Consider the following 288358-nt stretch of genomic DNA (forward strand, 5'->3'; position numbering starts at 1 on the left):
CCCCCGGCTCCGCGCCGCGTGATGCGCTGCCGCGGACACCCCGCCCGTCCCCGCAGACCCAGCGCGCCCGCCCCGGCAGCGGGGAGCCCCGGCCCGGCCCGGCCCGGCCACCGCCTCCCCCCGCCGCCAGCGCCGGCCCCAACTCCTCATTGGCCGCCGCCGCCGGAGGGAGGATGACGCCCGGGCGGGAGCGGGCGCCGGGGGTATAAAGGCCGGGCGGGCCGGTAGCACCGCGCTCCCGCCGCCCCGCCCCGCCATGCCGCGCGGCTTCCTCGTCAAGCGCAGCCGGCGCCCCGGAGGCTCCTACCGGGCGCGCCCGCGGGAGCGGGACCCGGACCGGGACCCGCCGCCCACCCCGCCGCCGCCCCCGCCCCCGCCGCCCACCGCCGGGGGCAGCCCAGAAGCCAGGCAGGGGGCGGAGGAGGAGGAGGAGGGCGAGGAGGAGGAGGGCGCCGCCGCCGCCTGCCCCGCGACGTGGCCCCCCGGCGGCGGCTGCGGCGGCCCCGGGCTCGCCCCGCCGGAGGGGCCGGCCGCCTGGGGGGCGGCGGGGCGCCGCAGCGCCGCGGGGCCGCGGGCGGCTCTCTTCGAGCGGTGCCTCAGCTCCCCCGCTTCCGCCGAGTCCTTCCCCCTGGCCGCCTCCTTCCCGCCCGCCGAGAAGCTGCTGCTGCAGCCCCGCACGCCGCTGCCCGCCCCGCCGCCGCCGCCGGTGCCGGTGCCCGCGCTGAAGCGGCCGTCGCGGGCCAAGGCGCCGGCCAAGAAGGCCAAGGCCACGCGGAAGCTGAGCTTCGCCGACGAGGTGACCACCTCGCCCGTGCTGGGGCTGCGCATCAAGGAGGAGGGGCCCGAGGGCCGGCCGGGGCCGGGGCCGCTGGCGGGGCGCACGCCGCTGGGCGAGTTCATCTGCCAGCTGTGCAAGGAGCAGTACGCGGACCCGCTGGCGCTGGCCCAGCACCGCTGCTCCCGCATCGTGCGCGTCGAGTACCGCTGCCCCGAGTGCCACAAGATCTTCAGCTGCCCCGCCAACCTGGCCTCGCACCGCCGCTGGCACAAGCCGCGGCCCGCACCCAGCGCCGACGGCTCCGCCGCCCCGCCGGGCAAGGAGAACAGCCCCGAGCGGCGGCCCCGCGGCCCCGCCGCGCCCCCGCCCCAGCCGCCGCCGCCCCGTCAGCACCGCGGAGGCGCGGACAGCGCCGGCGGCGCCCCGGCCCCCCCCGGCCCCGGCCCTGCTCCCGGCCCCGGCGGCGTTCCCGGCGGGGAGACATTCGCCTGCCCCTGCTGCCAGAAGCGGTTCCGGCGGCAGGCCTACCTCCGCAAGCACCTGGGCACCCACGGCGCGGCGCGGCCCGCCGCCTACGGCCCGCCCGAGCGCGGGCAGCTCGCCTTCGCCTGCCACCTCTGCGGCGCGCGCTTCCCCTCGGCGGACATCAGGGACAAGCACCGGCTGTGGCACGCCGTGCGGGAGGAGCTGCTGCTGCCGCCGCCGCCGCCGCCGCCGCCGGCCGGGCCCCCCGAGGTCGGCGCGGCGGGCGGCGAGCGACAGGGCTTCCCCTGCAAGCACTGCCCCGCCACCTTCTTCAGCGCGCCCGGGCTGGCGCGGCACGCCAGCAAGTGCCACCCGCCGGAGAGCAGGCAGGTCCTGCTGCTCCAGATGCCCGTCCGGCCGGGCTGCTAGGCCCGCGCCGCCGCCCCGCGATGGGATTGCTCCGGGAGCCCGGGCGAGCCGAGCCAGTCCTGTCCACGCTGTAATTCCTATGGAAAGTCGCGGTACTCACGGCTACGAAGTCGGAGGAGCCGCCCGCGGACTCCCGCCTCACCTCCCCACCCCCGCCCCCGCCGCCTCCCCGGCCGGTGGGTACCGAAACTCGCCCCGTACCAGCACGGCGGAAGGTTTAGCCGACGGGCGGTACCTCCGCGGCTCCGGGCGGCAGCGCCCGCGCCGAGCCCCGCCGGGGAGGGAGGGAGGGAGGCGTAGCGCTGCCCGTCGGCTGCCGGGGCAGGCGAAGGAGGGCTGGCGGGTGCGGGTACAGCTCCGGGCTGGCGGGTGCGGGTACGGCCCCGGGCTGGAGGCAGCGCGCACGGAGCCGGGCCCTGCGAGCGTCTGCCGGGGTGCGGGCAATGCCGGGGCGGCGGGTGCCGGTCCACCGAAAGTACATCTTCCGCAGCTACTCTCGGTCCCAGGACAGAAGTACAGCTGTATATACGATATTTAAAGAGAGGAATTATTTTTCGTGAGAAAAGAAGCCTGATCTAGTGACCTTGTTTTAATAGCCTTAGCCCCCGAGCTTCAACATTTAAGTTATTGTGAGGTGTTTTGTTTGCTGTACCCTGTACTAAGATAGTCAAGAAGGTAAATGTTCATATTAAGTCAATGTCAAGTCATATAATAGCTAGCAAAACATATGGAAAATTAATTGTGCTGTCTGCTTAATGAGAATACGAGGTGTTGATCTTCTATAGCTAAGTACGCATCTCCTGCTTACTCGGTGGTTCTGTACTCCAGCGACCGTGTGGTAGGCAAAACGCACGTCTCCGGCAGCCGCCCGTTTCAAAACCTGCTCCGTCAGAGGTCTGTTAGTGCAGCACGGACAATAGCAAGAAGCGCAGTTCAGTCTCGCCAGGCTGAGCAGCATGTGGTCCTGCCAGCCTCTGCGTCATGGGCAGGCAGAGGGTCCCTGTCCGCACCCCGGTGGCCCCCGAGCCCTCTCCCCGGTGAGCTGCGCTGTTGCTGTGAGCTCCTCCGAGTCTTGTGAACAGCTGAAATTACAACATGAAACAGTCCTTTGATATGCTGCTAAAGATGACAGGCTACCTTCCTTCTCCCTGACGAGACCTACCTTTTGAAAAGCAACCCACCGTGTGTATTCGCTGGCTTTAACAGTGGGCTGGCCAAATGCTTGAAATACTGTGGAATTTACCAGCTACTGACATTTTAGCCAGTATTTATTTATATATATATTTATTTATTTAATTTTTCCAGGCATGGGTGCTTGTTTCCAAATGCGATTGCAGATGAAGCCAAAAATAAGGGCAAGCAAATTCAATAAACGATTTAAAACAAAGCTCACGCTTTCCTTGAATTCAGCAGGGCAAAGTGGGTCAGCTGGTGATTTCCGAAGAACCGAATTGATCCCAGCCATAGTCTTTGTTCTAACACTCTCTCTGAAATGAGCATGCAAAGTATTTCAATCTTTTGATTAGCATCCTCTAAAGCAATTATTTCTGTAGTGCTATATTTTGTTACACACAACAAAAGATTCATGTGTATCATGCCCAAAGGCTGAAAGCAAGTGATAAATGCTTCATTTTAAATGTGCTTCACAGACTTTGTTGTTTTAGTTCCAGGACCTGGACAAATAAATTAATACAATATAACCTAAAGCAGCCAAGATCTGCTGTCTGACAAAGGAGGTTAAACTCACAGCTCGCTCTTCTCATATGCCAGAAATAAAGCATGTTATTTTAAGTTGTGGATTTTCCCATCATTTGTAACAGAGACTTAGGTAAAAATGCCCGTTTATGCAGCTAAATCAGTTCTCCCCTGGAGAAGGTCACTATGTTTTTTCAAATCATCGTTCTCCTTTCTCCACTTGTGCAGTCAAAGGCGAAGGGCTTTGGACCACAGAAACCTGATGATTATTAACTGCTCCTACAATTAGCACTCAAACAACCAGCCTCCAGGAGGGAACGCCCCGCGCTTTGCGTTACCTGTGGAGCTACATGCATTGTATTTACTAGATCTGGGGAGAAGTTTTCAGTACGGTGCTCTTGCGATGGTGTGGGAAAGAGTTCCTAAGAACTCGTGTGTACTTTTTAATACAAATGAGAACTAAGCTGTGTATCACACATAACTGCTCCACGTGTAACATCTTATTCTTCTATAAATTGGAGTAAGAATCTCATCACTGAGATGAACCACTAATATACAAAGGGTGGTAAGAATAATTTTATTGTATTATTAAATAGCATGTCTTCTCCTCAACCGTTACAAATTTGTAGATACTACATGAATGACAATACATCATTTATCTTTTTATTGTTGCCCATATGATATATTTACACATGCAGTTAGTACCGATGTCATGCTACATTTTGTTGACAGCATTTTGTTGTTTGCCAGACTCAAAATGTGAGCATTTAATCTTCTGTAGGAAAAATATCTCTGGGTGGGTGGAACGTGTGTACTAATCTGCACTCACAGGGTTGGAATCATCAGCATTTCAGGCCAGGCTCCATGGAGCATGTTCCCTTTTCTTCCCTAGTACACATCATCAGAGCAATGAATTTCTATCGGGAAAGTGCTTTTTTCTTTTTTTTTTTTAATGCAAGAAACAACAATATACATCTAGACCCAGCAGCCCGGTGATAAAGGCTAAACCCCATGAAACTTGATGGCATTTAGTATTGATACCACTTGGAAAAGCAAACATTATAAAAATATTTGGAAGCCAAGCATAAGCAGAATTTCAGCACAGTGATTTTTTTTTCTGGCATAGATTATGACATCACCTGCACAGTTATGAAATGATATGTTTCTTTGTGAAGAAAGTGTTGGTGCTACGAGCAAGTTATTTTGTTTTGACTCTGTAATGCTTGAAAGGCCGTTGAACTATTTTATTCTTAACATAAATAATCTGTACACAACCTGTGCATTAACATTGTGACATCTGACAAAGACTTTACAAATGCAACTTCAATTTAAAATTGTACATTCATTTTCAAATTGTACATATTTCTTTCTTTGTTACAGAGAAAATTGCAATGGGGCACAATAAATATAGTGTAATCAAACTGCAGTCTCCAATTCCATACATGACTCAAGATCAACCAGAGTTAAAAATGTCTACTGTTAAGATACCATAATAATTGAGGAAGGTAAAAGGTGCAGAGGACAAACTGCACTGAAAAAAACCCAAACAAACAAAAAAAATCAAACCAAAAAAAAAACCCAGAAAAAAAAAAAAGGCAGCCTGGAGTTTGATTAAAAAACACAAAAGCTAAAATATTAAAGTAAAATTCCAGTGTCACTGTTTAAAATAAACATACAGAAAAGGGGTATGCAGGGGACAGGCACACACACATTAGAGACATTATCCTTTAACGGAAAGCGGTGAGTCGCTGCAGGAAGGGTGGCCAATCGCTGTTCACTAGAAAGCTGCAGGCATCTTGCCACTTAGGACTTGTTGGCCGAGCCAGAGGAGCGGCGCAGTTTCATGGACATGCGGCTCTTGCTAGTCCGAGGAGACATTGGAGAGGCTAAGTCTGTTCCATCCACCTGTGCTGTTGCTGCTGCTGGAGTTTCTCCCAGCTGAGTCTCTGGGCAGAAGCCTGCAGAGGACAGCAAGAACCAGACAGGTCAGTGCCACCTTCCTCACTTGCAGCACGGGATCTATTCACAAGGGGCAGAGAGGAATTTCAGTGCTGCTGTCACCCCCACAGCACCTCCTAGCCCTTTACGAGCTGTGGGTGGTGGCACTGCACGTGGAGCTGGCAACTGCCACAAATCCACCTCTACGGAGAAGATGATGCCAGAAAGCACTGAGCTATGGGACTGCAGAACCCCCTCGCCCTCAGCAACTGAGGCAGCACAGAAATGGGCGACGTTCTCCTGCTAACCAGAAGAACAGACGCCTCCAGTTCCCTTGCAGGGATGGGGAGCTGTTGTTCAAACCACAGCCCAGAGGAAACCAGTCTTTAATGAGAACATGAAGGTTAACAGCTCGTTGCGCATGAAAGGAGCTCTAGGAATGCTGCTGAAGAGGTGGAGTGAATCAGGGGCCAACTGGGAGAGCAAAACATCTTCTCCCACCCCAACTTTAGTTGGTGCTTCAAAAGGCAAATTCCTACATGGCTCACAAGGCAGAAGCTTGAACACATTATACTGACTGGATGCACTATGTGTTAACATTTCTTTGTAAAAGGAACAAGATGAATTTGAGATAACGGTATATAGTTCATTAGCCCAGTGCCCAGAGCTATGCTGCAGTGGGCCCGGAGTCCTCACTGCAAGAGGACAAGGCTCTTCCTTACAAACAGCCTGTCTCCAAATCTTCTTCCACAGAGATACAAAAGGAAAAGGAGAAACTATGAAATCAAAATTACGTTTTCCTTCCCACGTACAGAAAATTAACACTATGAACTCACATCCACAAAACTAAAACTACATTTTAATTAGCCATTTACAGAGACTGACAGCCTGACTGACCTCAACTACCTCAGTCGCCACTGATCGCTTCTGACCCGTATAAATTATGGACAGAAGCTTAGGCCTGCAGAAGTCAATGGGGAAACCCCTGCTGACTTCAGTAAGCCAGAATATCACTCACTGTTTCTTCCACATCATGCTATTACTGGTAATTCTTTAAAATAATAATGCAATAATCAGGACTGAAGATCTCTTTCCCTCAGTATACATTTCATACATAAAGGGTGCAAAAACCATGCAAAACTGATCATGATGAAAGACTCCTCTAAAATCAAATGAGGTCACCAAGTAAGAAGTCTATGAGTACATTAAATATTGTCAAAAACCTCTGTGATTTAGTGACCCAGCTGTCCTCCTCGCCTGGTCCATCACCTGCCTGCTCCAGAGACGGCACGGTACTTTCTATCTGTTTCAAACTGACACAAGCCATCGAAGTGACAGGGAGGAGAAAGGGCTGTTATTTGTTCCCCAGCTGGTGACAGTAATTCTGTTCATGAACCAGGTACTTCATTGCCAAACAATCTGGAAAAGCATGATAATGCCTGACTCACTGTGCCATACAGAAAAAGGCAGGCAGGGACACATGCACTCTCATTTTCTGAAATTCTATCTTGTTCTAATTTTACAAGGAATTAAAGCATTTCAAACGGTGGAAGTTAGAGAACAGAAAATAACCGTTGTTGTTCTGCACAGCATACCATTCACAGCTAGCGTGAAAGACCTTCCGTTTCAAGCCTTTGCCCTTTACCTTGATGTGGCCAATGCTTTCTAGTGGAGGTTTTGGAAGGAGAAGAAATATCACAGCATTTCTTTCTTTGTTGAGAATGAAGAAGTGATGAGGAAGGAGGAGTGGAAAGAAGTGAGGGGGGGGAGAAAGATAAAAGATAACAGGTGTGAGACATGAGACACGAACTGCAGAGATTGAAGGGTATTAACAGATGAGCACAGAAAACGGAATTTCAAATTTCATTATGCAATTGCTGCTCATGCTACAGGTTAAAGATAGTGATGAGTTAGTTATGTGCAATGAAGCAACAGCTCTGAAATCTGGTGTCATACTTACCAACTAAGCATTACAAGAAAAAAAGGAAGAGAGAGAGAAAGAAAAGAATTCTATAACATTATCCAGATCCAGCAACCTTATTCATAGCAACTGAGATAGATACGTCCTAAACATTGTCCGAAATGCTTGCTTAAAGTCTGTGAAAACAGTTAAATACTCACACACATACACACAATCGAGAAGGAAAAACAAATGGCAACTCGATATATGGCTTCTGCTCCCCAGCTGTTTCACAGTATTAAGTATGTTAAAATTATAGCCAGTCTCAACATGAGACTCCTCGAATCATGTAAAGAAGAAAAAACATAGTATTTAAGCTAGTTAGTCTGCATCGAAGTGTCAAACCCTAGTGTGAAATTTTAGCACAGGTTGGATAAAGAAAACCTTAAAACCCCCCGTTATTTCAATTAAGGTATTATTCCTGTCATATCTTAAAATTTTGTTTCCAATTCCTGCAGACAGAAGCACAGATTCACATGCAATACCATTTTTTTAAGAAACTGACTTAGAGCTATTGAAGAACAGAAGTCATGTAAAGTGATTTTCACATCTGAACATAACACATCAGAAGAGTGAAGAATAATGGCACTTAAAATATATTTAAAGTCTGACAGCAACCAACAGGCTGATTAACAACTCAATTTCTTTGGATTTTAAATAAGCATATATATCTATATATACATACATACGCACATACACACATGTGGATATTATATGTGGTATACAGAAATTTTGCAGGTTTTGTTTCCCCTTCAGACTTTTAAAATCTTCAGTGTAAAAAGTTATTGTCTTTCTCTCTCTACACAATGAAATGTTTAGTTATCCGAAATATAAAAGTAAGGTTAAATAAGGTTTTTTTGACAAATGACCTAGAACCAGAAAGTTCTATAAAATAAACAAAACATATGTGTTAGGGTTTTTAAGAGGTTGAAAAATGTCAGGAAGTAATCCATATTTTTCATCTCTTAGGCTTGACAAGTGACAAATATCATAGCCTGATGAGCTATGATATTTTGGGGCCATAATGTAAAGCCATTTCAATTGCTTCTGAACAAGGAGGTGGATCAACAAAGTTGAAATGCGACATTTTCACACTCCATTTGGAAATTTTAGGATCTTCTAATAATAGTATGTTGGTTATTTGACTCAGAAATTAACTATTTAAATGTAAAACAGAATCCTAGCTACACACTGACTGAGTTAGAAGTGAGGTGAGGTGGAGGAATCCGGAGGTATCATAACACACGCATTGGCTTGACTCATCTCGCTCGTCAGTTCTGACTTTCAAAGAGGTGAACAGTTCACCGCGGAGAAGCCTGACAGGGTGCTGTTGTTAAGACAGGGTGCCGCATGGCAGGACTACTCTCAGCACATCTAGCTTTATCACACCTTCTTGTCTGGATCAACATTTTCCTGAGTGCCATCTCTGAGAATGACCACAGAGGAAAACACCATTTGTGCATGTTGGCAAATTTTGATGGCCTTTTAAGATAGATACCTCAGCCTCCCTGCCTGACCTCCAGCGAAAAGGGCAATCATTTTTGAACAGCTTGTGCCCTTTGCCGCTCTTAGAAATTCCAGTCCAAATCGGGACTGGAAGCTGGATTGTTGTTGTCTGTCATGCTCTGCAGAGCCTTGCTTGAGTAAAGTAATTAAGTCTCTCACTAATTTTGGGAAATGAGGAAAGGAAGAGAGAAGCGGATGCAGAGAGAAAGACTGCAAAAGCAGCTGCAAAGCAAGATGAGAAGGTGAGGAAGAGACGGTGAGTGGCCTAAAGACCTATAAGACTGGAACTGGGTAGGAGAGAGAGAACCAAGCACCAGCCATGAGAAAGAACACAGCAAAAACAATTAAGTTTATGGCAAAAGAGTGGCAGAGCCCATGGCCAGTGAAGAATGCTCTTCAGAAGCTGGCTGGAAACATATTGGGTAAACCTATTCCTCTCTGTCAACTAGTATCTGTGAAACCCAGTGGCAAAATTCCCAATTTTTCCACGGGTGGAGATTCAGGTGGAGGTAAGACAGCTTACCATTACAACCAATTATTGCCCTATATCAGTCTGCAGGAGTTGGTGGTGGATCTAGAGGTTACAGTTTTGCTTATGAATCATGTGGCTGTTAATCAGTATCACAGAATTTCTCTTTTGCCCTATGCCTTAAAATAAAAATGGAAGGAATTACACAAGGAAAATGCTGTCACAATACATTTGTAAACTCAAACTTTCAAAAACTAGGAAATGTCAGGATTAAAATTTAATTTTGTCCCCTTGTGTGTATGCATGGGATGCTTTTTAATTGGACAATCATACTCTATTTTTTTCAGTGGACCCATTTCATTAAATGTAGAAAATTGATCTGTTTGGGTCTCTAGCAGTCCACACTGAATTTACTGCCCCAAAGTGCTGAGGATCCCCAGCTTACTACCACCCAAGTGGTCAACTTAAGGACAATAGTTCAGAAATGCACAAAGTTTCAGCTTCAGTTATTCCAATATGAAATTTTTGGAAAATTTCAGTAAGTTTTGAGGTTTTGTGATTTGGAATGAAAAAAAAAATTCCTAAGTTTGGACTGGAGAAGGGATAATGAGAAACTCTTCCCAGCCCTGCCAGACATACAGCCCTCATTTCTGTACTTCATCTTCACTTCCAATTACAAACTTCAACGACCACCACCACCAAGTGTTGCTTAGATGCTTCCACAGTGGGAAAAGCTTTTATCTCAAGGAAAATACTATCATCATACTCATCTGCGAAGGGGTAATACAGGGCCAAAAAGACTCTCAGTTCAAAGTTACGCAGCAAACAAGCAGTAAAAGAGATTAAGATGCAGGCTGTTGAATTTGAGTTTCTCTTGTGCAAGGCTGAAGTACCGCTACGTCTACACTCCCTGCTTCCCTGCCTGTCAGCTGGCATCCCCACTTACTTTGGGAGGGAGGCAGCAGAATTGTTCTGAACACAGACTTAAAAACAGAAGGAATGATTGCTGGGATCAAAGTCTGATGCTTTTATCTCAAGGAAAATACTATGACTAATGTAGAGAGGCTCCTTCTTTATAAGTTTTACTATACCGAGGTACTAGTTTTAGTAGGAAGAGGGGAAAAAAAGAAGATAGAGAAAAACCAAACCCAAGACATCAGTGCAATTTAAAGCTCAGAATCTTAGCATCATGGGGTCAATAAGCCCTTCAATATCATTGAGCTTACCATTGATAGTTCCCTCAACCTATTCTGGTGTCACAGAAATCTGGTTTTATTCAATAGCTGTATAGCAGGAGTTACTCTATTTAACAGAGTATTTGCAGTTACTCTATTGAACAGAGTCAGCACAAAGCAAGAAGTACAGAGGTGACTGAATTGTATTCTGTGATTAAGTGCAGGTAAATCTCAATTTTTAAAAATGTACACACCCACTACACTAGTCAGGTTCCTAAACATGGGAAGGTGGACTTGTCAGATATTTTGACAGGGCAAACTAAGTATCTAGATAAAATAGCAGCAGCCACAATCACATTGTATTGAAGAGCAACCACTCTAAGGAAGGAAACAGCTTTTGCTGAGGGCTGACCCTTTGATAAAACATGTCAATCTGAGAAAACAGAGTTTGTTATCAAATGACATGTTCTCTATTTGCTCTGATTATCATAGCTCAGATGAAAAAACTGGTATGCTGAAACCGGCCAACAGGATCACAACAGTAACAACAAAATTACAGCACCCGGTGATGGGCTGTAGTAATTTCACAGTTTCTATATATCTTTCTTAGAAGAAGAAATTGTATATAATATTTTCTAAAAATTAAATATATTCAGCAACTGTAATCTTGGAGATCATGATCCAACTAAAGATCTATAAATTCTATAATATCTGAAATGTGGAAATCTTTTCTAGTCTCTTCTGGTCAGTTATTTTTCATTTAAAAAAAAGATAGAAATGAAATATTTTGTATTTAAAAAAAGAATTGTGATGAATTTTTAGAAGCTGGTCAGAAATTTTCAGATGACATGGAAATGTCTGGCAGAGAGCCTGCAAGGTTTTGTCTGAGTCATCTTGGGGGTGATGAATGTGTGTGGATTCCCAGGCAGGACTCCAGTGCCACTCCTATGTGCAATCGTCACACAATTCGGAGCTTTTCACCTATCTTTCAAAAAATCTGTCTGTTGTAGGGACCCTGGAATCATAGCAGCATGTGGTTTTTTAATAGTCCATCTGGTGGACTCTTCCCTGGGATCATGGTCTGTCAAAGTTCTGGGTCATCGGTAGCCACCTCGCTCACAGGTCTGCTTTTGCTAGTATGGGAAACCTGTGGTTTCCAGGCTAACCCCAAGCCCTGGAGTCACCTTTTTGGCAGATGACTGCAGTGTTAATTTATACCTGCCTCAGGCTTTAGAATTTGTGCACTCCAGAGTCAGTTTGGAGGCAGATGGTGCGGTGCTATGCTACTCCAGGCACTCTGTCCTGGAGCTGAGTACCAGGGCCCCAGGAGCCCCGGATCAAACCGGGGTGAGCCCCCAGGCTGCGAGCAGGACTGCCAGAGCATCCCGAGAGTCCCTGTGCTGGAATGAAAGTTCAGAGTAAGGCAGGTCTGGGGACAGGTTTTTTGACTCTGATGCTGGGCCACACTGTGTTGCACGTCTATCCTAGGAAGCTCCCGGCTGCTCCTGACACTGATGTGTTGGTCAGTTCCACTGCACAGCGCAAGGTCCAGAAGAATGTGGTCCTCAGGACAGGACATCATGTTCCGAGGTACGTAAACACACGCACACATACACGCAGACGCGAAATACATCACAAGCTCCTATTAATGAGATTCCTGCCGAAAATTATTACATTTGATTGAAAGGTTAAGTCTAAAATCAAGTTTCTAAAAATTATAATCTTTTTCTAGATCATGTTAGAGAACACCAAGTATGACTAGGACAAGTTTTAAAGGAATACAGGAATTGCCACTGCAGAGCAGTGATCTCCAGTGCACCAAACTAGTACAGAAGAGCAGGTTTGCTTCACCCAGAAAGAGTGAACTAGAGGCTGAGGGTAGAATGATTTAGCCTGGAATGAGATTTCCAAAAGTGAAGAGGCAGAACCGATACAAGTGCACTAGAACACAGAATATATACTAGCCATTCAAAAGTGTTGTGTTGAACACTTACTGAGTGCATTAGGTAGGAAATGCGGCAAGGACTGGTAACCCTGGTTATTGTTTTTAATGTTTCAAGTTACAGATTTTTCCTGTTCAAATGTTTTCATACATTAAATTACGTTACTATTTTTTATACTGATTTGATTTAATTTTAAATTACTTTAAATTTTGTTTCCCTTTGGTCCTGACTATTTGCATTGGCATAACTATACCCCTTATTATACTTTGAAACTGCACCTCATTTCTACTTATGGTTTATACTTACAAGCAAAGGAGTCTCAACGTTTTAACATCTCTGTCATTCTTTCTGTAGTCCTATCAATCATAAATCTTCTATAATTTTAGAATTTATTTCTGCATAGTTTTGCAATTGAAAAACAAATTTTGAGATAACAAGTTGCCAAATTAATTTATTCTTACAAAATTTATTTTATTTAGATTTACAGCTTTTCCACAGAAGCATTTTGATTTATTCGTCACTAAATAAAGGTTTCTGAACAAGAATTTCAAGTGTTACACATTCTTCTTCTCCTTCTCTCCTATGTTATCACTGCAGAATGTCTTACAACATCAATGAAAGACAGTACAGGGTACAAAACACACCACTGCCATCCACTACTACTTGCTCATGCTGAGAAACAAAGGTCAACACAATAAAGTGTTACTCATTCAACAACTGTGTCTATCATTAGTTACCTTAATCCCAGAACCACTGTTAGTGCTTCATGCAGACCTGAGGTTAGTAAAAGACTAAAACTTTAGGAAGACGTAGTGGTCATTTCTCAATCAGTGTGAAATTCTTTTTAGTGTGAACAAGGGCAACAAGGAAAGTTCGCATACAATTTGGTTACAAGCTTAGTGCTCTAGTAAAAGTAAGAGGAACAAAGGGGTTTTTTGGACACTTTGTCTTACCTTCAGATAAACAGAACTGATATTTAATGATCTAAAAAGAGGGGAAATAAAATAATGAAATAATCATAAGGAGTACAAGAAATTTCAGAACAGGAAGGCCTTGAGTTACTCATTTTCTTTTACCGATTTTCTCATTAGTAACTGAAAATGCAGTATCCTCTTATAAAACAGGTATTTTACTGAAAAGCAAAAATGACCTTAAAACCACCTTTGCAGCTGATAACCTGGAAACAAAATTGATGATGCAAGGCTCTCAGATTTCCAATTTAAAACTTTACATTCTAAAAATGTAGCGAGCCCTAAAATTTTCTTATAGGGAAGGTGTACTTAGATTAAAGAATGTAGCTTCCTGAACTAGTCTGGGGGAAGGAGTACCAATGCTTCCATGGAGACTTTATCAAGGGGAACGCAACAAAATTCACTGTAAAAATACAGAGTCTGGATGCTATATTAAAGTAGCTAGCCAAATCTTAATGCCAGGCACTGGCTCACAATGCCAGGCAACAGGATAAAGATTTAAAAGCAACTTTGCCCAGGTTCTCAAATATGTACATATAGTCTTTCAGATTAATGGTAACTTTAATGATGTGCGAAGGTCTGAATTTTTAGATTTTATAAATAAGGATACTGCATGTCAAATAAGATTGTACAAAACCAGTTCTTTACTGTACTTCTTACCTGTCTCTGAGGGCAAATGGTGGTAAGGTGCTGGACAGAAAACCTGAGCAGCAAAATCCTCAAAAGTTGTAGGCTCCAGATGATGTTGAACAATTGTTTGCAGGTATCGTGCTCTCTCCTCATAACTGGTTTGGCCAAGAATTAAGGATCAATTTATAACATGTACTGTAAGTGCTAAATATCAGTGCCTAGTAATTAAGAATTCTTGTTTTTGTTAAATACATACAATGTATTTCAGTAACTGTACACACTTATTTTTAATTCTTTACATAACTATGATATTATCTGATGCACTCAAGTAATATTAACTCTAAGATAAATATGAATAATGTAAACCTTATAGTTCAACTATCTTTTTTTCATGTTTGATGCAAAACTTTCTGAAATTTTTTTTGAACAGCATCTTAAATACTCTCTTTTAAGCAACTGATTTGGCTGTAATCTGGTCAATTAAATATAAAAACGTTACAATTTTATAAGAGGTATAGCATGAAAAATAACCTTATCATTAACAAAATAAATAATTTTGCACTTTTCCATAACAAACTGCTTCCGTAATCCCTCAACACACACACACGCAGTTAAGATAAATACATAGCGAAACTTAAGTATTGGGAAAAACACCTCATCAACTATGCTGTTAAAACAAGCAAGAATATTTGTAAAGAATCTGCAGGACCCTTAAATGCTGGCTAACAGGGTGTTGGCAGGGCAGCAAAATACTGTAGTTCCTTCTTTTCCCTGTGTTCCCCCTCTCTGATATTATTGACAAGAGACTGGTATCTTGAAGGGTTGTTGCTTTTGAAGAACCCTCTCCAGGCTTCTTGTTCCAGCAGGCCTGATTGTGCTGTTAGCACAGAGAGAGCGAGAAAAAGAGAATATTTCTGCTGTTCATGAAAGCAACTGTGGAAATGGCTGTCAAAATGTAGAGCAGCAGGCAGCAACATACAATTATCAAGAAAAACTACCATGCTGACTTCATGTCGTACAGTTCCTGAACTGAGAAATCAGTTAACCTTTTCTCACAACTTTCGAAGTCCTCCAGCTGGACTCAGTATGTTGAACGAGGGAGACCTTCTCCAAGTATCTTACAGAACCATAAAATGATCAGAATATTTTCCTGGCATTTATGCTTGTGTACACTTTTATTTCATATTTTATTTTTAGCTGGTGAGGTCATTTTCTCCTTACACAGTTCTGTTTTATGTCCCTAAAAAAACCCAAACAAATCGGCATGCTGTGGAGGAATGCACTCAGAATCAGTTTCTTGAAGGTTCAGGGGTCTGATTTCAGGTCTGCTGCTCTTTTTGGGGAGGACAGGGGCAGCGAGGAAACTACCTTTCTGACTACATTTCACCCCCTGTGAAACAGGGATAACATTCACCTTGCACATGTTTTTTAGCAATACAAACATAAAAACAGCATTACAAGTGATACGCATTTTTAATAACAAGTGTTAACATTTAAAATAAATAATGATACTATTTGCAGTTATGATGAGCAATAAAACCCTCAGCCTCAAATTACAGCTGGAAACAATACCCTTCATCTTAGCTTTTGAAACTATACTTCAACAATTACAGAACTTTTCCTACGAAACCTTATTGCAGTTGTTTTCTGTACAATATTTATAGTAGATTTTGCAGTATATCTAAATATGAAAAAATGTATAGAGGATGTATTATCTGAAAACAACTTCTAGCGAATAAACTTATCTTCATTGCACTTCCTTAGACCAAAACCTGGTTACATAGTGAAACTGGGAAACCATTTTCCCTCCAAAAACCGTGTTCCGAATTCCTTCTGGATCCCAAGACAGCTGAACCTCAGCAGAAGTCTCAGGCTGGAGAAGCTATAATAGAAGCACTGGGACAAGAGAAAATACAAAAATCTTCCATTGTAACGGTTCTTAGGTTGGGGGATAAACACAGTATTGAGCCTTAACAGAGGAGAGTAATATAGCACAGTTTTTAAGAGGCTATGTATAAGTGGTAGAGGATGAAACTGATGGTTAAAGTCTAAATAATACTACGTATCTCACAACTTGTTGAAAAGCACTTTTTTCATTGGGGGAGATTCACAGCTGCTGAATTTTCTGCAGTTAATAGAGTCCTTTGATTCACAGCAGTGCCCCTTGCACAAAAAATACTGGCCTTTGTGTATTACCAGAAACTAATTTTCTATTTGGCTGAAAAGGGAAAAATGGGGTTATTGCTTCTCCCTCCTACAGAGCTTTTCATTATGCCTGATGCACTCAACTTCTAAGCTCTTCTGAGAAAAAAAAATAACTGAAGAGGCAAGAGGTAGAAAAATGAGCTTGTTAGCACATTAGAAGTGAAGTATCTTGGTGGGCCCCAGAAATTCCCAGTGGTGTGTTAACTTATCACTCTATGCATGCTGGCACTGATAGTCTCCCAATTGATCACTCTCTTTTCGCACCAAAGGTGCTGCCAGGAAGCAAAGGCTGAAGGCCCACAGGAGAACAGGCTGCTATCAAAACAAGCTGTTTTTAAAAGTCTGCTTGAATGGGTAAAATGTTTCATGAAAAAGTAGGGTGGAGACACCTACCTGCTTTTAAAATGCTCTACTTTCAGAGGTCTCCAAAGGAAACCTTTTAGTTTATCCTATTATATCCAAAGCTTATACACAAATAAGGCAAAAATGAAGGCAAGGTACCGCTTTGAACGTGACAAGGACATTCCCATTCTCCAGTCTAGGTACCTATCTCCTAACCAAATAAAGAAGTCTCGACACAGATGCTGACTGAGGAGGATAATGATGTTTTCATTACACAGTGGAGAGGACATGCTTATATCAGAGAAAAGTAATTCAGCTAGCCAGGCCGCCGCTCGTCCTAACAATCCACAAAACTATCCGCAGATTGTTAAAAACAGAACCCGACTTAAAACAAAAATCTGATGCGAACGCCAAGTCCAAAGCTTGCTGTATTCTGCACTAAGAAAGGACATGCTCTCCTCCGAAGAAGTCCTTTTCTGTCCTAGAGACTGAGTAGCTGAGATTGGGATACTTTTATCATCTATTCACTTATACTTTGAGAACATTCTAGTATTTTAAAACTCCAAATTTGTTTGCTTTTGTGGCTGAGATAATCTAGTTCTACGCTGTAGGTGAATGCAACTATCTGCAAGAGTGACCATAAACCCATGGTAGTTAATTTCTACATTACTTCTAATAGGCTAGACATTTATTTCTTTAAAACGCTGCTCTCTAGGGAAGAGTTATTAGCACCTACAAACTGAATGGCACACACAAACTCAATGGCTAGTAATAATAGGGCAATGCAAGCTGTATTCTTACTGCGAGTGGATGTTGCCACTGGCATCAGCAATTAAGATGGAATGGGAAGGATGCATGGACAAGGCAATGGAGAAAGACTCTGGCACAGAGAGTGACTAAACACTTAAACAACAGTGTTGTGAGCTTTCTGCTTCTGAAGAAGCAGCTAACTGGAACAAAAGAGAGAATCGATAAAAAGGTAAGATATACATTAATTATACAGGCACTCACCCAAACCTGTCAGCTAAAACTTGCAGATATATAATCCACAAAAAGCATAACAAAAAATCTAATGACTTCATTATACTTTTTCAGAAGATATCTGAAAAATATAATCAATACAAGAAAAAATCAGAAATCATACCTTTATAGGTCACTCTGGCTGTAGTCACTCCAGCTACAATTTCATTTGCATTACAATCCATTTTACTTATTCTCTAAATCTGCAATTATTTCTATTAATACTGAAAATACTCTGCTTTCCATTATTACTGTAAACATGCAATTTTTTTAGACCTGGTGATTTGCATTTGGGAACGAGCACCAAAATCCTGACTGTCAGATCACCTACTTATGCTTAATCTGCCTGAAAAACAACATCTCATGTCTTCACCCAAAAGCTCTCCATCACTGTTGACTCTATCACTTTCTTTTTTAACTCAAGCTCTGTTTAGATTCCTATGGCAGAATACATCTACATCTTGCAGATGCTTTTTGCATAATCTAAGCTAAAATTTTTCCTAGCCATCTACATGAATTATCTAGGATCTTACTTCACGTCTCAGTTACTGCCATATCTTTTCCTTTGACCTCAACGAATGAGTTTTATTCCTCCTTGTATCTACTCAGGGCAGTGCAGAGCCCACTTCCTGAACATACTGCTTAGACAGGGCATTCTCTTCAGATATTGCCATCCATCTGCCACTCCCTAGCACAAATGCAGGCTTCTTATTTTAACTTTATAGCCCATACCTATTTGATCAATTTTGTCAAAACTACTCTTGCCTCCAGTCAGTCAACACAGTCACTCTCACTCATGTTGACATTTTTTAGACAGGTACTTTTGTACTTTCTTCCATGTGGCTTCTTATGCCTAGCACCAGGTCTCCGTAACTGTCCACAAAACAATCCCCCTTCAAACTCTCCCCTTTGTTACGATGCTTATCTAAAAAGAAACAAGGAAAACACTTTGGAAGACTTAAGTCCCTTGCTGTGCAGGTCACACAACTATTCATGCTGTCTACTGTTGTTTCACATTTCACTGAATTTTGTATCTGCCTTCATTTGTTGTCTTCAGTTTTATACTTGGCTTTACTTCTGAGGGACAACCAACATCTGTCTTGTGCTGTACTCCATCTCAGTATAATGGGACTGGGGTGTATGCTATGGATATCTATGTGCCGCAATAATACAAGCAATCTCCTCCTTGCATCTTCATCCACCATCTTAATCTTTTTCCTTTATATGCAAAACAATTCCCTCACATTGCTAATTTTTTTTATCCATGGCTTTGTCATCCTTCAATTTGGTGAGGGATCTGTTTGCTACATTTCCCCACATCTCTAGTTGTTTAGTCTTTAGGTCCTTTCCTGTAATTTTAACCATACAAAATCCCATACTTCCCATTGTTCAGCCTCTTCTACTGTCTCCATCTTTCAAGTCCTTCTGCTGAATTCATCTCCTCATAGTAATTTCCATAGATTTATCGTGACATTCTGACTACACGTTTTCTTTCCATTCTTCTTATTTACACCTTTCTCAGACTTTAGGACAAAGTCTGCCTGTAAGTTTTAGAACTGAATAAAATGCATTACAATAAATCTATCTAGTATTTCACAGTTAAAGAAGAGTGGATGCATTTTTTTTTTCTTCTCAGAAAGAGTCATTAGACATTGGAACGGGCTGCCCAGGGAGGTGGTGGAGTCACCATCTCTGGATGTGTTTAAGAAAAGACTGGACATGGCACTTAGTGCCATGGTCTAGTTCACATGGTAGTGTCAGGGCAACGGCTGGACTCGATGATCCCAGAGGTCTCTTCCAATCTGATTGATTCTGCATGATTACTATGTTATAATCATCCAGGGAATACCAATCCCAAAATGTCATTAACCTGAGGCTGAAAAAAATGAAAACGCACTTTCAACATGGAGTCAAATTTTCAAGACTTTAATTAAGGATATGGCACTTCACAATTCTCTAATCTACCTATTACCAGAGCACCTAAGTGCTAGATTCGCAAAAGGGCTGGAGAAGAAATCCTAGTGCCTGCTCCAAAGACCATTTGGTAACAAACACTTCCTGAGCAGGGACTGGAATCCAGGGACTGTCCTCTCCCAGGAAAGTACCATAACCATTAGGCTATATAGATGAGGATGTACTTTCCCTGTGATTCAGAGGAGATCCTATTTCATGAAACGAAGAGCAATTTCAGCAGTGAACGGAGTGTGCCTGATTACAAAATGTCCTCAGTCCCAATGGTTAGAATAGTTTTTTAAGAGGCAGGAGATATGGCCTCAAAATTGGAAACCGCGCTCTCATTTCCTGGCTGATTGATATAACTAGGGAGTTACCTCCTGTTGTGTTTGTGTGGGCTCTGATCCAGTGAGAATACCTTCAAAACTCCTAGCATTTCTTCCTTGCAGGTCAGATGAGCAAAGAAATACCTACCTACCGAATGGATAGTGAGAGGCATGAACTGGGCATTGGGTTGTTCAGGATACAGGAAGGACTCAGGCAGCTCTAGTGTGCGCTGAAGTGGGCACATCTCCAGGGAAGGGTGGCAGTAAAAGCTTTAGATACCTGTGAACTTCAGAGGCATCCAAGACCAGGCATTTCCTGTGTGGAGATTCTCATCATCTATATTTTAGACTTGGGCACCTCTAAGGCTAGTCGGGAAGAACTTGGGTCAGATCGACAGAGTAGTTATACGCCTAACTGCTCTCAAGACTTCTGGAAAACAAATACAAAAAATGTTTTATCAAGACAGATTTCCTCAGCAGCTTCTGGAGGGAAGGATTATGCTGGGGAACCTACTCAATGACAGACAGTTAAAAAAGGGATGAAGAGATTCACAGTTCATTAATACACTAAAATGGTGATGGAAATATTTGTAATGTCTGAAAAATGTGTTTAAAAGATCAATATTTAATTTGTTCAATAAAATTTAAAAGGAATGCATTTGTGAAGTACCTGAAGTTACCAATGGCAGAAACCCTGTATTTTTCCCAAAGTCAAAAGAAAGTATTTATCATTTCAGATACCACAATAAAATGTTATGCCTCAGCTTGACTCAGATGACTTCAAGATGATTTAAAATGCATCAGGATAACTATAGTTCAGGAAACACCCTAGAACTACGAAGTTCCAAGTTGTAAGCTCAACAATGCTGCAGGCATACATCCCTACCAATGGGCTGGTCAAGGCCAGCAGACTGATAACACAACTTCCTTTTTTTTTTTTTTTTCTTCTTTTTTAGGAAAACAAAATCAGAATTATAACAAAAGGACTCCCTTTGTGAAAGGGAGTAAAAATATCGGCTCTTCACTCATTTTTTTTTCCATTACTGTGCCTCCCATTCAGAAAAACTGAACAAAAATAAAAATGAGACAATTCCATGAAATTTTTATTCGTAAATTTTCCCTCCTGATGCTTATGTGTACACCTGTATATATCTGTGCACCACTGTGTAGTATATCACAATATAACTGTATATTGGAATATGCAATCACATTACTGACAGTATGTAGTACCTGAGATTTCTTTGATTCCAGTGCTAGGAAAAAGAGGAGTGTTTGATGATCACCTAGAAATACCTCTTAGAAAAAAGCCAGAGAATGGATTTCTAAATAGCAAGATGGACTTTTTCAGGTTAAATTACAAACTACTGTCAGAAATACATGTACAGCTGCATCCCTGGCAGTTCCAACTGTTAGCAAAATCATCTAAGAAGCCAATATATATTGATATGATTGTGGAGAGTATGACTTTGTCAGCTAGGCATTTGGAAAATAATTTAGACAAGCAGAAACCAAAGCACTGCTCCATCCTTAACTAGAAAATGAAAATCCTCCACCTAGAGATACTTGCTTGTAGAATCAATGGACACCTGCAAGAGGTTTGTTAATTGCATGTATACACTATTTCTATAAAAGAGATTTACAATATGAACATGAGCCAGCAGTGTGCCCAGGTGGCCAAGAAGGCCAACAGCATCCTGGCTTGTATCAGAAATAGTGTGGCCCACAGGGCAAGGGAAGTGATCATCCCTCTGTACTCATCACTGGTAAGGGTGCACCTCGAAAACTGTGTTCAGTTTTGGGCCCCTCACTACAAGAAAGACGTGGAGGTGCTGGAGCGGGTCCAGAGAAGGGCAACGAAGCTGGTGAATGGTCTAGAGCACAAGTCTTATGAGGAGCAGCTGAGGGAACTGGGGCTGTTTAGTCTACAGAAAAGGAGGCTGAGGGGAGACCTTATCACTCTCTACAACTACCTGAAAGGAGGTTGTAGTGAGGTGCGTGTTGGTCTCTTCTCCCACGTAACAAGTGATAGGACAAGAGCAAACAGCCTCAGGTTGCTTCAGGTGAGGTTTAGATTGGATATTAGGAAAAATTTCTTTATGGAAAGGGTTATCAAACATTGGAACAGGCTGCCCAGGGAAGTCGTGGAGTCACCATCTCTGGAGGTATTTAAAAGATGAGTAGATGTGGTGCTTAGGGACATGGTTTAGTGGTGGACTTGGCAGTGCTGGGTTAACGGTTGGACTTGATGATCTTAAAGGTCTTTTCCAACCAAAACAATTCTATGATTCTATAATATTTTAATAAAAGCTACATAAGGTGGCACCCTCTTGTTTAATACATTTGCCCCCTCAGCAAATTTAGAAGCACACCTTTTCTAGAAAAAAACCAAATCTGTAGTACTGTCAACATACAAAAATGCTCCCAGGATATTAAAGATCAAATGAAAGAAAGAAACAGAGAGGCACACTGAACGGAATATGTTGGCAGGAGATTTTAAGTTTCTTGCTTCCCGGCCTGAGGAGGTAGGCAAACCCCACAGAATTAATTGCTACAGTTTGACGTACTTAAAATGATGAAAGTTTCAGTTTTATTGGGCAGATTTTTCCTAGTAAATTACAATTCCTGATGTTGAAATGTGAAAGGAGGACTGCCTCCAGTAAAAAGATAACAAATACAGGTTAGGACCAAGGTTATACAGAAGCTGAAGGGAAAAGTTAGCCATAGCAGATTTTGATTTCTGAAGGAAGACAGGACAAAATCCACACATCACAGAAATGGAAGTTTTTTCTGGGAAATCTCACTCTGAAAGGAGAGATTGTGCAGTGGTTGTCAAACCAGCTGAACTCAATACTGAGTCACAACAATTTGTGCTCTTTGTCGGCTCTTAGAATTAAGGATGTAAGTCAGGCTGCTATTGATCCAGTGTTGGAAGCCCTGCAACTAGCTGCGTGTTGTATGTAGGTGAGTGATCAGTATCAACTGGCCACACTCAGAGGAATAGTTAAAGTTCTCTTATATTCTGAAAAGTGACTCTGTAGAAGTGGCATCATGGTGTTCCCTATTTATTGCATTTCAGTCATTTCCACATCTAGTTTGCACAGTATACAAATAAAGAATTTTTTTTTTTCCAGCTGCAACTTCTGTTTACTCAAGTCAACTTGATATCTCAAAGTCAGCCTGTGTTCTTTTCTGTTTCTTAAATACCATCAATATTGAAAATGGCATATAAATATTTTACTCCGTGCATCTGTTTACACAGCTATGCTGTAAATGAAAGCAGCTTCTGCATATGCAATTGGAACTTAGCCACACCACCGATGACTCAGAAAGCAGAATTCAGTTCCTTCTCCTCATATCTGATGCAAATTATTTAGGTGAAAGAGAAGAAAAAAATTACTATGCTTGACACTAAACAGGTGAAAGAATTAAAAATTGTATAGTCTTCCAAGGTGATTTTTTCCTCTACTGAAACCATATTTTCAATACTAGTACATCACTTGTGCAATAAAATGTAACAATATATTTTCTTACTCATAAAAACGGAACATAAAAATCAGAGGAATCAAAGTTGTATTTTAAAAGTAAACTTGTATGTTGCATATCATGAAAACGTTTTACAACTACAGAAGGGACTCAGTGTTAATTATCCAAAATCACTAATTTTAAGAAGTAACGTATATATGACAATCTACTAATTAATGTAGATATCTCATTAAAAAATGAAAATAAATATGAAAAACAAGTAACAGACTAAGACTGTAGAATTTAAGCAAACGTAAAATGTAATATCTAACATCTTTAATAAAATTCTTTTTCAACACAAGTTGTAACTGCAAAAGGGCTTTCTGAGGCAATTTCTGAGGTATATTTCTCCATGAAGAAAATAAGGGAATATATAATAGATAAATCCATACAAATTAATCCCATCATTACAGATCTTACAATTTGTTTCCAACGCATACAGTTGCATGAATGAATATAATGAAAATTACTGTTAATTTTTTTACACTACTGAAAAGCTCAGTAAATCTGTGATAAATTAAAAGTTATTGGGCAAATTATAACAACACATACTTTTGCCATTTAGAGGCTTTCTTCTTTAAGACTACTAATCTTACAGCTAAAGGAGATTATTTCCAGTATATCTACCCTATGGTTAAATGGTTAAAAGTCCTGCAAGGTAAGCATAGGTTAGATAAAGTTGCAGCGACCGAGTGTTTCCAAGTCAACGCTATTGCTTTCTGCCTAGTTTACCAACATATTATATATTGAAAAGCACTGACTTTATCTGAATTTATATAAGAATCTTCATTTTTACAGTGTGAGCACTTTCAAAATTGCTAAATTACTGCAAGAAATTGTAATGGATGCTTACATTTTCTTTGGAAAACCCAATACATTTAACATTCTGCAACACTGTCCTTCCAGGAAAATCATTAATATATTGTTTATTTTTATGTTGTTCCATCAGATCTTACAGCTAACTAAATTCTGCAGTGGTTTATAACATCATCTAGGAAGAAAAAGCTGTGGTTCATCAGCACAGACAAAGCTGGGCTTTAATCTGTTCCTATAACCATATTGCCAAGTCTATATTGTTTACATTGTGTCTCAATTAAGAGACAGGCAGGACACCTGGTACTTCTTTATCTAAGTCCCACGGGCTGCCAGATGACTCAAAATCCATAACAGGTGCTAAGGCAGTGTGAGTGTAGCACCATTAACACAAGCTGGAATTGGATAAAATTTGGACTATGCATAACCGCTTAAAACACTCAATTATGAAATGAAAAATGTAACCACTCTGCACCAAGCTCCTTTACAAAAGGCACTTATAAAGACATGTAGAATTAGAGTGCAAGTGTAATGGACTTAACTTAAATTTTAATTTTAGTATAAATATTCTCCAGAATTAAACTATACAAAAACCAGCTATATAAAAAAGTTATCTTTTTAAGATAATAATATAAAAATACAATGAGATTACTTCCTGAATTGAATGAATTATAATTCTGATCGTCTGCTTAGGCAGGAAAAATGACAAAACTGATGCTCAGACTTCCAGCAATTTCAAAGTTAAGGGGAAAAAAAAATCTGAAATAACAATACTTATTGAATTCTTCAACTCTGTAGAACCCAGAAGTTATTTATTTTAAGGACTTTGGGAAATGAAAGCATCTTATGGAAGGATTTTAAATGCAACAAGGTTCAAGTGAAAAACCATAGGATAAAAATATTCCTTTGCACCAAAAAATCCCATTGTGGATCTCTTTTCAGCACTTTTTCCGCTAAGGTGACTGAAAAAAATATTAAGCTTAGACACTGACAGAACACACCTCACGAGAGAAAAAATGAGTATCAGAAATTTTACAGTGGGCAATTACTTAAGAACTATCTGTATCTAAATGTGCAGTAATCAAATTAAGTTTCTATTTAATATTGTAATTATCAAGAACACAATATAGTGATTTTATTACAGGAGTAAGCAGTAACAAAGTACAGTAAACTGTCATTTAAGACAGTGTCATAGTATCTGTGATAAGCAGCATATTGGCTTAAACTAATGCACTATATGCCTCTAGGGAACGACAGGCTCAGAGACTGCGTTTTAACATCAGAATCTATCCATTAATCTTGACTTAAATATAATCTACTCTGCAGTAAGAGGAAGAATGGGCATTCAATGAATTATCTGTTTGAAATATAGCAGGAGCATACTACCACAAACATATAGTAGGAAGTCTCAATTTTGGTACCATGTATTGTGTATTGTTGGTTTTACAAGCCCTGAACTGCATTTTAGCATTAAATTAAAAAGACAGTAAGATCAAAGGGCTAGCAGTATCAGAAGGACGAATACCTCAACACTATAACAGATTACTCATGAAATTTACTGGCTGGGTGGTTAGAAGACTAATGACAGTATTTACAAATACCCCACCTGTCCATGTTTTAGTAACAGGCTATGGAGGTGAAAACAAACAGTGAAGGAAACGGTGCTGAAGTCCTTCTGCAAGCAGAATTCCTACTCCAACTTCCAGGGAGGATTTGTCGTACTAACTTACCCAAGACAGGAATCGATGAACCTATAAGGTATGTTGCGCTAATTGTTTTGAAGCCCATTAGAGCTGCCACTGCTCCAGGCCCTCGGCAGCGCGATGCTCCCGCAGCAGACGGGACGGCTCGCAGGCAGCCGCTCACCCCGCAGCAGCGGCTTTGCAGAAGGCAGCAGGGCAGGCACGGGGCCAGCGCGCAGAGGGACTGAAGTTTATTAAGGGTCTTGCACTGAATGTGCCAATGAGAGATGTCAAGGTGTTGCAGTCATCGCTTCAGCCCGCAAATAACATGGAACAGTATAGGCCAGGGGGAACTGCAGCCCCACATACTAACTCCTGATTTTGGGAAGAGGGATTTATCCCCACTCTGACACTCAGCATTACATCAGTTTTAACTCGAGTAATTAAGGTTGATGAGTGTAAAAATACAGAAGCAAAACTCGCTCTTCACTCTCTGCTACTAGCATGAATGCTTAAGCCCACTGTTTTCATACATTCAACTATTTAAATATCTACCTTAAATACTTCCTCTGCATATATAGACGTATTCACTGATGAGCAAAACAGTAAAGAAAATGCCTTTCATGAAGATATCACTACAAACAGTAAAATTACACAAATAAAAGTTATATTAATATGAAATATTGTCCAGTAAAAAGACTGCATATATAGATATGTATTGATTTGCAATTCCACACTACGTAGTAACAGAGACAACTTCTCTTGTGAGAAATTTTGTCATTAATTCCAATCTGTACTTTCAGAAACTTTACAACTACCTTTCTTTTTTTCTTTTATAGTCGAAGAGAATGTTTTCTCTTTACCTTAGGCTGCTGCAGTACCCTTCGGAGGGCAGTAAAGTTGATTTTAAAAACTGTTTTTAAAACTTGAAGACAGGCTGCTTCTATTTTTATGAAGAAAGCCAGTATTAATTTTCAGTTACTTCCCTCTTTCTTTATTTTGGAGGGCAATTAGTAAAGCAGCCCCTTTCACCCTCCTCCCGAGTGCTGTCAAGCTGTTGAGAGCAGTTTGCAGCACTACAATGGCACTATTGTGAACACAGCCTGGGCTTCCTTCCCACAGAGAGTTAAATGGGCCGTTCCTGCTGCCCATGATTGGTGTCCAGCAAAACAATACTTCAGAGCCAGGTTTTATCAGTTCCACGCCAAAGAAGTGAAGCCAGGGAACCCAAGCCTCCATATCATGCTGAACCATATGCCAACCCTGCTGGCCCCAAAGGTTTATCACTAAGAATCAGGATCCATCACGTCCCTTGTGAAATTTCTCTTCACATACCTTCTGTGAAATGCATGGCTTTGCTGAAAACTGACCTTTTTCCACAATTGGCAAGAACAGATGGATGGTAACTATGGTTTGGCAAGCAGAAATTACCAGATTTTCTAATAGGCTGCATTCTTCTGTGGTGGGAAGGAGAAGCATTCAGAAGGAGATAGATATATTTGGGACCCACAGATCTATTCAGGTGCAGTTAATCAGCAATTAAACTATTTTCTCCATGTCTAGAAAGTATATTGAGATTAATTTGATTGGCCAGGCTACGATTAGGGCTCATGTCCTTCACACTACCACATGGTAATTCCAATTACTGTAATACTAACTTTTAATCCTTGCTTTATGTTAGTTTATTTCAGTTTTCTACTAAGTATGTGGCACATACAGAATAAACGATATACATACACCCGTTTTTGTTATAATTTTGACCTGTTACATTAGTGAATATTGTTACATGAAGCATTTTCCAGCTAGATGTTTCCATATACTGACAGGTATTATATATAACCCCTTTTTTCAGTAACTGAAATACAGACCTGTAGGAGAACAAAGACAACCAATGTGCTAGTTTCTATTAATCTCCTCATTTTTTTTTTGTACCTATCATCTTCTAATCCCTCTGTTGGCACTGGAAAGCATGTCCCAACTGTCTTGATTACCATATGTAGAATGACGCAGAAACAGTTTGCCAATATCTTATTCAACTCACCCGAAAACATCATTCTATCCCACAGACATTACTGTTTGTCAGTTTTGCTTGTTACAAATAATCTCCCACATTTCCCTCCAATTTAAGTACCAGAATCAACCATACACAATGTTATATACCTATTCTTTATATGTACACAGCTTTTAGTGTTTTAACATACGAATCTTTCAAGTTGTTGCAAGTCACTTATCTGTTATTAGGGGTGAATTTATGACTAGAAAAGGATTAAATCAATAAACAATGCTGTCTTTTACAACATAAAAATAGGGCTTAAATAGTTTAAAAACATTTATTTCTCTAAATCTTGGAAACATCAGGAAAAATTTTTTAACCTTCCCTGCTTTTATGCACAGACTTCTGAGAGCTATCAAAGAAATATTTATGAATTTTAACACCTTAAAGGGGCAAGAGTCTTAATATTTTAAGAAAGGGCTTTTGTTATCCAAAATGTTTAATTAATTAATAAGGCTAAGTAGGTATTAACAAAAAAACCTGTCATTTTGTGTTACGTACAAAGCAATCAACTTTGCGTAAGATTGAACTAGTTTATCTTTTTCATTCCAGTTTAAGGACTGCCAGCCTTCTCCCTGCAAATTTGTGTTTAAAAGAGGGATCTATACACACTTAAAACACATTTGATAATGAAAGAGTGATTGCTCTACTAATTTCCAGCCTACAACATACAAAAATTTCCTACCTTAAAAAGATGCAGTAACAAAGAACTTCCCTCGCTCAAGCGATCTGTACTGACAGATCCAAATTCAGCTAGGAGGCTGATAAAGCACTTCACTGCTTTTCAGGGTAGCCCACTGACATCCTTTTATTCTAAAACAGAATGCCACCAGCGTAAGCCTACTCATATGTTATACAGAAATCAGTAGAACCAATACCCCCCACTTCAGATGTATAAACCCAATTTATGAAATAATGCAGAAGTAAAAGAACCTAGAATATATCTTTCTTAACAGTACAAAAAGATTTGAGCCTCCCCCATAATTGTCTACAACATCAACACAGCACTCAGCTCTTTATAAGTGCAATTATTAGTAGAAAATTGTATTACTCCAGTCAATCAGTTTTGTCTCATTTGATATTTTGCTTTTTTACCACTTTCAAGAGAGTGTCATGCATTTCATTAGGGAAGAGTAACTAATAAATAAAGCTGTACTACTAATTAAAAAACAAGGTATAGATATTTTGTGATGACAACAACATGTGCTTACACTATACCTCTTTAACAGGTGCTCCCAGCATCCTAGTTCGTATCTGCAGACAGCCCATAAGAAGAGGTAGCGACAGAAGAGCCACCTGGGTTAGAGAAGGCAGGTTCTATGGGATTAGAGGCAGGGCAATTACTGAAGAAAATATCTTTATCTGAACACGTACAAATCCAGAACTGCCGCTAAAGAAAAGTATGTATGTGTGTTTTGAAAAAACCTCACAGACTATATATAAGAAAATATACTACATTACAACATAGATTTCAAGCCTCACACTTCAATTTATTCCTCATATTAAAAATGCATGAAAACTAATTGAAATGATGTGTATGTCTACATGAATATGCAGTAAAAGCAGCAGCTTGGTACACACATCTGCAAGTATTTCCCCAGCAGTTATTTGAAGTGTCTACATGACAAACACTAAGGGAAGAGTTTAAAAACCTATCACAAATGTTGGTTCAACCAGTTGTCTCTAGTGGCTAAAATCAAAGGCATTTAAAGTGATGCTTTGGAATTATTCATTGCAAAACAATCGTATTCTTTCAACAGGTAACTAATAAATGATGGCTGAGAACAGGCTTGCACTACCCCTGAGGTCCAATTGTTACTCAGAACCCTGCCTACTTTTGCTCCCTAGTGTTGCATTTTAACTCTAATTGCATGATCAAGCCAATAAATTGGACTCACAGGACAAAAAGCACTACAAAAGTACCTACTCTGACAAAACTAGAGGTTGCAAGAAAATGCACTTCAAAGAGAAGTGAGGCAAGATGAGACAAGCGAAGGAGAGGTATCAAGGCTTGAAAAGCAGTCATTAATACTGACAGATTACTATAATTCTGGCTGTCAAGTTGATCAATTTAAGCAGCATACGCCAATCAATACTCTCCTCATTTACTGAGCAGCATTAGATATATAGTTAGGTAAGATGTCCCTACGACAGGATTTCAAACCATAGTTAACGAACATAAATAGCACAATTTATGCTTTGGAATCTTAGCTGGTTTTTCATTTGGCCTTTTTTTAATTGGGCAAACTATAGCGTGTTGTTATCCATACAAACGTTACTTTAGGTGACTCTATTACACTGCATTGCTATCATGTATACAATTCCTTTACGTGAGATATTTCAAACTGTACCAATTTTCTGTATAACATATTAGAACACTAATCTTGAATACAAACATTCTTAAACACATCAGTTATTTAAGTACTGTTCATTTTGCTTTTTTTGCATTAGTGGTTTGCTGTTCTGAGTACTTTAGCCATCATGGTTTACAAGAAACAAAATCTTCCTGGTATTTCCCCTAGAATTTTCCTTAAAACAGTCTCTTATTGTTCAAATATACTTGTCACATCAAAGGAAAATACATTAATTGCATGTATTAGTTCAGGGGAAAATTTCTATAAAGATAATAAACATAGCTATTACTGTCATTGCATACCTACAATAGACACACACGTACACGCACAAACGCACACACAAACATGTGCATGACTCTATACCAAGATATAAAACTTTCCTCTTATATTTAGGTCTTCTTATAATGCACAGAGAAACTGTTACACAATTCCTTGAAACTGAAATACCTGAACAGTCCATTAAAACAATTAGGTACTTATAAATGCCTTGGAAGTCTTCAGTTTTTCATGTTATACCACTGTATGCAGGCATTTAATTAATCAGATTCTGAATTACTAAAAGATCAAGTGAGTTGTCAGCAGAACCAGGATTTGGGAGAACAGCAAAACTGAGCAAGTCAAAGTACAGGAAAGACTGAACATCATATTCTCTACCTTATGATTCTTGCTTGAACTTGGAAAACAATTTCCAAGAAATAACTCTTTTCTTCTGGAAAAAAACCAGCAGGGGTCATATGATGAATTCATCCATGGCTCTTACTTGAACTCCTATCAGATAAGGCTACAATGGTATGATTCAGGCATGGGATAAATATTCACTGAAATCCTGAAATTTTCAATTATTTCTTGTAAAGCATATAGAGTAGTATCTAAAAAGTGTATCAAGCATTATTTTTAATGCCTGTTTCTTCTCATCTGTGATGACAGAAGATTCAGTAGCAGGTATATTAAAACCTCATTAAATGTCCTGTGTCAAAATTGTGTTGCCAGAAATATAGCAAAGTTTGCTGAGAATCTTGGCATATGGCAGTTCAAAAAAATTCTCAACCAGAACACATCAGAAGAGCAATTGTAACAGCATGCGTTATGCCTTTCACTATACCAAAATGAATTAGTGGCACTGTGAAAAATCAATTCATGATACATATTTAAGGAGAGAGAGCAACCCTTATGCATCTTCCATTTGATAGACAGTTATCATTGATGCAGTATTGCCGTATTCATTTTTTTCTTACAGATGCTCATGCATCTATAAAATAGAAAACTTCCTGGACTTAGAGGAAAGGAAACTGGCATTGAAAAATCAGTGCTTTCCAGCTTTAACTTCTACGTTTCTGTATTGGAGAGATATCTCCAAAAGCTCCACAAATTCCAGTTTGAAAATGTAAATCAAACAAATATTCTTAATTAAATGAGACAAATGCGGCCAGAGAATCTGAAGAATACTCTTTGCTCACTATGTGTCATTAATAACGAACACTTTCTTTTTAAAGATAAGCTTTCCGATGTCTGCAATTCTATCTGGAGGCAGATGATGGCCCAGCAGGCACAACAGTGACACTATGAGTTCCAATAAAACTGGGGCAGTTGAGTATCACACCAAGCAAGAAAGCTTCTTCTGAGCTATGAGTTTTTAATGCAGAGGAAACCTTTAACAAACCACTCAAACACATTATTTTATACATAAAGAAGTTACTGTCTTGTCAGATACCATATGGGGTTAATATCTTCCCTTTCTCTCGAAGACAACTGTCTTAAAAGGTTCGCTACAATACATCAACTACCAACTGTTTAGGAATACAATGTCAAAAAAGATAAGGGGATGTAAATTTTCCAGTTTTGATAAAAAATATTAATTTATCAAATAATTTAGATTAAGATTTGTTCTATAATATTTTGTAGATGGAATAATTAAAACAACATTATATTTTTGCTATTTAAATTAATCTGTTTCATATGACACCAAAAAAAAGAAATCTAATTGGCTGAAGAATTCTTGGCATTAGGTCAAAACTTTGTAAATTATTATAAAGAGGTGAAAATCATGCTATGATTACATATACACAGAACACCTATATTCCAGGTGTTCTAAAATTTCAAAACAAATTTCACATTTAGAAGATGCTAAATATGATTTCTTGCTGTGTGTCTAGCTACATGTTAGGTAGCATCCTTTGGGAGGGGAACACTATATAAGGGAGAAAGCATTATGATGTCTGAATGGCACTATTTGCACTAACTGCACTGTAAGCAGATAGTTTGGGATAATTGTTAATACTCAAAAATTTGTGTACAACGTGTAAAAAGTAACACAAGATGTTTCACATTTGGAATTCCACTCCCACAAGGTTTCTAGTTGTTTTGTTGTATGACAAATAATTTTAACAATTTGGATCACTGGAGGTGCTTACTACACTCAGTAAAGAACACGATCTTGGTGTACCTCTTGGCATCTGGCTAACATCTGTTGTTTATTCAAGAAGTTGAACTAAAATTTTATATGAAGCCACTCTTTCTATCATTCAAAATATTTACTTTTGATTCATTTCCTACACATGGTAGATTCTGAATTCAGAATATGACAAAGTGCTTGCTCTGATAGGCAAGCCATGAATAAAACTACTCCTATCAGGAATTTCAATACAATTTAGTGAATAAAGAGTATTTAACAATCCCTTAAATATTGACCTGCTTATTCTACATCACAGTGAAAATGGTTGTTCTCAACATTTAGTCCCATTATTACACCTGCAGTTACAAGTCGTAGAAGTTTTCCTAGCATACGCGCAGCTGGAGTGTGTTCAGGAGCGAAGCATGTACTTCTCAGGACAAGGACAAATGCAATGAGAGGAAACACATTAGCTATGAGACAGAGAGGGGAATACTGCTGCTTCATTAGCAAGACAATACAAGTATTTTGTGTGTTTCACCTGCTACTGTGTGCATGCATGCCGCCTGTTGGTGAGGGTTCTCTTACAAGAAAGCCAGGCCACCAAAAGATAGCGAGGGGCTGCAGAATCCTCGAAGGGGAAACGAAAGCAAATGCCACAAACCAATGCAGAAACTCCACCCAAAATGGCAATACTCTCTTCACGCAGCTGCAGCAATGAAAATGTTAAGCATCAAGTTAAAGCAGGATATCTGCCATGCCTGACTGATGTTTGCTGATCAATTTAGTAAATTTTAAAAAAAAATCTTAAAATACTACAATACGGAAACGTATCGTTATAGTATTCTGAGTAAAGAATAAAAACAGAGCAGATGAAACCTTTAAAAATCATTTAAAAATCAAATCTTCAAAATGTTTTGCTATCCAAGTTTGCTATCAGAAGTATTAAAACAATGTCAGAAAGAGGAAGGTGATTGACAGAATATGTCAATCTCAGAAAGCTACTTCAGACCATACAATACATGCTCAAAGTTGGGGCAGACTATAAAAGGGAGATAAGCAGAATTTCCTGTATCCATGCAACCATTATTATACTATTCACATGTACTACCCATTGCCACATCGTGATTAACAGACTAGCGCAATAAGGAAAAAGTTGCAATCAGGTTACATGAAGAGGACTGAATATCCCTGTTGATTACAAATGACAGCTGATTTTTTCAGCCAGGTCTGCACTTAGAAAATGCATTAACTTGGAGGACAGAAGCCCTCCTTGGAAGTAGGAGGGCCAAACAGTGCCACTTTCTTCATATCCCATACACAAGCAAATCAACACAGTCCTACTTTTTAATTAAGAGTTTACCACGATCCATCCTCGCCACAAAGATCCGCAACATGACACTGTAAATATTTCTCAAATATAGATAAGCACAGACCTACATATCATCATCTACTCCACACTGAGCCAAAAGGTGCCCAGCCAACCATTACACAGCATGGTGAAATGAACCACACACGTGCAGGCATGGAGATATCCGTACACTGATGCTGGCTTTGAAATTAAGAGAGCTAATACAGAAGTGTAGGGCTTGAAATGTGTTCTGTTTGGCAGAACTGTCAAGTATTCTTGTTCCCTGAAGATCCATATTAAACTGAATTTCTACTAACCACTATCAAAGTTCCTAACAAACTAATGCTGTTCTAGTATATTAGATACTCATAAGTAAACAAACAAAAATTAATTTCCAGCAGATCACTTCAGAATTCTCTTTCACTGACACTGTTATGGTCCTGGACACGTGGGAAGCCTTGATTATCAACTTTACTTTTCCAGTTGGGTCTCTGCTTTTGGTGTACCTTCTGAAAAATAGCTTTTCTGTTCCTTTTTCCTTCCCTCTTCGAACGTATTGTTTTCACCACTCTGAGCCCTCTTTTTCTTTGCTCCAGCAACCCTCCAACACAAGGACAGACCACCTTAATCAAAAAGCCCTGTCTTCCGCAAGAGACATTAAGTCCAGTGGGGTCTCCAGAAAAGCTATTTAACTGGAGACCACAAAATACTCCTGCCCCCACATCCTTCAGTCTACAACAAACTTAAAAGCCAGTAGTGAACTGCTACAGCCATAGCTAAAACATGCCAGAGAAAAAAAGCGGGAGACACTAATGACAATCCTTGACGTCTTCAATTCCCCGCTATTGCAGGAACATAATTAGATTCAATTTTCAAATATTCCTAGTTAACAGACCATGTCCATATTACAGGAGACATCCACCAGTCTTTGCCATTCTTGTCTGAGGGAAATTCCTTTATGACCTCAAATCTGTCCATGGGTTGAACACTACCAGCGTGTCCATGACGTTTTTAATCAAGAGTTTTTTAAACCACTGAGAGCTAGGCCAAACTTTGAAGTTTAACATTTTTTTGCTGTTCTCCACTGACACAGCTGACTCCACCATAGCCTAATTCAAGCCAGGGAAATTTGTAGCGGTTTTTCTAATTTCATGCCAAGCAAACAGCTTTTAAAGAACTGCCCACACCCCCCTTTTAATTTTTAAAGTATTATACAAAGCATTGAATATAAGATACTCCAAGACAGATGGAAAAAGAATTCCACTAAGTACTTAACAAAGCTGCCCTTTAACACCAGTGCCCAATCAGCTGGTGCTTCATAAGCTTAGCAAGTGATGATACGAAACCCATCAACCAAAACTATCTAATATTAAATATACATAATGCTTTTCAGTTATCATGTTAACCATATTAGAAGACAAATATCAACATTTTAATAGAGGCCACATTATGTCGTAAATGACACGCTGTGTGTTGATGCATATAAAAAGCACAATTCGGAGAACTGAATTAAAAGTGAATGTGCAATACACACCTCTTAGGAACCGGCCAATTCCTAGACATTGAGGTGGCAAGCTATGTTCAAGGAATTTATTACAACTTCCATGTTCTGTAAAGAAGTTTAAACATACAAGTTTGTGGGGTTTTTTAATACTGAAAGTTTGCTATTTCAAAGTAAATTGTTTTCCAGTTGCTCATCACTATACATCAATATAATGCTATAAGCCATCACTTTTCATGGTATAAGGATGATAATACATTTGCAATTCTTTGATTAAGCCACTTGAGTAATGACAAAAAGATAGGACCTTTCCAAACACAAAAATACAATGAATCAACATCTGTCATCTACAGAAATGGCACAAACGTTTTTTAATGTGATCACACCAAACACCATCCATCATTCATTTGTAAATCCACTTCATCATATCTAATCCAAAACTCTGAGTATTAACAGTCAGCCTTAGAAAAAAACAGAGTATTTTAGCCACAATCTATCACATGACAAATACAAGTAGTTACAACTTGGGTGGAAATTAAGAACAAAATTTCTTTTGGATCAAAATTTAAACTTAACTTTCAATTTATGAAATTAAAAAATAGTGTGTTCTTGTTGATTTAACTAACAGGTATATAACAGAACTCAATCTTAAAAAGGGGAGAGGTATAAGTGACTGACTTACCTTATGTTTTTTAATTTCTGGTTGGTAAATCTATTCTTCCAAGAGTAGTCCTTTCAAAAAACTACAATTTCAGTTCCACCAAAAAAAAAAAAAACAAACAACCTTTTCTGACATCTTTACAAAGACACTAACATCATTTTGGCAACAACTTTGTATTCTGAGCTGAATAACAAAATCTGTATGACAAAAATGTAACAAATTTCTCATCTTGAAGAAAAACAGCATTTATCTCCTTCCTGGAACTAGAAAACAAAACTAAGTCACATTAACACTGGACAAATACTAAATACCTTTAAGGAAAGAAAGATTATTAACACCATGACATTGTTATTTTAGAAAGTTTACTCACAAAATGGTCATTGAAATAATTTTGTTTAACAAGAAGTGATAAGTACATGTTATAAAATATTAGAAGCAGGCAATTTTTCAGCACTGTATCTATTCTTCACTTAATTAAAAAAAGATGGTCTTTGAATTGTCTTCTATGGGTTTAAGTTTCTCAAAGGCATCATCACCATAAAAAATTGAAAATATTTTCCCTTTTTTAATTTGACAAAGATAAAAGATGACAGAAAACATGAAGATCATATCTGTAGAACTGCAAGGGAATGTGTATGCCTTGGAAACCATTTGAGTGAAAGGATACAAGTTTTGGTATAATGGGATTAATGATTTCAATGCACGGCTTGCATTTATAGCTGTTGCACGAACCATAATAGGAAGAATTTTTCCATTCACAATAGCACCATCAAAGAGTGGACCAAAAAATGGAACCTGAATAAAAAATTAAGAAACTCAACATAAAGCAAGATCTTAGCTATAACAATTAGCAATCAACATTAACAATAGAGCACTCAAATACATAATTTTTTTCTCCTCATCGCTAGATAATCAGACCAGTTATTGTGCTCCATGACAGACCTTTTCTCTTGTGGAAATATACAGCCATATAACTGCTTGATATCCTTGGTAACAGATAACACAGTATTTGAAGAAAATTAAGCAACCATTTGAACACTATGTCTCATCAAAGCTTATTTCCAACATTTGCTACCAAAATCCTAGGAAGAGTCATGCATATGATGTTTATGAGGTTGAAAGGCTAGATGACAATATTGTAGGTGGTAGTAAGCAAAAGGAACAATTATTCAAATTTTAAAATAATATTTATCATAGCTTTAGATATAACATGTCCATAAGGACCAACTCAATGTGCAACTGTCATACAATTATTGGTGAACCAACCCTCACCTTCCATTTTCTTTTTTTCTTCTATCTGTTCTTCTTCCTTTCTATGGTATCTATACAAGTAGATTGTAAGCCCTTTACAGGGGAAATCTGTAGTGAAAGTTTGGCCTCTTTGGACCCTAAGTGTAAAGCCTTATTTGTGAGATCCGTAGAAAACCTTGACGTTTAGCACAGGTAGTGCCCAAAGGGTTTACAGAACAGATAGATCTTATGTTTTGGCATCATATTTTTCTCTAATCAATCATTATTTTGCAATTTAAAAAAGAAATTAAAACTCTATTATGTATCTTAATTTCCTGTACATGTTAATAAAGTTCTGAAGCTGCCAGCATAAAGCATGTGAAGAAGAGCAAAGTTTGTGCATCAGGTCAGCAAAGGGAACAGAGTGTACACTAAATATTCTTCCTGCTAAGACAAAACCAATGTTGCAAAAGAATTTTAGATCCCTGTATTATTTTTGCCATCAGTCATTTAATGTAGTTCTGAGAATACTGAAATCTGATGGAAGGCACTTCTTGTTTCACATACAAGGACCTCTTGTTGGAGTAACAACAATTCTTGCTCTCAGCAGTTTTCTTTTTCCTTCTTAGCACATTTCCAATAATACAACTCTTTCTACTTGAAGTAGTAAGAGAAAGAATATACTTGCTAATTAAAAACATAAGTAACCCAGTAATAACAAGACCACGTACTGGGTATCATTTCATGCCTATCATCAGATAGAGGCAGTCATCATACAGAGGAAATTCTATTTCTGTCATACCTCATTTATTAATATTAGTGCTTCTAGAAAGAATTTTAATATTTAAAGTATAGAAATTCATGGCAAGTGACATCACACACAGATATTATGCAGTAAAGACTCAGGACTGCTTTTACTTAGTCAGTGTTCACTACCTTAAACCACTGTTTTAAGAACAGGGCCAGCACAGACATTTGAGGAACAGTCATTAGAAAGAGCGTGTGTTCGCATGCCTAAGAGTTGAATGGTCTTGCTTTGCTGAATTAATCTCCAAATTCTTGTGTGGAGTTAAAGAGAAAGTGAAAACCATCTTTGAGAAGAAGAAAGGGGAATATGACATGGATGGAGAAAGCCGGAGCAGGCTATTATTCAACTCCCACAGTCATGTATCAAATTTGATAAAAAAGTTTGCCAAGTTTATCTTAATATTTAAATGATCATGCAGAATATCTAGATTTGTTTCCAGTTTATGATGTTAGCAGATATGCTTGACAGGATCAGGGCTTTGTAATTTCAAATTACTGATTTTACTATTCATTGTACTCACTGAGCTCTTCCTCTTCCTCCTACCATCACTGCAATTGTCAGTTAAAGATAGGTCACCTTGTTGGGTCAATCTATTATACCAACATCTCAGACTCTAAACAAAACTCATTTCATATTAAACGTATGAAGGAAACAGAAAAGAGAAAAACCCCCTTACCTCAGGCTTTTTCATGATCTGGATACTGAACATATGATTTTTCATGGGATAGATAACTATAAGAACATCACCAAATTCTGTTGGAATTATTCCTCTTCTATAATCTCGAGTATGCTCTGACCAGACAATGTGTACTTCATCATTTCCTAAATGTCTTAGCTGGAAAAGCAGGGATAAAAATCCATCAGTTTAAATACATTCTATAGCCATACAGCTATACTAGAGAATCATATTTCAAAAGGACAAACCTACTAAAAAGAAATAAAGAAAAATTAATAAAATAACCAAATTACACTATAGTTCTCTTACAATTTCAATGGCAGTATCAGTTCACAGTATTGGTTTGTGCTATAGATTTTTATACATTGGTGGCAATATCTATTTAAAATTAACAGATATGTCAACATGTTTTCTACTGAAAGCTAAAATTTTGTTGGCATTACCTCAAGAATGCAGAGTGATTCAATCTCATTTACTAAAATGCTTTCAAGATTGCCATCACTGATAAGCAGCGAATTACTAAATTCTATATAAACTTTTAAAGTATATGAATGAACATTTGTTTAAAAGCTATGTATCTGAGACGTCTTTAACCTAATCACTGTAGCCAAATTCCAAACTGGTTACTACAAACAAAAAATGTTTAAAGGAGAATAGCTACTGCATTTTCCATAGCCCCTAGATTAACTAAACTAAATGCTCGTTTCCCCTGAAACCTGTATGCCTTTGTAAAAATAACTCACCCCATCCCCAAAAAACCCAAAATGGCTCTTGATTTGGCTCAGAATGGCCAGATGGGTTCCTCAAAATCCATGCTGTATACTCAGTTGTAATCATATAACCAGATTAAGGAATATCTTGAACACTTTGAAATTATCTGCACTGAAGCTCCAAAATGTTCCTTCTACTAAACATTACCATCTGATAAACAAATGTTAACATCATGGAGGGAGGCTTTATGTATACTGATCAAATACATTCAGATTATTAAATGTGAGTTTCTTTCCAGTAAGGGTTATTTCTGAAAATTCAAGCTGGAATCTCTTTTTTTCCTCCTTGTGCATCACCAGTTATAGCTGACAATTGCCTTCACCCACAGTTTTCAGTTTGTTTGCAGAGCTTCAGGTAGGTAAAATTTGTCAAACAATTGCCTGAAAGGACAGCACTGTGAACTGCTGTTAACAGGTAACATTCAGATACTAATCTGAGCACTTACAAGAAGTTATTGTACATGAAAAAGCAACAATTTTCTGTATTAATTTTCAGAACATAACTTCACTTTAAATAAAAGCAAAACATATACACAGTCATCAGAGAAATTTCACTGCAAGTATTCACTTGTTTATATCACAAAACCTTCTGGAATGCTACCTTCGTCTTATCTGAAAGGCTTATACCGGTTGTCAGCAGCAGTCTTTTAAAAAAAAAAAAAAAAAAAAGAAAAGGAAAAAAAGAAGCTGCCTCTGCTCTTCTCTTCTGGCTTTAAATTGTATCAGACTGAAAAACAGGGTTGAATTTCTACAAGAAAATTACTTTCTTCAGTGTGGGACTGGGCAAAGGACAGATGGTATCAATACCCTACATCTTTTCTGATGCTCAACAAGTCATTTGTTTTGCCTGGACCAGATCACACATACATTTCATCTCCAATGACTGCAGTTCCTTTGAAGTAAGCTGTTCTTGCCTCTTTTGTAGATGGCTGAATTATTTTGAACAACACTTAGTTAGGGATGCTCTTGTGCCAACAGTAAACTCAGCCCAACAAAAGAATTGGTTATAACAACATTCACTATGCTGAGTTTTATTTGACTAGATTAGAACAAAACCAGGCAGCAACCTGAATGATGAATGTGCAACATGCAAACACTAGCTGTAGAAACCTCGGATGAAACTTAGCAGTGACAAATGTCATAAAAGACAACTACCTGTGAATGTTTCTGAGGGCCTGAACCCCTCCTACCTTCCTAGGTGAAGTGACAGTCAAACTATCTGTTGAAATATGACAATGACAGAAGGGCATGAGGGACTGATGGGCCCACACCCAGAAACAAGCGAAAAGCTCAGGAAGGATGAGGCTGGCTAACCAAAGGGAAAGCAACAGGCAAATCAGTTTAGATATGAAATCTTGTGGAATATGAAAAAACTACATGATCCTAGACTGAGGGATGGCCATCTGGTGCACTGACTGAACTGAACTCATTGAAGTGACTGCCAGAAAGAAGAACTAGGACCAATACACTCACCACTGCACTGCACCGTTCCTAATTCAGCAATATTGAACTATTTACTAGGAGAATTAGCCCTCCTTTACTTACTCTCTTTGGATTCAAAGACAACAAACTCATACACTGTCAGAAACAAGGGACGGTGGCAGTGTACATGCCAAATAAATGGCTTTAAAATCCAAAACATATAGAGTTTACATAGTGCAGCTTCTAGAGGGCATCACTGCCTCTGAATTTCATTTATCAAAGGTTGCCCCTGCGTACCTGTTACTGATACCTGCAGCTAATCAGACAGGACAATCAGTTCTTGCACTTCTGTGAAAGCTACCCAGATGAAGCATCGCTAGTGATGCATGCTTCCACATCAGACTGACACAGATTTTGGTGTGATAAAAGTGTATTGTGTGGTTATTTTCAGGAGGAGGACCACTGACAAGCGACACATATTTCTGGATGATGAAAGCATGTACTGAACCTATTAGTGACTTTTCTCTCCCATTTCAAAGCTTGCTTTATACCCCTATAGAGGTGTGAGGATACATTCCAGGCTAAAAGCATTAACTTCTTCAGAGGAAAATGAATCAGATTATTCCAATGAGTTCCAAGTCCCATCAGGTGTGTTTCACCTCATGATTACTACCAAGAATGATTTGACAAAGATCCAGTTTGAATAAAGTGTAGAATGGCATCTCTGTGAAATATAATGGATTGAGAGTCAAAATCAGATGGTGCAAGTAGGTGGATGATGGTATAAACCATGAATGATGGTTTATAACAAGATGTGAAGTACTCAAGATCAAAACTACGATCGATGACTTGTTTCCATTACAGGACGTAGAAGACGGACAAAAATAACAGACAAGTAAACAAGACTGGGTGTTGCTGATTTCTTCTTTATGTTTGGAGAACAATTAGATTCTGGATAAATCATTCTGTTCTTTTTTCAAGAGTAGATCAGAAGAAGCTCTGACATTAACATAGCGCTCCTTATTGCTTCTTTCAGATGTCCTCATCTTGGTCAGCAAGCAAAGCTTATGAGAAAGCTTGAATGGTGGTAACTTGACGCATCAACAACACTTGATTCATGGAAGAGATCCAACACCTCAAATTGCCCTGAAATTGTCTTGAAAAGCTTTCCAAGGTCTGCTAGGTTTTGCGTAAACTTTTTAGAAAGAAGAATTTCAGGTTTTTTTCTTCATTTCTCAGTTCCCTTTTGAAGGACCTTGAAATTGAGCAGTGCTCCACAACAAAGCACTCCTGCAAGCACAGCAAACGTTTGGAGAATTTGCTGTAATTATTATACCACAGGAGAGCCAGAGCCTGACCTCTTTCAACTTTAATCTGGATTCTTTATGTCTGTATTGAACTGGAAGCATTCCAGAATTCAGCATCCTGGACACAAGTGGTACAGAGATACTGAGCTACAACCACCTCGGCTCATTGAAACCTAAAGAACTGACAGCAACATGGTTTCACAAGAAGAAGGTGTGGTCCCAGCTTCATCTAACGGAATCAGATTTGGTGCACACAGAATGTACACGTACCAAGACTGAATCTGTGTCAATGGTTACTCAAAACTCACCACCAGTTGTGTAAGCCACTACATCTTCACACTTATTTCCTGACCTTTGAAAAACAAAGTGCAAATCCTTATTAGAGATGTAATGCACAGCAATAATATAAATAATAAAAATCTCTGATATAATGTCATACTTCAAGTAACCAGTAATACACTACAGCTGAAACACCTGGAACTATAGGTTACATACCAATATTCTAAAATGCTAAATACTGCATAAACACAGATCAAACTGCTCTAGAGAGTTTATTATCTAGGCATAAGGCAAGACACAAAATGGAGATGGAAAAATGCAAAGAAACTGTAAAAAGGCGTCAAAGATTAGAAAAATGTTTCTTATAGCAGCATTCTTCAAGAATGAAGGTGTCAAGGCCAGAGAAAGGCAGGTTCAGCAATCAAAACAATAGTTTAGAATATAGTGGATAAATTTTAACTGTGTGTATGGAAAGGCTATGTTGCAAGAAACGTTACATAAAAAAAAGGAGAGAGTCTTAAGCACAGACTGAACGTAAGAATCCAGAAAGTGGACTAAATTAAAGATGATTTCAGGCTATGGGCACAAGTGACAGGCACAATGGTCGTGTTATCCGTGGTGATCCAGAAAGGTGGCAATGAGAAAGAGATTAAGAGCTCTGTTTTAGCCATTTTGAACCTGAGCTGTCAGGAAGACAGCCCTGAGGAGGTCTGAGAGACAAACAGATTTTTTTTTTTTAGGCTTGCTTTGAAACTCTACTCCATAAAAACAAATATATAAAAATGACTGACTGCTAGGTTACCTGAAATTTCAAATTTAACTCAAAATACTTTAAAATATTCTTACTCTATAACCATCATCATGTGTCAGCTCTCCTAATACGTTTATGTTAACTGAATACAAAAGAAACGTGAAATAAATATAACCAGGAGGGACGATCAAATCTAATTTTGATACATTAGTGTCATATGCTGTACATGTTACAATAGCAGCCAGACTTAATACTAAGCTGCAGGCTATACTGAAATTTCCAAATGGCAGATTGTTCTAAGTGATACCAAGTATAATTGAAGTAATAAACGATAGTAAAAGCAAAGCACGCTGTCAGGAAGAATTTAAGTATTTACTTTTTAAAATTAAATGAGTTAGGTTTGGAAAGGCAAGACAAGTGAAATAATGCAGGGCTCAATTTACAGAAAATTCCTTTTATTTATCTGTTGCATTAACCCTTGAACTCTTGCCAAAATTACTGTAATTTCTAATACTGACTTACCTGAAGGAGGGAGAAAAAAGGCTATTATATTTTCTTATGATACAACAGCTAGCCCCAACTTTTTTCATCTTCAAAAATAAAAGTGTTCATTATAAAAAGAACAGAAGGAGCAGAAACATCTGAAGTAATGGCTTACTGCAGCTACTTTTGCCCATTAAACCTAAGCAGCACTGCGGTCTACAGCATATGTACCCTCTTGTTGAATTTTTCACAAAACTTTGTTTCAACAACTATGGTGTGTTTGGGTTTTTTTTTTTAAAGCACAATGTGTAATTAATTGTAGCTCCAAAAAAATTCACATCTATAAACCTTCAAGTTCCCAATACATATCACAATAAAAAAACTAGCTATAAATACTGGCAGCTATAAATCTTTTATGTGGTTAGGACAATGTCACACATAACCTAGAATCATGTAATACACTCAAAGCCCATGACGAATTAGTATCCCAATCATTAATAACATTACTACTTTTTATTTACATATCTTGCATATAATATTCTCACTTACAGTGCCTTCACTCCTTTATCAGGCTAAGGAAGGAGGAGTTAGACAGGTGATAAGCTGTAGGGGCACATACATGAGCTTTCTCACTCTGTGAACTGAGTCTTCACAGTTTCATTTAATCCTGATACTTTCTTTGCAAGTTTGTTCTTGCAAGGGTAGTGTAAATAGGTTTTACTCTAACCTTTAATTCTAAGAAAAGCAGAATTGATTGCATTATCAGCATTAAATCTCTAATTTACTATTTGCAAATTAAATATCTATTCTACATATGGATTTCAATGTTAAGTTCCTTTCCACATTCAGAAGATTTTCATCTGTTCTCCCTGAATTCATGTCTTTTCTTGCTCTTGTTCATGTCTTCAGAAACAAATCCTTCAGAGGTATCCAAGACACTTAAAAGTTTTATTTACTACTCTGTAAGACTGATGGAAAATAAGTTTAAAATTGGCTTAGCCTCTGAAACAGCAGAATCTTGATTTTGCAGTGGCTGGACTGTCAGGAAGAAGTTTTGTTTTAATCTAATTTCATTTCCATTTATAAGATGAACCTATCATGCACCTCTAGGCACATTTACAATATAAAAACCAGCGGCAGTTCTAAGCCAACTACTGCAAGTTTGCTTATTTTTCTCCCATTGAACGCAATAGACAAAGAAAGCACACAAAAGATCTGTACAGAAGCTCAAAACTCAAGTTTCTCTGGAGGTCATGAACAGTACATGCACTCAGAACAATTACAATTGTTAGCACACACATGGCTCTCAAATGATTCTGAGGTCCCCTATAGTGTGTGTGAGCTGGACAGCATCTCATAACACATTCCTTTTGCTGATGTGTTCAGTTGAAACAGCACGAGTACCTGTAGAACTAGTAACAGAATTAAGCCTGTTTTCCTACTCATGTCTCCTGATACCGCTTGCTTGTTTCTCCCAAGATGCAAACTTCAGCTGATGCTTTTCTCAAGCTTGGAATGACTTTCAGAACATCCCTCTCTGGTGCTGGTTCCTTGATGTCCAATGCTTCTTTCCATGCAGTCTTTTACTTGCTGAGTAGGAGTACCAAGAGCCTCTCTCCCTCTATCTCCTTTACTTAGCCTATCTTCATTAAACATATATGAAATCAACACCTTTGAAACATGTCTCTATTAAATTCGATAGAGATGGGCCAAAAGGTGTTAGGGAAGGGAGGAGACACAAAGGCAGGCTCACAAGCCTCCATTCATTGGGAAACTGGGCTTAAAAAGAAGAACAAAACCCACACACTAAAGAAGAAAGGAAAGCAAGCCACACAGAAATAAAGCAGCTTGATTAAACAGCCCCTCAGTAGCTGAGCTACAAATATAATCCCAATGTCTTCATACACTCTACATATCCATACAGACCCCATATATTCCAGATTACTGAAGAGTGAGATTGTGGGTAAAGGAGGAGAGAAACAGGCCTGGGGCAAGCTGGAGTTATTAAGAAGTCCGGCTGACACCACTTTCATAAGCTAAATCACAGGAGGCCTGGACCAGCACTGAACCTTGCCTGGCAGGAACAGCTATATGTAGATTCAGAGTGTTCCTGGAAACACACATGAGATCTTACCTGTGTGTTCTCCTGAAGTTCACAGCATTTGCAAATTATTTATTATTAATTAATTTTCACTGTGACCCATCTCCCCCCTTATCAAAACTTTTTAATGCTCTAATTCAAACAGATTATAAACTAACATTGTGAGGATAATTACAAGCTGTGTTTTATAAAATGAAGTTTCTGTTTAAAACATAAAGAAGGCAGTCAACTCAGGGGAAAAAAAAAATATATATATATACACACTGTTCTATACTAGAACAATGCAACAATCTTATTTTTAAATTAGTTATTTTTGCTATTAAACCGCTTTTATAAATCATTTAACAACCTAAGTATTACCCTGGCTCTACTTCAGGAAATAAAGAACAGAAAGGACCCAGCACCATAGGCATACAAGAAAAAACATTTTCTAATTTAAAAAAAACACCAAACCAACCAACCTAAGATGCGACAGCAAAAAGTTAAGACTCATAGTCAGTCTATAATAATAATAACAACAATATTTTTTTCTTTTAAGTTGAACACAAAGAACAAAAAAGCCATTAATAATTGAAGCTTGCCAGAGGCATGGCTATTTCTCTCTTTACTAACTGTCTACTGTCTAATTTAATTACAAGTATTAAACTCCATGCTGAGGTCAACCAGCTTCAGTTCCTCCAATATTACACTTCAACCAGTGCTCATTAACGTGTCTACTGAATGGATTAGCACATCTGAAGATGTATGTACGCAGGACAGGGGACAGTCTAATGATCACCAATTGTTCATTTATAATAGGACACACGTTCGAGACTGTAACTTGTTACCACTAATGTGGAATTTATTAAATTCTAAAGAAAAAAATACCAATACAGAAAACCATTTTTTTCTTAATGTGGCTATGAGAGATCATATCACCGTTGAGCATCTGTGCCTGCTCCAAGACAAAACACCTTATATACAATAAACATTGTCAAATTCTTAATATTTTAAACTTTTTTTTGAAGGGAAAATTATGTTAATATACAGCACGTGACTCTTAAGTGAATAAAAAGTCATCTTAGAAACTACTTATCACATATTTATTAATTGGCATTTAAAGTCTCAAAGTACTAAAATATCATTCAGACGTAATGCTTTTTCTTCTACACAAACCATCACCTCCCTTCATTTTTCACCACTATATATGTGATCCTGCCAATATTTGCAACGATGGAAAAAATCACCAGTATGGCAAAATTAGAAATTGGTAGAGAATAATTTATATGGCTTAATCTACTTGAGTAAAATACCAACTATTAGCAGGCAAAGGTGTTACAGAATCATAGAATCATTTTAGTTGGAAAGGACCTTTAAGATCATCAAGTCCAACCGTTAACCTAGCACTGCCAACTCTGCTACTAAGCCGTGTCCCTAAGCACCACATCTACTCATCTTTTAAATACCTCTAGGGATGGTGACTCCACCACTTCCCTGGGCAGCCTGTTCCACTGCTTGATAATCCTTTCCGTGAAGAAATTTTTCCTAATATCCAATCTAAGCCTCCCCTGGCACAACTTCAGGCCATTTGCTCTTGTCCTGTCGCTTGTTACTTGGGAGAAGAGACCGACACCCACCTCGCTACAACTTCCTTTCAGGTAGTTGTAGAGAGTGATAAGGTCTCCCCTCAGCCTCCTTTTCTCCAGACTAAACAACCCCAGTTCTCTCAGCCACTCATAAGACTTGTGTTCCATACCTTTCACCAGCTTCATTGCCCTTCTTTGGACTCTCTCCAGCACCTCAATGTCTTTCTTGTAGTGAGAGGCCCAAAATTGAACACAGTAGTCGAGGTGCAGCCTCACCAGTGCCGAGTACAGGGGGACGATCACTTCCCTAGTCCTGCTGGCCACACTACTCCTGATACAAGCCAGAATGCTGTTGGTGTTCTTGGCCACCTGGGCACACTGCTGGCTCATATTCAGCTGGCCATCGACCAACACCCCCTGGTCCTTCTCTGCCAGGCAGCTTTCCAGCCACTCCTCCCCAAGCCTGTAGCTGTGTATGGGGTCGTTGTGCCCCAAGTGCAGGACCTCACACTTCGCCTTTTTGAACCTCATACAGTTGGCCTCAGCCCATTGATCCAACCTGTTGAGATTCCTCTGTAGAGCCTTCCTACCCCTAAGCAGATCAACACTCCCACCCAACTTGGTGTCACCTGCGAACTTACTGAGGGTGCACTTAATCCCCTTGTCCAGATCACTGATAAAGAGATTAAAGTGAATTGGCCCCAATACTGAGCCCTGGGGAACACCACTTGTGACTGGCTGCCAACTGGATTTAACTCCATTCACCGCAACTCTTTGGGCCTGGCCATCCAGCCATATTTTTACCCAGTGAAGAATACACCTGTCCAAGCCACGAGCACTCACTTTTTCCAGGACAATGCTGTGGGAAATGGTGCAAAGGCTTTACTAAAGTCTAGGTAGACAACATCCACAGCCTTTCCCTCATCTAGTAAGCTGGTCACCTTGTCATAGAAGGAGATCACGTTAGTTAAGCATGACCTGCCTTTCATAAACCCATTCTGATTGTGCCTGATGGCCTGGTTGTCCTGAACATGCCACATGATGGCACTCAAGATGATCTGCTCCATAACTTTCTCTGGCACTGAGGTCAGACTGACAGGCCTGTAGTTCTCCGGATCCTCCTTCTAGCCCTTCTTGTAGATGGGCGTCACATTTTCTAACCTCCAGTCAACTAGGACCTCCCTGGTTAGCCAGAACTGTGAATAAGTGATGGAAAGTGGCTTGGTGAGCACTTCCGCCAGCTGCCTCAGTACCCTTGGGTGGATCCTATCCAGCCCTATAGACTTGTATGTGTCAATATTCATGATATTTTGTGGTTTTTTTAGAAAAAGTTACTGGATTTTCTTTGACTCTAATTTCTCTGGGTTTATTACCCAAAGAAAATCTGTTGTTAGAAACACCTACCTTTTTTGTTAAAGAGTCATCTGAATCAGAAGGCATTCTTGTTGACACATGGAACATTACTTCTACTGTCGAGGCAGCAAAGTATGGAGTGGTCAGTCCAGTGCTTTTGTTTTTTTGCAGTCCTCCCATAAAGCCACAATGGTTTGTGAGATTTACCTAGAAGTAAAGCCCAGGAAGCATTATGAGAAAAGAAAATTATCAGGTGATAAATACATTCTTTACACTTTGAAATGCACTTTCAGTGAAATTTTCAGAAGTTAAGGCCCTTTTCATAAGAGTACAGTTATGCTTTTCTCAAAGAGCTCAGACTTGCTGACTAGACTGGAAATCAACTGCAGTGCAGTGGCATGCTATATTCCACGGTCACCACAGATGCTGCTGGGAAGACGAGGTTAGAGAAAAGGAAAGGTTGTGTAAATGAATATTTACCGCATTATTCCCTGATCAGTTGACTGTAGTCACTTACATGTGCTTTTTGAATTTTTAAAAATTCTGAGATAATATATTAGCCTTGACCTGAGCTCTAAAGAAACCCTGTGTGAGAGCCAGACAATTTTAAGTTGTCTTGTTACCTTCCATATATTTTCTTCAGAAATTTTCATTCTGTGGATATGAAAAAAATCACAGGAAACTAACTGGTAATTCATAAATAAGTTTGTAAGTCTTAGTTCTATGGGAAATAGTTTGGCACTGAAATAAATAAACATGTCTAATGTGCTATTTCACTCTTACAACAGTGCCTAAAGCAAGCTATATCTCAGATGTGAATATATTTAATCTCTGCCCACATGGGATATATTTGCTTTTCTGTTAATAAAGGATCCAGAATTTAATGTTAAGAGGTTAAAATATTAGATGTCTCATCATGGAATATTAATCCAAATTAGCAACTCTTTAATCTAGCTAATGAAGGCTAAGAGAATTAACCCACTAAAGAAGGATATCTGAAGACACTAATGTGATTTTTTTTTTTTCTCCTGAAGAATCAGGAATGTGGGAAATAAACATCTATGTTTGTGACAGTCAGCAGACTTCTAGCAGTCTTCTTCTGTTCCTGTGGAAAAGTCAGAGCTGTTACCCACACAGCTAATCTACTAGTAAGGAAAAGAACAAAGAAGATGGACATTCATGTGGACACTCCTGAGGAACACAAGTCACAAGAGGAACCGAAAACCTGCAGAATCTTATGCAGACAGCCAGGAGCAAGAGCGATTCCTGTACATCTATGCAACAGTGCCGAGTTGAACTTTACAATGGAAGTTAATCCTGTGCGGTCAGAAAGAAAGGATGCAAAAAAGGAAATCCTCATAACAGTGTCTAACCAGTGATTAAAGAGTTGCAGGTCCATATGTACGATGGGGTAAATCACGGTATTTCTGACTGCTAGAAGAGACATGGAGTGGAGTGTGTGAACAGATAACATGCCTGCAGTGGAAGGCAGGAAGAAGGGAGGATGAGAGAAGCTCATGCTTGTATTTTTTGGATTCCCACATTTAAGCAAATCTCAAATTTCAATGGACTTAACACTTTACAGGCCTACAGGGAAATCAAGATGCCTCCTAACCATTTGTGAATGCCAGTTACAGACTGCACATTAAAGAATCATCTCTGCCTGCACAAGCTTTCTTAAATTGAAAAAGCTTAAAATTAAATAGCTATTGTTACTAATGAAATTAAAGCCAGAATTTTTCTCTACATCCTGCTTGCAAAACAGTGTATTTTAGTACTTGTGAGTAATGCTAAAGAGCCAGAGACTTCTAATATCTAAAGAGATTTGTAATTTTCTCTGTAAACAAACTTAGGATAAAAACATTCTAATAAATACCTCCCAGCCAAGACCAGCTACAAAATCCTCATAGGCTTGACTTCCCCCAGTATTAGTAAGAATGGAGTGTTTATCTTCTTGTCCCTCAGCAACATAAAACACTGCGATCTTGTGTGTCTCTCGGCTGTAAAACAGAGGATGGTCACTGCATGACAGTGCCTTTACTAATAGGAAACCAAAATATGCAAACCGTATACACAGAGCATGGCTTTTAAAACATTGAACAAGACAGTGGCAGTAAAGTACAACTATATTGCTTCTTTCTGAACACCTTCTGTATTTCCATATTCCCATTCTGTCTTTTCTAGTCTAGTCTTTCCCAGAGCCTAAAGTTTTGCTACATATGAACAGCATTGACCCCTTTCATCACTTCCAAGATGTAGGATGGTGCTGGCAGTACCGATTGCTAATGGAATAGCTGGGCTTCTGAAATGAGCAAAATCTGTAGCACAGGCATGATCGACACTGCACTGCCCATTAACTACAGTGCCCTGTGAATGCTGTGGCACACGTGGCTTATGCAACTGAATGAAGAATCCTTAAGTACTATAGCAATGTCTCCTGTTCACAGCTTGCTGTTAGACACTGGAGCAACTGAAGGTGGTTTCTCACATTTCTAAAACCTCCACTGGATTTTATTTCAACTTCTACAAAAACAATTCAAGGTTTTTAATTCTGTGATACAACTCCAACTAGAACTCCACATCTTCAAATACTAACAGCATTGGAAAACAGCTAAAAAAATTAGCTGAAGCTTAAAATGTGGAGACTTTGACATACCAAAGTTTTAAAACTATTCCATGTTATGCATACAAATGTTCATAATTTTAACTTATTTTGAAGCTTGTTCTATCTCATGATATTCTACTTGGAGAGTTTCACTCTACAAATAACAATGTAACTTCAATATAATACCAATAACTACAACACAGGGCAAACTACATTAATAATTTACAAAACTATTTTAAAAATTAGTTCAACTCTCACATTGACGCAATTAGAGCTTTTAAGTACAATCACACTTAAAACAAATAAATAGGCAGTCATTAAAAGAATTTACCATTGTCTTGAGTCCAAATTTCTGAGTTCTCGAAGTAACTTCTCGTTTTTCTTCAGGAGATGAAAGCTCCTTCTAAATAGAGAAATTTGTAACTATTTTATCACCTGTTCAGTGATGGATACAAAACAGTACAAGAATGGTACAAGAACACTTCCAGGTCCATGCAAGAACAGTCAGCTAATGCTTTTGCCTTTTCAATAGTCCTTTCTTACATAAAATATTAAGGTATCTTTTAAAAAATACACTAGCAATTTTTTTTTACTCCAGGAAATCTTCTATATCCATTATAGCCCTGAGTATAACCTCTACTTCTTTCCACTTTCTTCTGTCAATCTATTGGATCCAACTGGGATCAATCTCTGCTCTACAGAAGAACAGACAGAACTCCCTTTGATGAATATATAAGATGCACACTTTACTAGGCCAAAATATATGTGCTTAGTGACAAAAGACACTCCCATAATCTACTGTCCTGGGCAGCTGGTGAACAGAGCTCTAGTAAACACAGAGCTTTTGCTATTCTGAATTGCAGAAGAGAGCACAAAATAGCTCACTAGTCACCAGCCAGCTGTAACAATTTAAAGAAAAAACAAAACAATATGTTACATCAAGAAAGGCACTTTCCATTTCTTTTAAACTGCACTTAAGATGTTTCCCATAAAACACAGTGAAATGAGTTTAAGAGCAGTACTGTTCAAAACCAGACTGCCTTGAGGAATTAAAGACCCAAATAAGAAGGGTTATAACACCAAAATTTTGTCCGATTCCAGTGATATTTCAGTGACACAGATTATTTTTGTTTTAGAGAATATCCATTTCCTTTCATAGTAAGAAAATATTTCAATGCCTCTAATATGGAATTTGACAGCTATGGCAAAAGAAGATTTCAGAAAGACCCTTAAATTTTAGGATGCTAATATTTGTACATACCCACATGTATATGCAGACATACACTTAATGACACCCACACAAAAATAATAATGTAAACAGAGACATTACTTTTGTAAGTGAACCTGGCTTGTCTCCTGTTGTTCTAAGCAATACCCAAACAATAATCAAACATTGCCAATGTTGAAATAAATAGCAGGGGACACATCTTTCTAGTTAGCTAACACAGACACCATGCTTTGAGGCTGCATTCAAGCATGCTCTTAGCAGGCAAAGCAGCAGGACACTGTCCAGCAACACAATAGCTGAGAACACGACACTTTCAGAGTCTCATTCTGGCATAGAAAGGTAATGATTTTTGCAGGAACATACACAGGAAGCAAAGAAAGCAAAAAAGATGACTTTTTTACCCATGGTAGTACCCCTCAGTACAGTTGGTGAAAGGATTATTAGAAAAGATATCACTCCTTCAATTCTCCTTCCAACACTGTTCTAAGAATATAAATAGTAATAAAGGCAACAGGTTCCTCCTTTCTGTCTCTCTAAATGACAGGATGAAGTGCAGTAGAAAACTGCCATTTTCCCCTTAGTTGCACATCCCCTCTTCTCTTTTGTTGGCCAGCCTGCAGTATTTTTGGCTTAACCCACTCTATGATCAACTACTATTATACAATAAAAATAGCACAATTGCTTAAAAGAAAGTTCTTAAATTGTGAGTCTTGTCTTTTCTTTTTACCTTTTATCCCACGAATTCATTCCCAGTATACTGAGAAGTAATCTGCAGTAGTAAAATGCTGACTGGGGCTTTTGTGAGGTTGGCTCGTCCTGCTCCATAGCCCTCATATTTAAATCACTGAAATGCTTTTCAACAAACTCCCTCTCTTCTGTGTGCTGTTTCAGAATTGCATTGATGACATCGTTCTCCTGCTTCTCTGAGATGCAGACTGGTTGAGGGGCAGGAATGTTGAGTGAGACACCAGTTCTCTGTAAGCATTCAGGGCTTGTAACACCTAAATACTGCAGGAGCTCATCAAGGGCATCTTCTTCATCCCTAATTGTATCCCATGTTGGTACAGTGTCTCTAAATTTCCTTTTTACTTGGAGTGTAATTCCATCCCTTGCAGATACATCCTCCACATGCTCAAAAGATGAAAGAGCATCCTCTGGTTTATCTTGTTGAGATAATGAAAGTGCAAAATTCGTTTGTTGTGAAGACCCACATAAAGATGACGGTCCATACAAAATGGCCGAATCCCATGAGTATTTGCCAGATAGATCACGCACTATAATTCTAACATTTGAATTAGCAGATGCAAGTCCAGCAGACAGTCCTCCCCCAGGCATGTCGTCTTCTGCTTGGATTTGTATGCAAGACACCAGGGAAGTATTGTTTAACACAAAGAATTGAAGGTTTGGGTTCTCAAAAAGTTCAGGAGAAAGTTCAGGACTTTCATTGTATGGATTGTCGTTGTTTTCACACACTTGACTGGTTAGCATAGCAGGACCTCCGCTCATAGGATAGTGGCCTAAGTGGTTAACTAGATGTGTTATCACAGTACGAGCAGCAACAGAAATTAATCCTTGTTGCATGTGTGTTTTTACTGCAAGAGAAAGAACACAGGATTTTAAAGAAGAGTTCAGAAAACAACAATAAGATTTACATATTTTTTTTGGTCTCCTCTTCCTTGTTGAGTCTTAAACTGGGGATGAGCACTGCAAGATTAGGATACAGCCAACTCAGTAACGGAAAGTATGTATTTTGATGAATACTGGTCTCAAATATATACAGCATGAAAAATAATATAGTTAAAGAAGCATCTTCACTGTTTTACAACCTACCATACTTCCTTACCATAGCTTTGTAATCAGCATGGTTCTTCTAAAATACACATTTTCTTAATCTAGTGAAAATAAATCTTAAAATTGCTGATGAAGTAGAGATCATAATTATGTTGTAAGAAGTCCATTTTGAACTGCAATGGATTTTTTTATTTATACACATGATTACATGGTGAAAAACAAAGGAACATAGATGCACAAAACCTCTAATCCATCTTAATTTCCCCAGGGAGCATATAGCTGCAGGTTAGGTTGAGAATAATACCGGATGATTTTAAAGTACCAAATCAAAGACCAGGCCAAATCAAATACCAGATTGTGTATACTGAACACAATGTAACAATAGCAAAATTTTAAAAAAGCAAACCTCATGCCTCATCTGCATTTTAAGAAGTTTCAGTCTGGAAAAACTTGAAGGGAGAAAGAGAAATTAATTGTGGCTATCTTACGTGAAATTAATCTTGTGAGATGTACTGGTATTTCAGTATGGTTTTGCCACCTCCTTCTTTGTTGCATACCTTCCACTTGTACAGAACATTATCTAAATTCACAAGAGGAATTTCTTAATGTTTATACCACACCCTGCTAACCGAGTACTTTATTGGCATTTGATTCTTCTATCAAATCCACTCTCACTACTCATGCAGTACAGAGCTGGTCAAAGCGACTCTGCCAGGCAGACAACCCTCAACTGGCTCAGCACACCTACTGAAGAACCCATACACAAAAGTATTACACTGTAGAAGATCACAGGTAGAAGAGAAAACAGGATCAATATGGCAAAGCACACATTTCTGTAGCCTCTCTCTTGTAACAGGACCTGGATGCCCTGAATTTGGGATTTACAAAGGGAGGATAAATCAAGACTGTATTCCTCAGGATTACATGATATATCTTAAACTATACTAAACATTGAAAACTGCCGCAAACACTTCCCACCTTCTTTCTCACCAAAAATCCATCAAACTAGAATGTTGTGAACGACATTACTTTTTCATTCAATATTTACTGAGAAAATGTAACCTCTTGGATGTGTAAGTACGGTATAATTAACTCATTGCCCTTTATGTTGTGTATTTACACACAATAAAAACTAATGTTTAATGAACACTTTTCTTTTTGCAGTTTAAGGTGTCTTAATTGATTTAACTGGAAAAATAAAGGCAAATTTGTAATGCATACTGACTGTCATGACACATCTTTAGTATCTGAAGCTCTAGATGCATTCTGCATCTGCAAAAGTAAACAATTAGTAAATATTTGTCTTTTTTTTTCCCCACAAGGTTTGGGTAAAGCATGTAAGAAACGTTTGGGATTGTGGCTGTTCTCTACCTTTAGGGAGCACTAGAGCTGAACCGCAAAAAAGGGAAACATTTCATCCTATTAATAGTTGGCAAAATCAACTTAATTTTTACACTATTCCAAAACTCACACAAACACAACTATTTTAATTAATTAAGGCCTTGAAAACTAATACAAACAAATTAGATAGATATTATATTTTTATTATCTATAACCTTCTTGAGGCTTAAAATTTACAAACACAAAACATTCAGTGAAGCTCAATTAAATGTCCGGATATTGATAGCACACAAGGAAATTAAGTTATAGTGCCATCTGCTGAAATATAAGAAGGAACTGTAAAGAAGTTTATACAAGACAAAGAGAAAATAAGTTGGATGCTTGAAGAATAGTTTATCAGCGCAGTACTAACCAGAGCCTGGACAACACAGAGGCTGGTTTATCTTTGTCAGGGTATTTATGCCAAGTGTTTAGCACTTTGTACTGCGCAGATAAGTAAGGTAGTGCTCTTCTCAGGTTCCTAGGAGCAAAGACATATGAGCTTCCCAGCTACCTGAAGTCTCACACTGCATAGGTTAAATGCCTTCAGTTAAGTTCTGTTGAAAAACCTGAAGAAATGAGAGGGACCTGTTAGCATATAAGTTATTACTACTACTGCTTTGTGGCAAACCCTAAAGATCTCAAACCTGACCATGGTTGCATTGTGCCTGTGTGCATGAATTTAGTCCCTTAGGCGCCTAAGGGACATCTGGAAAAGAAAGGTGATACAATGATACAAAGAACAGAACACTGAATTTAAATTCGGAAGGCCCATTCCCAGTCCTACCACACAGTCTTTCTCTGAACATTTTACTCTTGAATTAAAAAAAAAAATAATTGGGATATAAATCTGTCATTGCCTCTTTTATAAAAAGATAACAGGGACAAGGGTCACAAAAAAATCAATTTTACTTTTTCTTAAATGTTTGCATCATTTAATATAAACAACGAAAATTAAGAGGAGGTTCCATTTTAATTCTCCCTCATACACGTTCATGATCTTGTAATGACAGGTAAAAGATCAGAAGTGGACAAGCAGATCATGGCACAATGCGGTCTAAGTTAGCTTTTGCACACCTAAACTGTACAGTGAAGGGCTATAATGCTATACTATCCTTGGAGAAAGCATACCTCTGTCAGTGTGACACTGAATCCAGGCTAGTTAGGTGTGGTTAATTAGCACAGGCAGCACTTGTGTGCCTGTACTGTAGCTAGAGGAAGCTGTTGTCAATACCAGCTAGTGATTCAGTTCATCAACCCTCACGAAGACAAGCCCTGTGATTCCTTAGATGTATGAAAGCACCACAGACTTGCTGTCTGCAAGTTCTGCTGATGCAAGAAAAGCTTCCTATTTATGTCTTTATTGTCAGCTGCTAAAAGTTCATTCTGGTTTAAATATAACACTTTAATATACTTAACAATTTCAAAATCATTCTTTATGTATCTTATACTGCAATCTACCACTTTACCTGAAACCTACAGAAAGGAAAACAATTTCAGAGATAATCCTAGGTATAACAGATTCCTTGTGAGAGACAGTTACTAAAACAGAAAGGTGAATAGTCCTCTCCCCACATCACCTGTTTCCAGAGGATTTACCAAATTTTTGCCCTGACATTTATTGCAGGGCTTGCTCCAGCCTCTCAATAGGTCCTGTCCCCACTACACAGCTGTATCACTGAAAGTCCTGTATCTTCACGGTCTCATCCCACATCATACTGTGGCTAACTGTCCATAAAACTTGTGATGGATCTGACCTTGAACAATGGGAGGCATACCAGGGTATGCCAATCGCATCTAGCAAACTGATCAAAAGCACCCTGTCTTAAGAATTCTGGTGTTTCAGTACTTTCAGCTTTGCTTGTGACCTAAGGAAACACTCTAGCAATTCCCACTCTGCCTTTGTAGAACTTTCCTAATTTCCCTACAACTGCTGTCCTGTCCATTTCCATTCCTTCAAAAAAGGTATCATCATCAAGGCATCAAAAAAGGAGCACTTTTACTCTGCTAAAAAAGAGGCTGACCCACTGGCATACTGCTCTGCTTCTAGCCTGCACTAATTGACCCCCTGTCTTGATTGAGTCCCAGACTGGTTGTTATCCACTAACTTTACTCTCACTCCTCCAACAATGCCAGGGAGAACAGATGCTGTGCGATCGGTTAAGCACTGCCAATTTTATTCTCTGCCTGGCAATGTGGACTAGAAGCGACAAGGTTGCAAGACCAGGGTTGCATTATAATGCTGTAGTTCACCAATTAAATTTCATGATCTGACTTACAATTCCAGAGCCCTGAAACTTTAAAAACATATGGAGCTTCCTTAATTCACCTGGAGAGATAAAAGGAACATCTGAAATTACTTTTATTTAGAAATTTAACAAGAAATCATAAAAGAACAGATCACGTACGGAAATGCAAAATGAAGATATCGATGCTAAGGCTTTGTGCAACTACACTCATTCAAAGAGAAATCTATTCAGGGTTGTCTTTTCAGATTGTCAGATTAAACAAGCTACACAGCATTTGCTGCTAACCCATAATTACAGATTATTACAGAATACAAAAGATGCCAGGCATAAAAAGCTACTACAATTCACTACACTGTAATAGAACATGCAGTGGAAGTTAATTTTGGCAAATGCTTTAAATATTAGCTTTACATAATATGTATAGGTGAGACTGTAATTAGGACAGAATGAATCCATCGAAGCCTCTTTCATTCTGACCCTGCAGATGATTACTTTTTACTAATAAGACCACAGCCATTTGACAAAAAGCCAACTATAGTACCTTGCTTCATTCTTCAGTAAATTTAATAATTACAGCTCCTCCTGCCAATAGTTCTCAAATCAGACTTGTTCAATCCAATACTGAGCTTATTAGAGGAAAGCTCTATGTTTAGAATTCTTTGGCCAAAAAAGTACTTGAGGACGATGAAGCATGCCTTAGACAAGGGCACAATGATTAGCCATTTTCTCTACATAAAAAACAGCACGTAGTCACTACAGACCACAAAATCACCTGCTGTTAGCACACAGCTGCTACACAGAGCTTCTGCATTTATCTGTTTCTTAATACCTTTAAGGAAGCCTAAATGGAACAACTTAATATGGAGGGAGAATAGCACTACACAGAGTTTCTGGTATCAGTATTAATCTCATCTTTTTCAATTTTCTTCCCAACGTAGCCATTTGGTATTTACTAAATACACTGCATAATATATGCTGCTCCTCTGTAGCTTACTTTCTTGATTCTTTATTTTTATTTTTGAGTTTTGAAAAAAGTTAACTCCTGGGTCTCTTAAGGTTCTAAGCAGATGAAAGAAAATTTCTCTCTTTTTAGATAACACTGTGGTTTTAAATAGTGTAAACATATCGATAAAAATTATAATAGGATAAAAAAATTCACAGAAAGCTTTCAATATTGCAAGCTCAGATAGGAAAAAAAATCCAAAATATTCTTAGAAAAAGGAGCAAAATTAATGAAAAAATAATTTACCGAAAGTAAAATGAAAAGCAACATTCATTCATGTTGGAGTATTTAAGACTTTTTGCTGATACACAGAGAACAGAAGAATCCATATCAAATCAATCTTTGTGTTGTTCAGAAGAGACTTATTTCAGTTAACTGAACAGTAATTGCTCAAAATTACGTTAGCTCATTCCATACTAATGGTTCCTACCTAGTGTCTAGGTATAATTTAAAACTTAAGCTTTAGACAAACACTTCAATACTAGAAACCAAGATAAAATCTTTTTGAAAGAAAATGTATTTAGGCAATTTGACAAACCTTCAGTGACTGGCTGAAGTTTAGAAGACCTCTCCGAGTCTGGAGAATGCAGTGGTTCTGGTTCCTTCAAGCTTTCTAAAGGCATAAAAGGATCGTAATCCACACATGCCAAATCAGAAAGGCTTAGAGGAAAATATTTCGGGTTGCTAAAACACTGAGACCCATAGACACATCCATGAAGAACCTAGAACAAAACCAGAATTTCATGATATTAACTACTCAAATTCTACTTGATAGTTTTATAAGAAATTAAGTTTATTTTTATTTATATTTTAAGATTGATTTCTTAGAACCAGGTAGGCAGGACAAAATGTTGGAAAATTTTAGAGGCTTAATGATTACAGAAACAAACCCTGGTCTGCACAGAAAATTGTTAAAACAGTGTCTACACTAAAGTGGAATTTAACAATAAAGAAACAGGAAACAAAACTTACAACAAATCACTAAGCTACCTTTATTTTTAGATTTCCTATCTTCTTTAATTACATATGCTAGGTCTAAGCTGCTGGAGGTGTTAATCCCCTTCCCTTGCAAAAAAAAAAACAACCCTCTCTTTGTTCTGTGTTCCTACAGACAGCAGTTATAATTTAGCGCTTTTTACTTTGCTTACTGCTAAATAAAATTGCTTGGTACAAAAAAGCTGCTTCCTTGTCTGTCTTAAATGTATAGCTGGTCTTCTACAACACAAATGTCTGCTACTGGTATAACATACAAAAACTAACTTGGTTAAACATCACAAAACATAACAGAAAATTAACAATTCAAAATATACAAAAGATCAAGCAGTTACAGTAAAACGTACAATAAACTAAGACAGCATGCCACATTTCAGCAGCAGAATGGAGGTCAGCTTACAGAAAAGTTCTGTCTTAATTTCTGTGGAAACTGACACTACCTCCATACACAGAAATTCTCATTTAGCGAGTAAAGAAACATGTACCTTATATATACAATTAAGAACAGATCTTTCAGTCTTATCATTTTCTGCTCCTGTAGCGTGAAGAGGCTGCAGCAAGGTCTTTAATGGCAAGGCCATTATCCAATCCAATAAGCACAGAAGTAAAGAAACCACCAACTGGAACAAACACTTTCAATTACAAATCAATTAAACCAGCACCTGCTACTTCACATTTATCACTGTATTTTACTTTTCTGTTTTACTTTCTTTTCTCAATTGAGTAGAGTCAGCCTTCTGCAGCAATGGCAGGTCACACTTGTTTAACAGCCACTCTATCTTCAAAATCTACAGCATCAGTAAAAACTTTGGCTACTGAGATATTTAACAAAGACCATCCACACAACAGTTTCTCATCATGGTAAGTCTGTGAGCAGATACTATGCTTAAGAAGTTACCCATGATTTTTCAAAATTGATTTGTAGGGTGCTGTTTTTAAAATGACAGATTACACAGGTACAAAGTAAGGCTGATGCACCATTCTGCACATAAATCTCCCTGTAAAGTGAATCAAGGATTACACAAAACTGAACTATTTCAGCTGCATTTAATGGTTTATAAATAACACAGAATTTCCTTCACAACATGTCAATAATGCTACGCAGCATCAGGTACCATCTGAAAGAAACCCAACTGCTTTCTGTATTGTCAGCTATCGGAGGCTCCGTCAGCAAAAGACCTAACTCCCCCTAGGGGATGTTTTTCAAGACTGTAGAACAGAATTAGATTGACACACGTACACACCAAATTATTAATAACTTACTGGCTTCAAATAATTATTTTTAAAACTTAATTGTGGAAAAGGAAACAATTCAGATAAATAGCTGCAAGATTCTCTAAAATATTTCCCAAGTTAAAAACAAGTCTTTCGAAGAAAACGCACTTAACAAATTTACTAATACATGACACAAACATCATACCCACTTCACATAATACAAGTTTGTCTCTCAGAGGAATTGTATAATAAACCTAATGATGAAGGGCTCTGAGTATTTTTATATTAAACCAATTTTTAAAAAACTCATTAGGACTAAGTTTTGTCAAACTAGATAAGCCAATTTTTGATACAATATTTCATGTACAATGTTCTAGCACTAGTTCATAGGGAAACATATTGATTTATGGGAAGTATCTCAAGTGGAAAGGTGGCTAGCTTGGCATGCTGCTGTGGTCTACAACCACCACTGCCTTCTCTCAAGCAGAGAGGAGAGGCAAAACGGAACTCTGGAGGCCAAAAGGAGCCTGCCATGAATGCCAGCTCCCGCAGGAATGGGTGGCCCAGAACGACAGCGCTGCCAGCAACAAACTGCACCAAAGCGCCCAAGTTTAAATGACCACTCTGTCGCACAGTCCCAGAGCAAAGCCAAACAATTCAGAAGAGATACAGCTTTCAGGAGGCAGAAAGTACTACTGGGAGTACCACGTGAAGAAAGAGCCTGTCTTAGCTGGGGGACTCAGGCCCACTGAAAATACGGAAAGATAGCTATCGTTTTGAAGGATGACAACAATGAAATTCATCTGAAGATTACAGGCTATCTTGCTCAAGAATATGCTTACAACAGAAAATGCAAAAAATCATAATCTTATAAATATTTTGAAAGGTATTCTCTACAAGTTGAGAATGTATTTTCACTATAAGACATGTTTGAAAAGTCTACATTACTTTCTGTGCTTGTAAGTTCACTGAGGATAAGGAAAAAGAAGACTTTCTAATTATTGAAAACAATCAATTTCAATTAATTTTAAATGCATATTTTCCTACAAGAACTTCAGAAATTCACTTCTATAAAGAATATTGCTGGAATTCTGAGAAGACGACGCTGTATTATACTTAAAGAGCTGAATCCCTACTTTAAGGCACAGCTTAAATTTCCTAACAATGCTATGTCACACACCTTTGTAATTAAATTGACACATTAAAAAGAAATAAAAAATGTTTACCCTCTTGTCCTGTTCATAAGAGGAAGCTTCTGTACTGGGTAGCAGATGGGTAATAGTTGCTATCAGAATCTGGGGAAAATATAGCATTGTTTCTTTAAAAATACAATCTAAATATTTAAGTTTAAAATTAATTTTTAAGCAGGTAAACATGACACAATACTAGATTCATGGTTAAATTCTATTAAAGTTATTTTGAGAAAATTACAGTACTCCTTGACGCTTTTTTTTTGAAAAATAAAATCCTTTTAATTGTATTTCGCAGAAGGCATTGAAGGAATATGTTCTGCTTGAGTGATGTAGGTGCATTATAGACAATGAAATTACACAGATACTCCAAATATTCAGGCAGGAAAAGAACTTGATTCAACACACTTGTATGGTGCAGGAAGGAGCCTGATGTGGGTTTGTGTACGGAGCTATTTGAGCTGCATTATTTCTTAGAACTACCGGAATTTGTAAACACCCTGCCTCTACTTAATCAACAATATTACTGCAGAGGAGCAGAGAAATGCTTGCTATACCTCTTAAGAAGCTTCCACACAATTCTCTTTCCGGTTACTTGGGAGAACTCTATCTATTCCCTGCGGTTCAGACTCACAGAGGCCACAGTCTGTCCTTGTTATTTAAAGTGTATTCAAAATAATTATTTTTGCTTTATACTGAAACACTGTAATGCAAAGTGCTTTGCATACAGATATGCAAAATATAATTGCAGATCTGTATTTTAAGTAATCACTTTCTCACTAAACTTGAATGAACATATTTAAGGAGATTTAATATTAAAAAAAATTTGGACTTTATGGGCAACATTTTTACGTAAATAATGACATAGTTGTATCTGAGAAAAAATAAGCATGATACAGCCATTTTACATGTTAATATTGGAGTCAGCAAGTAAGTGTGATGTGAACCCCTACTGTTGACGTTCAGTAAGATCATGTTTATACGTATTCAACCTTTTGTGAAACATATTTGTCAATATTCTGGTATTTTAATTTCAGGGAAATATATTTTACTGTTGCATTTAAAAGAATTAAAAATTTCAAAATTTAAAAGATTACTTACTTGAATAATTCTTAAAGGTGAATCAGCTTGGTACACTTGAAGTCTATGTACATAATGTATCAGCATGCTCAGCATACTGCATGCAACTTGGGCTACTGTTTTATTTGGAAACTAGAAAAGAGAATACAGCACAGTAACGATGACTACGTAATTTCACATAAGAGTACATTAGATGGTAAGGTGGTCACGAATTTCAGTCACTGTTTTATACATACAGTTCCTTATGTACCTATTTATCGGAGGAACAGAATTAAACTTTACAAAATTTAAAAGGAATTATTTTACAGCCATAACCAAATGTTAGCAGCTAACATCAAAAGTCTGGGACAATCAGGGAGTTGCATGTAATGATGGAAAGGGGAGAAGAGTCTCCTAACTAACTTCAGCCTGGTAAGTACAGTATCATGAAGCCAGGCAGATCAAATTCATTTCTTGTTACCTTAATGATCATTAGTATTAACGCATCACTGCAAAAAAATAAGGATGCAATTCTGAAATCAGAGGTCTTTGTTGAGAACAAAGGCAAGTGAACAGCTGTGTATCCAAAATGCAAGACATAGTACTTACAGTGAGACTAACGGTTCTGGTTTTTAGTGACTGCTGTGCACAGCACTTGTCTGAATGGAAATGAATGCACCTGGGCTTCTAGGCTTAATTCCTCTTTTCTCTGTTATCTTTTAAAGGCAGGAGAACATTGCTGCACTGGAGCCTGCCTTCAACAGTTACTAAAATGTTTAAGTTACTATGTTGGTCAAGGCAAAGGTGTGTGCATTTGTACAATTAGTCCCCAGCCCTGGGAGTGGATGCACACACCGCCCCACGGTCCTAAGTGGGAAAACAAAGAAATGAAGAGACAGGGATATGTTTCCCCAAACTGTTAGTGCACAGGACCTGTAACTGAGGCTTCTTCCTTCGTTGCACTTGCCTTAAAACACTAACCTCTGCACCAAACAAGAAGCACGAAGAAAATTTTACACATGAATTTTATTCATCTAGGACATGAAAATCCTACAAATCTGAGCAAAATGGTTAGTAGCACAGCAACACTACAGACTTCAGAAGACAGCACAAACTAACAGAACAAAAAAATCACATGCAATAGCCTCAAGGGAAGGATTTAAACACACTCTTATTCAAGAGAACACTCCATCTTTACTGAAAACAAATATTCCAAACTATATTAACGATGAATCTCAAATCACTCCGAGAACAATTAGGTAATTCATGCTTTAATCATTAAAAATCCTATTCTATTTCTCCAATGAAGATGAGCAACATCAGAATTCCTGCATGATTAAAAGAATAAAAAAGTAGTTTACATATTTTAATCTCACTTTACTTAGCAGTGAAGCTGTCACAGGTGTGTGCTACAAGGTGGCTAAGTGTCTACCTCTGAACCCAGAAAAGGGTAATTATGGTGCAAAAATACTTAGATTTAATTCCTTGGCTTCTTAGACTGTTTTCTTAATCAGTCTAGTTCTATTAACCTTTCAGGAAAGGGTATATCTCACAAATCTCCAAAAAAAAAAAAAAAGCTTTAAGAAAGCTGAAATGCCCAGGCAACGAAGCATGAGCAGAAAATTAAGGATTTCAGAATAAAATATCTGAATGGCAAAAATTTAAAGGTGGAAAATACACTGGAAGAAAACTGTCCTGGGCCAGCTTCCTATCAAAGCAGAGCTATCGTTTTTCACATTTAAGTCCTGAAAAGAAAAGGTACAAGCATAAGCAAAAGTATGGAGTACAAAGCTTTAATTAACATTTTTTATTTGTGGTATCTATGTAAGCATAAAGAAAGACTATGAATGGCTCTTATAAGTCAGCCACAGAGATGGAAAACAGATACACAGGGCAGTTAATTCTGTTCTGACTTTCCCTGTACCTCAGTGAACGCAGTTTCACGTTATTGTTGGCTTCTAACTAAAACATAGCAGACATCTTACATCTGCAAGTCTTCCCAGAGCTTATGACAAGAACACCATTATTTTTTATCCCTCTCTCCATGCTGTGAAAGTACACCGTAAGAGAACTGTAAGTAGGGTACAGATTCTAATGTTCAAGCTCGAGTGACAACCAAAAAAAAAATAAATAAAACTGAAAGCGTAACAATTTGATTACAGAACTTGAGATCAAATCCAGATTGCTGGAAACATCCTTACAAGCTTGCAGGAAAACCCCAAAGTCACTGAAGAAGACAAAAGGGGTGGACAAACCAGAGTAGCTTAATACGGAGTATCCAGATGACTGTATTTAAGAAAAAAACTACCTGAGAAAAAGGCTTGGAGACTTTTCCGAGTTTCTGAATAATCAGTCGTTCACTACTTAAAAAGAGAGAGCATTTTCTTCTTTTTATTTTTTATTTTTTTTAAAAATCAGGCTCTAAAATGAAGACAAGTGAATGGCTTCTAGTGCTGGCTTATGCAAACTAGTGAATCTCTTTCTGTTCTCCAGTTGAAGAAAATTTTAAATTTTTTTTTTTTAATTTAAGAAAGGGAACAAAAGTCAGTGGAGACATAAATTTCACAGAAAGGCTGAAGTGTATAAAGTAATGAATATGAATAAAATTCAAATCTTGTGCACTCAAATTTTCTTATTCATGGGAAGAGCACCAGGTCGGAAGTTTTGATCAAGAACACGGGGATTGGCCCAAACAGATCAACCCCTTCATCTACTTCAGAGATCTGTCCGAGCATGGTAAATATATCACATTTCAAAAGAATGTACAGACACTTTAGAACAGACACTTATAGAGCTGTGTGTCCTGGAAGGACTTTTTCCTGAAGCAGCAACACTGAGTTTATGCTGGTTATCAAAACAATTCACCCCTTTCAAGTCAGCTGCTTTGTTTTGACTTCTTTTCCAAGAGCCTTCAGATGCGGCATGAAGGCAGCTGTGCGATGCTACAAATATTTCACCCACCGTTCTCTGTATCTGGAAAACGCTGTATGTTATAAAGCATAAGAATTCACTTCTTTCATATGATTTTATATTTAGTAGTGTAACTGTGGACATAATTTTTTAAAAGTTACTGAGTGGGGGGAAAAAAAGCCACTTTCAATGAACTGGCACTTTGCCTGGCACCTAACTCTCAGGGTTTTTCTCAAGGGTCGTCTTATCATACTTCTCATCTTTGCAAGGGTCCATTGCTTTCTGGATGTTACATCAAGTAGTTTAATCTTGTCCATATATGCAAATAACTCATGTTTAGCACTTGTTCAACTAAGCCTTTACAACACAATTTTGTGATGTATCTGCAGCACTTCTGAGGGGAGCATAATATAACCATGAGATGCAGAGGTCTGGATGGCTGGTTAGGATCCCTTGTGCTTAGACTTCAGCAGAGGTTAACACAGATACAGCAGTATCGCCACACTGCTGGGAGAAGAGCTAGCTATATTCAGAGTGAGCTGCTGGACTGCAGTTCTGAATATGCTTCTGTATTTCAGAAATAGGTATATAATTGTTGCTAACATTTCTATTATTTGCTCACTTGTACTTATCAGTAAATTGGACTAGGACTATAGCTCCCTGACCATTCATTTCTCCTGAAAATAAGAAAATAATCCATTCTGGGAGTTCAAATCTCTGACTACTTGGAAGCCAGGAGATTGCTTAGGTAACAAATTAGACCTAATTTATTTCTCCCATGATATATTTATGAACTTTTCATTTAATGATTATACTCTATTGCGAATGTATACCACTGCCCAGAACTGGAGAAAAGCCAACATGCTCTGGATGCTTTTGCCAACACAAAGCAAAATAGAAATATAAAGATCTTTGTCTTCTCATTCAAGAAGTAATTTATGTTTAATACGAATGAGAAACAAATAATTGATTTAATAAAAATGTCAAAGAAAAATAAGAGAAATCACAGTGAATGTCCGTATTAAAAATAGTTCAAACTTTGATAAATCACAGAAGTAAGATAAAACCAGCATCATTTGCCTAATATGAAACTTGCACAGGAACTTGATAAAATGCACTAGTTAAGGGATACTAAATAGCAAGGGGAAAACCCTGGAAAAGAGTATTAGCGAAGCTTCAAAGAATGAATGTGATTTTGCAAAACAGGAAATTGCAATTTAGAGTCTAATACTAAAAGCCCTGCAGCTACCCATTTTAGACATAGACTCAAATCCTGCTTCACAGGATGTGATCAGCTGATTTGCTAAGACACTTTTCAGATTCCCATTGCTGAAAAGGTTAGTTAGTTCACAACATCTGACACAAGCCACGTATAACGGGTGTACACCCTGATTTTTATCAACATGTATATACAGAAAGACTAGACTATTCACTGAATTTTGAGGTAAAAAAAGAGCATGTAGTAACGTTCTGAAAATAAACTGGGAAATATTTAAAAAGTTGAAGACATTGTTTATGAACATGCAAGTTTGCAAAATGCTAGAAAATAAAATGGTTTTAATAATATTTTAATTGTTCCACGAAACAGGAACAAATAGGAAAAAGATTTGCAAAAAGTAGGAAACCAAAAACACTCATCAAGGAAAAAAAAAGCCAAAAAAGTGCAGCTTTTTAACAGAGATGATGAAAGGAATATACTGTTGATATACTACCACCAATACAAAATCTTATGACCAGAGCTGAAATCCAGTGAGACTAGTTTCACAATAGTGAAAACTGTCACTCACAAAAGGAAAGGCAGACAAATGTCAGAAAATCTCTTCTCTTCAGAAGCATTTTACAGGTGTTGCACCACAATGAACTAGCTGTATCTGAGCAAGCTCCATTTCTGGGTGAGAATCACTGTGCATACCAGCTACGTTTAACAGAGTCCATCAAAACAGCAAATACCAAAACAGGAAATCATCCTAGATTTCAAGAACTTAAAGTGAACGTGTTTATACAGAATTGTGCAGTGACTACCAGAGACTGTAAAGTTTTATCTTACAAATTAGTTGCAGAACCATTGTACTGGGTGTACGTGGGAAGGTTTTGGTAGCAGTGGGGTGCAGGGGTGGCCTCTGTGGGAAAGGGCTGTTCTTCCTACCTTCTCCCCTCCCCTGCTAAGGGTGGGTGAGTGAGCAAGTGGCTGGATGAGAGTTTGGCTGCTAACTGGGTCCAACCCACCACACCCGTTAAAAAGGAAAAGTTAATCCTTCCGAAAAACTGTACAATTACCCAGTGTTACAGCATGCTTCATGAAAACCAGGAAATAAATTTTAATGACAGCCATAAAAACAGGTTCTCTTCACTTTTCACCAAAATTAGAATTCTTGTTACTCCCTTTCAACAGGTAGTTTATTCACACAAACTTTTATGCCAACCCTTGACCTGTCTTTGGATTCAGATTTTTTCTAAAAGGTACTGGCCTGAATGACATGTCCTGGAATGACCATAGAAAAGCACTTTGCCACAGGAAATCGAACACCTTCCAGTGCTTCCAACATGCAGCATAAGTACTCTACATCTCTCTCTAAATACCTGGCCAGGGCAGAGAAGCAATACTGCATAATGCAATGGCTCTCAAACTCAGAAGTGAACAGGCACAGAATGTAGTGAGGATATGGGGATAATGGGATTTGGTTGGTGGAAGCAAGAAGAGGACAGGTAAGCAAGAAGCATGAGAAGCTTTGGGAAACTTCTGCTTGGCCTTTGCATTTGTCACCTTCTCTGTCCATCTTACACTGGATGCTCCACTCAGTCTGGCAGCCAAAGAGTACAAGGCAGCAACTTGGCTTGGGACAGACTTTTTGCATATGATGGCAGATGGCTTGCAAAACTGGGATCCCTTCCAGTTTCCTCTCTACCCGGGCCTTTCCCTTTTGCAATGTCAGAGGAACGTACTATAGAGGCTTTACGAGTACTATTAATCAGAGCTGGGGAAACCAGGATGCCAATTAGTGAGGAATGTGACTTCCCTTGGCATCCATGCCTAGCCTAGACAGGAGAAAAAAATGCTGGAGAAGGAAAGACTCTGACACTTCTGTACTGCTGAGTCTTTGTATGGATCTGTACTGGGTGTACATGGCAAGGTTTTGGTAATGGAGAGGCTATAGAGGGGGTCTCTGGGAGAAGAGGCCTGGGGCTACCTCATGCCAGGCACAGAAGGTTCCAGCCAGCTCTGCAACTGACCCACCAAAGGACACAGCTGAGCCCATCTGCCAAGTGTGTGGCACCTTTGTGAAAACATATTTAAGAAAGGGCAAAAATGCCACACAGGCAGAGAAGGGGAAAAAAATAAAGGAATGAGAAACAGCAGGTGAACACGAAGGTCACAGAAGGAGGAAGGGGAGGAGGTGCTCCAGGTACTGGAACAGAGATTCTCCTACAGTCTATGGCAAAGACCATGCTGGAGGAGATATCCACACTGCAGCTGTGGAGTACCCCACAGTGCAGCACTGGATATTTCCTGAAGGAACTGCAGTCCACAGACAGCCCATGCTGGAGCAGGCTTATCCTGAAGGACTGCAGCCAGTGGAAGGACCCACACTGGAACAGGAAGGAAGGAGTGGCAGAGAGGAACCGTTATGGACTGACCATAACTCCCTATTCCGCATTCCCTCTGCACTACATGCTGAGGGGCAGGAGGAGGCAGAGGAGTTGGGAACGAAGAAGTGAAGTTAAGCCTGGGAAAAGGGGAGGGCAGGGAAAGGTGGTGTTTTAAATTTTGTCTTTGTTTCTCACCACCCAAATTATTTTAACTGGCAATACATTAAATTAATTTCCCCAAGTCAAATGTTTTGCCTATGACAGTAGCTGGTAAGCAATCTCCCTGTCTTCATCTTGACCCACAAGATTTTTCATCCTGTTTTTTGCCCCGTCCTGTTGAGGAGGGGGAGTGAGTGAATGGCTGGGTGGGAGTTTGGCCCTTACCCAAGGTTAATCCACCACAGGCTCCTAGATCTATCTGCAGACAGATGCAGAAAACCCTGCTGGAAGCTTGGGTCCAGGATGCGGGAAGGTGTATAGTTGGACAAAGTCGGACAAAGCCAATAGCAGTTTTGCTGAAACCTGAATTGCAAGGATTATTTATGAAAGCTGGGATGATGGACAAACTACTATGCTCCAAAGGCCGGAGGCTGGAGTGAAGTGGCTGTCCTGGTTTGGCCTAAACCAGACCAATTTTCCTTTCAGTGATTTTTACTTTCAGCTAAGTTTCTTCTAAGTAACTGCACTTTCTGAAACTAACTGCATGTTTTGCAGACAGTCCCTGCTTCTAGGACTGATAACGCTCAAAGTTTATAGTTATCGCTGAGGGACCGGTAGGGATATTATGCAGAAAGGCTCTTGTTGTACTTAGTCTTAGAGAAACCAAGGTCACTGCTAAATTCTTCACTGCTTACGAGTGAAGAGCCGAAGGGGGGTCGCACCTGCAGGGAGGAGCGGACAGGACAGGTGACCCAAAATTGACCAGCGAACTATTCAATCCCATACACGTCATTCTCAGTATAAAGCGGGAGGGATCACGAGGGTCTCTCCCCTTTCTGCTATGGCCAGCATCCCAAGAGGACTCTGTCCGTTTTCCTGCTGCCCCCGATCCCGATCCGTGCATCCCTGAGTCCAGTTCCCGTCCGTCGCTGGGCCCAGTCTGGGCCTTCTCGGAGCCTGCCCTGCAGTGCCGGTGGGGACGTGACCAACATCGGAGGAGCTCGATCATAGTTTTGTATATATTTGTATGTATTTCATTATCTCCATTATTATACTCTTTTTCATTATTATAGTTCATTAAAACTGTTTTAACTTTACAACCCATAAGTCTCTCTCTCTTTTCTCTTTTCCTTCCCCTTCTGGCGGGAGGAGGAGGGTTAATAGAGAGTGTCTGACACCGGTTTAATAGCCAGCCCAGCTTGAAACCGTGACAGTGGCTAATGATATATATTAAGATAGGGATTCACTATCTTACTTTCCAGCACATCATTTCCTCCAAACTTAAAGAAGGGTAAAGATGTCTTTTGACAGAGTCTAGAGATCCACCAATTAAAGTGAATTCAGTCTTTTGTACGGATTGAAAATGAGACTGTGAAGTAAGGATGCTAAAATGTGATCGTGACTTTGAAAAGGCAAAGTATCTTCACATGTAAAGGCAATATACATTGTAAAAGTGCTAGTCTCTCACCTTTAAAGAAACACAAATCACATTCAATGCTTCCTTGATCTGAGGATGATGTGATTCATGAACTAGCTCCTCACAGATCCAAATACCAAGGCTGCAAAGAGCAACACACCTGCAAAACAAAGTTGGAGGACAAGCTGTTGAGAAACATGCTACAAGAATGTGCAATTTTTATGATTCATTATATTTCTTGCTAAAATCTAATAAATACGTTTTTAATATTTCAAAAAGAACTACACAAACACCTTTATAATGCTGTAACTAATTTAAAAATGAGAAAGAAATCCTAAATACCCTGGTGAAGGCACAGGAAAGGACAGAGAAAGAACCCTTCTGAGCAACTGAAAAATCCAAAAGACCATCAAGAACTCCCACATCTCTATGTGCTTTTCAGATTAAAAATACTACCTGAAATCCATGTATGGGAAATGTATATATTTTCTTAAGATAAAGGAAAAATTGTGGTGGGAGGTTCCTCCTTCCCAACATAAGAGTTTGCTCATATTTGTGTAGAGCTTGTGGGGCATAGAGACAAGAGAGAGGAATGTTATTCGTTCATAGATATTTATATTTTTTTTAGATTGACAATAAACAAGGATGAATAGAGGAGGGGTAAATGAATGCTAGGGACAGTGTACATATTGTGATTAAATACTTCAACTTTTGTTGTTTCTTCATTTAAAATCAGGAAGTCTATGATAAGTGTAAAGGTAAAGAGCAGTTAGATAGATGTGTTCAAATCAGCAGAGATGGATGAAATTTGTTCAAAAGTATTAAGGAGCTAGCTTAAGCAATCTCTGATTCATTAGTAATTATCTTCAAGAACACAGGCTGCAAATACTTCGAAAACAACTTCAGAATTCGAAATCCTCTGGATAAAATTGGAGAGCAATCCAAAATCAACAAGATGAAAGCTGGCCATGGGAACTGCAGAGCATTACATGTGGGAAGGAAAAACCGTATGCTAGAACAAAAACAGAAGTGGCTATGAAACTGGTGCTGTAGAAAAAGTATTTTAAGGCTATGCAGAATTACGAAACTGCTAACAGGTCGCACAAATACAACTTGGAATGAATTCTACATGATAGTTTAAAATAAGATGTCAAACCACCCTGTTTTGTACACTGTCACCGAAATCTCAATTGCAACACTGCCTCCATTACATTTTGATTAATACAACTTAAGAATAAGCACAAGCTTGAGGGACTCCAGGAAAAAAGTGACAAAAATAATAAGCTTTGGGAAACATTACATATGGAGGAAAAGTTGAAGGGCATACTGAATCTAGATCACAATTAAGGAAGGAAATGATAAGAAAACTTCTGGTGTGCAGTAAGTCACTGGAGTTTAATTTCCAGTAGAAAAGATTTCTCCTATATACTGGTCATAAAAACAACCTGACTGGAAAAATTAGATAAGTATTGGAACAGTCTAAGATTTTTGTAACTTTCTTCTTTGAGAAAATATTTGGGCCCATTTAGGCAAGCTACTGCCAGGAATGTTTTAAACACACTCCAGCCTCGAAGGAGGGGGAGCTTACAGAAGTGCTCCTGGTCCCTTCCCAATCTACACTTCTGCTGTTTCCACAGTATGTCTTTCAATCCTTTTTGAACAAAAGAAAAGAAGAATATAGCATGGATTTAACAATAAATGTAGAGAGTTTGTGTAAGCTGACTCAGAAAATATACCTTTAGCATACAGATGATGACAGTTCTAAGTCCGTGTTACTATTTAAAAGTTTTCTTCATGCAACTGAGATCCATTCCACATCTGATGACATACTGATGTGCAAAATATCCAGGAGTCTGTGAGGTTTCCACCAAGAACTCCAGTATCATTATCGTTATGCAGAGTAGTCCCTGACAAACTGTGTAGTTATGTGGCTACAATGTTGTTATTAAAGAATCACAGCCTTAACAGCACAAGCAGAAGAAGAGATGAACACCAAGTTCATCAACCTATCACTTCTTTTTCAGACTGTCAGCAGCACGAGAGGAATTTGATTAATACAGTTAATCTTTATAGATGGAGATCCGAGAGTAGAACATATTTCAGATAACTGACTTCCCTGAAGCTCAGTTGGGTCAAGTATGTAACGGAACACAAAACATCGAGCCTCTATGGAAGAGATAAGGAATAGATTTATAGCTTGGCTAACAATAACAGCACTCAGACTTTGCTAGAGATATACAAAACTATGTACCTAAGTTCCAGAAATCTAAGTTCTCTCCTAAGAAACTGCAAAGACAATTAAGCCTCTGCTAGTGGCTGAGCCGATGTGGCAAAATCATAATGCAGATCCTAAATATGACCTCTGACAGTAACCCAGGTGAACTCTGTACTGCTGGGAAGCAGATGACATCAGAGGTTATTACCAAAAAAGAGAGTGGACAAACTGCCACTGAGGAGTAAGGCAGTCAGGCTTCAGGAGTTGTGGGAACATCATTATCCCCACAATGAAGACATACCCTTCCATCTCCCAGAAGGAGAGGGGCACAGGTAACCCAAAGAGACATTGGGAATCTATTCCTTTTTAATCTTCATTTAATGTTATTACACACAGTGGTTCAACTTTGCACTTTGGGGGCAGCGTAACTCAGCTTTCTGAAAGGCTGCGCATGCACATGTGCCTCTGCTCCTATATACACACCCTCACAGCCAGACAGGATATGGGGACATGCAGGATGTTCCCTTCCTCTTCACACTGCCAGAACTGAAGATGCTAATACTGTGTGCTTCAGTGCCACAGGATCAGTAATAATATTCTGAAACAAATGCATTTAAACCACCCTTTTCAAAAGCAAAATGGAGAGCGTTGTGCTTTTTAGAATTCAGTTTTGTAAAAGAACATGAAAAATGAAATGAAAATTATCTCAGAACATTCCTTCCTTCCCCTGCATTGAGAGATATTACCAGCTAAAGTGAAGAACAGGTAAGTGGGCTGATGAAAGATGCTCTTGGTTTTCCAGCAAAACATTTCAAGGTTCAATGAACTGATCTTTCCAGTAACATTTTTCAGGCACGTAGTTCTAGTATTTTGCATTTGTTAAGTGACAATATAGTAGTTGAGCATATATAAACACTCCACCCAAATACATAAGGCACACAAGTGTGCTCTTCCTTGGTAGACATTACAGATTACTGTTCCAATCCCATACACAGGACTGTAACTGATAGCCGCTGGGGATGGGTAAAGGGGAACAAAATCTTAAGCAAATTAAGAAACAGAAAACAGGTAACTATCCTCTCTGAAGTTCTCTATTTGATGAAGATGCTTAGGTTTATGCATTAGAGCAATCATTCCCAGTTTAATGCTTAGCTCAGTATTTTCTGCTTCTTTTCCATACCATAAAGAAGAGCTCACATACTTTGGATTATTTATGTTTTCCAAATTAAATCATGTGGTCTAATAAAAAATAACCATACTTCCCTCGTTAATAATCTTGTCCTTAATCAAAGTAAAAAATGCCTCTCTAGTACAGAAAACCCCTGAGCTGAACACCAGGGTAGGCTGGGAAAGCATACAGCTTATCCTCTTACCCATATATACACCCTTTCCTATCAGCCACTATCAGAGAAAGGATACTGGCTAGACCAGCATTTGGTCTGACAGAAGATGTCTGTTCTTTTAATATCTCTATTTACAAACAACTTTGAATTCACATGGTGGACCACAGTTTTGATAGTGGTGAAGAAAACCATGAATAAAATACATACAAACTTTTACGTTAAGCTCTCTAATATATCCACCTCAAAACAGTATAAAGAAGAAAAGAATCTATTAATTTAGAAGCTCTTTTTTTATGACCTACCGTGCAGGACCAGATGGCTCCTCTCTTGCTGAACTTAACACAGTTTTAATGATGAGTTCCTAAAACAAAGAGGAAAATATTCACTGATTTACCAATAACACCACCACATGAAGCATCAGAAAATTAGAATTTTATTATAGCACACAGAGGCATGTTGTTTAGCTGAGTCTCTAGGTTTGTGGTCAGATGAATTGTTTGCTTACCACTACTCCAAGCTTCTAGTCTGCCCCAGATGCTTATTATTGTTCTACCCCAAGAATATCCCACAGGTTACTGTCCTAATTTCTGCTGATTAACCATTTATCCAATTCTTGCCAATACATTTCCATAAAATATCAAGGGTAAAAAAAAAAAAAACAACAAAGGACTCCCTAAAGCTAGCTTTTGTGAATAGCGCTGAAGAGTATTACAGAAAGAATCTATTACTTTGAGGTTTAAACAAGCATTTTTTCAAAGTTGTATTGATTTTAAAGTTTGGAGGTAGTTGCAGAACAAGTGACTACGGTGCCTTAAGAATGATGTCAAGAAGAATTTTTACTCAACTGCAGTGAAACATTCCTAAAGCTATAGGTTGCTCTCAATAAAGCTCAAGTAAACAGCCATTATACAATAGAAATGAGAAAGAAGGAATTGAAAATCAGCCCTCAAAAGGGAGCAAGGTATAAAGCAGCTTCCAAGCCATCATCTCTCTCTAAATTGAAACAGTTTGGAAACGTATGGGGAGCCTTTCTTAGACATAGTAATCAGATCTGACACACATACAGCAATCAAACACACAAACTGAGCTCTGCCCAGTTTCAGTATACTGGCACACTATCCAACTCTGTGTTACAATGGAGAGGGAAAGGTCTCAATTAATCTTTGCTTTTTGTCTAGAAGAACATACTGATGTACAGAGGTTTTCTAAAGCCCTGAAGAACACAGGCAGATTTCACCAGTTGTGAATTCTCAATATATTAAATAATGTATCTTGAGCACAAGTCTTATGAATGGCTGAGGGAACTGGGGTTGTTTAGTCTGGAGAAAAGGAGGCTGTGGGGAGACCGTATCGCTCTCTACAACTACCTGAAAGGAGGCTGTAGTGAGGCGGGTGTTAGTCCCTTCTCCCAGGTTACAAGCAACAGGATGAGAGGAAATGGCCTCAAGTTGTGCCAGGGGAGGTTTAGATTGGATATAAGGAAAAATTTCTTCACGGAAAGGGCTGTTAAGCATTGGAACAGGCTGCCCAGGGAAGTGGTGGAGTCACCATCCCTAGAGGTATTTAAAAGACGAGTAGATGAGGTGCTTAGGGATATGGTTTAGTGGTGGACTTGGCAGTGTTAAGTTAATGCTTGGACTTGATGATCTTAAAGGTCCTTTCCAACCAAAACGATTCTATGATTCTATGATTCTATTATTAAGTTAATAGCAATTATAAAGTATGTTTAGTAGTATAAAGTTTGACAAGATTTTATGGGATCTTGAGCCTTATAATCTATTTGAAATAATTTTAGTTAGTATTTCCTGGAAAAACGACATATTAAACATATACTTGGTAGCTGAATATAATCCAAATATTCTTAAAATTCCTACCTTAACATCCGTAAACTGAGACACAGCAATGTCAGGAATGTTTGGGTGAAGAGCTGGTAGTTCATGATACAAATTGGGAAAACAGACTAGAGATCCTAAAAGAACTTGTGCTTCCACCCTTGGTGCCTAAAAGAAAAAAAAGATGGGGAGAAACATACATTCTTACTGCAATCAAGAAGCTGATGTTTCTAGCTGCCTGAAAAGAGAACAGCTAAAATTCTACACAGCTATTTTCTTTCTCCTTCTGCAAATTCTGTAGAGCTGAGCAAGCTGAGACCACAGCCCCATGGATTGCTACTCAGGCACACCCCATGCTCCCATTTTCCAAGATGGTCAAAAGGAAGCGGAGGAATTGTCAGGACTACAGACAAATGACTAAGCTACTACCTAGGCTCAGGTATTAGGTTCAGCTAATTGAACAGGATGTGGAAAACTATTGGACATAACATGAGGCATTGCTGGACACGACAGGTAACAGTGTAAGAAGCTGACAGAGGCTTCAGATAGTTCCTTGAGGGAGGCTGGATTTCACAGTGGGTTAGAGAGGGAATGATGTGAGAAACAGTCAAAAGTCATAGACAGTTGGAGGGGAGTATTGGGGAGCTTTGAGAGAGTACAGTCATGCAAGGCCAACAGCACCTAGGTAATCATGCCAGTATTACTATATAAGGCTGAAGTTGCCTTAGTAACAATATCAAATATACATCCGAATAGTGCAAACACTACCAGATTTGAGTTCTCAAGCCTGATCAAAGTCACTGCATAGCAGAGTTACGGAGGAATAAATGCACTTTTAAAATGAAGGTACAGTTAAAATGGACATTTATTTTAAAACTTTTTAAAGCGCAGATAAACAGCAGTCACAATTCCAAGACCTTTGAAGTAAAAGACGATTCTCTGCTTCAACAGTAATTTTTGCATTCTTCACATATTTTCTGTAGAGGATTTGCACGTGTAGTGTTCTAGAATAAACCACTGACAGTATCTGTACTTTCTAACCATTACATTGACTTCTGAGGACAAGGTAACACCCTAGTCAAGGAAAAATACTGCTCAATTTTCTCTCAAACCCTTTCTGCTTGCACATAAATGAGAATGAACTGATGAATACTTACATTGAGGAAAGAAGAAGCAGCCACTCTTCCTGCGGCTACAATGAAATCCATAATAAGCATGGTGGCACCAGGCAAACCAAGTGAAAAAAACTGAGGAGAGCAGTGCTTGATGATTGTATTTACAATATCCTTCCAGGAGGAAAAGGCAAAAAAGGAAAAGAAGAGTATCAACAAGATGAACAATGAATGAAAAAAGGCAGGTATTTACCAACGGTAGAAAGTAAAGAAGCAAGAAAGCAAATTCATTGTGGCAATTAAGACACTCATTACAGAGCAGAGAGCAGCATGAAAAGATAAATTCCTTAAGTATACTCATAGTAATATAAGTAAACTGTGGTATACTTTATACATCAATTTAACCTTGGACACTATTGTGTGATGTTGGTTCTAGGTCACATCTTATATTCATTTACATTTAGTTTTTAAGAGTTCTATAAACAATTAACCATTCATTTAAATACGCAGAGATACATATTAGAAGAGATACGGTGAGAAAAACAGCTATTGTATCTTCTTAACAATATGCCTAAATCCTCTCCAACATGTATCACCTGACTATAACTTTAAAAAAGGTATTAGCCTCTTACATATATCCATATGGAACCTAAATGTAAAGAAAGAATTATAATAAAGTGTTTTATAGCATTTCTGGCATACAGTTATTCAACACAGCATATTATGTTCTTGTAGACTTAGTGAGGCAGTTTTAAAACTTAATGTACACGATGCAATTTTGTCAAAAGTACTGGAAAAGGTATAAAATGTTTTAATTATTAAAAAACTTCCCAAGTTCACTGATAGGCAAAAAAATAACCCTTTTCCTCCTTTGAATAATTCTCCATTATATCCAACTAAATGGCAATACGTTATAGAAAGATTTGCAATCCAGCAAGAAAAGCAGTGTAAACTGGTTTTTAGAGGACGGAAACAGGAGAGCTGGCCTATCATCCATGGCCATCTGTGGAATAATTTTGGACTAGTTCTATTTTACCCAGTTAATGAAAACAGGGTTGTTTGAACCTTTGATCTCCCTATGACTCCAACTGCTCCTCAAAAAAGTTCACAAAACCAACTTTTTCACACTTCTGATGCAAGCCTTTAAAAACAGTATTTAAGCCATACAGTGTTTTCAGACTTGTTCATATTATAACCTATGAAAAAGAGCTACTCCCACTGATAAGATACACTCAGTATGTCTCACTTTGCTGGTTCCTATATGTGCTGTAGAAAAAAACTACTCCAACGTAGTGAGCACAATTTACTTTCCCACTAGCTAAACTGTTGCATCAGGGAGCAAGTAAGAACAGTAGACCTTAGACAGATCTGTTTCCTTCTCTTTCATGCATGCTTCAATCTGTAATATAAAATCAGTAAAAAATGAGAGTACCTTTTCTGCCCTTGTGTTTGCTTGAAATGGACTACAAAAAAAGCATTTCTGATTACAACCAAGAACATGAAGGCCATTTATCAAAGTTCAGAAAAAGTATCAGTCACACAAGCATTTTCAAAGACAAAATTAAATTACTCGGCTGAAAATCTATTCAGTATTTTTGATAAAACAATTTTATTTGTAGTTATACTATTTCTATTAACCTGAATTTTGTAATTAAACTTACTTGATCAACATGAAGAAGTCCACAGTGCATTATATTGTAGAAATGAGTTAAAAAATCCCTGTTTGGAGAAACATCTTGTCTTCGCTTCATTGTCTTACAAATGAGTTTATAAGCATGTAGCTTTCCTTGTTTGTATTTATCAGTCAGCATTGTTGCCTACAGTTTTAGAACAATATTTATTATTTGTAAATGAAAAAATTACATTAAACACACTTCTACAACTATATGAACTTTTATTTCTGTTTCACTGCTGAGTGCTCAAATTTACCTTGAAGAGCCATGGTGTTAGAATTCTCAGTGGTGGAATTAAAATTGGTGGAGATGGTGAAGTTAGGTTATCTGTTGAAATACCAAGATTGTCTCTTACCTGCAATTATTAAAAACAAAACAAAAAGATAAACATATAAGGGAGATATATAAGGTGGTGGTTTTCTTCCTTCTGAAAATCCTGCCTTATTGCGTCAGGCTGGAGAAGAGGTTCAGTTCTTTTACCTTGGCCAGATTCTGCCACAGTTCACATAGGTAATCAAAAACCTGAGCATGAATCTCTGGATCCATGATGCTGTTGACATCTCCCAAAATTCCTAGCATTCGCCTCCACATCACAGTAGCAACATCCGCGTGCCATCCTGTAAGCGTTCCCCCAGCCATCACGCTGCAACATTCTGAGGGGAATTCACTGGTTTCTGTAATGAAAGAAAGAAGTACAGTGAGACCTATCTCTCCGGAGAAAGAAAAGTTCTGATATAACTATTACATACATAGTTTTCTTAAAATCAAAAGGAAAAAAAGATTAGGCTTTCAGAATAAGATATTTCTTACCCTTTCAGCCACCTCAACACTGGAAATGTTTAACTATACGTCTAGTTTCAAACTCTGTAGAGGAAGAATTGTCCTGTTTCTTATATTCTTTCCGTAAGTAACATTTAAGGTCACTTCTGGAGCATTAATACTGGTCTGATGGACCTAGTAAGGCCACTCCTTTTCTAAGTGCAGTCTTATATTCTTTGGAGTCAAGGAATCTCCAGAACTCCACTTGCCTGCTTCCAAGTAAAACTACATTTCAACTTTACATTTTTTTCCAATAAAACAGAAAGATGATTTTCCTTAGAATCTACTAGGAATGTGTTTTATTGTAAATTGAAGAGAAAGGTGAGAGTTAACTTGTCTCTGGCTACTGTTCTTTAAGCAATAAATTTGTATGAGTGGAGAGGCAACATTCAGTAACCTAGCACCACAGTCTAGCTCTCACCTAGTGCTCTCTACACATCAGTGTTATATGAACAAACATTCTTTTTTAGGTGGAAGATGTTTAATCTCGTCTGTCCATACAAAGAACACTTCAATAGATTATAACGGCTAAAGTCTACTCAATTCACACTTAACTAGCTAAACAGCCATACTAACTAGCTAACAAGTCACAGTTTCAAAGTAGCAGGCATCCATAATCTCCTTTCCGCCCCTCTCACACAGATTTTCAGAATATTTCAGCACCAGAATTTGCTGAGATCTTCTCAATATCTTGCAGCTCCTACAGGCATACAACAGCAAAATGAAATCTGAATTCAGCCTAATCACATAGTCTATTCTTTTGAAGGTCTGGACCACTGTGATAGAGACGCTAATGGTTTCTAGCCTGTAGATTTCCAGGTATAAAGCAAAATGATGTTATTTCTGTCCATCAGTAGGCTACTTAAAGGAAAAGGGCCTGAAATATACATCAGACACCCTTCTGTTTCCATGAGACCAAATATGGGAGAAATGGGAACTTCACATATATAAAGTGAATGAATCCTAGAATTCGATAGCTGACATAATGAAAGTAATTACAAATTTGTTTAAATATGAAAGGGAAAACAATTGATATTCCAAGAAGAAATTATAACATTACTGTAAAATTATGTCTTATTACTTGTACATCAATGATAAAATGGTCTATGACAGGGCCACGTACTAGATTAAGCTGCCACGACTCTAAGCATCAAAAAGAACAATTATAAACATGTAGACCATTAATCCACTGCTAACAGTTCCAATGAAATGCAAGATAAAACGCAAAAGGTTTTTGTTTGCTTTTAAATCACTGTAATTAAATATTTTTAAAACTGCAGATGAAACAGACTTGTACAGGATTGTCTATAATTAATGTGATACTAGCTACTTCATTATATGGCATTCGAAAGAAAGAAAGAATAGGTTTATATTTTCTGTTCCAGATATTGCCTAGGTCATCTGGCGTCTGTAAAACAGAGTGGTGGAGCTTCTCATCCAGCTGCAGATCCTTCTGCTCAATATGATCTGCATGAAGAGTGGCAGGAGAGGGTGTCTGTGATCGGGATCCAAGAGCAGATTGGATTGGAGAAGCACTTTCAGAGCCTGCAAATGCAATTTTTAACAGTTACCTTAAAAGCCTTTTCTATTTCCTTGAGCTACTGAAATGTTGTCTAAACACAGCATTAAAAGAAAACTGAACTACTTTTATACGTCAAATCTGGGTAAGATATAAAAACTGTAAGCAGATCTCCCTGTGAATGGTGCTCTGAAGGAAAATGAATTACATGCAGGAAAGCTGAGAGATGAAGATCAAAATCAGATAGGTAAATGAATTAACAGAGCTCTATTTTAGGTCCAAATAATTTTCAATGTGTTCATTCTGCAGCACTTTCAGTGTTCTGAACCAGTCAAATTTCTCTCCACATTCCCTCACCTAAATTTCTCTCCAGTCAAATGTTTAAGCAGAAATTTTCCTGGAACAACCTGTGTTTCCAGGTTTACGGATGCATGCAAGTTAATTTATAAATAAAAGCCCAAACCAGTAACTGACAATTTTTGATGTGTATCTGGCCAATTGCGCTGAGAAAATCCATATGCAGGGAAAGTTCTGTGAAATTAGAGAAATGTTATTTCCTCTAAGACATGAAAATACAAGTGTGTGAATGGCAGTGCTGCAAAGGTATTTTTCCAGAATCACCACTCACCAACCTCTCTAGGCAACTATTTGATCTCCTCTACAGACAGATCTGTGGACAGGGAGCAGCTACTTGTATTTTTCTTCTGCACTACCTTAGTTTCACTTGCTGAATTTGCCTAAAGATAATTATAAAAAGCTGAGCTTGGCCAGAACAGTCAGATGGCAGGAAAAAGAATAACAGATATTCACCACATACTTCCTTACACATCAGCACATGTTAAAAATGGAAGAATTCAAACCTATTAATTTTAACTCTTAGATAAATGTAACTGGGACCCAAAAATATTATAATGATATGTGAAGTTCAGTATTAGAGATAAACTGAACTTTAGGGACAGCAATGAAAAAGTGAGTCTTTTAAAATAGTAATTTTCCCAAATTATTGGCTGTGAAGTGTTCTTTCTTGTAAAGAGAACAAATTGTTTAAAGAACTTGAGAGAAAATGTCAGTGTTACCAGAAATTGTGGTAAACAACCTTAATCATGTTGTTAAACTGCAAAGGTCTCTATCTGCTTTAAATGGCAAAGGCAATGAAGCTTTTACCATCAATTTAAATCAACACCTCTGTGCAGAAGAGATGGACACTACTGCTTCACATACAGACAACTGTTTCCCTCAGCAGAGAATGATACTTTCCTCTTGCTACTCACCACTTGTTTGCCACATGCTCACAAAGATAATATAAAATACACACTTAAAAGATATTCAAAGAAATCTTTTCCTACTTCTCTTCCATTCTGCTCACTAAGTGGGGGGATGGATGAAAGCAGACTGAGAGCGAGCGAGGAAGAGTGATTGGGAGGGTGGGGAGAGGAAGCTAGGGCAGAGGGGACAGACAGAGGGAAGGAGAGGGGCAGAGAGGGAAGGAGAAGGAGAGAAAAAGTGGGCAGGGGAGGGAGGAAGGGATGGAGGGAAAGAGACCTTCATATGATGGAAGAGAATGGACAGAAACGTTATGGAAAATTTGCTGAACTACTGGAGTCTTCTAAGAAGCACTAAAAGGTGGTCTGTAGAGGAGACCAGCATATGTGGATCCAAATTTGTCAGAGAATACTGTGCGTTCAACTTGTTCTAGGACTCGTAAACAGCAATCAATAGTAAATTCAATCATTTTCTAAGAATATGAAATAATGCCTACATGCCAAGAAGAAATTTTCCTTCCAAAAACCTTCAGAGCAAAAGTATTTAGAAACAAGCCATTTTCTGAGCAGCAGAACCACTGAAAATCCATTTCTTATGAGTGTGTTTTGAGGTTGAGTTTCTGCATGGATTTGCTGGTATCTAATATAGTGAATTCACATTGCAGCCTCCCTGTCATGGGACTCTGCACATATGCAATTTTCACTAGATAGCCACCTATCTTTCATAAAATCACAAAGAAAATAACGTCCTTCTGTTTTCTTCTTACATGTCAATTTAGCAGAAATTAAGACAATGAGCTCCAACATTGTTGGGGGCATGGAACAGTCAAGACAGAGACAGGCAGTGTAATTGCACAAGTCTTATTTCCTCAGGACACCCAGCTAAAGTTAAATGCATGTGACACATAAAAGCTGCCTCTCTAAAACAGTGGTCCAAACAACAAGAAGAGACAGCCACAGAATCTCTCAATGGACAACTCGGTCATTAACTGCAATCTTACCAATTCAATTATAGTGCAAACATGGACAAAAATACCAAACAGTAATGCAATTATTAACATAGAAAAAACAAACAAGCAGGTTTTCTGCGAGGACTTTGAACAAACACACAGCAAAGAGAAAAATGAAGAGAACAAAAGTCAAGTTGAACATTGTTGAACAAGCTGAACAACAATGTTCAAGAAAGCTTATACCATGCTTCTTTCAGCAGAAAGGCCATTTTAGAGAGTGAAAATTGTAGTGGGGGAAGTAAAGATGTCTTTCAATATCTCTGAAAATACAGAGTTTGATTTCTCACAGAGAACAAAACACTGTACGTAGGTATAAGCTTTCACAGATAAACAGGTACTTGTTCCCAGGGTTGTAACAGGAATGGTAGTGCGTAACGGTTACGGAACAAGGAGTATGAAAATGACTATGGACTTCTTTACTTCTCATTTACAAAATCTAGCAAGAGACCATTCTTCCAAATACTCAGAGGAAAATTCTGTCTTTCAGAAAGGAGCCCATTCAATTTGGGTTAACTGCATCACTTGGTGGTTGTTAACCTAGTTGTTATTCTCTCTTTCTCAAGAAACAGTTGCAAAGTAAACCAGTGGAGCCTCAAGCTCATCAACTGAGGCTGTGAAACAATGCTTCCTAACAGGCTTAATTTTTCATGAAAACAACAGGGAAAGAAAAAGAATTCTTAAGTTACACAAATGGAAACTGATCTTACATGGCAGAATAACTAACATTTTGCATATTAAAAGCTCCCAGTTACACAACAGACAGTACAGAGACATGTTAAGATGGATGTACATAAAAGAATCCCATGATACTTCAGAGTGATACACTGGTTTGAAAGAGCACTGTTAAAGCCTTCCAAGGAAAACACTCTTCCTGAAAATTGGCTATTTGACTACCAGTAATAGAAGGACACTTGTGAGAGATCTAGCATACATTATGTGGTAATTGTTTTCTCCCTGGTAATTGTATAGATTTTCTCATGAAGGGTTTAAAATACATTTAGCACAAAGCCAAGGATCATATGGGTAACTAAGTCAGACAAAGGTTTTCCCCTTATGTTATTTTACACATCACTTTTCAATAACAATGAAAAAATAGCTGAAATCCAAGAATCATCTTATATAGAATATAGATTCATTGAAGAAGCTGGAACTTGCATTCTTCAGGATAGGTGGAAAATTTCTGAAATAAATGGGCTTTTTTAACTTTTTTTTTTTAACTACTTTACCAGTAATAGTTGCAGCTTCAGCAGACAATGGTTGCTGATTGAGACTACTTGTTTCCGAATCTATGTGGAGTGTAGTTAGACTGGCCACTTCTTGCTCCTCGGCACTCTGTTGCTGTCCTGAAATTGCATCAACGTCAGTGGAAGCTGGCGTCCCTGCCTCAGTGCCAAAGCTGAAATCTGTATGAGGAAAGCACTGTATTAACTTACAACCTAAAAATGCCACTAATATAAAAACCAAAAGCCCAGGACCTCCAAAATCCTCCATGGAAAACTTGTGTGTGCATCTCCTATGCTACTAATACATTTTATGTAAATTTTGCAACAGTGTAAAAAGTAAAAGCATAAAGTAATCTACTATTATGAATATTCTTATTTCTGTCACAAAACTGTGACTGTACTTTTGGAGAAGACATTCCTATTGCATGACCTGTATTCTGCTTAGTTGCTCTAAGTGCATCTACAAGAGAATAAAGTAAAAATAATGGAAACATACATTAAGGAATTTATTTGCGAACTTTACAAGCTGGAAGAAATATCCAAGTTGGTTGTTAAAGCACTAACTTCAAACTAAAAATATTATGGCAAATGATATTCTAACAAATGGCTTTTTCAACACTAAAGAAAAAATGTCATGCTGAAATATAGGTTTAAATATCATCACTTAGTTGCATAACATCTATATATCTAAAAATTGTAATTTCTTCAATAAATTCTACCATATAAACATTATTTCTCTCTTACATAATACAAGAAGTCATAATTCCTAGCAACCATAATGACCCTTTCTGTTGGACAAGAGTGGAAATGGATAAATGAAATGAATGAAAAGCATTATGTTATTACACAAAGCATACTGATTTTAACAAAGCATACTAATTTTACCATATTACACTTAGTATCTTGATTAATCTATAGTTACACAAAGACCACTGTAAAAATATCAGAAGCCCTTCTTTAAGTTTTACCTGCATGTTTTCAAAAGAATTAAAATAACTTATAAAATAAGTAACCTTTCATTTTTATATTTTGTGTAAAACAGATGGATACGCTCCAGGAAGAGGACAATATTGCTTTCTAACTTCTGCTCACTGTTGCTCTGCTTTTTGCACAGTAGTATTCCAGTGCTGTTTTGTTTAGTATACTATAAACACAACAGCCTCTCTCAAGAACTCTGCTTGCTCTATTAACTTGCTAATGATTTCAATGGGAAATCAAAACAAGCTCTCTTTACAGAAAACTGCTGGCATACAACTTTAGGGGGAAAAAAAAAAAAAGGTCAATTCGCAAGCAATCGATCAAAAATGCTATCGCTTTTGGAAAAATCTACTTGCTTTCAAATTTGCGGCCATCATACTGGAAGGCGCTGAATGAGTCAGAGTGGCTGTCTGAGCTGATGAGGTCACTGCTGCCAGCGCTGGCAGGGGATGTCCATTCGGAAGGCACGCCTGGGTCGTCTATAGGACGCATTTGGTTCTGTTTGTTCAATATATCAGGAAGGTCTTTAGGAACTTCCAGGCTGCCAGGACTGCTTCCTCTTCTTGTCACATTCTAAGCATTGAAGAGACATAAATTATCTTACAATCTTGGATGGCTTAGTTACATAAAATGGAAAAATCAATCCCATATTTGCAAACGTCAGAATGTAACAAATGGTTCATAAGTACCTAAGCCAGAAATTGTCATCATACTACATATATAGCCAAGACTTTCCAAAACCCCAGACAGGCACCAGTAAGTGAAGAACCCATGCAGTCACAGAATTTCATAAATACAAATTTTATTTGCACAATTAATTTTTGGGCACACACCTTAAAGAGCTAGGATTCAGGCTAGCATGTGCCACGCACGTATTAGGTAAGACTTGAGAAAGAAATACAGTAAAAAAGTATATTATCTCTAGATTTTGTCTAAATTACTTGTTAAAAAAAAACTTGTTAACCTTGGATCCAGACAAAAAAAAAAGTCAAGGAATTTTGTGTTTTCTGGCCTATAGGCTACCATGCTATAAGCAAAAATTTAATGTACACCACAAGCAAATGAATTTACTAATCCATGCATTAATTTTCTTATGATTAAGCCAAAACCTTGGTGTTGACTTGGACACTAAAGACAGCATATAGCAGAAATAATGCGTATAGATTTGCTCATGTAAAAGCAAGGTGGTGTTCTATTTGGAGTCTTTCTTTAAGCCTTTTTTTTCACAGAGAGGACTGTTTGTTTTAGAGGGAAGAGAGATGAAAGTAGAAAAGCCATTTTATGAAACAGCATGAAAGCTTTATGCATTATTAGACTGAAGACGACTTCCTTTTATACTAGGCCCAGTCACTTCTCTATTCTTTTACTACCCTACTACTAATCAGAGATTTATTCAGACTGATAAGCTTTCAACGACACAAAATTTTAGCATTCAATACATATAACAACCCAAAACCTATCTTAGTAAGTTGGTGCGCTGTTTTAAGAAGGCATATCTGTTTTTCTGTGCTAGATTACAAAATCAGTGGCAGTTTCAAAATATTTACTCAGACTTATCTTGGCTGTTTTTTGCTACCTAAGGAAAGTACCAGTCTCTTGTCTGAACTATTAATAATCAATATTCTTGTCCATCCATGTGAAAACAAATAGTATTCCCTCTCTTTCTCTCTTCTTCAGCAGCCAGCTGTGATGATTTCTGTTTTATTAATTTGCAGACTAAGTTAACATTTTTTATAGACTTCAAGTTAGCATTTTTGTCTTGTAACTCAAGACTTACTAACAAGAGCACTTTGCACCAACAATCAAGTTTCATAAATATGAGTTCAATACAAAAGAGAAAAAAACATATATTTAGACAAACTCTATAGGTCCTCTCTTAACATTTATAAAAGACAATGATAAATAAACAAATTTTTCTAATCACTTCGAAGAATCTTCTGCCCCTTATTAGCAACAGCTAAACTACTTGTTGAAAACTTTCTACAGGAGCATGTCTTCAAATGACCTCCTCAAAAAAAAAAAAAATTAAAAATCATAGAATCATTTTGGTTGGAAAGGACCTTTAAGATCATCAAGTCCAACCGTTAACCCAGCACTGCCAAGTCCACCACTAAACAATATCCCTAAGCACCACATCTGCTCGTCTTTTAAATACCTCTAGGGATGGTGACTCCACCACTTCCCTGGGCAGCCTGTTCCAATGCTTGATAATCCTTTCTGTGAAGAAATTTTTCCTGATCTCCAATCTAAACCTCCCCTGGCACAACTTGAGGCTGTTTCCTCTCATCCTATCACTTGTTACTTGGGAGAAGAGACCGACATCCACCTCGCTACAACCTCCTTTCAGGTACTTGTAGACAGCAATAAGGTCTCCCCACAGCCTCCTTTTCTCCAGACTAAACAACCTCAGTTCCCTCAGCCGCTCCTCATAAGACTTGTTCTCCAGACCCTTCATCAGCTTCATTACCCTTCCTGGGACTCTCTCCAGCACCTCAATGTCTTTCTTGTAGTGAGGGGCCCAAAACCGAACATAGTATTCGAGGTGTGGCCTCACCAGTGCTGAGTACAGAGGGACAATCACTTCCCTAGTCCTGCTGGCCACACTATTTCTGATACAAGCCAGGATGCTGTTGGCCTTCCTGGCCACCTGGGCACACTGCTGGCTCATATTCAGCCGGATGTCAACCAACACTCCCAGGTCCTTTTCTGACGGGCAGCTTTCCAGCCACTCTTCCCCAAGCCTGTAGCATTGCATGTCCTGTGCAAGTGCAGGACCTGATACTTGGCCTTGCTGAACCTCATACAATTGGCCTCGGCCCATCGATCCTGCCTGTCGAGGTCCCTCTGCAGAGCCTTCTTACCCTCAAGCAGATCAACACTCCTGCCCAGCTTGGTGTCATCTGCGAACTTACTGAGGGTGCACTCGATCCCCTCGTCCAGATCATTGATAAAGAGATTAAACAGAACTGGCCCCAATACTGAGCCCTGGGGAACACCACTTGTGACCGGCCACATTCTAAAATTCTAAGCAGAAAAAAGAACTGAACAACTGAAATGCTACATTTAAATTGTTATGCATTCTGTTCTTCATTTGCAAGTTTTTTTTAATATTTTCCCTTTCATTGCTAGTTAATAAAACACTTATCTCTTCAAATCAGTTGTCTTGTTCTGTAAGCATTCAACAGTAACCAGAAATTCTTGACTTAAAATTGATTAAAATTTCTCATTATGAACGACATTCCAAACAACATGACACTTCTGGGAAAGTGTAAGAAGAAAGCATGTGAAAAGTTGGTTCAATTAGCAGAGAACTATTAACAAAAAATTATTCAACACTTGTAAATGAAATAAAAAAAAATGAAGGAAAAACATATACTGATGTGGTTTCGCAGTCTGTTGCACTGACTATACCTGTACAGAATAGCACCATACTACAGCATGGAACCTAACTACATACCACACTGAGGACTGCAAATTTACATACAAACTATTATTCTGAAAGCGTCTGTGTACAAAGATCTTTACAGGTGCAACTATGGCTGTTTAATTCACTGAGACTATTCATCTGGCAGCAACTTCTGCATTGCTTCCACAATGAAGATTTAATAGATATGAAAAACACAAATAGCATAAAACAGCATGAATGTATGCCAAAGGCAAGGAATAATTAAGGTACATTCTTAATTCTTTTTGATTCATAAAAACCCAGAGAAATATGTTTTAGTGAACTGATTTATAACATCACTGACGAGTTCATGCATATATGCAGACTTACATATTGAAATGTAGGAAGTTTAAAGGCTTACCAGTGCACTACCACTGCGGAGTCTCTCAGCTATAAATTCATCCATGAGGTCAGGAACATTTGTATTGCTACTGCCAATATCGCTATCAACAGGGTGCAGCTTTTGACTCATGTCCTCTCTATTAGCTAAAAGCAAATGAACAACTGTATATAGTAAAGCACACATCAACACTTTTTCAAAACAAAAGGTAAGAAACGAAAAAAACCCTGCTAATGAACAGAAGTAAAAAAAATCAAAATTGCCAAACATGCATTTTAAGAATTTCCCTCTTTTAAAGCAAATTCTACTTTTAAGAATTAGTACAGCTTCTTCTTCCCACTAAGCAGGGGTTAGTCGATTTCCAGTACCACCTTTAAAAGCAAGAAGCTTATAGGTAAGCACTACTCAAAGTTGTTAATGCTTGCTTTAAGGATACAGCATATATTCTTCCTCCATATCACAAAAAATAAGTAATAAATCCTAAAAATTTTATATGATTCCTACAGGCTCCTTGTTCATTGCATTCCTAATGAAGAGCAATGGAATGGAAAAAGTAAACTAGGTTGTAATATGTACTAATGACAAATGTCAATGTGGCACCGTATACATTTAGTATAAATAGTGCAAAGAAAATCTTATGTGATAAAATTACATGCTAGTACATTGAATGAAAATTCAAACTTTGGACGGTCAATGGTTATAAAAAATTAATTAAGTTCACTCATTTATCAGTGTTGTATTTTTGATATAACTATACCATTAATATTTAACTGTGGCTGTTACACCTGACTTCATGATCTTCGCCTTTAAAGTCTTCAAGTTATTCCAGTTCATGTTTTCTGTGAGAATTTTTCCCTCAGTGTCACCTCTCGTGAAACCACATTATAGTTTATTCTAATGTTGAGGCTCTGTTAAATGTTACAGATTTCAAATAAAATTTACTTCTAAAATTAGTGCTTTCTAGATATCTCTTTTTCAGAAGTCTAGATTCTGCAGAGAAGCAAATCGCATTTTTGACACCCACGACAGTCACGCTCTTGTGATGCTATGCATACAAAGGCTGCCCTCAGGTGGCATTAACATCTCGATGCAGGATGCGTTACAGAATCCTCTGTTAATCATGCCAGCACAACAATGGGAAAAAAAGGAAACCTACATTACTGCTGAAAGTTAATTTATTGTTCATTTAAGGTTATTTAAGATGTGAACTAAGACAATGGATATTAGAGCGACAGCCGCCTTTTTTGGTCAGTCCACAGAGGTCTCATAGTTAGCAGGAGAAGGACTATCATGAGACCTTCATGAACATCCACGATTCCAAGAAAAAAGAAAGCAATGAAAGATGTTGCCAAGATGTAACTGCATCCATTTTGATGAATGAATACAGAAAGGCCTACAGCATGATTTGAAAAAGATTCAAACAAAACCTTATGATTAGACTCACAGAGAACTGTCGTAATGAAATCATTCCAGTAATAAGAGATTTCTGTTTAAGACTATTTTTAAAAAGTTATCTAAACTGACCTCCAAATGTAAATTTGAGGGGCTTTTTTGTTTTGGAGGAGGAAAATGAGGAAGAGGAGGAGGAGGAAGAAGAAAACACACTAAATGAACCAGAAATACATTTAGTTCAACCTAGCTGGTTGAGAGCCAGGTCCTTCTGACAAACTACACTCAGAGTGGAATAGCACATTCTGATAAAATAAGCATATGCCAATCATTCAGTAGAATGAATTATAAGGCTCTGCATGGTACATGAAAATTCAAAACTCTAAAGGCTTAATCCTTTATTAGGTCATTTACTGTCTCTTCCTCTTCCCTAAACTGATGGTCTTCAGCAGCAAAGAGGTTCAACTAAATATCTTGAGAAGGGAAATTAGTAATTTAAGGTATGTAAAAGTAACTTATGCTGGGAGGAAAATCAGCTGGCTGTAGGCGCATGCATAACCAAACAGGGAAAGCAGTGATCATCCCAAAGCCTTTTGATTGCTTATCAGAGCTTGCTTCAGTTGCATTAAGCCAAACTGGTGCTGCCTTTCTCCTTTTGCGCTCTGCACACTGTTAGTGCTCACCTGCAGCTTTCCTTCCAAAATAGCCCATTACATGACTGTACAGATCCCTCAGTGGAGCCTCTGCTGGCATTCTGTTCTGCCTCTGTGGGGAAACATTTGCCTTCGGCTTCGAAAGAGCATGTACAACAGTTTTATAAACACCACCCAGGGAGCCCAGCTGTTGCGCGGACTCCTGACCTGATGCTCTAAAAGCACTACGATTATGGAACTGATTAACTGCAATACCTTCTTTTTGCAACATGGCTGCTTGAGTTTCTGTAGATTCCTTAATTTGCTTGCTGCCAGCTGAAGCAGCATTGATTGCATCTAGAGGTCTATATATTCCGGGTCTGACCAGCTCTGTGACAGCTGATGAGCTGGTGCTTGCATTGGTACTGCTGTTGCTGCTACTACTACCACTACTACTGAAGCCACTGAGTTTACGAAGTCTTGCTTTCCAAGCAGCCTCCTTGCTCTCAAGAGGATTGTAAAATTGAACAGATTCTGTAGATGGCCTAAAAGTAACATGGACGCTATTTCTTTTTTTAGTCGTTATTTTCATGATTTTGGCCCTATGAGTTACAGTTTCAGATATACTCCTTTTAGTTGGTGACAGTTTGCTTGTGCCTGTGATCTGAGGCATTTGAGGGTTAACTTGTGCTTTAGGAAGAATTTTCTTTGCATGCGTAACACGTGAGTTGGTTACTTTTTCATTAAACTGGGCACTTCTATGCTTTTCAGCTACAGCTGCTTCCACAGCTAAATCTACATCAGCTTCAGTGGCTGCTTGCCTGAACAAGTATTTCTTCCCTTCTTTGCTGCTAGGACTACTTGACCCATGATCGAACACACTTTCATATTGTTTATCAATATTGAAGTGTCTGGCTTTATCGAGTGCTTGATTTCTTGTAAAAATGTCTACTTGAGTAGGTGCAATATTACTTATAAAGCCACTTTGGTTTTGTTCTAGGTGCAGCTCTGTGTTACCAGCTCTTTCTGTAACAGTGATGCTATTCGTGCATTGACCGGTCTGATCTCTATTTTCTAATCCATCCAGTGGTAATCTATCATTCCTATTTACTGATGTATCAACTTCGTAAGCAGAAGCCTCACATTTATCTATCTCAAAGTTACCGCAAAGTTCTTCTTTTTCTTTAAGATATTCTCTCAGAGAGGAAAGGAGATCATCTTCACCTTCAAGGTCAACATACTGGCTTTGTTCAAAGGCTGTGTTTGCAAATTCTACCGGCCCTATTAAATGACAAAGATGGTCATAAATACTATCCCCAACTTCCAAGGAGGACTCTCTGCTATTTGTATCAGTGATATGGCTTTCAGTGGATCTATGCATTGAAGAGGTCTCAGTGGAACTCTGTAAGCTTGGAGCATGATGGGATGAACTGTCAATGACAGGAACTGCACCTTTGGCTCGTTCAACTGCAAACGGTTCCAGGATGTCAGAGGTGCTGCTGCTTCGTGGCAGTGGCTGTTCCTCATTTAATGCACCAAAAACTTCACTTGGAGCATCCTCACTTTGTGAAAAATGTCTGACTCGAGGTGGACGTGGAAGAATTTGAGCATCGTCAATGTCTGTAGGAAAAAAGCATATGTAACATGCACTAGGATTTGCATACAGAGACAATATTTATTTACCACTACATCCTAATTACATGACTTTAAAAGCCAGGTAAGTCCAGAGCCTTGTTTTCTTAAGTACAACAAAATTTTTTTTTCCAGTACTAGAGTGTTAAAAACACACGCACATAATATCCAGTACAGAATGTAATATAAATGAGTTAGACCATCAGAACACAGTTTTAAATGTTAACATGCATGAGAACAAACAGTGAGACCATGGAACATTTGGAAATACAGTTAAAGCTAGGGCTGTGCCAATAAGTTCAATAATTCAACCAATATTATTCCAGCTAGCTTGTTCAGGAAATGGTTACCTAGAACACAAATTAGCTTAATGGTAGTACCCTTCATGGAATTTACATCTTCAGAAAAGTATACAAGTCCCAAGAGAATAAGTAAGTTTTCTGGAAAATTAGAATTGTCTATTGAAGTGGCAAACTATTATTTTTTTCATAACTTGTGTGAAATAGATATAAATTACTGAAATATCAGGACTCCTATCATACAATTATGAATATTATGGCATATGTAATACAGCATATACCTAAAGACTAAAGCTTTAAACTTTAAACAGGGAAGAGCTGACCCTATATGGAAAAGATGACTATACATAATGGATAATGTAAAGATGTATGTTTTTTCCCCAGAAGGACGTTTTGTCTCTCATCTTCAAAATGCGAAACTACATACTAAATGGAGGCTTACCTCCCCCTCTTCTTCCAGTTTTACTCAAGCAAATGTGACATTTATGAGACTCACAAATTTAAGGAATGCTAATGAAAACCATTCTGCAGCCTCACAACAGTTAACATTAGAGTAAAAGAACTTTTGTTTATGCAAAGACCAGAACATTTGTTACGACCATTTAAATCAGTGATTCTTTGTCTCCATTGAGACTGCTAATATGCCAGCATCAGTACAAATCACAGTTAACTGTAATGAAAGCTGCAGTCCCAACACAGATCACCTAGGAATTGTACAGAAGTATCTTCAGCACACTTCACATTATCCATCAAAATAAAGAACCTTCACGCTTCTCTTCAGATTTCCTGATATCTTATAGGAACACTACATACTAGCAAATCACCGGCATAGCCAAAACTAAGTACCTCTTACAGACAATTCAGCTAATGACAAGAATTCGAGCTATCCCTTGAAGTCTTTTTATGGGATAGGCACTTGAAGAGTAAAGTAAAAACAGCTTTCTCAATTTTCTGTTGGTTTCTTTTTGATAGAATCCCTTCCTTCCCAGATTTATTTTTTACCACCTACCACTTAAAAAGTTGTAGATATGCTTTTAAAGTCAGGAATAACAATAAAGAGATCAAATGTACACCAACAAAAGTTACTTGCCACAATAAAAACTTACCTTGTCGTTCTATCTAGAGGGTTTATCTTCAGGACTGCAATGGTGAATTTACTTAAAATCAGCACAAAATTTAAGCCCCTTTCCCTCCCCTAATATTTCAAATTATTACTTCACGGACCTCTATACCTATTTCAGTAATATTTAATAATGATGATCTGAAGTCACCTTAAAAGCCTGTTTTAAAGTGCTCACACTTTTCTGAGAATATTAGAGCTAGAGCTGAATTTTCTCATATTTTCCTTCTGAGCAAAGCATACAAACTGGAGGGATGAGATACATCTGTACTTAACTAAATGTATGTGTTGAAAGAAGATTAAAAGTGATATTTCCATGCTCAATTTTTCAGAGAAGTTAAAATTTGAAAATTAAAGTTTGGCCTAATACCAAGTTTACTAAACTGTAAAGAAGATATTAGACAGGAAATAGAGAGGACCGTATTGGAAAAAAAGATTAGACATCCAAGCTATTGCACAAAATAAATATGAACTAAAAATCATTGTATATGGCACAATTTATTATCCCTTTCCTCTCTCTTCAGCTTTGATAAGCAACAAATTTATCACCATTGTTCAACTTATTACTAACTATATGAATTAACAACCTCTGAAATGAATGGTGTCTCTACTTGGAACTGTTATTTCAAACTCTCTATTGACTTAGCAGAGATTAACACAGGTTATTCTTATATAGTCTCAAAGCTCTCTCTTACAGCTGCAAAGAAAGGACCATAGAATTCAGTCAAAATATGTATTATAATGTTATATATGAGATTAATATATGTAACTATGATACACTGATCTCATCTTGAGCCCTCAATGTGCATCTTTCATACCTTTTATAAACTCAAGCTTACCCAAAGCAGCAGCCTAAGGATTGCATACTGTGCATGCATGCAGTGATTATGATTTTCTAGGATGTTAAAAATTACTGGATGGAGAACTCCAAATGCACGCCAAGCAGCTCCACACATTGAAATAAATTCAGCTAGATTTATTTCAGTGTTGATCCAATATTAATTTTAGGTGCTTATCTACACATGACTAGCACATACAAGTACACAAACATTTTCAAATGAACATATAGTGCGCTTGTGCCACTAGAGATTTCTTTTTTGTAGAACAGAGGAAGAAATTAAAGAAATTAAAAATATACTGTTACTGCAATATTAGCACTAAAAATACAATGCTTAAAAACCCAAATGAACAGCTCCTTCACAACCAGGGCTCCCCCTTGCACACAGGTATACAGTCAAATTGGGACACCATCAATTCCTAAGGAGTTTTCACTAACTACATTGCAATTGTGCACCAGAAGGCTGTGTATCTGACACACTCCATGTACTTAGGAGAAACGCTGGCCTGGTTCCTAATTTCACAGAATCACCAGGTTGGAAGAGACCTCTGAGATCATCGAGTCCAACCATTGCCCTGACACCACCACATCAACTAGACCATGGCACTAAGTGCCATGTCCAGTCTTCTCTTAAACACATCCAGAGATGGTGACTCCACCACCTCCCTGGGCAGCCCATTCCAATGTCTAATAACCCTTTCTGAAAAGAAATGCTTCCTAATGTCCAACCTGAACCTCCTCTGGCGAAGCTTGAGGCTATGTCCTCTTGTCCTATCGCTAGTTGCCCGGGAGAAGAGGCCGACTCTCACTCTGCTACAACCTCCCTTCAGGTAGTTGTAGACTGCAATAAGGTCACCTCGGAGCCTCCTCTTCTCCAGGCTAAACAACCCCAGCTCCCTCAGCCGTTCCTTATAGGTCAGACCCTCCAGACCCTTCACCAGCTTGGTCGCCCTCCTCTGGACTCGCTCCAACACCTCAACATCTTTCTTGAAGTGCGGGGCCCAGAACTGGACACAGTACTCAAGGTGCGGCCTCACCAGTGCCGAGTAGAGAGGGACAATCTCTTCCCTAGACCGGCTGGCTACACTATTCCTAATAGAGGCCAGGATGCCATTGGCCTTCTTGGCCACCTGCACACACTGCTGGCTCATGTTTAGCCAGCTGTCGATCAGCACCCCCAGGTCTCTTTCCGCTGGGCCGCTTTCTTTTTCCCCCAGCCTGTAGCGCTGCATGGGGTTGTTGTGGCCGAAGTGTAAGACCCGGCACTTGTTCTTGTTGAACCTCATGCCGTTGGTCTCAGCCCATCTATCTAACCTGTCCAGACCCCTCTGTAGGGCCTTCCTACCCTCCAGCAGAAGGACACTCCCACCCAGCTTGGTGTCATCTGCCGATTTACTGAGGGTGCAAGTTACAGTGAGGAAGAGATTGAAACTGAGCCAATCTCACCGAATCACAACTTTCCTTAAATCAACCTTATTTCTCCTTTTTCTGCTAGAAGGCAGAAAGAAAAGGTAGTTTTTCAGCATCAAGTGGGAGATAGATATGCTGAAATACGAACTCATGTAGAGACACATTCTGGCAAGACAGCATGAGTGCAAGTAGGAGATTCCCATATAACATTGGGACAGGATTGTATTTCATCATGGAAAGTTAGTTCAGAAAATGGAGAAAAATAACATGTTTTGCTTCCCAGCTTTCATTCTGATTCTTTTATAAGAACACACTCCTTCTGCAAGTTTCTGGGATTAAAGAATAACATCCATACTGACATTACAATTATGATTTCTTTATATTTCAACTTAATGATTACTTACTGATTAGGGAGCAAGGTTGTAAAGGCATAATATACATCTCCCTTTCATGTTAATATTTCCTTTGATTCTTTTAGTCCCAGTGGATAAGGAAAAATCTCCCACCTGCAATTCATTAGTCTGCCATTGTGGCCCATTGCTTCCAGGAATCTTGCCTACATCTCACAGACACTTTTTTTTCACAAGCAGTCTTGTACCTGAAAATTCTCAATAGGAGCAGGAATGAATCATTATTTTTGCTAGTTATCCTGTAAACATGTAAGACTGTGTTTCCCATGATTCTAACAGGTTAAAAGAAAAGTTCTTTTCAGAAATATTGCAGATTTGCAACAATTGCACTATACCAAATCACTAAACATCCTGAAGCACAAACCTCCATTTCCACTTTCTGGATCCTATTTGAAAAGTTGCAAATATTCTGCACATGGAAATACTGCATAACTTAAAAATTACATGAAGGAATTACAATCTTAGGAAAAGCATCCTCTATGATGCTAGATGACTGGATGTCAATACTGAGCTTTTGCAATAAATTTTGCTAACATGCTGACTGATCTTCAAGTAGAAACATTATGTCTTGATAAATAAATTATAGTGGGGTGTTCTGCCTTCCTCTTGAAAATTAATATACTGCACTGTACATAAGGTAAAGGTTTTGGCATAAAGGCATTCTTTTGGATTACCTGTCAAGATTCATCAGTGTTCAGTGAGTCAAACTTTCAGTAAGTTTCTTCTTTCAAAGTTTCCCAGCTAAAAAAGGAGCTGAATACCACTTCAGAAAACTTAAGATTATTAGCATCCTATTCGTTTGGAATCACTTGAAATATCCTCTCCTTTGAGCTGTTGATTTAGGTAACAGGGATATTCATATAAACATGAAGTAAGAGGAAAGGCTGTCACAGCTAGCTGTGACATCATTCATTACCTAAAGCACACTTATGATAGAAACAATTTGATTACTTCCCAAATTACATGCTGTACATCTGGACACAGAAGACTTTCAGAAAAGAATATATTTACTGTAAGAAGAAAAAGCAAGGAAAATGATAAAGCTCCATGTTTAAAAGAAAAAAAAAAAAAAAGAAGAGAGAGAGGGCAACAAAAATGCAGAAAATTAAAAGACCAAAGTGCACTCTGATCCAGTGGACAGTTTTTCCTTTCCTCTGCTACTTCCCATCAACACTAATGGCTTGCTTTTCTTCACTAGAGCTTTTTAGTTTTCTAGCAATGTTCAAGATTCTTGGGCACATCATGAAGCTGTTTCAACACTCATCTCTTGGCGAAGACACGAAAACCACAAAGCGCCTAGGACTTTTTCTATGGTAGAAGTGCAAAGGTCTGTAAAACTATTTCACTTTTAGGAATTACATTGGTCGTGCAGTTTTTGTATCGGATGAGTATGAACAAAATGGATAATAGCAAGAGAGCCATCATGTTTGTGACACATTAGAAGAAAGATGCAAGCTAGGACTTTTCAGAAACATGGATGATAAAATTGACTGCAAAAGCACTTTTGCCTTCTTTAAGACAGGATCATTAAGTATCGGTGACTATATGACAAAATAATAGTTCACCTCATTCCCTTCTGTGGGTGCTCTTAAGGTCTTAATTAAGAATTTACTACTTCCAACAATGTTATGGCCAGGGAAGATCTATTTCCTAACAGGTTGTTCATGTATCATTCCTATAAAGAAACCTATCTTCTAAGCTCTAATAATTTGTATCTCAGAAGTGATATCCTTTGCAGTGAGAAGTTTATTAATTTATTACATATAACTTGTATTTTATTATTATTTCTTTGTGGTGTCAAGATTTGCATTCAAACACTTCATAATTTTTCATTGTGAAAGTCTGGTATCTCTAGAGTGGGTTCCTGGAACTTTCCTGATTCTCCATTTACATTTTTGGATTGAATACTAAGGCACCAAGTTTCTGTTTCACAACAAGACGACTTAATTTTGGACACACATCAAAATATAATTATGAAAATACAGTTCTTGATACTTCTTGGGTAACAAAGGCAGGCAGGAGAGACAGAAAACGAAAAAAAAAAAGAACTTATCTTCCATTAAAAAATTACTGCCATTAAGTCCTTATATCTGCACATAGTTTTGACTATATATATAGTCCTCCCACTGTGCTTTCATTTTTTTTTCACTCATTGAGAGAAAGGCATAATATGATTGTCAGCCTTACACACTACTAATTTACACCTATGTAATAGGTAGAGCACAAGAAAAAAAAAAAAAACATTATCTGTAAACTTTCATGCATGCATTTTAAAAATCTGTGGTAATTCTAATCGCTGAAGCTATTTGTTCAAAGAAAATTATGCAAAGAAAGGTACTGTCAAACTTCTAGCCAACCACCCTGCTAGACCAAACGAAATGTTGAGGAAAACTACAACTCTGTAAAAAATGGATCATTTGGAAAACACCACCAACACATACCACTTCAGAATTCCAAACAGTATAAATTTTAAAAATGTTTTTATATCTTAATGAAAAACAGGCATACTGTAAAGCATATTATATGATACCATATACTTCATTCTTTTTTCATGGGAGCTAAAGTATATCATTATCATGGTTGTTCACATAACATCTATGACAATGAATTAAAAAATTTACGTAGAAAATGTAAATGGCAAGTCAAAATAAAATCACGTTCTTCCTTTCCCTCCCTCACTCAAGACAAATAAAAACTTTAGATTAGTTGTACTGTCTGGTAGACAGCTGCTCTATTACTGCTTATCAATAAATTGAAAAAGCGAGAGATTTCTCTAATTTTCACTTTTATGACAGTAAACATTGGCACAGCACTAACTTCCAACAGTTCCAGAATGAATTGCAAAATAGCATGGTATTTCACATAACTCAAAATATTCATTCTTAATCTCTTTCCCTCTCCCCCCCATCCCCCAAGTATTTTTACTTGGAAAAATTTACTGATTTAGCAGAATTTGAAAGCAGAAGGTTTAAAAAAGTGATAAAGGGGGTGCAGAAATTAGCAGAGGTGGCACTACCTGAAAGCTCATCAGAAAGGGGAGTGAGAACAATATCAGGCAAGAAGGGTTTGGAAGTATGGATCAGAACAGGAGCACTTTTAGCACTGCGTATATAGGCCGATGGCAGAGCACATTCACCAATGGATCGGCTTCTCATGGCTTTAAAAAGGAAAAGAAAGAAGTGGGGAAGGAAAAAAGAAGAGTGACTATAATGAAAGGCTTGTGTCACAGAAAAAGCAGCAACAGAGAAAACAAAGATAAAAAGGAAGAAAATTCAAAAATTAAAACATTTCGGCACAGCAGATATTGGCAGAGCTGTAAGAAAGAAAAACATCAGTGGACACATAAGACATTTTGAGTTTCTAACTTTTATGTAAAGCAGCAACAATGCCTTTATTATGATGATTACAGAGATTTTGCATTCAAAATCAAGAAATTAATTAACACTTTTTTTCCCATTGCATCAGGGGTTGAAAAATCAAAGTTAAAGTCACTCCACAAGCACTCAGAACTTGAAATTTTTTAACAGAAAAAACAACTTGCACTACACCTGCATTTTTCTAGTTTCCTTTGGTTTAGTCCTGAAAAAAATCTCTGAATTTTACACATACCCATACTCTTGAAATCATGATTCTCCAAAAGAGATTCAAAAGCATAAGGAGCAAATGACCAGTTCTGTGTGAAGAAATTTTCAACACAACTTGTTATAGTTCCACATTAAAAATGAAGTGACGGAAGGTAAATGATTTGACAACAAAAAGCATTAAATTGTTTCTTATCCATAGGGTCTGGCTTTTAATCGATACTGGATAAATCTTGCTAAACTGATCCTAATACAACTTTTCATATCTCACATCCTGCCAACAGTCCTACAGAATGAAAAACTTACGTAAGAATTGTGGCATCAGGATCAAGGTTATATCTGCAGCTTTTCTAACAGATTTAAAATGAATCTTCATGAGATTTGTTTTTCTTTGTCAGAGTAAGACGTAGCAAGAACCGATACTGCATTCAATCTCAAAGTACACTTGAAGTTCTTAAAAAAAGTAATATTCATTGTTTCAAGCAGCTTCTGTTTCAAACTGTTGCAAATTTGATAACTTGTTTTAAAATAGTTGCTGATAAACTTCTTTTAAGGAAACTTCAATGCATCTTACATAAATATTATCAGTACAATATTTAATCAGTCTTTTCTATATATATTTTCAAAACAACATGGAATATAGACTTAGAATCTTAGTGCTCCTGATCTGTATGGGAATCAGAAGTACATGAATGGCGTGCAGTGAAAGTTGAGCACATCACACTTCTAGATCAGGTTAAAGATTTGTCCCTAACAGCAACATGCAGGTAACTTGTGTAGGTCAATGTACATAGAGCACAAAACACATTGGACAAATGCAGCACAACTTAAGTGGAGTCTTAACATCAGTTTGAAAAGAACAATTCAGAAAGACAGACGTTTTAAAGACTGAAGCCATTCCCTATTAAACTTAGTTTATAAGACAGAAACTGATTTTTTTTAAAAAAGGCAATTATGTGTAAGGCTTTAACATCTCTGTGTTTAAGAGATTCAACAATAAAATTCAGGATACAGTGATAGTTAGATGCATTACAGTCATCACTGTGCATCTTAAAATGAATATAGGCAAGAGAAAAAATAACAAGCTACATAGTAAATCTTAAGGGTCTTTTCCAACCTAAATGATTGTATGATTCTAAATAAACCAAGCTTTTGCGATTGGATACTGTGTTGATTACAAATCTTAATGTCAAGTGACCCTTGTGATTTGACTGGATCTTTTCCATCATATTACATAGATACTAACAAGGGGGGTCAAAACAACCCATTTACAATTTGGAAGGTGGAAATTTTACAGAAACTTTTGAAGGAAAAATTGTAATGTATTTTTATTGAAAGCAAAATTAACTTTGAGATGCTGTAAAAGGAAAACGTGATCTCAGTGAATTATTTTAAATAAGATGTGTCACATTCAATTAAGTAGTTATGTAGAGGCAGACTTAATAACAGAATGTGGACTAAATATTTGACAGTTTATAACCTTCCACTACAGTCTATAGACAAAAGCAGAACAACAGATTAGTAAATTATTTTTGCTTCAATATTTTTATAGGACTAGAATCTGCTGCCTAAGCCACAAATTCTGTATCTAGAGCTATAGAAGATTTTTCAACCCATATGCATATCACGTTTAAAGGTCCTTTTCCAAAAATTACTTTACATAAGTTCAGGCTAAAAATGTACACACTGCATATCAGAAATGCTGTGATTTTTATTTGAGTAACACACGCACATACACACAAATTTGGTGCAGCAACAAATGTGTGCTGGCATGAGGATGGCTCAAAAAATAGAGGTGCACAGATGTACACAAAACGTGTACAACATGAAACAGATGAAAAAGAAACCCCAGCTTTTTCTTACCATAAAATATTCAACATGCACATCCTCCATACTCAGATATAAAGAGTATATTACTCACAATCAAAGGAATATACTACATATCAGGTATCATGCAACATATCTGAGGTCTGACTCAATTCCAGACTTAGCTTGTGGAGCTAATATTAAACGGAAGGAGAAGATCTGACCAGCAAAATGTTCTATAGAAAATGTTACTTATTGTGACTATAAACCAGTTTTTTTATTATTTGACCCTATGTTAACTGCCACAGATTAAGAAGCATCCGAAGAGCTCTCTTAGCAGACCTGAGAGACAATAGCAAGCAACTGTTTGCAGACACTTAAGACATATGCTTTTGTAACATATTCTTCATTATCATTTTAAAAAAAATGAAAAGCTTGGGATTCTGGCTCTGGCAACTCTTTTTGGGCTTTTCATGTTTTAAAATCATCCTACTAATGCTGTGATGCTTGTCCACAGATGGTATTCTACAATATGAACAGAGCTGAAATTTTAACTGGTTACAGTAATACAAACTTGGCTTATTAATATCAAATATGTAAGATAATTGGAGGAAAGGAACAAAACCATGGAAGCTAAAGTACAGTGAAACTAAAATCAGATTAGTTTGCTGCTAACCAGGTCAATATATAGCTTGATTAGGATAAATTTCAGTCATTTTAGGGCTAACATCATATAAATAGCCATCTTTCAAATAGCAGCAAAACAAAACTATTAATAAATTGACCAAACAACACAACCTTCTGACAGAACAGCTGAAATATTAATGATTTGGGAAGGAGAAATTTTAACATGAGCTTTACCTTGTTAACACAATTAAGATTTAAAACAAAAACTCTGCAACACTTAATCACAGACTATCTACAGAGAAGCAGAAATTACATTTAAAGTATCTGTAATCCATAAGGAAAACTTTAGCCAAACTAGGTGCTGTCAGCATGAGATACAGGAAAAGCTGTGTAGCATCTGAACGCATGAAAAGACAGGAAACTTTGGAGTAGTGACTTCATTTTCCCATGTGTCTGTACTGCTTATAGAACAATTAACTCTCCCACACCAACAGAAGTCTTATGAGAAAACAAATTTTTAAAATGGAGAATTTTGAAGAATATTCAAATAAAGACTTTGCCTAAATAACCTCCGTGACTTAAAATTAATTGCAAATATTTTTGGAAAAAGTAAGAAAATGTTAATTTCTGAAAAGTTACACAATTATATATTCAACTGCCAATATGCATCCCCAGTTTCTAAAACTGTGTCAGAATATACCTGCTTCCAAGAAGTATCAGTGAAGCAACAACACACAGTGACCGAAGCCACTACTACAACAGATAATAAAAAAGCAAGAGATCTTCCTTAAAAGGTTCTTCTTTTAAATGAAAAAGTAAAATCAGATTAATTTTCCTTCACCTAAGGGATAGCACTGAGATCATCAAGATGAGAAAACAGAGTAAAGAAATTTTTAGTCCAGTTCACGTTAAGATATTCTAAACAAATCATACGAACATAAATGAGTCTTCTTTTGAGCAATCCACCTAAAGCACTGTTTGCATCACTTATTTCTAACACAGGAAAGAGTATGTGCAAGTAATGAAATGAGAAACAGATGACTTCAGAAATGGAGAACTGCACACATCTGTGCCAGTCTTTCATTAATGCAAGATTCAGGGTATAGTAAAAGACAACACGTTTTATAAACTATGCAGACATATACATATTTCTCACTTTTCTTTGCACAGTTGGAAAATATTCAACCTATTTTGCGCACAGTTTATGCAAACATGCACTTAAAAAGCCTTCTGTTACCCACCTATCCATACCATTGCTCAAACCATTCCAGCTTTTTTCTCTTTCATATACATACAACAGCATAATTGTCCCAAACCAGCTTCAGCATGTGATCAAACTCATTAAGAATTAATACATCAACTGCATTACTTTCATTTGCAGTAACTGTAATTCTAGTAATCACAAGCCATTCAGCTACCCTCAAAGCACATAAGGCTGCATAATTTACACATTTAACTAATCATTATAGATAGTATACTTTTGTGGAAAGAAGTTATCCATGTTGTGACAAAAGTCAGTTATTAATTCCTTACCCTTTCTCAAATGTCACTTATATCAGCTTTTACAGATACGTACCAACTGTTTTCTGACGTACTATGCTTCTTGCCTTTTCTGTTCCTGGAGAGCCAGTGGTTGTAGCACTGCGTTGTCTCATTGGTGCTTGTCCAGGCTGATCACGGCTCCAGCCTCTAGAAAAGGACTTATCAACAGAAGATTTTGGGAATTCATGTCCAACTCCTGCAAAAATAGAATTGCAAATCTATTCACTTCTATTCTTGTATCACCAGCTATTTGCCGTTGTGTTCTTTCAGAGAGTTTTAAAGCTAAACAGAATAAATTACGTTATCAAAGCAAGCATGATTTCAAAAGCTAAACAGCTCATTACTGATTTTTAAACGTATAAACCCACTCAGTCGGCATTAACACTGAGGCATATTCAAACTTCTTCAGAACGTTTGGGGCTATTAAACTATTGTGATTTTCTTTTCTGACCAATCAAGTGCAAAATCACAAGAGAACTGGGTTTACAAAGGTTGTAGCCTGATAAAATGTGTAACTATAGAAATTTTTCCTTTGCTGTTCCTGTTAGACAAGACACACAAAACCATACATTACAGACCATTAATACTGTGGGGTTTTTTTCCAAATAATTTTGTGACATTTGAGGATCATGAAATAAAGATGATAAAATATTTTAATATGAGATGCAAAAGCAAAAAAAATGCGATGATGGGCTCAGAGAACAAGGCTCTTTGGAAATTCACAAAAAAATACTATACTAAATTCACATTTAATACTATACTAAGACTAAGACAAGATGGAACAAATTCAGATTTGACATTTATATTGAAGTAAATAAAGCTCATAGGAGGAGCTATCAAAAACAACTATGTAAAAACAAAGTGAACTAAATAATATTTGTAATTTATTCCCTTATCCACATTGAACTCTCATAATCCAAAATTATACTTGATAATTACAATCATTAAAAGGGCACCTTCTTGGAAATTGAACCCTAGTACAACATGTTCATTATTATTAGCAAACGAACAGGGCCAAAGAAATTTGCCACAATTGGCACGATATTTATTACTTCCAAAGCTGGATTTAACTCTGCAACTCACATTTAACAACGGAGGCTTTCTCTGGAACTCTATTACTGAAGGCTAACATAAACTCTTCGCATGTGGCTCTGTATGAGTGATACAGATTATTCAAAATGTTTTTAATGCCTATATTCAAATAACCACACACATTCTTATCCCACATCAGACTTTTTTTTTTTTAAAAAAACTGTGTCTTTTGCAAGCAAAGAAGAAAGCTGCATAGTATAGGAAAACAGAAGTGCATGGTCTGGAACAACCTCTCAGGGTCAACTACAGAGAAATGTATTTTTGCCCAGTTGTCACACACCAGAAGAACAAAATGAAAGTGTGAAGTTTCTCATCTGCCCAAGATGAGAAATTTGGAAGCGTGTGCCTACAAGAACATCCTCTTTAACAGAGGGAATCCACATCGATTACTTCTCACTGACAAACCCTAGGATATTAGTAGGAAGTACCTTCCCCTAGGTTTGACTGGAGAACCACATCAATCAGAATACAGAGAGATTAAAAAGTAGACTAAAAATTACACTTTTTTCCCATCTTTATTACTCACCCTAATTATGATCCTGCCTCTGACTATTAGATCTCAAAACACCTTTTAAAGGAGTACAGTACCGTTACCCATCTTTTACAGAAGTGGAAACAAAGACAGAACTGACTGCACATGGTCACATGCAGAAAGTCAGTCTCTGATCTGGGAAGAGAACCCAGGTTTTGCAACTCTCAATCCAGCCCTCCACCCAGGAGGACAGACTACCTGTCCCTTACCAATTCCAGAACTGTACCATTATAAGCAAGTAGCCACCTCCTCTCCCCATATTATGCGCTACAGAGTATTTCCTGCGTTGTTTAGCAATCAATCCGTTTAAAAACTGGTACCATTCATATGGATTATTAAAAGTATCCTTTCTCTTAAACAGTCCAACAAGGTCACTTCGACAAAACCTGTCTTCACCATGGCTTAGTGATGAATTAGTACCCCAAAAAAATTATGTTCATCTTATATTTCGTCTTTAAACTACATTCACTGGATTTCAGCATCAGTATTCCTATTGCGCTTGCAATAGCCACTTGCTAGCTAGCTAATTTTTACTAAATGTGTAATCTTTGTTACTTTCAAGAAGTTATGATGGGGACTCAAGTATTTAATTGCTTTGATAAAAGGAGAAAGGCACAACCCACTACAGTGTAACATTTCAGGTTAAATTCAACACATCTTTAAGAACTACATTCCATATGTGGCTATTTGCAGGACTGAATCTTAACATGAGGATTTTGTGGTGGTTCTAAAAAGTGGCCTTATGTTAAAGAAACTGGGTTATTTCAGGTGACGGAGATGCCTAATTAGGTATACTAAAAAGGCTAGACCAAAATCATGCTGTGCCCAACATCTCATTACTCCAGCTCAAGTTCAAATGATGTGTATACACTGTTGACTTACCTTTGCCCTTGTGTTTTTTCTGCTTCTGCTCACTTAGTTTATCCAGCGGCAGGTCACTGAGGTCCAGGCTATACAAGTTTCTAGCTAATACTTTAGTTAGTGTCTCCATTGTCAGTGACCACTCAGTGGCCAGCTCTTCCCAATATGTCAGTGATGACATTACAGACAGCAAGTCATCCCAAAGTTCTCGAGAGATGTACACATTTAGATTTGCTTTGATCCAAGCTACTATTAGAGTCTAAAAGAATAAAGTGAGAAAAGTTGGGTTCTGAACATAAGATGACAAAGTTCAAATGTTACTGCTTAAAAGGAAGCCTCTAACTGCCACAGAAATCTCTGTGTAGTCCTGACATTCTTTCCCTCATCAGTACACAGATTTTTCATGAATTATCAAGTGTTATGTTAACATGGGCTTCTGACTTAGGTACAGGAACAACTGGTTTGACTCATGAAAGACCTTCTGGTATCTTACAAGCTTTGTCAAAGAGTTTTGTAATACTGTTCTCAATTAGTTCTCATCACATTCGTATCTTGTGTATCCTTTTCTTCCTACTAAAGCATCTGGAGACTTTACAGATCCTATTTACAGAGTAGCTACCACAACAGCACTCTGCAACTATAAACTTTGAGAGGATCTGCTACAGCTTACTGTAAGGAATAAAAAAAATCAGTTGGTTAGGCACAGATGGCCCAGAAGATTTTGTGCTGCCTAGAGCTAATTTTGCAATGGAAGCAGGCTAAAACTGCATACACGTTGCCAGTTATCCCAACTCAACTAAAGGACAGCAATTTTTTAACTTCATAGTACCCCCAAAACCAATGTCACAGTGTCATTAAATATAGGACAGAAAGTAACAAATGTAGCCAGTTCTTTAACCCACACCATTCATGTTATCTGTGTAACATGATCAATGATTTAAGGTGACAAACCACCCAACACTGGTTGTTGCATCTGATCTCTTGGTCAAAATTAGGCTGAATTAAAGTGAATTTATGTTTAATTGCCTGGAAAAGAGGTCCTGCAAGTCTTCCAGCTAAAGTGGAGTTTTTTCTTCCTTGATACTGCAAGAAAGTTTGGGGGGGTATTTTCAGCACGGATTCAGTAACCCTGAGCAGCACAAGTAGCATCTGTTCCCTGCAAAACAATATTAAACTTAGAGTCACCGTTTCATTATACTTCTGTATATACCAGAATACTTCCAAAGATAATAACCGAGCTTGATTTGCTCAAACACATTCCAAACAGGACACAGTGATTACAAACAGCCTAACTTGGTTCTTGCAAAAGAAATTACTCCAATCTTCTTTTCACACTTGAGAGTGAGGAATCCCTGTCACCTTCTAGTATCTTCTGCCACTTTCAATGGCCTGAAATTACAGCAAAAGTTTTAATTATATTTCCAAGCTGAGCTTTTCTTTTTCTTTTTTTTTTTATTAATGACAGGTTTTGGTAATGTTACTGTATCATTAACATACTTCATCAATTATTTTGTGTGGCACAATTTTTGCCATCACAGTCTAGAGTCACGTCTTTACAGTGATGTGAAACTAGGGAAGAAAATACTAATCTAGTGGAATTTGTTTTCTGTTATTACTCACAAATTTCCCAGTGGCTAGCCTTGAATTGACTCCTTATTTCCTCACAAGAGGAGATAAGCTTCACATGACATGTAATGCCAGCTCTACTTAGAGTTCTAAGGAAATACTAGTGACAGATTGAATGTAAGTCAAGTTAATCAACCATTTGAAATCCCCTTCCTATCATTTCCTTGCAATGGGGAATGGTGGCAACATACTACCTCATTAGAGATACCTGTTTAAAGGAGAGGGGGATATAATAGAAATGAAATTGAAAGTGGGGTCCCTTGTACCTGCTAGGCACCTTAGGCAATGGAAAGGAATGAAACAGTTAAACAGTACATGGACTCCTGCACACAATTACAGATCAAAAGCAACCCACATGTGGTTATAATAGTTATTTATGCTTATCTGAGGATTTTTTGTTTATTTTTAAATTAGGCTGTGAAGCTTCATATACATTTTCATATTTTAGCACTTTGACACACGGAACAAAATGTCCTGGAAAAAAGTCCTCAGTAGCTCCTTAATAGTAGTCTGTATATCCTAGCTTACTTCTTTGTTCACTGAGGGCTAAACTGCCTCAAACTAACTAGGTGCTTGCTACTGGCTTTAAGAGAGCAGATAATCTCTTCCCTTGTGGTAAATTATCTGTGATGTTAAAGTCCATGTATTTAATGATTTAGAGAAGCTGGTTCACATAGTCAATACCACTTTACTGTGCTTACTACGAAGTAAATTTTCACATTTATCTTGTGAACTAATAATCCAAGAAAAAAGCATTAGCATTTTACCATGTCTTCTTGTCCATAGTCACTTGGACTACCATGTGACGATAGATATTAAGAATGCGTTTACACATATCAGTGTGTTCATCCAGCAGAGCTTTAATTTCATTTGCAGGTTCAAGAAAGAATATATTTGAAGAATTTATTATAAAAACCTGTAAGTAGAAAAGAGTGGATGCTATGAGCTTGAAGAACTTTGACGTTTTCAGCAATTCAGTTGATAGTAACCAGGAAGAGAAAAATCTATCATTAACAGAAAAGGCTGCATATGCACTCAAAAGTACATTTTTAAATATAAGTTAGCTTGATGTGATGATAAAGCAACAGTAAGACTGATTTTTCCCATTTTTTTTTCTACAAAACATATTTGTATATTTTTGCTGTCATAGACAGATGGTACAACAACCTACTCAATACAATTATTTTAATACGATGGACAAAAATGTCCCAGTAAAGAAATCCACTGCACGAAAGTTCCACTTCTAAGCCAGCAACTGACTAGTATAACACATGCTAAACTATTTGAAATAGTCCTGGTACACAGTGTGTGCTTCAGCAGGACAGGGCCTGTATTATGTTCTGGGAAACTAAAGCATTCATCCCACTGTGATCAGTAAGGCTTACCAAAAGTAGGAAACAGGATACCTTCTCCAAAGTGGTTGACTTCAGTGGACAGTGAATTAGGTCTTTCAGAATGAAAATGATGAAAACAAAGTAGGCAAGGAACTGTAAGAGTTACAGGAGCTACTACTGAACTGTTGTTATATTTTAATGCAAGTTTAGGAAGTATTTGGATCACAGAGAGCCCTAGATTTCCAATTATTTTTTATTTGTCTTTCTTAATCTACATGTACAGGAAATCATTGGTTCTACAATTGTAGTTTCCCTCTACTAAGAGCTTTGGATTTTAATAATTAAAAACTATTAGTATGCAGCTTTACATTCACTAGCCTCAACTAGTTAACCTACTCTAAGTGCCTAGAAATAAGTCTACGCAAGAATTAAATGGGAAGAAAACTCAAGACAGAAGTCTTGGATCTTAATTCATAGAAAAAGTCAAATGTGTTTCCAGGTCAAGAAACCTCTCAAATTCAGACATGGTACTGGGTTAGAATGATGTCTTGACTCCGTTTCAGGCTAAAAAAAAAAAAAAAAAAAAAGATATTTGCTGGTCAAATGCACCTTTGTCTAAAAAAACTTCAACATGAAGAATCTCCCAGACATTCTCAGATGTCTAAACCTTAGTAACACACTGCAAACAGATAAAGATACTTCACTGTTTCTTTCCTCAAAAACACTTCATATTCTAAGTAGTCATTGTATGCAAAGATTATGAAACTTAAATTATTGTAACGTATTTGAATTTAAAAGTGATTTCAGGTACAAAATTTATTTCTATATATAACAGTGTACACCAAAATAGGAAACCCTATTCAGGAAATCATTCAAGCTGTGGTTAAAATAATGAGTTCTAATTAGCATGGACACCTGTGGTAAAAGGGAACACGGTGGAGTGGCAAATGCAGATGTCTTATTTTTTTCAGAATCAATTTTCTTCTGGGTAAAAGAGTATTACAGAGGCTACAGTCATACACACACCTCTATGTATGTATGTGCATGCACATATTATACATAAAATGGGACACATTTTACATGGCCTTAAGAGCACTTCAAAGACCCTCAAATTATACACACTTGATTTTCTATATCCTCAACTTCAGTGAAGCATTTTGCTGAACATTTGAAATTCACACAGTTTCTACCCTGTCAGATTTCCTGGAAGCTGTTAAAAAACTTCTGTTAAGGAACTTCTGCAACTCTTCCATTCCTTAAGGATACCACTGAAGTAGAGTGTTGTGGTGTCTGATCAAATTTTTCAAACACTTATGTACTCATCCAATCTGTAATTCAGATAAAGATGAGAAAACACCCCTGTACACCTTATTATTCAGATTAGGAAAAATGCAGGTTCGGATGTTTTGTGTGTGGTCACTAATAGCTTAAAAGAAAAAAGCTTCTAAGCACTCTCATTAAACACTTAATTAGAATAACTTGAAGATGTGGCATTCAAATGAGAATTATTTTTTCTGTGATATGATGCAGAGCAGAATGCATGTCCTGATGCAAAATGAAAAGATTTTTTTACTGTGTTATCCAACACTTGTGTACACATTGTCCTACTTAAGGTCAATAAAGATATATTGAACCACTGTCATTATTCTAACACTATTTATCATCATACTTTTAAAATCTAAAATAATTTTAAAAATTCAGAGATGCTTTGAAGGAGCATGGGATTCCCTTGCAGGAGTATTGTACTATATTCCACTCTTTATGTACTGATAACAATAGCTTTATTACTAGGATGAAAATTAGATATCAAGTCTCTTTCATACCTGCAGTACTGACTGCACTCCAGCTCGTACATTTTGTTCTTCAGTATCAATTTCAGACATTTTATGCAAAGTGTCTTCGTAACAGCCATTTCTTGCCCAGTTTGAATTTCTAACATGACTGCAGTTCATCCCTTTTTCCTGAAAAATATTTTTTCTTAAAATCCCACAGATTTGTAGACAGGTATTTTGGTTTTATATTAAACGAAAAAGGATATAACAGATATTAAATAATAAACAATGGCAGACAGATATTTAAGATGCATCTTAAAGACACAACTATATTTTAAGAAGTTTGTAGCAATTATTTTAAAGTATCTGGATGAAATAACTACTATTGTCCTCATCCATTTATTTATATATAATTTTTATACAGCTGAAGGTTGGCATACTGTATAATCCACATCTTGAGAATAGTTCATAAAACTATATGAAATTTTAAATTGAACTAACCACATTAAAAATCTACAGATAATGGATCAGATTGGTAGTCCATTCATGCACCATTGATTTTCCCCAACAGATGCTCTGACATCAAATTAAACCACATATAATCTGTCGAGGAGGCCACTTCTCTGTCTACTAGCGTATCAAAAAGATGCACAAATATTAACCAATAATATTTTACCTCTTCTCTTTCTTTAGCTTTCTCTGATGAATTGTGGTCAACAACATTTTCATCACAATCTGCAGTTGTGCACTGCATTATTTCTTCAGGTTCTTTCATAAATAAAGGCTTGTCTTCTTGCTGAATCCATTCCTGATACACCTTTACCACTTTCCTCATGGCAGCTGCTTCACATATTGGCAACAGAAATGCCTGTGAGTAGAAAAACAAGGAAACAAAAACTCAGCTACAACACTTGAAATCAAGTTGGGCTCTATAAGGTACAGGTTCTACGGGACAAGGGGGAAAGAAAAATACAGCCACTGTAGGATCTTAACAAATAAATTACTCCTAAACCTAAATGTTTGCTCACTTTCTTCATCTGCAAACTGAAAGCATGAAAAAAATGTTTTAACAAGAAAACTTGTCAAGAAAGTACTTTGAAAACTTCACTGCCAAAGAGAGATGAGAATCCATACAGGCATATCTACTAAACACCTAGCCTGCTGAAATTAAGACCCAAACACTCATCAAAAGCATGCAAAATGAATGAGCAGAAGTTTCTATTACAACATTTTCCATTCGGAGGATTTGGAAGAGTGGAGTTAAATCAGTTCTAAATGACTAAGAAAAATTCAAGTGACACACATTACTAGTAGCCATGTATCTTATTTTTAGCTAAATGAGATGTTACAAAAGAGTATCCTTAAAACAAATGACTCCCTGAAAAGACTTCAGAATTATTGTTTCAAAAAATCGTGCATTTGAGTCCGTGCGATGGCTGATCAGTGCCCTCTTCAGGAGGTTTTCTGTATCTGCTGTGCTGGTAACAACTAGTCACAGAGCAGAAAGAAACTTCTAACGTTAGTCAGGTTTTAACTGATTATAAATACATTTACCAAAGACCACGATGACCTAATTGTATTAAAAAAAAAGAACAGATAAACTACACTAACACATAGTTTTATGGAGCCCATTGTGTGAATGTTGAAAACTCCTTGCCCATGTCTTTATGGAGTGCCCACTTGACACAACCCCTGTGCTGTCTCTCGGGAAATAGACATTTCATACCAGTATTGCACTAAAAATAATTTTGTTGTGTATTACAGAATTCAGCTGACAAGTTTATCAGTTGCACACTATCACTCATCAAGTCTAACAGTCTTCTGCAAGCCCATATACACTTTTTCTACCCTGGAGTCTAAAATGCATGAAACTTTTTCTACAATCTTCCCACCATTCAGTACAACTGAAACCTCCTCCTTCCTCCTGACTGGAACAGCTTAGCCCTAATGTTTTAGAAACATTACAAACATCGGGCATATTAGAAATTAACTCACACTGAAAACTTCTGACTGAACAACAACTTAAATGAGATCTCATAACCACACATAACCACACATGAAATCCAAATAACCTACATATACTCACAGAGTGCCTTGGGAAAAGAACAAAGAAAATTGCGTTTGTTGTCCCTTTCACCGGGGGGGGGGGGGGCGCAGTTTCTACATAGACCATCAATAATTTTAGACTCTACATTCAATGTCTCAGACTCTGTAAACCCTTGAGCAGCAGCTGAATCCAGGTATCTCTTTTATCTCCTTCCGTAACATGTCCAAGCTCTTCAACACATTGGATGTGGATAAACTTCTGACATTTATTTGCCTCATTTGAAAATATCCATTTCATCCAGATATACCGGAGTTTCAAAATGTTTTGTCTTCTGCTGATTAAAGCAATTAGTCTCATACATTTCCATTGAAACTTAGTATCTTTTTCTTTACTATTATCCAGAAAAATCTCCTCATCTTTTGATCTATAGCGTGGACTTAAAGAAAGTCTATCTTGTTCTGTTCTCCCACACTGAACTCAAAGTTATGTATTTTCACATTATAAAGACTTTGTATTCCAGCATATGTTCTCAGTTTAAATTTGTTTAATAGTTTCCAGGCGAGAAACACTATTTTGAGTACGCTCAGCTAACATTTCTCGTTGCAGTAAAGTCAGAAGCAGAAGCTGTTACCTTCTACAGCCATCTGTCCCACTCTTCTGATGAACACTGTCAAGGTAAGGACATTCAATTGCTCCTAAAACAGCTCCTTAACAGCTGCAGACTCCCACAGGAGGCTTATTTTAATATGCTTGGTTGTAGCAAATAGCTATGGGGTTGATGTATGAAAAGATCAAACATTCCTGTCTATGGGGAACTGTAAAGCCCAAGTTAAATGTTGTCGAACTGGTTATTAAAGAAACAAAATTAGGAAAATCAAGAACCGGGGACATTCCACACAGAAAATATTTCAGAATTTTAACTTTTCAATTCTTAAACCTTAAAGGCAAGGTGACAGAAAAAACCTGTACATTTATATAATGTTCTGCTTAGCAAATACTGCTGAAAGAAAACCATGATGTAACAATCATTTACAATATAATAATAAAGATTCTTGCATTCTAAAGAGGGTTCTTTACCTGTCGAAAAATCTCAGTTAGAAAATTAACATTGCTTCTTTTGTAAGAAAAGACTTTCCGGACAATTTCAATATCGGTTAAATGCTCTTCATCAATACTGCAGAGGCTGGAAGAACTTGGTTCTCTCTCTGTTAGAGTACTTGTATTAGAATGAGATTGTTCTGGCTCTGCATTTCTATCCTGCTTATCAGTACTGTCACTTTTGCTGTCCTCCCTTGAGGCCATGCTAGCAGCTGCTCTCTGAAATAAAAATTGAATATTCCATAGCTCTTTTTTAGTACAATAAATGAACAGTACAGTTTAAGTCATACAACAGTATAATTTAAAACAGTACAAAGAATTCAGGAAAAAAAACCCCAAACAACTAAAAACAGGATTCACTGCATTTCAAGGCTTCTTACATCTATTTGATTAAAAACAAAATAGCAGAATTTGAAAAAAAAAGAAGCATAGCAAGTCCTTCTAAAGTTAATTCATAAGCATAAAATTTGTTTCGAAATGCCTTTTTTAATTCTTCATTAGTTATAATTATCGGAGGAGTGCACACTGCTGACATAACAATTAAGACAAGAACATGAAAACAAACACTTTTTTGTATATTTGGTTTTACCTGAATATTCTTTGGCACATTTTCACCTTCTATCCCAGGAATATGAGGTCCTGTATGAGGTTTGGGCTCAAGCCAGAAAGACACCAACCATCGAATGACAATAACACGAGCCTTAATAAAAGGTTCCTTTGTGCAATATACTGCCTCATTGGTTTCAGCATCTTTCTTAACCATTACATAGTGTGGCTTTGGTCTCATTTGTGGTATATCTGCAAGGACACACATCATCTTAAAAATATGTGCAGAGAGAAAGCTCTATACAAGAAAGAAAACTTAAAACCATAACCAATACATATGAACTTTCAGAGGTGCTGTTTTTTCATAGTCACCGTTGCACAACTCATCCCAAGGTGCGCCAAAATGGATGTGACAGAGAAAATTTCAAGACTAGACTGTGAGACATCAAAAGGCTGTAATTTTCTTCTAGAGGGAGAGAATATTGTTGGTCCAACAGATGTCAGCTTGTTTCTGCTATGTAAAACCTTTAATTTTTATCTGAAAGTGATTTCTATAGCCTTATATCCTTGCTTGCATTTTTTTTCTAAACAAGTAAACACATTCCTTCTCACTGTTTTCAGCTTTTTTTAAGCTACATGCTATACTCAATATTTAAAGATAAACTTCAGCAAACTCACTACTTCACACTTCCATTGAAAACTACAAAGGAGTTCTAAGTAGCTAAATAACTGTCAACTAGACTAGAATATGGCCTATACAAGAAAACTATTTTCATATAAAATTAAGTTATTGACAAATTTCTTAATTTTTAACTAGTGTTTATAGTTGTTTAAGTTACTAAGCAACAATTTATGTAACTCATACAATTCTACAGCCTTTTAAGAGGCTTATATGTCACTTATGTCCTACTACCAAACCTACTGGGAAGAGCAGATGCAGTTCAGATGCAAGGGATCACCACATTTCCTTATGCATCCCTAGAAAGATCTCTATGTTGGTCTGCAGCAATCCACAATAAAGCAATATAATTAGCAATAAGGGTCATCAGTTCTTTACTGATACAGATGCCAACATCTAATCATGGCTACAATGGGAGAGCTTTAATTCCAAACTGTATTCTAACAGCAGCTGCAATAAACACAGCCTCTTCTTGCCCTGCAATAGGTGAAAATGAATAGAACAGAGCGAAATCCTGCTCCAAAGCCATGTGAGTTTCGCAGCTTCATCTAATGCCACATCCAATGAACTAGCTAATTTTGCTGGACTTTGCTGCCAGAGCAAGGGCACAGGCATCTTCCTATGACTTAGCTGAAATACGATTCTGTGGCAATAACTTCTGTACTGGCTTGCAGGGAATGTAATGAATGATGCACAGCAGCATGCCAACTGGCAGGAATTGTGCTTATTTGGGGTCTATAACCTACAATTCTATTTTCTCCATCCATGTTCTACATGATGGTTCAGAACTCTTTAGCTCTTCTGGTTCTCTACTCTGCTTGTGACAAAGATGCTGACACCGTCATCAGTATTCCTGAATCTGCTTCAGAAAAAAGTGACAGTCCTTAATTATTCAGTGTGGATGGAATTGACATGTACAGTAAAAATGTTACAAAGATGATGGGGGCGGAGGGCCACACATGGATGGACACACAGATGGACAGTTTTTTTAAATTGTGGATAATGTACATTTCTGCAGGGACAAATATCAACAGCCCAGTTCAACTCCACCCATATATCAGCCAACTCAACACTGCAAAATGTCATTTCTGAGTTTCACAACACAAGACAGGGTGCAGAACAGTTCTGCAATACCAGTCATTAATCTGAACCAGCTATGAAACTTTCAGGTGCAAATGACACTCCTCTGGGAGTGGTGTACCAACTCTACTCCTAGTTCTAGAAGGGCAAGTATGAGATCTGCTCCAATACAAAAAGTAGGTGAAAATTTGTTTGAGGACTGATTATGACATGTGCTGTCAGAACACAGCCTGCTGCTGGTGTTTCAGTATCGTGATTTTCATCTGGTGACAGCACACACAAAAAAACCAAAACCAAACAAAAAACCAACACCCCCCCCCCCCCCCCAAAAAAAACCCCACACAAAAAAAACCCCAAAAAACAAAAAGGGGGAGACATGGAAAATGAGGGTCCTATCCAGATACGGAGAGTGATAGATTGGACAGAGATGGTATCTCAGCACTGCCTCAACTCTTCTACAGCTTGCTGTAGATGAGTAAGAGATACGTTCCACGGTTTTACAGGCCAGAAGGCAGTTCAAAGATACTAGTGCTGGAAGTCAAAGAAGATGCAAAGTAGTCATGCTGAACACTATAAAGTTGCTCCCTGACTACATCTTCCTAATGTAAGGTCAAGAGTTGTTTTAAGGGATTCAACATAACTTCTGACAGGTTACAGTACCATAATCCAGGAGGAACAAATCTGGATAGCAGCAATGAAATTATCAGCTACTATCTAGGCAATTAATTTATGACAGCCATATATACTTTTAGGCATTTGAATTGAATACAGCCTACCTGCCAGACTGCTGTAAAGTTTTCCTTGTTAACATTACAAATACACAACACAACATCCAGCAGCAGCACTGAGGATATCTAAGCTGGTATATCTCAGTGTTGTTTCAACAGCCACATACAAAAGTAGTGATAAACTCATCATAATGCTGCTACAAACTGAGGAATATTTCCAGAACAGACTTTAAAGTTACATCCACTATTTTTAATGGAAGCATTATTTTTAGAAGAAAAAAAACTACATAACTCTTGCATACTGTCCACCTAAGTAACAAATGCACAGAATACTTTTTAGAAAGCTTACAAAGAGTTTATTTACTACAAATAAAACCCAGTACATTGTTTTCATTCTGTGGAAAGCAGCAGGTTAGTAAGAAAATTAAAAATTAACGTGTCTTAAACAGAAGCATGTATAACAGCAGAATCGGTGAAAAAAGGAAGCAAATGCCTGGTAGCGCAGTATTTGAAGGTGCAAAAATCAGTTCTCTCTGGTGTCTATCAGCATTCAGCAGGGCATGAAGGCTGCAATACTGGCGGTATTTTCAAAAGGACAAGACATTCAGTAGACATGCAGTAAACATGTCTCTGCAGCACACCGTGTCCTTCTGTAGTTTCACAAGATCCTCTCAGAACATCCTCTCTCTCTCTATTCCCTCTCAACTGTATTATGTGCTGCAGCTGCTTCTCAAACGTATCCTCCTTCAGTCATTTCTTGTATTTTCACATTTCTGTCCACCTTGGAAGCAGGTGTCAAGGCTCAAGATGAGGACACTGATGTAAAACCAAAGCAAAACAGAAGCTCATTAGATTGACCCAAATAGCACAAGAGGAAGTATTCCCTTCCCCAACTTTCCATTTTTACTTTCTTTTTTGTCTTGGGCTTTCCCCACTCCCTGCCCTTTCCTCTCTGGGAACTTGATGTGAGCTGATGCCAAAAAGGGCAGGAAGCTGTAGGTGGTGGAAGACATACACAGGGTAGAAAATTAAAAGGCTAGCAAAAACAATTATAATGGTGGACACTTGTAGTTTTGACCACACTTACTTTTTAAGGCAATAAAGGGTTTAGATGGAATGAAGAGCTGCAGAGAGCTGTACGACAGCCCACTTTACTGTTTCCCTGTAAATGAAGGTGCTCATCTAAACGGCTTGGAAATAGCACAGAAAGGCACATCACTATGATGGAAGAAACAATGCCCCCGGAATCTTACTGCCATATCTGTAGTTCTTACTAAACAGTTTCTAAAGACTATCTTACAGAAGCTAAACAAATGTTAAAAGACATTCAAAACAAAACAAAATCCAATCTCATGAGCTCTTCTAAGCCTGTATCGCTCTTCTAAGCCTGTAATACTCAAGACAGAATTCAGAGGAGGCACAATACTAGCTTCTTGTAACTGGAATACTCAGTGCTTGTTACTGTAACCAATACACTTATCTGAAAATCTGCCTTAACAGAAAGAAAAAAAATTAAAAAAAAGAAAAATCTCAATCCAATATACTATCTCTAGTAAGGACCTGTATCAATGCTTGCTTACTAAAACCACTGTTTTGATTTGTACCTCATGACTTCTCCTAAATTAAACATTACACCAGCAGCGTAAGAACTGTTTTTAGTAGCAGGCTCAGTGCCCAAGTTTGCCCTGTTTTCTGCCTAAACACTGTCAATTTTGTTCAGAACAGGCACAGGACTGTTTTCAAATAGGGTACGAAGATGCATGCCAGAGAAGAACTCCTAAGAGAAGAAAAGACTATTCTACTTACCAGTGTTTCTGTTGCTTTCATTACTGTATTCTTCCCAAAATCCTCATCATTGTTGCTGACTTTGCACAGTTTAAGGCACTGACGGTAGTTTTGGAGATCTGTGCCCATTTCTTCTTTTTCCCCATTGACCTCTTATTTACTAGGGCCTTGGAAGTTTCTTGTTTACGGTTCACAGAAAGAGAGGACTACAGTAACACTTCTATAGAAGACTCGATCAAGATCTTCATAGAAAGAGAAAATACTGTTTCCACATTTCTTGTTTGAGGACATCAAGCAGCAGTAGGTTTGCTTTCTCAGCATTGCTTACAATCCCTCTTGTAGCTATTTTATCACTGAATCTCTTCAGTATCTTCACAGAACTCTTGTTCTACTGTTGCTTATGGCTGGATTTATACTGTTTCTTCTGCCCTAGATGAGAAGGTCCACTCTTTGTCCTTCCCACGAGAACGTGGTTTTGAAACATCCACCTCTGAAGAAAGCCACAATCCAAATACATGTACATGGACTAGCAGAAATGAAGACCTTTTCAACAAACTTCCCTGACAGCTTGTTTTTAGAATATGAAATTGTGTCTGGAGATTACTACTAATCCTTGTGAGATGCTGCATCAACAGTTAAGAGGAGCAGTGAGGTGTCCATATTATTCAAGTAACGAAATGGCATTTTAAAGTCTGTGTACATGGTACTGCTTTGCAAACAAGAGTCCTGAACTGTTGGCTTACAAACAACGTGGGCATGGGTGCATGTAAACCTGAGCTAGCAAAAATCAAGATTTTCAAACAATGTTCTAGTTTAGAATGGGCTAAAAGCCTCTGAGAAAAAACTGTAGTTAGGTTTGCTTAGCAAACACCTAAAATTCTGCTCTCTATATGGAAAGATATATTCTAGCACCATCACCTTTAAACATTCTGTTAAACCCTAGCTTCCTCTTCCTACTGCAGTCTCTTGACAAAATACAGTTGAAAAAAACATAACTAACTTTGCCCTGTCTGAACTACGAGCAAGCACTGTATGATCCAAACGCTATGATTCTGTACAGATAAAGCCAACACCCCGCAAAGAATGGCACACTAAAACCTTTTATCTCAGCAGGAGTAGTTTCTCTTCAGAGCACAACTTAAATCGACAACAGAGGTCACACCAAAGAACTGTTTCACAAGAACATTTAACTTACCTGAATCAGGTTAATATAGCAGGATTGACTCTAATGAAAGGGTCAGATACCCCCATAGAGAACTGAAAGCCATGAACAGGAATGATAACATGTTCTTTCATACGAACTACTTTTGGAGAATGTTCTTTTTGGGCAACATGACTCAAGCAAAAAACTGCTTTGCTATACTCTCCATTAGAGAAAATGTAATGATTTTATTCAGCTGTGTTAACACTTACCAAGTACAGCGTTATACAAGCTGGTCTCCTTACAGATGTTTGGGAAAATAGAAGGTAAGTAGTATTTCTTAAAATTTGAGAATAAAAATGAAAATCCCTTTTCCTGGTTTTCCTTGTTCTTCCATTCTAAACTCTTAACCTTAAAAAAAGAAGTTGGATAAAGTAAACATCTAGAAGTAGAAGAGAAAGATGACTGATGAAATGTCGTCTTTATAAGTTATTTCTTTGGAACAAAATCATATGCATTTTATTAGAAAGATGGAAAATAAACTAGCTAGGAAATGTCAACGAAACAAAGACTGTTCTCTTCCAAAACGCTGCTTCAAAATGAACCTGAACACACCAAATACTGATACCAATAGAAAAACATCTGCTTTTATGGTCATCTTGTCAAGTCAGGGAGTAAACCCAAATTGATTGTTTTTATTAAAACTGTTTTTATATTTCAAAATGTTTTATAAGAAAAGGACAATTACCCATGCTACTCTGAATATTTGTTTGACAATTTCTTTTAACACATTTCAACTAACAAGTGTCCATATATTCATTATAATAGGTACTTGGATTCGTTTGTGCAGTTGACAATATGAAACAAACAAATCTGTCAACCACAAGCAGCAGAAGATACAACTTTAAAGTTGAATTACACAAATCTACTTGCATGGATCATGAGTGCTAAGCCTTCCCTATTATCAAATGTTTTCCTACCAAAAAGCATGATAAGTTCTCCTTAATAATAAACCAAACATGCAGTTTCCATTTTTGTCCTGGAGAATCCATCTGCCTGCAGAGCTGGGCAATCTGCCAATTCTACCATAAATAAAATAAAAGAAGCTTTTCTTTTTCTTATTTTTTTTTTCCCCCCTGCCCCCTTCTCTATTCCTTACTCAAAGTCCACAGTTCTATTATGATCTATTTTCAGGGCAATGGGCCTTTAGAATGGCATATACATACATACCTCTCTGTGTCTCTCTCTCCCTCTCCCCCCCCATGTAATCCAATGGAATGGGTGACTAATATGTAGAAATTAGTGACACAATGTCCTTTAGCAGAACTTAGTATCAAAGAAGTAACTATTCAGCTTGAAATTACTAGTGCCTTCAAAGAGACTTCAGGAAAAGACTTCAGCATTCACATAGTGAACAAGTTCTACGACACCTGTCTCAATGACTTACCTAAATTTAAATATAATACTACAAATTTATTACAGAGAGGGCAGTTGTCTTCAAGGATGTAAGGGGTGTTTTTATTCAAAGTGAACAGTCATCATTAAGCTTACCCTACAAATCACAAGTATGATGACCTCTATTCAAACTGGGAGATGCTGGAAGCAACAAAATGAGGTTGCAAATTATTCCAGCACTGCAAGTTCATGGAGTAAGATAGAGAAAGGGAAGCCATGAAATGTTTCAGTTTAACATTGGCCATATTTGTGCACTGTCCATCTTCTCTACCACAACCTGCAAAAGTGTGAAGAAAAACTTATGGGTAGATATCCAACGGGGTTCTGCTGGACAAGTCTGACCCAGAAGGCAGCACCCTGGAACACCTACAGCATGTCATGCAGTCAAGCAGTTTGCTGGGCATATGACAGCAGAGCAGGCTCAGAAGCAGCATGTGCTAACTGGCCAGCAAATCAATTACATAAATATAATAGGTAGGCCAGAGTTTTTAATAGGAGCTCTTGTCATGCCCTGTCCTAGGCATTTCAACTACTGGCTGAGATCATGGAAGTGTCAAAGTGCAAAGAGAAGGACATAGTGTGTGCCCGAGTTTCACACTGTGGACTAGATACTCATACAAGTCTTCATTTTCTGTGCACAGTTCAGCTCCATAATCTGCCTTCTAGGTAGCTTGGGATCTGCAATATCTTATTACCTGGTGTTCACACAGCAATGCCACTAAGCAAGTGTAATCTCAGCAGTGCAGCTACTTTCAAGCAGAACCTAACTCAGACACTTTGTCAGATCTGAAGTATTCCAAACAGTTTCCCATTGCTTCTTTTGAAGAGGTTCACTTGCTCAGCTGTAGCAGTAATCCCATTTTCTCTGTGCAGTGTACCGTATTACACCTGAGCTTACAAGTCTCTTAAAACTAAAGTCGCAGGAAGTACAGTTAAGATATCAACAGAAGCCATAGCACTACCCTTGCAAGATCTGGATAGTAAGTATCTTGTTGATCAGAAAAAAACCCCAAACAAACAAAAAAAAACCCCAAGCTCCTGCTAGAAAGCCATAATCTCTGTATAATGCTCTAAACACCCTGGAGCATTTCTACTAACCAGGGCTTTCCAGGAGCTCAGAGTGTTTCCATAAAAGAATGGAGAGGCTGTATGGTTAATCTAATGTAACAGCAGAAATTCCAGAAAGATAGCTGGAGGAAAAATATGACCCTAAGCACAGACACTGGCAGCCGCAGTCTTATAAACCATTGAGTCTGGCATCCTAGTTCTGTTTGGTTTTGTCAGCTAGCCTGAGTATAATACCTAGGAAAAAGGCCAGAAAAAGTTTGGAACTCATTAAAAGCCTGTATCATAAAAATCCAATGCTTTCAGTTAGAAGTTTCCCCTTAGTTTGAAAAGCAAAGTCCCTGACCACCACAAAACCCACATAACAAGAGAGCCCAGTCGATCCTTCCACTGGTTGAAGGCAACAGGGCTGAGAGGGGGATGTGAAAATGGGAAGGGAGCTGGAATCAACATCGCTGGAAGTGACTGACAAGTCTTGTTTTTTCTACATGCTGCAATCTGATGCAAGACCTTGTGGTAACAGATCTATGAATCTTCACACAGAAGACAAGTGAAGATTTTCTAGGAGAATTTGCTTTATACAAAGCACACTTGAGGAACAAGGGGGAGGAATCTTTAAAAGATTTTTATATACATTTGCAGCGCTACTAGTAAATGTCTTCTTGTAGCAGAGAAATCTGTGTTAGTTGTTTCATATGTGTTTGCTTGAAAACTATAGAACATACCTGAATTACTATGTATTTCAAAAGTGCTTCTAAGAAATAGCTTGTTAAATCTTCTTGTCCTTTATCTCCTGACTGTGGAGGAACAAGTGGAGTGATTTCCTCTATTGTCACTTGAGCTATTTAAAAAAAAAAAAAAGAAAAAAAAGAAAAAAAGAAGGACATCTAACATTTAGACCATTTCTTCTCAAGCATGAATATCTATCAAGTTATGAAAGTAGAAATGTACCGGGGCAAGCAGTTAGTTACAGGGAAAACACTCCACCCATAGATTAATGAAAATTAGGAAATTTTAGCTAATAAACCACCATAGAACTCATTTCTTGCATATATAAAAACACAGCAGATAATAAGTAAGTTCTCCCTATGCACCTTGAGAATCTACCTGCCAAGACCCAAAAGAAATGGAGTATGCCTTTTGGAAAAATTGGAATTTATGCAAACAACAGTGTAACATTTATGTTGCACAAATGCCAAATCTTTATTTACATCTCTCACAACTGTCTTCATTTAGCAGTTACATTTGTGTTGTTTTACTAGCTCTATCCTTCCTTCGCCTCTATAGTGAAGCTACTTCAGAGTTTATTTTTCTCTTGTTCCTGTAAGTCAGATATTCACATTTCACTCTTAGCACTCTGCATTTCTATGCTGCCTACATCCCCTTTAGATTTGTTCCTCTTTTCCTGCTGTAGAGATATAACACTAGGTAACTCCAAAACAGGGCTTAAAATATGTAGCAAACTTTTCTCTGCAGAGCTATCCTGCCACGAAATTCGTCTGCTAAATTTCAGTAAATTTAATTACCAGTTGAGCAGACACTGCTTGCTTCTACAAGCAATGCCCGTGTCAGCTCTAAAACACTGGGTGGAGGTGGAAAAAAAAAAGGCAACAGCACTGAATATTCACAGGAAAAAGTGGTTAGCTTCTTATTCACATTTATGCGAATGCACAGTTTGCACTTATGACCCCATCCAATTGCAATTCATTAATAAATGAGCTTAAAATCCTACTAACAGGAATAAACTGAGTCAGGAGGCAATAGGCTCCCCAGAGTAACCAGTATCTGATACTTACTGCTAGAGTGAACAGTCAAAGGAAAAACTATCGTAAGAATCATCTTAAGAGAAAAATCATCCTCAGTCTATTGATTATAGTCAAGATAATGATCTTCAAATGAGATTTTTACACTTTCTAGATTTTTTTTTTTTTTTATCTTGGACTGCTCAAGCCTTTCAATTGATGCAGACCTTTCTGACCTCAGGTTTTGCAATTTACAAGGTCCAATGCTTTTGAAAGTTTCCAAGCCACAAGAATACCACAGCTTTAATTGCCTGGTCATATGCAGCAGGAAGATGAACCATTTCGCTTTACGCATTGCCCTAACAATCACCCATTCTCTTGAAGGCCATACCAGAAACTGCTTTGCGTAGCTTGCTCCCTAGAGCATGGCCAAAGCCAGTGCAAATGTTCAACACAAGCAGAATCCACCTGCGCAAGTTCGCAGTAGATGCAGCATCTCCTTGTAATTATTACCATGAATTACATAAAATTGGTCAGTTTATTTTCACCACTATGTGTTAAGCTACTATAGCCATACTTTTAAAAAAAACCCACAAAACAAAACACAACCCACCCTGAAAAACAAAAAAAACCCACAAAGTTACTACTGGAAGAAGACGTGATAAACTGACAAGAAACTCATTAACAGCTCCATAATCTCACAGAATCACAGAATCAACCAGGTTGGAAGAGACCTCAGTGATCATAGAGTCCAACCGTTGCCCTGACACCACCCTGTCGACTAGACCATGGCACTAAGTGCCATGTCCAGTCTTTTCTTAAACACATCCTGGGGTGTATTAGAAGGGGTGTGGTTAGCAGGTCGAGAGAGGTTCTCCTCCCCCTCTACTCTGCCCTGGTGAGGCCGCATCTGGAATATTGTGTCCAGTTCTGTGCCCCTCAGTTCAAGAAGGACAGGGAACTGCTAGAGAGAGTCCAGCGCAGAGCCACGAAGATGATTAAGGGAGTGGAACATCTCCCTTATGAGGAGAGGCTGAGGGAGCTGGGTCTCTTTAGCTTAGAGAAGAGGAGACTGAGGGGTGACCTCATTAATGTTTATAAATATGTAAAGGGCAAGTGTCATGAGGATGGAGCCAGGCTCTTCTCAGTGACATCCCTTGACAGGACAAGGGGCAATGGGTGCAAGCTGGAACACAGGAGGTTCCACATAAATATGAGGAAAAACTTCTTTACGGTGAGGGTGACCGAACACTGGAACAGGCTGCCCAGAAAGGTTGTGGAGTCTCCTTCTCTGGAGACATTCAAAACCCGCCTGGACGCGTTCCTGTGTGATATGGTCTAGGCAATCCTGCTCCGGCAGGGGGATTGGACTAGATGATCTTTCGAGGTCCCTTCCAATCCCTAACATTCTGTGATTCTGTGATCCAGAGATGGTGACTCCACCACCTCCCTGGGCAACCCATTCCAATGTCTAATAACCCTTTCTGAAAAGAAATGCTTCCTAATGTCCAACCTGAACCTCCCCGGCGAAGCTTGAGGCTGTGTCCTCTTGTCCTATCGCTAGATGCCCGGGAGAAGAGGCCAACTCCCACTTCACTACAACCTCCCTTCAGGTAGTTGTAGACTGCAATAAGGTCACCTCGGAGCCTCCTCTTCTCCAGGCTAAACAACCCCAGCTCCCTCAGCCGTTCCTTATAGGTCAGACCCTCCAGACCCTTCACCAGCTTGGTCGCCCTCCTCTGGACTCGCTCCAACACCTCAACATCTTTCTTGAAGTGCGGGGCCCAGAACTGAACACAGTATTCAAGGTGCGGCCTCACCAGTGCCGAGTAGAGAGGGATGACCACTTCCCTAGACCGGCTGGCTACACTATTCCTAATAGAGGCCAGGATGCCATTGGCCTTCTTGGTCACCTGGGCACACTGCTGGCTCATGTTTAGCCGGCTGTCGATCAGCACCCCCAGGTCTCTTTCCACCCGGCCGCTTTCTAACCACTCTTCCCCCAGCCTGTAGCACTGCATGGGGTTGTTGTGGCCGAAGTGTAAGACCCGGCACTTGTTTCTTGTTGAACCTCATGCCGTCGGTCTCAGCCCATCTATCTGACCTGTCCAGATCCCTCTGTAGGGCCTTCCTACCCTCCAGCAGATCGACACTCCCACCCAGCTTGGTGTCATCTGCAAATTTACTGAGGGTGCACTCAATCCCTACGTCTAGATCATCTATAAAGATATTGAACAGCACCGGCCCCAGAACTGAGCCCTGGGGAACACTGCTAGTGACCGGCCACCAGTTGGACTTTGCCCCATTCACCACCACTCTCTGGGCTCAGCCATCCAGCCAGTTTTTAACCCATCGAAGAGTCCACCCATCCAAGCCCCAGGTAGCCAGTTTGTCTAGGAGGATGCTGGGGGAGACAGTGTCGAATGCCTTACTGAAGTCTAGATAGACTACATCCACAGCCCTGCCCTCATCTACTAAGCGGGCCACTTGGTCATAGAAGGAGATCAGGTTGGTCAAGCAGGACCTGCCTCTCATGAATCCATGTTGGCTGGCCCCGATGCCCCGACTGTGCTGCATGTGCCGTGTAATGGCACTCAGGATGATCTGTTCTATCACCTTGCCTGGCACCGAGGTCAGGCTGACAGGCCTATAGTTCCCTGGATCATCCTTCCGGCCCTTCTTGTAGATGGGCGTTACATTTGCTAATTTCCAGTCAGCTGGAACTTCTCCAGTTAACCTGGACTGCCGGTAGATAATAGAGAGTGGTTTGGCAAGTTCATTTGCCAGTTCCTTCATTACTCTAGGGTGAATCCCATCGGGCCCATAGCCTTGTGGGTGTCCAACTGGCACAGCAGGTCACTAACCGTCTCCTCCTGGATTACGGGAGGTTTGCACAGCTCCCCGTCCCTAACTTCAGGCTCTGGGGGCCGAGTCTCCTGAGGACAACTGGTCTTGACATTAAAGACCGAGGCAAAGAAGGCATTGAGCACCTCTGCCTTTTCCTCGTCCCCTGACACTACACTACCCTCCTCATTCAGCAAGTGGTGGAGGCTCTCCTTGACCCTCCTTTTGCTGTTGATGTATTTGTAAAAGCTTTTTTTGTTATCTTTGACTGTAGCAGCCAAATCAAGCTCTAATTGAGCTCTGGCCCTTCTAATCTTCTCCCTACACGACCTGGCCACGTCCCTATAGACCTCCCAAGTTACCCGACCCTTCTTCCAGAGCAAGTAGGCTCTCTTTTTTTCCTTAAGTTCTAGCCTAAGTTCTCTGTTTAACCAGGCTGGTCTTTTTCCCCGACGGCTTGTCTTCCTACACACCAGGACAGCCTGCTCCTGAATATTTAGCAATTCCCTTTTGAAGCATGTCCAGCCTTCCTGGACTCCTTTGTCCTTCAGGACCGACTCCCGAGGGACTCGGTCCACCAGCCTCTTAAACAGGCTAAAGTCAGCCCGCCGGAAATCTAAGGCAGAAGTTCTGCTCTTGCCCCTCCTTACTTCCCCCACTATTGAAAACTCTAACATTTTGTGGTCGCTATTCCCAAGACAGCCACCGACCCTCACATCTCCCACTAGTCCTTCTCTGTTCACAAACAACAGGTCAAGCAGGGCCCCTCCTCTAGTAGGCTCATTTACCACTTGCATGAGGAAGTTGTCCTCCACACATTCTAGGAACCTCCTAGATTGCTTCCTCTCTACCATGTTGTATTTCCAGCAGACATCCGGCAAGTTGAAGTCGCCCACGAGTACAAGGGCCGGCGACCGGGCGGCTTCTGACAGCCGCTTGTAAAACGCCTCATCCGCCTGCTCATCCTGGTTGGGTGGTCTATAGCAGACTCCCACCATAATGTCCGCCCTGCCGACCTTCCCCCTGATCTTCACCCACAAACATTCAACCTTGTCATCCTCACCATCTTCCTCAATTTCGACACAGTCTAAGCACTCCCTAATATACAGCGCTACCCCACCGCCTCTCCTGCTTCGCGTGTCCCTCTTAAAGAGCTTATAGCCATCCATAGCAGCACTCCAGTCATGAGAGTTATCCCACCACGTTTCTGTGATGGCAACCACGTCATAACCTTCCTCCTGTACAGTGGCTTCTAGCTCTTCCTGTTTGTTGCCCATACTGCGTGCATTGGTGTAAACACACTTCAGCTGGGCTAGCGGCCTTGCCCCCGACGCAGGCCTGTCACCCCTAGGTTCATTTGTGGCTGCCCTGGTCTTATCTCCCTCCCCATCGAACCTAGTTTAAAGACCTCTTAACCAGCCCTGCCAACTTCTGGGCCATAACCCTTTTCCCCTTCTGATTCAGCTGTTCCCCATCCGGCATAAGCAGGCCCGGTGCCATGAAAGCCGCCCCGTGGTCAACGAACCCAAAATCCCACCTACGGCACCAGTCTCTTAGCCACATATTAATCTGTTGTACTTTTATAGTACAGATTTTATATCTCCCTAGGTACGTATGTACATTAGTTCTTTGTTACTTCAACTTGCCTTTTCTGTGCTGAGAATTATGTAGATAATTAAGTAATATTACCAAATTACTTACTTTCTTGAACATTAAGTGGAGGGTTAATGAGATTATCTAGTGTTCGGGGGCCATATTCAGACTGTGGTGATGAAAATCCAGGAATCAAGCAAGAAAACATCCATAATTGTTCTTTACTACAGTTATTCTGAAGTGCTTGCAGCCACAAAAGAAAGAGACGCACGCCCTCTCGCCGTATCTTAAAGGAAAAAAAAAAAAAAAGGAACAAGTTAACTTGTCCCAGAACATACAACAGCATTTCCATTTGTCCTGGAGGTAGAAGGAGAAGGGGAATGGTAGAAAAGATGAGAATAGACAGTATGACCACCAGCAATCAGCAGAGCCAAGCTAGCACATCTGTTGCTCCTGCCGAAATGCAAGGACAACCCTGGCACCTTCACTGCTGTTTGCCTCACAGAATCTCTTTCATAGGGTTCTCTCTGAAAGAAGAGGAAGAAAACCAACACGTGTCTAGTTGCTTGCTTGACTACAGCTCTGCAAGATTCCATGTGAATTTTTCAGAAAATACAAAGATAGTTACAAAATTTCTAAATGCGTTTATGAATTATAACCACGGAGTGAGCTTTTTGCAGCAGAAGGACCCGTACTACCCTCTTCCATTCCTTCTTCAATAAAGGTGATGGAGTCCTAGAGCAGTCCCCTCCTGGCTCTCACACTGGAGAATTTCAGCACCAGCCAAGCCTGCAGGTGGTTTACAGAGGAGTAGCACGGTTGTTTGCTGCAGTACCAAAACTACATGTTACACTTCGGTGGCTTTTGTCCCATGGTCAACCGTTATTACACTACCCACCAATAGGCCTCTTTGGCATAGATAATCTTCCACTTCAAAGACAGCTTGAGCCCCAAAACCACCACAGCCTGAGCCCCAAAACCAGTTTCCTTGCCCCTAACAATGAATGGTTAAGGCTTACTTCTGCTTTAATGCAAAATCCTTCAAACCATTTGCATACATCCTTAACTTGGCTACCCTATATAAACACATCACTACTGTGATTAGTTCTGCTGAGGTAAAGCTGATGATTTGAAGTCTTTCTTTCATGACACACAAGTCATGATCTGGTTCTCATTCCTGTGCTTTTACCATAAAAATTCACCTTTATATTCTTATTTGTATTTTTAAGTATTTTAGACAAAAGTAGTATGCAACTTTTTCCAGTACCTTTAATGAATTTCCAGTGTGAAGAAGCTTCTTTAAAATCAATCCTAAAAAGAAGGAAAGAAAAAAGTTTTGTTTGTTTGTTTATTTGTTCTTTCTTTATTAAGTAAAATGTCAGAGTTCTCGGTCAGACTTGATAGTATCTTTTAAACAAGTCCTTGGCAATCTCCAATTTAATCTTGGTGAACTTGATATCCTCAGGCAACTCTCTCAATGCCAGAAGGAAAAAAAAAAAAAAAGATCACCTTTCATAGCTTCCTCACAACCCATAACATCTTTCCCCAAGGACTTTTTGGGATGTCTACATTAAAAGGAAATGAGTCTCAAGTCATTAATGTGCATAATATCAGCATTCCCCATTTATAAATACAGACCTCACAGATTTTGAAATTTATTACTAAGAGAGAAAAAATAATAATTACAAAGCAACTTTCCACCTGCCCTTGTTCTTTCTCAGCCACTGTTCTATTTCCAGATTCCCAGATTTCATTCTGTCTGGAAGAACATTCATTACATTGGTGGGTTTTTTTGTTTGTTTATGTTCTTTTTCTTTTTTTTCCTTCCCCTAGCTTGCAAGAAGGGGGAGAACATAATCCCTGTTATGCCACTAAAAGGTTAAGGAAATGAGTAGCACAAACTACTAATAGCTACTAATAAAAAATAAGATTTAAAAAAAAAAAAAAAGAAAGAAAATCAACTCACCAATACTATGAAACTGCCATCTCTGATGAATCTTTTCTGGAAGGAGTTGCAAAATTTTCTACAAAAAAAACCCAGAACTCAAAGATCTATGTTGCAGATACTTTTCTCGGAAGACCAAAGAGCGCTTTCACAAAGGCCACTGATCAGAAGCTGAAGGGTTAACTTACAAAATTTCAACACTGCTTTCCTTGGAAGCATTACTGCCCTTTCAAGATAATCCCATTCCTAAAGCTAAGAAGCCCAAAGGCTCTGACAGACTGTCTGGCAAGTCCTGCACTAGAGACTTCAGGTGGTACTGCAGTTTATCTGGCTCCACTGCCTCTCTGCTGGATATTGCTGCGTATAGCATAGGGAGTGGAATGGGATGAGTACTTTTCTCAGTTGCTCTGATTCACCACAGGTTATATTAGGTTATTCCACTTTTATAGTGGCTTAAGCTAGTATACTCAGCTGTCAACTTGCTTCTGTGGCACAAGCAAACATTTGCTTCAGTCTTCTCAACAGAGCGGTAATGAGCTACAGCAAAACGTGAAGAAAACACCTGGGGCAATAATGGTCTAACACCTCTCCACCTAGACTGGAGGATAATCACCTTCAGATGGTAAGAAACAGGGCACAGTTAGTGACAGAGGCAGTTAAAAATCTATTATGTAGCACTTCAACCTTTATGCTAGAGGCATTAGCAACTTGTAAATAACCTGATTTCCCAAATTCCTGGCCGCAGCCCTCCAGCAGCCTGTGCAAATGCTTCCAGAGCAGAGGTCACCTAATATCCCTTTATGTAGGAACTAGTGAACAAATGAACTAGTTCTCTTCAGATTCACTCTCCCTGTAACAGCTAGCCCTACAGTTTTAAGCACCAACGTACCTTAGTAAAAAAAAAAAAAAAAAAATCTTGAATTTGTATTCAATCATGTGATAAGCATTCATCAGCTTTCAATTTTACACATTTTAAAATAAAACATAATCCTTGTTCTATTATTAGAAGCCACCATCAAAAAGGAAAGACAAAAACCTGACGTTCTAAGCTATTTCTAAATGCTAGTCTCTGCTCAGAAATGTTCTGATTTCATTAAATTAGTTTCTAATTCATCTTAATTAAGTCAAGATATGCTTTTGGTAAGATACTGTGAAATGTTACTTTCAAATAATACATCTTTTCAAAAATAAAAGGGATCTATAAAAACTAATTTTGCAGTAGTAGATCCATCATGAGAAAAAACAGAGATAACATGCAACCAATGGGTCAAAAAGATCATGACTAATCAGAGATCACCTTCATAAGAATTTCAAAGTATATAATACATTGGAAGTGGGGGGAAACAGGACAACCAAGTAATGAACTATCTGCAGACACAGAAAACATCTTTTTCCACTTAAGACATCTTCCTGCAAAACTGCAAGTCAAATTCTTTTTCTTCTCACACAAAGCACATATATTCAGTTCTAAGCAAAAGGAAAAAGGAATGCTTAAATGTACAGAGTATTTCCAGGCACCTGTAGAATTGTACTGTTGTAATATAACAGGACTTAACTCAAAGCAAAAAACTCATACAGAAATATTCAAGTTATCTTACCTCAAAAATAAAAAGAATAGAATCTAATTCTTCTCTCTGAGACTTATGACCTAGATGCAATTAAAAGTAAATAGAAGATACACTTTCATTATCAAAACAAAATGTAAAGAACAATGACAAAGATCCTTAGATGTGTAAAACAAAAACATGCATTTCTACAACCATAATTTTCCATTCCTTCTGCAAATAAAAAAAAAAGTATATTTCATAGTTACGGTTTATAACAGATACAGTTTGTATAACTTTCTATTATGGCATCAATAGCTGGTAGAGATTGAGTTACACAATATCTTGTTAAACAAAACTTAGAATAATTCTACAGAACACAGAAAGCATAACACCTTAAGAAACTTCACTTTGCAAAAGGGCAAAACCAGTCATCAGAGAATAAATGCTCTCACTTACTTCCACTGCACACACCTCTAATTGGTCTGCCTTTATTTGCAAAGTTAGTGCTTAGACATATTTCTGCACAGCTAATGTTGCTATTTGTGGCCACAGATACACGGCTTTATTTATAATACCCTGCTTTATTTTATAACAAACACACAAGCACTAAGACAAAAAGCGTTCTATTTGAAATACTTACTTACCTTTTTGTTTAAGACCTACTTCAATAGTCACAAAGTTTTCAAAGAACACATAATATATATGTGAGAAATGTAGGTCGAAAAACTGTTTGAGATCAATTGATTCTGCATTCTCTGAAAAATAGAACAGAGCATTGTTTTTATTTCTTTCAAATATTCAGAGTCAATCACTACATACCATTATCCAGTAGTAAGCACTGAAGATAGTTTTAAACAAATTATTATTGGTAAAGAAATTCTTTAAGTTTTCATGCTTTTAAACTGAAGCTAATGAAATTCAATATGGCATGCCATAAGTGCCAAGTAAACTTTAAAACAGGAAGCAGTGTCTTCTTGCACTCTCATTGTTTGCATGACAGCAATGCCTGCAAACCCCAGTCATGAACCAGAATTCCATCAGGAATTCTATACAGATGAATGTCGTTTTGATTGTCAGTTTAATAGAAATAAAGCTAACGATGCTGCCCAAACTCTGCAACAGAAAGACCATCACTGTCCCCAACTGTAATTACTAGACACAACTAAGCTTACTTAAGAATGTGGGAGAAGGATGATAAGTGACAACCCCCTAGATGGTTTTGTGCAAATCCTCTGTTAAAGAAATATATGATGATTTATCTACATTAAACTGATTGTTTTAAACAATCAGTTCTTTTAAGCCTTAGTACACACTGAACCAAAAGACACTCCCTGTCCTATTATTTAACTACATAAGACTAGAGAAACTAGGTGGACAGAACAATAGTATGGAAGCACAGAGGAACAGGGAGACAGTATTTTAAAAGGCAAAACACTCCGCTTTCAGAATACTGATTTGAAACAAACAAACAAAAAATCCCCAAACATTAAGAAAGCTGAAGCAAAAAAACCTTTATGTCCTTCACCAGCCCTATACACTGAGGCATCATCTTTCACTGTAGATATATCTTTTATAAGTCCCCTTCTAATTCTTTATAGGATTGTACTTTTTTAACCCTTTTTAGAATGAAATCAATCTTTATCATCTCACATGACTGTTCTCACCAGGCACAGCAATCTATTTTGGCTGTAGATAAATGACCGCTAGGTCGAGCAAATATGAGGCTTCTCAAACATATGATGGGGATGGAGGATGTGGCGCTTAGGGACATGGTTTAGTGGTGGACTTGGTAGTGTTAGGTCAACGGTTGGATATGATGATCTTAGAAGTCTTTTCCAACCTAAACAATTCCATGATTCCATGACTGGATATAGAACTGGTAGAGTATAAAGCACAGAAACAATCAATTGAAAGGATGGTCAAAAGCATGGCATTATTTTCAATTCTATTTTATTATGTAGCTCTAGAGGGCTGTCAACTCAATTTTATCACAAATCTTGCTATAAAGTTTCCAATACACATTCAATTTTTGCAGTATCACAACATTCTGCCGAAGTCTTGCATGATCAGTGTAGTGGAGCCATAGTGATCTTGGAGAAGATAGTGATATATTCGCAGTTAAGATCAACTCCTAAAGCCAGGCATCTTAGCTAGCAATAAACTTAGTGGTGCAGAGTGGCAACCATGTGCTTGACTATCTACAGGATTACTAAACCTCCAGTTTTTCAGAAACTGCTATACCACTTACAGATCAGCAGCTAAACTGCTAGAGTTTAGAGTCTGAAATATTAAGGTAAGGACAACAAAAAACAATTCCACTTTAACTAGACCATGATTTTCAGGTGGTGAGGGCAAGTGTACAAGAAACGGAGGCATGACTAGAGCACAAGCGCAACCATTATAACCACTTCCACTCATGGGGCAGAACCCTAAGTGAGTTCTAGACTATGGACAAGAAAATAGAGCAGGAAGCAAATGAAAAGGGTTTGAGATCGGAGGATTAAAGGGAAAAAGAAAGCAACGATTGAGTCTTTCGGGAGAAAGGAGGGTGGCAGAAGATAATCTTTTATTCCGTATATTTAACTGCTGTACAGGAATTGTACACAGAAAGCAGTGGAACTGTTCACTTGATGCAAAGGAGCAGAAAACACTAGTTTCAAACACTAAAGGGATCGGAAGCAGTTAAACAGGGTCTCTGCCAACCAACACACAGGAATGCTGCATTTTTGCAGGCACATTAAATGTTTCATTTCCTGAAACAGGCCCTCATTCTTTCCCCAGACATGGGTCAACTCTGAAGCAGACAAATAAGAAAAACAAACCAAATGTATTCTTTAAAGTTTACTCAGTCTTAACACAACAGTTCACAATTTTTGGAGACACTATTCCTAGATTCTTCAGGCAACAAACTGAAGGCTTGCCTACATAACCAGCTGAACAGTGATTCTCATTTTACCACATAATTCGTGTGACACTTGCATAGATACAACTGGCGCTGTGGTACAGCGTTCTGCCTTTCCAGAGATCTGTTTTGGGGAGGAATTTCAGAGGATGGTCCTTTATTTCTTATTTATTTATTTATTTAAGAACAATGTGGTGCAAATCATCTCAGAAAAGACTCAGAGGAGCACTGGTAGACCTGTATTATTACCATTAACACCCAATTAACACTAAAAGCATACCTCCAGAATACAGCTACAGCTTGGAAGAGTACAATGAAAGTAAAAATTCCTTGACTTCGCAACTCGTCTAGCAAACACATTTCACCCTGATTTCTTCCTAAGATCACACTGGGTAGCAAAAGCAAAAGCAAGTTTTTGGAATTCAAACCAGTTAACAACTGAATTCTTGTAATAAATTCTATCGCTTCAGGTCGAAGAAAATAAAAATATAACATTTTATTTAATGGGAATTTTGTCCTGGCATTACTTGAAAATAACACTTTTTTTAAACGCCACAAACAATTTCTGTTAAAGCTGAAAAACAGCTTTCCTTGTAAGGGAGGGAAAACACACTTGTGCATCTGACAGGTTTGCCACTAGAGCAAAGAGAACATCTGCACATTATCGAAGGACACCTACAGTGATTCAGTAAGCTGCTAGTCCAGAAATTTGGACTCTTGCATTGGTCAAGAAGTTTGGAACTCATCATGCACCCCCTGACCAAGAATTATGGCAAGAAGGAGAAAGGGGAATAAAAGCAGATACAGCACGGAGATAATAACGTAGACCTTAAAAGAGTTTGATCTGGAAATCAGCTTGTCTGGCCACCTGCATACATCATTCCATTTCACAGCTACCTCTATACTGAACACAATTCACACGACTAAGACATGCATGGAGAGACTATTGCTCTCCTTGATTACTTCAATATTAAAACTTCCAGCTATACGTTGCTGTCATAGGTTCCTTCATTAATTAAGGATCCGATTTTTTTCCCTAATGAAAATGTCTCTAAAACATTCAGTTCACCTTTACCCTTGTGATCAACTAAAGATACAGCTCTTCAGTCCTCTCATCTTAAACCATTTTCTCCAACACTAGGTCATTGTCTCTTCTCTATGCTCTCCCAAAGTATCATGAATGCTGCATACAGAGGCAAAAATCCTTTCCTCTACAAGGAGCGTACGTACGTACTTTTCACACAGTCTTGAACTTGGAATTTGTAGGAAGCTGCTTGTCTGCTTTGGCTACTTAATCTTTTCTGCCCTTTTAAGAAGAGAGACATAGCCTTGTTTTTACATGAAGCGGGATTACACAGAACCAGGCTTTCCTCCCTAATTTACAGTGCCTTTATTTATTTTTAAACAAAAGAACTTTGTATTCTCCTACCACAGATTCACGTAACTAACACAAACTAATGTATTCCTTGTGTTCTTGGTCCTTACGCCCAGACTGGGAGGAGGGAAGGACTCAGAAATAGATCTGGCACAATATGAAATACTTAGAAAAGTTTCTCAGAATGGGACAGGGAAAAAATGGGACATTACTGTATTCCAACAATGTAAAAACTAAAGCTTCTACTGTACAAAGCATAGTTCCAGTACACTAAAATCCAGATTCCCAGCATCATTTATGGAAGCTGTTTGTCAAGAAAATGTAGTTCCCTTCATGCTTCACAAGAGCAAGACGTGGATCTTTGATAGCTGATTTTTCCTTAATAATTTTCTGTAACTTAAATATTGGTACAAAGCTGATCTCTGCATTAACTCTGTGTGTTCAGTGGTGCTTTTTTTTTTTAAGGAGAAAGTTACATTTAAGCACAAAGAGACACCGTACAGCTTCTCTGTCCTTTTCTTCCTCCCATAAAACTTTTCTAAAAGTAGCTTTAGTTTTTTCTAGGTTCAGCATTAAGAAGGTAAGTTACCTTTTTGGTTTAAGTTTTAGAAGTTGTATTCAGCTTATGGATTTCTGTTCTATTTTGATACATGAAACAGAGAACCAAACTAAAAATGGACGACTGGTTATCTAAGCTATTTGTATGACCCTCATTACAAGAGCATTCAAGTACTGGATCAACTGGAATTCATATTTCCATTAAACCCACTGAAATTTGGAAGTTCTACTACTCCCCACCTTATAGACTAGAGCTGTAGCAAAGAAGAACTAAAGAAAATAAAAAACAACAATCAAAACAAAAAAGCTTCCACCTCTCCTACCAACTTCTGTACTTACATGTGACGGTACTTTTAGGAACTTGTTTTCCTATATTTTCAAGTGGCCAACTCTTCTCTTAAGAGCTTATTTTCACGTATTTTCAACTGGACAACTCTTCTGAAGGTTAGTTGTTCAAAACTTTCTGAAAGGTTACATTCTTTTCAAGTATCTCAGTAAGATCTTCAAAACTTAAGTGCCCACAGCGATCATTTTAGGAAGGGAAAATTCTAGGCCAAAATTTTCTTGCAGAAAATCTGTTCTGTTGCAGAACTCTGCCTGAGAGTAAACCCATTTGCTCCAATGCTTTTATTATGGTTCAATTATCAGCACATCCCTTTTTAACCAGGAATAATTTGCATCCACAAAAGTATTTCAATAAAAATGTAACCCTTTAATATTACACATTAGAAGGATATTATTTGAATAGCATACCATACTTAGAATTACAATGCAAGAGTACCATCTCTGAGAGCTTAAAAAATTACTTTGTCAGATGTAAAACATGAACCAGAAAAAGCAACACAGATTTTTATTGTATATTTAAATTTGTAAGGGATCACCTGAGCCAGATTCTGCAAAGCTTACAAGTTTACACATACAACATCCCAATCCTCTGTAGGAAGAGGATCTCAGTGGGCTTTAACATATGATACACAATTTGCCTTCCCTGTTTATTTTGTTTTCTACATATAACCCTACAAATTATTATAAACTAATCCACAACATCTGTTACATATTTATAAATTAGTTGAGTTAGCAAGGGAAATGCATCTACACTATTTAGATGATTTCCTGCTGTAAGAAATTAAAATATTATAAAGCAGGTAGACTTGTACTTTCTATACAGGACAGAACTTCCAAGGTAAACAATCAAAATACTGAACTTAAAACTAAAACAAAAACCCCCACACAGACCTTAGATATATATTAACTTTTCTGAAGAGAACGTTAACATTCATCAGTTCACACAAAGCATCTCAGAAATTTACCATAGCATTTAACAGAATAGTCTACACTGACTAATCATTACAGATCAAGTTGTGGTTAATTTTACATTTGATTTTAAGCATTTCAGAATTGAGTAGTACGTGTATACATAAAATTATTACAGCATGTAGCATAACGAAAACATTATTCTGTCTCATTCCAAGACTTACTGACTTTTAAGTCACTTTCCCTCATCCTTACCCAAAAATAAAATACCAGTGACAACTGCAGCAAACAATGACCTGGAAGACGGCCAGGTTTCTAGTTCTATTTCTGTAAAGCGGAGGCCTGCTATAGACTGAAGTGTTCAGTATCAATTCTTGTAACAAACTGGTGCTGTTAGAAAGCAAGAGGCTTCTGAGAGTCCTCAATTTCAGTTAACACACAGGCAAAATGGCCAACAGAACTTACTCATTCTTAATTCTCCAAGCTATAAAATTAACGGCTGCTTTACAGCAAAATAGTACAGAGGTTCAGTTACATACGGACAGTCTCTTGAATAGAAAAGCATGTCACTTAGAAATGTTAAGTGGAAAACCTCCAGAACTAACTGGTGGCTCTGGCTCAGTTAACAGACTGCCAAAGTGAAAGAGACCTGATAACAAACCACAGTGTTTCAAAGGGTGAGCTACAAATGCAAATCTCTTAAACAAGGGCTTCATATTAGCCCTTACTATTTCGGATCACTAACAGTTATTTAACAAAAACAGTTCAATTCTTTTAAAAAGGTAATTTTGTCAAAGAAAATATTATTAAGGTATTTGGTACTAAAAAAGGGACACAATTCAAGAAATCTTTTAATGAACTTCTATTTTGCATCAGACAAGTCTGAACTCCTGATCACTACCATCTTTTAGATACAAACATACAAGAAAAAAAAAAAATCACAAACGAATAAGCAGGTTAAGGGCACCAATGAACATTATCTACATATAAACTGTTACAAGTTTCAACACCAGTGCTCTGTAGGAACGAGCAGAAGCAGCTGACAGCTCTCCAAGCTAATTCTTTCAGGTTGCTTGCAGACTCCAGAGAGTTACGCTAGTAAACTTTTAAGAAATGCTTCCACAACAACTCACGCAGAACTCAAGCTTTTATTTAAGCGACTTCAAACTCTTCCGTAGTAATGTACTTATTTTCATTCCACACTGCCACAAGCTAAAGCCACACAGACCCTTCCCTGGCATCCAAGCGGTCAGAGCCGCCCCTTTGCCTAGCCCGGGGCTTTGATCCGACGCCAGCCCTTACCTTTCCACACCAGCAGCACCAGCCACTGCTGCACTCTGAAAGTTGCGTGTAATGTTAGCCAAAAAAGCAATTCTTCCCCCTTTTCTCCCGGCCAAAACAGAACAGAACGGGTTCAGGGTTAAGTCAAGACTGACAGAACATCAAGTCTAATTTCTTAAACTGCACTCAACCCACAGCCTAGTCCATGAATTTCAGGGGTGACATGTCCTCTGCAGTTAGAATTACCAGGAAGGAAAAAAAAAAACACCACAAAACCTACAACTCTTGCCAAAAATAACACAGCTTTGCACATCCAAAGATACTTCTGGAACAATTATCTGCAAAGAAAATTCCAGGCAGCTAGTTTTGCTGTAGCTTCTCACTCGCCTCTCACTTTAGTGACCATAAAACATTTTTCATTTATTGTAGTATATAAGTGATATTATAATGAGTGATGTTGATGATGTGCAACACCAATGAATGCCATCCAGCTGAAGCATTAGGGCTGGCTGCCAGTAAAATAGATTTCTTAAATTAAAATCCCTTTAAATAAATACAATCTCTGTTCAAGTATATTGTTTAATATTAAACAATGTATCAGAATGGATGTCCAACGTCATTCTGTCCAGTATAGCTTGACTTTTCCCTTTCAGAGATCACTTATGTGATATGTCGAACACTAACCAACCACCATGAATAACAAAACAAAAGAATAAAAAAAACAGCCCACACTTCAAATACTCTGTTTTCTTAGCATTACATTTTACATGCGTTCTCTCCATGGTTCCAGAGATACCAGCAGTGTATTTTCAAGATCTCAGATGCAAATAAAATAATTTATGAGAAACAATATATTCCTTTTTCCTTTATTATGGAATAACAGATCACAGGCCTGTAACTCCTACTCTACAAAAAAAATGAAGGAGGGGGAAAAACAAATTCTCTTAAGAATTCAGCCCTAAAAGAAAATCTCAAACCAAGTATATTCATTTGACTTGCTCGTCAAATTTCTTCTTTCTGCGTAAGATTATGCAGAAGTCATTAAATACTTAAGGGCTTTAATTTGGGGGTTTTTTTATACATATATTTACAAATTCTGACTGAAACTACAAATTCAACAGGTAGCAGCAACATATTTGACATCAAAAGTAGAACAAAACAAGAAGTCAATATTGTTAAGGTATGACATTATGAAGGGTCACATATCTAGCTGCCTTAATCATTTACAGAGTGCTTAAATGACTGTTTTAACAAAAGGACAAATCAAGCATGATTTGATGCTTGAAAGATTACTAGAACAAGCTTTTATGAACTACTATTTTAAAACCATAGAATTTTAGTTTGATGTTGAAGCCTGATAAACAGTGCAACACTGATTGTAAGAACAATGCAATATTATTTCGTTGCTATTTCCTCTTAATGATCCTAAAAATTGCAATTACCTGCTAATTCACTGGGGGCTGCTAAAAATATGTATTCTTCTGGAAAATCACAGGCTTCATTCTGCAGACAATACCTAATTCCATAAGGTACACTGTGTGCCTCCATGTCCATCCGCTAGAAAAGTCTCGGCGACCACACCTGCACTAACTGCAGCCGCCAGCCTGCCTTACAGCAGGGCCTCGCTTCTGGTAAGGCTGAGCCACCGCCAGACGGATCGCAAGGGAATCCCATTCCACCTGCCCGCTCGAGGCTGATACGCTCTAACCGCCGCGGTAGCTCACAGTAAACAAAACTGCTACAGCCTTTCCAGCGTATGGAAACAAGACAGAAGAACAGTTTGATAAAAAGTCACATACAGACCAGGACAGCATTAGGGAACTTATGAGACTTACAGGTACTTCCCAGAACTAAGAAGAAAAAAAAAAAAAAAGGGGTGGGTGGGTGTGAACACTTCTCTACAGGAAGAAACCAATACACCTCAAAAGAAACAAATCTCTTAAAGCAGATAGTTCCAGTTGTTTCAAGAAAAATACTGCAGCAGGAAACCAATGAAAAGCACTTCACTCACAGACTGCTATGTCCCAGTATATGAGACTTCAATTGAATCAATTCTGAATTAGTCACCTGAATTTTCCTTGGTTCCTGAATTACAAAAAAGCCTGAATAGAGCCATACTGAAGGAGAGCAGAGAACCAGTCAGAAACAGTATGCTGGAGTGAAGTGGCAAGGAGCAATTATCTACAAGAGAGTTTCAGAAAAAAAACCAAAAAAAACAAAAAACAAAAGACAAATCCATTTCCCCTGCTATGCCTATAACTAATAGTTAGTCTAGCACTCAGGAGCTTCCCAAACCAAAAATCTTTTATTGTAACTTCAAATTTGGTAGGCCTTAATAGGCTTTATTTCCCAGTCTTTTTCATATATGCTTACATATTTTTCACTATCTGCCCTGACAGAAAGGGATTCCAAATCTTTCAATGTCTTTTCACATTAAAGTTTTACTCTCATCTGAGTCACTCCCATCTCTAAATCTTATACACTGACTATAGCAATAAGACTACTAAAGCTGCAATGATATTTGGCCTAGTGGTATACCACTGTTTTACGAAGACACAAAATTTTCTATATTCCTTATGCAGTCAGGCTAATTTGCATTTTTTACTAAATTTAAACTGAGTTGTCACCAATGACAAGCTACTTTTTCCTGAAATGATATGACTCACTGCATTCTAAGTTATCTTGTAAAAAGCATTTAAATAATTCCATCTAATGTACACTACTTTTAATTTGTTAAAAATGAATGTCAGTTGCCTTTGTACTATCCATTCACTTAGCTTCACAGTAGGTTCTCTGAAATCGTTCAGCCTCTTCTGGTCTTTACTAATAACCACACTATACTACCTGAAGTATTTTTAGATGACGCCTGACTTGCACCATTGCCTTGCAGGATCCAGCTGTCACTCTTTTACCATAATGAAATTTTTTACATTTCTCCTCTTTGACAAACAGACAACCAGCAGTCTACAATTCACAAGCACTCGCCTCTTCCTGACTATTCCATTATTTTAGCTTACTGGAGAACTGCTGCTTTGAATGCTTTGATAAAATAAGAGGTAAACCAAACTAGTACTCCCTTTCCTCCCCTCAAGTCTTAACCATGAACTCAAGGCCACACTTCAGTTTATCACTGCTGAACCAAAGACTAAGAAGTACAGCAAGAAAAAATTAACTCTGGTCAAATACACCTCACAGGCCTACTGAAAGGATGTTAAGTTTAAGAACAAGAGAAAATTCTCTCCTTCTCCTGGATGTGAAACAGCAGAAAATTCTCTTCTGGATAGTCTTTTAGTCTCCAGTATACAGTGACTAGGAGCAATAAATAAGACAATTTTTCATTCATAAAGATGCTGAACAGATCTGAACTGAGATTTCCTCCCTTCTCCCCTCAGACAGTCTGTTGGAGACTGCTAGCTTGGCTCCCCTGAGCACATGAAACCATGCCAATTATTATGCTGGAGGAGTTGTCACTAAAGAAAAAAGATAAACAGGAAAATGCAGCACTACGCTGCTCAAGCTGCAGGATGGTGCCTGCATGCAAAGCCACCTCAGGCAGCAGTCTCTCTTACAGGGGCACGTTATTTTTTTTAATATGGTTCTGCAGACTAGTCAAAGAAGCAATTGCACAAGAAAGGGCATACAGCTTATGCCTTGAAAGCTAGTTTAGGGAGCAGAGAAATTTAAGGAACAAGGCAAGGAGGTGATCACAACAGAACACACACTTCAAATGATCTGCTATATACTTCTCTTGCACTACAGCAGGAATACACAGAGAAACATCCTACTCCCCCTGCCCTCAAAAAAAGACGTTTTTGTACCTCATGCATCTAACAATACCCGCATAATGACAAAAATCTTGTCAATGCATCCAAGCTGAAGAGTCCTGTTTCACCTTTCCCTACCTGCACAGTCACACGCTGTATTCTCCCAAACTTGGAGAAACCATATGTGGGAGGCATGCTTCAACAGCTCAGATATACGCATGTGCGGGGAGAAAAGGGGAATGGCCATCACATGAAAACATGCACCAGCAGATTTAGTCTGTCCTACAGCCAGTAAGCAGAAACCTTAGATTAGATAAGAATGTCCGTTTGACACAGAGCTCATGGCTTGCATCTTATGGAATGCAACCAACTATTAACAAAGCTGAAGGAAAACCTTGTAAATAAAAGAGAAGCAACAGGAATATCAAATCTAGAACAGATCAAATCAAAATCACACAGATTGTTTTGCAGACTAAAGCAAAACTAGAAATATTCAACATACTTTAGCCAGGAAACCTAAATTCAGAGAAGTACTTAGTTTCTTTATAATACTCTTTCCTCTTAAGTTTCAACTGATGAACTAGTTAAGAATAAAAACAAATCAGCATAAAGAAAGCCACAACTGGCTCAGTACAGATAGTTAAGAAGAGTGGTAACATTCTTGAGTGAGGCAAGAGGATACATCTGACTACTGAAGTGTCTTGGATAGGTAGCTACCCAACTATTCTCCCTTTCAAAAGTCTAAATAATTATTATGTTGCAGAAAATAAGTCATGCAGCAGTACATGCTGCCATAAGGGAACACCTGTTCCTTCAAACACCAATACAAATGAAAAAAGGGAGCAATAACTGCTTTCCTTTGAAAGGAAAGAATCCAGCTTTGGAAGCCAAGTACAAGATACTTAAATACCCCCAGATTGTAGGCAGAACCCAAAATAATCCATTCAGTACTCTGTGCTAAATACAGAATGCAGTTGCCCTTGACCCAGCCCTGCTCATGTGTTGATAAACTTGTCAGCAGCAACACATGCATTTACAGAACCAAAGGGCCCAAAAGATGCTCCAGAGCAAACTTATTTTTTCAGGGACAGTTTGATGACAATGACTTAGACTTTTACAAACACGTGCAACTAACAAATATTTTGGATTTTTTTTTCCACTGTTTTTTCTTTAGGCACTTATTCCTTATAGTCACAATTTCTAATTCACTGGTCAGGTTAAACAGCTGTTCACATGGAACTGCAGCAGTACTTAAGTGCTTATGTTCCCTCCTTGACCAACTGGCAAAACAAAAGTGTTCTCAGACTGGCTGTATGAATGCTCATCTACATCTACTCTAGTGACCACTTATTGTTGTAGCTCTTACCTTGAAAACATACACGAACGGCAATTGTTACTGTAAGCATTTAAGGGAAATGGACTAGGGAGTCCCAGGCACCATTAGCGCTCACCAGCCACTTCTATTGAAGCGTACCGACTGAGCAGCATCTATGCAGGTATAGAGCGCGATTCACCGGGGAAGCACACCAGCTTTTCGCCTCCATCCACAGCTGCCAAATGAACTCCACCTTCACACGCGGTGGAAATGTACGTGCCTCAGTACAACAACGCGGAGCGAAGCATCCCCCGCTGCGCCCGCCGGGTCCAGCGGCCCCCGGCACACAGCTGAAGCCCCGCCGCCGCCGGCCCCGTGATGCCGGGCGCGGGGTCCTCCCTCCGGCCGCCGTGCCCAGGCGAGGCGAGGCGAGGCTGGGCCGGGTGGGGTCTCCCGCCGCAGCAGAGCCCAGAGTCCCGAGCCCGCCTCCCGCTCCGGCGCCCAGCCGGTCCCTTTTAAGTTCCCTGTCCTTCTTCCGCCGGGACGCGGGGCCGGCGGCCCCACGGGCCCCGGGCCGCGGCCCGCCGCTGATCCACTCCCTTCCTCCCTCCCTCCCGGCCGCCTCACCGATAAGGACGCGCAGGTGCTTGAGGCGGGTGAGCGGGTCCTTGCGGGTGTCCAGCACCTTCTGCGTGGACTTCCGCACGTCCCCGTGCGGCTTCTTGGAGAACATCCCGCCGGGCCCGGGCCCGGCCCTGGCGCCGCGCTCCAGAGGCGGACAGCGGCCTCCGGATCCGCCCGCACCGGGGCCCCTACATAGCCAACGGCGGCAGTGCCGCCGTCTCCTCCTCCTCCTCCTGCCTCCGACTCCGATGCGGCGGGGGTGGATGGGCGCGGCGCGGAGCCAACTCCCCGCGGGGCCGGGGGGGGCTGGGCCGGGCCTAGACTCCCCCTTCTTCTTTCCCTCGTTCTCCTCCCGCTGCTTCACGACAGCCGTCAGGTGCGACCCCAGGCGTGCCTATGGCAACCGCGCCGTGACGTCATGGCCGGCGCTCCCCAGCGCACCCCCGAGGCGCGGCGGGCGGACGGGGCTTCTCCGGCCCCCCACCCGCCCGCTCTCAAGCCTGTCAGAGGCAGCTGCCCGGTGGGGAGTTGCGTCTGCCCGGGGCTTCCAGGGGTCTCCTTGCCCGAGGATGGGGAGCAGGCACCGGAGCAGGGCGGAGAGGGGCTCGCTGCAGGATCCTCTGCGCAACTCGGCGACAGCAACTGGTGCAGGAAACTGTATTTCAGCTATTTATAAGTAAAATATAAAGTTATCCCATTACACAGCTCCTTCTGACTATGCAGAGACACTGAAGTGTAGTGAGGTAAGGGGGGAATCCTGTGGAGAATAAGGAGATAAAATCCAGGCAGGGACCACGTTCACCGGGGCAGTGACTCCAGACATTCACTCAAGCCGCAGTTGTGCAACGAGCAACGACGTGTCCCGCAGTTCCTCTTTCCACACCGGTCCTCAAAGTGCTGCGACTCCTCACCCCGAGCTCCTGCCCGGAGTTGCATCTTCCCGGTTTGGTTGCAGCGTTGGCATCGGGACTGAACCGGCAGGCCTGGCTGGGGCCAGCGTGACCCTCTGAGGCGTCCTCATCTCTTCTCCCTGCGCTCCACAGGACGGTCATGCCCGCGCTGCTCCTACAGCAAAGCCAGAGACAGGCTCAGGAGGCCGCATTTCTCCCAGCCCCACGCACAACCTCACCAGAGAGGCCCACAACAACAGCCAGCGATGTGTACGAGGTGCAGCGTTAACTCTGCTGCTGAGACCTGAACTAGTAATACTGAAAAAGCCCAAAGTTTATCCTAAAAGCCTGACACTGGTTTACAATCATAAAATTTATGAAATAGAGAGTTCTTGGACTTTTCAATAGACATCTGCTGTTGTATCATTTCAGACTCATGGTTTTCAGTGTCTCTTTGCCTGGATGTTTTTAAATAGTCCCTGGTGCTGGATTTGGCATTGAGGAAATCCAGTTCCCTCAGCTAAGAGTCAGATGACAACAGCTGGAGTTTTTAGTACGGGCAATATTTAACTATTTGAGACACGTTATAAAATCATAAGAGTTGTCAACATTTACATACCTCCTACATAAATAACATAACCTGAGTATTTAAATGCATGATCAATAACAGTTAGTGTTACAGGCATGATGACAGTGGGATTTAGTCAGCAGGGCATCAGGGAAGGAGCCAGTGTCATCTGCCTACCTATGTGGTCTGCCCCAAGGCATCTCATATTCTACCATCTCTGTAAATGAGGTCTGAAGTTAGGTAATAGCTAGTATTACAATAATTTATTTTACCATAACGCATTACATTTTAGCTCTTTGATGATGATACATTGATTTATCTGCTTTGTTTTCTAAATCTCATGAATTCTAAGCACATTTTTTTATTCTGACAATCTTTAAAAAATGTATTTTCTTTGGAGAATTTGCTTGCTTTTCTGATAATTTTTAGGTCTTCAACTCAAAACAGAGCTTAAAAGTAATAAACAGAGTAAGACATCACCAAAATATTAAATGACAGGAGGGAGTGGTGTTAACCAAGATAATACAGGCTCCTACAGGGAACCTCCTCGTGCACAGCACACCAGGCAGGAAGGGCATGTTCTGTGCACAGCAAAGGCCGTGATCTTGCAAAGGCTTGACTTTGAAGCATGTGACTTTGACGCCTTTGATTATGCATGGAGGACAAGGTTAGAAAATAGCAGGATTAGTTAGGGAGGGGTTAGGTTCTGCTGCATTCCAGGTGGCTATTACTGTACCCAATTCTTTGCATTTCCACTTCAAAGAAAGAACTTTTCAAATATTTTTGTCCAGCCACGAGGGGACCCCCATAAGAAAGTTTAACTGAACTTTTAAAGGAGTAGTGTAGACAATTAAGTGCTGCAGAACTCTTTTCCCCTATTTTTAACTCTCTATAGGGCCCTATAGGACACTCAAAAATAGTGGGGGCAACTGGGTCACACTCATACGATCAATTAACTTCTCACAGTTCATCTAGGATTTATGTTTTCGAAAGAATTTAGCTGTTGCCTAGTACTTAAAAAAACATAGGAGTATTTTTTGATACATCAAAGACAGCACAAACCCTTCAGTTCTAGCCTGGTTCAACAGTTCACATTTCAAACGGATAGATTATATTTTGGATTCTTGCATCCACCCCCAGAAATCCAAGTTTCTGGAACCCCTGCTTTACTAATTAAGTAATTAATACCACATTAAGGTACATGATTAAAAGTGAGTTAAAATTACTCAGAATTTCACTAAGTTTTCCCTTCTTTCTTCAGCATGAGTCTTAAACCTGACTCCTCAGAGGTGCATGCTTATATTCCACTGAAGAGCTATTTGCCCGCATAGTCCTTTGAGAGAAAACAACAAAATTTAAAAAAAATTTAAAAAGTGCTCCACTGCTGTTCATCTCTTCATATTTAGCTCAACAGCTGATCCCTTTGAGGCTTTTGTCAAAGTACTCCTATTTCTACTTTTCTATCCTACCCTCTACAGCTTCCTTCCTATGGGAGTTGTCTTGCTTTTGAGAAAGACGCCTCTCTAAATTGCACCCTGAGCATTAGGATGGTGTGTTGTAATCCTCTGGGTGCAGGCTTTGCCTGTGCTAAGTATTCCTGTTCAGGAACCATTAGTTAACTTAATTGGCAACTACTTAATTTGAGAAAAAGACCCCCAAACCTAGATATTTAAGGTTTGAATAATCAAAACCAGGGTTTGGTACAGTTCAGTACTCTAGTGTAACATATTGATACTGGAGATGTTGGCCACTTTGAACTAAGCAGTCAAATACCAAGATCCTGTAAGATATTTCTAATATGAGAATAATGGAACAGCTAGTTGTTCCTTCGACAAAATCCTTTTTATATGCAAAAAAGCACAAATTCCCATTTCATTTTCACAACCCCGTATCTCACAGGTGAAATCTGGAATCTATATGCTTCTGTCATTAAGGGAAAGAGCTCTTCATGAGCTTATACTCTCGTGAGCAACCAGTTCTTGCTTTATTGCTTTTTTTTTTCCTTAAGCAGTGTATCGGTATTAATAGCTTTGTGTGAGCATCTGGGGTGAAGTCAGAGCACCGCAGTCTTTCCAACCACCAAAGACCCCTAGCTTGAATGAATTTTTCCATGAGCTGCAGAATTAATGAAGCCAGATTTCCTCCGAATTTGTACTCTAGCCACTGAATGCCATGAGTCACCTCCTTCCACAACCATAAACCTTCCTTTCCTTAGTCCTTCCCTACCTATTTGAGATGGGCAAGAGGCCCGACTGAAGTTAACTACATGTATACAGGCTGGTGAGCTGACTGCTGTCCCTTGGAAGGGTAAAAGCTACTTTACACGTTTCCCTCTGTGGGACGTTAATAGGGGTTCTTTGTTCCAGATACCATTTCACAAAACATGCAGAAAATTGGTGTATTTAACACTTGTGCTCTCATGTAAAATTAGATCTAAATTAGACAATGACTTCAAAAGTAGCAGGGAGAGTGCAATTTAAACCAAAACTAACCCAACAATCATTACCTAAGCTTTGTTTTCTTAACATGATAGGACCCTTTCAGCCATGCTTAAAGAACAGAAGGGATATATGGCCTATGATAAGAAGAAACTTTCATACATGTGAAAGCTATTTTTGACCAATGTAACCATTACTAATTCCTGTCAAGCAGTGCCAGAGAATTTAGGCTTTTGCTGTGCGAAGTCACCTCCAACTCACAATGTCTGAGTTCTTATGTAAGCACTAGTACCCGTATCTGATATGAAAGAGGTTTTGAAATGTGAATACACTGATACAGTGGCAGTTACAACTACTTTTTTTTTTTTTTTGACTGAAAGGGCTCAAACACTCTCAACCACTGAGATGTTTTCTTTTTTCTTCCCCAACTTATGAAATAGTTTTGCAATATTGACAAACCCACAAAAGAACTTCCAGAAGAGAAAAGCCCTGCAGAAACTCTGCATGTCTGCCAGCCTCTAGGGGAGAGCCAATTTTGCATGGATTATTTCCTTTTTGTCAAAGGAAACACTTTGCCCCTGATCCCTCCCCTTATCTCATCTGCAAGAGTCAGCAGTCTTTTAAAAATAAGTCATATCTTTTGGGGTTTATTTTGATTAGTAGTTTTAAGCTTACTTTAGACCATTTGCAGCATATACCTGAATATCTCATGTAGATAATATACAAACTGAGGGAGGAACATGGTCCAATAGCCTTCCAACATAGCTAGGACCTTGCACACTGTGATTGCTACTTTAACTTGCTGCTGACCTTGTCCTGAAGGGAAAATAGTCTTTTCAGTGTTCTTGTGACCCACCTCCTAATATTGCACTTTGAAATTGAGGGTGAAGAATCAGATTTAATTTGCTAGAGAATCCAGTGTATAATTTATCTGTGATACTGGATAAAAATTATTTCAAGTGACATAATTTGGTTTGCCAGAGTTCACAAACACCCCAGTGCTACCACTTCTTTCTTAACCCATACTACACATGAGGCCCAAGGACTGACTAAACCCTCACATGTATCTTCCAGATAAATTTCTCTCAGGATTCTTTTCTCATCATTAATAACACATATTGGTAGGCCTGGCTACTGTGTTGATGCTCTGTCCCCTTTAGATGACCTCGTCCCCTGCAATCAATATTGTGATGACCAGTCCAAGACACAGAGAGAACAACTCCTAACAAGAAGGTATTTCAAACTCATTAAGATGTAGTGCACTATATTGGATCAAACACAGTAAAAAGTCTTTCATCCCTGCTTCTCCTTGAAGGTTTAATCTATACCTGTATCCTACAAACTCACATTCTACATATTTGGCTTCTTTCTTTACAATCTTCTTGTCAGAAATATTGTTACCATGCAGTTACTCACTACAACAAAAGCTGGCAATCCGTTTGATAATCAGAAAGCTAGTAACTGCTTCTCAGATTCTAGAGTGATACATATTTTCACTCACTGTCTCCATTCAAGAAATTAGGTGTAAAATTACAGCTCTGCTTCACAGCTTCTTCTGAAGATGTCTGGTTTCATAGCCACCATGCTTGTGCCAAGTTCCACTTTTCTGTGTGTTTCACAGGTGTAATTCAATAGGCAGATTCTGGCTATTGTCTTAATTGCCCAGATTAAATCCTAGAAAGCTGATGCCTGTATTTCCAAGCTTTTTGTCTTCATGTGTGTGAGTTCCCATATTCAATCATCCCTCTCTTTCCCAAAGTGGGAAAGGAGATCTCACCATCTGTCAAGGTCTGTGCTGGCCAGCATTTTATTTACAATGATTCTTACAGCATCCAAATTCTTCTCAGTACCAGCTTTCAACAGAATTGCTGGTTTTGAGTTTTACATTGTTGCCAGCTGTCCCTGTTAATGGACTATGTCTCTTTCTAATTGTTCAAAAATACCACATACCAGATGTTAATCCCCACTTTCCCATTAAATGCAGAGCTGAGTTGATGAGGATGATAATTGCTGCCTTCTTAATGGCTGTTTTACTCCAATGAAGAGTATAACTCATCATCCAGAAAAATTTCATAGCTTTGTAGGCACCTAATGCTTCCTTTCACTTATCTTGATAAAATTGTCAGTCTACAGACTGTGGATTCCTAGCTGGTATATACAAACAGCAGGACACAAATCTTTGCAAATCCTCTAGTAAGCCAGCCAGGATTTCTTCTTTCCCCTCTCCTTCTAGCACACATCTGGCCCTAGATAGCTGATTAAGATAGGCGTTGCCACTTTATATGTTAAGGGCTAATTGGTGATCTGGTTAATTAACTTTATATTTCTGGGAACAAATTATAATGTGCCACTAGCACTGTGCCACCATACACAGCTCCTGGAAATACCCTGTTCTCTTGCCTTCCCTAACACTCCATTTGGACAGTGAGGTTAACTTCAACCAGTACTTTTTTTTTTCCCCTCAAGACAGTAAATGTTTATATTGCTTTAGCTGGGTGATCTCCCTGCCTCCTCCTGAATGCAAACAAAATAGAAGCAGCATGTAAAATCGTGTACTACTAAAAAAAAATTCTGGCTCAATTCTCCGTCCTGGTTGCTGATTTCCACCATGGCAGGGGAGCTTTGATTTCCTTCTGGGGCTTATTTTTAGCTCCCTTAGACCTAGTTCCAAATGTTTGGACAGGAAATTACAATCAGGCCAAAGGTTTCCTGATTTCCTGCCATTCCTTTCACTGCAACAGTTTCCAGTAGTTTTTTATAGTCCAGAGCATTTGATTTCTAGTATTTTTATCTTGCTAGTCCAAAATGCAACTCTTGAATTCGGGATTCTTACACATTTTTTTATTTCTGGTTTCTTTTTGTCAAATCCTTACAGATCTCTGAAGAGAAATTTGAGATCCAGTTTGTGAAATTCACCGGTTTTCTTTGGGGACATCATCCATCTCTTGTTTCAGGCCGCCTCCTAACTCCTTTCAGCCATCTGAATATCAGAGACCAATACTAACAGTTTTGTCATGTTAGCTCGAAGGAATACCTGCTTACAGTACAGCTCCTTGGCAACTGCCTCTGTAAATTTTTAAAACTAAATGAACCAGCAGTAGGTCAGATTTTGGGGTCCCGCGAGTTGTTTCTAGATAGGGAAAACCTGAGGACACGGTCAGCTGTTGTTGCTCTTTTAAATCATAGAATCATAGAATGGTTTGGGTTGGAAGGGACCTTAAAGATCACCTAGTTCCAACACCCCTGCCATGGGCAGGGACACCTTTCCACTAGACCAGGCTGCTCAAAGCCCCATCCAACCTGGCCTTAAACACTGCCAGGGAGGGGGCAGCCACAACTTCTCCAGGAAACCTGTTCCAGTGTTTCACCACCCTCACAGTAGAGAATTTCTTCCTAATATCTAATCTAAATCTACCCTCTTACAGTTTAAAACCGTTACCCCTCATCCCATCACTACATGCCCTTGTAAAAAGCCCCTCTCCAGCTTTCCTGTAGGCCCCCTTCAGGCACTGGAAGGCTGCTATAAGGTCTCCCCGGAGCCTTCTCTTCTCCAGGCTGAATAGCTCCAACTCTCTCAGCCTGTCTTCATAGGAGAGGTGCTCCAGCCCTCTGATCATCTTCGTGGCCTCCTCTGGACTCGTTCCAACAGCTCCACGTCCTTTTTATGTTGGGGGCCCCAGAGCTGAACGCAGTACTCCAGGCGGGGTCTCACGAGAGCGGAGTAGAGGGGCAGAATCAATAACCGGAGCCATAAAAAAAAACCCAGCCCAGCCCCCTTGGGCAGGGGCCCCGGGCGGCTCCGCGGTGCCGCCGCTGCCCCCAGCAGTCCGGGCACCCCCGAGCACCTCAGCCCCGGGCGGCGGCGGCTGCCCCCTGGCGGCGGCTCCGCGCCCGCCAGCTGCCCGCCAGCGCAGAGCATGCGCCAGGCGCGGAGCATGCGCGGCCACCTCCGCCGGCAGCCCGCGTTCTTCTTCCTCCGGCATCGCTATGCGGTGCTGGGAGCTGGGGTCCGGGACGGCGGGAGGGGAGACCCCGAGGAGAGGCCCCATAGAGCCCTGGGGGGAAGTGGAAGCAGGAGGAAGAAACATGTCTTCGGCAAGGACAGCTGCCTGCTGCTGCGGGTGGAGGAAAGGGCTCGCTCCTGTGTGCGCGGCAGCACTTCCAGAAACCAGAGGTGTTTCCTGTCATGTACTTAAAATTGTAAAAATTGCGATGGGTGTGGAGAAAGTGTGCCAGGTTCTGCTGGATCTCCAGTTGGCTACAAAGCCAGAGACGACAGAAACAGAAGGGATGGAGTTTGCACAGTGAAGGATGGGAGGTGGTTAATTTTGTCTAGTATTTCTCTCTGTGTTCTTGGGGAAGAGGTGGGACACCTACATACGCTCCTCTGGGTGGAAATCAGGGAAACTAGTTGCTTTGGGTATACAGAGATGCGGGAGAAAAGAAGTGGTGGGAGAAAGCGATGGTTATTGTGGGCGACGTGGGCAGCTATTGCCATGGAGGCAGAAGTTCGTGGGGAAGCTCAGAAGTTATTAACTGCCTCAAACTACAACCTTGCAGAACATCCTTCCAGACTCTGGGGAGTGACTAAATCTGGATCTCGATACAAAGAACTGCTACTGCTGGGCAAATACAACCTTAACGTCACTGGAGCAGCACATCACATTGCTGAGACACACAGTGCCTCTCTACTGCTCCTCACCTGGCCCAGACTCCAGAAGAGAGCCGGTGCCACACAAGTGAGCTCATCTTCACCCCAAAGATACTGCCCACGCTTACCTGCAGGCCACAGCCAACCGTGTATTTCATGCCTCGAGGATCCCTGCCAGACTTTCCTGTGTGTGCATTATGTCCTGAAGTGAAGCTGGTCAGTCCCTCATAGCAAGGTGACAGTTGGGACAGCTTGCTCCAGTACGCGTCACTTGTATTCGGTACATCTTAAGTAGCACAATTAATGGCAGTTGGCAAATGAACAGAAAAGTACTGATACTCAAAGCCAGAAAACCTATTCCAACCCTGCACGAATCGCAGCGTATCCGTTTAGTCCTTTCCCGTGTCCACTCCCAGTGGTTTCTGTCAGCTTTAGGGGACCAAGTTAATTCCGATTTAATTTAAAGCCTATCACAGAACGTGAAGCCGGGGAAGAAACAGGTTCTGGTGGGGAGGTCGCTATTCACGGGGACCTCTGTCCTCTGGAGCCCAAGGGGGAAGGCGAGAGGGAGGCGGTGAGCTATGAGGGACGCCTTGCCAGGGTGCAAAGCTCCCGGGCAGCAGCGCGGGTGCGGGGGTGCCAGGCGGACGGCGCGGCCAGGCGTGAGGCCCCGCGTCCTCCCTCCCCTGCTCCGGCAGGGAACGGCAACGGTCGAACCCCCGGCCCCGCAGGCCCACTCCCCGACCCGGGCCGCCTGCGGGAGACGCGGGCAGGTGCGAGGCGCTCCTAGCTCTGCCTGACCGCTATGGAGCCCCTCAGTGACGAGCAGCACCATGAGCGCCCCGGGGCGGGGAAGGAGGCGCGGGGAAGCCCCCGCTCCCCGCCCAGCCCCGCACGGTCCCCCACGCCACTCCCGGCGGACGACAATTCCCAGGATGCAACGCGCGCGGGCAAACATAGCCTGCTGGCGGGGCTCGGCCAATGGGAAGGCGCGGAGGGCGTCGGGCGGGGCGGGCTGCGCGGGGCGGAGGGGCCGGCGGCAGCGGCGGCGCAGCGGCGGGAAGGGCTGTCCCGGGGCTCGGCGGCAGCGGCGGCGCAGCGGCGGGAAGGGCTGTCCCGGGGCTCGGCGGCGGGGACGATGCCGGTCCATTCGCGGGAGAAGAAGGAGAACAACCACGATGAGATGGAGGTGGACTACGGGGAGAACGAGGGCAGCAGCTCGGAGGAGGAGGAGACCGAGAGCTCGTCCGTGTCCGAGGAGGGGGACAGCTCAGGTACAGCGGCCGCCCGCGGGGCAGCGCCTCTGAGGGGGGAGCCGCGGCGGTTCCCTCCGCGCCCGGCGCGCTGCCCCGGGGGAGAGACCGGTCCCGCCCCCCTGGCTCCGGTGGCTACCGGTGCCCACCCCCGCCGTGACCCCGCCCCCCCGCCGCTCGTCTTCGGGCCGCCGGGCGGGGGGAGGGACGCGGCGGGGCGCATGGGCACGGAAGCCCCGCTTCGCCCCGAGCCGCCGGCTCGGGGCCGGGCGGCACCCAGGCTGGGCGGGCCGGGCCACCCCGTGTAGGTGCTGTGGGTTGTGCCCTGCTGGGCTTGAGTGCGCGTCCCGCAGCGGGGAGGTGCTTGCTGAGGTCTCCACTTAAAGGCTGGCATACATACATATGTGTGCATGCATGCACACAAAATACAGGCATACATGTGTGTACATACATATAGGTATGTATTTCCTTGGATGCAAAATCGTGAATTTCAATGAAATGTTTTGAGGCCTGTCTTTGAGGGGGCATTGGAAGCTCTGTCCGTACCATTGGCCTCTTTTGCATAGAGGTCCCTTCCTTTTTCCATAGCTTCCTCTGGACTGTAGATTTTGAATTATATTAGTAGGTGAAATCCAGCTTTAAAAGGATTACTTTTTCTATGCACTGAGTTAGAAGGAGGTTATTATCTGCTCAAACTTCCCTTGTAATTACAAGGCGTAAATTATAAAATGGTCACTTAGTGGGAAACATACTTCAGATGCATACACTGCTGCTCTGGAATCACAGGTGCTCCAGAAGTAAGTAACATCCATAAGCAGGTTCTTTGTCACTAGAAGGGCTAGCTGAAAAACAGTAGCTGTGTTCAGTGCTAGCTGTGGTGCTGACGTGTTTCTGGCAGCTTAAGTGGTTCAGAATGGTCTGCTGGGATCTTCACCCGTGCCTGTACTAGCATATTGCCTAGTGGCATGAGTGCCAGGCTTGGCACAGTAGTGGGAGTGGGACACCATGAACTAGACAACTTAGGCAACTGTGAAGTTATATTTTTACATATGTTGGCTTGTGATTGGTATATGTGTGTGTGTTAAAGTCCTCAATGTACAGTTGAGGTGTTAAAAGATCTGGGAGATCTTGAGTGTTAAGTCCTATGGCTTTTATATTAACATTGACTGATGCAGTTCAGGGGAAAGTCCTGCTATGGTGGTTCCATGTGCACTCATGGAGCTTGCCCTTGTCTGGGCTGTGCATGGGCTAGCAAGGTGCTGGAGCCCCACAGGTATGATACAGAGACAGACAAGTTGACTCTGCAGAAGTAGAGTGAAGACTTTACTAGTGCTGGGAAAGTGTGGCTGCCATACTGGTAGAGAGTATTGTCATGCCCTTAGACCTTGATCTGAGTTAATACTCACTCTGCACCCAGAGTTGATCCCCCAGTAGAGGCCTTGGTTAATCCACAAATCCAGGTAATCTACCCATGGTTTATACAGAGCTTCCTGTGTTGTTTTGTTTTTTTTTTTTCTTTTTCTCCCTTCTTTTTTCTTTTTCTCCCATCCCCCGTGCCTTTAAGCTGGCAACTTTTGCTGATTGAACCACATTTTACAAGTTAGGCTGCTGGTCCATGGCTGTCCACCTGGATCGAATTGCTGGCTGCCACTGTCCTGCCTCTCATCTTTACCCACCCTTCCTGGTATGCTGTGCTTTCCTGTCCCCCTTCTTGAACTATCTTCAATGCTTGTTGGGCCTTTGTATGCTAAACTGTCAGAAAAATAACCCATTAAAAAGGTAGCTAGTGAAAATGTCTCAATAAAGTCTGATATGTACATGGAAGGCACCGTGGACTATGTAAACCAGTCGTTAGATAGACTGCAGCTCAATAGCAGCAGAAGTCATAAATTGCAATTTTATGAGAATCTGTAAACACCTCCAACTTAAATCAGTTAACTGGACACCACCTACACGTTTCTGTGAATTTGGGATTTAGAGAAGAGGTCTCCTGGAGCATGGAGTTCTTGAGTTCTGGGCTGTTTCCTCATCTGAGGGAAGATCTTGCTTCTGTTGTCTAGTGCAATGCTACATAGGAGATCAGTCAGTGAACTGTGGACCAGATCCAGGTATGGGCTTGGAAGAGTCAGCAAAATTATTATAAACATAGTGATTTTATTTGTGTCTGTATTAGCAACTGATTTGACAGAATAAGAATACGGAATAAGTAGTTCTGAGTAGATAGTGCTGAGGCCCCTACATCTCCAAAGTAGTTAGGGTTTATTTCAGATCATGTGTCCTGAACTGAGTATGTTTGGTTGGAAGCTGCCTGAAGGACAAGGCATTGTTTCAAACCCTTATGTTCTCCCCAGATGTTTGAACACATTTGACAAGTACCTGGAATGAAGCTTTGGGTTTAACATGATAGGAAAAGAACTTGGTTTGTGTTCACCAAAACTGCTGCAAACTGAGCCAGTGTGTGATAAGCTGGACCAGTTGTGGGACTGGCTTCAAAGCTATGCTGTACTGAAACTTGGATGTGCGCACAGCTTTTATAAACAGTTGGGCTGTTATAGGTGGAGAGTTTATTGATACAATTACAGATCTGCTCCTGAGGAAGGCTGATCAGTCTCTCCTTACTATCGCTCTCTCAAAGTGATTCTGTTGAAAAACAAGGCCAGAAGAATGTGCTTAAACTGTCTTGGGTTGTTTTGATGAAACCTAAATTATGCAGCATCTGTGTGTGCTGGTGGTTATGCTGGAAGAAAGATGAACTTGAGTGAGGGTACCACAGCAAGCAGATGGAGATAATAATGTTTTAAGTTGGAAAAGCATATCTGATTATGTCCTTGTTTACACAGCAACCTGCTGTGTTCCTTTCAGATGTGACTTACGAAAGTATGCTTCAGTTCTTTTATTATCAGAATTGTACATAGACTAAAAAGGGAATACTCAGTTTTGGATAAGAAATTCATGAAGACGGCACTTCCCTCATGAATGTGACTGTTTTTCAAGAAGTTCTGATATGCGAAGTTTGTAACATCTTTCAGGGGAAAACAGAGAGAGTGCAAAGGAGGAATATACATGTTTATTGGGCAGTAGGTGGGTGAGACACAGGGTTGTGAAGGTCTCCTTGATGAGGTCCAGGAGCAGCATTGCAACAATAACCACTACTTAGTCCGTCTTAGCCTTCCAGTTTGTATTGGAGCTAGATGCCATCTGGGAATGCCTTTTCTTCATCTCTTATTCTAGCTAATTTGTATGTCTAAAAAAATGTCATTTTCTGTGTGAGAAAGGGAGCTTGGTATAAGAGATGTAAACTTAACTCTTTCTCTCCTCCAACTCCCTGGCTCTGGTGAAGAGAGAATTGTCTCCATTAGTTCCAGCTTTGAAGTTTGCTCTTTTTCAGAACTTGCCTTTGAAAAATTGAAATTCCTTGTTGTGCTAATTTTTAAAGAAAACTTTGAAGTTTACATGTCCTCAAAGACACTTTGGTGTGTGTCTTTTGGTGTGTTTTTATTGAAGGCAAATAATTCTGTGTCTTGCCCTTGTCTTGGTTTCTTCTGGGATTAGGGGGGAAGAAGGAGGAGTTGTGTTTTCAGTGAATGTAGTCTGTGAATGTTTCTTTAAAACAATTCAAGAAGCTCTCCAGATAATTTCTATTGCATTCCATAGATAGATACTTTTAAGGGAGCACCTAAAAAGCAGTGATTACAGGAAATTACATGCTTGTCTCAGTGTCTTGACAAATACAAATGTACTCCATGGAAGCATATTGCTCCTACAGTCATAAGATGATTAGCACTGCAAGAAATAAATCTGAATTAAAATTTGTAATAATAAGAAAGTTTTTGAAGGAAAGGAATTTTTTTTGTTAAGTTTGTCATTTGCTTTACTTGCATTCAGCCTTTTTTTTTTCCCAGTAGATGCCTAAGAATACAGGAGGTGTGGTTAGAAGCAGCATAACTTGCCCTTGAGAGCTGGCACTGTTTCTATCCCATTCCTTTTGATGCTATGTATTTACTATAGGGTTTTTTATTGACCAGGATATAGAATAGCATATTAGGGATGAATAAAAAAGCCACAAGTTATGCTCACCATCCCAGATGAGAATTTGGCCATTTTTTAGAGCACTTTATATAGGCCACAGCTTATTAAAAAAAGCTATTTTAGGCACTGTTACATTTTAAGTACTATGGGTTTTTTTTGTCTTTAAACCAGGCTGCCCTAGTTACTGAGCTGGACTGCTTGAATATAGTAGGAAAAGAATGACTGTGATTTTGGAAGTATTTAAAAATACCCTAAATACTTTGTGCAGTGTGAAACTTATGTGAAGTCTGAAGTGTTGAGACAGGATGGGCATATTAGCAAGTGTTTTAATATGAAATGAAGAATTTTCCACCTCCAGTGATGTAAATTTTCAGCTGGGAAGCCATGAGATCCTAAAACCTCTTACTTTTTCAGTACTGCATATTCCCCAATCTGTATGTTGTTTAAGGCCATGGGGAAGAAGTTCCATAACTGGGGAAGTAAAGATATTCCAGGACTATGAAAATCTTCATCATTTTATGAATCTTACTGGAGGCAGAATAAAGGTGAAACAATTGCAGAGTGACTTTGCATGCGAATTGCCTTTCAGTGTGAATGATAGGTAGAATGTAGACTTCTAGGCAGAAAGTCAAAGACTTTTGAGTGTATACGTAGCTGAGGGGAGATTGGAGAGAGCTATGTGTTATTTCAGTATCTACGAGAGAGTCAGCTGTGCCCTCAGGTACCAACGCATTATAGTTTCCTTAGTTTAAAATGTAAGATGCAGTCCCCTGCCCCTCCAACACTGGGTGTTGCACTGATCCTCAGCCAGGATTACAGTTCTAATACGTTTTCTTTGATTTGTAGTCCCCAAACATACACAAACAATAAAATCCATAATAATTTAAGGAAAAGCTTCTGAGTGAATTCCTTACTAAAACATACTTAGAACCAAAAGCGTAGCTGAACACATCTGAAACACGTATTTGAGTCCAAGAATAAAGTGGGAGAACTATCGGTATCCCAGTGCTTGTTCCTGTCTGGCTTTATGGGGAGGTGCCTTCAAATTTTAAAGAAGATTTATTTTTATAGCACATAAATGCTTTAGACAACTCTTCAAGTAATATGACTGCCACATTCCTTAAATCTGGCCAAGCTGAAAGTTGCCCAATCAATTTTGGCTTGAGTATTACGCCAGACAGCCAGATAAAACTCTTTAATCTGATTTTCAGCCTTATTCTGGGATTCAGGATCTGCCTTACTTTTGAGAACAATATTTTAAAATAAAGTAGTATCTCCTAACAGCCCGATACTCTCTTCCACCACCCTCCCCAGTGTGCTAAGCATTCAATGTATATTTTTGAAGTTCTGTCTTTAAATTTTCTCGCTATGCTTTCAAATACTTCAGGTTATATCATGTTTTAAAACTTTGTACATGCTGGTTTTTTTTGCTTGTACTGACTGTAATGCGACAAACTGCAGTTGGTCTCTGATTTGGACTTGTAGGTACCATTGTAATACCGATCAGTACTGCTCTACTGCCTGCTAGTTTTCATATCCAGGCAGAGAGGGCTGCTGTAGTTTTTAGTCTTAAAAGCTTGTGATGATTTCAGGAAGAAGCTGTGTGCAGAAAACTTCATACATTAAGAGGTCTGAGTGGAAGATCTGGGTTAATCAGATCCTCCACAGTAGCTACGCTGCCCCCCGAAGCTACTCCTTTCACCTTATCACCTTTGCAAATTGCCATACTCCTTTGCAAAACAATAAAGATGAAGGCTTGTGTGCTGCTTTCCGTAGCTGGTGTAGGAGGGAGCATAAAGCAGTTAAATGCGTCTGTTGGAAAAATGTGAGTGAGGAAGAAGCAGAAGGCTCAGAGTTGTTTGTGGTCTCGAAGAGTGAGTCCAGGCTGTCTCTGCTTGGTTCAGGATCCTACTTTGCCTTTCTGTCAGGAGTTAGGTTTGTTCTTGGCAGAGTAACTGCTTAGATGGATATGGCCTCCTTTGGACAGCCCCTTCTCACAAACACCTGGCCTGTTTGCACCAGTTCAGCCCCAGTTCATGACTGCGTGGCTGTCCCTTCTTCTGCATGTCTTCTCCTCCTGGTTGATAATTGGTCAGTTGTACTGTAACTGTAGAGAGCTGATTCCTGGAGATACTGCTGCTATAAAGCAGTTTCAGGACATCTGTAACTTCTCAGTATGGCTTAACAAAGCCTTTTTTTTTCTTCTGGGAAGGGGGGGAAAGAGTCAAGAATTTTGTAGCTTAGTTTTCTGTTTGCTAGTCTAAGAAAAGGCAGTGGAGGTAACAAGTGATGTTTAGTAACAACAGATGTCTCTGTGGCAAGTGGCAAAATTTTTAGCCAAAATGTGGGTATTTATTATACTTCACAATTATGTTCATTAGATAAATTAAGAAAAAAATTCAGCAATATAAATTAAAACAAAAACTGTGGAAACAGTTTAATGTTAATTACTCATGCTGCATAAAAGCATATAAAATGGAGTTCTTGCAAAATTCTGTACCTTGCAGGTTAAGAAGTTTTTCATTAGAAATGCAGTCATTTTAAATGGCCATTAAGATGAACGGCAGATATTTCTACATTAATACTTCAGCTTCAAAGAACTCTGCCAATTGAACAGGATGAAACCTGTTTTCAAAACCAAGTGTTGCTTTTTTAAAATGGATGTTAATAAAACAAAACATTGAATTTTATATGACAAATGAAACATTGAACTGTGCTTGCTTTCCAGGGGTTACTTTTGCTCATACTAACTGAGGATATACTTGAATTTTCAGTGGTGGCTAATAACTCTTCATGCTTAATGGTGCCTTTCATCTGGTGTGATATACAATGTTTAGTTTTTCTGTTCATGCGTTCTTAGGTACACTTTGTATTATCAGTCATGAAATGTAACCTCTTGAAGTCTTACACTGATGTTGTTTCCTGTTTCAAGAAAGGAAAAAGTTGCTGTTTATGGATTTTCTTCTAGAATTAGATCTAAGTTTCTTACTTTGTAGTTTTTTATGGCAAGTGATTTCTCATATTCAGCTATAAGATAATATAATGGATAATCTATTCATGGCTAAAACTCAGGCTTGCTTCAGATTCACTAGAAACAAAATATCCAGTTTATTTGGTTATACAATACGTTGTTCAAAATAATTACCCTTTTTTTTCATTCTTAGAAATGGATGATGAGGACTGTGAAAGAAGAAGAATGGAGTGTTTAGATGAAATGTCCAATCTTGAAAAGCAATTTACAGACCTTAAAGATCAGTAAGTATTTTAATGTTTTAAGTGCCGTATTTGAGGATCCATTCCATGAGAATATTGTGTGCAGCTGGTGTTTCTTATCTTTCATATATGTGGATGCTACTTTTGGAGAAGAATAAGGATTTGGGAGTTCTGAAATTATTTGGAGGCAGTTGCTCCAGAATAGCAGAGATGATGAAGTGATTGCGTCTGCCTCCTCTTCCTTTTCAGGGAAACTGAATTTGGATGCTGTGAGATAAGTAGGATTTACGGTGGTTGATAGCAGTTATCCATTTTGTTTGAAAGTACTGGATAAACAGTTTTAGTCCATCAGCTGCTGCATGGTACCAAGTGTTGGCAGCACCCAGTCTAACTGCTTGCTCTGATGTAGCTGAGCTCAATATTAGTGAGCCACCCAGTCACGTGCGCTGTGCACCCGTGCTTATGGTCTAGATAAATAATTCTGCTGTAGCTCTATGTTAACCGTTGTATGCATAGCATGCTCATCAAGGATTGAGCCCAGCAAACTGGGTTTTGATCGGCTGCAGGCTATGTCAGTTGACTGCAGGACAGGTTGCGTGTATCATACTCTTTAACAGTTTGCAGGTAAGAAGGAGGGGAGTGATCACTGACTATTGCTACGTTAGGTACACATGCTTGAACTATGGAGTTGTCATCGAAGTGAAATGATGAGCAGGGTTGTGGCAGGTGAACAGGAAGTTGTTTCTCAAAGAGATCTTGATGTATCAGTATACATAAACTGTCTCCTGCCTAATTCATTACTTAACCTATGCACTTCAAACAAGTAAAAAAGCAGCATTCCTGTCCCAAAGACATCTGTTATATCTGTGTAAACACATAACGTCTGATCTGTTCTTAACACATACAGCAGAGTTTGTACATGTCTGCCTTAATTCTACAGCTTTTGATTGTGGGGTTGAAGGTAAAAAATGAGAACAGGAAAAGCTGGTTTTATTGATGATTCTACCATTGAACACTATATTTCAGTTATCAGTTACAAAGAGTGGAGCTTTATTGTGATTGAAATACTTGTAATTGATATTACCTTAAATTCTTCAAAAGGCAAGCAGATTTCTTCATTGTCTGCCGGTAAATATCAGCTTTTATAGAAGGAATGAATTTTAGGTAAAATAAAAGTATTTTAAATACACTTCCTTTTGGCAGGAATGGAAGATGTCAGTTACAAATTATCTCAAAATATTTGTGATAATATGCAATATGTGGATTGTCACAGGAGATGAAATGAGGGTTGCTTCCATGAGAGCCTGCCTCTCTTTTTTTCTTGGTTTATGGTAGGGTGGGAGCAGATATGTGAACATGAAAGTGAATGGGCGTTTCTGTCCACAAAGTCTTATCTTTTTTTCCCATGATGTAAGCCATATTGTTCTTAGGTATTGTAGCACCCTTTCCTATCCTCTTCCATGTTGATTCACCTCCTACTCCATCTTAATCCTGTTAACAGCTGTACGATTCTTTTTCTTCTTCCTTAGAGATGGAGATATATTTCATTTTATCTTTACTTTCTACACTTCTGATTGTCTGCATGTGCTTTCCAGAAAGCCTTAATAGACATGAGGAATATTGTTCAAAAAGAAAATATGTATTGGAAAATTCAAATGGTAACAAATCTTAACTTTCCTTCAGTGGGTGGTCCATAACATTAACAAAGAGATGCAGAATAGTTCTTTTTAAAATATTTCTTCAAACTTGTGTTTGCTTTTAAATAAAATATGGGTTTTTTTATTTCTATTATTTTAAGACTTTACAAAGAAAGATTAAGCCAAGTGGATGCAAAACTACAAGAGGTCATAGCCGGAAAAGCACCTGAATACTTAGAACCATTGGCAGCTTTACAAGAAAATATGCAAATCCGAACCAAGGTGGCAGGTAGGCATGTAAAATGAGTATTGCTGTTTCAACAGTATAAACTCGCTATGCGTTTTAAGGTCAATCTTCTTTTTTCTTTAGAATTGTTAAATGAGTGTGTTTTAAAGTCAGAATTACTGTGGCGTAGTTTTGAATGTAAAACACTTTTCAAGTCAAAATGGATAGGTTCATTACCTCTTTACACAAGTTGCCTGATAACATCACACTGAAAATATGGCTTTTTTGTGTTTCATTTAATGGCTGTCTGTCTTTATGTAGTAAGAATAACATTGCTGAATTAAAAACAGTAATAATTTTTATTAGTCAGAAGATTTGGGATCAAGCCTGCACACTGGTCACTGTTGAAATTAAGAGATATGTAGGTGCTATCTCATGAAGTACTTGCCAGATCATCTTAGGTGATCATGTTTTTCCTGCTCTTCTAATTTGTGTCTCTTCTACTTGTCTGCTGTCATCTTCGTGTTCCATTGGGAGAAGGAGGAAAACTCTTGTCCTTAGCAGATTTTATCTAAGCTGCATTTTAATTATTAAAACTAATGTTTAGATAGGCTTTTGTGCTCATAGAAGAAGCAGCCAAGAACTTTTGTCTTCTTCTGGGATACAACCATATAGTCATATGGAACGGTGGTATTATAGGAAGACAAAGTTCTGTACTTCCCTATTGTAAATTCTTTTCATGTTACAGCTTGACTCCTTTAGGAGTAATTCAGCTGTCTAAGGGTTACCTAACACAGGCTGTCAGAGAGCCAAAAGTCAGACAGTTGTGATCTCTCTAGCCAGGGAAGCTATACCAGTGTCTTTTCTAAGAAATTCAGCAGAAGCATGATGCAGGCAAACTGCAAAAATGGCAAGCTTGTTTATACTTTTCCTAATACTAGTGCTACTTCAGTGCTACTCGGTATGTATTCATTGGTACTTTTGACCTCAGGCTATGAAGAGAATTTAAAATCTTTTGGTCTATTGCATTTCTCTCCCTCCTGGTCTTCTCCATAATGCTTTTCCTCAGCTGGTGACCCAGAATTTCTGGGGTTTAAGATCTTAACCCAAATTTACTTGACTAGTCCGAAGTAGCCCACTTGGGCTTTGCAGAAGGTTTGCAGATGAACTTGGAGAAAGTTTGATATAAAAGCAGCCTTAATCCAGGCTTTTGATTTTCGGTTTTAAATGTGAATGTCAGTGCTTTCATGTAGGTGGGTATGTATAGGCAGAATATTACAGATTCTTCTGATTTGTCTTCGGCAGCACTGAAGATCCATGTTCCAATGTAAAAAGAGCCCAGGGTGAAAACTACAAAGTTTCCTTGAAGTTGAGACTAGAAATCAGGATTGTTTTGTTTTTTGTCTTTCCTGTTGTCCTCAACTGAATGCAATTGATAAAATTACTCCAGAGAAAGCAAGAAACTGCAGAACAGACTTATTTGCTCTTACTGTTTGAGAGCATTGACAGAAGTGGGTAGTAGCAGGACTTGAGCTCCAGCAGGTAACCTCTTAAGGACCTACTCCTACCTGAGAGAGGGGAGGAAGGGGTGGGGAAAAAAGAGGCTAAACTGTGTTTAGCTAAACTATGGATATAATTGCATCTGTGGTAGAAAAGAAACTTGTGTTCCTGTTCTCTAAGGCGCTGAGCACTATTCACACAAAAAATATGGATCTTGACTGTTTCAGGAAGTCAGGAATACAACTGTTTCTTCTAGAAGTATTCGTACCTGTACTGCTCAATTTCAGGCAAACAAGCAGTGATTATAAATTGGTAGACCTAGATATGCCAGTCAGCCATAAATATTAAAAAAAAAAAGCCAGCATAACATACTGATGTAAGAAAAGAACATTTTGAATTTTAGATAAAAGTGACTTCACAGCAGAAAGATGATTGACATAATATTTTGCGGTTTGTTTTTCAGAGGAATTGCTGGTAACAGTATTGGTCCTGTTGTATTGTATTAATTTATAGTCAACTGAATTCTAAGGGAAGTTGTTTTGGGGAGTTCTTCAGTTGCTAGACAGCATCAGCATGTGTGCAAACTTAACTCCTCAAGGTGGTAATCTGGAGCAATTAAAGTTTTTTGTATTGAATGCATTGAATATATTAAATCAAGTTCTATCTATACTTGCCAGATACTACATTTTGGATACCTTTCAGATTTTTTCAGCTGTCTGTTTAGTAGACACATTTTCAGAAATGTATAAGAAATGCTCCTAATACTCAGAAGCACTATCTTTTGTGTCACAAGGTGGCTATTTCTAAGGATGGAACAGAGCCTTGTTAAGGGATGTGACTTATTACAGTCATGTGTTATAAAGTAAGCCTTATTCCAAATATTAGTTTGTAAAAACTTGTTCTTTCATTCAGTTTTATAGCTATTTAAAAACCCCCAAACATTATTATAGAACATTTTTCTAGCTCTAATTAGAAAATAGAAGAGGCCGTTTAGTACTTCATGGATTTGAAAGCTGAGGATATCCACGATAATTTGATCAGAAATATGAAATAGACCTATTTTGTAAAGTTAGCATGACTGCTGGTGTAATTTGTTGACTGATAGGGGAAAAAGTTAAAATAGCATTTATTTTTCCTCAGATTTTCAGAATTAAGGGATTACTTGTCTTTATTTTTACTCTGTAAAGCAGCCAGCCACTGTAAGTGCCTACTATAATATATCTATATTTTCCAGTATGTACATTTTTTTGGACTTGCAGGCAGTCTTAAAAGAGAATTCTGAAATCAGATATTAGCTAAAGAAAGTAATATTGCTGTCATTTGTCTGATTACAGGTATCTATAGAGAGCTGTGTCTGGAATCTGTGAAGAACAAGTATGAATGTGAAATTCAAGCCTCTCGACAGCACTGTGAGGTTGTGCCAGCTATTTTACATTGATAGCTAATCTCATCTAACTTTACTGTGTCATGCTTTCCAAGTTCAGTGCATGTTTTTATTATTGCTGTTATTTGCTATTTGAATACAATTGCCTTGTAATATTTAAGCCCATGTAAGAGGTTATTCAAAGCTTATAAAAATTAGTTTTATATTAGTTTGGCTTTGCATAGAAGTATACCTAAGGTTTCTTATTTTTCATTAACAGGTTCTTATTAATAGATTCCCACATGATTTTTTTTACCTTTGTTATAAAAAGATTACCAAGAACAGTAACTAAAATATCTGACATAGTTTTAGCAAAAAGCACCTTATATTTTAACAGCAATAACCACAATAATAATAATAATGTCTTCTTAAGATGCCTTGGACAGCTAGTGATAGAGTTGTCATTTCACAAGCAGTTACAGGAAAAATATATTTCTCTCCTTGAACATAAACTTTCCCATTTAAGCATCTAAATACTGGATGCCATAGTACAAATACTCAAGTACATGTATGTCTGATGCTCTAACATAGCTGCTTAGATTCTGAGGTTTGCTTCATAATACTCCTCAGCCCCCTGTCACAGTTGCTTAAAGGTGTTTTCTTCTGAGTGGTTCACCATATTCCCGAAGTCTGTGGCTCCTACTATACCAATAAGCAAGAATGTGCATGTGTACTTTTAAAAAAATTTCCATTTTCTTGATGCCTTGGGAAGGAACAAGGTATAATGAAGGACTACTTATTACTGACTGTCTTTGCTCCTATGAATACTCCTGAGGTTGGACAGAATCCTGTAAGACTTGCAGGGTTTCTCATTCGTGATTGAATGATTTGCTTTGGCTATATATTATTCCTCTTCAAGGTGGTCCTTGTCCCTTGTTTCGCTATTGTGTTTCTACCATGAAACCTTCAAAATTCAAATACTCACCATCCAGTAAGGGTCTCTTGGGGGGAAAAAGCTCTTTGAAGTCAGCAGTGCTGCTTATAGAATCACTGTTCCACTGGAATATAACTGTTCGGCAAGAATGCCTCTGATGCCTGTAACAGCTTTCACACCTTGTTTGTCACCAAATACAGGTGTGAAACAAAACAGATGTCTAAACACAAACACTATTTCATTTTAAAATGGAATTTTAAAATGGTCTCACAACAGATAACACTCATTTGGCATTTCAGGTATATGTAAGAGGCTTCTGCCTTTTCAATTCCACTGAGAAACTTTTTTAATAATTCATAAAATATATGAAAGGAGGTCTTTGGAATTTAAATATTTTGTAACTTGAAGGGAATGGTAAATGTGACAGCCATTTAGTAGAACAGGGTTCTTTGTTTTCATGTATTCCTCAACTGTTTTGCTTCAGCATACTAGCTTGAACATTGGTAAAGGTAAGTTTCTGTTAGTATGCTGTGCTATGGGCAGGAGCAGTTGAGGTGCAGACATCTGCTGACTTGGCTTTAGGGACTGCAGCTTCTGACAGAGACATGGTAGCAAATAGCTAGACGCAGTGACTTGTGCTGCTTAAGCTGTTTTTCTGGTGAGTAAGTCCAAGCCCTCTGTTTTCCAGAGTTGTTAAAGATGTTGCTCAGTGAAAATGAACTTTAAAATGTAACAATCAGCTGTATTTCCTACTTGTATTTTAGGCAATGTGCAAGCCTATGAAAGAACAGTAAGTTTATTTCCTTGAGGCTTGGAACTCAGCTTAATTCCAAGTTAGTGGTTTAGAGAGTTTAGTGTTCTTTGATGCTGCCTTTAAAAGGGTAACTGATCTATATAGATAATGTGTATTTTTTGTATCAGTCCTATGTGGTGAACTATAATTGAGAGCAGTTTACTACAAAGTTCATTTTCTCGTTCTGAAACACTTAGAGATGTAAGAGAGTATAGACTGCACAAAACGCTGTAGAAAGTTCACATCAGAGTGTGTTTTTGTTTGTATATAAAAAGTGCTAATGATACACCTAAGATTGAAGGCATTATGTTAATCTATTTGGATCAGAAATTGCCTTTTAAAAGGACGAACTAGCTAACTTCTCTAAAGCAGTGCTTTAAAAGTATTTCCCACAGCTTTAAGGTAGACAGTTTTGCTTTCACAACTATCTGGATTATTTTATGTGCTCAATAAATTCTTTCTTCTGTGGGAAGGTATTTTTCATATCTATGAAAATAGACAATTTTAAATACTGTGGTAATAGATGATAGTTCTCTATAAATGACTGCAGGTTTATTAATATTGGAGGCAGCTTAATAAAAGGCTTTCCATTAAAACATTAGCTTTTCTGATTTGGAATGAAAGATGGCATGGAGGTCACTACTTTACAGTTATTCATTGTGAATAAATCTTTGCTATCCAAAAGGAAAATACTGTATTTGTGTCAAAATACAAACAGTTATTCTGGAGATATAGCTGCATACTTTTATATCCTTAGTTATTCTTGGTACTGATATTTGATAACTGTATTTACACTTATGCCAAGTGAGCGTGCTGTCTTTAACGAGCTAGGATCTTATGCTAAGAAAGTGCATAGAGGGAAATGTCATATGCTTTATGGCTTCTGAAAAGTTTTCACCTAAAGCTACTCTTACCTTCCTTCCGCTGAGGCTTTAAATTGTTGTTGTATATATTTAGATAGTTATGTAAAAATGTGTAATGTGTTGCTTTTTTAGAGTGAAAAGCTTCTGTTGTATGACACTGTACAAAGTGAACTAGAAGAGAAGATTAGAAGACTTGAAGAAGACAGGCATAGCATTGACATTACCTCAGGTGGATGGAAGTTCAAAGTTGTGGGATTCTTTGTTTGTTTGGTGGTTTGTTTTGTTTTTTAAAAAATATTCTCTGATTAGTTGACTGTACACATAGTATGTCTGGTGAGTTTCAGATTATCTAGTAGGATGCTATTCATCTGTAGACTTTGGGCGGGGGGTTGAATTTAAGCCTAAAACAAACTTTGGTCTAATAATTGTCATCATCCTTTGTGTGTTTTGAGAGTATTAATCTATGACTACATAATCATGTAACACCTTCATTCAACTGGACCCCTCAGTTCAAGAAGGACAGGAAACTGCTAGAGAGAGTCCAGCGCAGAGCCACGAAGATGATTAAGGGAGTGGAACATCTCCCTTATGAGGAGAGGCTGAGGGAGCTGGGTCTCTTTAGCTTAGAGAAGAGGAGACTGAGGGGTGACCTCATTAATGTTTATAAATATGTAAAGGGCAAGTGTCATGAGGATGGAGCCAGGCTCTTCTCAGTGACATCCCTTGACAGGACAAGGGGCAATGGGTGCAAGCTGGAACACAGGAGGTTCCACATAAATATGAGGAAAAACTTCTTTACGGTGAGGGTGACTGAACACTGGAACAGGCTGCCCAGAGAGGTTGTGGAGTCTCCTTCTCTGGAGACATTCAAAACCCGCCTGGACGCGTTCCTGTGTGATATGGTCTAGGCAATCCTGCTCCGGCAGGGGGATTGGACTAGATGATCTTTCGAGGTCCCTTCCAATCCCTAACATTCTGTGATTCTGTGATTCTGTTCAGAAACAGCATCTCACCAGAATATGTGTTATTTTTCATTTTTGGAAAATATTTTCCACTGTAAAAAGAGCTGAACATGTAAATGTTTCTGATTCATAGCACGTTCTTACTATGTCTTTTCAGAATTATGGAATGACGAGCTACAGTCCAGGAAGAAAAGAAAGGATCCATTTAGTCCAGATAAGAAGAAACCTGTTGTTGTATCAGATATCCTTTTACTGAAATCATTGTTCTTTCTAGGAGTGTTTACTGTTCTATAGCTAGTCTTATTACATATGTCATTAATAACAAGTCAAAGTGATAATGCATTCGTAAAATTGATTTTTGTATGGCAGATGTTATTCTAATTCAGATTAGAGAAATCATGTTGACAAATCCCGTTATGAAAATTGAAATTAAGATTCTCTAACTACTAGTTTCATATAGAGAATATTTCTAAAAGTTGATTTTTCTAACTCTTCAAAAAAGAGAGCTACAAGGCAAAAGCAGAAAAAAGTTAGGCATTATGTTTGCAAACATCTTTACCTCAATTTATTACTTCTTAACAATTCCATAGACTTTAGAACCTTCTTTGATTAAAAGTTCAAAATTCCAAGAATTAAGACGGTTGGGGGGTGTTGTTTGTGGGTTTGGGGTTCCTGTAGAGTGAGTATAGTATTGAAGAATTTTGCATTGATGACTTTTTCATAGCTGTTGACAAGCATCCAGTGCAGCTGAAACTTTTTAAGGTATAACACCTAAGAGATGGTATCATCTTTCCCCAGAGAAAGAAGGAGATGCCTTTGCAGTGTTGTCTCCACTCCTACCCCCAGCCTAAGGTTTTTATAGACTAGAGATGTGATGGCTTAGAAGTTGCCGGAATCGTGAAGACTACCTAAAAAGAGACCAACTTCTAAGTATTGACATTACATGGTATAAAAGCCCATTTTTTTATTGCTAAGCTGCTGCAAAAATCCTGCTACTTTCACAAGGTTTTGTAACATTAGGAGAAGGTGGGAAGGAAGAAGTTTCTGGAAAAACTGTCGTCACTGGGACACCCTCCTTCAGGGTGCTTGATTTACTAGAACACATCCCAGATGGATGATTTGTCCTATCAACGACTGTTCTTCCATTAGGATGTGTCATAAATTCAGTTTAGTAGAGATGTTTTTTTTAACTAGTGCTTAAAAGCCAAGTGGTATTAATCAATGCAGGTACAAGTGGCTTCACTAGTTTCTTAACTCCTTTTAGGAATTTCAGTGCCAGATTGTGTGAAAATGTGTTTTCTTTAGCTCTTAGTCATCCTTGTCTTCAGGATGTCTGTATAAGTAACACCAGATTCTGTGAATTATGAGCTACCTTGCCATTTTAGAATAGAATTCCAAACAGAAAATACTAACATAGTATTAGGTCTAAAACCCCAGCAATTTCAGGCAATTCATAAGGCTGAAAATCCTTTCAGTTGTGAAGTGAATTAATTTGCTCCTTTTGCTTATGATTTTAAAATAGTTGTGAACTTGTCAGCTTGTACAGATCTATGTAAAGCAAATACCTAGAAATTTTACATGACGTTTGATTTGTAATTCTTTGCTATTTAGAGGAAAACAAATTTGAAAATGGCTAAAGATTCTTAAAATTTCAAATGGAATATAAGTTAAAGCTCTCATATCCCATTTTAGGAGATTTAGTTCGTAAACATTCATAGCACCTTTTTCTAAACTTGTTTTTCAGAGATGAAATGGGGAGAAACAAAGTAAAAACTCAAGATTCTTGTAATGTAATAGCTGTGCTATATGGAGTTTTGTTTTGAAGTTTATGTATTGTTCTAATGCACAATTTTTACTTTACAGTTGATCGTTCAAGGAAGGGGCTTTGCCTTTCTACTTCCTGGTTTTTGGATATTTGATATTCAGAGATGCAGTGCTGTCTATACTTTTCTCTCAGATGTATCATGCAGGATACTGTAAAAATAATGATTTTATTAATCTGATACTAGTGTAGATGCTAATTTGCAGTGGTATATTGAAATTGCAGTGAATTTTAATTGTAATTTTTAGTATTGCGAATAGAATGATTTTTGGAACTGTTAGGGATGGAATGATTGTATCACAATTGTTTATCTTATCCTCATGTTGAACTCCAGTAGTCTGAATATCTACATACTATTCCTTATCTCTTCTAATAATTTTAAAAGTGTACTTCTAGGTTGCATATTTCAAAGATGCATTTATTTTTTGCTGAACTTTCACTTCACATTGGTATTCTTTGTGTGAAAGATTGGCAGAACAGAGCTATTAATATCTTTATATGAACATCAGAGTATTATTATTATTGCTGTTTAAGAGAGTTTTCCCTAACTTTTCCACGCCCCTATATAGTTTATATGTTACAAGACCTTGATATACTTGAAGACTGGACAACAATAAGGAAGGTAAGATGAAAGGATGAATGTCAGTGGCTGTGAGTTCTGTTTGGGTTAAATTAAGATTTTTTTAATATGTATCATATGGTATGTTTTCACACGGTGAATAGTTTGTTTTATGAAGATTTCCATGCTTTGACCTCTCCTTATACCTTTTTTTTTTGTATAAAGTGAAACACTGAGTTTTTCCCAGATTATAAGAGAATCAGGGTTTACAGGAAGAGAAATTTGTTTGACCAATTGAAGTATTTGAAAAAATAAATCCAGCTTTTAAGTGCAGAGTGCCTTTTTCAGATCTTTGTCATATCATTAAAGTAACTTGCTGTAATGAAACACTATCCTTGCCTTGCACCTGCAGTCAGAAAGTTTCCCCTAGTACCCTAATGCTTCCCAGCTTATGGAGTAGTAAGCTACTTATGTGAATTCAGAAACTTGGTGGGAAATGGCTTTAAGTCAGTTTCCATCCTGCTTTATACTTGTATGTATTTCCCAAGCAAGAAGTAAAATGTGATGCCTATGTGGAAACTTGTCTGACTTTTCCTGTCACATCAGAGGAACAGGGACAAAATACCTTTCCCTCCCTTTCTTTTTTGTAGTGTAACATGATTTTAAACAATAGCAACAAACCCAGAATCTACTGGGGATTTTGCCTTTTCTGGAAATAATTTAAAAAAACAAAAAGCACGACGCAAGCAACCTACCAACCCCAAAAAACTCTTAGAGGTTTTTTTTAAGCCTGCTTTAGTACTACGTGTGATCTAGAGTTCACATGAGAGAAAATTTGTGAGTTTATGAGTATAATGTATAAATCAAGAGAGTAGGTTGCTCATACAGCATTTTGTTTTTCAGAATGAGTTAATGTCATTTTGTATTTTCTTGACAGAATTACATAACAGCAATTTTGAGGGTTTAATTTAGAAAACCTCCTGAGTTATTCAAAACTTACTAAAGAAGGTGATTTTTTTTCACCATCAAAATGCTGTTTTATTTAGTTACTGAGTCACCATTGAACACACTTCTATTTTAGATTTTGTTCTGATTGTTGTTTTTGCCTGTAAAAGCAACTATCGTGAGCTACACTGCACATAACTTCACAATTAAAGCTGGCAGTTAAGAAAAAAAGAACTATGCTTGCTGACTAACTTCATTTTCTTTTGTGTTTCAAGGCAATGGCTACACTGGGGCAACACAGAGTAAAGCCAGAACGTGAGTAAACATTGCCTGGTTTCACAAGACAGAACTTGCTGTGTGCAGCGATGCAAACTGCATCTAGGCAGATTATATTTATTTTAGTCTTGGTACAGTGATGGAGGATGGGGTGAGGTAGCTGGAAGATGTGGCTTTTGTCTTTCCCCTTTCTCAAGTGCTGATACTTGTAGCTCGATTGCTGGTGATTGTGTTGACACCTGAATTCTAGAAAATTAGCAACAAAAATGTAGACTTCTAAAAGTGGCTTACACCGATTAATATTAGCAAGCTATGCTAGTGTTTACACAAGGATGAAGCAGGAAACTGAGAGCATCTGGACCTTAGGGGTGCGTTCTAAAGGATGCTCACAATCACTGCAAACTACAACCCTGAAAAAGTAGAGCTGTAGGAAAGGAGCGGTAACTGATATTTGGTACTGAGGTGAGAAGCACATTAATGCTAGGTAAAATCAAATACTTGGAGGTGGTGAGTAAGGAGGAAAAGGGAGAGGAGGCCAGCAGGCAGTGTATTTCTTTAGCAATGTATTACTACTTGCATGTCATGGTAATGTGCTGATCAAGAGGTTTCAGGTTCTGCTGTTTGAAGTCTTCTCTATATTGCATTACTTGATTTGTGAAAATTCATATCACAGATATGAAGGTTGTGGAGAAGATAGCTTCTGTCTGAAAATGGAAATATAACTTTTAATTTATCTGACTGGAAATAAAAAGGTATCTTGCTTCCAATTTTCATGCATTCTTGCAATTATTAAGAGAGAGGCTACTTTTGATAATGGAAAAATGTGTGTTCTATGTAAATAACTTGATGAAAGTGTGTTTAAACATCTAACTGACTTCTGCCAAGTCAATATTAAATGACTTTTATTGATCATTTTAGCACCTGTCAAATTAGAAAAGCATCTACATAGTGCTAGATCTGAAGAAGGAAGACTCTATTATGATGGAGAGTGGTATGGACGTGGACAGACAATATGCATTGATAAGAAAGATGAATGTCCTACAAGGTAAAGATTACTCAGTTTATGCAGCTCTGTACATTCACGTTAGGCAATAGATAGGATGATGGCACTGAAGAATAAGGCTTATTTGGAAGTACTGCCACCTGAGTAACATTTATTAGTTCACCTTGGAAGACAGGCATTATCAAATAAAGTTGAGTGCTGGACTTCTGAGAGAGGCTAGTAAAGATTGGACTTCACTGAAGGTAATGAGACGTTTGTGAAGTTAGGATCACACTAACCATTTAAGCTCTTACTAGTTTCTGAATAGCCTTTGAGTAAGTTTTTTTGAGTAACTTGGGATTTTGTTGCTTTGAGAATTTGATCTGTTGGCTCACCCAAAAATTACTCAATTATGGAAAAACACTCTATACCATTAAAGATAAACTTGGTTTTCAGTTGGTTAATGCTCTGAAAGAAAAGAGTTGGAACTTTTTTTTACAGTATTTCCTTCTCTTAACAAAGGTTCTACCTGGGAATGGTGTAAATATTACAGTGCAAATTTGGTTGAATGTTTAAGATATCTAAACCTATTTTCTCTGTATGGATAATATTTGTAAATTCTAGAAGTGGGTATATTTAAAACAGTATTTGAAATTAAATGTGTATCTGACCTTTTACTGGATGAAGCAAATCAGTCTAAGCACAGTGTTGATTAAATATGCAGAGCTGCCTAGGAAAATTAACTTCATATAGCAGTAGTTTACTGTAAAACTGTCTGTTTCTTTTCTTCCCTGTGTATAGTGAAGGGGAACAGATTTTGGTGATTTTGGTGTTTCTTCAGGGCTGAAACAGGAAGGTATTTTACTAAGCTATATATTCTTTCTGAAATTTATAAAATTCTGAATTAGTTTAGCTGAACATAGCAGTTATACTGGGCCAAAAAAGATCTTAGTATCCAGTGTCTGACAAAAACCAAAAGCTGGTGCTTAACAGGTCAAGCATACAGTGGAACTTTCCCAACCTCTCAAGATTTCAGCAACTTCTAAGGCTGAAGAGTTTTGTGGAGGGACTTCTGTCACACTCAGTATGTGATAGATCTTTCTTCCATTAGCTGTTTTAATCTCTGGTTTTCAGCCTTTTTTTGTCATCCATTCTACTTGAATTATTTTTTTTTCCTAGGGGGTATGTGGGAGGGGGTTGTGTTCACTATTTTTACTAAGGATTACCACAAGGAACATAAAAGTAGGGTTCATATAAGAATGATTCAGTAGATCAGGCTTTGACTTTATTTCTCATGGTCTTGGTATAATGACTAACAGTTGAATACTTTTTCTGCTTTAAATCTTGGGCTTCGATCTGTTTAACTTTTTTCCAAATACTTTGTATTCAAAGTAATTTCTGGGTATGCTTTCCAACAGATCTGTTTTTTACCATGGGTAGTCTATTGTTGTGTTTTCTATGGGTGACTATTGTTCTTTTAAACAATCAAAATATTTGTACATGTTGAGGGTTTTCTCATAGGAGAAGATGGCTGAAAAATTAACTACCTTCACTAAAGACGCATGCAGTTACCAAAGAATTCTATTAAAACTGTCCCTACAATGGAGCCAGTATCTTTTGGGCCTAGCATTTACAACGCATGCATATTTTAATTTACTGTACAGAAATACACCTGCAGGTTTGAGGTTATTTATTAGCTTGTAAGGTTTCTAAATTCTTCTCGTTTTTCTTCCCCTGACCCTTCTTCCCTCATTTGCTGTAGTGCCATAATTACAACAATTAACCATGATGAAGTTTGGTTCAAAAGACCGGATGGAAGCAAGTCCAAGTTGTATATTTCTCAGCTACAGAAAGGAAAATATTCAATAAAGCATAACCACAACTGACCGTTGCTAACCAGATATGAAACAAGTGGTATTGCCATGCTTGATGTGCCATAGGGTGAAAGTTGTATTTAATAATGTTTTGTATTCCTTATAAATTTACAGCAGTATCTGATGTGTATTTGTAGTGCTGTATGTAAACTTCATATGGATGGCCTTCACAAACCAGAGGATGTTAAATCATGTTGACAGACATTTTACCTCTAAATTGGGTCCAGTGCCTAAGATATGAAGTATGTTCTTCAAGTATAATGGCTCAGAACTTCTTGTATTTGTAAAATGAAAAAAAAATTTTTTTTTTCTATTGGTGACCAGTTGGTGTGATAAAAATGATACCCATATTTACCAGCAACTCACTTCGTTTTCAGTGAACATGTCATGCTTCTCTTGTGGATGTAAATTTAGCCTGTTCAGCTGTTGCTTTTGAATAGATTGTAACATGCATAAGCATTCTTTTATCCAAAGTGGACCGATTTATTAAAATTATTGCCCTCGACAGCTCTGCTAGTACTGACTGTGTTATATTTTGCAAGATTTACTATATTGCTTGTAGTGAGACAAAGCCAATATTTTGAGCTACGTTTTTTAAGGAGCACTTTTCAAGTTTAGGACCCTATTCTATACTAAACAAATAATTGGTGATTTTTTTTCTTCTTCGCCAGATTACCAGCAAAATTTATGCATAAAGTAGACAGTGTTGCTCCAACCTGTGTTATATGTAGCCCACAAAGAATGACTGTGGGGATGGTTATGTAAATACTGTTGCATGCTCTGCTTGTTTGGTCCACAGTTGTATGAAATACTATGAATCTTTTTTTCAAAAGGAAAATATTTCCCCAGAAATCATATATCTGGGAAAATTTACACTGACTTTTTCACCAAACACTATTTTCCAAATTCTGTACCCTACTTCAACTTACTGTACACCAGAATTATTTCATACAGCTTAGAAAGCTGAATTTCTCTTAAATATTACTGTTTAAGCCATGGAGAAAAGTCCTAAATCCTTGATGTTACTGTGATGTGCTTGGAGCATCTAGAATGCTAGATGGAATTGCTGAAGAATTATTAATGCGTTGGTTATGTGCACTTTAATCTCCATTTATGATGATTCTTCTTGAAGAAAGTATCCATTTGCTTTAAATGATCACAGCAAATAAGTATTTTTTATTGTAACATATAAATGTTTTATTCCTATATTAATTGTCTCTTCTAGTGCAGGGTGGTAACTACTTTCCAAATGCCAAATCAGTTACTGCTGAGTGATGCTTTTCTACAATTGTATGACATTAATAATCAAATGTACATAAAATATCAATTGACATGTTGGCTTTTAACAATATGAACTGTATGTATACAGTTGTTTGATAAACTTTTTGTAATAAAATATTAATATTTTTTAACTTAGTATATAAATAAATGATCTGTGGTAGTGGACATCTTTTATGTTGTTTTGCTCTTTGGTTTTCTAGTCTTGTTGGAATTGCTGATATACCAAATGCGAAAGGGAAATCTATTTAAATTTTCAGAAGGCCTAAATCTTTTTAAAGACCTTTTGATTTGCACTTTTTTTCTTTTGAATTTTGGGAGTTTGTATGTATAGATTTTGTTTCTTTGTTTTTACCATTTTTTTTCGTTAATATTTTATGGAAGTACTATTCTGTGCTGTGTAAGCACTGTTAAGAACCTCTTAGCTATTTATGTGCTTGAAATCATTTGTATTTTGGGCATGCTGGGCACCCTAAACTCTTTCTGTGGTTCACCCCTTTCCTCTTTCCTCTCCTGTATAGTGCACTTCTCTAGCTGCAAATGATTGTTTCTAATCTGATCTCCTTGGGTGCAGAACTTTGCTCTGTATGGCCCTGCAGTTTGGGCTGACACTTGGTGAGTGTGGCTTCTTTATTCAGAATAAACATAATATCAACATGACAGGTAATAAGCATAGCAGTATGGGTTAGTAATCAAACAACTGGGATCTACTATTCTGTTACTAGAAGTCCAAGAAACTGAGCTATGGCTTTCATTTTTACATGTAATCACTTCTGTGTATGTGATTGGAAAGGTTTGAGGTTGGTCTTTTTTTGTAATTGGTTAATCGTTTCATGCCTAGACAAATCAGATCTGGTACATGCTATATACCTTTAATATTTGAACAGTTAATGGTTTGCTCTGTCCTTCATAAAATGTAAGAGGTGTCTTCAACAGATTTTAGTCCTTTGAGGTACAGACATTAGCCTGTTGTCCATCTGTTTTATCTTTTACACTGCTACAATAAAGCTTTTCAAGCCTCAGTAGCATTGTTTTAACCTACAAGTAGGATTAAGATCTGTGAAGTGCTGAAAGGAAAAAGATGTTGGGTATACCATTTATTTCTTGAGATACTTCCCTTTTCACATGTTGTAAGTGAAGAGTAACAGGCACTGAGTGACAAAACTTTCTGTACATGTATAGAAAAGGCTTCTATATGAATAGTTATGTTTCAGAGGAGGTGCAGTTTGTTTTTTACCGATCACACAGAGCAGGCTGATCTGTTCATCTCTCCCATAATGAAGTATCTGGTATATTTAGTTGAAATGCAGTTGATTTAACCTGACAACCCTTGATGCGTAAGTATCACGTGGAAGTTAGCTTAGGTATCTTGTAACAAGCAGCTCTTAAACTTTCCACATACACTTGAATTTTGGGACTTTGTCACACTCTTGTTTGTTTTAAAACTATAAAAATTGGCTGTTTATAGTCCATGAAACACTTGTTTTATATTTGTAGGCCACGGCCTGTGTAACTAGCTCACCACCCCCATCAAGTGGCAAGTGACGATTAAGTACTAAAATTTTCAGTCGTTTTGAAAACCTATGCTGTCTTCTACCAATAGGTTCAATTTGTTCTGAGTGGGGTTTTTTGTTTGGTTGGGTTTTGTTTTTTTTTCTTTGAAGTGGAAAGAAAAAAGTAGGTTTTGGCTTTTACCAAAAGAGGGAAGTACTACTACTGCTCCCAGTCTCCTGGAGAAATTCTTCAGTTATTACTGTGGGAAGAGCTGCTTTTTTGGCCTTTTTTTGAGGACAAGGGGAAGAAGTAGCGAGAAAATGTGTTCAACAGACCTCGCATTTAAATAGCTAAAATCTTTGGTGCTTTTATCCACATCAGGTTTGTTGGAGCCTTTCACTGTTCCTCATGGTAGCTCAATGGGACGTGCTTTCCTCTGTTTCCGTGTATGACAGCCCTGTCCAAACACCCTTTTAGAAGTGGCCAAGTAAGCTCTGTTCTAAGGGCACTTGATTCTTCCTAAGGAAGTTTTTTACAAGGCCCTTCTTGGTTGGGGGCATGGTTACCATTGGAATTAAAACCAAGTAGCCAATATTTTACCTTGGGTACCTAAGGTACCTCAGGGGTCTGGCAGTCAGGATGCTCTGGGTATTGTGTACTTCTAGGCAAGCACGGTATCTGCCCGGTGTCTGGAAATACTTCAGTGTTTCTGCAGTGTATGTGTAGGTCAGCTGCACGGTACATCTGCAGTAAATCAGCATGGGATTTGCAGTCTGATTTAATCAAAAGCACAGCATGTATCCAGTAAGCCTGATATTTCCTGGAAATGCCAGTCTAACTGTACTTGCATGGCATTGTGTATGCTTTTATTTCTCTGGATGGAAAATCTGGTCTTGATGGAACAGATGTGACTTCTGACATTTAAGACTCATTTCTGTTTTTTTCTGGGACTGCCAGACTGGAAAGCCAAGAAGTGATGTGCTGAGCTGACCCCTGTTTCAGCACGCTCGCTCCTGTAGACCTCATTTCTAGAAATCTGGCTTTCCCAGACATTGTATGAAGAGTTTGAATGCTGAAACTGAGCTGAGAGATTCGCTAGTGGGCAGAGGACCCGAAGTTAGGTGTGGTGCTGAATGCAATGTTGAAGAAATTCCAGCTCCAGAATAAAGATTGGAGGGGTAAATGAAATAAATGAAGTGATGAAATGCATTCAAGCACTGGCATTTAAAAAAAATGATGAGTAACTTAGCCCTAATTAACCCTAGGTATTGACAGAGGCAACTTCTGATAGGAAAAAATACTGCATGATTTTGTAAGTTAAGGATTGTTTCACATGCAATGGGTTCAAAAAAAAAAGGCTTTGTAGGCAAACTTTGGCATTTCCAAGCTTTACAAGTGTCAGTATTACTCTTCCAGTATGGTTTGTGTGTATGAAAGAATATAAATGTATAGGACTCAGGTCACTTAGTAAGGCAGTAATCTCCAAACTCTCCTAAATCAGTGTTTTAAGATGTTTTAATTACAGACATGACTTATTGTAAGATCTGACTTGCTAGCTTCTTTAAGGATCTGGGTTATGTTTTTGAAGATAGTAATTTCTTTGAACAACAGGAAAATACAGAAAGCACACAGTGTTTATGAGGTGGTTAGCAGCAGTGGAACTTGTATATTTTTTTTTTTTTTTTTTTTTAGCATGTCAGTTCAATAGGAAAATCTTCAGACATCAACCCTGTCTCCATGAACAGAAGCAATCTGGAATAGGGCAACACAAATTAAAATAAGCTGCATAATTTCTTTGAACAGGGCAACATCAGTAGATCCTTCTTTTCCAATGAGCAAAATAGATCTGAATCAGTTGGCACGAGTAGGGATATTAAATCTGCCTTCCCTCTATGGACATGGGGTGTGTGGTGGGGGTACCCCTGCTCTGGGGACCCACGTTGGTGAAAGCCTGCAGGTGGCAGTAAATTTATGCTGAAGTTCCTTAACAGGAGTTACAGAATTTTCTGTCTAGCTCCTGTTAGGTTTTTTTACTTGGTTTCTTTTAGTCGTAGCAGTACTACAACTGGTTTTAATCCTAATGCGTGCTAATTAAGGGATATTTGGAAAGAACAGATAGTACCGGGAGTTCTAAAGAAGGATTATCTTTTGCTACTGTATCGTGAAAGAAAATTGCCATGAAAGGCTTAGGAAAGAACAAAAATGGATTAGATGCTTTCTAGTTGCTATAGAAACAAAATATGTAATTAAACAAAATGAAATATATTACAACTCTTACACTGATGAAAGTACTTCGAAAAGGTTGGACAGTGAATGAGTGTTTTATGTTGCAACACCAAATCATGAAATAAACAGAGGGTTTGGGTTTATTTTTCTAATGCAATTTTCACCTACTGCATTTTTTGTGCTTGGTTAACTAAAACCAAAAGTGTTTTGTTTCCTAAGGTGAATCTATAAAAAGGAATGTCAATAATAATAAGCAATAAGTAATGCAGTGACCATTTGCATCAATACTGTTGCAAATTAATAACATTAATATTATGTGATACTAATGATATGGTGAAATGAATACAAATCTTAAGTACATGCTTTTTTTTGGAAAAAAACCCCCACTATTTTATGAGTATGAACTATTTAATTATACTTGCTTTAAAATAACTTTTAACAGATCACTTCAATTTTCTTATTCTATCAACGTATGTTAACAGTTTCATACCCTTGCTCTATAGCTAAGACAGACAATTTCCTAACAAAAAAAGTGTGTGTCAAAAGAACTTTGCTTTAATCGGAAAGCAAGTGCTGCGGGTCTAGGATGCGTTTCAAATGAGGTAGCAGTTAGTGCCAGCTGCCAGAAGAGGGCACTTCGAGGTTGCTCATGAAATAATATTTAGTTTTAAGGTTTAACTTGAGTTCTCAGAATTTTCTTTTTCTTTCTTGTATCATAGAATTTCACTGTTTAAAGTTGAGAAGTGTAGCAGTGATTGTTACTTCTCTTCATTAGCTTACCTCTGAAGGTGACCACATTTAATGGTTGGACTTGATGATCCCAGAGGTCTCTTCCAACCTGATTGATTCAGTGTGATTCTGCGATTTGTAAATCGAGGAGGCACGTTTCCATGGAAGGATCTCTTATTTAGCACGTGTTTCAATGTGTGGCCATGGGAGGTGGATGGAAATTGGTTGGCTTTGTATTTTACCCCCCCCCCCCCCCCCAAAAAAAAAAAAAAAAGAATATATATATATATGGTATATGATTCTTATCTTTATTGGTCAGAGTGAAGGAAAGGAAGATTAAAAGAAATCCTGCACTCAGTTCAGTGTATGATTTCAAGTTCAGGTGATTATGACAAAACATGGCTGAAATACCAGAATCCACCCTGTGCAGACAACACTTACCTTGGAAGTACTTTATGTGGTACATCTGCACTTGCTTGCCAGGCTTCTATGTGGGATGAATCTGTTTTATCCTTTCTTACAACCCCGATGAGCTCATTGCCCGCCTTGCTTTAGCACACCCATTCCCAGGGCTCTGCACCTCTGTGTGGAAACAAACAGTAGGAAACGTGGAAAGGGGACACAGAGCCAGCTCTGCTGCAGAGGTGAAGTGTGACCAGTGTACCAGCTCACTCAAGACCGAAAGGGAAATAGAGGAAAAAAAGGAGGGAGAAAAATATTGAATTCTTGGAATTTTCTGGGATAGGAATTAATTTCAGATCTGCCTGCCTGCCTTTTATTCTTCCAGCAACCAATTGTTTCATCCTCAGGTGTGTGTGTGTCCTGTTGGGTTTGGCTATATTTACACTGACTTCTAAAGCGTCTTAAGCATTAGTCCAGGTAACCAACACGATCAGTGTTTAAGTATCTTTAAACAAAAAAAAACACACTAGAAAAGTGTATCGATTTTCCCTTTTGCTTTTCTTGTTTTCAAGGAGGAGGTGTTCAAACACGTTGAAGTCCTCCATATTTTAAGATACCTGCCACTGCTAAGACTTCTGAAGGCAAAATTTTGCTTTTTTTTCATCAGGCAAAGTTGCCTGGGGTCTTTCATAGCTTCTAAGTAAGCCTACTGTAACTGCTAACCTGGTTTTTGATTTTTTAAAAAATGTTTTCAGAGGTTTTTAGATACTAATGAATACATTAAATAAACATACATTTTACAATCAGGACCCAAAATTTCACTGAACTGGAAAAATCAATAATATCACTGCAACCTAAAATATAACAAATTTTGCAAAAAAATTTAAAAGTGAGGGGAGAGACACGCAAACATAAGGTGGAGATGACCAAGAAAACCACTTGGACAGGTATACTTTACATGTGTTTTAGTAAAAACTATAGTTAATTATTAAGAAACAAGTTTCTGTTTTGCAATATTATGGAAGCTTCTTTATATGTATTTGAAGACTCTGAAGTGAAAATATATGTTACATTAATGCTGTCTAAAAATTTAGCTCTGTGTTTAATAAAACATTTTGAACAACTACTTTTTTTCTGAACCTAAATGGGATTTTCAATTTGCCTCTTTTGTGTGCTGTCCGTACTTGTCTTCTGTGGAAGATGGTGACATTTTCTGAAGAAATAACACCTACAGAACAAAAAATACTAAAATGAGACTGTCACTAAGGTACCATGAAGTCTTTGCTTAGATTATGGAGCTGAGAGTTGCATCTCCAATGATGCACATACGTTAAGAGATCTTCATCATCCATCGAGAGGCAAGATGGGGCATTGTGGGGAATATACTGCAGCTAAAGATACTAGGTCCAGTGAGGACAGAGAAACAAGACAACTGGAGTTATAAAACTCACTAAAACACTCAGAAAAAGGTCTTACTGGATGTCTGAATCCTCTGATCTGCTGTGGACTCTCTAGTAATGGATTGCTTGTCCCGTCTCCTTGCTTGGCTGCTTTGGCATACTTGCTTTAAGGCTTCATAAGACATTCCTGCAAATTCCTTGATTCTTGCTTTCAGAATCCCACCTCTTCCACCTGAGTTACTTCCAATGCTTAGAGCGAATCGTCTGGTGGCCACTGCGTTCTCTCTTTGCTGTCAGGCTGCAGCACCTGGGCTAATACAAGACCCCACTCACAGGTAAGGAGAAATACTTTACCACAAGCAATGTATTTAAGTGTTATCATTAGAAATTTTGTATTATCTCACAATAATGCAAAATTGTCACAATTTACCTCTCCTCTTAAATGACTAACAACATGCTCCTACACTGTGCTCCAATAGTGTGTGTTCAGGATCTGTAAAATACCAAATTCCTAATTTTCTGTGGCTAGCACTGCACCATTGTTCTTATACTGACTAATGTTATTACAATGACATTGGAGCTGCTATGACAGGCACAAAACTGTGTGATGACCAGTAGAGGTGTGCCATGGTGGCTGAGAGGGGAAAGAAGAAACTGGGGAAGGCTGTGGGGTGTAGCTATGTTGGCTGAGGGGCCAGCTGTGTTCTCCACCTAGTCTTGCTCTGTCCTGAGCAGCAGCACTGCTGGGCAGCTGCTGCAGAAGGTCTCTTCTTCCACTGACTGGTCTCGGTTGTGTGTGTGTATTGTAGACGAGGGAGATGTGCCAGAAGCAGAAGAATGCTGGGCTCAGAGGGATCCATGTCAACTGAGGTGGATGCCTTGGGTGTGATGTAATTAGCAAATAAATTAAGGTAATCTTCAGGGCTGGTGTTTTCAGCCTTTGCTGAACTCCCAAATAGCAGAAATGCAAACCATCACATCTTTGTAACAATGGAGATGAATGTATCATGGAGAAAATTTTCAACACACAAAATAAAGGAATAGTTTACCTCTTGCTGATAAAAAATTACAGGTTTCATTCTAGTGTGGAAGAATTATCTGTTGGGCTGTCTCCAAAATAACTGAACCTCAGTTGCCACCGGTAAAATACAGCCATAGTTTGTTCTTCATATAAGAGAGATGTTTACAGAATCATTCCTCTTCTATCAGGTTCTTGACAATGAGAAATAAGGTTACAGTAAACCATTTGTGCTTTATTGTTTGAACCTACCTTGCTGTGAGGTGAAAGCATGGAGGGTAGCCATGACTTTGATTTGTGTTTCTTCTTCCCAAGCTTTGTTAGAATAAATATTGAGATAGCGTGTCAACGTGCCTTTATTTCTAGTCTTACTGTGACTCAAGACAAGATCAAATGGCTGTTGAGCATTTTAATTCTAAAGGCTCAGTACACAACCTTCAAATACGTTCAAAAGAAGAAAAATCTTGTCATAACCACCATTTGGAGAAAAAATAAAGGACAGTCTCCAAGAAGAGTGGGGGCTGGAAAGGTGTATGTTTTCAGATTTCATTGAAAGAGTAAAAGATGTGGCAAAGAGTATAGAAGTTGAATCTTTTAAAAGGAGCTATATAGTACTTCTTATATATATTCTTAAATATCAAAAGACCATAGGATACTCTAGCATATCCCATTTCTTTAACTGAAATAAGCTGGGATGCTCACGCTGACTCCATCATGAGGTGAGGAGGGGTTTGTACCGGGAAATACAGTGCTAAGTATTGATCGAAGAGAGATTGTGGCTGGATGCAAGAGATACCAAAGTGCCCTGGACATACCCCCACAACCTTGGGGGACAAGAGTTGAAGGTCCTGTGCTGTTGCAGGTTATTTCGAGCCTCTTGCGGGCAGGACCCGGAGCAGCAATTGTGCAGCTGAATCCATTCTCAGGCACGGCGGGTGATTACAGCGCAGCCACTGCCTTGCGAAGTTGCCTGAATACCGATGGTGCCCTAGAAGTGAGAAATTTAGTGCAAGCCCAACCCCTGAAATGGTGTGGGTTTTGTCTGGGGTTTTTGGTTGGTTAGTTGTTTTTTTTCCTCCCTAACCCCACACTGCTTGTTTCTTACCTCTATTGCCAGCCTTTCTGGAAGCTGGAGGCAGCCTGCAGAAAGCAGAGGGTGCTGTCTAATAGCAAAAGCAATTTTTCGATATGCAAAAGACCTACATGGTAGTGGTAAATACATTCTAACGTGTGTCCAGTAAGCATTAATGATAACATATGCAACAACTTCAACAAGCTGTGAAAGCGCCAGTCCCTGAGATTTGGTGCTGACGACATTACCCTCAGGTCTGGGATATGCAGCTTCACCTCATCAGTACCTGTCCAGATGTGGATGTGTATTTGAATTGGGGATGTTGTAACCACCTGCAGATGATGACTCCATCTGTGTGCTTACCCTTGCCTCAAAATCGTGCAAGGCTTGGCTCCTAAATACCACTGGGAGTTTGACTTCTAATCTCTGCACGTGTCTGTCTCCATTTGAAATATAGCGCTTTATCGGTGGGAACCCATGAGGTTTAACGTGTTTGACACAGGTTTGTCGGATGATTTGGTTGTGGGAACCCTAGGAGTAACGAAAATAGCCAGTTATATTACACAGAATGTATTTTGAGCCCAACAAAATAAACAAGTTATTTCGCATTTAAGATTGTGAAGCCAGATCCAGTTTTTAATCATACAAGGACTATTTTGTTGGAGTGATGACTGGATTACATGAGTAACTTCAGCGAGACAAAGTCTGTGCATGGTATGTAAATGACAGCTGACCATTTTAATTTTTTGACCATTTTAACTGCAGGAATCAAATCACAAATCAGTTTTTTAAGCGTATCTTTCCTGTTTCAAGAACTCACTGGTGCTGAACAGCCTAAAACTCAGCACCTGTGGAAAAAGTTGTGAGATGCTGTGATAAAATGTACTATTAATTGCAAAACACAGTTACCAAATTCTCGTATTTGTCCAGGTTCATTCTCTGATTGACTGGTCTTGCTGCTTGTATGACTAGAGTATTCATTAAATCTCTAAATAGAAAGCAAAGGAAAGCTTTTTGGGCTGAAATGCCTTTTTTTTATAAAAAAATATTCTTTCTTCCAGCGTTTCCCTTTTAAATAGTAGTTTGAGATGCATATAAATATTCCTAATGATTAGGCAGTAGTCAGCCAGTTCCAACTTGCCTACAAATGAACAATTTTTAACCAGGCTTCATCTGAATTGGGCTCTATCATAAAAATGTCATGGGCAACTGGGAGAAAGCTGTTTCTCATTTTAAGTAATGCTCTTTCTGTGTGGGTTTTTGTTTGTTCGTTTTGTTGTTGTCGTTTTTTGGTTTTTTCCCTTCCTGGGGTATAAATAGCCCAGTATTGTTCGGAATAATATAAAATAAATGTTTTCCTGCCCATGTAGGATTCAGGATGTGGGTTGCTTTATTATTGTACTTTATAATACAAGAAAGATTTTTTTGTTACAGAAGACTAACCATATCCCATTTGTATTTTATTTTATGAAGGAGGCATTCACAGCAAGGGTTATCTCCTGATACCTAATATCAGGCTAATGTCATTATCTCCAGTTTTAACTTTGGAAACATACCTAACCAGACTGTTGTCAGCAATCACATTTGATGATAATAATTTCGAAAAATTATCAGCATCACCAGCTTTTGGGATTTGGCATTCCTCCCTTGGAAAGAGCAATTCCGGTGTGGGTGGGCAGCCACTTTCCTGGCCCTGAGGTTGCAACCCCCCAGCCAGGACTGGGCAGCAGAAGCACTCCTGGTGCTTTAAAGACAAAAGGTGGAAGATGTTGTAGCTGGTGGAAGAGGAGCAAGAATGACCTTAAACCTCAACCTCCAGGTCTCCTCTGCCTCCCTCCACAGGGAACAGCAATATAAGCCGTTCTCTCCCATCCCCAAGTTCTCACACACAGTGTAGCAAAGTGCTTTCTTTGAAACCTCTTGCTGCCTTGTCAGATGTAATTAAGGCTGATGAAGTTCAGAAGTTGTCAAGAGTGAAAGGACTGATGGACAAACAGGTGGTATAGTTGAATAAGTCTCATTTCCTTAGAAAACTAAGCTAGGTACATGTATTTAATATCAAAAATAGTGAGCAAGCAAACCAAAGCTAGGGACAGGGTTTTGTTTCTTTTGCATCTTTGTTCATAACTTTTATAATGCTTTATTTGGTTATTGTAAATTTAATCCCAAATACTCATACAGCTCCCTGCTGTCCATATTTGTTTTCTTGCTATCCTGTGGCCTGAAAGTTGCTACAGAATATGTCATTTCTTTTCTAAACTGCTAGGAAATAATCTAATATAATCGCATAAAGAGTATTATAGACATACTTTAGAGTTTTCTATGCATATCAGCATGTTTAGGAATTTAGTTTTTATGGTTGGTGCAACAAATTTAAATATGTGTAATAGATAATGATTTTCTTTGGGAGTTTTTTCAGTACCATGAGGAATCCTTCAGTAAAGCAGAAAAATAAACAGGATTTAGGGATTTGCAACTTGGCCAAGCGACAGGGTGTTGCTGCGTGCATCGGGAACACAAGCAGGCATGCTCTGTGGCTCTGGTGATCCCAGCCAGGAGACAGCTGTGCCCCGAGGAGCTGGCGAACCACATCGCAGTTAACCTGAGAAGCTGCAGGCCTGTGCTGCACTTATTTAGCAGCTTATATATTGCGTTTATAGCTTTGGTTTCAGGCCTGTGCTGAGCTGCACGTACACCATGGCCACAGGATAAACGTTGCCAGTGAAGTGTAATGACGGAGCCTGCAGGCAGCTCCCATTTGGTACCAGTGATTACACCACCCGTGTGTCCTTGGCCTTATCTGAAAATGTGGCAACAAGTTCTCCTGTGAACGTCCTTTTTGTTTGACAGTAGAAATGAGTAGAATTGTTTTAAGAAAATCCCATGAAAGCTTAGAAACCCAAAGTGGGGTAGGGATGCACGCAGCATGCTGTGCACTGATTGGAGACCCATCTGATGCCGTGCAGCTCAGGATTCCCAGCATCTGCAGAGATGTAAAATCATGTATACCATCCTCTGCTTTTTTATAGTGTTAGCTCCACTAAATGACATGTTAAGTGATACTTCAGCGAGTCTGAGTGCCTTTCTTTTTGGGATCATAACAAACCAGAACCTCTTGGTGCAGAGCAACGGCATGCTAATTTTGAGGGAGAAATGTAAAGCCAAATGATACCCATCTGTGTTGCCAGTATGACTTGCAGAGGGTAAACGTGATACTCTAGTTGCTCTGAATGCCTGCTATTAAATTCCAGATGTTTAGCTTCTATTTTTTATGCTGTAGATAAGTTTATTGGTGTCATTTTAGCTCTGTACACATTAGGTACTCTCAAAATAGGAGGCCTGGTCCTATACCTGAGAAACCTGGTGATGAACTTTTGCATTCCTGGAAGGTCTTACTGACATGGTAGTAGCACTGCAGAGGTATAAAATCTTCTTGTGTGGGTGTGCAAGTGCTGGAGGATCAGGCTTTTGGTGTTTAGAGAAGAGGAAGAATTACCTGCCATCTGTCTGATCTTATATTTACAACTTCTGTACTGCTGTAGTGCTAAATCTACTCTGACTCTGTGTTAGTGGTAATATTCCCTCCCCACTGGTAGGTAGAGGTGTGAGCTACAGCGTCAGCTGGAATTGCTGTTGACTTTGCAATATAGTCTGTCTTTTAAAGTTTTGCATAAGATCTGTTTAGGAAAGCTATGGGAATTTTTTCTTAGTGGTCTACAATTTAATACAAAAATGTTTACCGGTTTTGCACATGCAAACAGAAAATGGGAGAGTGACATGACTAGCTGTAAAGCGTGTGCAAGGTTAACTTTTCTGTGAATTCAGGGTTGGGTATCGGCACCTAGAGGCGTGCGGAGTCCATCTGGCTGGCAGCGCAGCGGCTGAAGGACTGCGTTTCCTTCTCTGATTTATTACTCGGTTAAATCAAATCCTCGTCGCAGTTTGCCGCTGGGTCTTGTGAATGCTGGGGTTCGTACAGTGAGAGAAATGGGAAGTGAACTCTTCAGTGCTTAGTGCCTGCTTAAATGCACCTCAGAGGAAAGCCAGGGCCATCTGAGCTTTGCCATCCTTGGCTAAGGATTTTGGAGGAAGCCATGAGTGCGTGCTTTTAAGAGCTGCATGGTAAGTTGGGTTGAATTCCTCAGCAAGGTTCTTGATTTTGTGGAATGATGGAAGTTTCACAGCAGCTTCTCTTGAATAAACAAAATTATTGACTTAAAAGTGAAAATATGAATGTAATTGGTACTTTAACCTTTGTGTATTTTCCTTTTAAAACTATTTATTTTTCAATCTTAATTTGTGTGCAGTGCATACTCACTTTTAGCAGCTTTTATCTGCCATTAATTTGTTAACATTCATGTCCTGTAATCCAGAAACACAAATTTTGTGATTTTTGGAATAAATGTGTGTGTGAACTTCTGGTAGCTTGAGCATAAATGGATATTTGGTTATTTAGTTAAAAATCTGATACTGTCATTGTGCAATTTCCTGGCAGCTGCAGATGATACCAAAAAATACTTGACCAGCGAAAGTGTGTGCAATCTCTTTACTGTACTGTTGCTATACATAAGTGATAAATGTTTACTAACATTTGTTAATAAATCCTCAGATGCTCAGCATAGTGTAACAGCCTTGTTTTAAAGGCAGCTTCAAGTGTAGAATGGGAGGGAATGCTAATGAAGGCATCGGTGTGTAATATTTGCTCCACTACAGTGTCATCAGGTTTTCCTGGAAGAGAAACTGTGACTTAATTCTCTGTATTTTTGTCTCAAGTATAAAAAGCATATTATATTTCCAGAACCAAAGCTGAAAAAAAACACCGAAGGGAAGTTACCTTTGGGTTTTAGTAAAAGTCAAAGAGATGACTTTTGACATGTAATTATGCTTGTCTATGCAAACTCTTTTATGGTATAGCAGGCTTTTCTTTTTCCTAACAGCAGAGAAATATACTTCTCTGTTCTCAACAAATGTTTTTTGAGTCCTAAATTTAAAAAAAACCAACACCTTTTTGGAATGGTATTAAAGCTGCTTCATCTTTTGGTCTTGGCTCTCCACGGTTGCCAATTTCAGCCTGGCTACCTGGGATCTGACACCCAGTGTGGCTGCAGGTGTCACCTCAAGTACACTTAAAGAATGGTGTATCAATGCAGTGCATGAAGGTAAAGCAGAGAAATAAATAATTGTAGTGTTCTTTGATGTATATCTCCTTTTCCCTCTGCTACTCCTCTTCCTTGAATTAGGTACGTCCTAACCCGAGATGTTGATGTTGCCAGTTAAAGCCATTTTAAGTGGCGCTTTGTAACTTCTCCATGTGGGTTTGCTTTTGTTTGTTGGTTTATTTCATTTGGTTTTTTTTCCACTTGGGTCCTCATTGCATGAGACCCTGGCACCTTGCTTTAGCTGAATTTCAATAAGTAGGTTTTTTCTTAAGATTTAGCCCTCAGTGCCTTAGGTTTGGAAAAATGAGTTCTAGGCACTGAGGTATTACTGAAAATCTTCTGCCCTGAAATCACTGGATATTTATGAGAACCAAGTTGTTAAAGAACAAAAGATGTTTGTAGTCACATGCCAGTTTGTAGTATGCTATTGTTGATCTCTCCTTTATTTTTCTCTGGTCATTTGGTGCAGACCTTTTTTCAATTATTAATAAAATCTACAGAATGATGAAAAAAAGGTATTCACAGGTAGCTTGGTACTAATTAACTTTAAAAATAATGTTTTAAAGTTCTAAAAATAAAATATTAATATAGAGAAAGCATGGATGCTCACACATGCACACGCAAAGGCATTATTGCCTTTTCAGTTATGCTTCTGCTGTTCCAGAAAACCAAACATTATGTATGTTAAATCTGGAGAGACAATCGTTCATAGTCCTTGTGCCTCAGAGTAGCTGTAGATTATTGTCAGGGTTTAAAGCTGGGCTGGCTATAAAATGGAGGACAGATGCTCCCTATTAACCCTTTCCTTTTTTCCTTTTTTTTTTTTTTTTCTCTATTAAACCTTCCCCAGAAGGGGGAAGGAAAAGAGAAAAGGGAGAGACACTTACGGGCTGGAAAGTTAAAACAGTTTCAATAAACAATAACAATGAAAAAGAGTGGAATAATAATAATGGAAATAATTAAATATATACAAATATATGCAAAACCAAGATCAAGCTCCCCCGATGTTGGTCACGTCACCACCGGTGCTGCAGGGCAGGCTCCAGGAAGGCCCAGGCTGGGCCCAGTGATGGAAGGGAACTGGATTTGAGAACACGTGGATTGGGATCGAAGGAGAAACAGACAGTGTCCTCTTTGGACGCCGGCCATAGAAGGAGAGAGTGTGACCCTCATGATCCCTCAGCTTTAAACTGTGACGTGTATGGGATGGAATACTTTGTTGGTCAATTTTGGGTCACCTGTCCTGTCTGCTCCTCCCTGCAAGTGTGACCCTTTTGTGCCTTTTCACTTGTGGACCATAAGAAATTTAGCAGTGACCTTGGTTTCTATAGGAATAAACATAAGCAGGAGCCTTTCTGCATACCATTCCTACCATTACCTTAGTAATAACTATAAACTTCAAGCGTTATCAATTCTAGAAGCAGATACTGTCTGAAAAACATGTAGTCAGCTTCAAAAAGTGCAGTTACTTAGAAGAAACTTAACTGAAAGGAAAAATCATTGAAAGTACAATTGGTTCTGTCCGCGTCCAAACTAGGACAATAATACTAGAAATGGCGACTACTTATCTCATCCTAAAGTATCTGTTCCAACTCTTTTGAACTAAAACTGCAGTCTAGTCGAACTATCTCATCCAGTGATCTTTTTATTTGAGCCTTTAATAGCCATGTAATGGGCTTGTGATGTTGTATCAGTTAAAACGCTTCTCAAAACCAAGCCTTCAGAGGATAGAGGTGCAGTATTACATGTTGTGTTCATCTTTGATATTTCCTGAAAGACCTAAAATTTTACCCTACAGCAGTTTTTCCTTCTCTTTCTGTCTGTCTCTTCTGAGAATGGGACAAGATATCTTGCTAGAAAGTGGGTTTTGGTTGGTTGGTTGATTGGTTTTTAAGTCTTTGATATGCTGGAATTAACAGTGAAGCTGCTAAAAGGTAAAATAAAATGGACTTTTCTTGCTTAAGTCCATTGGTAAGACGTCCTTACCAAATATATTTCTATTTTCCGGGTCATGTTGGCTTCTAGTTTACTCATACAATTTGCACAGAAAATGAATATATGCTAATTATATAAGGTAACTATTAAACCCAAGGATTTCTATTATTCTGAGAAGAAAGGGCTGCAGAAGCCTTGTAGAAAAAAAGGTGCACAAATACTGAGCATTCTCATTATCCCATTCTGATTTATGTCCTGCACTGTTATTTATGAATGGCTTCCCTCTGATTAGATTTGAAATGTAAAACAAGTCTCACTGACATAATAAAATAATAATTAAAAAGTACAAGCACAAGCATTAACCAAAATCTTCTAGTCTGTATAACTGATTGTATACCATAGAAAAGTATTTTAAAATATTTTATATGGTTGTTAAGACAGTTTTATGGGAAACAGCTTCAATCACTAAATGAAAATCTAGTTTCTGTTTCCAAAGATTCTTTTTTTATTCTTCTTTCCCGCCCCCCCCCAGATTGCAGTGTGGAAAGTTTGAGTTTTGCTCCATGCTGACAAAAATAAAAAAATCTTTCAGTATTGCTCTTTGCAAGACAGAGGGAACACTTTGTATTCATTAGGAAAACTGTGGGCCTAATGTAGAAGGTGTATAATCTGCTATATCCAACTGCTACAAAAATAAAAGCCTCAAGTGTTGTTAGCCAAGTAGACATTTTCTGCTTCAAAATAATTTATAAACTCAGGTTCACATCTCCTTGCAGAAGAGAGGCCAAAAATAGTATTATGGCAAAACTATATTAGGGAAGCACAAGTCTAACATTCCAGCATAATTTACACTAAGATTACAACACACCCACACATATGTTTATTTATACACACATGTAAACATACATGTATATACAAATATACACCAGTCTCTCGAAAGGGAGACTGCAAACCTACTGTGCTACATCCAATGCACGTAACTGACTCTCTAAACTGCTCATCTGCTCAGATTTATCACAGCTCAGAAATAATCTTATTTCAAGAAATGAAGTAGTTTTTCTGTGACTGCATGATAGTTTAGTATATTATTATTGAACCTATTTTATAAGCAGGTTACTAGGTGCAGGATGTGCTTGTCTGTAGGAACACAAGTTTGGATGCTTCTTGGTGACCCCATAGCAAAAGCTGAGATGTCTTCCCACACGTACCTCATGCTGCTTTGGCTGCATGGTGCCATGGGTGTGCATCTGCCTGTGTCCTGAGCATGTGTCATCCTGCAGTCAGGTGTTTCTGTTCCCCTTTGCATCCCCACCTCACTTGTGTTTTAGTCTCCTGATAAGTCAGACACGCCTTTGCTCTGAGACATGACCCTGCCTTGAGATACAGGCTGTGGGAGCGAATAGTGAGCTCTATGCTGCCATCTGAATTTGGCACAGATGTGCTAGCAGATGCTGTGACAGATGTGGAATGGCATGGTGCCCAGATCCAACGGGGCAGCAGAGCTCTGCCCTGGCTAATGCCCGTGGCAGGAATACAGGAGCCTGCTGGTGGCGTAGTGGTGGTGGTGGTACTCTCAGCTGAATCCTGGCTAAATGTGCCATTGTTCTACCAGGCTGCTTGTGATGCAGTAAACATACTGCTCATAAATTGCAGATGTGGGTGAAGGAGGTGACCCTGAGCCAGACACAGTTGTAGCAATCCTTTCCTGGCTCTAGACTCGGAGGCAAAGGCTCAGGCTATGCGAGGGGCTGTTTCCAACACCTGCTAAATGATGCATTGCAATACAATGTGGTGAGGGATGCTTAGGTATGTCGTGTTGATCTCCCTTTGTTTTTCTTTCTTACCTTAAGGCAGTTTTAACACAGCCCATACTCCCTCCTTTGTTTTACCTATACAAGCTCAATATACAGCCTATATACAGCCATATCTGAAATTTGCTCATCATCTGTTTGCAGCAAAGGCTGTGCATTCTATGAACGTCATGTCCTGCTCCTGGGTGCAGTAGACCAACGTATCAGAACAAATCCACATACATAACGCTTATATTGGCAATTTATAGCTTAGAACAGCAGTCTGTGGCAATTTCATATTGGAAAATATGAAGAAAGAAAATATCACACCGTCCTTATGCTATAACAGGTGCAATGCACATTTTAAAAAACCCATTAGTTTTTTAAACACTGCGATAATATTAACAGATACTTTTTAGAATATTAACAGATGCGTGTTTAGAAAAGAGCATTCTTTCCCCAAATAAGATCTGTAAATAGATGGAATGATGATAAATGTAATGAGCTACTGAGTAGCAGCAGTGATTTCTCTTTGTTAGATTAGACTTATTCTTACTGAAAAAAAGGAATCAAATGTTGCAAGTGTGCCTATATCTCTTCTTTTAAAAAAAAGTAAACTTGGACTGTTAGACTGAGCAATAAAATATCATGTCTGTCTGATCGTCCTTTTAAACATCAGATTTTGAAGACATCTGTTGTCTTTGCAGGAAGGTGGACCCTGAAGGTGACAGTGTCTGGAAATTCTGCTTGTTTTCCAGTGGGCAAGAAATTAACTCTGGGCTTCGCCCTTGCCCAGGGGCTGAGTGCTGAGGAGCAGGACGATGTGGAGACCAAATGCCCAGTGGCCTCTTGGAGCCAACATCGGAAACCATAAAAGCTGCCAGGGCTGGAAATGAGACTTCTTCATGAAGGAATCTTCTTTTCTGCCATTTGTGTCATGGGAACATTTTCTCTTTGCTTTCTCTTTACAAAAAGATATTTCATTGGTCTTGTTATAGCTGTATGCTCTAAAGCTTTGCGCAGAATTATTTACTTATAGAATAACCATCTTTGATTGTTACAAAGTGCTGATGCACTTGTTTACAGTTAACTTGTCTCTAATCTTAAGCTACTATGAGTTTATGAAATTAAAACCAGTATCATTCTTACATAATAAAGCTCTTACAATATACTGTGCTTACCATAATATGGTAAGATTTAAGAAACATTTAAATTAACTAATCCTAGAACTCTGGTTATATTTCAAAGAAACGTGTGCATCATAAAGCTCTGTATGTGTTGATCTCTTCGTCTTAGACACACGCTTTTTCCTTTTTATACCTGTTTCATTTTAACAGCCGGTGCACATGCTGTTGCTCAGCTACAAAACACTTTGTGTTGTGTGACACAGGTATTCTGCCATATGACTTTTGCTATGTTTTGTTTATCGGATGCTGTATTTTCATTTAAATTTTCATTACAATTTGTATTACAATAGTTACATTTTTCTGTGAAGGGCAACTAATGTACTCAACAGTCAAACCCAGAGCAGTAATTAGTCTGGGAAAGACGAAAGGGTGCTCTTCTAAATCCCAACAGTTTGATGGGGGTGAGCAAAACCAACAGTCTTTCCTTTGCCTTGGTCTCCCATTAGTTTTCACTCTCATTTGCTGCAGAGCAGCTACTTTCCTGTCAATCCAGTGCACTGCTTGAAAAAAATTCATTTGGACATCACGAATGCAATTTCAATGGGCTTAACAAGAACAACTGCTCTTTAACTTAACCTTTTTCTTCTGAGAGGGACTCGCAGGAAGAAGAAACTCCTTGAGCAATGCTGTCTCCAAAACCCACCAGAACACATCACAGGGGAAAGTGTATCTGAAGCCAGTGCCATGTCCCAAGATGTGATTCTTTGCTGAGGGACAGACACAAACCATGTATGGTTTAAGGGGGAGGGAGGAGTGAATGACAGCCAAATACTCTGAGGAGAAGTTGCAGGGCTGGAATGGTAGCGTTAACAGCCCACCATTAGTATTGTCAGCAGAGAGATTTCTTCCTTAATGCACCCTGCTGAGCCAGATGATCTCTTGAAATCTATTTCAGCCCAGCATTTTTATGATTTCATGACAATATCTCAGTATTTTGGCTAGTATTCAAAGTCCTGTTCTCTTGCCTTTCTGTGCCCTATATTGCCAAGTGGCTAGGGCAAAAAAAAAAAGAGCTTTGATTCAAGTTCCTTGCTCTTAAAAGCAGAGGCTACTGCTGCACTCTGCAGGAAGAGAGAAGATGGGAGCCCATCCGTGTTCCTGTCCGGCACAGATGGAGAGTGAGGCGGCAGAAAAGGAGATCCTCGCTGAGCAAGGGGGAAAAGGCAACACCACCATGCCCTCCCTCCCCTAAGCATGACAGGAGGAAATTTTACATGCTGGAGGGGAAGATAGTGTAGAAGTTGCAGAATGCCTTAGGATGAAGTGGAATAAAAATAAAAGAGCATCATACTGCAAAAAGCATGCCATGGCCATAGTCTTTCCTTCCCTTTACTGGTTGTCTCTCTGCTCACCTGATGAAGGGTACTTTCATAGTCCCCTGCATGGGAGTGGGAGAAAGGAGATGGTGAGGGCTTCTCTACAGGTTTAGTGAAGGACCTCTACTACTACATGCTGGTCTGAATTTTCATCCCTGTGGGGTTCTCCCATTCTCTGGTTTTATGTGAACAGTTGGTAGATTATAGCAGCAGTGAAAGGCTCTCCCCTTGCCTGGCTGGGAACTGGGCTGATGGTTTACTGCACTAAGGCACACTGGCAGTGCTTGCTTTCTTCTAGCACTGGGGGAAGAACTGATATTCACTCCCAGATTTAATTCTTGCAGGACAGAGTATCTGGAGTCAAATACTTCTGCCTGTAACAGTTCGCACTGTAACTATATCCCAAAAATACTAACAGTTCTGAGTTACCTAAATACATAGAAAACCCCTCTTGTCATCACATCTTTCCCACAGAGATTTGTGACCATTTAAAAGTGTACACATTTTCTTAAGTATTTTTGTGTGAATGACAGAAATCCAGATACATTTTTCCTACAAGTTATCCATAGGCATTCTTTTGCAACAAGTTTTTTTTTGTTGTTGTTGCTCATGCCTTTGCATTACAGAATGGCCAAGAATGTGCTTAGCCCTGATTTGACTGGAAAGCTGCCCTGGTCTGTGCTGATGGGACAACTGCATCTCCCTCCCAGTTTGCAGCATGCCCGTATCCCGCAATGCCAAAAACTTCTGTGCTCCAGGCACTGTGAAGTTGGAGACAATTGTTTTATAGTTGTGTGGGTTTTTTTGTTTGTTTTTTTTTTTCCCTTGAATGCAGACATTGTAGTAAAACAGGATTACTGCATTGCCAAATGCTGGGACAGGGGTTATCGTCTCATTCAGCACCCATAACAGGTCGGCTAACTGGGAATCCTTACCGCATGCCGACTGCCTGCGAATACAGCCAGGTGGAAATGATCTCTGTTATCGCAAGTGTTCTAACGTAGGTTGTTTTTGTGGGGATAGTAGTTGTCATTTTCAACATATGAGCCATCTCCTTGAGTTCAATTTTTAAATTATCAGACAATTGTAGAGATGTTTAATTCAGGTAGCCATAATGCAACTTTCTTAATGTGATATGAAGGCCTGTAAAAACACCTCTTTAAAAAGAAGTCCATTTGCATTAAAGAAAGAGAACCTTTTCTCTTACTGCTTTTGTCCTGATCTCCTTTGAAGTGACAACGTCTGAGATCTATGTAAAGCTCAAGTACTGTGTATGATTATAGGAATGACATGATATTAAGTGGTTGACCTACCTATTATAGAATTTGTAAGGCACAGAACTTTTTATTACACAGTGATAAACATCACACTACAGAGAACTGAAGCTGCTACTTCCCATATGAAATGGAGCCATTTTAAAGCCAGCTGTAATATCTTAAACACAGATATTCTTTGCTTTTTCATTAGAATAGAGAGCAATACATCTTTATCTTTTTTCCCCTCATCTCTTCATGGTACCAACTACTATTTCAGAAAACGATCCTGTTTTATATTTGGATATATTAAAAATATATTAAAAAGTGTAAGAAAAAATTGTTTTAGCCAAAGACTGCTTTAGTTAAATGAATTATTCCTCTGAGTGTAAACAGGCAGGTGTGTTAAACACGTTTGCAGGGATGAAGCCTTACACGTATGATCTTTCAGTCCTCACTATATGTTCTGTTACCAGAAAACCTAGTGATGAGAACAGCTGGATGAAACAGAAGTAATGAGCATTGTAAATCCTACTGTTTTGAAAAGCAACTAAGAGCTATTGTGATTTTTAGGAAGATTTTAAAAAAATAAATTCTGAATATAAATGTGATCCTATAAAACACTTAGGCATGTCCTTTAAGACAAAGAGTTGTGTAAAAAGAGCCGTTGTGCCAGCTGGGTGCTGAAGCCTACTGCTCGTTCCTCTGGGAGAGGCAGCAGGTTCCTCGGTCTGCCGGCCATGAGGAGCAGCTGTGCGAAAGAGAGACTTCGGAAGTGGAGAACTGGAGATGTGGAAGGAGAAGGCCAGCTGTGAAATTAATGTGGTTTGTGTTTTTGTGCACATTTATAAAGGCATTGAAGACTAAGTCGTACAAAGCAGCAGGAGTTTCTTTCCTGCCTTACGATTTAAAGTCAATTTAAAGTTCCACAGAGATCTGCTGAGCTTTTATGGTCATCGGCATACAGAGTAAAAGAAGGAAATAATGAAAAGCAGGTGATTCTGTGCTATGTAGAAGCAGTTTTCCTTGGGGCAAATTAGTTTGAAAAAGTTTTTAAAGGAGGAATTGTTTTCTCCTGGTGTTATTCTGGTAGAATCTTTTAGGATATCCTTTTGAAATTGTATAGCAGCATTTAAGGTGAAAACACGAAAAAAAAATCATACTGTTTTTTCTGAACGACAAATCTCTGCCAAGTTTCAACTGTAATGAAAATTATTACAAAATGCATAATGAAGATGAACACAGCTCAAAGAGGTCCTGAAATTTGCAGGTTAGACCTCTTCTTAGACAAAATTTCTGTTCAATTTTCTGAAAGATTCGTATGCTGGATGTGAAGTGGAAAACAAGTAGTAACAATTAGCTACTAGGGAAAATATTTATTTTGTCAGGATATCCTTTGCGTTTTGTTCCATCTTTCAAAAACTCATACAAAGAAAGCAAGCATGCATAAAGATGCGCTACTCCATAAAGTTGCATGGGAGGGGTCATGGAAAACCTGATGTAAGGGAATAGATGTCTATAAGGGGCTCATTTGTGTCTTATGGTAACTTCTCTATATTTTTATATTATATATATATTATTTTTATATATATTTTTATAGAATAGAATATCTTTTTTCAGTGTCCTAGTGTTTCTAATAAGTAATCATATATCCCACAGCCAGGTTGATTTAATGATTATTTGAAAATGCTATCACTCTATATTACAATTTTTATGTTAACAGCCCGAATTTGGAACAGCCTAACTATGTATGACTGAACAACTCATTGATACATAACGCAAATCATATCCAGACCATTAAATAAACAAGTAAACTAAAATTTTAGTTCAGTGTTTCTATTGACATCATGTATTCTGTATTCGCAGTAAAGGCTTTTAAAAAAGTTACAGCAGCTTGGAAAAAAAAAACACCTTTCTGACAGTAAAACTATGTACCAGTCCTCATGATAGCAATGGGAAAAAACCCCACCTGTATCTCACTAATCTTAGCTCTCTTTATCAACTCCATTTGTCATTAAAGTGGATTTTCTTTGCATTGAAGTGGAGGAATGTTAAATCTGTTGCTTATGCAGGCCTGACTGTTGCCTCATTCATGTTTCTGGCCCACAATTTCTCTCCTGTCAATTTAAAGTAGGTGGTGTCCTATTGACAGCCTGAATCCCTGCTGGTAAGCAAGGGATTCAAACAACAGCCAAAGTCCAAACAAGAGGGGTTTTTCCCCAGGTTGGACTGCTAGAAACTATTGGGAATTTTGCTTCTCACTTTCGTAGCACGGTGCTCAATTCTTGTCTTAAAATCACCTGGGAATTCTATTTGACCAGTTCCCTGTAGCATAAAGATCTAGAACATTGTTGTGGTTTTTTCTTTCTTTGGGTGACTCGTTGCAATTGTGGTTTTTGGTTTCATGTTAGTTACAGAATTGAGGAAAGCTTTCTGGTGAGTGGTCTGTGTCCATGACCTGTGGTCTGTCCTGAGTGATTGTCTGTAATTGTGGGAACCACTTTTGGAAGGAGTCTTATCTCAGCCTCCTTAAGTGCTGGAATTTCCTCTGTCAGAGGAATTTTCTTTAGTGATTTTTGTTTTCTCCCCTTCTGTCTCATATGAACGGTTTGAAAATGAATGCAAGTCTTCAGGCCTAACAGAGGAAGGTGTCTGTCTTGTTCAGAAGTAACTGTGTTTTGTGGAGATGGTTACTCCTTTCTGCCACACATTTACCACCTACTATGAGCACAGCAGTGGAAATCCATTGCAAAGTTATGAGTTGTTAATTAGAGCAGAAACTGTGGCAGTTCTTTACCTCGGATCTGCCTTGCAAGTTTGCTTTGTATAGATGTTGCACTCAGAATTGTTAGGAACCCTGTTCTTATTGTGCCCTGTTTTTTCTCCAAAACATTAGAGGTGAACATTGTAGTCAAGTGAGAAGAAAAGACGTTCATGTTCATAGTGGATGTGAGTTCAACCATATTGTGATTTAATTTTATTTTTTGAAACAAATCAAAATAACTTAATATGCCCTCTAAGAGTTAATGAAGTGGTGTAATAACATGTCCTGTACTGTTGTGAATACTGAAATGGTTTCCTTTCTTGCTTGCAAGGTCCATTCATGCAGCTCAGAAAAAAGAAAGGAAATTATTTATGTGTACCTTAAAAATTAAGGTTTCTGCTTCACGTAAAATGAGACTTTAAATTGCCTACAGTTGGTGTGAATAGAAAAAGAAACAGGAAACAAAAAAGTCCTTTGGAGCTCGGTTCAAGGGGGTCTGACACACTACAAGAGAGCCACATGACATCTGCGCGTTTTTTCTGTACCTTAGCGCTGGAAAGAGGATAGAATTACCAGGAAATGTTGCCCTGTGATTTCTGTATTGAAGTGGCTGCATCTGTGCCACCTGTTGATGGCATGATTGGAGCATTAGTTCTTGCTCTGCCTTAGCACTATTGATAACTCTGCTTAACATCACCACAGGGGAGGCTTTGTTGGAGGCTGAAGTCACTTGCCTGAGCAATGGTGTACATTGGCTCCTCCATTCAACTCTTTTTTTCTGACATTAGCGCATTTGAATGGGCCACCAGTGAAGCCATTCAGTGAGAACATGCAGCAGGGCTCCTGGGTGGCCTGGGGCTGGGCTGAGAACCCCCGTTAATGGACTGCCAGCCGCGGCCCATTGAGCTCCATGAACTCAGTGACCAAAGAAAAGTGAGACAAAGATGTCCCTTGTAGGTCAGTGCCGGACAAAGGCAGGCAGGGACCCATCAAACCTGTTTGATTCCTCCACTGAAAAGGCGATGCCTAGCACAACGGCAGCGCTGCTCCCGCCGGGGCTGTGCCGCTCCTGCGCTCCGCTCCTGCGCTCTGCTCCGCCCTGCGCCCATCACCTGGGCGTCTGGAGTTCCTCGGCAATGCGGCTCTGAGGACTTCGCTGAGCTCTTGCTCTGCTCACGGCAGGATTTGCGTTCCCTTTAAGCTTGCAATCGGTATAATTATGGCTGTAGATTGCTTATAAACATTGCATATAACCTTCTTGTGTATTGTTCACCTATATAATGCGTACACATTTGTATGTGCATGAAATGCCAGCGGCAGTTAAGTGAATTAAGTGCAGAATTAAGTTTCTCTCATCTGACTATTTGTGCTTCTTATTTTGAAAAAGGTAACAATCTTTTTCAAACATTGACTAAAGATTGGTGAATTCAAGATGGAAAGTGGCAGGTACTATGTTCTGTATTCTCCTACATAACAGATACATTAAATACTAAAATCCCCTTCTGTTGAAAGAGGATTTTCATTGCATTTTCCCAGTGATTACAAAATATTTGTTTCCATTTTTTTGTTTTGCATCTAACTTACACCTGCTGTAACTAACAGCTGCTGTTTGCAATCATTAAAACTACTCCATTAAGTCAGTCGGACACCAGGTAGTGTGAGCTTTTCTCTCACAGTTAAGGAAAAAAGACCGGGGGAGTTGTCAGCTCTGAGCTCTTTACTAGGCTGCAGCTAAGGTGGTCTGATTTGGATCGGTGGCTTGAAAGCTGTGGGTTGGTTTGGAACAGGGATAGTACACAAGACTGCCCCTGTCCTTACATCTTTGTGTGCTCTCCCTGAAGTCCTTTGGGCAAGAGATTATGGTTTTCCATGAGGATTAAGAGCTGTGAGAAACATCCTGAACCCCAAGTAGGTGTTGTGAGCTCAGCTGTCAAATTTGTTCATTTGATGAACTGATGGGGATACACCTCTACTATTTATCTGTGTGGATCTTTGCTTTCAACCTTGTGAAAATGCCCCTCAAAAATTTGTATAGGTGCTAAATGTCCCTGCAGCGAGGGGGAACCATGTACGTGTGACTTTTATATTTCCTGCACCTCATTCCCTGCTTTCTTTAGGAAAAACCCGTAGGACTGAGCTATCTGGTAGCCAGAAAATGTGTACTTGCTTTGTAATCAATCTCCCATGTATCTATCCCTGGCTTTTGTAGATGACTTCTCCTGTCTTCAAGATGAATGTGAGTTTTCTGCAGCAGAAGACAATATGACACGATGTCAGCTTCTTGTAAACAACAAATTTCCATTTTGATTGAAGATGAAGGACGGAAGAGAAATGAGAAATTTTCTTTCCTTGACATTATAATACCTTACAGCAAATATTCTCTACCAGGATTTTTGTTTGGTTTTGTGTTTTAACCAAAATTAAGACAAAGTGGACTTAGCCTGAGACCTTGGAGAGCAAAGAAGAGGTATGTGGATGTAGAGGTGGGGAGAAGATGCTAAAACCGTAAGAATTAGTTGAAAAATACTGTGGGCATCTCACCTCCACACTTTATTAATTTTGAATAGACTGTGTTTTCAGGCTTGTGAAACATACAGTTGAAATCGACAATAGGAGGAGAGAATTCTACGAAGAAAAGGCATGAAGTAGAAAGAAGTCCTTTGGGAATGCTCAGGTTGGATGGAAAGATGAGGGAGAAAGGGACCAAAATAAAGAACAAGAGGGAGCCAGGTAAAACAGAGGACCAGGAACAAGGAGGTACTTGAGACTTATTTGCTCAGAGAAGATTAGAGACATCTAATGAAAACCCAAATATATGTAGAGTGGCAGGCACGACTGAGCCAGCGAGTCAGCTATGAGTGTTTGAGCCCGGAGGTCTGACTTCCTAGGCCTGTTTTTTTAATGATAAAACTATTTCCTCCATTACACAATCATCCATGACTTTGTATATCTTTTGGTGCCATTGCAGTTGTGATATTTTACTGCTTTTTCAAGACCAAGCAAGAACTCAGGCAGCTAGAGAGGCTGTGGAAGAACGAGTGGGAAGCCTTCCTCACCTTGGTATGTTTTGATGGATGCTAAGCAGATAAGATAAGATGTAGTTAAATCTCTCATATTATTTTCTTAAACACAAACACAAAGAAGCAGTATGTGAGGACATGTGATTCTGTATGAGCAAACAGTAAATATCCAAATTTACTTTTAGGACTGCAGACAAATCGGAAACTTCAGATACAATAATAAAAAGCATAAGACATTGCACCTACGTATTGCCTTTAGAATCAGATTTCAGCTGCAGCAGTAAAGAAAATGATTAGTTTCCCGCACATGGCTACTGAAGCCTACAACAGCTCAGAACTACCTAGATCAGAGCTGTTTGGGCCTAGGACAAAGCAAGGACGCAAGATTTTGCTTCTAACATTAAAAGAGAGGGTTAAGGGAAGCAATCAATGCGGTCTCTGGGGGGCAGCACACTACCACCTCCTGTGCCTGGATGTAACAGCCACTTCAACTTCACACAACTTAGAAGAGTAATTGCTTCTACTGACAAGTCTTCAGAAAACTTGGGTTTGATTTCACTGGGCTTCCTACAATAAGTACCTTGCATTTATTTTTAATACACCGATTATAGGACTATATTACTTAAAATCTTGTGACTTTGCAAACACTACCAGTTTTAGCGCTATCAGTTTAATTCTTTTGTTATGCTCTTGTCTCCTGTGGTTACCCTCTGGTATAAAATTTGATAAAATTACCTTGATCAAAAATGGTTCTGGTCATTTTTCCCCTGCTTCCTGACAGATTACTTCCATCACTGTAAAGTGTCCTGACATGTGGAAAAGCAGTCCTTTAGAAGGGATGCTCTTTTTTTGCTTCTTGCCAAGTGGTTTCTGTATTGTGTGTTATGGGATTTCTTGTGCACCCATTACTGGCATCCCAGAGGGGCAGCTTATCTGCTTGACACTCCATAAACTCACTTAGAATCAAATGGGTCTATGGGATTCCCAGCACGTATTTGTTCCTATGGTATTATAAGTAATCGAGAACTGTGCAATGAATAAGGAAGGATCCAGGGGCTAATTGAAGTCAGAATTTTCTTTATTTATCAACTATCATGTGCTATAACTGAAAGTGAGAACAGGATAGGAAGGAAGAGAATTTCCCTTTGTCCTTCAATAGGTTCCACAGTAAAAACATCCTGTTATAAAGTAGTAAACAGCACTCTCTTTGTAGTTAGCAGGTGTTTCTTCAGTTATTAATTGTGGTTCTCAAAGCTGAAAATGAACACATGTGACTGACCTGTTTAATTTGAGTGATAATTCTTATCCCCAATAGGATAGTTTTTTCCAGAGAAAGTTTCAAGAGAAAGAAAAAACTTTGCCAATTCCGGTGGAATTTCATTGATATTGGGTTTGGGTGAATACAAATTTTAAGGTGGTAGGGAGCATTCACAGGAAGAGCAAGGAGAAAACTCCCAAATGTATTTGTGATCAGTAACCAAGACTCCCACCACGAGTGTATAAACCTACATTCAGCTCTCCTTCTTGTTTGATTCAGGAAAGAATTTGTAACCCAGGCCTGCTACATCCCAGTAGAATATTTTAACAAGAAAGCCAAAAATGTGTGTTTTAGAGTAGAAAACGGTGCCCTGCTTAATCTTGATTTTTTTGTGTGTGTTACAAAGAATTTTCAATACCTATTGGGCATAGAAGAGAGAGATGAGCAGTTCAGTCACAGTTCTGGGAGACCTGTGTTTCAGTCCGTGTTCTTGAATATTGAATTTTTTATTTTTAATACGAAGCAGGGTGGCTCCAGCTGGAATGACCGGAGCATCTGATGGGTCCCTTGGGGACTTCTGTAAGTGATTGCTTTTGTGAAACAGGTAAATCTTAGTTCCAAAGTTGTGCTCTGAATCGCATAGGGAGAGGGTGAATCCTGAGCGTGACTGTCCTCGTCAGTGCTGGAGCACTACCACTGTCTCCTTTTCAGGTTTCTGGAACATTCTGAAATGTTGGCTTTAATCCAAAGCATGCATACAAATTTTGAAGTGTGTGCAAATACCAAATGGCAGGTATACAAATATATGCTTAATTTTTCAAACACATACTGAATGAACTGTTTGCTTGGTCTTACCAGCAACTATGGTGTGGTCTAAATTATGTTAAAAAAATAATCCAAAGAAAATGGAAGAGAAAATGCTGAAGCTTGATTCATCATTTCTAGACCTTGAGGGATGCTGTGAACTTCCTTGGGATGCTGGAAAGCCTTGATGGCATCTGTAAGCTTGCGAAGGGCACACCGCTTATTAATTACTGTTGTCAGAAAGTGAGAAAGACAGGAGAGAGGCATAAGACACTGTCATCTTGAACAAATGTAATACAATAATTTTTTTCATAGCATTTTATTAGACCTTTGGAGGTCAAGAGAACAGCATCTAATATAGGCAAACAGTGTGACATGGTTGAATAAAGCCTTAATTTTCACGTCCGTCATTTCTGCAAGCTCAAACAACATTGAAAGGGTTAATTTGCAATGCATAATCTGGGAAAATAGATAAAGTATCATATTAACTAACAGTTCAGATGATAGAGAGACTATTAGTGCCACCAGCTAAGATAGCTTCTGCATAATAGTTTGTCCTTCTGCTAGTAGTACTGAATGTGTTAGGAGAGCCCAAATCCCCGTGCTTCATTTCTTCAGGACCTTCAAATCTGCTATTTTCAACAGAGAAATCTTTCTCTTTAAACAGCTCCAACATCTTCATCCCTGGCTTCCCAGACACATGATTGTGTCCCTCTAGTCCATAATAAGTTTTTCTAAGTCATCTTTCACATCAGTTTTAAGTCATCATTGTGCCCTCTAAATTCTTTACTAGGTTTATCACTTGGATGCTGGAAATTGCCCAATATACTAATGTATTAAAGTATTTGCACATACAGCTCAGCTATTGAATATTGCTGCCTAGAATTATGCCTATACTACCATTTTTGTATGAAACACAGAAGAAATTGTCTAGAATATGTGTCTTCAGCATAACCATCTAATATGCTGTACTGCACTGAACACAGATTTCTGTTTTGTGCAAGAGAAAAAGTCCCTCTTTGATACATGAAAGCTACAGAGATTTTCTTCAGAAAATGTGATGGACTCAGAATTATTATTTTTTTTTAAAAATTGCATTTCAATGTGAAAAATAATTTGTAAATAATGAAAAATTGGGCCATATAAAAAGTTTCTGAATCTTTTCGTTTGCTCTGAATGACTGTAAGAATATCCCTTCTGTTATGAGGGCAAGAAAACATAAAAAATGAAGTGTGCTTTTAAAAGTGGATTTTAACTGGGAGTACAAGCACTAAAATCACCCATCTAAGAGCCCTTTTTCAATTGTGGAAATTTTCAGTTTCTCACAGTCTGCTATAGCATCTATTATTATACTTTTAAGACCAAATTCTTTAAAGGCTGTGCTAAAACTATAAGCTTCAATATTGCTCCATGGAGCAGCTGCAGGTCTCTCAACTTGGCCTCGACAACCATATTTGCCTAATCAGACTCTCATAATTATTAGTTCGTGTTATTCCAGGCTAGTATGTAAGGCTTTTGAATATGGAAAAAAAAAGCATATAACGATACCCTAGATATCTTCATATATTTGGATTTATTTCAAGTGTGACTTACCCTGATTTTCCAAGGGTTTATAAAGCTTGATTTTTAGAATGGTTACAGTTCAGCCCTGTAATGGTTTTACCCCAAGTCATCACTGCATGCATCTCAACTTCAGCTCCACCTTCCTGTAGTTTTTGTCTGACAATAAGCACTGATCTCAGTTGGGGGCTTTCAGAGGAAGGTCCAATGCATGTAGGTTTACTTAGAATTTGCAACGTGAAATCCTGTGTTTAAACAGAACAATGAAGCGGGGACAAACACTATAGAAAGAAAGCTTTTATAAATCTAGACCATGACATCTCTTTGTTGCTCAGCACCAGTCTTGGGTATAGAACTGTTTTTATCCAGAAGTAATTTTTACATGTGGTCTGTGGTTATAAACCAAGATTTCATCTTTAAGAGCATGTTGAGAGGGGACTTAGCATTGCAAGAGTAGACGTATGGTAAAGAAGAGATTTGTAGAACATGTCAGAGAACACAAGAAGGATGTATGAGAGGTCAAAAGATAGACTAGCAGTGTGAGGAGAAACATGAAAATAGGGCTAGAGAGGGTTTGGAAAGAGGAACAAGCAACTGGGAACCTTGGTGCAACAGACAGTGATCAGTACTGCAAGTAATTCAGCTGGGGGTAGTAGGTAGCTCTCCTGGAAAAGAGTTTGTGATGCCAGGCTCAATTGCAGTGGAAATCAGAGCAAGCAGGGTAAAACAAAAGTAGTAAACTTGATTAAAGTAGGATTACAACAAATACATTTCTTACTGAATTAGCAGCTTTTCAAACACTAAATTTCACTATCTGTGAAATAAAAATCCTTCTGAATGCTAAACAGCCATTAAAGGCTCTTTGTTTTTGCAAACAAACCCACAAAACAAAGTTCCCTCATCACCTCAAACTGCTGTTTGCTGTTTTGTGTAACCCACAAATGCCATTTTTAATAAGAAGCCTGCCAGTAGGGAGAGCCCCAGAAAATGAGCCTAAAAGATTCAGACACGTAAGTGTGGTCATTGCAAGGTTTTTCCAACCTGAGTCTTTGCTAACCCTGCTAGTTTGGGTTCCAGCTCAGCTACAGCTCCCAGTCACAGCTTGGCCCAGGTCTGGGAGGTGCAAGTTGTTAAAAGCTGCATAGCATAGTTTGGGGCAGCTGTCTATGTACAGTCTATATCTATTTACAGTATTACAGTCTATACAGTATTTAGCATTGCATGCCTTGTATCAGATCAAGAGCTTTATTTTAAGCAGGGGTTGGTTGCCTTCCCTGCCGTGCTGACACATCTCCTGCTGAGAAGCCAAAACAATGGATCCTGCTGGAAGCCCTGGTACCTGACAGGACTCCTGTGAGGGGCATCCCATAGAGGAAACCATCGGCAATATGTAAGCCCAGGGTGCCCGCAGCTTTGAGCTCTGCGAAGGGTATGTTCAGCCAGTTAGGGGAGTCTAGAAGGAACTGGTGCTTCACGTTTCAGTGGAGAGGTAAGAGTGTCTTTGCGTCAGGTATAAGCCCATGCCTGAGTTCAAAATTACCAATCAGTCACAGCCAACATACAGGCAAAAATCTGGGCTCCACCATGGACTTGAGATGAGCTTCCAAGAGGAGGCATAAGGGGGATTTTTCTTTGGGTGTCCTTGGTCCTAGCTCAACAGCACACCTATGTGAAGCATGGCTGAGCACAGCACTCCTGGCCCAGCAGTATCACACACGTCGTTTCCCCTTGCAGCAAGACAAAATCTTTCAGAAAAAGGCTGAGACATCAAATACCATAAAGTCAAATGGGATTTACAGACAGCTTGGATTCTGGCTTCTGCCATCCCCATACTGACAGTCCCTGCCACACTCACTTGTGCTGCATGGGCGTGAGGGCAGTGGCATGGAGCTGACTGAGGGAAAGCAACAGGGTTTGCCCTCCTGTCTCTTCTGGTTTCCTATAGGCAATAAAAATAAGAGCCTAAAGAATCTTTCTATGGACCATTTTTGGGGGGGGACAGGCTCAAACACAGCAGCCTTGTAGGTGTCCAGCAAGGAGTTTCTAGCAAGCTTTGTGGCACTATCATCACGTAGGAAAATAGAGTTAATGTATTTTTTTCACAAAATGTTCTCTGGTAGTTTAGAGAACGTGAATTGATGTTGTGGCACACTTCATCTTCGCTCTAGTCTTTTGTTTGTGCTAATATTTCCTCATATGCCTGAATGTAGGTGTAAAGAACAATAAAGATCAGCGCTTTTCCAGGAACTCTGAATTCAGAGCTCTCCCATCCCTCTGAGAGCCTCTTTTGGAAAGTGACAGCTGAAACGGGCTTTTGGCTAGGGCAATGTAATCTGTCCCTCTCAGCAGCTCCTTAACTTTCCAAGGGGTGTTTCTGAGTTGTAAAATAAAGCTGTAAAACCAGGGAGAACAGAACTGTCGTATTAAGTTGGGGAAAGCTCAAGCAACCTAGCTGTTTCCTGGGACGAGGGAGCCACCATAATCAAATTCTGCAGGTCAGGGTTTGGGGAGGAAAAATAAAAGTGAAGTGTCAAAGCTGCAAGGAGCCAAGAGTTCACTGGTGAAGCCTTCCTTTGGGACAAGGACCCTGGGTGGATTTGGCATGTCACTGCCTCCCCACACTGCATGGGACTGCCATGAAAGGTGGGGTGGCAGAGCAGCACCAGCACCAGCAGACCAGGTCCTCAGGAGGAGCATGGGGCCAGCAGCACCTGCAGAAGGACAGGATCAGGACAGTTGCTAGGTACTCTGCTGGGGCAGTGGTGTTTGCTGTTGTGAATGGTCGGTATATGGTTTTTCTTTTCCTTCTTTTTTCAGTAAAACAAAGTCTGTTTAAGCCCACATGTCCCACTCTCTGCTTGATAGTGGAGAAGGATAGTCCAGAACCCAAATGGTCCAGGTCAGGATGATATTTGATGAGTTTTCCGTTGTTTCCTCAGTTGCATTCTGCCCCTGCAGCCTGTTAGCAACTGTTTGTGGGTTTGTAAATCCAGTGAGATTTGCAAACTAAAGAAGAGTCTGTTTTTGAGTGGAAGGACAGCTATTTTCTTGAGCTCACCTTCTGCCTGGCCCCAGCAGACTTGCATTAGTGCAGCCGCGAGAGAGGAGTGGGCTGGGGTGAGCCTGCGAGGCGCAGGAGGTGCTCCATGTGGCACCGCTGCCATCTGTTGGGCGGTGGCCTTCGTGTGCCAGGTTTCTGTGGAAGGGAGAGTGAGGCAGGCTTGTTTTAAGTGTTTTAGTGATTTAGGGACTGAACCTGGCCCTTGTGGCTGCCAGGCAGTGACGGCAGAAGGATTACACGGGAAACTGAATCACTCCATTGAAACACCTCCTGAAATGGCTTTGGTCCTCCTGTGAGCACAGTGGGAGCGAGGCAGTGAATATCTGCTGTAAAGCTGGCACAGGAGGTATTTCTTCCACCTGCGTTGCACTTTGAGGGTGGAAAAGTCTGGATTTCCTCTCTGATTTACTGCTCTGTAGTAGGGACGGGAGATATTTTGCCTGTTACTCTCTTTGATCTGTTCCAAGTCATTTGATGCTGCCTGCTGAATCACCACTATAAATTTCTTTTTTATGACTGTAACACTAAATGTTTCCATCTAACTCTTTATTTGATTTAACTTGTTGAACCGTTATTGAATTTGTACTATGTAAACATCTATCTGTGGGACTCAAATCTGACAGAAGAGAAATCAATTAGGGTAGGAACAAAAACCATACTTGAGAAGTCTTGAAGGACACTCAACTATATTTAATATCCATTGTGGGCAGGGAAGCTTCTATAAGGTGACTGTTCCCTGACATTGGAAGTGTATTTACCATTAAATTGTAATTGGAATACAAGATTGCATTTTATTACCCAGAACTGTTAAAATGTAGAAAGGTTTTATTTCTACTGCAGGTCAGAAAGGTGTAAGAGTACGTTGTATGTATTTGAACATTTATATCTTGAAAACAGTAGATAATGAGTATATTTTAAATACTTTTCTTCTGAATAATATATTGAAGCCAAACAGTATTATACTTGGTTCATCTGTATTCACAAAAGGGCTGTATGTTTACTTGAAGCTTTGGATTTGCATGGCATATATCCTATGCAGTCTTATAGAAGAAATATTTCCATTTCAGAATTCAACTTTTGTAACCTTTGGCAACATGTAGTATCAATGGCTCTTTGTTGTTTAAAAAAAGTGAAACTGTAAGCTATCCACAAGGATATGCAGGGCATTGCTATAGCAACACAGCCTCCCTTCCAGCACCAAGAGAGAAGTCATGAATAAAAGATGGGGTTCTAAAGACAACAAAATAGAAAAGGTTGTTTCAACCCTTCTAATACCTGACATTTGCAGTTATTTTGTTAAATGCAAACCAAAAAAAAAAATGTTGGGAAAGGGCATGCCTTTGCTGAAAGTATGCATTTATATATTGGGAATGTCACCAAGCAGATATACACTTTTTGCATTTATCAGCTCAGAAAAGGGGAATAGAAATCCATAGCAGAAGCCAACAGCATGCAATTTCTTAAAATGTGCACATATACATGAAAGAAAGAATCATCTTAAATACCTATCTGATCTGAAAAAACAGTGGATGAATTAACTATCTGAATTAACAGAATGAAAATATAATATTGGAAAAATACCGTCCATTTTCTCGTCTATACTTGAATTTTCAAACAATTGAGAAGAAAATTGTCCTTCAGAAAAGGAAAGATTCTCAGCCTCAACAAATCCATATTTTCCTTCAGCTGTATAGAAATTATAATGAAAGTAAAGCTCAAACTCGTTTTCTTCTGTGCCCTACTCCACTTTCAAGCCCTTTGTATTTTTCATGGAAATGTCTTAATTAGTGAATTAACTGTGAGGCATAAGAACAGCAGTATGGTTTGAAAGGTTCTTTATAAAAATGCATGTTATTTGTTACTGCATTTGAATTCAGATTAAATCCAGGCAGGACTACAAGACCATTTCCTGACTATGGTCTTGTTTACTAAAAGATTGTTTTAAAAAATACTGTTGCTTTAGAAAAAAACTGATTAGTCGTAAAGCACTGTATTTCAAAAGTACAGAAACATGTATCTATGATAATCTCATTTCATTTACTCTTTGGAATAATTTGCTATGTGTATCTGCACTTGGATTTATTCTGTTTGAAATGATAACATCATGATAGATGTCTGTCGGTTATGCTGGCAAATTTTCACTGAGTAGCTGTAAATGTGATACAGGCAACAATATGAATCAGTAGCAACATTAAAAAACCCTCGTCTGTCAGTCCTACAGCTTGGCTTCAAAGCTGGGAAACTCACTTCCTTCAGTTCATAAGGGGTTTTTTTGCTTTGGGGATACACTTTGCTTATAATTACATCTTTGTCTCCACTGAGCTGTACAAGTATGAGGAAAGATTGTAAAACAACATTGCTCCTCACCATTACAAACCCCAGTTAATTGTTATTCTTTCGTTTTCTTCTCATTCCAATCAAGTTGCTTTCCTGCACTTTGAGGTACAAGAAGCAGATGAGATATCATCCCAGAGAATCCTGAGAAATGCTTTGATCAATTTTATGGCCTTTAAATGTGGTGTGAATTGGCCTTGGGCTTGCCAAAAAAAAATAACACTTTGGGGGGATCTTGTTACTTTGGCAAGAGAAGTCTCCTTTTGCATCTGTGCTGTTGCAGAGCTGCTTGTCATTGCCGTTGCTCAAAATCCTCTTTATTCTGCCTGATAGTTTTACAGAGTGTCACTCGTGGCTCTTTCAGAGACGTGGACATGGGATTGCTGAAGTTATTCTTGAAGACTTGTAGATTAGTGGAGATGAGCAATGGTGTTAAGCTTTTCAGGTGAGGTTTTGAGAGGCAGGGTTCTTCTTCCTGGCTTCAGTTGTTAGATTAGCAATGTGGTCATCAGAGCGATGAGTGGTGCTGCTTAGATCATGCATTAGTCAACTGCCACTAAACAGCCCTCTTCTCTTGAACAGGCGCTTGTCTGAAATATCATTGGCTTTTGTTTCCTGCAGTTTTGCCCTTTATTGACTCTGGTCACTGATTGGGTTTTTGGTTCATTTATCAGTGTCCATGGGAAACAGGTAACGTGAGCAAAATCCATTTCTCTGTCTCCATGCAGAATTCTGGTTTGGTGCAAGAGACCTGCTGTAAGGCAGACTGGAATGGAAAAGGATGGATCTGTATTTAATTATTTTGGAAATATTCAGCCAATAAATTTCTTCCAGTTTGGACATCTCCTATTTTCATAAAACTTCTAAAAGATGTGTTTTTCCAAAGAAATATCTCACTGTCTTGGTTTGGCCTAAACCAGGCTAATTTTCCTTTCAGTGATTTTTACTTTCAGCTAAGTCTCCTCTAAGTAACTGCACTTTCTGAAACTAACTACAGCGTCTGCTGCAGGTTTAATCGCCAGCCCAGCTTTAAACCGTGACACTCACCATCCTCTATCACAGATGGCCTTCACCTACACTGTTGAAGCTTTTCTAAATGAAGAGAGGTACCTCCCACCCAGCTTTGTTCAGCAATGCTGTTATGTCACAGTATCACCCTGCAAGACGAGGGAAAGGGGAAAAGCAAAATATGACTGACAGGGATGGAGGGGGGAAATTAAAATCTGCTGTTAGCAATAGTGTTATTCTGATCAGAAAAGTTGTACAGTACTGTTGCCATGAACAGTTAGCAACATGATCCCATGCCAGTTTTTAACTGTATTTTAATACCCTTTCTAATGCAATTTCATAATGATTCCTCTTTCCTGTCCCTCAGGTGGCAGGTGTGCTCAAAGGGCAGCCATTTCATGTGCTCTTGGCCACTTTGAGCAAACCTGTAGTTATTTAATCCCACTGTACCATGTTAGAGCTCTTTGGTGTTTGGACAGAAACTTTAAGTTCCACCTAAGGATATTTCCCTGCTGTTGTTGTCAAAATTATCTCATTTTGACTATGCTGTGAAGACTTAATTTTGTTTCGGGCAGATGTCTGTCTAATACGCATTAAAAACAATCTGTTCATTTGTTTGTAATTCAGGGATAATGAGAATGCTTTTGTGTCAATCTTCTATTGTTCCATTATAACTGCAACTAAAGTTGCTTATGCCTTTTTCGTGACTTGTTATAGAGGAGATGTATCTCCTTTTTTACTTGCTGTCTCATTTTTTCTGGCCTGTTTGTCAACACAAGGTCTCTTTAGTACTGAGAATGGTCACTGCTCCGGTCCCACTATCTGTGTACCTGAACATCAGGAAAAGACAACACAAAATACTTGTAAGCATTGAGGTGGTCTAACTGATCCTCTCTCATATTTGCAATTGCTGCAGAAATTGCTTTTGCCGTTCTCTTTGTGGGAGAAATGGTTAATATTCATCAAACCATTCCTCACTGCTACTGAGTGAGCCAGTTTTGTATGTTCCAATAGTGCTTCTTAGCTCATGGATCGCTGTCCTGTTTTTTAGTAGCCTGCTGTTGAGGGCCCTTATAGGATGCTATACAGTTTACCTTTGTCTTATTCCTCATTCTCACTCATTTAATACTGAACCTCCTCCTCATGCGGCGTGTGAGGCGGTTGCCTCCTCCCCTGGGCAGCAGGGCTGTGGGTGCCCTGGTACTCATGACCAGGGCAACTTTCTTCCTGCCTCCAGATGGACTGCTAGGTACACCATTGCTTTCTTGTCTGTTTGGATACAATAAGCACATAGGCATCTAAATCTGCTTGCATGCAGGTAATGATACTCTAAAGAAATTAATGATTTTTTCATAAACATTTCATTAGTGTATTGGAAATTGTGTTGCCACATTCCATGGGTAGCTTCTGCTTTCAAGGCCTAATAATTTTCATTTTAAGCATGAAACACAAAATATATCCAGAACTAAAGTCTCTGTAGGAAGCATGATATGCTTACTGTTTTTTTTGTGCCAGTCTGCATCTGAACAGAAGATGGTTACTGCTTCTTTGTCACGGAACATGGCTCCACTTGAAGAGTCCCTACACAGAAAACATGCCATAGCAAGTAGTAGAGCAGCCAAAAATACTGCAACTCAAATTTGCAAATAGACCACATTTGACATTAAGCCTAGGTGGAACAACAAGGAATAACATGAAATGTGGCGAATATGTATGAATGCGTATTGCGAAGGTAAATGTGGCGGTGTTGTTTTCTGCTGCATCAGGACGACAGTTCTTTACCAAAACGATTCCAAAATAACTGCAAAAAATTATATCAACATACAAAAAAATTAAACTGTTTTGGCAACATAACAAGAGCTCTAAAAAGAAACTTACTGTGATTATTTAATTAGTAAAGCCCTTTGTTTACCACTCTGTAAATAATGGGTAATAAAATCCACACAGTGCATAGCATTGCCTTAACTACTAATGGCAAGGCAATTGCAGTCTGAACAGGCTGGATAAATGTGCAGAGAAGAAAGAAGAGAGAACCTGCCTGGCCACAAAAACCCATTGAGAAGGGAATCAGTGGCAATGTAACACCTGAAGCAAGAAAAAAGGTATAAAAAAGGAAGAAATCTGTTCAAAGAGGGTATCCACGCTTATCCCCCAAGTGTCTAACAACCAATCTTGTTATGGCATTCTCTGTTTAGGATGCAGTTATGACTTTGATATTTATGAAAGTTACAATTCTATTAACAAGTTAATGGGCCAATTATTCTATTTTTATGGATGCATTGGGTGGCTTAATTTAATAGTAAATGACAACAATAAAGTGATTCCTAGCAGAATTCATTGTTATTTCTGTTGTTCATTAAAATATTTCTGAAGAAGAAATCTCTTGCTTACAGGAATTTCGTTCAATCTTTCACTTTCAGGAATTTCATGCATTCTTTTTTTAAAAAATATTAAAAATTATATAAACTGGCAACTGTACTAGTCTATTAATTTCAGCCAAAAAAATGAGTACATTTTAATGTCTTTCTTAATCCAGGGATTTTTTTCTCCTTTTTGATCAAGAGAAACATTTTTGCCTAAATGTAGGCAAAGCCAGGGTTTCTCAAGCTTGTCTACTTCTGGGATACAGGACTCGTCACAAGACAAGGCAGAATTTTTTTTGCAAGAACCTCCTGGTAAAAGAATTGGCAGAGTATGACTGAGAAGGCTTCATGAATGCCTTGCTAGCACTCTTAGAAGAATCTCCTCTCCTCATCAGTAGGTTTTAATATAATTGAAGATTAAACATATTTAAGTTGCAAAAAATGCAGAAAACACCTGCTAGCTTCTGTGAATAGATGTATATTCAACAACAAAAACTTTCATTCTAATATTTTATAGCCAGACAAAAATTTCTCAGCTACACATCCCGTTGATTATACTGTGAGTTGATCACATGCAAGAATGCTAGGGTGGAGTGTTGTCCTTGAAAACCTCATGATGTTGGCAAGAAAAGATGTGCAGGTGATTGTCTGATACCCGGAGAACTTTTCTGGCTTCTGTCTCAACTGGAACCTGGGTCTGTTTTTGTGCCAAGTACTCTGAGGATTGTGTTTTCAAGGGTTTCACTGATCCTAACATGGCTTAATATTCATCTTTATATAAATCTCTCCATGAACTCCATGAAACCACAAAGAAAGTTCAGTGGTGAAATTGTAAAATAGGGTTTGCAAGATAAATAGGGTTTGCAAGATAAATAGGGTTTGCAAGATAAATAGGGTTTCCACTCTTCCTTCATGGCCTGGTGTTTCCCTGGTTGCTGTGCATGACAAGTACCTTTGTTATGGATGAGTAGTCTAGTGTGCCAGAGAGGTGGAGATAAGAAGCATCACTTGGAGAAAAAAAGACACTCAGTTGTATTTTATTTTTTAACAACATACTATTGAACAAAACAGATGCAAAACCAGACAAGAAAAAAGTTAGCACAGTAAGATACCTACTTTTTTTCTCTGAACTGCAAACAGGTGTAAAGATCCCTAAGACAATAAATTTTCGATTCTTACTATTTTTAGACCACGTCATGATAAGACTGTGCTTGCATATAATGGACACTGAGGTACCAGGGAAAAAGCCATTTACGCTCTGAGCACCCTCTTATGAAAGCTGCATATGAAAGTGTGTGCATAGATTTGTGGATGTTTGCCTATGCCTTAGATTGTCTAAATTTGATTTCTCTAGAGTTCTTGCATGAGGTGGTTGTGTGCAATATTTTATTATATTTTAAGTGTATTTGAAAGAAAAACATTGCTTTTCCAGTGTGAAGTGCATAGAAGGGGGCTTTGGTTGCAATCCATGTAATTACAGGATGGAAAATTCTTCTTGGCAGTGGTGCTGCCATTCTTCGGTTCCTATCATTTAAATTTCAGGCAGTCCTGGAAATTGTTGTTAGTTTCGTACTCACTTAAGAAAGTAAGAGCTCCGAACATAGTCTTTAGTCACCTTTATTCATCCTTGAATTCTATTCAAAATTTGCTTCACAGCGCATTTTTTTTAGACCACTCAATACAGGTTTATGTATATGAACCTCTTTTCCCACTCACTCACTATTTCTCACTGTGCTGGGGCGGCCTCAGTGAATTTCTCTCTGGGTAAAATGAATAAGGCTTGTCTTCATTTTGTTCTTATTTCAGGGGAGCTCACTGAGCTGGGAGGAAAAAAGGTTGTGGGTGACAAAAGAGATAGATAGAGAAAAAATTATAAAGTACTATCCGTATATCTCTGAACCAGTTTAATTGTGATACGAGTGACCTGAAGACCGTTTATTGCGAGCTGAGTCATTTGCTGACATTGACGCTTGTTGCAGCAGCTCTCAGTAATTTAAAATGTCAAAAAATGTGAATCAATATTTATATAAAATTGAGATTTTAAAAATTCTGACCCTCTTTTACTTTTTAAAAAAAACACGTTGAATTGAAACGCATCTTGTTAAAACACTGATTTTGAACTAGTTTTTGTCTATAGCCTTTCTTTTGCTCTGAATCTACCAAAAGTGACTTTTGTGGTGCTCATGCGTCGGGCAGTGTTTTCAAATAACTTGAGGTCTGCCACAGTCATTGGTAAAACACGGACAGAGAAGATTGATATTGTTTAGCTCTTTATATAAATAAAAATTTGATATGATCAACCAAAAATGAACTTCCATTGAATATAATTATGGCCAGTACATTGTGGCAATTACTGTCACACAGAACAAACATTAGTTCAGTAATTCATTTTTGGTTATTTTGCCTTTTGAAGTGCTTAAAAATGAGAATGCAAAGGTATTTCTGACAAAAAAAGTACTGATTTTTTCACACTACATGCAAAGAACGAGAACAAATTGCTGACAGATTGAAATAATTTCTGTGAGGTCACTTGTGTCGATAGCAACATGCAGAAATTTTTATTGTTTTAGGAAGAATTTCTTTTAAGCTCTTAACTAGAAATCTGCAATTATGTTTTTTTGCTTTTTTCGTCTTTAGTGGTGCAAATAACAATGAACTCTTTGCTCTTTTTTTCATTTCAATAATCCGGAAAACAGTGTTACGGTTTAAGGGTTAAGATTACTGAAATGGCAACGAGGATCTCTTTTCCTCGCAAGATTTTGTATATTTGTGTTGAATGATAAAATGCAATGTCTAATCTTTAGCCCAGGTGAAAGGTTCTGCAATTTCATGAAAAGGCAGGCTTAGTCATATTCACAAACTAAATCATTTTTTAAAACAACAGCAACAAAAAGCCTGGCATAATAGATTAAGATGATAATAATATAATATTGCACAGATAATCCAAGACAATATATGTTTTATTCCATTTTCTTATTTAATGACAGTGATTTTAATTAGATTTTGATGTTAATTACATGCCATACAGTGCACATATCCACCAGTGGTTGCAATTCTTCAGGCTGTTATTTTAATCCAGCAACAGGCTATTAGAAATTCATAATGAAAATAAAATTCATTTTATCCTTGAAATTCTTTTCTAAAATCATAACAATGATGCAATACTGACCACAACCTTCTCAAATTCAATATCACTAAAGTCAGAAAAAACACAACTTCTTGCCCATCTCCTCACCATAATATAATTTACAAGAAAGTACAGACAAATGAAGAACCTTTCTCAAAAGAAATAAAGAAATGCAGCCCAAAGGGTAAAATCCTTGCAGGAGACTGTTGAAAGCTACCAGAGACATCTTCCATTGTGAAACTTCTATCCAAATGAGAAAATACAAAACCCTGGCAAGATAACGTAAAACTGTTATGAAACAGGTCAAAAACATTGCTGAGCCTTGACTTACTAAAAGCATTAGCACAAATGATAACAGCATTTAAAATGCAGAAGTAGAAAGCCTGACTCTCTACTTCTGATAAAAGAAACATTCAAAAAAGATAAGATTTTAGCAAAATAAAAAACCCTAAACAGATTATATCTGTTGTTGTTTACTAAGAAAGGGTAAAAAGATGTGGTTTTTTTTGTCATACTGGAGCATTTCTGCGTGGAGAACAAAGAACCTTTGACTTAGCTATCATAAAAAAGCTTTAGAACAAATTGATGTATGTATTGTAACAAGCCAACAGAAACAAATTGTGTTCGTCTAAGAACTCTAGCAGAAATCAAAAGTGCTGAACTGCTCCCTGTGGTGGATAACTATGACTTACATCAGCCCTGATACCTGAGGAGCCAAAGTGATAGTCGTGAAGCCAAGTTTTTTAAAGAACCTGCAGGGTGTGAGACTGAAGTTCGTTACTGTGTCTGGACTCTATAGTGAGTAGATTGGCTGAAATCATAATAAAGACCAGAATTAGTATGTCACAGTGTTTTAATGTGTTGTAATGAAGAAGAATTGGCACAACTTGGATATTTAATACGCGTCCCAACAAAGGCTAACAAAAATTAACTGATATGGCATACGGAATAAGTTTCTTTCTGAATTAGCAATGGGTTATAGAAAAGGGGAAAAAAAAGAATAGGATAGGTAATATTTTTCCAAAAGATTTAGTAGGGGAATGAAAGGAGCTGTCTGCTATTCAACATATTCTTAACTGAAAAAGGGAGTGAATAAAGAGACAATTTTTGGTTGATATGAAATTACCCAAGATAGCCAAAGCTTGCTGGAAAGAGTTGTGGAAGGATTTTACTGTGTTGAGTGACTGGGTGAGAAAAGACCAAATTAATGCAAAGTAATCCTCCTGAGGAAAAAACAGTTTTTATGATGAAGCTCACAGTGGTGGACTCTAAATTAGCAAAGAAGATCTTAAAGCTCTTCTGATTAATTCCTTAAAGACATCAGCCCAATTCTCAGCAGCTATCAAAAGGCAAACAGAATTTTAGGAACTATTGGGAAATGAGTAAGAAAAAGAAAAAGAAAGCTTGATTATGCAGATATTGATAAGATGGGCACACAGTGAATAGTTTGTGGAAGTGTGGAAGGATATAGACCTAGAAAGGGCAGAGAGAAGAGATAGGGGGAAGGTTAGAGGCATGGGGCAGCTTCTGTGTGAGAGAGATAACTGTCCCAGTACTCCTCAGCTTGGCAAAGAGACAACAAAAGGTGGGTATGATAGAGGAATATAAAATTATGAATGACATGAAGAAACTGAATAGGGAATGATTACTCACTGCAGGGTACCCAAGGAAACTATTAGGCAGCAGGTTTAAAACAAACAAAAGAAAGCCCTTTCTTGCATAACAATATTACATTTTGAGATTCATTTTCATGGGATGCCAAAATTACAAAAAAGTTCAAGAACTGATTAAACAATTTTATAAAGGAAAGACTGTGAAGAGCTGTTAAGCATGAGACAGGTGATTTTTAAACAGGAGTAGCTGGCAACCACCGCTCTACTTTCCCTCTTTCATATGTTCTTTTTTCCAAGCATCAGCTGCTGGCCACTAGCTGAGACAAATCTTTTAGTTTGAACTAGCATGTCTGTTTTTATGGAAAACAGCATAGAAAATATGATTTATTCAACACTAAATATGTAAGCTCTGATTCTGCTATCCTTTCTCCTGGCCTATTCTCAGTATAAAAGCTAACTAGGTTTCATTGGGGTTGCATGATTAAATGCCATATAACTGAGCACTTCAGAATCGCTAATCTTTCAATAATAATCCAATCAAAACCTTCCATCAAACGATTCTTTTTAGACATTTATCATATATCTAATAGTATACAAATATTTTCAATGTTGCTAAGAATAAGGAATAAAATAGAACATACAGCTTGAGTCTCAAAACAATAAGTATAGTGTGGGTTAAGGGCAAATGAGAAAGATATATCTCCACAATCTAGCAAGGTATGCTAATTCAGTTTCTCTACAGTCTTGCTTTAGTGAAGCAAAAATAGGGAAGGCAGGAATGGTTCAGTATTTTCTATATCTTTGTGTTTATAAAATTGTACCAGAAGAACAGTAATCCAGGTGACTGTCATCCTTTATTACTATATGAATGCGGAGACATCCATTCATTTCAAGGGCTGCCCCCACTAAATATGTGGTTTCTGTGGGAACAGAAAACAGCCTGGTTAGAGAACACGGGTGTCTTCATGGGTCTGCAAAGATAATGTGACAATGATCCTTTCTCTGTCAAGGCCTGACGTGAACAAAACCACAGCTCTGGGATCAGCACATGGAAGGTCTGCAAAATTTAGCGGGGTTTTCCTCCCCTCTTTTCTGAGGAGAGAAAATGAGATCCTCCTGACAACAAAGCTGAGCAAGTTATAGTTTAAATTTGCTCTGCTAGTTGAGAGTATTGTGCAAAAAAAACCCTAAATATTTGAGGCAGAATCAAAACCTTAGAGCTTGTAAGATGGGAGTAATGACAGAAAATGGAAAGGCTGGCTGTTAATGTTGCCATCAGCAACTGAAATGTTGAGATGAACTGTCAAGAATCAAGTGCTCTCCTATTTATTTAGAATTTATAGACAGGTACTATTGTATTACCTGGAATATTCACTTCTGGAAGCTGAAGAATGAAAGAGCCTGTTTGAACGGGTGCCCCGCTACTCAGGTGGCTTCCTAATGGAGCTGAGACTTGTGCTGCCATTTGTTTCCAGCACAAGAGGTCTGGCGATGCTAAACTCAGCACTGGCTTCATGTGATGATGTGCGTGCCGCACTCAGCTCTGAGAGGCATCTGGGCGAGCTCCAGCTGTGAGTAGCATGTCTGGTGTGTCAAGTTGGGCTGGCTGGAAATGCCATGTGGAGGTGGATATATGCAGTGTTGGATATATCGCACGATGGCAATGGGCTGAACGGTCCTGTCGGGTTGTAAGCCTGTGGTGTAAGAGAAGCACTGTCTTGAGCACCGTATCAACATCATGACCTTTGGGACTTGGACAGACTCTAAGAGCCCTTTTGCTTTGTCCCTGAGCAGGACTGAGGTGCTGTTGGACGTGCTTCAGTGTTCACATTTAGGTGCTTTGAGGAATTTGTGTCAAAAATTCAGATGTAAATTGAATGCACGTATCAGTGAGGATTAGATTTCCAAATGACTCTCTTGAACTTTCACATTTAAGTTCTCATCTACTCTGGCATGCTTGATGCCTCGTGGTCACTGCCAATTGCTTTCTGATTACAGTTGATGTATGTTTGCAGCTGGTGGAACCAAGTAGTTACTTGCAGAAACGTTCTGAACTCACTTCATGAACTCCTGGAATGACAGTTTGATGAAACCAGAATGGATCTGCATTTATGCCAAAGTAGGAATATTCAAAATGGAGAACTCCTAATGTGTGGTCTGGATGACCCAGTATCAGTGCAGGTTTGATTTCTGTGGGCTAGTGGATAGAAAGTGTTGGGTGAAAAGAGCAGGATTCAGTTCCTGCTGCTATTCTGCAATTTTAAATAAAACATCCAAGACCCACAGGCTTTGTTTCTTCATGCTGTTAAAATGCAGGTAGTAAACCTTGGCTATATTTGTAAATTATTTTGTATCTATCTAAGGTTGACAATACAATTTGGAAATTATTTTGACAAAGAAAATTAATATGAATATGACATTGCAGAGAAAAAGTTTCCTCAAAAAATTGAGAATTGTATAAAAGAAACCTATCTTCTTGGTGACTGTTATCTCTGCAAGTTTTCTTTGGACTTGATAAATGAAGCTGGTTTTTGGGTTGTACACGGTCACACAAATGCTGGCCCACTGAGATGAGTTTGATATAAGTAAGGTATGAATAATGGTTCCTCTCCTCCTGAGATATATATTACTGATAAAATTGTTGTCAAATCTTTTAACAATGTGCAGATTGTAATCTCTGAAAATATTTGCTCACTTTCTCTTAGCAATAGTTTCTGCTGTCAGAATTAACTGTCAAATAAGCAGAGTTGGTAGACTTTTCTTTGAAAGTATCCATCCAAAATTAATACTCTAAACAACACATTCGTTCCTTGTGTTTAATTGTAAAACTTAGTTCAGCAATTTAGTATAAATACAGGATCTAGTGCTGTTGTACTGCTTGCATGCAGTTATACTGGTGATAACTAATAACTAGAGGGAGGATGGGGAGAGCAGGTATATTTCCTTTCATTTGCTAGAATAAAAACAATGAAGATAAGGTGCAAAACATTCTTCATGTTACTACTAATTATGTTTTCCCAAACTTTTTCATTTAACATGCATTATCCTCTATTCATTGTATTACATTGCTATGGGGAGGTAGAGCGATAAGGGTGTTGGAGAACGTGACAGGGAATGGTGCTCTTTTTTTTATCCCCAAGTACTGGCTGGCAAGGTCACTGTCTGAATGGATTGTCTGCTTATAACCTTGTGTGTTGTACAAATAAGAGCTTTTCTGATGTAGTTCTCAGAAATTATTAAAAAGTTCAATTAAATATTCTAAATTTGAACACAAATCTTGGGGCTTTCCTTCTGCATTAGCATTTTTAATAGTCTTCAGATTTGTTTCTTGATTTGAAAATGTGCTTTCTGATATATCCCCTGTCTGGTCGTGTGTGGTAGTGTTGTGTTTTCTTGAAGCTGTTGTTTGTGATGAATGGGAACTACTGGAATAATCTGTAGTGATGCTAATTCACATTCACTTATAGTGCTGCTGCCTAGATACATAGTAATTGTTCCAGGAGCCTCCATTCTGATAAGGACAAATATTCATGATAAAGACATCACTGATTTTTAACTCATTTGTTCTTTAAACTCAGAATAGCACTGGTTTGTTGCTAATAAAGAGAAGTAAAAGGATAGGTGTATGGATAGAGGTTTTGAGGATGTATATATATGACTTTAGCAATCCTAAGGTACTGTGACACATCAGTTGAACACATATGAGGTATATTGTTTATAAACTGATTCTTGTATGTCACGATGTATTTAAAGTATGAATGTCTTGGATACCACAATGCCAACATATCTCCCATATTTTGCAACCCGCTCCGTCCATCCCCAGTATTGTTGTATAAGAAGGAGCAATTTTCCCTGAAGATAAAATCAGGAGCGTTCCTCAATCAGCTCTTGGTTTCCTGTGGTAGTGCACCATGTTAGGATGCTCAAAGCTGCACCAAGCTGGACACCTGTAGACTGTCATTAAGTTTAAAATTACTTAGTTGCAATCTACCCAGCTGTGTTTTCAGCCTTTAAAAACCTGAAGATAATTTATTTATTCCAAAGTGGTTTAGTGTATGGCATTATCAAAATAGTTTTCATTTAAAAAAAAATAAATAGAATAAACTCTAATCATTTAGGTATTTTTGCTTGCTTGCATGTATGGCTGTGCATAACTATGCAGTTGTCAATTGCAGATGCAGTTGTTTGTTGCTAAGTGTTTTTGCAATAGTTTTTGAGATCAGATTAAGAAACAGTTCTTGAGTGTTCACTTGGATTTGGGATATCTGATAGGAGAGAGTGGTAGAAAGAGATATAGGTAGAAGAGAGCTTGTAGAAAATGCCATTGAATCAATGCCAGCAACTTTGAAGTGACCATTTTTAACGGTGAAGGTTAGGTGATGGAATCTATATTGCCTTGCATTTTAAAATCAAGATAAGTTGTCTTTCTAAAAGTCTTTGAGTCATAAAATAATTGACCCTATTTGTGTCATACGTTCTGCTGCACTCTGAGTTAATACGGAGTTTTCCTCAGCTGTGGAGTTACAGGCTTTGCTTTCAGAGCTCTCACCTCTGAGTTTTATCTCCAGCATTGCCGCTAAGCCCAGAGTGGCCATGGTGTTCATGAGACTGACAACCAGCAAGCCTTAGAAAGTGAGAGGACTGCTTCAGTATATTAATAATGCCATACTTTGTTTATTTAACTGCATTGGAATTTGATAAGCTAGTTATTTGATTGGCTTTTGCTCTTCATGAGAAATTTGATGTGTTTTATCTTGTTTAGCTTCTCAGCTTCAATCTTCTTGCTTTAATTGGTAACTGTTAATTTGAACCAAACTGACAAAATGCTGGAGAGATGCTTTTGTAATGGCAGTTTGCTAATCTGACTTCTTTGTCCACTGAGAAGTTGGGGAATTGGCTCTCAGAATAGCTTCCCTTTGTTCCATCTATAGTACCCTTAAAGGCCTTTTAAAAATGGTGACTGTGAATCACCGTATTTCAAGTACAGAGAATCTATATTGGAGAAAGGAATTTAAGAGAAAGTAAAATTGTATTCTAGAAAAATTGTACTATAGAACAGAATGGGAAACCAGGAAAAACTGGTTTCCTTTTCATCTCCTAAGACAGAATTTTATAACATTTTACATGGCTTTGCTCCTAGTTGTTATCCAGGGAATGAATGCTTCAAGTTTGGATGAAGATCAGTTAAATTCAAACTAAACATATATTTTTTTACAGAGCATATCCATTTTAGAGGCCTTATTAATACCTGTTACAATTTAGTATAACATGTTTATTTATGGATTACTGGACTATGCCTCAGGTTTACTGGTCACCACTTCTCCATATTAGTATTCAAATTCTTTAATAAGAGGGGAACTTGGTAAACAATAAACAAGCAGCTTGCCTGTTCTTACATCAGCAGTTGTGGACTGACTGTTTTTCTAACTCATATGGACTGTTACTGTTTACTGGCATTCTGCTATTAGAAACTCATTTTATAAAATATACTTCTCTACAGTTTAGGACTTAACAGTGTTATCTCTTGGCAAAGAAAACGTCTATAAGTTGTATATCTAAGAAATCAAACACACTTTTTTCAATTTAAAAACTAGACATTTATTTTCAACTTACCCATATCGACTTCATTGCTCTCAGTAACCAGCATTGGTAAGTTGTGCTTTTTAAAGTGCTGACGCTTCATTGCAATATCCTTTATTAGAGCATATTAACAAAATGCTGAGAAGCAATTGCTTTTGGATTTCCCAAAAGCTCCAGAATTGGTGACATAGACAGACATCAGCTCATTTGGGGAGAATAGTTAATGGAGGAATTGCACAAAAGATTATAGACGGAGTAACTGAAGAATCTTTTCAAATGGAGGTGTTGTGCTTTCCCAAGTTATTCTCAGATTTGACTTGACTCTGTGCTGACTTTACTTAACCTTTTCTGGAGACTGGTGTTAATAAGACTAAACCAATTTCAAAGCATCCTTATGAAATCAGAGGCTTTTCAGGTAAGTATCTTAGGGCCCATAACGTTTCCCACTTTCAAAAGTGGCTCTCAAAAATCCAAACTGTGCATGAGAACTAAGCAGCAACCCACTTCAGGGGGTCTCTACAATGCAGGCAATATTCTCAGCAAGATAATTACCAGATAATATCCGGTTAAAAGTTTCAAGCATAAAGAATATAAAAATAGAAGAACATGAGAGGCCATACTCACATCGAGGGAAAATGACTGCGTAACACAACAGCAAGTTCCTGATATATACCAGGAGGAGCTGAGGACATATGCTGCCTCAGCATGCGATGAGGCTGTGGCCATGAAGCTGCACACAGTCCCCACCCTGACTGCTGCCTGAATCCCACACTGAGAGCTCCAGCTATTTCAGCACTGTGGACTCACCCCCAATTCTTTCCACATTTGACTTCCACATCCATTTCCCACAGGACTTCACCTATTTCTTGCTGCACAAAGCTGACAAAATGTGATGTGACTTTGTCTGCTCCTCTCTGCCTTTCCCGTTGTTCTCCTAGGCTACTGAGCCTTCCGTCGTGCTCTACCTGGTGACCACATTTGTACTCTCCCCCAACCTTGTCCATAACTTCACACTCTTTTCTCCCAATAAAAGCATGTTTTAGATTTCTGTTCTAAAATGATGAGACCTTTCTTCCCACCTACTTCCCTCCTTTTTATCTCAGATCTCTGATCTCATAGATGCTCTGTCACCAAACTCTACTTCCATTTCTGTTTTCCAGTTCTATCCTTGATCCCCTTCATCTGGTTTTAGGATCTATATTTCACTGATACTTCTTTCTGTCACTAGAACTTCCTTTTAGATAAATTTGGTGAACAAATATTCCATCCTTATCCCTTGGACTTGTTGGCCACATGTGACTGTGACATGGTTATTCCCTCTCAGTCTTTCATTTGCTCAGATCTTGTTCTTTTCTGACTCTTTCCTACTTCTGACTGCTCTGGGAAGGATTCCCTTGGAGCAGTTGTCTGATTCACCTTTCTTACAATTTTTATAGTGGTTCTGTGTGGACTGTGTCTGTTCTCCTTAACTGTATCTCTGCATATCCGTCTGTGAAAACATGAATTTAACAACCTTTTCTAGGCTGGTGCCTCACAAACCTGTCTCTCTACTCCAGTCTTGGCTTATTTTGTCCAAATTAAAATCTTAGACCAACTTTCTTGTATGTCCTCAAAGAGGCTTATGAACTCAAGTTCAGTTTAGAGATAGCTACTAACCTTTGACTCTAATTCCAGCCTACAATTTCATTTTTCAGAGTACAAACTCTGCTAGGCTTGTCAGTGAGGCACATAGCAAGGGTTTGCTCTGTAGGTTATTTCTCCCATTCAGACTGTCTTGATGATTCTCACTGCAATATTTAAAATCTTTCCTGTCTTTCGGTGTAGCAGAAGTTGGCATTATCTTGTGACTCAGTTACTATGACATACTTTTTGTCTTTTGTTGTAATTTTGTTCCTCTGACAATTCTTCATATTGCTGCAAAGATCATCTTTCCCACGTTTCTTGTACCTTTAATTCCCTTGCTTTGAAAAATCTGCTCCCCTTCACTTGCGTCAGTAAATCTAAGCTGTTGATTCATTCTCAAGGCCTTTCACAACCTCTTGCACCATACTTATCTCCTTATCTTCAAGACTGAGGGTGAACACAACCTCCAGGTAGCCCACAAGCTCAGCCTTCATCTACTTGTTGAAGTTCCAGGCAGACACCTTTGGTTTTTATCCCACAGTTTTCCTATACCTCCCTCTAAGGTGGGAAAGGGGAATGTCCCTATAAGCAGCCCCAAACTATTTCATTATCCTCCAGATCCCTGCTTAATATTCTTCTTAACTATGACTAATACATGAGACAGCATCAGCACAGTCTCCTGAGATCAAGCTGAGCAATGCTGGTTACTTTATTTCCCCTATTGATCTGTCTGCATTAATTTCCTCTGTACTTGCAACATAAGTCATCTGGGGCAGAGACAAGTAGCATGAACAACTTCAAAGTGCTACAGCAATACAGTTGATAAGTAATGATTTTGGAAGGCTGGCACCTCTAGGAGACTTTGAAGTGGTGGCCTGTGGTATGTGAATGCTACAGAACATGTGCCTCCAGCTGAAGAATGAGAAGGTGTTATGGAATTTACTTTCCATTTCCTTACTTTTGTGAAAGGTTTGTTTTATTTTATACAAACCTTAATTGTTTCACAATTAAGTTATTTGTAGATTAATGGCATCTATGGATAGCACGGGATGATAAATATTAAAATGGGATGTGGAAGTGATTCATATTTCATGAACTCTGGTCCTGACCTTCTTACAATTACCCGAACAAATTACATTAATTACACCAAATTACATGACAGGTGGAAGAAGTTGTCATTAGTATCCATTACATACAGCAATACAGCAAGAAATTCCCTGTTTTTCTGTGGTGATTGACTGTAAACGTGACCAGTCTTACATAACAGCAAGGCATAGTCAGAAGGTTGGATTAGTTTTGTTTGTGTAGTTTTCATGTGAAAAGAGCTTACTTATTTTTATTACAGAATAAAAAGGTGGTTCCTGAGTGATAAAATCAATGAAGCCTGGATTCCTATGGATTAGGGTCCCCTGTGCCCACTATTGCAGCACCGTTTCCACCTCCCTCCACGTGCTCTGTAGCATCCTTGGCTGGTCAAAAGCAAGCAGTAACGTGGGTGCCTGGAGTGATGTACACTGAGCTCCTGCCAGTGCGTTTGTGGCAGCTATGTGGGCAGCTGCAGAGGCCCTCTGTCCTCCCCTGGGGCAGGCAGGAGTTCCTAACTGCTGGTCTTCAGGAAACCTGTGGGAGTGCAATTGTCTATAGGACTTCTAGTACCTTTCAAACTTGGGTTAACAATGATTGTGTGGGGAGGAAATTAGATGAGAGACACACGTTGTGGTAACATAAACCTTGTTTCCCTAGGCAAAGAAACAGTCAAAAATATTTTGTATTTGTGAACCTGGGAGCCATCTAGCAGGGTCAGACAGTATGTCTCATGTGACAGGCTGCCATAGCATGACCTTATCCTCCACCAGGACCCCCACCAGCCCCTACCACAGTGTAGACATTGCACTTGCTTTTCCTTTTTAGTCACAGGGCAATGTTTCTGAGGTGAAAGACCATGATGAAAAGGGGACATATTCTGATATGTACAAGCTTTCTTAATGCCTGTCATAGTTGAATTGTTTACTAAGCACATTGGAAATTAACATTTTACCAAGAATAAATTTTTCTTCATTTTTTTCATTGAGAGAAAGAAGCTGAAAGGCACAGATAAGATCTTGTTTCTCTTTCACTTTGTTTTCTAAAGCCTTTCACGTCATTCTTCCCTGTAAAGCTTGTGGTGCATGCTTTCCTTTTGCTTTTTTACCTTCTTCCATTATTCATCCTTAAACAAAGTTTTATCCCTGATGTTGGTTTCTGTTACAGAACCACAGAATCACAGAATGTTAGGGATTGGAAGGGACCTCGAAAGATCATCTAGTCCAATCCCCCTGCCGGAGCAGGATTGCCTAGATCATATCACACAGGAACGCGTCCAGGCGGGTTTTGAATGTCTCCAGAGAAGGAGACACCACAACCTCTCTGGGCAGCCTGTTCCAGTGTTCAGTCACCCTCACCGTAAAGAAGTTTTTCCTCATATTTATGTGGAACCTCCTGTGTTCCAGCTTGCACCCATTGCCCCTTGTCCTGTCAAGGGATGTCACTGAGAAGAGCCTGGCTCCATCCTCATGACACTTGCCCTTTACATATTTATAAACATTAATGAGGTCACCCCTCAGTCTCCTCTTCTCTAAGCTAAAGAGACCCAGCTCCCTCAGCCTCTCCTCATAAGGGAGATGTTCTACTCCCTTAATCATCTTCGTGGCTTTGCGCTGGACTCTCTCTAGCAGTTCCCTGTCCTTCTTGAACTGAGGGGCCCAGAACTGGACACAATATTCCAGATGAGGCCTCACCAGGGCAGAGTAGAGGGGGAGGAGAACCTCTCTTGACCTACTAACCACACCCCTTCTAATACACCCCAGGATGCCATTGGCCTTCTTGGCCACAAGGGCACACTGCTGGCTCATGGTCATCCTGCTGTCCACTAGGACCCCCAGGTCGCTTTCCCCTACACTGCTCTCCAACAGGTCTGCCCCCAACTTGTACTGGTAGTTAACAAAAATAATTTTAGTTTTAATCTTTCAAGGTATTATTACAAAAAAAAAAAAAGAAAAAAATATATGAAAAAGAACTGAACAACTCTCTTTTAATAAATTTTAAAAAAATATCTGATTGTCTGTGAAGGGTTTAGAGAACGTGACTCTAATAATATATTCTAGAGAATGGTTTATTGCATTATCCATATTATTTCATTTTTTTTTGTAGACTGTTTTTAATCAACAGGAAGGTTCAAGTAGCTTAGAAAAAATGGAGACATCTTCCTTTTCTGGATGTCTGAGCAGAGTAGACTTTGACTTTGGATACAATTTATACATTAACTTTTAAAATATTGGCACAGCTTTTCTCTAAAATGCATAGTGGGATTTTTCATCTAGCACTCAAACTGATGGGCACTAGATCCCTAAATACCTCTGACATCTGGGGCCTGAGATCCTGCTAAAGTAACTGACCCTTGGTAGACTGTTGGGTTGAGATCCAGCCCCACGGAGCAGCTTCATGAAGGACTCTGTACAAAAATAGTATACACAGGTGTTTGCTTGCACATACATACTTTTTTCATGCGATAGGCATGATGAGAACAAATCAAACTGCTTCCATAAACTCCAGCTTGTTTCCCAGGCAGGCGAATCTACAATTTGATATATGTAAAAAAAAAAACCCCAGCCATTAAAAACAAATGGGTCTTACCTTAAAAAATGCAATGAATCCCCTATTTGAGTGATAAAGCAATCGTTATTTTCACGTAAGCTCTGTGGTTTCAAAAATGTAGTAAAACCTCATAAACTAAATTAAGACTGTAATCAAGAAATCAATATGTCTCAAGTCTTTGCAAAAAAGACAGAGTCTGCCAAAGGAGACAGTGGAGAGGAAAGGTGTGAATGAAGGCTTAAAAAAAAGTAATCCTTCAAAAAATGGATGAATGTGGTAGATGCACAGTGGTATCCAATGCAGCAGCATCGGAGGGAGTGATGTGGTTAGTGTGGATGTCCGTGACCTTCCAGTCCACCTGGGGCAGCAGCAGTGGCCTTTGGCTTCAGCCCAGGACCAACCTCAAACTGGGGATCTCACAGAAGGGACAATGTAATTTCTCTGCCATCATCATCTAGAGACCATCTTTAAACAATTCAATGTTAGTGTATGATTTAAAAACCTTTCCCCTTGTTCAATAAAATACTTTAGAATGATGGCCCAGCACTCTAGTTTGCGGAATAAATAACGTATTTCTGCTATAGGTGCACTTTGTCATCAAGATGAAGGATGCTAAGAGAGCCCTGGGGCTGGGGACAGCTGTGTTGTGTATAATGAGATTCGTGCAAGAGCGAAATGTAGGGATCACAGGGGTGGAAATCCTGGAGATAAGAGTAAGGTTTGTACTTTGCCTTGCACAGACTGAAGCATGTATTTTCTGGCTCTGTGCAGAGGAAGCTTTTCTTTTCGAGGCTGCTTGACACAACAGGAGAACTTGCCTTACACGTGGAATCAGAATTTAGAAAGGTTTTTCTGTTATAACAAATACACAAACCTATTAAGCGACAGTGATGGGATCCGGGCCTTCAGCAGCTTAGTCTGAAATGTCATCTGTACATGCCAGCCCAGGGTGCAGAAAGACTAGAATATATGATGCGCAGGATTTAGCCATTTCACAGTAAATTAAACAGGACTTCTGAAAACTATTTTTGAAACTTTGTGATTTCTAGCTTGCTTTATAAATGATAAGCCTTGCTGCCCTTTTCATGGAAAACTATGACACTAAAAGAAAATTTAATTGTTTGGATGTTATTACAATTTTTCTTCAAACCAGAACTGAGCTTTAGTACTTAGTACCATTTGATGCTGTATAATAATTTAAATCCACGTTAATGACTTTTGTAACATAAATGTTTTAAAGTATAATAATTATTTTAACAAGTGTTTCCTGATTCCAGGCATGTATAAAGAAGATGGGGTACGTAATATGTCTGACCAGATAACTGCTTTTACAGATTATGTTCATTCTTCTTTATTTAGCTGCAAAATGAAGAGTTCAGTGTAGTTCAAGGAAAGCATTGTGGTAAACAGACAGCTTAAATGTGAGCAGTGTAAAGAGCAGCAGCTTGCAGAAATATTGCTATAGATACTAAGACTGTATCCTGCCTCGCTACGGACCACACATAATTGAATCATGTTCAATAGAAGGCCATTACAAAACAGAGCTGATTTGCAATGCTAATGTGGTGAAGACAGCTGTCACTGGGAATTAAATATGATCATTCAAAGCCTGAATAAATGAGGTGCCCATTATCTTCTGGCTCTGCTGCAGTCTGCTTAAAGAACACAAATAAACGATACTGTCTCAATAACCAGCTCAGTTTTGTCTTCTAGCCACAGAAATATGAAGAAGACAGAGGGAAGAGGGAGGGCACGCAACAACATCAACAACAAAAAGCAGAGTCAATTTACAAAGACACCCAATGAACCAGTGCCCTAGGACTCCATTTTCAACAGAACGGTACTTGTGGAAAAATGGAGAAAAAGCCCTTTAACCAAGCTAACATGTTTTAGTGTAGAGCAGGCATACTTATTTACAAAGAAACAGTGGAAAAAACCAGGTGTCTAAAAATCACAGTCAGTGATTTTCCAAAAGAAATCAGTCAGAGAATCCAAAATGTCAGATGAACTGGCACAGAGTTTGCAAAGAGTGATAAAGGATAGGTTAAAGTAAATTTCCTTTCACCACCCAGTGCTTTGAATGTCCTAAGTGTCTTTGTTTAGCCCACACCCGGGGCTAAACAATAACAGTTTTTCTCTCACCCAATATCCCTTTCCCAACTGAGGAAGGAAATTGGAAAAGAGAGGGAGACTTGTAGGTTAAAATTAAACAGATTTGATAAAATAAAGAAACCAATGTAAATGCTAACACAAAACACACAAAAGTGTACTTAGCTACAGGTTGCAGCAGGTTTTCCTGGAATGGCAATTCATCAGCAAGGAGGGGGGGCGGGAGAAGAGAAAGAGGGAGAGGGAGAGGGAGAGGGAGAGGGAGAGGGAGAGGGAGAGGGAGAGGGAGAGGGAGAGGGAGAGGGAGAGGGAGAGGGAGAGGGAGAGGGAGAGGGAGAGGGAGAGGGAGAGGTAGAGGTAGAGGGAGAGGGAGAGTGCAAAACCAGCTTCACCTCTCCCTAGCAAGCCCTCCCTTTTATAGTGAACTTGATTGTTAATGATATAGGACACACCTGTGGGCCAGCCTGGGTCAGCTGCTCTGCATTTAACTGCTAATGGCCCCGATCACCCTGTCTGGCCACAAACTGAAGCAAAATCACAATGAAACCAGGACAGTAAGGTATTTTGATTCAATTTTAACGCAAACTGTAATCTATACATGAGGAAAATGCTGATTAAGGTGGAAGAAGTTTGTGTTTGTTTGAAGAAGAAACTTCTGGGAAGTCTGTGTCTTTTCACAGATAGCATAAAAACCAACAGTAGTACAAGAAGGAAAAAGAAAAGTTAATATAAAAATGAAGGGTATTTCTACTTCAGGTAAGACTGTCACAGCCAATTTACTAGTCCCTGGTGTAGCTAGTTTGGTCATAAGCAGAATCTGCCTGGTCTAAGCTGCAGCTGGGCAGTGGTGTGGAGCAGCCAAGCCCAAGTGAGAGCTGCCCAGTGCCGGGGATCCGCGTTCCAGAGCTGGACATCCTCCGGCTGACCTGATCCATGTCCTGGCCGAGCAGCGTCCTGGGCTGAGGTGCTGGGATGACTGACAGCTGCAGTGACGAGCACTGTCTTGGATGGTATATAATTACCCACTCATGCCTATAGAAAATACTGTGTAAAATTTGCACTCTAATGGAGAAAGGAGAGAGAAGGCAGAGAAATAACTCGCAGAAATCATATTAATGGTACATCTGCATGTGTGAAAATGTTTCTTTAGACCTGTGAGATCCACAAAGGATAACCGTATATGAAGGACTACAGAGTTGCTTTTCTTCCATTAAAGTATTTTCCTACCCACTGCCTCTTCACTATATTTTACATTTTCCAATAGGAAAAGCAGCTGGCAGAGCCTGGAAGTGGTCAAAACAGTCTGGGCAAAGTGGGAGGAAAAGGGTTGAGGATAGCTATGCCCCAGGCTCCTGTCTCTTGTAATGCCAGTTCCCAGGACAAGTGACCAGTCTGAAACCTTTGGCAGCCCTGTGTAAGTGTGCAACAGGCAACAGATTTCACAGGGGAGTTGGCTGCACACATGAGAAAATATGCTAGTCTAAGACAGTGAACTAAGTGCAAATAAAATAGAGGTATGAGCAAGAGATTAACACATTCACCAGCAAAAAAATAAAGGCTTAGAGGGTGTATGAATGTGAAAAATTGCATCTGACATAATATTAAATACCAGCAAGTGAAAGGTCATACATATGGCACAGGAAAGCAAATCAGAAGCATGGGTACAAATTGGGGATTTGCTCTTTAGAAGTCAGCAAGGTTAGGAATGGGTGGAGATTTAATGACAACAAAAATAAATGTGAAGTTGCAGATGGAAGTGCAGGGTGGTTTTGGTGGAATGTATTGTGAGTCAGTGCACAAACGAAAAGCAACAGTTTGCAAGACACACAAAGTTAATGCATCTGAACTTGAAATGCTGTGTTTACTTACGTCCTCACCTGTACTGAAATGCTTATGAAGACAAAAAGGACATTTAACATGGGGAAAAAACCATAATAAAGAGTACATGTGGAATGACCAATAGCACCATACCTCTCTTCTTTAGAAATCAGAGGATTTGGGGACACAAATAAGTAAAGCTATACCTGAAGAAATGGAAGTACTTATATTTCAAAAGAAATCCTGAACGTAAGAGACACCAGTGTAAAGCAGGTGTGAGAGGAGTTTCAAGGCCAGAATCTGATCTCTAAACATTTTGTAGGTAAACTTCTCCTATGAAATAAAATAGAGCAAGGCCAAAGAAACACATATTTGAAATGACTATTTTAAGTTCCTTCATCCATCATTTACTTGGTAACTATGCAGTTTGCAAACCTCTTAGCTGTGAGCTGCTAAATAGAAGGCCTATTGTGCCCTACTGTGAGAATATCTTTAATGGATTCTCTATTTTCCCAGTTCCGCTTGGGGTTTAGTACTTTTGTCGTTTTAAAACCCAGGAAGGGAAACGATTATAGTCACTGTTTTGAAACTCTGTGGGTGCAATATAACACCTGTACATTTAATATCAAACCCTTTGATTACGTTTAGCTGAGGGGGTTCTTCTTCCCTGCCCTATTCCTTTCAGTGACTTCTGCATTCCCTGTAGATTTATGCATTTTACCACTTCAAGAATTTCAAAATAAATTTTAATTGCTAGGTGACTTTTTCTGTAAGACTCTGGTTGATGTAGGATCGTTGGCTTTTTTTAACGTGACTGGCAACGCCACAGGTGATACACAACCAGAGAATGAACCATAGCACGGGCAAATTGTCATGCACTGTGTGATGCCACAGCGCTGCACACGTGGGTATGACACCTCTCAGACAACTGGAACGTGCACGGCAAGGCCTTTCGAAGACTCTTCTCTGACTCTTGTCATGTGTCTCATGCTTCCTTGGTGAGACTTGGTGCAGGATTCTTCTCAGATCCCTTCATCCCTCCCATCTCACAGTCCCCACGGCCCCAGCACTATCTTTTCCTTCTTCTCCTTTTTATTAGATGCTTTAACTACCAAACACATCATTATGTCCACGTGATCAGCACTCTTACTGCCAATATTATTGCATTTTTTATGCAGGGCTACTGTGTCCACTTCACAGCAGGAAATGCAAGTCTCATTTGACAGCTTTCTCCTCAGAAAAGCCCTTCATGCATCACTGGATGAATGAACAATCCTGTTGCTTTACAAATCACAGCTAGTATAATTCAACACCTCCCCATCTTTAGCAAAGTACTGGGTGTTTTCGTGTGTTGTAATTGTAGCATTTAAACCTGTAGACATGGCAAATGTAGAGCAATTCATATACTTACCAAATGGCAGTATGGTTCATGTACAAGGTATCCTGCTAGCACGGTGAAAGCAAAGTTTAGTCTTGCTTAAAAAATACCCTCTTGTGGCTAATTTGTCAATTTAGGGTGATGTCTTAGCATAGAGAGCAATAAAGAATCACAAAGCACTTTATTAGAGAAAGTAAATTTAAATTGGCTTTGCTATGTATAAGGAATCAAGCACGTAAGGTGCTCTGAATGAAACAGAGCAGTTGTCATTGTACCTGTAAGATATACATTTGATTTGTACCAGAGGAGCTACAAGAAAAATAAAACTGTGCATAACCTAGGGAAAAAAATCAAAAATGAGGAAGCTACATGGACACGTCCTACAGCAGGCAAGGATTTTGCCTCCATCCATCTGCTTCCCCTTTGCCATTAGTTACAGAGCTAGTGAAGCTAGCTGAAAGGGTTATTTCCCTTTCCACTGAAAGGGTTATTTCTTCACTGAAAGGATTACTTCTTCATGGAAAGGGTTGTCAAGCAGTGGAACAGGCTGCCCAGGGAGGTGGTGGAGTCACCATCCCTGGAGGTATTTAAAAGATGAGTAGATGTGGTGCCTAGGGACATGGTTTAGTGGTGGACTTGGTAGTGTTAGGTTAATGGCTGGACTCGATGATCTTAAAGGTCTTTTCCAACCAAAACGATTCTATGATGCTGTGATTCTAAGCTTGATTTCAAAAAATCTGGGTCTTGAGCTTATACTGCAGTATCTCCAGCTCCTTCCTTCCCCTTATACCTTCCTACCCTGCTGAAAGAAAAGGGACAAAACATGTATGTTGATCCGGTATTTACCATTTGTTTTAAAATCAACACACTTGTAGCTAAAGACCAGGGAAGGCCGGAGAGAAACAGAGCAACGGGTAGCGTTACCGTCAGTAACTGGAGCTCTTTCTGCTTATTTCAATTCTAAGCCAAGATGAATCCTCTCATGTCCTTGCCACTAGCCTTCTTTATTTCAAATTCCTCTTGAATGCTGCTGAAGTCCATGGGAAAATTCCTGTTCATTTCCAGGTGTTGACTGTATTTATTTTTCTGTGTTGTGGTATTTAAGTACTGGAGTCTAAATTTTCTAAAATATACTCTTCTTCATGATGCCTAGACCTTATTTAATTTCCTATTTTGTCTAAGTATCTAGAACACTTAAGAAAGGAGAGTACAGATAATGATGGTGTCACTTCTAGACAGGAATGGAGTAAAATCCAATTTGGATCGATCTTCTTAATACAGTTAAGGAATGCAGCTTGTGTCTGCAATGGAAACATGGTGGGTGTTGGTGTTTGGGGTTTTTTTTTAGACTTTCACAACTCAGATTAAACGAGCATTTATCACAGTAAATGGTAAGTAATTGATGGAGACTAATTTTAGTATCTCATAGAAAATAATTGTTGTTAAATGTTGGCCTTTGTTGCTTAATTTGCGCACAGCTCTGCAGAACTCGCTGAGATTTCACTTTTTATGATAAGACAAGCTTCTGTGTTTCCTAAATTCCTGACTGCACACTGCCTCGCAGCTCTGCATCAGGGCTTCAGATATTGCCCAGCTCTTATTATCATGGTGATTTCAATTCAGATGTACTGCAAAGTGAGCAGAACTTCATCAAAACTTTGAAACCTTCAAGTCAGAGACCCACATGCTTAGATACCTACATATTCTAGCAATAATCGCTTTTTTCTTGCTATATGTAGATGGATGCAACTGGGCTAGTTAAAACCCAGCACCCAAACATTGAGTAGGTTTGATGTATTTGCTTGAACTTCTGTCGTTAATCTTGTACATAAGCTGTAATTTATTTCCTTTTCTCATTACACATTAGATTGAATAGAAATAAGTGTTGTGCTAAAGTGTTTGTGCCACATTGATAAGGCTGGATACATAGCTATGAGGCTGTTGCACAGCAACAAAGTGTATTATCTTTACATCATGAGACCACTGTAATTTTTGTACGTTATACTAAAAATATGAAAATAAACTGTAGCGGAAGGTCTTCAGTAGAGCATTGTTCTCAGCTTGCATTTTTTCAGTCATTTTGTGTCTTTCACAAATGGTCTAAACTGTATTACATTTCCTGTCAAATTTAATTAAAAAAACCCAAAACCTTCACACTAATTAGCTAATTAGGGGCCATAAAATGTTCTTTCTGTCCCTCTCTATTTTTATTCTTGTTTATTTCTGAAGTGTGAATGGGGTGGAAAATCTATCCACTAAAAGGGAGATGGAGATAATTGAACTCTTTTTATATAGTCCCAGGTAGGAAACAAATCCAAGACCTGGAGGTGAAAGGTGAGCTCTGTAACTACTATACCAAACTATTCTTGGTAATTATCAGCATGAGCATAATTATTAACATTTCAATTATACTCACAGTATTACATCTCTCCAAGGGGTTTAACTCCACTGATTTTCGACTTGTCTTGCTTTTTGGTAAACATCCAGTTGGAACAAAGTTGCTGGATATTTTTGACACACAAGGGTAACATACTTTTCAGAATATGTGATCCATATGTTTTGTCCTCAATGACACTAGTGTGCTTCCAGATTTTGATTGCTTGGTAACACTACTTGGCATAGTGAGGTATCTATTTCAATAGACTTAAATAACTTATTACACTAGGAAGAAAAAACTGCATCCAGACTCTTCTCTTTTAAAATCTAAAGTTTGAAATTGTGACCTAGATTATTCACCTGTTGTCTGCTATATAACTTTTAACATATCTGCTTCCTAAAATTTACTTAGTAAAAGTATGTAGCCAAATAAAAATAAATTTTTTATGTTCATATATTTTGTTAACTGTTTCTGAATGTTCAAACCTAAAATGCTTAATAAAATAAGGATTTATGATAAGTGGGAACCACATGAGGTATTTCTGTGCCTTTATTAATTTTGTATAATCATCTTTAGTGCTTATCATTATGGCTGAGTTCTAGTTACTTGATGCTTGAGCATCTCCAAGTAAAGGTGCCATATTATTCTGTATTTATAGGAGAGGTACTTTCAGAAAATGCTTATGAGAGACACCAGCCTGTCTGGGAGAGGAATGGAGACTTCAGCTTGAAGACTGAGTATGATGGCAAAAGTGGCTCACATCCTAAAGACAAGTGAACTCAGGACAAAACAAATTAAACAAAACCGTGTTAAACAGCAGCAAAGGTAGTATCCTATATTCCTGCTCCTCATCCCATGGATGTGAAAGAGACTATGTTTAACAACTGTTAAATCTTCATAGGAAAATGGTAAACTTCCAACAGGGCTGGAAGAAAGACCACTACAGTAAGCTTAGGAGACTATTAAAAAAATGTATCATATTTTTTTTCCTGTTCTTGTGTACTTCCATGGGTATCTGCTTTTGGCCACAGCAAGCTGCATTAGATGAAGCTTTGAACTGATACTGTATGGCTGTTTTAATGTTTTTTCTGTAAGATCTATCCTTTTAACAGTTATAAGCTAAGGCTGCAATGTGGCTGGAGAACATCTGCTATATTAGCAGGATGTTGGGTTTAGTGACAGGATTTATGTGTAATAAAGAATCTAGAGAAAAAAATAAATGGGTATATTGCCGGCTAGCATAAATGGTTGACTCATGATTAGCACATTCTAAAGTGTGGACCAATTCATTATACTTTTGTAATGAACATGAAAGATGTAGGAACCTAATGGGAATGCTCCAAGATCAAACACAAACTCTACCCAATGTTGTAAATATGCGCCTTGCTAGTACAACCATAGCAGAGAAACAGAAACCAAATCACCGTTAGTACAAGGGAAGCTTACTGATACATGGAAAAACATGCAATAGCTTTGGAGGACCCTCCCTGCCTCCCCTCCAAAAAAGCAAGATGTCTTTGGATACTATATAAAAAATCGTACTTTTATGAAAAGATAAATCTTTGCCAAAAGGCAAGGGGGAAAAAAAGCACTGCACTGAGGAGTACTGTAGGGACTGAAGCTATTTTACACGTATTAGTGCCATGCAAAACTCCAAAAACCAGCTGTATTGTGCAGCTCAGCAAATGAAGGCCAACAGACAAGCTAGATATATATAAACATGTAAGGCTACAATGATGCTATCAGCTCTTTGGAAGAAAAGCAATCAAACCCAACCAAATTGCAGCTGTACAATGGAATGATAAAATATTACCAGGAGAAATGTAAATTATATTTACAATTCCAAGTAAAATTTTCACCCTGAAATGATCAGATGAGTACTTGAAAGAATGCAGGATTTTAACCGAATGACTTTGTATAACAAACAATGAAATGCAAAGCAAAACCCTACCCAAAAATGGTTAGGTACTGTGACTGTCCTCCAACTATTATTATAAGATTGCCAAGATGTAGCTGAGGGACAGAAATGTCCTCCAGTCACATTACACCTAGAAAAACACTGAGCGCTTAGGCAAACTAAAACTATCTGCTTTACAGTGTACTTATTCATATCTATAAAGAAAAGTGAATGGAACAATTATGTAAACTGAAAATGACAAGTTACCTGGCCATGTGATATTGCCAGTGTGTTTGGTTAACAGTGTCTTGCCCAAGTCCAGCCCTGCCACATACCCTTGGCAATGGGCTCATTGGCTGGTTCTCATTCTCCACACTAGTAAAAATAATTCCTTCGTAACAAATGGCTCTGGCACCAGTTTACCATGTTCTCTGTCCTTCTGCTATGTCAGAGCTTGCCACCCTTGCAGCTGAGAATGATCATGCTCCAAACCCCAGCTGCTGTAGCTGACATATGAACACGTCCTGTATTCTCCACCACCTCTGCCATGAGAGCAGTAACTTCCTACATAAACTGGAGGCTGCACATATTTTTATAGTAAAGTTGTGATTGCATATATGTTTATAGCAAAGTTGATCCCTCTCTGCCTTGCAAAGTCCTTCTTCAGAATGAAAGCAAGAGTCTCTGATGTGTTTAGATCAACGCTTTTGGTTTGTGTTTGGTGTCCTCAGGTCTGGGGGCTGAGCCTGGATCTGGAAACAGGGACATCTGATTTGTAAGATACAGTGGTACTTTGGTATGAGGAAACTCTGAATATACCATGAAGGCCTCCTTCCTGGACAAGCACCAAGTTGAAATGAATCCAGAGTCCTAGAAAACAAGTGGGTGCTCTGCACCCACTGCCTGCAGGTACAGGGTGCCATAACACAGCAGAGACTGCAAGCAATAAGGAAAAGGAAAGATGAAGGTCAGAGAGAGAAATGTCAACAGTCACAACAGAGACAGATGCTGTAGGGCTGGTCGTTGTACAGAAAAAAATCTTTTTTTTTAAATGGGAGATGAAACCGATAATTGCAGTGTTCTTGGATGTTGCTGAGTAGGGGCTAAGCCAGAATATGTTACTTTACCTTGTAATACAGATGCAGATACTCAAGAAACACCTTGTGAATGAGATGCAGCCACTTTTGCGTCTCACTAGCAAACGGGTGGTTCGGGGTCAAATGCTCCAAAACTTGAAGTGATAAATCCATTTCCAAAGCCCAGTAACTGTTACTACAAGCACACCCCCAAAGAATTATGAGATTTTTGACTCAACTATAAACACATTATTTGCCAGCTGAGTAAGCTTTGTAACAACTGAAGGCAGTAAAGGCCACAGATAAATTGGGTACTTATCAGTGTAGTTAAAAAAACTGAGAGCTCCTTTTCTCCCTCCCCAAAACTCAACCAAACAACACTGTCTTGTCTCAGATAAAACTCACCTGATGTTAGCCAGAAACACTTCTAAATGCTTTTTGCAGGATATTATCCTCATGTTTATCAGTACAAGATAGCTGACATCACATTTTTCTGACCTCTCTACCATTTTAGCAAACTAGGTGAGCATTTATTGAAAAGCAATAAGGTGATAACTTGTAACAATAATTTCAAAAATAAGTTAAATGAAAGAAAAGTTGTGTCAGTGACCGTGAAGCATTAGCAAGTCTATGAAAAAGGGTTTAGAATATTTTATATGGGCAAATGAGCATTAACATATGCAAAGCTGTTGAGCTGTTGAGTCTGCCAAAAACACAGGTCAACTCACAGAACAGTTCCTGATAATTGCAACAGAAAATTGGAGTCTGGAGGAAACTAATTACACATTTGTTTATGTAAGTTTGAAAAAGATACATGCTAGCCCTAATTTCCCTGAAATAGCTTTATTAGAAAATACTGCAGCTAAGGAAGTGATTACATACCTCATACCTATTGTCTGTTGTCATCTGAAAGACTATAGCCTGCTGACAAGTTGCACTGTTATGGGCAGGAAGACAAGCAGACGGCAGAGGTGTTCAGTCACAGATAGGTATTTGCTGCTCCTGACTGTTCCCAGCATAACTAGTCAGGGAAAACAGTGTATAAGTTTGTATTTAAAACAGTGGCAGCCACAGATTGCCTTCTGTGGTTATGTGTGATTAAATTATGGCACATTACCACTACAGCAGCAGTAGATTCATCCTGAATCTGGTGGTAATGGGAGACGTGAGCTGCAGAACCATTTGATGGTGACTTTGTCGTGATATTTGGGCATATATACATTGTTTATGGCTGTAGCCCTCTTTTCCCTCTTCCCGGTAAATGCATGCTCAGTCCTTGAGCCACTATCCATGTGTGAGTGTAATGCTGCATGTCTCCGTGATGCCCACGTCTAGGAGGACGTTGTAGAGTTGCCATACTCCAGATGGAGAAGCAGCGCTGTCCCTAAAACCAACTAATGAGATGAGGGATAGCAAGGATCTGCTTTTTTGCCAGCCTCAGGCAAATGATAATGGTAGCTGCTTGAAAAATAGAAACCGGAGCAAATGCATTGACCATCTCTTAATAGTACTGATACATGGTGGGGAGGGATTGAAGGTCGAGTGTCTGCAGAAGCACCACATAAGGCTCATCAAAGACTACCCTGAAATTCAGTTGATAGTATAGGTGGCTTATAGTTATTTATATTATATTCACATCTTCTTCTCAAAATGACTTATTTTGGTTCAGAAGGGAAGTTGTGACACTGGAAACTTAACTTCAGTGTCCACAGTTATTGGGGGTAAACAGTGCTGTGGAAGTCTGTTTAGTCACAGCTCACTAGAAATGGTCAAAGAACAAATCAGCTCTTTTGCAAGAACTGTATTAAGAGTTATGACTGAATAGCACAGCAGAAGTTGGAGAATAGCTGTTACGTGGCCTTCAAGTCAAAAGCAGGAGTTTGAATTTTAATGGTCAGAGGGAGGGAGTGAACTGCACAGGACGAATGGTGTCTTAGCTGCTTGCACTTGGGCAGCACATACAGGGGAGAGCCGAGAGTTAAGACATGCCAGAAAGGAAGATGCTGTATTAATCATTTAGAGGAAAACAAAATCATGAAATAGGGCTATAATAACAGGAACAGTGGTCTCATTTTCTTCGTACAGAGTGTGGAAATAGATGAAGTATGAATAAGGTCAGTATTTAATGTTTTGCCTTGAGTGAGAGCCTTATGAAAATGAGGAGTCTAATCCCAGGAACAAGCAGTGTAATTGAAGTACAGATGCTTTTACAGTGCACAGAATGGTGAATCTCTCAATCCGCTGTAATCATATTTCTGACCTGAAGTGATGTATATGCATAGGTGAGCATATGTGTACAAATGCACATGCACAGTAGGGATGTGCATTGTCATAACTACTTGTTACTAAGCAAAAATTGTCACCTGATCATTTTGGACCATAAGAACCTCCTCTGTCAACAGTAGCTCCTACGGATTTAGTTGAGCCTGTACTGCCCCTGAGGCGTGATGAGAGCCCCTGCCAGCAGAGCACCCCAGGGTCATTGCGTCTCTTGTATCTGGCCCTGGAGTGTTCAGTTTTGAAAGGACACTGTTTTCTGCTGCACTGGAGAAATTAGGATTGTACCACTTTATATAGTTAATCTTTCCTGCAAATCCATTTTTGCTTTTAGAATAGTTTGTTTCCTAACTCTTTTTTCTCTAATGGTTACAAGTGTGGTGCTAGTGTGTAATCGAGGATGCAGAGCTACTTCATTACGCTCCACTGTATCCAGCAAAACCAGTTCCCAATGCGGCTGACCATTTGGGAACCTGGAAAACCAAACTACTTTCCCTACCATACCCAAGCTGTTTTCAACGGTCTGTCAAAAAAACCCTAACATCCAACCAAACAAAACCCAAATAAAAGAAACAGGGCCACAGACGTACCTAACATAAGATTGTGTAATCCCACTGCCTTAAGTCAAGCAGCGATATTTTAAAGCATATGATGATCTTATGCCAGGACTCATAGTCTGAGCATTTAAGGACACCTGCCTTATCATACAAACTTCATTTTTTTCAGTGGGTTTTGCACTGGTGGAGGGCTTCACATAGACTAATATAGTAGTTTGCTCAGGGACAGATCTAAAAATCTGCCTGTTGGTAGCAGGTGACATAAATAAGTTCAATATTTGCTCAGGTTCTTCAATTCCTTAGTTTAAAACCAACCAACAAACCAAACAGCATTTCCCTTGATCTGTCATTTTTTTTAGTGCATATTTTGATTATATTATGTCAATTTTCCTGCACAGAAAAAATTATTGCAGGGAACTTTCAGAACACGTGTGCTGATGTTAGCTAGACATACAGGTATGTCTGTACCTGCTGCTCTAGATGGTTTGGCTATATGTCCTTGTGCAACAAGGAATTTGACAGCACTTATGTATTTATGTGCTGTATTTGATCATGAAGCAGTAATATATTAGGGAATGACAACAACAATGACAACAATATATTAGGGAATGACTGGAGAAACATACAGAGATAGTCAGAGCTCTCTGCTCTTCCCATTGTTGTTGACAGGAGATGGTGGTAATCTTCAATATTTTTCTAGTTTCAACTAATTCTTCTGTACAAACAGGTATTTAAATAACATAGGCTATAAAAGCAGCAGCAACCAGCCAGAGTGCACGTGGAAACTCTCTAATACAAATGAGTGCCTTTTAAAAATCACTGTAAACTCTGTTTTCTGTAATTATAACAAACCCTAGAGTTTTACTCATGTAATACTAATTTTTTAGTGTCTTCACCATTATTTTCCTTTTGATTTATTTAACTACATCTAACATGAGCAAACAATGTTAAGTGGGGAAACAGATGTGGTTAAATAGCCTATAATTATGCCTTTAGTCATCTGTTACCATCACAAGGCTCCTCCTGCTACTATGACCAGAAAAAGTGACCTAACTGATTTCACCAGCAGCCTTGCCAGTGCCTGATGCAGAATAGATGGCCTTATTAAGTAATCAGGAAAAAAAATAAATAAAAATCAGCCATTACAGTGGAATAGTAATCAGCAGTGTTTATACTAGCCCCACAATGCACAATCAGAACCATGAATTCTGCTAATTGGGTACCTTCTGCATCCAGAGGTGCCTGCAATAGGAAACAAAAAGGACTTGAAAATTAGTGTTTGCAGCAATTAGTTTCTGTCTAAAGGCTCAGCCTGGTTCATGGAAGCCATGATTCAAACAGGGATTATTATAGTAGCTATGGTATTTAAATGTTCTCTGTCATTATTCAGCATCAAATTTAGCATAGCAAGACTAATTTGGATTTACTCTTTAAGACTAATTTGGATTTACTTTTTAAAATATGACTGTTGGGAATTTTTAAAGTCCCAAACTGCAAACCATTTATTTTATGCTTTTTTTATATTTCCCACATCAGTTGTTTTCTGTTGAAGATTATGAGCTTGTTTCAGACTAACTGTACAGGTGATTAAATGTGTTTGCTATTGAATAGCTGAGATTTAACGAATGGCATATTGGACAGTGTTGGACTATTATTTTTCACAGAATGATCAGTACTATATTGGCACTTTGAGGGATTTCATAATTCATATAAAAGTAAGGACTGCAAGTTTACTGTTTATAAACAGTTAACAAATTCACACCAGTGAGTAGTGCTATACAAATATTTAAGAAGAGAAATTTAGATATGCAATTTTCTGAGTAAACTGCTAGTGCATTCACAGATAGGCCTTGGTGAAAGCTCAGTGGATTATATTAAACTGGTTACAAAAAGACTTTTGCCCTTTTCTTTCCTTTGAATCCTTAGCATTTCTGATGTAATAATCTGATAGACAAATCTCTGCGCTTCAGTCCTTACCATTATAGACTCCCTGCTGTACGTGCTTAAAGGACAAATTAACAATAGTACAATTCGAGTAACCTCTTCACCTTTTCTATCAAAGCATCAGCTGCATGTTCTTGCTTTGCTAAAGCTCTCCATATGGTTACAGCAGGACTGTGACAATAGTATACAAAAAAAGCTTAGAATTCAGAAAAAAAAACCCTCAAGAAGAAATAGGAAAAGGGAGGCAAAAAGTCTTTAAGTCAACCCTCAGTCTTAGCTCTGCTCTTTAAAGGTTACAATGAATAACGGAAATGCATCATCTGCAATTTATTATTAACTTGCCATCCTCATTAGTTAACTGCTGTTTAATCCGTATGTCATTAACTGTGTGACCTTAAAAAGATTGTTATTAATACAAAACATTACATTATGAAACCATTAAGTTATAGGAAAATATTGGTACTTTGAAGACAATCAGAACGATAAGTGTGATAGTTTTTAGAGATACTGTACCAACATTCCTCTGACTGATTGCATTACATATTGATATTAGCAAGTATCAGTATGTAGTGCAATCAGTCAGTGGAAAATGAGTGAAATGTGAACTAATGAGAGCTAATTGTCTCATATAATAGCAAGGACACAGAATTCTATCAATTAAATTAGTCTGAGTTGAAACAACTATCAGTGTAATAATGTTGATAATATCAACCAAATTGGATGTAATGAAATAAATGGTATGCTAAAGATCAAGGATATGCATCGGCTTTGACCCCCACCTCCTGCTAACTAGTGAGAGAGCATCGTGACTTTGGGCTCAGTTTGCTCCAAGTTCTGCTAATGCACAGCCTGAAACATGTGGTTCTGTACTCAGGGCACAGGTACAGAGGGGTTTTTTTAAATTCTCATAATTTGCATCTGACAAACGGGGGAAGCCTTCTGGGAGGGTGAGGCAGTGAAGAACAAATAGTAGAGAGATGCCACTAAGAGTATTGCTAGCTTCAGCATAGCTGTTGGTGACACCAGGAGATGTGGTGGGTGATAAATGCTGGCTTAAGGACGTTGAGGCTTTTGTTTTTTCCTTTGGGAACTACTGCAACTGAACATCTGTATTGCATGATCAGTAATGATCTCCTGGTGCTCAACACTGTTTTGTCTCTCCATGCTTAGTCCCATTCCTTCCAGTTCCTGTTGGGCAAGGCTTCTGAAGCTCTTCCAAAGTTGTTCACAAACAGGTCCCAGACCCTAAATCCACACAGGGACTGAATGGCGAGGGCTAGGTTTTCAGAGATGCTGAGTGTACAGCAGCTCTCACTGAGGCCGAGGGAAGCATTGGGATCATCAGTCTTTTAGCCCTGGTATTTAGGAGTTCCAATGGACCTAGATGCCTAACTTCACCCTCTTCTGAGGTTCCAGCCTCTGAAATTTCTTCTTGTACTGTGTATTGCTCTGTTTCTCCTCCTCACTGTCAGTCTTTCTCATTCTGTGATGGCTATGACCAAAAGATGCCCATTAAAAGACCAAGTAAATCTATCACTCCTGTAACAGGGCTTGGGATTATTAACAATATGAATTCTCAAAAGGAATAGAGAACATTGATCTTGGTTAACACCCTAGAAATGGAACCTGATAAAATAAAAAGCAACCAAGGCCAGAAACTGAATGTTCAATGGACAGTGACATTTTTGAGTTTAAGATAAAAACCAGACCATCAGTTTTTGACTCACATAAAATCAGTTTCAAATTGTTAAGCAGAGTCACAGCTTCTGGACTTTCTCAGAAACATTTGAAACAACTTAATGTCCAGACTGAGTGTGAGCACTGTGAAGGGTTAAAAGGTGAAAAACCCAAATGAACTCTGTGATGCAGTGAAAAGTTATCTGTAAATCCCACTCTCTGTTGCAAGGCTCTTAGACCATGCTATCACGAAAGTATTTGAGCTGGTGAGATGTGGTAAAAAGTAACTCACACATAGAGAGCAGATATCAAACAGGGACCATAGAAGCAAGTGGGCTGATAAACTCAAAGGTTGGCAAAATAAGAGAGAGCAAATGCCTGCAACTTGTGAAGAAAAGAGAGAAGAAATAATAATAAAAAGGTCTATGTGGCCAGATTTACCACAGCCTTCTTTCAGGCTGAATATAGTAAAAAGGTGATAGCTGGCACTGATGCAGTGTTCACTTTGCCAACCTGTATTCCTCCCTAGAGCTACTCACAGTTTAGGACGGCAGAATCACAGAAAAAAAGTCAGGGCCACACAGGCCGTCAGCTCTACCAGAGATGTGATGCACGCTAATCTGAAAGCGCAGCTTGGGAAAGCACTATTGAGAGAGAATGCCCCAGCAAAACAGCAAAATTTGACTGATGACTGTCATAGTGATCTTGTCGAAAATCTGCAACTGTGTATGAATGTTCAAAAATTGGCCACACAACTGGATGAAGGGAATTTTTCTGTCCATATCAAAGAAAGTGGACATAAGAGTGTTACAATTGAGCCATTTCACTGATATCCCCTGATGCTAACAGATGTTGAGATTCAACAGCATATCACTGAACTCACCACAGACCTCTACTGGCAATATCAAAGCACAGTGTGAAGAACAACAGGTGAGAATGAATGGTTTCCATTGGGCTGGGCATAAAAAAAATGCTATTTCAACAGGAATATTGAATTTATTTTGAAACTGCTGTGAAAGGATTTTGACACATGGAAGGAGCAGAAGTTTCCATTGATGGGACTGTCCTAACTGATCTCTGATACACTAACAGCGTGATGCCCTGTACCACAGTGACTGATGCATTACAGTCAATTCTGGAGCAACTAACCAGGGACATGAACTATCCTGACATAAGTCATAAAGATAAAATGATTTTTAGTAGTAGAAATATGGTTAGAGAAAAAGGGACTCTGTCAAAAACTAGCTGACAATCTTACTTAAATTTTGTATGGATGGAAAAAAAATTCAGGAAAGCAATTACAGAAGCATTAGGGTTGGAATAACATAGGGAAGGCTAGTCAACATGAAGATCAGGTAGATGATGGATGGACTGCTGAGGCCACAAAGATATTGGTACGACTAGAGAAGCACCTGGAAACTCTGCTACAGCATCACCACAGGTCATGCATGAATACTCAGATATACTTACTGAAGTTATAATCACCAGTGAGTGAGCAAATTTGTTAGCTAATTCTATTAATACATAAGAATAAATGAAATATTTAATGTAGAGTCTTACGTGTGATTACCAATGGTTATTTTTAGCGGACCTTCCAGTTTCTTATTGTTCCTTCTACTTTTCATTTAGCAAGACTATTATCTCACCCATTTTTGAGTTGCCATTAATTTTATCCCCCTCATCTGTTAATGGACTTTCTTTCTCTTTATTATTTACTTCCCTAGCCATAAAAGCCTTTTTAATCCTCCCTTATTCATTCTAGGCTTGATGTAATGCTACACGCTGCACTGGGTAAGTAGCTACGTTGCTCCAGGAGCAGGCCAGAGAATTAAGTAGGACTTGGAGCTCTGGCCTCACCCCGCACTCTGCTCCTGAAGACAGGGCTGGGTTGTGGCTGTGCGACTTCCAGTCTAACCAGTAACTCTGTCTGGCAAACCAGAGTGAAAAGTACTTTGCAGATACAGTGACTCCCTGCTGATCTGCGTGCATGCAATGGGTCCTGCTCTCCATGCCAAAACTTTTGCTGCACAAGAGAGCAACACGCAGCAGGTAATGTAATATTTTGCTGTCTCTGTTAGTCTCGGTTTCAACGTTTTAATTTTTCATAGCCTTGAACTAGATGAGGAGGTCTCAATGCTGTGCTGGCCAGCAGGCACACATGTACTGTCAAAATGTCACAGTCAGGCAGCCTGGGTAGGGAAACAGCATCATGTTCCCACCATGTTTTCCACTGGTGCACCATCAGTGGAGTAACACGTAGGACAGTTCTGCCTTCTACTTTTTGGGTCCCCATGTCAGCTTCCTGTAATTAAGTCTGGATGTTTTAGGCTGGTTTGCTGAGGAAATGGCCCTTCTAGGATTTTACTGCATGTGTATGTACATGTCTGTCTGCCTACCTTTTAGTTATTTCCTTTCACTCTTTCTCTCCTTCCCCCTCCTCTATAATTTTTCAGCCTATTTTCCAAATCCAGTCACACAGGAATAGAGAATTCAAAGGACACAGATGGTCAGGTAAGGGAAAGAAATCCTGTGAATGCCATCTCTGAGGAAACTGCTGCTGCCTGTGCTCAGCCTCCATTAGGCATGAGAGAATCCACTGCTTGGTAAAGTTTTACCGCTCATATGGGTTCTCTGATATCTAATCAAGGAAAACTTCTGGTTGAAGCATTTCCCACAGCTGGGCCACCGGAAAGGGCTTATACATGTGCCTTCTCTAATGTCGAGTAAGCTCGTGCTGTATGTTAACATTAACTCAGTCAAAAGAGCAGTCAGCCACAACACAAAAATCCATCGGCTTCATTAGTTTAGTTTAACTGTGGGCAGAACAACTATTTTCTTCTCCACTTCTTTTACATCTCTTTGTAATCTCAGATATATCAGCAATACTTCACAAAGACAGTGTTTAAGTTTCACTTTTCCTCTCCCATTTTCTTTTTCACAGAAACTCTCTGTGCTGCATACATTAATTCAAAATTAATATTTGCGTTTTTTGAGGGCTCCCTTGCCATCTTTAGTATGTTTGTTTTCATGAAATCAGATACCCTTTAATTTATGTCTTACTGTTTTGTTTTCAGAGAGCTTCTGATTGCTGTTTCTTCATTTTTCTCTAAGAATTAACATGGTTTCTTGTTCTGGGTAATAAAGGTTTGTAACTTGAGAACCTCCTTAATACATGTGTGATTGTATTTGTTATCCAACAGAGAGACAGGAGGTCAGGATTTCTCCATAATGGTTTTTACAGGCTGGAGAAATAATTATCCTTCTTTGGCTCTGTGTGCTTTGTAGTCAGAGCTGTTCTTCCCTCCAGGTTTGCTCAGTGTGTGTCATTCCCCACGCTCAGTGGGGCAGGAGGGTTGCCATATGTGGCCAGTAGTCTGCCTTGTATAAAATCCAGCCTGCTGCACTGTATTGTCATAAAAACCTAAAGCATTGCCCACATAACTGCATGCAACTTGCAGGGCAAAACCAGTGGGACTAGTTAATCTGCAGAAGGAAAGAGGAGAAACTAGTTGGATATTTTCTCCGTAGCTGTTACCAATCAAGAATGATGGTATGAAAATGTGTCAGAATATTTGTGTGATACAGGAAAATGCAGGATAAAAAATTCTAGATAATCTTTACTTGGTTATTTCTACATTTTTGCCTTTAGCCTCCTGTCACTGGCAGTCCTGAACACTCCTGTGAAACAAACAGCAGTTATGACATCTGAATATGATGAATTTAATGACCTAAAAAATATGCTATTTTCCACAACTGTAACTGCTTTCAAGTAACCTTCACATTTGCCTGCTGCTATGTTTTATCATGTATATTGTGGCTCTTTTTTTTTTTCTCCCTTTGCTTTTGTATTGCTTTAAAAAGACAACAGAACATGCTGTGAGTTAATGTTTCACTTGTAAAAGGTTATGGATTAAGCTCAGCTGGTTTCTCAGGCTGACACAGGGTTCATGATTAGAAGAATGAAAACAAACATGAATTGAAAATGTCACTAACCTTTATTGGACCCTGAAAATCCCTGAGCCTGCATGACAGGAGGCTTTCCTGTTTTCAACAGGATAAAGAAGATTGAAACAAAACAGCACGGATCTTGGCTATTTACATCTTTTAATGAATGCTCTTCACGTTTGGGCCCCTTTGCCAATCTCCCAGTTTTCAAGGGTTTAGCTGTGAAAAGTGTGGATGGTATCACATACTCTTATAAACCATGGAGTAGACATCTGTCTAGGATGCTTTTTCCTCCAAATTATGCTTACTGTAAAGGACCATGTTTTAAGCTTCATTTACGACTGTGCATGTACAAGGTAGCCAACTATCCAGTCAGTTCCAATCAGTTCTTGCTCTAGCAGCTGTGGAAGGACATGACCTGTCTTAGGAAAGGCAGGAGGAATTCAAAGTCAATTCAAACTGGCCAGAGTGGAAACCAAAAATGCTACTGATCTGGGATACTTTGTTTCATCAAGAGCACAGATTCAGGCCTAATATCTTAGACCTACAACTGAAGGAGTCTGTTGCACGCCATGACTGCACTTCCTCAGCACTAAATCTTCCCATGCATTAGGGAAGAATTAGCATTGCACTCAGCCTTACAGACTCAGGTATTCCCTGCTTCCTTATTACCCTACACTGCTCAGCTGTTTTTTTTCCTGGTCAAATTACTGAAAACACAAAAGAATTATCAAATTTTTTTTTATCTAGGCTGTGAAGAAACAAGGCATACGTTTTTCTTCATTTTAAAATTTTTAGCTGCGTGTTTTAGGCAACAGCTGTGCCATTGCTTCACCGATTTCATAGGTAACCTGAGAAAATACTTTATGGAGGAAGAACACCAGGGGATCCTGCAACCAAATGTATTTCCTTCTGCTGATCTATAAATGTCTGGTGGATATGGAATTTTTGCCTCACAAAATCACATTTACCCTTTTCACAAAGTGAAGTGAGGCAATATAGACCCACACTTAGTACATAATTATTTAACATATCCTACTATTTCATGGTGCAACTCTGACCTGTAACTGAGATTTAATGAAGTGCTTTGGCAGAGAATTAATATTAGGGAGAACATAAACCTGCTATTTTTCAGTCTCACTTCATCCAATTATAGCTTGTTCTTACATTACATAATCTATTTTACAGTTTTTGGTGTAGGAGCAGAGTGAGATCTTATAATACTTTAATGAGGTCTAGGTTTTTTATCTCTGGCTATTTTAGTCTTTTACAAATATTAAGGAACATCATATCTGATAAAATTTCCTAAGGTTTCTTAATGATATAGGACCCTCAATCACAGCTTCAAAATCAGCTGAGGCCTCAGTCTCTAAAGGTATGTGGACATGTGAGTCCTATTTATTGAAAGTGATAAACCAGATAATTGAATTAACTGAAAAATAAATAAATGTGCTGAAAAACTAGAGTGTTTGCTTCTTAAACAGCTGGGCTTAGTTTGACAAAGGAGGCTTTGCAAGGCAGCATCCAACTTCCAGGTGTCTTGCCACACAGTGAGTTCACATCTACCATCCCAGGCTCTCTAAGTGGATGGAGAAAGTAGGGAGCAGAGTACAGAGCTACCCAAATTACCCATGGGAAGAAATACCAAGGAGTATTAGGGACATGACTACATATCTCATACCATCAGGTGAGTATGCTGCCTTGTCACTTACTGAATTACCTCTCTTTCACCACTCCAAAGTCCTTGGAGAGAAGGAATGCGAGTCTGTTCTCCATAACCCTGTAAATCTGTAATTGTGTATGAAGGGTGAGGTATGCCTCTGATGTGCTTCTACAGAACAGGACAGCTTAATGCAGTTTGATGGTTAAGATGCTCACATGGAGAACAGAAGTTTAAGGGGGATTTGATTCTGCATCCCAAGGAAACACTTCTGATACTACCAATACTTCCAGTAATGACTGGGATGAGAAAGGCTGGCATTAGGGGATGGATGGCTTCTCCTCCTGGCTGTGATTTGTCTGAGATTAGACATCCTCGGGGTATATCTGACAAGCCAGCTCTTGAAGACAAGGCAGGTGGTAGAAAGCTGTCTGGGAACGTCAGTGGGTTTAGGTGTGGAATAGACACCAAACTGACAAGTGCTTTCAGGACTCAAGCACTTCTGCTCATTCCTCGTGCAGAAACTCAGTCACCTAGGAGATTTCTCTTGTGGAAACTTGAGGAAGTTTTGAGGATCTGAATTTTTGATTTGGGTGCCTAAAGTGGTATTAAGATGCCTCCATTCTCCTCTTGAATATAATTCATGGAGGCAACTTTTTAAAAGATACATAGTGCATGAAAGTACACCTAAGTGCTTTATTTTGTTTCATCAAAGGTACATGGGCAATTCACTTTATTTTGGTACTATTTGTCTGGGACACATAGGGATTTTCAGTAGACAGAATTAGGCTCTTAGACTCTTCAATACCTTTATTTATCTATTTATCTGCCTTAGTATATGTTTAGGCACTGACTACATTTGGGAAATTACCCATAAAAGCCCAATGGGCAAAGGCTCCAAAGGCACTTACATGTATTTGGAAATGTTTTTTATGGCATTTCACTGCTGCATTATCTGTTCTGTGGTAATAGAAGATGCAGAAAAGAAAAGAGTAAAGGCTGGCGTTTTTGTTTTGTCTCCAGCTATAATAGTTAAAATCCTGTGTTATTTCTCTGGGAAAAAAAAAAAAGGAGCGAACCATGCTGAGAGCATTTGGACCAATGTAACATTGTTTAGTTTAATTTGCTAAGCTCTTGAGAGCAGTTTCCCTTAATACGTGGTGCTATATAATGTCTTGGCTTAGTTTGGACTGTGTGAGAGCGAAGCACGAACTCAGGCATAACTTAGTGACTGTTGCTTTTAGTTTTGAAAATACCTAGGCACACCTGATTTATAATAAAAGTGAGGAGTTAGTGATACTTGGCATGTGAAAATTACTGTTTAGCTTGGTGCCAGCTTCTGCTAAACTCTCCTAATGTACTTTTGTCTTGGCCCAAGTACTTGACAGTTCAAGCAGAAAGATTCCCTTCAGCAGAGAACTGAGCCAACTGTTTAAAGGGTGTTTTTTTCCCTTATAAAACTTTACAGCACTTTTATGCGAATTTAGTGTTTGTGAAAGGCCCTGCACTGACAGCCAGGGAACAGAGGCTCTAAGTTCATTCACAGCCCATGCGCAGTGCAGACGGGGGTGATAGTGGTGCTCCTGCCCTGCCGTACTCACACGTGTTCTTCATGGCCCAAACATGATCAGTCGCGGTAGATAAAAGATTGATTTGGTCTCTGATACTCTTCAGTCATTTGATTTTCATCTGAGACTGTCGCAGGGCTGCAGTCTGATTCCAGCTGTGGAGAGGTTCTGTGGTGTGGACACTTGCACATCGTGGTCTTCCTCACAAGGTATATCACATAGTCTTTTTTTATTGTGGTACTGAAACAAGCTGGATTTGTACCAATAATTTGCAGTGAGTGAAACTTTAATTTAATAAGGCAGCTCTGTGGCTCAGCTGAAATGTGATGATTAAATCAAAGGAAGAAATGCCCTTACGTACTAGAATTAAACCAGAAATATTTATGTAGGCATCACCAACACTACTTCTAACACAAAGTGTAAGGGTAAATGTGTATTAAAATGTGTAAATCAGTATGCACCTCAGAAGCTGCATACAGTGTATTCAGAGACTATAACTCAAGCCAGCAAAGATGCTAGAGACAAGGAGCCCTATCAGGATTAGTTGGACTGCACATACACTGAAGCTTAGCATTTGACATACATAGCCCCTTGCATTAGCTGGACAGGCTGCCCCGCTGAAGCCCTGTCACTCTTTTCCTCTAAAATGAGAGGAGTGTGCCTGGTGTTCATTGAGCAGCCCAATGCTGGGAGCGATGCCCAGGACCGGGGGGAGAAAGGCATTGCCACCACCATCGGTGAGAGAGGCAGTGGGGGACCAAGCAGACCTAGCACATCGGGATCTGTACGGAAAGAGGCTCAAGCATCTCAGGCAGTCTTAGGCAAGAAAATCAGTACGCAAGTGGTACAGCAAAGACATGGTACCTTTAGGTATAAGAAGTAGCACAGGTCTGAGTATCTAAGACACTTTTTTACACATATCTTGAAGAATCAATGCAAATTATGACTGAGTTTCCTGGACTGCTCTTAGGAAGTTAAGAGGAGGAATTCTGCGATTTTAGGATTTGTTTAGTCTTCTCTTTGAGCATTTTTGAAATTACCCATAAAACACAGCAGGAACTAAACACTTAGGAATGGAAAATGCACTTCTCCCAGTCTGACATGGGCATTTACTGAAGCTTGCAGGAATACTTTCTAAGGGAAAAAAAAGACAATATGTAAACCCAATCTTGTTTGAGCACCATATCAAGACAACTGGTTCTGTTGGGGAACTGTCTCATAGTGATCTGAGATTAAATGCCTCATTTTGTATTTCCCTGGTGATTCAGCTCTGAGGGGCTTGTATCTTCATTGCTAATTTCCCTTAAGGAATCATTTAAAACTAGGAAACCTCAATTAATTTAAGGCTTCATTCAGTACAGGTGACTGTGTTTAGACAGTGTTCAGGTCAGCTCTGAAGTGGTCAGGCGGTTGGAGTAGATGATCATTGAAGGTCCCTTCCAACTGAACTATTCTATTCTAGTCTAGTCTATTATAATTAAATGCAACAATTCAGCGATAAAAAACTTATCTCACAACAGTGTTGTATTTTGTGATGCTGCTATTTCAAAGTATTCACAAAAATATGGCTGAATATTTCCTTATTTTTCCTATGCTGTGTTTGTGCGTCTTAAAGACCTACTGGAATCGTGTATTAATTTTTATGTTTAATTTTGCATATATTGAGAAATGGGAAGCAGAAGAGTTTGACAGAATTAATGTGATGTGTCTTATTCACCTGTCTCACAAAATCCCACCTATAAAGCATTCTTCCTCGATGGCATTCAAATCTCTATATGTTTCCAAGCTGCAGCTTGTCCCAGACAAGCTTATTTCATCGCGTTTCATTTCATGGTTCCCTCCAAATGCCTTGTACACAGTACTCCTATATGTTTTCTCATTTAGAAAGACTTCCTGGGGAAGTTAAGATATTTCAAGTAATTCTGTTCATGATCTGCAGCAGGATTATTGTAGATGATTGATGCGTGACGGTATCTTGGATTCCTGATGGAACAAGGTCCTCAGAATATGAACCCGCATGCGCACGTGGTACTGGGACACTAATTGCATTTGGTTTAACAACACTAATTTAATGAAACAGGCTTTTTATCTGGCCCATAATTTACAACATGAGTTTAATGAGACCTTTCCTCTTTTGTTTCTCTTTTCTCTCTCTCCTTTCTCTCCCTCTACCTTGTTCCCTCATTTTATCTTTCTCTCCCTCTCTTTCTCTCCCTCTCTTTCTCTCCCTCTCTTTCTCTCCCTCTCTTTCTCTCCCTCTCTTTCTCTCCCTCTCTTTCTCTCCCTCTCTTTCTCTCCCTCTCTTTCTCTCCCTCTCTTTCTCTCCCTCTCTTTCTCTCCCTCTCTTTCTCTCCCTCTCTTTCTCTCCCTCTCTTTCTCTCCCTCTCTTTCTCTCCCTCTCTCCGTCTGTCTCCTGCTGAAAGCACAGACAAGTAGCAGAAGCCTGAACTACCATCATCACTATGGTTTGAAAGATGAGTCTGTGCAGACAACTCTCCCTTAGAGCTGTGAAGCATCATCAGTGGCTTTTGAGGCCTTTGTGGTATACATTGTCCTTGGGACTCTGTCACGGAGATGATGGAGAATCACAGAATCACAGAATGTTAGGGATTGGAAGGGACTTCGAAAGATCATCTAGTCCAATCCCCCTGCCGGAGCAGGATTACCTAGATCATGTCACACAGGAACGCGTCCAGGTGGGTTTTGAATGTCTCCGGAGAAGGAGACTCCACTACCTCTCTGGGCAGCCTGTTCCAGTGTTCAGTTACCCTCACTGTAAAGAAATTTTTCCTCATATTTCTGTGGAACCTCCTGTGTTCCAGCTTGCACCCATTGCCCCTTGTCCTGTCAAGGGATGTCACTGAGAAGAGCCTGGCTCCATCCTCATGACACTTGCCCTTTACATATTTATAAACATTAATGAGGTCACCCCTCAGTCTCCTCCAAGCTAAAGAGACCCAGCTCCTTAAGCCTCCCTTCATAAGGGAGATGTTCTACTCCCTTAATCATCTTCATGGCTCTGCGCTGGACTCTCTCTAGCAGTTCCCTGTCCTTCTTGAACTGAGGGGCCCAGAACTGGACACAATATTCCAGATGAGGCCTCACCAGGGCAGAGTAGAGGGGGAGGAGAACCTCTCTTGACCTACTAACCACACCCCTTCTAATACACCCCAGGATGCCATTGGCCTTCTTGGCCACAAGGGCACACTGCTGGCTCATGGTCATCCTGCTGTCCACTAGGACCCCCAGGTCCCTTTCCCCTATGCTGCTCTCCAACAGGTCTGTCCCCAACTTATACTGGTACATGGGCAGAACTCCAATAAATCTGGACCACCTAAAAATAGGGCAGGTATTCGGTGACTAAGCACTCACTGTGCTTTGCTCCCCATACGAGAAGATGCTTGCGCTCATTAGGGACAGCAAAAAGTCCCTGTGCACTACTTACTGGCCTCAAAATAGAGCTTATGCTGCACGTAAGTGGCTCCAAAGACTTATTCTGGCCCTCTGTGCTGGAACAAGTGTCATGCAGCACACGCGCCATGACTGCCTCCTGATGAGGAGTGGTGTCATCAGATGCTAAATGACAAGGGAGCAAACCAAACACAGGAAGGTCTCTGCTTGCTGCAACAGCTGCTCCCACTGGTAATTGATGCTGTGTATCTGTGGCATCATCCCAGCAACTATTTTAGGTTGTTTCCAGCTGTGAAGGTTTTTGTCTCACAGCTAGTGGTATCTGTGCAGCTGGTGGAGCGAGGTAAAAATAAACACAACTAATTTAGCAAAGCAATGAGAAAAATGTACAAAGAAATGTAAAAATAATATACTCCAAGGTTATTTAGGAGAGACATCTGAGTTTGTGTGGAGAAACACTGATCTGGCACGGGAAAGGGCTGATCACCTGCCTGTGACTACCAAGAAAAGGGAAATATTTTAATGTGGATTTTGGGCTTATGAAATGTGTTAGATGCTGAAATTTTCCAAAGACCAAGCTCTGATAGCACTATTGGCAGTTCCTCTACAATGTCCTATACATATGTTTAAATATTTACTGTGAGGGAGGCGTTTTGAAGAATGAGAATATATTTATTCATTTATCATTTTCCATAAGTTCCTCGCCTCTTTCCTCAGCAATAGTTCAGTAACCACTGATAGTTAGAGGGCTTTTTGTTCCTCTTTTAGTTTGGATATTTCTCTTTCAGAAACAAAACTTGTATCACCAAACTAATTTCTCCTGTTTCCCCACATCTCTTCCAGTAATACCCACGTTAACCCTGCTTAAACTGCTACCAGCATTACGGATGGTTGCACAGGTATTAGGTAGCATCATCCCCACTCAGAACCTAACCATGAGCTTCCCTTATCTGCAAGGGAAGACAGAAACAACTGGTTTTGTTTTGCAGTTTAATATATAACTTGTTTGAATCCAGCTTGTATGCAGGCAATTTTAGAGGAAAAAGGTCAAAGTGGATTTCCTACTGACCTTCATCCTATTTAGAGTTTCTGGTTATTGTAGGAACCTTGACTTTGGAAAATTGTCATGAAAAGAGAAAACTTGAAGCATAAATAACCTACTCCTTAGGTACTGTGTTTACTTACTTTTAAGTATCTTACCTGTTGGTCAAAACAGCTATAAATATGTGTAACCAGAATTATTTTAGACTTAAACATTCTAATGTGTGTACTTCTGGCAATTTATCTTGAACTTTAGTGACAAGAAACATAAATACTTTTACAGATATTCCAACAACATCTGTCCTGGTTTAAGTCTCAGTTAAATCTTTCCTCTTTAAAGTACAATTTGATCTATTTTATTTCAGTAAGTTTTTCCAGAGGTATTTGTATTTATTTTAAATCCTTGTAGTTGGCTATAGTTTTCTGAAAAATGTAGGTCGTGTGTTTGTTAATGCCAAAAACACCATGTACTTTCATTAACTTAAGAAATTAATTTTAGGTTTTCAGAAGGAAAATTTTGACTACAACACAAAGAAAATATTTTTAATTCTCTGCTGATGATCTGTTTTTCCTTCCTTTGCTTCCATTTTTCTAAATGCCTCAGAGTTTCGGATACAACACTACGAGCTGTGCATCCGTACCATGGGTGGGGAGACTGTTAGAACAGCGCCAATTCTACCCTGGAAATACTGACCTCTGCTCATTTTAAATAAGTAATAAGTTTATTTCTACCTGAACTTAGGAAACTGGCATTCACGAGTCAGTCACATTACCTAGAATGCAAATACATGCTACTTGTAGCAGTAAGGCATGAACTAACAGAAAGTTAAAATAAATGAACCTTGCTTGCTTTTATCAAGTTGGTCTTACTCAACTATTCTATTTACAATGCTGTCAAGTGTTTTCTTAATACATTCTGATCTGTTCTTTTTTGTAAGTAGAAATGGTACCTAGAAACACAGAAACAAACATTGCATTGTGAAGCAAGTTCATAAAATAATATTTGGTTAATCTGCAATTATAGAGCAGTCCCTACTTTGTCTCTTTGTTCAGGATATCCATTTTTTTAAAGTTTCCTGTAAGACTGGATCCTACACTGGTGTGGAGCTATATTAATATTGTTACATGTCAGTAGAATATGATATGAAGCTATATCTATTTATATGAGGTGCAAATCTGGGCAACTTGTCCATCATCAACATGTTAGGTGAATTGTAATATAAAATAAGATCTTTAAAAGTTGCTAAAAATGGGTGAGTTTAATACTATACCACAGTGTCCATTCTGAAATAGTATTGAGTAGGAGGGAACTTTGTCACACTTCACCCAAAAGAACATTTTAATGTGCTCATTTAGGAACAGCTCAATTATAGGTATGTGAATAAATAACTAGAAACTTTATATCCACTCTTATCTCACATTCAAACGCCTTCATTTTAAAAAAAAAAATCCATTTTAGTTTTACAGAAAAGTATATGACTTTTATGAATGGATTTACACTGAATGAGCCCTAAACTGGTAAATAGGACTGTTTCTTGGGTAAAGTGTGTACAGTGGTTACGTTTTCAAAGACATCTGTTAAAATCACTTACATTGCTCTTGAATCTTACTTTTTTTTAGTGCATCTTTTGAAATGTGTTCATTTTTTTAAAATCTGGATAATGTTCTACCTGTTAATGAAGCTTTCCAAAATACTTGTTTGCATAGCCAGAGGATAGATGAAGTCTTCTATCTACTGCTAGAGGAGGTTTTGTCATTAACTCCATCAAGACCAGGGTTTCATTCAGTGAGGCTACATTTTGCTTTAGGCTGGGGGAGTAGGGCTGAGGCCTCACATAAGGATGCAGCTCCTGTAAAAGTCACTTGCTGCCTGCCAGGCTGCTGTTTCGTAGCCTGCGAGAAACACCACCACCGATATGAACAGAAAAGCATCAAAGTGTAATTTACACAACTCCTTAAATTCTGACTTCTGTTCTACGGTGCTTTCCAAACCCTGTGTCTGATGGGGCTGCATCTCACCTGCTTGTCCCAACTGGCCAAAATCCAACGGAGAGTTATCCACAGTCTTTGCCCACAAGCCTGAAAATTGCTGCAGTGGAATGTGTGCTGCTGAACAAGAGATCTCCCATTGCTAAAACACTATCCTTAATGCATCCCCTCTCAAATAAATCGCTCGGGTTGATTTCCATGGATGTCCTACCTAAAGGGACAGTGACCCAAGGAGAAAAAAGCCTGAGTTAGGGAGATGAAAAACTTTCTGGGGTAAATAAGAGTCAATTTCTTCCTTTTTTTTTTTTTTTTTTCCCTCTGAGCATCCCATTCCTTTTATCAAGCCACCTAGGTAGATTCTTGAATCCACCTCCTGGAAAGGAGGCATAAACCTGCTGCCTGAGCTGTCTTAAGAGCTTGATCAAGCAGTGAGGTAAGTGCCTTTCGCTACCTGGAAACTACAAGGTCAGAAGGGGAAAAAGTACTGACGAGATGGTGATTATGAGCATTAATCATAATAATATCGAGGTCTTATATAGCACTTTTCATCAGCAGATTTTAAAGCACTGTACAAAACAGATGAGTCTCATTATCTCCATATTTTAGATCTAAAATGTGACCTCCAATACCTTAAGGCTGTTCTCTGAGGGGAAAAAGAGACTTCTGGAATCAACAATACGTATTCTGTGTTAAATTTCTAGTCATCACAATGAAGATTTTTAAATCTACTTGTTCTGTGGACTCTGTAACGGAATTTTAATTGCTTTACTAGCAGCTCAAGATATAATAAATGAATAAATGTAATTCTTATCAGGACGTTGGCATCAGCTGATTGAACTGGTACATTGGCATTCGCAGGGTATATTCAGACAATTACATTAGCATGTTCAATCATGTTGCTGGTTATTGCCTCATTTGTTGGGGAATGGTAATTGAATATATAGGTGTTGCGATGCACAGTAAAATGGATCAGCTTAAACCACATTCAGCAAGGATTTAAGCCAATCCTTCTCCTTTGCCTTGGCAAAGGATGGATGCACAGATATTTCAGAGCATCCTAGCTGAGATCTTGCACACTAACTAGCAACTGAGAGGTGCCTTTTTTATCAAAACAGGCTAACACTACCACAATCAACTAACTATGCCCTGAATGCCCCACAAATAGTTATGGTGAGCAAAATATGAATATTACTGTAAGCTGTTACTGAAGGGCCAATTTTTACTTCTGCTGTCAGAAAAGTGTTTTATTGTGTTAAAAGATAGACCTTGACATCTATCAGCAGAATTTTATCGTAGAAGAAAAGATTCATGTCTGCAGAACAGCAGAGAACAAAACTCAGTGCTCACCTTTCTGCAATGTCCCTGGTGTGGAGAGGCTGAAGCATTTGCTTGGGATTTTGTTCCTCTCTGGGGCCAAGGTTGATCTGCACAAGTGAGTCTTAATGAGAAGAGAGATTTTTCAGAGTTGTGAGGAGTTTTAAATATCAGGGAGGAAAGTCAGAAAAATAAATAAAAATATACATTTGTCTCTGTTTAGACAAATGGCATTAGTGAGGCAGTACTTGGGAAGGTTTAAAAGTCACCCTAGGGAAAACGCAGTTTTGAGAACTATTTTGTGAAATGATGTTGCTTTTTTGAAGGAGGTCAGTTCTGAACAATGATGTGGACAGTGACTGTTAAAGCTGCTACTTCTAGTGTAGGGCTTGTCCCATTTTCATTTAGGCAAAGAAGTTTTCAGATGTGAAATACATTCAGAAAAAAAAGCAAAAGTACTGGAGTATGCTACATTTCAGGGGATTACCTGTCTTTCTACAAAGGGTGAGACCTTTTTGTCTAGGAACTGAAAATACTTTTATCTAATAGCAAACTATCATGTATTTTCCTTCTGGCTAAAAATAACATTCATGCCAGACACAAGGCCTGAAATACCATCTGCTCATTTTTATTTAGAATTTCTCCTTTCATTTGGTCTTTTTTTTTTTTTTTTTTTGCAATAATGATAAGGAATAATAAGACTGATCACTTAAATCTCTGTTCATCAGACTTGTCCACTGGAGCTGCTATAGACCTTGTAGATCCTGCACCAGCTGAACTTAAAGCTGTTCATGACCTTTATGTTTCCTGGCACTGATGAAATGAGATTATTTTTCTTTGGACTTCAGCTCAAAGATGTCTTGCCTATGTGGAAGATGAAAGATACTCAAATCCCCACACCAAAAAGCCCCCAAACACTGGACCAATATTGGCTCCAGTCGCATAAAGTTTAATGGTATAAAAAAGAAAATTCAAGCTAGCACTTCAAATATCTATCATGCCAAACCAAATTTGAATTTGCTACAGAATTCAATACAAGCTATTTAACATACTTGTTTTCCTTCTATTTTTGGTCATATACTATTTGCTAACAATCTTTCAAATATACTCATTCTTCTAAAGCATTTGCAGAACATCTAATAATTTTTGTTCTGCAATTTCTTCAGGTGAGATTTTTGATATTACAAGTATAAGCTATTTTGACAAAATTTACTCATCACTTATTTGGATTCCCAAGTGGATAATTGCAATTTTAAAATATCAAGTTTCTCATTAATATTCTCATTATTTTTGTCACTGTACTGTGGCTATACCTTATTTGCAATTAATTTGTTAAGATCTTTGCAAGAATGCTAATACTGGATATATAACATCAAAGTGAATGTCTTTTAAAGTTTTTAGAGAATCCTTCAGGAATTTCTTGGTGTATTCTGTCCCTATAATAACATCTATATAGAAGATGGGTTTTGCTTAACATGTGTGACTTTATTTCCAAGTAGAAAGGGTATGGGGACAAAGCACTCAGTGAAGCAGCTTTGTATTCCTGGAGTAAGTAGGCACTACATTTATATCAAAAGACTTGGAGGAATATAACACTTTATGGCTTACTTACGTGATGTACTGACTACTGTCAGCTTTCAGGAGTCAAAGACAACTGAGAAGGTCAGCATTTCCTAGGATCCAGCTCCAGATGAATGCCACTAATCTGCTTATTTCCTTCCAACCTCTCCCAAATATTTGTGAACTTGCTGTTCACCAAAATAAAGCAGCAAAAAAATATTAACCTCTGTATAGCAACAAGGTGAGCAGGAGCCAATGGGCATAGGGAAGACACACTACTTTGTACCATGTCAAAAAAAATCATCCAGCAGCCTTCAACAGTCCCTTCAAGTAACACTCCGGAGGTTTTGAACTAGCCATAGAGTCAAGAAGCCCACTGAGGTTTCTCCAGGCTGTTGTACAGCCCGTGTTACTGTGGACAGCCCTGTTTCAGAGTGGGGATTAGACTTCGCAAGGCAAAAGAAAAACTGCAGAAGCTGCAGAAAAACTGCAGAAGATGTAGTGAAGATGAAAGTACTGAATGCAAGAAACAAGATTCGAAAAGGGTGAGGCTAATGGGGTCCTAGTTTTTTTTGTTGGCAAGGCAAACGGACTGCTAGCATTTTAGCATCTTTTGTTTTGGTTAATAAAATACGTAAGGACTGCGTTACTGATGGGAACTGGGATATTCTCCAGGTGGGTAAATCAGAAATGACTTAGCTGCAATTCTTGTTTTGAAACCTGTTTTTGATTAAGAAACCATGAAAACAAACCCTGAACATCCAAATGTAGGAGAAATTTAGGTTTTCAAAGGAAGAATTGAAGAAAACACTGATTTGATTAGGAACACATTACCTGCAGATTTCATGCCCTTATTGTCCCTCGAGGGCCAGGGTATCATATCCCATGGCAGTAAAGCGACTCTGGGGAGGCATGAATCACAGCGTGTGACACCGCAGCGTGATGAATGGATGACGTCAGACTTCCTGCTCTGATGTAGGGGCACACCACTAACTGCAGCTGCCAGCTTTAACCGCTGAGGGTAGGCACTTACCCTTGGTGGAGGCTGGCACTTTCCTACTGATGCTGAAGCCCAGGCTCTTTGAGCACTCCTTGAAGGATGACAGATATTGTATCTCTTCTTATATCACTTGTAGCTCACTCTTTACTACCTCTCAGAGAGCAAAATCCCTCTCGAGCAACCTCTCTGCTATTCCTTCTGTTCTCCTGGTTGTCTCTTAGGAAAGCAAGTTTTGGGGACAGCCGCTGTTTCCTCCTTCTGTTACTATTCCACCTCTTTGCAGAGTCTTAAAATGCACAACCAGTTACAGTTCATAACTGAATACATATGAAAATACTATATCTGCCCTGGGAGGTCTCCATCCCATTTATTTAAGCACAATCAATATTGACTTTGTCCTCATTTCAATACGGTATTATCTTTCACTCAAACTGTGAGAATTAACAGCTGTGAATATTTAACAACCGATTTTCTGAGTTGGTGATCTTGGCCATAAGGTCAGGATGCCATGGTGTCTTGATCAGTTTAGTGTGTCTCCCCTTTTGTTGTCTGATCTGAACGACAATTACAGGGTAAGTGCTCTGTTTTGTCACTGTCCCAGTACAGCAAATTATGCTCTTGTTATTTGTCACATTGCTAATTTTTGTGAATGATAGCATTGATAGAAAGCTACTTAGCAAATAAGACTTAATTTGTGAAGGCAATAAGCTTATTCTGCAGTGAATCTACTTTTTTTTCCCTGAGCACTGGATAAAATATATTAAAGAAGATTAATTCTGCTGTAGTGCAATACTTTGACAAGATGTTGAAATCCTTGCATCTAAGACAGCTAGATTTGCACGAGTGACGAAAAAAATAAACATATGCTCAGAGTATTAGGTCTTAAAGCCAGGTTATCCATCTTCTAGACTCATATTCTGTTTGCTCAATGTACACATTTAAAACATTGAACAAATGTGCAGTGCACATTCACCCCAGCTCAGACTCAGCTCATTAATAGCAGCTCTAGAAAAAATTAATTTTAGTTTAATATCTTCAAGGCTGAAAAAGAAAGTTGGGCTCTTTCAGACCAGTGGCTTTGGAAATCTCCCACACATCCCCACAGGAATCCCTCTGTTGATTGTTGTGAGGCCAAAGACCTCTAGACCTGGTCAAGACTAGACACACTTAACTTTGTGACCTGAAGATGTTAAGGGAAGGTATTGCAGTGACTGTAAATAATACAGCAACAGGTTGTGAGTAAAAGAGAGAAAGAAATTTGAAACTATTAGTGCATGTGTTGGAATTTCCTCAGTTGAAGTTTGCATTTCTGTTTAACAATGACTTTTAAATGGCTGAAAGAGTTGGATAAAGGTCAGAAAAAAAAACACTCTAAGAGAAACTCAGTCTGAGTCCCCTGCAGCATACAAAATGGCTTTTCTACCACTATTCCCTTTCTTTGTCAAGTAAGCTAATTAGCAATTAAGGCTGCATTTTCTTCCAAAAGCGTTTTGGAAAATTCATTTTTAAGACAAAATTTATGAGAAATAAGTATATTTCTTGGTAACGTACTAGTGCATGTTAAAAGATTTTCTGGGGTTTTTTTTCCTTCTGTTTTTGTGCTTTCCATAGTTCCCCGTCTCTCTTAGCAGGTAATAGACTGCTAGAATATGTGATTGCTTTCTTACTTTTGGTCACCCCTCAGTCTCCTCTTCTCCAAGATAAAGAGACCCAGCTCCCTCAGCCTCTCCTCATAAGGGAGATGTTTCACTCCCTCAATCATCTTCGTGGCTCTGCGCTGGACTCTCTAGCAGTTCCCTGTCCTTCTTGAACTGAGGGGCCCAGAACTGGACACAATATTCCAGATGCAGCCTCACCAGGGCAGAGTAGAGGGGGAGGAGAACCTCTCTTGACCTACTAACCACACCCCTTCTAATACACCCCAGGATGCCATTGGCCTTCTTGGCTACAAGGGCACATTGCTGGCTCATGGTCATCCTGCTGTCCACTAGGACCCCCGGGTCCCTTTCCCCTACACTGCTCTCCAACAGGTCTGTCCCCAACTTGTACTCATACATGGGGTTGTTCTTGCCCAGATGCAGGACTCTACACTTGCCCTTGTTATATTTCATTAAATTTCTCCCCACCCAACTCTCCAGCCTGTCCAGGTCTCTCTGAATGGCTGTGCAGCCTTCCGGTGTGTCAGCCACTCCTCCCAGTTTTGTGTCATCAGCGAACTTGCTGACAGTGCACTCTATTCCCTCATCCAACTCATTAATGAATATATTGAATAGAACTGGTCCCAGTACCGACCCTTGAGGGACTCCACTAGATACAGGCCTCCAACTGGACTCTGTCCCATTGACCATCACTCTCTGGCTTCTTTCCTTCAGCCAGTTCACAATCCACCTCACTACCCGATCATTCAGACCACACTTCCTCAGTTTAGCTGCGAGGATGCTGGGGGAGACTGTGTCAAACGCTTTACTAAAATCAAGACAGACCACATCCACAGCTTTACCATCATCTATCCACAGGGTTACGTCCTCATAAAAGGCTATCAAGTTGGTTAAGCATGACTTCCCCTTGGTGAAGCCATGCTGAGTGCCCCTAATGATCCCCCTATCCTTGATGTGCCTAGAGACAGCACCAAGAACTAGTTGTTCCATCACCTTTCCGGGGATGGAGGTGAGGCTGACCGGTCTCTAGTTACCCGGGTCCTCCTTCTTGCCCTTTTTGAAGACTGGAGTGACATTTGCTTTCCTCCAGTCCTCAGGCACCTCTCCCGTTGCCCACGACTTAGTAAAGATGATGGAGAGTGGCCTAGCAATGACTTCCGCCAGCTCCCTCAGCACCTGCAGGTGCATCCCATCAGGGCCCATGGATTTATGGATGTCCAGATTGCTTAATTGGTCCCTGACCCAGCCCTCATCTACCAAGACAGACTCCTCCTCTATCCTGACTTCCTCTGGGGCCTCAGGGGTCTGGGACTCCTCAGGACAGCCTCCAGCAGCATAGACAGAGGCAAAGATGGCATTCAGTAACTCCGCCTTCTTTTTATCCTGTGTCTCCAGGGCACTCCCCTCATTCATCAGTGGGCCTACATTGCCTCTAGTGTTGGTTTTACCTGCAAGGTATTTGAAGAAGCCCTTTCTGTTGTCCTTGACCTCTCTTGCAAGGTTTAATTCCAAGGAGGCCTTAGCTTTCCTAGTTGCCTCCCTACATCCTCTGACAACAGACTTATATTCCTCCCAAGTGGCCAGCCCCTCCTTCCATGATCTGTACACTCTCTTCTTCCACTTGAGTTTGCCCAGCAGTTCCCTGTTTAACCAAGCAGGTCTCCTGGTACCCTTCCTTGACTTCCTACCTGCTGGGATGCTCTGATCTTGAGCTTGGAAGAAGCAGTCCTTGAATGCTAACTATCTATCTTGGGCCCCCTTACCTTCTAGTACCCTGTCCCATGGGATTTCCCCTAGCAATTGCTTGAAAAGGCCGAAATTGGTCCTCCTGAAGTCCAGGGTGGTGATTTTGCTAGATATTCTGTTCCTGCCACATGAGATCTTGAACTCCACCATCTCATGGTCACTACAACCAAGGCTGCCCTCAAAGGTATTACACTGCTATGTTTCAAGAGCTTATATGGAGGATCAAGACATCCCATCATCTTTTGTTCCATGGAACAATGGAACAGCACACGAAATAGAAATCAATCTTATATGTGGGGTCTAGACAAGTTTGTTTCTGTGGTAGTCAGTCAATTTTCTGCCATTCTCCAGCATCTCTCTTGTATCCATTCAACCTCTGATAGCATGAGAGACTCTATTCACTGAGGAGGTGTTGATTAATCAAGTTATGCAAGGAGCTGTCTGAATTTTCTTCTTACAATTCAAATACTCTGATGCAATTATTCTGTGAAAAATAGACACGTTTTCACTGGTGCTGATCACTGCTGTGGTTGATGTGCTCTGGGTCTGAGTGCTCAGGTATCTGAGTCTAAAGTAATAGCGTTTTTAATGATCAATGAAGACGTGGAAGCTCATAGTCCTAATACTAAGACTATTTTGAAGACGAACCTAAAATAACTTAAGCTATATTCATGTTAACTCTTCTAGTATTTTTTACGCCTTACATCGTTTTAGAGTTTGCACTCCGAAGTGCTAAGCCAGCCAGAAACATGGAGCTGAGCTAACCAGGGTGGTGCTACCTTTGGCTAGAGCGTGGCAGACCTGGAGAGATACAGTGAGGGTCAGTTAAATGAAGAGTTATATAGTCCTAGAGGAGGTGCTGAGGGTCAAGCCATGCCAGAAGGTGCAGGCACCTACTACAGTCCATTCTGCCTGCCCTGGGATGCAGTGGGAGATGGCCAAAATCTTCATTTGACAGCAGTTCTGCTTTGGTTAATCGGAGAAAATGAGCAGAAAGCAAAATTATAGAAAGTGGACTACATGCAGTGCTTACTCTCTATATGCTGCTTTGTTTTTAAAAGAGAAAAACCAAGTTCTCACAGATTTCCATTTTGCTGTTCTTATGAATGATGACATCATTCTGGAAATTTTCAATGCCAGAGAGAGGAACGTATCTAAAGCATTTTTGTTAGGGTCCAGTCCCAGTAGAAAGAAAATGTAATACAAAGATTTTTAATAATATTTGAATGCTACATGATTTAAGGAAAAATTTGCTTTCTTCTTTTTGGTGAGGTTTCAGACTTGGTCTAGGAATAGAGCTAGCCAAAAATGGGGAACTTCCACTCCATAAGAAATTCTGATACTTTGAAATTTGGTTTTGTTTATGAAAATACCCAGCACTCTCATACTCCAAAATTGATATTTGTTTCTTTTGGATTAAATATTACTCCATATTTTTTCTGAGGTTTTCAAATGCTCCTGCCCTGTTCACTTCAATCGGGTGGGCTACTCATGCAGCTGTGCTCCTCTGGCCATCTTGTGAAATGAGACCCAACGGTTGGGAGTCCCCTCCGTGTAGCGATGTGCGGGCTACAAGCAACTGATCCATACTTCCTGCAAAGCACAGCGGTAACTTAAATAGATGCATAGCTCTATATTTGATATGAAACACAACATTTGCTTGCAAAAAAACACCCTATATATTTTGACTGGAACCAGCTTTAGCCTCACAGAAATCCTTTTCAGTGCAAAACTGAAAATGACAACAGGATTGAAGTAATTAGGCTAATTCCAGTTCTGCAAAAATGTTTTCAAAAAGAATAGGATGTATAGGAAAGTGTCTGACCAGCTCTTCTTTGATTGTCTTCATGACATGACATGTCTAAACTTTGCAAAAGAATAGAATGTTTCCCCCCAAAACTGTGCTTTGTTTGTTCTATAAATAATCCATGGTCCTGAGAGGTGAGAAGCAACGGAGGGAAACAAAATGCAAACCAAGGATAGAGCTGGAAGTAAGTTTATGCGCAGTGCAGGGCCATGCAGAAAACACCCAAATACAGTAGGCATAGTATGAATCTCTTCCTTTAAAGTTTAATCCAAAGGCCGCAGGAATCTCTATTGGATTTTGGCTCAGGCAAAACTGACATTATAACTTTAAATAAGGGTAAGTCACTTGAAGGTATATCTATATCTCCAAATACGCTGAATAAGATTTAGGGGATGGAAAGAGAGAGAGACTGCGAACATGCATATGAAGAGTTTGCCTACTATCCAGTGGAATTCAAAGTTATAATTGTGTGACTTGGGAAATGTGATCTTTCTCTTTAAGTTCATCCTTAAATTTTAAAGGATAATTTGTTTTGATTGAATTTCTAATGTTAATTAGTGAGGCTTGCACAATTAAAGACATCAAGAACATATAATTATGTTCCTTATAATTATGCCATAATTGTTTTAGTATGTTAAATGATCTAATAGATTTTTTTCCTGTTTCAACAGCAGCATTACAACCATCTCTGTTTTATGAAATAACTGGCAAACATTCAGTAGGTACTTTCAAGCATTTCAAGTAAAGTTTTGATGGGTATTCATCTGCAAATGAAATATTCATGCATTATTGTCACGGTTTAAAGTTGGGCTAGCTATTAAACCTGTGGCAGATGCTCTTTGTTAACCCTCCCCCCCCACTTGAAGGGAAAGGGAAAAGGGAGAGAGACTTACGGGTTGGAAAGTTAAAACAGTTTTAATAAACTATAATAATGAAAAAGAGTATAATAATAATAGAAATAATCAAATATATACAAATATATACAAAACCAAGATCGAGAGCCTGGAAATCCTCCTCAGGCAGAGTTACTCCCCCAGCACGGGCAGAAGGGAAAATGCAGTAGCTCCCCCTACTATCACACCTGCAGGCTTTTAACTGCAGAATTGGCAAAGCTGGTACCAATCAGTGGGAGACAGGAGGGCCCCTCCCTCCTGGGTCCCACCTCCAGGAGGCAGTGGGTTAGTGATAAATAGGAAAGTGAGAAGGACGTGTACGGGATGGAATACCTTGTTGGTCAATCTTGGATCACCTGCCCTGTCTGCTCCTCCCTGCAGGTGCGACCCCCCTTCGGTTCTTCACTTGTAAGCAGTGAGGAATTTAGCAGTGACCTTGGTTTCTCTAAGACTAATTGGCCTGGTTTGGGCCAAACCAGGACAATTATATTTTTCTCTATTACAAGTGACTTTCACTGAAGCGCCTAATGCTTGGTTTGCTTAGACAGATATAACATTCAATCAAACTAATGGAAACTGTGGAGTACTGCTATACTGGATATTATTAAATCAAATGTTCTTGATAAATATTGAGCCTCTGATGTTAAAAACAGTTCTAGCATGATGCATGGATAGTAAAACAATACGCTGGCCCCTTGTTAATAATGTTAATATTACGGCTGTCATCATTTGACAACTAATATGATTTCCCATGTGCTTAAATGCCTTAGTTTTAGAGTATTAAAAAATACTCTCCGTATGCTGTTTAAGATTTTCCATATTGTGTATACATTCGCTCCCAGTGTAGAACAATTGGACAAGTTTTTATTACCAGCAAAGTATGTATACTTTGTCTGCTTAAAATTTAATATTTCCTTCAAGTAGCATAACTTGCACCCATGTCAATACGAAGAGATCAATTTTGGTAATTTCACAGGCAAGAAGCTAACGATCCTCTTACAAAGCAATTGCTAAAGGCCTTTGGAGAATTGTCTGGGCATATTGATGCTGTTTCTCCTACTTGTCCTCTGGATGCTAAATTTCATTAAACGAAACTAAAATAGATCCAATGTTTTCCTGCAATACTTTTCCACATGAGTTCTTTCGGCAGTTTTTGCAAGAAAAACAGGGTGCAAATATGAAGTGGTTGGCAAAGCAACGAATAAAACATGCTTCATGCCAGTTTTTTAATGAATAAAATTAACGTTCAGAGATTAATACTATGATTAGTTTTACCACTTCTGCATATATGAAAGTTGTGACTCCATCAACTTAATATGTCCCTAGTCAACCTGAACTTTGAGTTAATTTCTTTTTAGACGACACTGTATTGGCTTCTTCCAGCGACCAGAAGGGACTCGGTAAAGCCAGAGTAAGAGCCAGCTCAGCAGGGAAAGTGCCAAAGGAATACTGCGAAAGAAGATGCAGAGATCAGTAGTGAAAATGCACTGCTTGATACCAATTAAAGGAGTGACCAGACCTGTAAAAATATTTCACCAAATATTTCACTTGTTCTGAGTCACGCAGAAAATAGACACCCTAAATCACACTCACTATAAATACATACAATTCACATGATTCTCTGTCTTCACAAAGGGGTTTACAATATGTGGATGCTGTGCATATGTAATGCACAATATTCTGGGATCAGGTAACCCCTGCTCAAAGTTAAAAATAAGATCCAGATGTACTCTCAGGTCTGTATGAATGAGTTTGGAGAACTGCCTAAAACCTAAGCTAACCTGTTGAGTCACCAGCATGTAGCAGCCTCCTTTGCCACCCTGCAGGCTGTTGAAACAGTAAAAAGGCATTGACACCAGGCCTGAAACTTATTCTTTCTGGTGGGCCCAATTCTGCCACTTTTACATTGAATGATTTGATTTAAAATACTATTATACAGTATTCAGGGACCAGCTGAATAGTTCTTTTGAGATTGCTGTTTTATTTTATTTTTTTACATTTAATTTTAGAAGGGCAAAGCACGGTGCTAGGAAAATTAGGAAATGTGTATAAAATTACAGAGCAGTGACTCTGTAGGGAAAATGCAGGCTTTTCTCTTTAAAACACAACTGCTTTAAAGTATCACGTTAAATTCTAATATGTGTGTATTTAAAGAAGGCACAATATATGTGAGAAAAAAGCATATGAAGTGCGTAAGGTGGGGCTGCTGTGGCTGAGCACTCCTTCTAGCAGAATACTATAGTCATGCCACAAAAACCTATGTAAGTGGTCAGAACACAAGTGAGAGCTGCCTGTGGGTAGTCCCAACCTATTCACAAGCCCTTTTGAACAATTTTCCTACTTTTTTTTAAATACTGTTTTTGGCAAACATTTGATACTTGAAATACAAAATGCATGAGTCACCTACTGGGATAGGCACAGCGTGTGGTTTATTGAATTTAGCTAAATTGTGAGTCATCTATCAATAGTCCTCATAGTGAACATACTTGTAATAATTTCACACATTACAAACAAGAGTAGGTAAGATTAGTCAAGACTTTTTTGTTTAAAGTATTTTTCACTTGGAGTTTTTACTCTTTTTATTGTGCTCTATGATGATGTTGTAGGAAACTGTTAACTTTTTGGTAACAGAGGATAAAAAGAAAAGGTCGTTTATTGCTCGTCAGTTTACACAACAAAGACCAGAAATGCAAAACCTGACATATTATAAAACACTGTTTTACAAAACAAAGTCCTCAACATGAGGTTGAACGAATACAAATTCTTCTTATACAGCTATTGAGATTTATTCTTCTACCAGCACACCAATTTCTGTTGAGATAAGTAATTTTAAAATTCAGAGGCAGCAGTTCTGAAGGAGAGCGTTGCAAATTACCACGGATTCTGACTTGCCAGAAACATATGGTAATTTTTTGTGGGGGTTTTTTTGGGGTATAGGTTGCTTTTTTAAAGGGGAATACTAGTGAGTAGAAGAAAAGGAGGTGAAAAGTATGTATGTATCAAATAGCGTCGTAACTGCGGTCTGTTGGATACAGGGAATATAACCTCTTTACTGCAGAAAAACATGACCATTCAGGCATAAAAGCATTGAGAAGCTTTCCAAACAAGTTCCTTAGAGGAAGAGGAATGCAGCATCCCTATGATGAAAGCGATTGAGTGGTCAGCCCCCCAAATCCTTCACTTGAGGGCCAGCCTCTGATAAGAACCTTTCCCTGAACGTTCTTCAGGAGCGAGTGACTACATGAGCATCTAAATTTGCCCCTGAAGTAGTTATTTCAGTAGCTTTTGGAGAACTGGCGGCTGTGAAACCCCTTGCTCACAGCACAGAAGCTGGCTCCTGCTGGGTTTTCTCTCCTTGCCCCCCTGTATTTTGTTCCTAGGAAGACTGGAGCAGAGCTGCACCTGGGACTTACACAGAGCTCTGCTTCCCACCACCACCCTCAGCACAGGCGTACGCCCTGCCGATGGGATAACTGGTCTGTTATGATAAAGCTCCCTCCTGGAATCACATTTTCCCTTAGCAAAAAAAACCCAAACCCCAGATTTCTCTCCTGCCTTTGCCCTTGCCCTTCCGACGAGGGTCTGTCCAATTAACCCCTCACCTTCAGTGCCGTTCCCATTCGTTTCGCCTGCAGGTCGGTAGGCCCCGCTCTCTCGCGGGCGGGAGGCGGCGGTGCTGCCTGCGGAGCCGCGGCCGCGGGGCTCCCCAGCCCCCGGGGCGCGGGGCGGGCGGGGAAGCGCCTCGCCCGGCAGATGGCGCCCTTGCACAAGCGACACCATCGCGGCGGGCGGGAGCGGGGCGCGGGGGCGCGGAGCGGGCCGGGGCGGCGGGGAGCGGAGCGAGGAGCGGGGCTTCCCTGCTGCTCCCGGGGGGCGGCGGTGCCCCTCTAAGCCAGCGGCGGCGGGGAAAGACCCGCCGTTTCTCTTACGCGACTTTAGCGCGGCCCGAAGTCTGCGCCTCCGCGCGTTGCTCCGGCCCCGCCTGCCCGGGCCGCGTTGGCTGCGCGCAGCGGGCTGTGCAGAGCTCGGCCTTCATCCGGCCTCCGCCGCTTCCCACACGTTTTTACCTCACAAAATGACGGGATACTTATCGATGTGGAAGAGGAGCGGTGTGACAGTGGTGGGGGGGGGGAGGGGGGGGGTGAGGCTGAAAATGGGGACGTGCGGCGAAATTAAGCAAAGAGCGGTGGCGATTCATCAGTGGGAGACGTGGGGAGGAAAAGGAGGGGCAAACCAAGCCGGAGGTATGCGGTGTAGCCACCAAGGTAGCACCTCTGCACGCATCCTCTGTCACGTTTGTCATGCAGTACTTCTTCTTTTACTAAGTGTAATTAAAAAAAAAATTATTAATATTTCTTGTAGTCACTGTTAAAGAAGATGTTTTTATCTATTACTGTGATCTCCCACCCGGAATGATACTGCGGAATTGCTAGTGTTTTGTATTTCCTTCCCTTTTTAACTCACCAGGAGCAACCTCTGGTTATCACAGAATCAGAGAATCATAGGATGGTTTGGGTTGGAAGGGACCTTAAAGATCATCTAGTTCCAACCCCCCCTGCCATGGGCAGGGACACCTTGCACTAGACCAGGCTGCTCAAAGCCCTGTCCAACCTGGCCTTGAACACTGCCAGGGAGGGGGCATCCACAGCTTCTCTGGGCAACCTGTTCCAGTGTCTCACTACCTTCACGGGAAAGAATTTCTTCCTAATATCTAATCTAAATCTACCCTCTTTCAGTTTAAAACCATTCCCCCTCGTCCTGTCACTACTTGCCCTTGTAAAAAGCCCCTCTCCCGCTTTCCTGTAGGCAAATGTGAGTCAAATGTGAGTCAAATAAATCTGCATGTGGGTGGTGGGTTGTTTTTCTTTTTTTTGTAAGAATGCATAACTATTGGGTTATTAGAGTGAAAGAAGGTGCTAGTAGAATGGCTTGTATGTACACATAAATATCTGTGCAACCAAATGATAGAGAAACTCAAGCAAATGTGGCTATTCCTGCTAGTCCTGTAGCCATCAGCATTGAAACCTGAAAGTAGTGTGGGTAGATGGAAGAAAAAGCAACATGAACTTTTCCCCTTTTTTCCTATTTAGCCTCATCTTTGACTCTCTTTAGATTTCATACATTTTCAGGCACAAATTGTCATCTGGACAAAGCACTTTGCCTTCTTTGTTAAGCAGTGTGGACATCTCAGAGGAGGTGAAGATAGCAGAGGGACCTGGAAGACTATAGTTAGACAAGATGTTTGAAAAACTGAATTTTAAGAGTTAGGTGAAACTGGCTTTTATGTTTCTAAGCTTTATTCTTTGTATGTGTCTTTCTTACTTCATGCTGTTTATGCGTTGTGATGAAGTAATGCTTTAGGAGGCAGAAAATTGTTTTCTGTTAAATATTAGAAAATGGCTAAGTCAAAACATAAAATACAAATATTGTGGTGTTAAAGGTACAGGTCTCTGGTTAACTTAGGTGGACTTACGTCAGTAATTAAAATTCTGGCTGGCAAAAGTTTTGAATTGTATATTGTGGAAAACAGGAGAGGACAGACATGGAAACATTTAAGGAAACCATGGCAACAAATGGCTCAGTAGCTCTATACCGGTAAGAAATGCATGAAATGTATTCATAAAAGAGGCTTAGGAAAAGAAAACTCTGCAGCCATAGGGAACCAGGGAAGCTGTTTAGTACCTGATAGATAAGACCAAGAGAAAAAAGACCATCTCCCCTAGGGTATTTCCTAAGAAAACTTCAGATAACATCTCTTTCCCAGTCAGGGTTTATATCTACAGTGTCTTGGGTGTGTTGTGAAAGCTGTAATGAATTGGTGCTTACTTACATTGCTGGTCAGAACATCAGAGCAAAGAGGCTATGGAATCAGTACCAATGCTCCAGCCTTTCCCAGATCTATGGGACAAGAAGAGTCTGGAGGAGAAGTTATACTGGGGTTTATCGGACAAACAAGTGATTCATCCTCCTGGAGAAAACGTCCATTGTGAAGGACTCCTGCAATGATCCCTTGACCTTTAACTTATTTGTTAGCTGTGCTTAAGGGAACTTTGTAGCTTGGCAGCCCTTAAAATTTGTCAACAATGTTTTAAATCAGAATATTCATGCCTTTGTGGCATAGATTTCAGGTTGTCTGGTGTGAATTGTTTTTGAACTCTATTTTCTGTCTTGAGGAACGTATTGTCTTCTTTGAGTATTTATCAGTGTGGATCCAGAGGCACATGTATGCTTTGTGTATTAGAAATCAGACTTCTGAATAGCAGGGTCTTTCGAGAACATGTGTATAATCCCTGACTTTCATGCTTCCATGTGAGTCTATGAAGAACACAGAATTCATGTCTCTCCCCCAGCACTTTTAAGATGCAACCCAATGACTGCTCAACTAATCCTTTTTGAGAACTTTAAAACCTGTAAAACCTTTTTACAAAGGTGTGAAGAGCTTTTTTTCTTTCCTTATTTGAAATAGGTATTGTTTTAAAAGGCTATATCTGGCAGCCCTGTCCAATAGGATTTGGTGTTTTGCATCCATGGTGGCTTCTATGCCAAATTCTGAACCTTTGGGATTCATGTGTAGGCATGGTCTGTCTTACTTGGAGAAAGTCAGGACCCAGAGAAGTGTTCAGCATGTTTGTCTTCTGAGAATGCAAAAAATTTGGGTATTTTTGGCTTAACATCCTTAACACTAGTCATATCACTATTTTTAAAATGTAATTCTAACAACTGCTGTGCTGGTAATGTCAGACCAACACCCAAGCTCATGACATTGAAGTCTCAATGAGGGAGCCTCTGATGGAAAATAAACGTAGTTTCAAAAATCTTTGTGGGATTCTTCAAAAAGAGGACTGAGAACATTATATTGCTCTGAAGATAAAGACTCAGTGTCCTCTCTTGCCCCTGGCATGGAGATACAGAATACACTGTTAGGTGATGGATGCAAAGGAAATCTTGGTACTAATCCCAATATCACTGTCCATACTGATAAGCCAACTAAGGAAGAGTGGTGCATCCAAATAGAGAATTTAACACCTTGTCCAACAGTGTCCTCTACAGGGACTTAGCAGTTAACACTGATGTTTGTGGCAGTTGTGTCACTTCATAAGCCCATACCTCATCAACCCCACTCAACTAATGTTTTCGCTGGTTTAAATTGAAAAAATCTTCTTCCCCCTTTGTGGAAAGGAACCTTGAGAAAAATTCTGTTGGATCCCACTGGAGTGATACTGCAGATGACCATCCTGTCTACTAAGGATTCATAACCATTACTGCACACCAAGAAAGTGATCCTACTGTCCACCAGCATCTTCAGCCAGATGACCTATGCTAAAGCCAAGCACCATCCTCCTTTGCGTGAGCCGATTGAATTGTGTTTGTTAGGCACCTGCAGTGGGGTCTACTGTGGCACACACATGGAGTAATCATGGGGCTTTGAGATGCTACAGCCAGCCTGGACACCCACCCACACCACCATAAGTTTTGAAGGGTTTTCAGGAACTTACCATATGACAACAGAGACTGTCAGGGTGCATCACCCACCCTGGTGAACATAAGCCCTGGAAAGTCCCCATTATCCTACACACTTACAAGGCTGTGGGAGACCAAGGAGTGCCTCTTACAGCTGGGTAACTTCCTACTCTCCCAGTGCTTTACACCAGCGGCCTCTGTACTGCCTGACCAACATTTAGGAACTGAAAAGGAGAGAAGAAATGAAGATGTTCATCAGTTGCAGTTGTGTCAGCAGAGGCTGATAGCTGTTGTCACAAATGCTGTGTGTAGGTCAGAAACATGGCCTGCAACAACAGAAAATGCAGGTGAAGCGACTGAAAATTTGGGAAGAAGAAAACAAGCTTAAACAAGCTAAAGGCTGCAAAACCACAGGACAAAGAAAACATTACTTCTTGGCACTGGATTCTAATCTGAATAAAAACAGAGTTCAAGGCTTGCTACAAAGGATCAAAGAGATCAGATGACTAACTGGCCAGAATGAAAATGAGGATTAGAAGCAGCAGACGGGAACCTGAACTGGAAAGCAAACCAAAGCTTTCTGCATCTGAAGAGGCTTGGCAAAAAGGATCGAACTGCCATGGAGAATGAAAGCTTCAGGCACAATGAAGATGAAATAATGCTTGCAAAATCTCAGGTTGTGATAAAGGAGGCCGATTGCCTAAAATCACACCTAAAGTGCCTGTCTCTGGTACTTGGCTCTTTTGTGGAGTATTTTTGATGAATTAAGGTTTGGTTAGTATATAGCATTGAAATCCAGATTATGAACTAGACAATACATTTTCTTGGAATTTAAATTATTTAATCCATGCATATATTAAAAGCAATTCCATCTGTTACATGTACAATATCTCCAGCGAGCTGGTGGTGTTTGAGGGGTTGGAAACTGGGCAGCAAGTCTAAGTGGATGTAAGATGCACCTTCATGAATAGGATATGTCCCCCTCTCTTTTCACAGTCAATATAATCCAGGTAGTGTGGGGGAACTGAACTCTTGTTGGCTCTGTTAATTCAGTTCCTCATTAGCCAGTTGGTGCTGCTGAATCGGTACTCGCCTTTTGTCAGAAAAGCTGCTACTGTATTTATCTTTGCAGTGTTGTGTACATACCCGATGAAGCTGTCAGGGAAAGATCTGTATCTTGGCTGCTGACTGCTCAGCTGCTCCTACCCGAATTGTCACACTGACCACATCTAATGTATTTATCTCAGGACTCGAATAGACCACCATAGATTCAGTGGAGATCTTTCCTGCTTCTGGTGTCATTAATAGGCATAAAGTCCATGGGACTACCAAAATGTTTGCAAGGGGTTTGAGTTATGGCTTTCTTCAGCTTTGAGCCTTCCTCCTGGCTGTGGGGGCAACCAGCCCTATCTCCAGGTTGCTGAGTTTTGATGGCTCTGTGGTGTGCTGTGGTCTGCAGTGCTGCTGGGCTCTTTAGAGCTCTTTTGCAAGTGCTAGTGGCTGCTTCATCTTTCTGGTGTCATCCCCTTGTGCTTTCTGGGATCTCACAGGAAGCTTCCACTGTTACCTGGGATCACAAATAAGCCAGAGAATGTGCCATCACCAGGGACAGCAAGAAGGAAACTCAGAGGTCCCAGCACAGGGAACACTCAGAGTAACATCATGAGAGGGCCTGGGGGCATCTCTGGTTGCACAGAAAATTTCTGTAGTAGCTGGACCTGCAGATACCTGTTTCCCTGCAGAAATAGCTAAGTCCTGCTGTTTATCCTCAAGATACCATTGTAGTGATCTGAGGATCAGAAGTCGTAACAGATAGCCCATTACACAGAGAAACAGGAGTTTGATCTTCTCTGATGTTTCAGGCACACCTTTAACCCTTTCTGCAGGATTTTATAACATTTCTGGTCCCAGCTGTGATTACCTTGCACAGGTCTCGTTCTTCCCTGCTTTCTTCTGCATTTGGCATGCTGTGGTGGGGAGAGGTGAGCTCAGATCGCTACTTCGCTTCGGTTGCCTGCCGTTGATGGGACAGCCTTCGCAGGCTCCTTGCAGATAAGTAATTCAGAAAAACTTCTTTAAATTGTTCTGACAACTGAATTAGCTCCTTGCTTTTCACTGTGTGAGAGATGTGGTTGGATAACAAGGGTGACAGAAAATTACCGTTTCCTTACCCCTTGATCTGGTCCCGAGTACAGCTTGGCTGTAACTGTGCAATAAAACTGGCATTGGGATTGATTGCAAGTTATTATATGAGCTTTCCATAAAAAGATTTCTGAGGTGATCCACGTGTGTTTCAGTGGGCAGGGAGGGAATGGAAGAAAGAGGTGCTGTTTCTTGAGGGGTTCTTTTTTATATTTAAAATATTCCTAAATACAGTTGCAGAGGCTGGTCCATGAATTCTTCAATCAGGTGCAAATATAAACCAGTGTGAATACCAGAGTGAATGGAAATAAATATTCTTTACAAGGCTGGTTGAAACTTGTTGCCTGAAACAATTCTTCCATGTCAGCTAAGATAGTCAATGATAAAATTATGATTTTTTTTCCTTTTCATAATATGTGCTTTTCTTAAAAATGTTGAGATTTCTTGGAAAACCTGAACATGTCAAAACCCAAACCAGGGATTTGAAGTGGTACCTTTTTGGTGACTGAAGTTGTTGAGGCTGGAGTTGAACAAAATAACTAGAGAACTGTAGTTTTGGTTGGACCAAAACCTTAGCTTACTACCGAAATTATGCATCCGGGAATTCCCACCTGGAAATTGTGGCTTGTTTGTCTGCTTTCCTCTCTGAGCTGGAAAACACCTTGTACTGAGCCTGGGAAGCTTCATCCCCCAGAGGTGAGTGGCAACATGAGTCACAGTGGCAACATTTCCAAATCTGAATTTTCTGTATTTGGTGAGAAGTATTTAACTAAAATTTCTTTTACTCTTCCATTGAAATTAAAAAAATGCTCCAAGGAAAGTGCAGTTACACAAGTTGCTTTTTTTCATCCCAGTATTCCAGTGGATCTTCCACCTTCCCAGTCTCTGTCAAGGATTTCTGTATTCCTTGCAGCTAAAGTGTCTCTCCTCTTCCATTAAAAAGCAGAGAAATGTGTGGAAATGCTGCCATATGGTTGTGGCTACTGCTGCTATGTGCTGATTGCCTAGGAGCTGCAGCACCAGCAAGTCCTCCTGGGTCAGTGGAATGCTGCAGCTGGGACCAACAGGTACCACTGACCTAGTGCAAGGTTCCACAACCTGACAGCAGCTCTCCGGTAGCACGGTTAAAAGTTACATAGAACCATAGAGAAATTTTGGCTAATTCAGCTTATACTGTTGTATTAATCCATTACCAAAGTTGTGAGGTGCCTCTTTCTCCTTACTGTTTGTTGCTCAGCCTGTTTTTGAGGCTGGCTGGTCTTGCTTTTTGTTCTGAACGCTAGCCCAACTTTGTGGAAGGATCAGTGCCTCCTTGTATCTGTGAACCTCCTTTTGTAAAAGCACCTTTTTGTCTTCCTCCAAACATCAATGCAAGGGTACTCTCTTCTGCTTGAGGTATCTTTGGCCATCTCATCCTTTGATATTTTTCAGTGACTTCTTGGGTCCTTGACTCCACCTCTTGGGTTTTGTTTCATTTTGGTTTGTGTGTGTACATGCGGTATTATCCCAGATAAAATACAGGTAGCATAGGAAGGGCTCAACTTCCAATTTTTGTTGTGATATATGGGAATAATATCTGTGCCTTTCAGAATGTCTGATTATGTTCAGATGGCTCAGTTGACTTATAAACTGAATAGTGACAGGGACATGCAAAAGGAGAAGGATAAGGAGGAAGTGTTCGTGGGTAAAGAGAGCCATACAGGCTTACATATTTCATGATTGGACTATTCCAGTGTGGTCTGATAGCACTAAGACTGGGGTGGTTTGTTTGATTTTTTTTTCCTGCAGTTCTGACAGTGACTTACTATGTGCCCTTGGGTAAGTCACTTGCTGAATTTCTTTCTCTTTCTTCTTTGCATTTGCTTTTGGATTGAAGACTCACCGTGGAAATGGAGCTTCTCCCCTGACGTATTTGTACAGCACTGAACTCAGTGGAACTGTGTTCTTAATTAGAGTGTTCAAATATGGATGTAACACAAATAATAATAATAATTAATTAGGCATTTAATCATCATCAGTATTTACACAACATTGTCAGCATTTATGCAAATATTTTATCCAAATATTTTGTGGGAACTTTCCCATGTGTTCTTATCACAGTAGTGCTATACATCTTCATAAGGGAGAAATAATATTTAGGTTTTTATGGTTTTGAATCTTTCTCTCTCTCTCTCTTAACTAGAATGTAATATTCTCTCTTGCAGTTACTAAAATTTTCCCAACCATTTAAAAAGGCTGTCTTTGATTGAAGAACATTGCACATTAGACCATAACTAGTCTGCCCTTCATGACAGTCACTGTCCTTATGAAAGCTCTTTAAGTAACCCACAATGTAGATTTCCACAAAGAATATCTTGCAGATGCTGGAATGCACAGATTTATTTAATGCTTTTGGTATAGTTTAACCAGATGATTCTGTATAGCATGAACTTTATTATGACAAGCTGAGTGTGGTGTTATCCCAAAAGTTTAGTTAGCCCATACTGTTGCTAACACTGGTGAAGAGTGCACAAAAGTGCCAGATCTCAGGCTGGCGGTCAAACTTGGAAATCATTCATGTATATGGCATCGCTCTGTAGCAGTTGAAATAAAAAAAAGACTTACAAGATGAGAAGAAATAATGCCAGTACTGTAAATGACGGTGTCTCATGAAATGGCAAAGATGTACATGGCATATTGCCAGGGCAAAAGCAGGTTTGACTGTATTGATTTATCACTGATGGCAGAGTTACTGCTCTGTGCCTTGGCCTGAGTTCTACATTACCGCTGGAGAGCAAACCAGATTCTGTTATTGCCAACACAACACAGAAGAAATATTGTCTCGAGCAGAAAAGCAACAGGTTTAATTATTGCAATTTGAGTTTGAACCTGAAAACTGCCTAAGTGCCCAGCCACGGAGCAGCATGGCATGAGAGCACGCACAGGGAGCTACAGGGCTCTTTGCCCACTCTCTGCAGCAAATC

At 39.2% G+C, this 288358-nt stretch overlaps 3 protein-coding genes across 11 annotated transcripts; 2 read left to right on the forward strand and 1 right to left on the reverse strand.

The window, feature by feature from the left end:
- The first annotated feature begins 256 nt into the window (after positions 1–256).
- On the forward strand, positions 257–1672 carry INSM2 (INSM transcriptional repressor 2). Its single transcript, XM_068399937.1, has one exon. It carries the CDS (start codon positions 257–259, stop codon positions 1670–1672), a length of 1416 nt encoding a protein of 471 aa, XP_068256038.1.
- Positions 1673–3925: 2253 nt separating this feature from the next.
- On the reverse strand, positions 3926–147662 carry RALGAPA1 (Ral GTPase activating protein catalytic subunit alpha 1). Of its 9 annotated transcripts, none has more exons than XR_011048076.1 (43): positions 147309–147662; positions 134877–134987; positions 134284–134333; positions 132707–132764; positions 132008–132051; positions 130849–131026; positions 125287–125402; positions 122314–122452; positions 116672–116880; positions 116062–116301; positions 113614–113805; positions 112989–113126; positions 110599–110747; positions 109232–109361; positions 108227–108464; positions 105755–105916; positions 101181–101321; positions 92507–94075; positions 90456–90580; positions 87006–87222; positions 85675–85851; positions 82050–82202; positions 80319–80512; positions 80095–80193; positions 79827–79982; positions 78211–78339; positions 77096–77221; positions 75524–75582; positions 71715–71823; positions 63632–63742; positions 62567–62635; positions 60611–60745; positions 59671–59854; positions 53437–54301; positions 51813–51884; positions 50753–50876; positions 48928–49083; positions 38846–39004; positions 36799–36926; positions 13990–14114; positions 13312–13342; positions 6951–7011; positions 5238–5325 (listed from the first exon to the last, which is right to left on the reverse strand). XR_011048076.1 is itself a non-coding variant. In XM_068399690.1 (42 exons), the coding sequence occupies exons 1-42, from the start codon at positions 147412–147414 to the stop codon at positions 5229–5231; spliced, it is 7854 nt and encodes a 2617-aa protein (XP_068255791.1). In that variant the 5' UTR covers positions 147415–147662; the 3' UTR covers positions 3926–5228. The 9 variants fall into 9 exon arrangements, 3 of the variants coding, with proteins under 3 accessions (XP_068255791.1, XP_068255793.1, XP_068255790.1); XR_011048075.1 differs by having other exon boundaries at positions 6951–7015; XM_068399690.1 differs by lacking the exon at positions 13312–13342 and having other exon boundaries at positions 3926–5325; positions 6901–7015.
- Positions 147663–156900: 9238 nt separating this feature from the next.
- BRMS1L (BRMS1 like transcriptional repressor) lies at positions 156901–180433 on the forward strand. Its single transcript, XM_068398960.1, has 10 exons — positions 156901–157126; positions 164299–164389; positions 166146–166273; positions 169045–169124; positions 171796–171892; positions 172783–172866; positions 175005–175069; positions 176227–176266; positions 177146–177272; positions 178972–180433. Exons 1-10 carry the CDS (start codon positions 156991–156993, stop codon positions 179093–179095), a joined length of 972 nt encoding a protein of 323 aa, XP_068255061.1. The 5' UTR covers positions 156901–156990; the 3' UTR covers positions 179096–180433.
- Positions 180434–288358: the final 107925 nt, after the last annotated feature.

The sequence above is a fragment of the Nyctibius grandis genome, chromosome 4 (genome assembly GCF_013368605.1).
Source record: "Nyctibius grandis isolate bNycGra1 chromosome 4, bNycGra1.pri, whole genome shotgun sequence".
NCBI lineage: Eukaryota > Metazoa > Chordata > Aves > Nyctibiiformes > Nyctibiidae > Nyctibius > Nyctibius grandis.

What these genes read in the sequence shown, in the direction of transcription:
- INSM2 (XM_068399937.1), top strand. Translation starts at nt 257, where the DNA reads ATGCCGCGCGGCTTCCTCGTCAAGCGCAGCCGGCGCCCCGGAGGCTCC.
- RALGAPA1 (XM_068399690.1), bottom strand. Translation starts at nt 147,414, where the DNA reads ATGTTCTCCAAGAAGCCGCACGGGGACGTGCGGAAGTCCACGCAGAAG. An exon ending in ACACTGGAAATTCATTAAAG is followed by an intron (nt 131,027 to 132,007) that starts GTACTGGAAAAA and finishes TTTTCCTTTAAG; the next exon opens with ATACGGCGAGAGGGCGTGCG. An exon ending in ATCCCATTATACCAAAACTT is followed by an intron (nt 14,115 to 36,798) that starts GTATCCTTTCAC and finishes TGGCCAAACCAG; the next exon opens with TTATGAGGAGAGAGCACGAT.
- BRMS1L (XM_068398960.1), top strand. Translation starts at nt 156,991, where the DNA reads ATGCCGGTCCATTCGCGGGAGAAGAAGGAGAACAACCACGATGAGATG. An exon ending in TAGCATTGACATTACCTCAG is followed by an intron (nt 171,893 to 172,782) that starts GTGGATGGAAGT and finishes ATGTCTTTTCAG; the next exon opens with AATTATGGAATGACGAGCTA. An exon ending in AAAGATGAATGTCCTACAAG is followed by an intron (nt 177,273 to 178,971) that starts GTAAAGATTACT and finishes CATTTGCTGTAG; the next exon opens with TGCCATAATTACAACAATTA.